General features: G+C 43.1%; 3 protein-coding genes across 11 annotated transcripts in view; 2 read left to right on the top strand and 1 right to left on the bottom strand.

Annotated features, from left to right (window-relative positions):
• Positions 1 to 97,635, top strand: part of iqce (IQ motif containing E) — a 123,440-nt gene extending 25,805 nt beyond the window's left edge. For 2 of the 5 annotated variants that reach the window (XM_069928288.1, XM_069928284.1), the window contains 16 exons: positions 13,133 to 13,246; positions 14,157 to 14,207; positions 37,946 to 38,016; positions 47,221 to 47,293; positions 47,539 to 47,588; positions 50,221 to 50,384; positions 51,782 to 51,837; positions 51,963 to 52,162; positions 54,901 to 54,993; positions 60,092 to 60,224; positions 76,602 to 76,625; positions 83,669 to 83,782; positions 84,616 to 84,746; positions 90,528 to 90,625; positions 95,828 to 95,974; positions 96,978 to 97,635. In XM_069928288.1, the coding sequence (XP_069784389.1) occupies positions 13,133 to 13,246; positions 14,157 to 14,207; positions 37,946 to 38,016; positions 47,221 to 47,293; positions 47,539 to 47,588; positions 50,221 to 50,384; positions 51,782 to 51,837; positions 51,963 to 52,162; positions 54,901 to 54,993; positions 60,092 to 60,224; positions 76,602 to 76,625; positions 83,669 to 83,782; positions 84,616 to 84,746; positions 90,528 to 90,625; positions 95,828 to 95,974; positions 96,978 to 97,048 (1,590 nt within the window). In that variant the 3' untranslated portion in view covers positions 97,049 to 97,635. Of the gene's footprint in view, positions 1 to 13,132; positions 13,247 to 14,156; positions 14,208 to 37,945; positions 38,017 to 47,220; positions 47,294 to 47,538; positions 47,589 to 50,220; positions 50,385 to 51,781; positions 51,838 to 51,962; positions 52,163 to 54,900; positions 54,994 to 60,091; positions 60,225 to 76,601; positions 76,626 to 83,668; positions 83,783 to 84,615; positions 84,747 to 90,527; positions 90,626 to 94,215; positions 94,274 to 95,827; positions 95,975 to 96,977 lie in introns of those variants that run through there. The other 3 variants (XM_069928285.1, XM_069928289.1, XM_069928287.1) reach the window with 3 other exon arrangements.
• A 32,207-nt stretch (positions 97,636 to 129,842) lies between these two features.
• LOC138758832 (retinoic acid-induced protein 1) lies at positions 129,843 to 200,895 on the top strand. Of its 3 annotated transcripts, none has more exons than XM_069928262.1 (5): positions 129,843 to 129,932; positions 181,135 to 186,128; positions 195,877 to 195,970; positions 197,101 to 197,150; positions 199,882 to 200,895. In XM_069928262.1, exons 2-5 carry the CDS (start codon positions 181,161 to 181,163, stop codon positions 199,903 to 199,905), a joined length of 5,136 nt encoding a protein of 1,711 aa, XP_069784363.1. In that variant the 5' UTR covers positions 129,843 to 129,932; positions 181,135 to 181,160; the 3' UTR covers positions 199,906 to 200,895. The 3 variants fall into 3 exon arrangements, with proteins under 3 accessions (XP_069784363.1, XP_069784365.1, XP_069784364.1); XM_069928263.1 differs by lacking the exon at positions 129,843 to 129,932 and adding an exon at positions 129,939 to 130,232; XM_069928264.1 differs by lacking the exons at positions 195,877 to 195,970; positions 197,101 to 197,150; positions 199,882 to 200,895 and adding an exon at positions 186,899 to 188,222.
• Positions 200,896 to 207,260: 6,365 nt separating this feature from the next.
• srebf1 (sterol regulatory element binding transcription factor 1) lies at positions 207,261 to 287,334 on the bottom strand. 3 transcript variants are annotated; one of them, XM_069928265.1, is made up of 19 exons: positions 286,953 to 287,326; positions 283,737 to 284,132; positions 276,389 to 276,558; positions 272,469 to 272,624; positions 261,225 to 261,443; positions 260,122 to 260,236; positions 259,216 to 259,400; positions 252,288 to 252,486; positions 245,879 to 246,060; positions 238,946 to 239,207; positions 234,225 to 234,391; positions 232,479 to 232,647; positions 228,464 to 228,572; positions 226,453 to 226,562; positions 224,103 to 224,235; positions 220,977 to 221,139; positions 216,058 to 216,243; positions 210,264 to 210,378; positions 207,261 to 207,823 (listed from the first exon to the last, which is right to left on the bottom strand). In XM_069928265.1, exons 1-19 carry the CDS (start codon positions 287,086 to 287,088, stop codon positions 207,603 to 207,605), a joined length of 3,393 nt encoding a protein of 1,130 aa, XP_069784366.1. In that variant the 5' UTR covers positions 287,089 to 287,326; the 3' UTR covers positions 207,261 to 207,602. The 3 variants fall into 3 exon arrangements, with proteins under 3 accessions (XP_069784366.1, XP_069784367.1, XP_069784368.1); XM_069928266.1 differs by lacking the exon at positions 286,953 to 287,326 and adding an exon at positions 286,134 to 286,219; XM_069928267.1 differs by lacking the exon at positions 216,058 to 216,243 and having other exon boundaries at positions 286,953 to 287,334.
• Positions 287,335 to 288,358: the final 1,024 nt, after the last annotated feature.

Below are 288,358 nucleotides of genomic sequence, written 5' to 3'. Positions count from 1 at the left end.
AATAAGTTAATTATGATAGCCTTTGCCATAGCAAAAAAATGTATAATGTCAACTTGGAAAATGAAAGAGAGCATGAGTATACAGCAATGGTGCATGGAAATGAAAAAATGTATTCCATTGGAAAAAATAACATAATTAAAAAAATAAAGTCACAATGTTTCACCAAATTTGGGAACCATACATGGAACATATCAGAGAGAGCTTGCCTACGACCTCCATCCACTAAAATGAGAATGAAAATGATAAGACAAAATGACTAGATTCAGTGTGTAATAAATAGATGATGCATTTTTCTTGTTTATTTTCCTTTGTGTGAAAATATTGTCTTATGGTTTTATTGTATTGTATATGTTGAATATTTATGGGTTTTGGTGGGGGGTGGGTTGAGGGGAGTGAGGGAAAGGTGGAAAAAGGGGGAGAAAAGACCACTGTTTAAATTTAATGAGAAACGTTTGTACATATTTTGGTTGATATGGTTCACAGTGTGAAAAATTAAAAAATTATATATAAAAAAATTAAACTGACCATTGGGCATTTCTAGAGACTGAAGTGGGAATGTAATCCAAAGAGAACCTGCCCAACAACGAAAAGGAACAACTTGTGCTGGATGCCTTCACTTTAGTTATGGGCCACCTACCTTACTGAAGCATTTTTGTTTTAGTGTATCTCTTGACATATAAATCAGAGGTAAACCTGGGCTAATGTCTGACCCTTCGCAGCAATCAATCATTCCATAACAAAAGAGGTAAACCAGAAAATCTGCAGATGCTGGAGTCTGATGCACTGCTGGAGAAACTCAGCAGGTCAAGGAAAGTAAAAGAATTTGAAGTTGCGTGCCTGAGCCTTTCATCTGGTCTTTGACTTTACCTCATCCTCTGTCTCCCTTCCTCCTCCTCCCCACCCTCTTCCTATTCTCCTATCAGAGCCCTCTATCCTCCCCATCACCTCAGCTTCTACCCTCCCACTTGTATCCACCTCTTGCCTGCAGCCTGTGTTCCTCCTCCTTCTCCCACCACCTTTTTATTCAGACGTCTAACTTATTTTCGGCATTCTTCAGAAGGGCTCATGCCCACGACATTGACTGCTTTTTACTTTCTAAGAGATGCTGTATGGCCTGCTGAGTTTTTTTTTGTGAAGTGCACTCAACTACAAACTTCTGAAGACATTTTTGATTACTTTTTTTTGCTTTTCGTACTACAGAATTGGTAAAGTTGGGAAACAATCCATGTAAAGAGATCCTTTGAAGTGGAACATGTTCAAAGCTTTACTAATTTCTTCCAATAAAGGTAGACTGTTCTTTCTAAAACACAAGGAATAAAAATGGAATAGATAATACTGCATAGACTACTATCTATGTAACGTTAATCTCATTTACTAAATGCTGCATCATCACCAAGGTGCCTTGACAGGGAGCTATGAGCCCAGAGGTTCCAAAAACCAAGCAGCAATAGATATTCACCAAGACAAATGGATACTTAAACAAAAGTTGCTTTTAATTATCTTTAAACATGAAAATAGAATCGCACTTTAACTTATCACTATTGACTTACTTAAGCTAACTTAACCCCTTCTAATTCTAAGCGCACGTGCATGTAATGTGTGTGTAAGTTGCAGGCAATTCTTATACTGTGTACAGAATTTAACAGCTATAAAGTTCACCAGGCTTTGGTGCTTAAAAGATCAATAGTTACCACCCAGGAAGGTTTTCAGAGAGAGATTTGTTGTTCCAGGACATCCACAACTGATGTACATCCATCGGTTCTTGCTTACGAAACTTGTCCCTTCAGGGTTCCCCAGATGATAACCTTTCTTTCATGTCACCACGGAGTTCCTTTTTATTTCTCTTATACGAAGTAAAATATTAGACAGCCAGTCCTCTCCTCTTGCATGAACCACAAGGGCTTTGACCAGGTGACCAGGCCGTCTTCCAAATGGGGCTTTCCATAAACTTGCCAGCTTGTCCTGTTCCAGTCCTAGTTGCTGTTTCTGGCTGTTACACTGTAGAATCTCAATCTCTCTCTGAAAAAGCCTGTTTACAAAACCACCTGCCCTCTTATAACAACTCCAGACAATCTGTGGCTCTAAAAGGATCTTTCATCTATTGCCGTTTGTAAACAACAGTCCATTAGTCTCTTGGGCACTCTCCAAAGCGCTTGCAAAAGCTGTGGAGCCGATATGTCTAGCATTAGCAGAGCTCCAGTATTTCAAATAAGATCTGTTTTAAAGTGTTTGTATGTGACCTACACTAACAAACCTTTCCCAATTTATCTCCCAAAAACATAACTAAATACTCTGTCACAAGTGGAACTCTTTGAGTCACGTGGTCATAAAACAGAAACAGGACCACACTGGCCATCAAGCCCCCATGTATTCTCCCACTTTATTCTCCTCCAGAAACACCCAACCCCCAAAAGAAGGAGAATCATATGAGATGACTTGACAGGATGGTGACCATAAGCAGTGGACCAGCAAGGGACTTAGCAGCTGAAGGACTGACAGGCTATAGATGGTTTGAAGGCCTCACACAGGATGCAGGTTACGAGAGACTGGCTTATGGGAACCAGGATTCAAGAGGGGACTTCAGAAGGGCCTCAGGCGCTGAAGGCTTCTTGATTGTATTGGGGGTTTGGATCTGGAGCTCGGATTGCTGATGGGTTTTTTTTTCAAAACTTTATTTAAAAGAAAACAGAAACATAACATACAATATAAAAATAGTAAAAGAAAATTTTTAATTAATACCCATCCCCCCCTCCCACCCTTACAGCCAGCTCCCTTAAGGGGAGCAAAAAAATTAATTTAATTATATATTTTAAAAAAATTTACTGTTAACATTTCAAAGTATATCTAAATGGATATATTTCAAATACGGAGACCACTTATTAACAAAAGAAGAATAATTATCATGTAAAGTATAAGTAATTTTTTTCCATAACAACATATACTTTCAATTCATTGTGCCAACGAGCTATATTAATCTCAGTATCATCTTTCCAGGTACTAGCAACACATTTACATGCTACTGATAATACCAAACATACAAAAGCAATTTGAATTTTATCCAATCCCATTCGTCTTAATGAATATAAATTTCCCAGCAAAAAAATCATTGGATCTAACGGTAGTATAAAATTATATAATTTCTCCAAAACTACTTTGATTCCTTGCCAAAATGATTGAACTTTAACACAATTCCATACAGCATGTAAAAAAGTTCCAATACATGAACCACATCTAAAACAAGAATCCGAATTACTAAATCCATATTTTTAAAAAACTTTTCTGGGGTCAAATATAATTGATGTAAAAAATTATAATTAACCATTCCATATCGCACATTAGTCAATTTAATTACATTGTCTTGACACCTACTCGCCCAATCTTCTTCAGAAAAAATGATTACTAAATCACTCTCCCATTTAAGTTTAGATTTCTCCCAATCTGGCTTATCCATACTATCTTGTAACAAATTATACATAACTGAAATATAACCCTTTTTTGTATGGAGAAAATCAAAGATTCAAATCTCGACAAAGTTGGTAAAATCATCTCTCTACCATAATTATTTTTTATCAAAGTTCTAAGTTGATAGTATGCAAACAAAGAATTTACAGGTATATCAAATCTTTCTCTCAATTGATTAAAAGAAAGAAATTGCCCCTCTACAAAACAATCTTGTATTGTCTTTATACCTTTAGAATCCCAAATCTTTAAGTGATTGTTAAACATTGAAAAAGGAATGAGTTAAAATAGATAATTTATATTTAGACCCTAACACCCTATTTTTTTTTAGCCAAATCTTTAATAAATGTTTCAGTATCGGCATATCATATTGCTGTAACAAATTCGAATTCCAACGAAATATAAATTCATGTATTTCAACGCCATCTCCACTTTAGCCTAGCTAGGAGGTTGATCTAAATCCATCAATCTACTAATGAACTTCAACTGGGCCACTTCATAATAATTTTGATAATATGGTAATTGTAATCCATCCAATGTATACTTCCAAATAAGTCTATGCAACGCCATTCGAGCTAATTTACCTTTCCATAAAACTCTCTCACTGCTTTATTCAGATCTTGAAAAAAACTGTTAGAAAGTAAACAAGGTAGTGACTGAAATAAGTATTGAATTCGAGGAAAAATATTCATTTTAATACAGTTAACCCGACCAATCAAAGTTAATGGAAGATCTTTCCACTTTATTAAATCTGCTTTAATCCATCTTAATATAGGTACATAATTTAATTGATATAATGATTGATAATTCGTATCCATAAACACACCTAAATATTTAATTTTACTTGTCCACCTTAATTTTATAATTGTTTTAAATTCAGAATAATCTCCCACTCCAACTGGTAAAATTTAACTTTTATCCCAATTAACTTTATATCCTGATAATTCTCCAAATTTCAACAAACACTCTTGCAATTGTTTCAACGACCGTTCCGGTTCCATCAAATATACCAACATGTCACCTGCAAATAAGTTAATTTTATATTCTTCATTCTTAACCCACATCCCTCTAATTTCTTCATTTTGTCTAATAGCCTGAGCTAACGGTTCAATAACCAATGCAAATAAGGCTGGCGACAATGGGCAGCCTTGTCGAGTTGAACAATTCAATTTAAATGGTAAAGAAATCTGTCCATTTGTCACCATCCTAACAATCGGGTTCGTATATAAAGCCTTATCCCAACCAATAAAAAAAGGGCCGAATTTAAATTTCTCTAACACCTTAAATAAAAAATCCCACTCAACCCTATCAAAGGCTTTTTCTACATCTAATGCAACCACCATAGGATGGTTAGGTTGCTTTCGATGTGCATTGACCAAAGTAATTAATCAAAATGTATTGTCTGATGCATTTATATTCTTAATAATACCTGTTTGATCAATATGTACCAATTTAGGCAAATATTTAGCAAGTCTATTAGCTAATACTTTCACTATAATTTTATAATCCATACTTATTTTTATAATCCATATCAAGTGATAGGTCTATACAAAGACACTTTTAATGGATCTGTATCTTTTTTTTGGAATGACAGTTATTAAAGCACTAGAACATGATTCTGGTTATTTCTGATCTTCAGTAACTTGATTCAACACCTCTCCAAATTCATTAGAAAAATCATCATAAAAAAGTTTATAAAATTCCACAGGAAATCCATTGTCCCCTGGGGATTTTCCATTTGGCATTTCCTGAATAGCTTCCTTAATTTCAAAATCTGTAAATGGAGATTCCAATTCCTGAACATCAATTCCATCTAATACCTGTAACTTTAGATAAGTAAGAATCAATAAAACCATTATCCTGTTTCCCCTCAGAAGTATATAATTTTTGATAAAATGAATATAACTGGCCTTTAATTTCTGAGGCTTATAAATTATTATTGAATTCTTCTTAACAGCATTAATAGTCCAAGACGTCTGTCCAGCTTTCAATTGCCAAGCAAGTACCCCCAACTCATTATAATGATCGATTAATTAAGTACTCAAACTGATAAGTTTGTAAAGTATTATAACGCAATTTCAATCTCTCCAATGCAATTTTTAAAATCTTCTTTCTGAAAGTCCTTCTCTAACTCAGCAATCTCATTTTCTAACTCTAAACTTTCTGCCATATATTGTTTCATAACTTTTGTAGAATAACTAATGATCTGCCCTCTCAAATAAGCTTTAAAGCATCCCACATTACAAAATAACTATCCATAGAATTAACATTTTCAGTCAGAAATAAAGAAATCTGCTCTTTAAAAGTAACAAACTCTGTTTTTTTCAATAACATTGCATTAAACCTCCATCTAATCGACGGACGCACTACCTCCGAACTTTCACAAGAAAAAAGTAATAATGAATGATCTGATATAACTCTACTTTTATATTCAGCTCGTAATACTCTACCTTGTAAATGGACTGATACCAAAAATAAATCAATTCTAGAAAACGAATCATGTCTCGAAAAAGAAAAAGTAAAATCCTTCTCTGTCGGGTTAACATTTCTCCAAATATCCACCCAATTTAAATCTTTCATTAACGCATTAATTTGTATTGCCATCTTTGATTTCCTTATACTTTTTGGACTTCTATCCAATAAAGGGTCAAGAACACAATTAAAATCACCACCAACTAAAACATTTTCATGATCTTGAGTTAACAATAAAAAAGCTTCTGAAATAAACCGTTCATCATCTATATTCTTCTTTTCTCTTCTTTGGCTTGGCTTCGCGGACGTAGATTTATGGAGGGGGTAAAAAGTCCACGTCAGCTGCAGGCTCGTTTGTGGCTGACAACTCCGATGCGGGACAGGCAGACACGGTTGCAGCGGTTGCAGGGGAAAATTGGTTGGTTGGGGTTGGGTGTTGGGTTTTTCCTCCTTTGCCTTTTGTCAGTGAGGTGGGCTCTGCGGTCTTCTTCAAAGGAGGTTGCCGCCCGCCAAACTGTGAGGCGCCAAGATGCACGGTTTGAGGCGTTATCAGCCCACTGGCGGTGGTCAATGTGGCAGGCACCAAGAGATTTCTTTAGGCAGTCCTTGTACCTTTTCTTTGGTGCACCTCTGTCACGGTGGCCAGTGGAGAGCTCGCCATATAACACGATCTTGGGAAGGTGATGGTCCTCCATTCTGGAGACGTGACCCATCCAGCGCAGCTGGATCTTCAGCAGCGTGGACTCGATGCTGTCGACCTCTGCCATCTCGAGTACTTCGACGTTAGGGATGAAAGCGCTCCAATGGATGTTGAGGATGGAGCGGAGACAACGCTGGTGGAAGCGTTCTAGGAGCCGTAGGTGGTGCCGGTAGAGGACCCATGATTCGGAGCCGAACAGGAGTGTGGGTATGACAACGGCTCTGTATACGCTTATCTTTGTGAGGTTTTTCAGTTGGTTGTTTTTCCAGACTCTTTTGTGTAGTCTTCCAAAGGCGCTATTTGCCTTGGCGAGTCTGTTGTCTATCTCATTGTCGATCCTTGCATCTGATGAAATGGTGCAGCCGAGATAGGTAAACTGGTTGACCGTTTTGAGTTTTGTGTGCCCGATGGAGATGTGGGGGGGCTGGTAGTCATGGTGGGGAGCTGGCTGATGGAGGACCTCAGTTTTCTTCAGGCTGACTTCCAGGCCAAACATTTTGGCAGTTTCCGCAAAGCAGGACGTCAAGCGCTGAAGAGCTGGCTCTGAATGGGCAACTAAAGCGGCATCGTCTGCAAAGAGTAGTTCACGGACAAGTTTCTCTTGTGTCTTGGTGTGAGCTTGCAGGCGCCTCAGATTGAAGAGACTGCCATCCGTGCGGTACCGGATGTAAACAGCGTCTTCATTGTTGGGGTCTTTCATGGCTTGGTTCAGCATCATGCTGAAGAATATTGAAAAGAGGGTTGGTGCGAGAACACAGCCTTGCTTCACGCCATTGTTAATGGAGAAGGGTTCAGAGAGCTCATTGCTGTATTTGACCCGACCTTGTTGGTTTTCGTGCAGTTGGATAATCATGTTGAGGAACTTTGGGGGACATCCGATGCGCTCTAGTATTTGCCAAAGCCCTTTCCTGCTCACGGTGTCGAAAGCTTTGGTGAGGTTAGGGCCATAACAATTCAACAAAGTCCACAATTCAGCAAAAATTTTACAATTCATTCTTAATACTCTACCAGCATACCCCTCTAAAGGTAATTTTTTATGAATCAAAATCGCTACTCCTCTTGCCTTAGAATTAAAAGAAGAGAAAACATGACCAACCCAATCCCTTTTCAATTTCAAATGTTCTTTTTCAGTCAGATATGTTTCTTGTAAAAATGCAATGTCAATTTTCTTTTTTTTATGTAAGCCAATATTCTCTTTCTCTTGATTGGATTATTTAACCCCTGCACATTAAAAGTTGCAAAATTCAACTGAGACATCTTTTTTTTAACTACTAAAAGGTATAAAATAAAATACTATCAAATAATGCCTCCCTCTACAATTCTTCCAAAAAAGAAAAACTCCCTCAAAAAATAAAAAAAATAAAAATAAAGTTAAAAAAACCCAAAACAACAACAAAAAAGAAATAATACAAAATAAAACCACCCAAAGGTAGTAATACCCTAAAAGACTGCGTGTGATAAACCCACTGGTGGCAGATGACTGTCAAAGTTTTCAGTGTAATCCACCCCCCCCCCTCAGCCAGATACATATTAATTATTTAATCAAACACAATCAAATATAGTCCATATATTCAACCAATGATTCCAAGCCCATCGACTGCTCCGGATCTTCAACATCAAGAAGACTTTGTGTCATCTCTTCTTTCTTTCCACACTTTCCATTCCCATGTCCATTTCCATTCACTCTCCTCTTATGAGATAACGGAGGAGAAGATCCATTTCTTCGTAATTCCGACAAAGAGTTGGCAAAAACCAAAGCATCATGATCATTCTCAAAAAATTGAGATTGAAAATTTCCATAGAAAACTTTCAAAATTGCAGGATAACGAAAAGCAAATTTGTAACCTTTTTGCCACAAAACGTCTTTAGCTGTATTAAATTCTCGTTGTCTTCTAATAACCTCTTGACTCAAATCAGCATATTGTGTTGAACCATTAATGGAGATCGATTCTGTCTTGCATTCAGTACTGCCATACGTAAAATTATTTCACGATCTTGATATTTTAAGTAACAAATCAAAACTGCTCTCGGTGCTTATCCTGGAAGTGGTCTTCTTCTCAGAGCTCTATGCGCCCTATCCAAATCCAAACCTTCAGGGAAAAACTCTTTACCCAGCACCTCTGGGATCCAGTACTTAAAATTTTTTATGTCACACTTTCCATATCGTCTGGAAGTCCAAACATTTTCACATTATTCCTCCAACTTTGATTTTACAACAAATCAATCTTCTTCATTAAATCTCTTTTCTGAATCCCCCAATCTACAAAAGAACCTTCCACTTTTTCCATTTTTTTCTCTATTATGTTCTACCTGAGTTTGACACTCAGAAAAAGCTGTTTCAATTTTCTTAAAATTATCTTGCACAGTCTACTGATTTTATATATTTATTAATATCACTTTTAACTAGTCATTTCCTGTTTCACAGTTGACATTTCATCACATAAAATATTCATTTTTATTTTCATCTCCATAAATCCTTGAGTCATTTGAGTTGATATTTGCTTTGACATATTATGCATTTGCTGTATTTGACCAGACCAGCAATCCCTTCCAAAACAATGAACACTGAATCCAGTCCAGATTCCACTTCCACTTTTTGAGATTCACCCGCTTTAACTGCAGGCTTCTCCTCCTGGACGTATTCCAATAAGGTAAGTTCCTCTTCTTCCTCAGTCAGCATAATTCCTTTAACTGAACGGCAGCGGATCTGGACACCCGATGCCGGGACCCCGACCTCTTCGTGATGCCGGCGCTCAGCGCTAATTTTTTCCAATAGCTCCCGGGCCCGCGATGCCACACGCTGGCCAGGCGAAGTTGTCGGACGCGCAGAGGCATCTTCCGACGCTACCCTGCGCGCCACCGGGCCGCCCAGTGAGATCGCGGGCTCGCGGGTCCCCTTATTGGCCATGCCACCCACGAGCATGACTTCACGTGGACGCGGGTCAGCAATGGCCAAACTCACCGATGTGCCGATGCCATCTTGCCGATGCAGGATCGGTGCTGGAGTCAAAGTTGAATGGGCTGGAGTCCTCTGAGGGTTGGAGACTCCCAGCGATGACTCCGTGGATTCAGTATGCAGGTAGGCCTCAATTCTTCCGCACTTTTATATGGTAGTTTTTTCTTTTTTTTTAAAATTTTTTATTTTTCACACAATAAACCATACTGACCAAAATACATACAGACATTTTTCTTTTGAATATATACAGTGTCATTTTCTCCCCTTTTCCCCCCCTCCCTTCCCTCCTTCCCTCTCCCCCCTTCCCATTTATTCAAAGTTCAATCTATAAGATACATTAAATCCGTTAACCAATGTTGTCACTTAATAAAATAAACAAGAAATTTTTATCTTTTACTTTTATATACTGAGTCAGTTCATTTCGTTGTTTTCTCCTTCTGTCATTTTAGGTGGTGGAGGTTCATGGTAGGATTTCTCTATTGTATTTCATGTATGGTTCCCATATTTGTTCGAATATTGTGATGTTATTTCTTAAATTATATGTTATTTTTTCTAATGGAATACATTTATTTATTTCTATGTACCATTGTTGTATTCTCAAGTTGTCTTCTAATTTCCAGGTTGACATAATACATTTTTTTGCTACAGCTAGGGCTATCATAATAAATCTTTTTTGTGCTCCATCCAAATCGAGTCCAAATTCTTTATTTCTTATATTACTTAGGAGGAAAATCTCTGAGTTTTTTGGTATATTGCTTTTTGTGATTTTATTTAATATCTGGTTTAGATCTTCGCAAAATTTTTCCACTTTCTCACATGTCCAAATTGCATGTAGTGTTGTTCCTGTTTCCTTTTTACAGCGAAAACATCTGTCTGATACTGTTGGGTCCCATTTATTTAACTTTTGGGGCGTGGTGTATAGCCTTTGTAACCAATTATATTGTATCATGCGTAACCTCGTGTTTATTGTATTTCTCATAGTTCCGGAGCATAGCTTTTCCCATGTTTCATTCTTTATCTTTATGTTTAGATCTTCCCATTTTTGTTTAGGTTTACAAGCTGAAGTTTGAGCTTTTTCACATTAGATGCCATCATAAAGCACTGTTATTTAAATAACTGTAAATCTTATTTTTAATCATTTTTATACTATGAAAAATCTGGGTATTTAATGATCCAGCTGGCCATCTTGCCACACCCCCGGATTGCTGATGGTTGATTCAAGATTATTTTATTGTCATGTAATAACACGGATGTAATAAAACAGATGTAATATTCCTGGAATTGTATCTAATCTGCAAAGATTTGCCATGAACAGAAATTGCTGTCGAGAAATAAGAAACAGAAGAGAGTCCCCCCCCCCACCCCACCTCAGAGTCACTGAGTGTCTGAGGATTCACCTCCAGTGCTCCCACAGCCTCTGCAGCCACACAGACTCCAGTCCAAACCATCGGCAATCCAAGCTCCTGATACGATCAGGAAGCCTTCAGTGCCCGAGGCCCCTCAAGAGCCATTCCCACCGTCGACACCCTCTCACCTCCCAGTTCAGATACGTGGTGCCCCTTCAGCCAGCTTCGAGCCAGTCCAGCAGTCTTCTGCCTGGTGTGAGTCCTTTGACCACAAGATGCCAGCAGCCCGTAGCTTGTGTGAGTTCCTCACCTCAAGTCGCCAATAGTCTGTCGCCTTTGTTTCTTCAGCAATGTTCCATCATTGTGGTCACTGTCCTGTTGGGTTGCCTACTCTGCTTCTCCTTCTCAAGCACAGGGTGGTCTCCCCATTTGCTCTGTGCCAGTCCTCTGCTCCTCCAGAGTCTGTAACCCCTTGGGACTGCTGCCGAACACAGGTGCCACCATCTTTGGCCCAGACCCCGTGGTTGCAGGACTTTAAAATAAACCTTTAATCGGCCGTTTAAAGCCTTAATGGAGCCGTTAATAGTTTGATTGGGCGGTTGAACCCTGTGGAGGAGCACTGGTTTCTGCTGCAGGTCTATACCAGTGGTGGCGCTGCCATCTCTGCAGCTTCAGTACAGCCACCATTTCTTTTTGCTGCAGGGGCACTGGAGGCAAGTCCACGGACATTCAGTGGCTCTGAAGGGACTCTCTTTTGTTTCTTTTTCTATTGTTTAGGGGCGACAGGCAATGCTCACATCGACTCTTTCTTTGCCTTCATCATAATTATTCCATTTTTAATGTATTATTACAATGAAAGGAACCTTTAAATAAAGGGAACCTTTGTTCCCATCAATTACCTCCGCATTCAAACACCAGGAGCAATCGAAAGTGGCCAATTAACTTGCCAAATTGCACATCTTTGCAATATTGCAAGACACTGGAGCACCCAAGGAAAACTGGTCTTGTGAAGAACATGAAAAGTCTAGACCCCACCCCCAGCCCAGGGTGACCTTGTTCTCTCAGTTTCTGAGGCTGAGAATCTTCGGACTGTCCAGCCCAAATGGTGTACTTGGACACGCCCTTAAAACCTGCATGGACTAACTGGCTGGAGATTTTGGAAGACATATTTAAGCTCATTGCTGTGGAATTTTGGTGCATCTGCATATATCTGTTCTTGTGTGACAACAATAAACTCTCATCTAATGTTGGGAGATAGGATTGAAGCCAGGTTGCTGGCGGTTTGAGACACAGCTTCATCACTGCCACCCCTTTTAATTTCCACTCCATTAACTTAAACTCAGACCAGGAAGAGCATTGCCACAAAATAGAGGTTTTGATCTCTCAACAAAGATGATCAGAATATTAAAATAAAAGGACTTTGTTTCTTCAGCAGTTTGCAGAACCTTGGGATATTCCCAAAGGCTTTACAAGACATTTATTACTTTAAAAAAATATAATCTCTGTTTTATTCCAGGGAATTAACACAAAGCTAGAGCAACATGGTGACAGTCAGTTTTAGTGATATTGGTTGGGGAATAAATATTACCCAGAATTTATTTGCTTTTTTAAAAGATACAGTTGGAAAAATTTTATATACAGCTGAGAAGGCTTGGGGAGGAGCCCATGACCATTTTTACTGGGGGATCTACAGTCCCAAGAAATTTTAAAAATGAAGATGTATGAAAAAAAATTTAAACTATATTTTGCTCCCTCTCTCACCCTGTCTTCCCTTTCGCCTTTCCTTCCGGTTTCATAACTTACTGTTGATTAAGAATGGTAAAAAAATTTTTAAAAAGCCATTAGGGAATAATGCTACCCTTGGCAAAGGACATCAAATTCACAAAGATGTGAATCTCTGGAGTTGGGCTCAAACCCAAAGCTTTCTGTGGATTACAGTTCAGGCCTCGGACCTACAGGTGACACCAATTAAAGTTTTTGTGACGCAACTGAAAGAAGAGAAACTTCCTTCCTGAGGCAGTGCAAGTGAAAGAACAATACCTTGGTATGAAACCAAAACATTTCAGAGTAGAGATGAGAAAATGTCAAAACTGAAAAGTAAAATTATCACTGTGGTTACAATGTCCATCAGACCATAAATGGAAAGCAGTTAATGACAAACTTATTTGTGTGTTCTCCAAATTGCCTTGGCCCTTTCAGATTATTCAAGCCCAAAAGGCTGATAATGATATCCTGAAGACAAAGCTGAGACGATCAGAGGAGGACAACAACAGAAGAGAGAAGCAAATTGAACAATTGTTGGATCCATCAAAGGTGAATGAGATGCGTTAAACTGCTATTGATCAAGCTGGTTTGTGAAGGATTATTTAGATCGAACAGCTCAGAAGCAGGCCCCCAGAATCCTTACTGGTATTTCTGTTCCACACTAATTTATTGCTGATCTACTCATCCAACCTGATACCTTTGTATTTGTGGTTATCATTAGCTTTCTCCATTAAAGCATAAATTCTACTTATTTCAACAATTCCATGAAGCAGTAAGTTCCACATTCTACCCACTCAAAAAAAAGTTCTGAGTTATTATTCTGATTGATATTATAGATTTTTTATTGACAATCTAATATATATGGTCTTTGGTTAAGGTTTCCTCAATAATTAGGAACATCATTTTAACATCTACTCTGAAGTCTTTTATAACTGCTGTATTTTAGACCTGGTTCTGATTAGACCCCATCTTCCTGGAGAAAAGAAGCCCAGTGCTGAAATATGCAGTTCTCAGTTTTGGTATCCATTTCATAATAATTTTTTTGTATTTTTCTTGTGTTTAAAGCTTAATTTCATGGAAGAACCTGTGAACTGTTTCCCAATCTTGTAGCATTCACCACCTAGCAAGAAATGAGCACATTATCCAGGCTTTGACATAAATAGCCATCATTTCATTGTTGTTGGATCTGAACCCTGGAATTCTCGACTGAGCAGCATCTATTCACTAGAAGGACTTCAACGTTCAGGAAACACAGCTCGCCGCCTCACATTTTTGGGGGATGAGCAATACATGTTATCGTTGATTATGCCATATCTTATGGAGGCTTATGGCAGCAAAATGTAATTAAGTGGGAAGAGCATATCCTTAAATTACAGGGCTGAATCGTAAAACATTAAATATAGTACTATTTAATATGTCAGCTTTTATTGAACTTTCCCTGTATTTTTTGGTCTTACAGAGTTCAGAGTATGCCAGGAGCTTGGTTGATAAAAAGAATGACTCCAGTGGGGTAAGACCTTCCAGAAGTCTTTTTAAAGGTTATGTGGTTGATTATAATCGTGAGTTGTATTTATATGTTTCGCATAAAACTTCAACAAAGACAGTCTTCTCATTGGTCACTTTTTAAATTTATTTTCATGCTATAGAAGCCACTGGAATTTCTTAACAGTCTGTAGTTTGCTCTGAAAAGATAGAGTTAAGCCTTCTTGAGCCCACCACCGTTCACTCAGGTACCCCCACTTTCCTGTCAGATAGAGAGGTGTGGGATGTTGTGCGAGTGACGTAAAAGGAGCAGCCAAAATATTTTCAAAGTTGCGTGATCTTGTCACTCCATCTATCCCCCGTAAACCCACTGCCCATACCAAATTAGAGCTCAGGTCTTCTGATTTTTTTTTCCACGAATTGAGGTCAAAACATTATCCTCTTCCAACTCGTGCAACTTATCCATAATGTTCTGATGTGCAGGGTCTTTATCCTGAAATTTCAACCATTTCTCTTCCTTCTGAGTCTTTCCAGCATTTTCTATTTTTAGTTCAGTTTTCTTATCTTCATTTCTCAAACAATTTCTCCTTCGACTCCATATAAAGGAAAAATGAATGAGTTGTGGTATGGCCTGTCACTTTTTGGGTACATTCTTTATTCTAGTTCCATTCATTAACCCAACTTCATCTCTTTTTTTTCTGGTATGTTGACTATCTTGCGCAACTTCATATTTTTATGCTAATTGAAAAGTTTTACCAACTCTGCTGTCAATTTCTATCTTATACATAGGACCCAGCACTGCCACTTATTCTCTTCAAATTGGGTGGGGGGGAGCAACTAAAAACTTGACTAAAGAGCCCACAACTCCCACAGCCATCTGAACCACATTGAACCTCCCATCCACTTTCCTGTGGGGAACTCTACCCCATTCTCCCAGTTTCTTTCTCTCTGTTGCATCATTTCTGACTTCTTTGTACCATCTCTATCACCATATCTTATTCTATCAGAGGACCACCAGCTATGTCCATTCCACTTCCTGCACCCGTTGCTTCACCTCTTTTCCAGAAAAATGATGAGGTTCGAATAGAAGACCTGTAGATGCAGTGATTGATGTAAAAACTCAATGCTGGAAAAACTCAGCAGGTCAAACCACGTACTTTATATAGCAAAGATAAAGATACATAACCAATCTTTCGGGCTTGAGCCCTTCATCAAGGTATGTACAAAATGTAGGCAGGCACCTGAATTAAATAAGGGGGTGGGGAGAGGAGCACAAGTCCACAGGCAACAGCTGGATAAGGGAGGACACAACAGGAAACAGGGAGGGGGGAAATGGCTTAATGAATGGAGAAGTAAAGGGATGAAGAGCTGGAGGAAAGGAGGAAAGAGGGAGGGAAGAGAGAGAGAATGGGGCATGGTCTAGAAGAAAGCAGGGAAGTCAACGTTAATGCCATCAGGTTGGGGAGTGCCCAGATGGAATATTAGGGGTTGCTCATCCAATTTATGGGTGGCCTTGGTTTGACAGTGCATGAGGCCATGGACAGACATGTTAGTGCAGGGTTGGGGTGCAAAATTGAAATGATTGGCCACCGGGAGATCCCTGTTATTGATGCGAACAGAGTGAAGGTATGTCCAGTCTGCATCCAGTCTCTCTGACGTCGAGAAGACCACAATGGGTGCACTCAATGCAGTAGATGACTCCCACAGATTCACAAGTGAAGTGTTGCTTCACTTGGAAGGACTATTAGGGGCCCTGAATGGTGGTGAGGGAGGAGGTGTGGGTGCAAGTGAAGCACTTCCTGTAGTGACAGGGAAGGTACCAAAGGGGTGATGAGTGGTTAATGTTGGAGAACAAATTGGGTCTAGTGATTACAACTCTATTAGTTTTAGGGAAGAGCAAAGAAGGACCTAATGCTGAGGTTCTGGATTGGAGAAAGGCAAATTTCGAAGGAATAAGAATGGATTTGGGGAGTATTGAGTGGGACATGATTTTTTTCAGGAAAAGATGTAAATGAAAAATGGAGAATATTCAAAGAAGAAATTTGAGAGTACAGAGTAGATATGTCCCAGTGAGGATCAAAGGAAAGGCTGAAAGTCATAGGGAGCCTTGGTTTTCGAGGAATATTAGAAATTTGGTTAGGAGAAAGAGGGAGGTGTACAACAGGGTGATGAGAAATTGAAAGAGGACTACAAGGAGTGTAGAAAAAATCTTAAGAAAGAAATTAGAAAGGCCAAAAAGAGGCACGAAGAGGCTTTGGCAGGCAGAGTAAGAAAAAATCCAAAGGGTTTCTATAGGTACATTAAAAGTAAAAGATTAGTGAGGGATAGAATTGGACCCCTTGTAGATAGGGAAGGTAGGCTATGTGTAAAGTCAGAGGAGATGGGGGAAATTTTAAATGATTTCCTCAGTATTCACTAGGGAAAAAAATATTGTACCAGTTGAAGTAAAGAAAAATAGTGGGGAGGTCATGAATCATATAAGGATAACCGAGGAGGTAGTGATGGCAGTGTTAAAAAAGATAAAGGTGGACAAATCTCCGGGTCCGGACAAAGTATTCCCAAGGACACTCAGGGAGACTAGTGTACAGATAGTGGGGCCATTAACAGAGATATTTAGGGTGTCACTGGTCACGGGGTTGTGCCAGAGGATGGGAGGGTGGCTCATGTTGTTCGGCTGTTTAAGAAAGGGTCCAAATGTAAGCCTGGAAATTATAGACCTGTGAGTCTGACGTCTGTGTTGGGTAAGTTGATTGAAACTGTTTTGAAGGATGGCACTTACAAATATTTGGAAGAACAGAGATTGATAGGTAGTAGTCAGCATGGTTTTGTCAGGGGTAGATCATGCTTAATAAACCTTATAGAGTTTTTTGAGGGGGTTACAAAAAAGATTGATGAAGGGAAGGCTGTGGATGTTGTCTATTTAGACTTTAGTAAAGCTTTTGACAAAGTTCCCCACAGGAGGTGAGGAAAAAAGGTGGAGGCATTAGGTATAAATAAGGAGGTAGTGAAATGAATTCAGCAATGTTGGATGGGAGGTGTCAGAGAGTACTGGTAGAAAATTGTTTGTCAAATTGGAGGCCGGTGACTAGCGGAGTTCTTCAGGGATCAGTCCTGGGTCCACTATTGTTTGTTATATATATTAACGATCTGGAAGAAGGGATGGCGAATTGGATAAGTAAGTTTGCAGATGATACAAAGATTGGTGGTATTGTGGACAGAGAGGAAGATTACCGTAGCTTAAAAAGAGATATAGGAAAGCTAGAGGAGTGGGCTGAGAAATGGCTGATGGAATTTAATACAGATAAGTGTGAAGTGTTGCATTTTGGAAAGGCAAATCTAAATAGGTCATATACATTGAATGGTAGACAATTGAGGAGTGCAGAGCAACAAAGGGATTTAGGAGTTATGGTAAATAGTACCCTCAAAGTTGATACTCAGGTAGATAGAGTGGTGAAGAAGGCATTTGGAATATTGGCCTTCATAAATTGGAGTATTGAATTCAAGAGTTGGGATGTTATGATGAAATTGTACAAAGCATTGGTGAGGCCAAATTTGGAATACTGTGTGCAGTTTTGGTCACCAAATTATAGGAAGGATATAAGCAAAATAGAGAGAGTGCAGAGAAGGTTCACGAGAATGTTGACAGGATGTCAGGGTTTGAATTACAGAGAAAGGTTGAGCAGCCTTGGGCTTTTTTTCTCTGGAGCGTAGAAGATTTTTTTTTTTTTTTTAAATTTTTTATTTTTCACACCATAAATCACAATAGCCATGATATACACTTTTTCTTTTCCACACATTTACAGTGACTTTTTCTCCCCCCCCCACCCTCCTCCCAAGCCACCCCCCCAACCCCCCCCTCTCATCCATTTTAGGTACACAATCTAGGTTGCATTAATTCAGTCAGACAATGTTGTCATTCAACAAAAATACACCAGAAATTCTACAGAGTCCATTCTTTTCTTTCCTTCTCCTTCCATCAACTTAGGTAATGTTTGTCCCCGGTAGGTTTTCGCTATTGTATTTAATGTAAGGCTCCCATACTTGTTCGAATATTTCAATATTATTTCTTAAACTATATGTTATTTTTTCTAATGGAATACATTTATTCATTTCTATATACCATTGTTGTATTTTCAAATTATCTTCCAATTTCCAGGTTGACATAATATATTTTTTTGCTACGGCTAGGGCTATCTTAACAAATCTTTTTTGTGCATCTTCCAAGTCAATTCCAAATTCTTTATTTTTTATGTTACTTAGGAGAAAGATCTCTGGATTCTTTGGTATATTGTTTTCTGTTATTTTATTTAATATCTGATTGAGATCATCCCAAAATTTTTCTACTCTCTCACATGTCCAGATTGCATGAATTGTTGTTCCCCTTTCTTTTTTACATCGAAAACATCTATCAGATACTGTTGGGTCCCATTTATTTAACTTTTGCGGTGTAATGTATAGTCTGTGTAACCAATTATATTGTATCATACGCAGCCTCGTATTTATTGTATTTCTCATCGTTCCAGAACATAATTTCTCCCATGTTTCCTTTTTTATCTTTATATTTAAATCTTGTTCCCATTTTTGTTTAGTTTTACCATTTGTTTCCTCATTCTCCTTTTCTTGCAGTTTAATATACATATTTGTTATAAATCTTTTGATTAACATTGTATCTGTAATCACATATTCAAGGTTACTTCCCTCTGGTAAACTCAAATTGCTTCCTAATTTATCTTTCAAGTAGGATCTCAGTTGGTAATATGCCAGCGCTGTATCTCCAGTTATATTGTACTTATCTCTCATTTGTTCAAAGGATAAGAATCTACTTCCTGAAAAACAATTTTCTATTCTTTTAATCCCTTTTTTTTCCCATTTTCTAAAGGAAAGGTTGTCTATTGTAAAAGGGAGTAGCTTATTTTGCGTCAATATTAGTTTTGGTATTTGATAATTTGTTTTATTTCTTTCTACATGAATCTTCTTCCATATATTGAGGAGATGGTGTAATACTGGAGAAGTTCTATGTTGTACCAATTTTTCGTCCCATTTATATAATATGTGTTCAGGTATCTTTTCCCCTATTTTATCTAATTCTAGTCTCGTCCAGTCTGGTTTTTCCCTTGTTTGATAAAAATCTGATAGGTACCTTAATTGTGCGGCTCTATAATAATTTTTGAAGTTTGGCAATTGTAAGCCTCCTTGTTTATACCATTCTGTTAATTTATCTAGTGCTATCCTCGGTTTCCCCCCTCTCCATAAAAATCTCCTTATTATTTTCTTTAACTCTTTGAAGAATTTTTCTGTCAGTTGTATTGGCAATGCCTGAAATAAGTATAGTATCCTTGGAAAAATGTTCATTTTAATACAGTTTATCCTTCCTATCAGTGTTAGTGGTAGCTCTTTCCAATGCTCTAAATCGTCCTGTAATTTTTTCATTAGTGGATTGTAATTGAGTTTATATAATTGGCCTAGATTTTTGTTTATTTGCACACCTAGGTATCTTATTGCCTGCATTTGCCATCTGAATGGGGATTCCTCCTTAAATTTTGAGAAATCCGCGTTATTCATAGGCATTGCTTCACTTTTATTTACGTTTATCTTGTATCCCGACACTTCTCCATATTCCTTCAATTTCTTATATAGTTCTTTTATTGATAGTTCTGGTTCTGTTAAGTACACTATCACATCATCCGCAAATAGACTGATTTTATATTCCCTGTCTTTTATTTTTATTCCTTTTATATTATTATCTATTCTTATCGATTCTGCTAGTGGTTCTATAGCTAGCGCAAACAATAATGGTGATGGTGGGCATCCCTGCCGCGTTGACCTGCTTAAGTTAAATTGCTTTGATACATGTCCATTTACTGTCACTTTCGCTAACGGTCCCTTATATAATGCTTTAATCCAATTAATATACTTCTTCGGTAAACTGAATTTTTGCAATACTTTGAACAAGTAATTCCATTCTACTCTGTCGAAGGCCTTCTCTGCGTCTAAAGCAACTGCTACTGCCGGTGCTTTATTTCCTTCTACTGCATGAATTAAGTTAATAAATTTACAAATATTGTCTGTTGTGCGTCTTTTTTTGATAAATCCAGTTTGGTCTAAATTTACCATTTTCGGTACCTGTTCTGCTAATCTGTTTGCTAATAGTTTAGCTATTATCTTATAATCTGTGTTTAGCAGAGATATTGGTCTATATGACGCTGGTGAGAGTGGATCTTTCCCTTGTTTTAGTATCACTGTAATTATTGCTGTTTTACATGAATCTGGTAAGTTTTGTGTCTCATCAATCTGGTTGATTACATCCAGGAGGGGCGGTATTATTAGATCTTTAAATGTTTTGTAGAATTCTATTGGGAGTCCATCCTCTCCTGGTGTCTTATTATTTGGTAAATTTTTTATTATCTCTTGTATTTCTACTGCTCCAAATGGTTCTGTTAATTTATTTTGTTCCTCTATTTGTAGTTTTGGTAGTTCAATTTTAGTCAAAAATTCATCTATTTTCCCTTCTTTCCCTTCGTTTTCAGTTCGGTATAATTGTTCATAGAATTCTCTGAAGTTTTCCTTAATTTCTTTTGGATTATATGTAATTTGTTTGTCTTTTTTCCTTGTTGCCAATACCATTTTCTTAGTTTGCTCTGTCTTAAGCTGCCATGCTAAGATTTTGTGTGTTTTTTCACCTAGTTCATAATATTTCTGTTTTGTCTTCATTATATTCTTCTCCACCTTATATGTTTGTAATGTTTCATATTTTATTTTTTTATCCGCCAATTCTCTTCTTTTGGTTGTATCTTCCTTTATTGCTAATTTTTTTTCTATGTTTATTATTTCCCTTTCCAACTGCTCTGTTTCCTGATTATAGTCCTTCTTCATCTTGGTTGCATAACTTATTATTTGTCCTCTAATGAATGCTTTCATTGCGTCCCATAGTATAAACTTATCTTCCACTGATTCCGTATTTACTTCAAAGTACATTTTTAATTGTTTTTCAATAAATTCTCTAAAATCCTGTCTTTTAAGTAGCATGGGGTTTAATCTCCATCTATACATTCTTGGAGGGATGTCCTCTAGCTTTACTGTCAGTATTAAGGGTGAATGGTCCGATAGCATTCTCGCTTTATATTCTGTTTTTCTTACTCTATCCTGCATACTAGCTGATAACAAAAATAGGTCTATTCTTGAGTATGTTTTATGTCTAGTCGAGTAGTATGAGTATTCCTTTTCTTTTGGGTTTTGTTTCCTCCATATGTCCACAAGTTTCATTTCTTGCATTGATTTAATTATAAATTTGGTTACTTTGTTCTTCCTGTTAATTTTTTTCCCCGTTTTATCCATATTTGGATCCAAATTCAGATTGAAATCCCTGGAGCGTAGAAGATTGAGGGGAGATTTGATGGAGGTGTTCAAGTTTTTAAAAGGGACAGAGAGAGTCAATGTGGATAGGCTTTTTCAATTAAAAGTGCGGGATATTCAAACCAGAGGCCATGGTTTGTGATTGAAGGGAAAAAATTATAAGGGGAACATGAGGGGAAATTTCTTCACGCAAAGGGTGGTTGGGATGTGGAATAAGCTTCCGGCAGAGGTGGTTGAAGCAGAGACATTATTTACATTTAAGGAAAGACTGGATAATTATATGGAGGGGAGAAAATTGGAGGGGTATGGACCAGGTGCTGTTCAGTGGGACTAGGAGGGTGGGGATTTGTTCCGGCATGGACTAGTAGGGCCAAACTGGCCTGTTCTGTGCTGTATATGGTTATATGGTTATATGAAAGGATGAATGGACGAGGGGGTCATGGAGGGAGTGATCCCTATAGAAGGTGGAGCATGGAGGAGAGTGGAAGATGTGCCAGGTGGTGGGATCATGTTGCAGGTGATGAAAATTATGATGTTGGATGCAGAGATTGGTAGTAGGTAAAGACAAGGGGGAATCCTATTTTTGTTGCGTTTTGGAGCAGAGGAGGCCAGGGCAGATGTATGGGAGGAAATGTGGGTAAGGGCAGAGTTGATGGTGGTAGAGGGGAAGCCACATTTTTTGAAGAAGGAGGTCACGTCTGATTATCTGGACTGGAAGAGAGTTAATCTTCGGAGCAGATACGACAGTGACCGAGGAAAAGGGAATGGGTGTGAGGAAGTGTAGTCAAAGTAGTTGTGGGAGTTGGTAAGTTTGTATAAAAAAATTCTATAGAAAATTTGTCTCCTGCAATGGAGACAGATGATAAGGTTTACCTGGATCTCACATTTAAGCCTATCAACTTTCTGTTCAACATTTCATCCTCTGTTTCTTCCTCTTTTGCATTAATTCCTCCATTTTCATGAGGCATGTTCTCATTTCAACCGAGAGAACAGCAATGCCAACACTTTTACCTCATCCGATCTTTCCTTTTACCTTCCAAAGCCCAAGATACTCTACCCAAGCAAACCAACTATTAACTGGTATTTCTTTGAATTTGTAATCCGCTATTTTCCAAAATACTTGTGTTCACCCTGCAGATATGGACCTAAGCTCACAATTCTCTGTCACTTTAATTCTCTTGAATTTTATGTCCTTGGCCTCCTATACTCTCTAAAAAAACTTAGACATGCAACACAGTAACAGGCCATTTCAGCCCGCGAATCCGTGCTGCCCAATTTCACCTCATTAACCTACACCCCTGGTACGTTTTGAACGGTGGGAGGAAACTAGAGCCCCTGGGAAAACCCATGCAGACATGGGGAGAACATACAAACTCCTTACAGACAGGGTTGGATTCGAACCCTTGTCCTGATCGCTGCCGCTATAAAATGCGTGCTAACGACCACACCAACCGAGCTGCCCCTAGTTTGAGGAATAACAACTAGTTATGCATATTATTATCATTATTTGCTTAATGTTACTGCTACTTCTATTTACACTGATTGAAAACCCTTTTTTTTCACTTTTTTTTAATTGATACCAAAGTTTATAGAACAACCTGTGACACCACTTTCAGGGAATTCTGTATCTACATTACCAGATTCCTCTTTTCTACCACACTCCTCAATGCCCTACCATTTACCATATATATCCTTCCTTGGCTTATCTTTTCAAAATGCAACACCTCACACTTGTCTGCATTAAATTTCCACCTGCCATTTTTCAATTTTTCCATCTGATTCAGATCCCTTTGTAGGCTTTAAAAACCTTCCTTGCTGTCCACAACGCCTCCAATCTTAGTGTCATCTGCAAACTTGCTGATCCATTTTACTACATTATCATCCAGAACATTGATATAGACAACAAACAACAATGGTCCCAGCACTGATCCCTGAGACACACCACAAGTCATAGCCCCTCCAGTGAGAGGCGAACACCACTCTCTGGCTTCTCCTGTATAACCAATGTCAAATTCAGTTTACTACCTCACTATAAATGCTGAGAGTATAAACGTTCCTGTCTAACCTCCCATGCGGAACCTTGTCAAAGGCCTTACCAAAGTTCATGTAGACAACATGCATAGTCTTTCCTTCATCAAATTTCCTGGTAACTTCCTTGAAAAATGTTACAAAATTGGTTAAACATAACCTACCACGCACAAAACCATGTTAACTATCCCTAATCAATCCCTGGCTGTCCAAATACTTGGATAGCCAGTTTCTTGAGTAAATACTGATTGGAAAAAAATGCACATTTAAGATTTATCCCATCTTTTCTGGCTCCATGCATAGCTGAATACTCTAATCTTCAAGGGGTCCAATTTTGTCACTTACTATCCTTTTTGCTGTTAATATTCCAGTAGAAACCCTTAGGATTTTCCTTCACATTGTCTGTCAAGCAACCTCAACTTCTTTCCTTAAGTTTTTTTTACCAGGAAATTTGATGAAGGAAAGACTATGCATGTTGTCCACATGAACTTCTGTAAGGCCTTTGACAAGGTTCCACATGGGAGGTTAGTCATGAAGGTTTAGACTCTCAAGTACATCAGATGCTTCTTGTTACCTATACCTGCTATACATCCCTCTCTTCTTCTTAACTAGGTTCCTAATATCCCTCAAAAACCAAAGTTTCCTATGTCCGTTAACTTTGCCTTTAATCCTGATAGGAACATACAAACTCCGTACTCTCAAAATTTCACCTTTGAATCCCTTCCACTCACTAAACGCATCCTTGCCAGAAAACAACTTGTCCCAATCCACATTTTCTCATTTCCTCAAAATTGGTATTTCTCCAGTTTAGAATCTCAACCTATCCTTGAAACTAATAGTATTAGCAGTATCACAATGAACCCAAAATGTTCCCTACACATACTTATGTCACCTGCTCTGTCTCGTTCCCTAATAGGAGATCCAGTGTTGCAATCTCTGGTTTTTACCTCGATAAAATGATTTAGAAAATTTTCGTGACAAACTTCAAGCCATCCAGCCCTTTTAAAATACAGGAGTCCCAGTTAACATGTGGAAAGTTAATCTCCTATAATCACAACTTTGTTTCCTGCAGCCATCTGCTATCTCTACAGATTTGCTCTTCCAATTCTTGCTGACAATTGTTTGGTCTATAATACAACCCCATTAGTGTGGTCACACTTTCCTGTTCCTCAGCTCCACTCATATAGCCTCAGTAGACGAGCCCTCTGGTCTGTTCTGTCTGTAATATTTTCCATGATGATCAATGCTACTGCTCCCCTTTCATTCTTCCTGCTCTATCACATCTGAAAAAATGGAACCCTGGACCATTGAGCTGCCAGTCCTGTCCTCCTTCAACCATGTTTCACTAATGGCCACAATGTCATCATTCCATGTGCCAATCCATGCTCTAAGCTCATCTGCCTTTCCTACAATACTCCTTCAAATGGATGCAACTGACAACATTTCCACCATGTACAACCCTTTGATTTCTGACTTGACATGCAGTCTTCACATCATCTTTTTCTTCCTCCACTATGCTATCTACTCTGGTTCCCATCTTCATGCAAATCTAGTTTTAACCCCATGGAGCATCACGAGCAAACCTTCCCGCAACGGTATTATCCCCCTCCAGTTCAGATGCTGACTGTCCCATCGGTACATGTCCCACCTTCCCTGGAAGAGAGCCCAGTGATCCAGAAACTTGAAGCTTTCTCTCCTGCATCATTCCTCCTATTTCTAATCTCACCAGCACGTGACACGGGTAGCAATGCTGAGAGCACAACCCTGGAGGTCCTGTCCTTCAACTTAATGCCTAACTCCCTGAACTCTCTTTGCAGATCCTCATCACCTTTCTTCCCCTGTATGGACCACAACATCTCATCCTCTCTCCTGAGAACACCGCGAATTTGATCTGAAACATCTCGTACCCTGGTACCAGGGAGGCAACAGACTATCCGCGATTCTCTGTCTCTTCCCTGCACTGACTGCCTGTTCCCTTTCCCTCTCTTGACTGGCACCCAGCCTCCTTCCTCCTGCCTCCTAGGTGTGATAGCATCCCTGTAACTCCTGTCTATCACCCCCTCAGCTTCCTGAGTTCATCCAACTCCAATTTGCGAACTCAATTAGTAAGGAGCTGCACTTATCAGGGATGCTTTTGGCTTCCCTGACTACCCACATTCTGCAAGAGGAGCACGTCCCAGCCCTGGCTATCCACCTTCTCCTCAGCCTCCACTCACCATAATCTCATGAACCACAGCCTCAAATTCCCAATCCCACACTGAGCCACTCACACAATGGCCACGACACTCTGCCCCGACGTTATTTTTATTTGCTCCTTCTCTGATGTCGCTTTCTGGCTCTGTATCTCTTACATGAGACTTTTTAATCTTTCTGCCTCTCCACCCCCAACCACATGTTAAAAAATGCTTATCTCCAACTTTTCCAATCTGTTTTCTTTCCCAAGCCACGAGCACACTTGGTACTTCTGACAAGTTCTAGTTTGTTTGTCAAACCTACCTAATATAGTGAGAAGGGTTCTTCTGCAAGCAGTTTAACAGGCCCATCTCTAATGTTCATATAGCTGTGTAAAGCAGAAGAGCAAAAGCACAAATGACAGAATATTGAGTTAATATAGGGGGAAAAGATGAATTTATACAAAGCAAGGACAGCAAGAGATCACTGTAGTAGGGTTCATTAAAGAGCTTGATTGCTGCAGAGAAGAAACTATCTTTATGCCTGTTGGTGCATGATTTCACACTCTTGAGCTTTCTCCACAATGGGATAAGGGAGATGAGGCTGTGTTATGGGAGCTTCAGTATGTTGGCTGCCTTTCCTAGGCAGCAGGAGATGTAGATGAATTCCACGGAAATGAGAGAAGTTTGTCTAATGTTCTTCATTACATTATGATGCACTCAGCAAATGTGATTTCATTAGTATTTTTGGTCCTTTCCATTTGTGTTAATTTTTAAAGAATGCATTACTTTTAGTTGCAAAATATACCGACTGGTGTGACAATTCATTTTATTTGGTTGAAAGGACCCAATGACTGCAATGAAATTGCATTGTTATACCACCAGGTGGAACAAGAGAACATCTGAGGGAATTATCAGTAATGCCGGGTTGTCTGACCTGAACGGAACAGGTTTGAATTTGTGAAAAAAAATTTTTTAATGGTTGCAGACGTTGAAAATCTAAAATCAAAGCAGAAAATGCTAGAAACTTCCAGGCAGCATCTATGTAAGTAAAAATTGTTAATTTTTCAGGGCTTCAACCATGCCCAGAATTGGATATATATATAAAAAAAATTATGATTTACAAAAGTTAGATTAGTCAGATTTTAAATACATCCAAGGGGTCTTTTATCAATCACAATCAAATCATCAGGACCAAAAATTTCTGTAGTATTGAGCACCAGTTCATTTTTAGTTATACATCCTTAAACCAATCTTTTAAATACAATATAGTTTTCAAAAGCTCAGATTCTGTAATTTCATGTTAGATTTCCTTTATTGCTTTGTAACAAATACACAAAATGTATCAACTTTTGCTTGCCATACAGTCACGGAAAGAGATACCCGGCACCCCCAAAAAGAGATGCAAAAGGGTGTCCTTTCATGAACACTGAGTGTGGATTCACCTCCAGTGCTCCCTCAGGCTCCACAATTGCATGGCATTTTTTATGGAATATTTTATTTTTGTTTTTTTCCATAAATACAAATAGTAAAGTCTCCAATATCAAAGAATATATATGTTAAACTTTTTCTTACAAAAATAAAACAACCCCTCCCCCTTCCCTTTTCACAATATGGATCCACACACTGTCAAGGCTCACATTTATATTGACCATAAAAATCTATCTGGGGAAGTCACTTGCATTTATGCTATTGCAGCATCCATTATTTTCCTTTTTATTATTGTAATTATAATTGGGTTCCTATCTGATGCAAATATGGCTGCCATATCGTTTTTTTTGATTACCCTAATCCCAACCTCCATGGAAAAGGCGACAGTGATGTCAGCCTCAAATAGTGCCAATAAGGACAAATGGTGCTACCACCATCAAAGATGGGGCTCCACAACCCGCTGATGCCAACCACCCTGCATGCATCTGGGAAGTGCCTCGGCTGGTCATAAAGGTTGACTCCTCTACATCTGGGATCGTCATTTGGAGTGTCATTTTCTTGTTGACACAGGAGTGGAAGTCAGTGTGCTGACTCCCTCGAGCATTGACTCTCTTTCCGGAAAGAAGGGGCCTCTCTTGACTGCCACCAACAGCAGCAGCATCAGGAAATACAGGATCCGCACAGTACCCTTCAGTTAGAACTCCAGCCATTTTAAGTGGACATTTACCATCGCCGATGTCTCACAACTGCTGCTTGGTGCTGACTTCCTCCGGCACAATCCCTGCTGGTCATTTTGAAAGGACAACATCTCATTAATTCCAAGACATTTGAATCGATCACCTTGCACCATGCTGAATTGACTGCACCCCACCTTGGCTTGGTGACCTTCTCCAACAATGAGTATGCCAGGATCCCAGCGTATTTCCTGGTCATCACAACTCCCCAGTTCACACTGGCCAGCCTCAAGCATGAGGTGCAGCACCATATCTCCACCAAAAGATCGCCACTCAATGCACATGCATGCAGGCTGCCCCCTGACAAGATCAACTGGCCAAAGACAAGTTCCGCAGGATGGAGGAAATGGGCATGGGCATCCCCGCTTCACATGATCCCCAAAACATCTAGTGGCTGGAGATCCTTTGGGGACTACCACCATCTTAATGAGGTCACAACAGCTGACCGGGACCCTGTCCCTCACATCCAAGACTTCTCTGCAAACCTGGACGGTGTCAAGGTATTTTCCAAGATCGATCTGGTATGCAGCTACCATCAGATTCTGGTCCAGCCAGACGACATCCCCAAGACGGCTCTCATCACCCCATTCGGGCTCTTTGAGTTTATGCGCATGCCTTTTGGCCTCAAGAACACTGCCCAAGCTTTCCAAAGGTTTCTGGACACGGTAGGCTGCAGGCTTTTTTTTTTTTTTTTTTTTTTTTTTTTTAAAATTTTTTTATTTTTCACACCATAAATCACATTAGCCATGATATACACTATTTCTTTTCACACATATACAGTGACTTTTTCTCCCCCCCCCCCCTTTCCTCCCAAACCACCCCCCCACCCCCCCCTCTCATCCATTTTAGGTATACAATCTAGGTTGCATTAAGCCAGTCAGACAATGTTGTCATTCAACAAAATTACACCAGAAATTCTACTGAGTCCATTCTTTTCTTTCCTTCTCCTTCCATCAACTTAGGTAATGTTTGTCCCCGGTAGGTTTTCGCTATTGTATTTAATGTAAGGCTCCTATACTTGTTCGAATATTTCAATGTTATTTCTTAACCAATATGTTATTTTTTCTAATGGAATACATTTATTCATTTAAATTTGGTAGTTTCTTCCTTTTAATTTGGTTATGTATTCCATTAATATTTAAAGACATATAGTTCAGCGTAGCCCTTTTATATTTTGTTTATCTTCTCTTTCCGTTTTTCCATCATTACCTTTCCTCCTTTTCCATTTCTGTTTTCTTATTTTCAACTCTTTATAAGACAACATTCCTACAACATCTAACATTTTCCTTATTCTCCTATTTCTATCTTATTTATCCCCAATCTCCCCTTCACCTCCTGAGTTGTCCTTTATCCCTTGTCGGACAACCACATCTCCCCTCTCCATTTGGATTTGCGAATCCACTCGCAAGCGTCAACTGATTTTGCAGTGACCGCTATTTCCCCCCACCCCGCCTCCCCCAGAAAAGATTTCACTTTTCATATGTCACAAAGGTCCCTCTTTTAATTCCCTCCTTATTCTCTCTATTCCATTACCTTCCCTTATTAATTCTTGTCTATACTATCTATATTTTCCTCTAAGTACAGATACATTCATGTATGCTCATTGTCTCTATTCACTCTTATACCTCTTTACCTGCATACATATCAATCGTGATCATTTTTACTCTCATTACCCGTCTTCATCCCTCAGTCTATTTTTGTCTTTACCCACATACATATCAGTCGTGATCATTTTAACTCTCATTACCCGTCTTCCTCCCTCAGTCTATTTTTGTAATTGTTCTGCAAATTTTCGTGCTTCTTCTGGATCCGCGAATAGTCTGTTTTGTTGTCCTGGAATAAATATTTTCAATACCGCTGGATGCTTTAGTATAAATTTATACCCTTTCTTCCATAAAATCGCCTTTGCTGTATTGAACTCTTTTCTCTTCTTTAGGAGTTCAAAACTTATATCTGGATAAATGAAGATTTTTTGCCCTTTATACTCCAGTGGTTTGTTGCCCTCTCTTACTTTTTCCATTGTCTTCTCCAGTACCTTTTCTCTTGTAGTATATCTTAGGAATTTTACTACAATAGATCTTGGTTTTTGTTGTGGTTGTGGTTTAGAGGCCAATACTCTATGTGCCCTTTCTATTTCCATTTCATGCTGTAGTTCTGGACATCCTAGGGTCTTAGGGATCCACTCTTTTATAAACTCCCTCATATTCTTGCCTTCTTCATCTTCCTTAAGGCCCACTATCTTTATGTTATTTCTTCTGTTATGGTTTTCCATTGTATCTATTTTTTGAGCTAGTAGTTCTTGTGTCTCTTTAGTTTTTTTATTAGATTTCTCCAATTTCTTTTTTAAGTCTTCTACCTCCATTTCTGCTGCTACTGCCCGCTCTTCCATCTTGTCCATTTTTTTTCCCATTTCTGTTAAGGTCATCTCCATTTTAATTATTTTCTCCTCTGTGTTGTTTATTCTTTTTCTTAAATCCTTAAATTCCTGTGTTTGCCATTCTTTAAATGATTCCATGTATCCTCTAATAAGAGCAAGTATATCCTTTACCTTGCCTCTCTTTTCTTCTTCTATTTCACCATACTCTTCCTCTTCTTCTTCCTCTGGGTTGGCCATCTGTTGTTTCTTTGGTGCCCTTTCCTCCTCTTCTATCTTGTTTCTATTGTCTTCTGTGGTCTCTTCTTGCTGCAGGTGTTCTGCAGCTGTCGTTGCCGGCTGTGGAGATCGACTCCCCAGCTGGTCCCCCCTCCCGTCGGTGTGTTTTTTTTCATTCGCATCGCGCATGCGCGAAGTTTCGCGCATGCGCGGTTGCGCACTTTTGTTCGGCTCTGCGAGCCATTTTTGTAGTCCATTATTTACCGACCTGAGGGAGCGGGTTTCTCTCTCCGCAGCGGGCCTCTTCGGACAGGTAAGGCCTTCACCTTTTCCCTCCTTTGTCTTCTCTTCCTCTCTTCTTACCGTTGCTTTCGACTTTTCTTTTTTTGTCGCCATCTTCTTTCCACCTTTATACTCACTTTTCTGTAACTTTTATTTCTGTGCCTTTGTGTTTTCTCTTGTTTTTCCCGACTTTTCTGGAGAGGGCTGGAGTTCACCGTCCGGCCACTACTCCATCGCGTGACTCCTCCGGTAGGCTGCAGGCTTGACTTCATGTTTATCTACTTTGACGACATCCTCACTGCCAGCAACTCTTGCCAGGAACATCGCTCACACCTCCGTCAACTCTGGCAGAGGCTTGACGTTCATGGCCTGGCGAACAACCTTGAAAAATGTCAGTTTGGCCTCACTTTCATTAACTTCCTCGGCCACAACATCAACCAGCATATAGCGGTCCCGCTCCTGTCCAAGGTCGAGGCCATTCGCAAGTTTCCCAAATCCTCTACAGTGAAGGGACTCCAAGAGTTTGTCGGGACGCTCAACTTCTATCACTGTTTCATACCAGCAGCAGCCAGGATAATGCAACCGCTTTTCAAGGCCCTGGCCACGGCCACGACGGCTTTCGACAATGCCATAGAAAGCGCTGGCAAAGGTGACCCTGATCGTTGTCCACAGTGGGAAGACGGTGAACTGTGGCAGGAACACCGGTTAATCCCATGCCAGCGCTCCAATGATGCATATCCTTGATGTCAGTCCCTGGGGCCCATATAAATGTGACAACCAGTGAAATAAACCAATCTTGACTTCAAGGCTTTGGTGTGTGTGTTGTTCTTCTCCACACCCCTCATAGCACAAACACTACAGTATCTCATTTATTCCCCTAACATTCTCACACATAGAAAACCTCCAGCACAATTCAGGCCCTTCAGCCCACAAAGTTGTGCCTAGCATCTTCTTCCCATAGCCCTCTATTTTTCTAACCTCCATGTACTTATCCAAAAGTATCTTAAAAGACTCTAACATATCTGCCTCCACTACTGTTGACAGCAGCCCATTCCTCGCACTCACCCCTATCATCTCTGTATCTACTCCCCAGCATCTTAAACCCATGTCCTCTTGTGGCAACCATTTTACCCTTGGGAAAAAGCCTCACTATCTACACGATGAAAGACTCTCATCATCAACACCTCTATCAGATCACCTCTTATCCTCCACCGCTCCAAGGAGAAAAGGCCGAGTTCACTCAATCTGTGCTTCCTAAACCAGGCAACATCCTTGTAAATCTCCTCTGCACCCTTTTCCCGTGGCTTGCACATCCTTCTGGTAGTGAGGCGACCAGAACTGCGCACAGTTCTCCAAGTGGGGTCTGACCCGGGTCCTATGTATGTGCAACATTACCTGTTGGCTCCTAAATTCAATTAATGAATATTAATGAAAGCCGATACACCGTATGCCTTCTTAACCACAGAATCAACCTGTGCAGCTGTTTTGAGCGTCCTATGGACTCGAACCCCACTATCCCTCTAATCCTCCACGCTGCCAAGAGTCTTATCACTAATACTATATTCTATCATATTTGACCTACCATTATGAACCACTTCACACTTATCTGGGCTGAACTCCATCTGCCACTTCTCTGCCCAGTTTTGCCTGTCCTGCTGTACCTCTGACAACCCTCCATACGATCCACAGCACCCCTCAATCTTTATGCCATCTGCAAACTTACTAACCCATTCCTCCACTTCCTCATCCAGGTCATTTATAAAAATCACAAAGAGTAATGATCCCAGAATAGATCCCTGAGGAACACCACTGGTCTGACCCCCATGCAGAATATAACCTATCTACAACCACTCTTTGCCTTCTGTGGGCAAGCCAGTTCCAGATCTACAAAGCAATGTCCCCTTGGATCCCATGCCTCCTTACCTTCTCAATAAGCCTTGCATGGGGAACCTTATCGAATGCCTTGCTGAAATCCATCTACGTGACATCTACTGCTCTTCTTTAATCAATGTATTTAGTCACTTGCGCAAAAAATTCAATCAGGCATGACCTGCCCTTGACAAAGCCATGTTGTCCATTCCTCATCAAATGTTCTTAAATCCTGCCTCTCAGGATCTTCTCCATCAACTTACTAACCACTGAAGTAAGACCCACTGGTCTATAATTTCCTGGGCTACCTCTACTCCCTTTCTTGAATAAAGGAACAACATCCGCAATCCTCTGGTACCTCTCCCGTCCGTATTAATGATTCACAGATCATCGGCAGAGGTTGAACAATCTCCTCCCTCGCCTCCCAAAGTAGCCTGCGGTGCACTTCATCCGGTCCCAGCGACTTATCCAACTTGATCCTTTCCAAAAGCTCCAACACATCTCTCTCTTAATATCTACATGTTCAAGCTTTACAGTTTCGCAACTTCACCACAATCACCAAGAACTTTTTCCACAGTGAATACTGAAGTAAAGTATTCATTAAGCACCTCTGCGATTTCCTCCGGTTCCACATACACTTTCCCACTATCCCAATTGATAGGTCCTTTCACGTCTTATCCTCTTGCTCTTCACATACTTGGAGAATGCCTTGGGGTTTTCCTTAATCCTGCTTGTCAAAGCCTTCTCATGCTCCTCTGGCTCTCCTAATTAAGCTCCTTCCTGTTAGCCTTATAATCTTCTAGATCTCGAACATTACCTGGCTCTCTGAACCTTTGGGAAGCTTTTCTTCTTGACTGGATTTTTTACAGATTTTGTACACCACGGTTCCTGTATCCTACCATAACTTCCCTGCCTCATTGGAACGTGCCTATGAAGAAATTCACACAAATATCCCCTGAACATTTGCCACATTTCTTCTGCACTTTTTCTTGAGAGCATCTGTTCCCAATTTAAGCTTCCAATTTCCTGCCTGATAGCCTCATAATTCCCCTTTCTCCAATTAAGCATTTTTGTAACTTCTCTGTTCCTATCTTTCTCCAATGCTATTGTAAAGGTAATAGAATTACGATCATTATTTCCAAAATGCTCTCCCACTGAAAGATCTGACACCTTACCAGGATCATTTCCCAATACCAAATCAAGTACAGACCTTCCCGAATACATCTAACAAACTCCACCCCATCTAAACCCATTGCTCTAGGGAGATGCCAATCGATATTTGGGAAATTAAAATCTCCCATTACGACAACTCTGTTCTGACTGTACCTTTCCGGGATCTGTTTTCTTATCTGCTCCTTGATATCCCTGTTCATATTGGGCAGCCTATTAAAAAAAACAACCAGTAAAGTTATTGACCCCTTCCTGTTCCTAACCTCCACCCACAGACACCATAGACAACCCCTCCATGATGTCCACCTTTTCTGCAGCCAAGACACTATCTCTGATCAACAGTGCCACCCCCCACCTCTTTTGCCTCCCTCTCTGTCCTTTCTGAAACATCTAAAACCTGGCACTTGAAGTAACCAATCCTGTCCCTGAACCATCCAAGTCTCCATAATGGCCACCACATCATAGCTCCAAGTATTAAATAACACTCTAAGCTCTTTGTTCTCAATGCTCCTTCTGTTAAATTAGACACATCTCAAACCGTCCATCTGAGCCCTTCCCATCACTTTCACCTGCCTATCCTCCTTCACACACTGTCTCCAAGATTTATTTGTGAGCCAACTGCATCTTCCCCAGTCTCTTCAGTTCGGTTCCCACCACCCCCCACCCCAACAATTTTAGTTTAAATTCTCCCCATTAAACCTCCCCACCAGGATATTGGCCTCCTGGGATTCAAGTGCAACCTGTCCTTTTTGTACGGCTCCCACCTGCCCCAAAAGAGGTCCCAATGGTCCAGAAATCTAATTCCTGGGCCCTGCTCCAATCCCTCAGCCATGCGTTTATCCTTCTCCTCATTCTATTCCTATATTCACTGTCTTTTGACACAGGCAGCAATTCAGAGATTACTACCTTTGCGATCCTGTTTCTCAGCTCCCTCCTTATAATCTTTTTTCAGGTCCTTACCTATGTCATTGGTACCAATATGTAACACAATCTCTAGCTATTCTCCCTCCCACTGCAGCATACCTTGGACATGATCTGAAACATCCCAGACCCTGACATCTGGGAGGCAAACCATCATCCGAGTTTCCTTCCTACATCCACTGAATCATTTGTCTGACCTCCCAACTATAAAGTCCCCTATCACTATCCCCCTCCTCTTCCTTTCCCTACCCTTCTGAGCCATAGGGCCGGACTCTTTGCCAGAGGCTTTGCCATTATTGCTTCCCCAAGGTAGGCTGTCCCCTCCCCAAAAGTACTCAAGCAGGAGTACTTATTGTCAAGGGGCACAGCCACAGGATACTCTCTAGTCCTTGCACTTCCCCTTCCCCCTGCTGACTGTTACCTACTTGTCTATCTTCTGTGGCCTTGGTGTGACCACCTGTCTATAACTCCTCTTTATCACCTCCTCACTCTCCCTAACCAGGTGAAGGTCATGGAGCTGAACCTCCCGTTCCCTAATGTGGACCCTTAGGAGCTGCAGCTCGACACACCGGGTGTCGGTATGGCCAGAAGGCTGAGAGACTCCAGGACCTCCCACAACACTGGCCTCACGCTCATTCTTCCAGTCCCCAAATTAACTCCAGTAAACCTATTCTCCTTGATACTGCCTAAGCCCATTGAGCCTAGCACTCTTCCACCTTCTCACTTGGTTGCCCGCTCCAACCCACTGCAGGCATGAGGTCGCTGCACTAGCAGCTTATAGCCTGGTGTATGTCCTTCACCCACTGAGCCCCTCGCTGGTCACCTTCCCCTTAGCATTGTCTCCAAGGCTCCTCCTTGTCGGAGTAGGGGGTTATTTTCCCTCTCTGGGGCTCTTCTCTGATCCACGAATTATCCAGAGCTCACAATTCTCAAGGTCCGCTGCCAAGCATGGGCACAGACCTATAGTTTTGAAGATGTTAACAAAGCACCTTTTTATAGGATGTTTAAAACCTGTTCGGGACTGTTGTCATTACGACAAGGCAGTAGAACCCCATGGAGGAGCGCTGTATCTCCACTCCCCGCTCTCCTGGGTTCATACCAGCAGAGGTGCTGCTGTTACTGCAGCAGTGCCAATTTTTTTTAATAAGCCACAACAGATCTCAGCATATATTTCACACAGAGAAAAATCGTTTCAAGCTTCAAACATTATATTTGTAGGAGGAGTGCTAGTAAACTGTGAGATAACAGTTCAAATTAAACACATATACACCTAACCAGGAAAGATGGCAACAAATAGCCTATCTGTTAACTTGAAACCAAATTAAAAATGAGATCAACTATTTTGTATTTGCTATAATTTTATAAATAGTTTTTTGTGGTGATACGACCACCAGCCAACTGCAGGGGGCGATCTCTGTACCTGCAGGAAGACCACCTAAGGGCTGATTCCACCTGGCCAGCTGTCAGTCAGCCAACCCAAATAGAAGCCAGAGCCGGCTCAGGAGGGGCCTCCTGAGCCAGTCACTTGGGAGCCACCACAGCTGAAACTGGTGTGTACAGATTTTTAGCAGAATAAAGCCTGTTGTACAGTCTTTTGTGTTTTGTGTCTGCTTGCTGCTACCACAGCGCGTCATAGTCTTCCACCAGGCTCTGAATACACCCAATCTTCTCAAGATAAAGTTTGATAGCCACCTTGGTTGCCTGTTCTTCACTCACTGTAGAGCACAAATCTAGCCATTGAGTCATAGTGGGCAGTTCCATTGTGAAATACCCTACCCAATTCAGTCATAGAATCATTATGGCATGGAAGGAACCTATTAAGCCCAGAATGTGCTTTGTCCCTCTGCAACATCAATCTAATGAGACCCATTCTCAAGCTCTTGCCCTGTAATCCTGCAAATTATTATTTTCCCTTTTGAAAGTAATAATTGAATGTGCTTTTCAACTCCTTCCAGTAATTAATTTTAGATTCTTCTAGAGAAAGAAGAGGTTGTTCCTTGTATATCCCACTCTCTCACTGCTTGCCTTAAGTCTAGGTCTCCTGGTTCTCAATCGCTCTGTCATTGAGAACAGTTTTTGTCTAGACCCTTCATGATTTTCAGCACCTCTCAGTTAATTTTCTTTCTGATGTTCTGGGCCCTAAGCCAAGTAATTACAGTTTCCATTCTACCCTCTTAAATCCTTCATCCCTGGAACTATTCTAATCTTTCACGGATTCTAGAGTGCAATGCATTAGTTGCCAGTGTTTTATCGAGGTTCAATATTCCTGTTTTGATTTTAGATTCTCTACTTCTATTTATAAGTTCCAGCATTCTAATTTTTGGAAACTTGCTTACTTGTCCAGCTATGTTCAGAGATTTGTGCTCATTATAGATCCTATTTTCTGTTTGAACATTCCATTTATATTAAAATCCCTTGTTCTTTTTTCCAGATGTGTCACTTTGCACTTTGTTAGATTTCATCTGCATTCCACCAGTCTGCGTCTTGGTCTAACATTGTCATCTTTGCTGTTTACCACACTTGCAAGTCTTACACCATCTGCATGTTTTGAAATGGTACCCAGTACATCCAAATACATCAAAAAACATCAGGGCCAAGGCATCGATCCCCAGAGAACATCACTGCATTTCTGTCTCCAGCATGAAAAGCTACCATTCACCATGAATTTCCTTCCTGCATTTTTTGTATCCGTACTGTCACCATCTTTTACCCCATGGGCTTCATATTTCTGATAAGCTTATTTCATTAAAAAACACTTTAGTAAGTCAATATCAACCACTCTGTTCTCATTAACCCTTTATCTCATCAAAAACGTAATCAATTTAGTTAAATACAATTTGCCAATAACAAATCCACACTTGCTTTTCTATATTATTTCTTCACAGGCCATTTTCCTGCTGGATCGACCAGTTCGCTGTGTGTGGTGACCAGAGAGTAAATGCTTCTTAAACCCTCTCTCAGGTTGCCTCAAATTATCCCACTTGAGATCACTTTATTTGAAGATGATTCTTTGGTACTTCTAATCGCAGCCTTGTAGAACTGTAGCCAAGTAGTAACTTTAGCATCCATCTCCACGTAGCCAGACAGGATATAGAGCTTAATTGAAGGACAATTTCTCTTTTGTGAGACAGAATTTGCAGGGTCTGTGCTCCCATAATTGCATTAAAAGTGATATTTCTCAAAATTACCTGTTTTTCTGTTTTTTTTTCTTCAGATTGTTAATGGATTAAAACAGAGGATCTTTAAGTTGGAGCAGCAGTGTAAAGAAAAGGACACCATCTTAAAGTAAGACACAATTCAAACCTCTTTCTTCATAAAATTACATTTGCAGTTTATTGAGCATCTAGTCTTTTTGTTCCATTTTAGATGATATTTTATTTCATTTCCTATTGCTTTTACTTCCTGCTATTTAGCAATGAGAATTTCACATCCTTCAATGACATGAGATTTTACCCCAATAATAACTTTAATTATGTAATAGTTTCTCAGAGAGAGAGGGGAAAATTGAAAACATCTCCAACAGCAGTATTTTTTTGGGGCCAGCAGGCCTGCCTAGAATTACCATCACTCAAGGGAATGTCTCACTTCAGGTCACTATGACCGATTCAGGAGAAAAACCAAAGGAACACTAAATAAAGCTGTATTTTTTTAAGTATTTGCATTGATTACATAAAAACAATGAGTGTGAATGATAACTATATACAGTAAAACTCCCCAGTATCTGGCACCTATGGAGATTGGTAGATAGTAGCTAAATTAATTTCTGGTTGCTTGAGATTGTATGATTGAAGAGATAACTGCTAGGAGATGCAAATTTTAAACATTTGTATTTTTTACCTATTTATTTTCTGCAATTTTATTTTAACTGGTTGCTTGAAGCTGCGGGTTGCTTGAATTCAGGATAATGGGAATTTTACTGAACGTGTTTTGAATGAAGACGCCGAAAGGATAGTTGTTAAATTTCTTGATCACACAGACAGGAAGGAAAGCAAGTTTTGAAGGCCAAAAAGGAATCTGGAAAATGGAGGACAACATGGAGAAAATATGAAATTGGCCATTTAAGCACAAAAAAAATTAAAATAGCGTATCATTAGAATGCTGAAGATTGCAGAGGAACTGATTGTCCCAGTGTATGACTTGCAAAAGGCCAGAATGCAGATTCTGCAACTAGTTCGGAAAGTTGACAATGTTCGTTGCAAAAAGTTTCAAATAGAAAGACAGAGGTGACTCACTGGGCATTGTGCAGCTATAATTCAATTTCTGTGTACAGTATTGGTCTTATTTTAAGAAGAATGTGAATGTGTTGAAAGCAGTTCAGAGAAGGTTTAATGTAGAAACTAGAAACAGAAGTAGGCGATTGACCTTCTGGGGCCTGCTCCACCATTCAGTACCCTGTTCCTGCTTTCTTCCTTAATCCCTCGAGCATTAAGAAATATGATTACATACTTCTTGATATAATACACAATCAGTAAATGTATTATATAATATATATATTTGATGATGGCCTCCACTAGCTTCTCTCGTCGAGAGTTCCATCCTCGGGATAGAAATTTCTCCTGATTTCAGTTTGAAATGGCATACCCACCTTCTGTTGCTATGATGCTTTGTTCTACATACCCCAGAATTTGGGAATGTATTCCGTCTGTTCAGTCGTCTTTTCATAAAATGTACTCTCACTCTTCCAAACTTCTGTAAATGTTGGCCTGATTGACCCAACATTTCCTCATGCATTAAATCCTGTTGTCCCAGGAATCAATCCAGAAAAAACCTTTGATGCACTCATCCCAGGTGAGGGCATCCTTCCCCAGATTGCAAGCAATTTCTTTTCTCTTGGGTTGTGAATTTTTGGAGCTCTCTTCATCAGTGAGGGTCAGAAGCAGACAAAATGTTTTTAAGAAATCAGTCGATAAATTCTTGCCAAACAAGTGATAAAAGATTAGTGTGGGTTGACAGGAAGTTGGATATAATAGATCAGCCATGATCTTTTTACATGGTGATGCAGGTTTGAGAGGGTGGAATTAGGGAGATGAAATGATTTACGGAATCAATCAGAGTGATAGAACTATGCCTATCTACCAGAGATATCAGATATACATATCTACCAGAGATATCAGATATACATATCTACCAGAGATATCAGATATACATATCTACCAGAGATATCAGATATACATATCTACCAGAGATATACCAGATATACATATCTATCAGAGATATACCAGATATACATATCTATCAGAGATATACCAGATATACATATCTACCAGAGATATACCAGATATACATATCTACCAGAGATATACCAGATATACATATCTACCAGAGATATACCAGATATACATATCTATCAGAGATATCAGATATACATATCTACCAGAGATATACCAGATATACATATCTATCAGAGATATACCAGATATACATATCTATCAGAGATATACCAGATATACATATCTATCAGAGATATACCAGATATACATATCTACCAGAGATATACCAGATATACATATCTACCAGAGATATACCAGATATACATATCTACCAGAGATATACCAGATATACATATCTATCAGAGATATCAGATATACATATCTACCAGAGATATCAGATATACATATCTATCAGAGATATACCAGATATACATATCTATCAGAGATATACCAGATATACATATCTATCAGAGATATACCAGATATACATATCTATCAGAGATATACCAGATATACATATCTATCAGAGATATACCAGATATACATATCTACCAGAGATATACCAGATATACATATCTATCAGAGATATCAGATATACATATCTACCAGAGATATACCAGATATACATATCTATCAGAGATATACCAGATATACATATCTATCAGAGATATACCAGATATACATATCTATCAGAGATATACCAGATATACATATCTATCAGAGATATACCAGATATACATATCTACCAGAGATATACCAGATATACATATCTACCAGAGATATACCAGATATACATATCTATCAGAGATATCAGATATACATATCTACCAGAGATATACCAGATATACATATCTATCAGAGATATACCAGATATACATATCTATCAGAGATATACCAGATATACATATCTACCAGAGATATACCAGATATACATATCTACCAGAGATATACCAGATATACATATCTATCAGAGATATCAGATATACATATCTACCAGAGATATACCAGATATACATATCTATCAGAGATATACCAAATATACATATCTATCAGAGATATACCAGATATACATATCTACCAGAGATATACCAGATATACATATCTATCAGAGATATACCAGATATACATATCTATCAGAGATATACCAGATATACATATCTACCAGAGATATACCAGATATACATATCTATCAGAGATATACCAGATATACATATCTACCAGAGATATACCAGATATACATATCTATCAGAGATATACCAGATATACATATCTATCAGAGATATACCAGATATACATATCTATCAGAGATATACCAGATATACATATCTACCAGAGATATACCAGATATACATATCTATCAGAGATATACCAAATATACATATCTATCAGAGATATACCAGATATACATATCTATCAGAGATATACCAGATATACATATCTATCAGAGATATACCAAATATACATATCTATCAGAGATATACCAGATATACATATCTATCAGAGATATACCAGATATACATATCTATCAGAGATATACCAGATATACATATCTATCAGAGATATACCAGATATACATATCTACCAGAGATATACCAGATATACATATCTATCAGAGATATACCAAATATACATATCTATCAGAGATATACCAGATATACATATCTATCAGAGATATACCAGATATACATATCTATCAGAGATATACCAGATATACATATCTATCAGAGATATACCAGATATACATATCTATCAGAGATATACCAGATATACATATCTATCAGAGATATACCAGATATACATATCTACCAGAGATATACCAGATATACATATCTATCAGAGATATACCAAATATACATATCTATCAGAGATATACCAGATATACATATCTATCAGAGATATACCAGATATACATATCTACCAGAGATATACCAGATATACATATCTATCAGAGATATACCAGATATACATATCTATCAGAGATATACCAGATATACATATCTATCAGAGATATACCAGATATACATATCTATCAGAGATATACCAGATATACATATCTACCAGAGATATACCAGATATACATATCTACCAGAGATATACCAGATATACATATCTATCAGAGATATACCAGATATACATATCTATCAGAGATATACCAGATATACATATCTATCAGAGATATACCAGATATACATATCTATCAGAGATATACCAGATATACATATCTACCAGAGATATACCAGATATACATATCTATCAGAGATATACCAGATATACATATCTATCAGAGATATACCAGATATACATATCTACCAGAGATATACCAGATATACATATCTATCAGAGATATACCAGATATACATATCTATCAGAGATATACCAGATATACATATCTATCAGAGATATACCAGATATACATATCTATCAGAGATATACCAGATATACATATCTACCAGAGATGGGGTGGTTGGGATATCCTAAAGTGGAGAATGGTCTTTTGATTTTAAAATGACCATTTAGAGTTGAAGGCACTATTTATTAAATTTTAAATTTAAACATACAGCACGGTAACAGGCCCTTTTGGCCCATGAGCCCGTGCTGCCCAACTACACCCAGTTAACTTACAACCCTCGGTATATTTTGAACAGTAGGAGAAAACCAGACCATCGGAGGAAACCCATAAAGACACAGGGAGAACGTACGAACTCCTTATAGACAGTGCGGGATTTGAATCCAAGTCTTGATATCTGGCGCTGTAACAGTTACACTAACCATGCCGTTCATTCCTGCAGAGCCTGCAGTTTATGATTGGACCTTAAAATATAAATGCACTGAAATTTTCTCTCTTAATCTAATGTAATCTCCTCTCATTCCTGTATTACCTTGGATCTTTATTTCCAAGATGCAGTTTCCCTACAGTTCACTTTAATAAAACTGGCCACATTGCTAAGGAAAGAAAAAAAAAGTTCACAACTTCAGAAACTCCCCGAGTGCATTATAGCCAATTAAATACTTTTAAAGGGAAGTCACCATTGGAATGTAGAAAACAGAATAGACAATTTGTACAAAGTATGTATAAATTGCCTGATAACCAGATCATTATTTATAGTGATGTAGTCTAAGTATTAGTCTAGGACAACAGAGGAAATTTTCCTACTTTACAGTTCATTTAAGATGAAAGACAGACATTGCATTGTGGCTACTGGAATTGCAGTGGACATGACAAAATAACCATACAATGTGTTTCTAGAGTGAATCAAACAGCACAACCTTTTAAAATCCCCAGAATCATGCACTCGACGCATGCTGATGTTATCACGCACTGACATCACATGCAGGTTTGGTGCCTTCTGGGATTTGTAGTGCTGCCATAGTGCCGCTACACGGCCACCCCTCCCCCCCCACCCCAACCCAGAACCGGCAGAAATGTTTGTCTGTCTTTTAGGTGGTCGACCTCTGCGACAGACTGTTGGCTGCTGCAGTGGGAAGACTTGTTCACATGAACTGGTCTAAGCCTGTGAATAGTGAAAGACTGTGGCTTCCCTCCAATGTCCAAAATACAGGTCGACCTAATTTGTCTGAGTATCCTATAAGGTCCTTCGTAGAACCAAGTGTTTCCCTTTGGACGAAGACATATTTGCAGTTTTTGAGGTCTTCAGGCATAAAGGAAGAGTGTTCTCCATGTGACGATGGTGGTATAGGGGTCAATTTTCCTACGGCCTCCCTTAGCCTACTCAACAGTTCCTTAGAATCATTGCTGGAGATGGAATGGTAGGGGACGAACTCCCTTGGAACCACCAATGGTGCGCCGTACACGAGCTCTGCAGATGAAGCTTGGAGGTCCTCCTTTGGAGTTGTTTTAATGCCCAGTAATACCCAGGGCAGCTCATCAACCCTCTAACTGAGCCATCAAGGTTGTCTTGAGATGTTGAAGAAATATTTTCATCATTCCATTGGCCTGGGAATGATAGGCATTTGTATGATGAATTGTTGTACTGAGCAAGCGAGACAAGGCCGTCCACAGTGAGGAAGTAAATTGTGATCCTCTATCCGAAGTAACATGCGCCAGTAAACCAAAATGAGACACCCAGGAACTGAGGAAAGCCCGAGCACAGGTGTCTGCAGTAGCATCTACCATAGGCACAGCCTCAGGTCACCGTGTAAACCTGTCTATTACTGTAAAAAGATAACAGTATCCTCTTGAAACAGGAAGCAGACCAACAATGTCCACGTGGACATGAGCAAAACGCAGAATAACTGCCAGGAAGGACTGCAATGATGCCTTAGTATGCTGCTAAACCTTTGCTTTTTGGGAGGCAATGCATGACCTTGCCATTTGTGTAACGTCTTTTTAAAGACCTTGCCACACGAACCTGTCTGAAACTATACGAACAGTTTATCTAATCGATGGATGTGAGAGACCATGCACAGAGTCAAATACTTGACATTTCCATGATGCCAGAACTACTGGGCATGGATATATCACAGAGGAGTAGTTTGCCATTATCTCCAAACTGGACATCTTTCAATTGCAGGTTCGTGATTGCAGTCCGATAAGCATTTAAGTGCACACTGATATCCCTGCACCATGGGGAGTTGTCTACTTTGTCTGTTCTGCTATTAATTTTAATTATGATAAAATTATGGAGGACTAGGGGCAACAACCTTCCACTACACATCAATAACTCTGTAGTGGAAAGAGTAGTGAGTACTAAGTTCCTCGGAATGTACTTAAGTAGTGACCTATCTTGGACACATCTCCTCACTTGTCAGGAAGACGCAACTGCACTTCCTGAGAAGACTGAGCCACCATCCTGTTGACCTTCCACAGGAGCTCTATTGAGAGCGTTATGGCTAGCTGCATCACAGTTTAGTACAGTTGCTGTACAGCATTGGATCGGAGATCAATCACAGCACCACAAGAGTGGCAAAGAGGATCACTGTTTCCTCCTCCCCATCGATGTGATGTACCGGGATCATTGTCTAAAGAGGACTCGCAAAACCTTTATGGACCCCTACCACCCCGCACATGAGATCTTCCATCTACTCCTGTCGGGAAAGTGGATGCAGAAGTATCAGAGCCAGAACCACCAGACTGAGAAACAGTTTCTTCCCACAGGAAGTGAGATTGCTGAACTACACATTCTGCTCACAAAATCCCTCCAAGAATCTACTATTATTTAACAATATTTTTTAAATTTTTATGTATGTTCTACATAAAAATTACATGTAAATATGTGTACTATGTCTAGATATGTGTTGACATGTTTTTACACCAAGGATTGAAGAACGCCATTTTGTCACATTGCACTTTACAATTGTATGATAATAAACTTGAGCTTGATAGACCTGCATTCCAACTCTATTCACCTGTGATTTATCAATATTTACTGATGCCCCTTTCACAAACAAAATCTCACTGTTAAAAGACCCAGCTGTTCCAGTTCCATTACCTATTGTACTAAAGAATTAGTTCTTTTTGGTTTCACTTTCAAATGCCCAAGATAAAATTTTAAAATTGTCTAATGGATGAAGGGCTCAAGCCCGAAATAATATTTGTTGCATTTGACTTCCTATGAATGCTGCGTAACAGACTAAGTTTCTCTAGCACATTCGTGTATTGGGCAAAGCACAGTTCCATCCATGATAATACCAAATGGTGAAATAGGTTGAAAGCACTGCCCGTCGTTCTCATCCCATTCCTTTTGGAAACCACGGTAGTGGGTTGTGCAAAGAAAAGTGATGAGTCAGCATACAGGAGAGAGAGAGAGAGAGAGAGAGAGAGAGAGAGAGAGAAAGAGAGAGAGAGAGAGAGAGAGGGGGGGGGGAGGGGGAACTTGGCTGAATGGTGCATGAACAACAACCTTGCACTCAATGTCATCAAAACTAAGGAGCTGATTATTCTCTTCCTGAAGTCAACAATCTAGTGATCATTGGGGGTTCAGAGGTGGAGAGGGGGAGCAAATTTAAGTTCTCGGGAGCCATTATCTCGGAGGATCTTTCCTGGACCCAACACACTAATGGCATTGTGAAGAAAGCTCGTCAATACACGCTCTGTTCTTGCTGCTACCATCAGGAAAGAGGTATAGTTGCCACAAGACTCAACCACCATCAGACCCTTCAACAACAAACTCAATCAGGGACTCATTTAAGGACTCTTACTTGTCCACGTTATTGATTTATTTTATTCTCTTTGTATTACACATTCAGATTGTTTACATCCATTATCTGTTGACATTTCTTTATTTGTTTACATGTATACGTTGTGTGCAGTTTTTTTACAATACCAATAAGTGGTAATTTTGCCTCAACTGCAGGAAAAAGAATTCCAGGGTTGTATGTATGTACTCTGACAAAAAATTGGAAATCTGGTTTTAGTTTGCGTGCTATTTCTGGATCAATATGTAGTGTGGTTTATTGTGGAATCCTAAATCGGTGACAGAAGGAGATAATTGGGTAAATCCCCAGTCAATTATGAGTGGAGACTACATTCTTGAAAATTTGAGTCAATCATATATCTGAATTATCAATATTCACCAACTTCTCCACAATGGAGAAATAATCTTGCTATTACCACATCCCAACATTCACCTGTGCCTCCTCTTTCAACTGCTCCAGTATAATAGCCATTAGACATAGATACAATCCTCCATTTCTGACCATTGATAATATGCCAATGATCCCACATCATGCATATTGTAGTAGATACAAGAAAAATATTATCCCTTGATTTAGACATGCATAAATACAGGACCGTAGCAGGCCCTTTCGGCCTACGAGCCCATGCCGCTCAATTACACCCAATTGACCTGTACCCTGGTATGTTTTGAATGGTGGGAGGAAACTGGAGCACCTGGAGGAACCCATGCAGACATAGGGAGAACATACAAACTCCTGTCGTTGACACTGCATTAACTGCTCTGCTAACCGTGCTGCCCACCATCACATTTAATTGCTCCACCTTTGGCTGACAAAGCCCTAAGCTGCAGGATTTCCTTTTTATGCCTCTCCACCTCTTGATGAGCCTCTGTAAAACATATCTCTTCAACCAAACGTTTGATGATCTCCCCTTGTGACATATGTGTCAACTGTTCTGTGATTATGCTTCTGTGAAGTACCCTGGGACATTTTCCTCTGTTAAATGTCCTACAGAAGTATACGATATTTGTGTATTTGACAATTCTGTTGAGGTTTCGGTCATGAATTTGTCCACTTTCTTTCCTGCTTCATACACATGGTGCCAAAATTCACCCTGTAGTTCTGAATGTTATTCAAATTTCAGCAAATTTCAAACTGATTTGAAGACCACTAACATTGAAGAGATGAAGATTGCCATGGAGACGTACTACGAAGAGGTGAGTGTGCACTATATGATTGTGGATTCTTATTTTCAATTCACTGATTCTAAATCAACAGGGTTCTGAGAGCAGACGGTTTTGCCAGCTATGCTGATCATTCTCCATGAGCCTAACTTTATAAAATTCTGCTTATTTGTTAGTGTTTTATGCTGAGTTTAAAGAAGGTGCTTTGCGGTTTAAAAATAAAACAACTTCTACATTCAACACTTTCTCTATTTTAGTCATTTTTCTGTTTTTTTTAGATTCAGAGACTCCGACTTCTGTTAAGTGACAATGATACAGCGGAGAAGAAGTAAGCCAAAGCCAAACTATTTAAACTAGACACTTGAAGGAATAAAATTTGAATTTAGTACTTCCATGATTTCTGGATATCCCAGTGCTTTACAGCCCAATGAAATATTTTGCACTGTACTCATTGTTACAATACAGGGAAAAAGACATCCAAAAAAGTACGTGAAAATATCCCTCAATCAGCATTGAAATAAAAATCAGATGTACTGTAGAGATGCTGATTGAGGAATAAATATTGGGTAGGATATTGCAGAGGACATGAACATGAGGTAAAGAATAGTAGGCTAACAATTGCAGTATGTCATAGAATATCATCAGAAATAGGAGCAGGAATCGACCATCGATTGAACCTGCTCCACCATTCAACAAGATTATGGCTGATCTGGCCGTGGACTCAGATTCTGTTTCTCACAAAACCTTTAATTACCTAAAGATCTATCTGTGCCTTAAATATATTTAATGAGGTAGCCTCAACTGCTTCCTGGGCTAGATGACAGATTGATGACTTTCTGGAAGTAGTTCTTCCACATTTTTGCACCAACATAGAACAGTAAGCAGAGGCCCTTTGGCTTGTGTGTCAATGCCGAACGTGATGAAACCCTGCTGCTGATAGATATCCCTCCACCTTGTTCATATTCATGTGTTTATATAGGAAACTGTTTAATGCTTCCACCATTAATCCTGGAAGTCTGTTCCAGGCACCTACCTAGCTCTGTAAAATATTTGCTCTGTACATCTCCCTTAAACTTCCTCCCCCCTCTCCTTAAACCTATGTCCTCTAGTGTGTGACACTTTTGCCTTTGAGAACAGATTCTGAGTGTTCACCTGATGAATGCCTCTCAGATTCCCCTCAGTCTCTTATGCTACAGAGAGAACAACTCAAGTTTGTCCAATCTCTCCCCAAACTCACCCTCTAAGTCAGATAAAATACTGGTAAGACTCCTGCTGTTTTTTTTTCTCTCAAACACACTTCGATAAACAATTTCAGGTTGTAACACCAACTATTCCGATGCTTTTCCTCGAGCAGATTGTGATTCGCTTCAGATTCCAGTCTCCACGCAATTCTGGGTGTCTCTTGTTTTCAATTAAGCAATGCTAATGAAGAATGACCTGAGCTGAAGCAGAGAAAACTGAAATAATCCTCATGAATCTTGAAACTCTAGATGGGAAAACACTCTTTTAAAAATAATCCAAAAAAATGTTGTTATGTTTGTTGATGTGGATTGAATTGTGATAGACCCACACACAGTTTTACAGCTAAAACAATCAAGACCCATATTTAAAGAATGAGTAAGTTAAGAAGGGAGAAATCCATTGAGAAAAGGCTCTACCTTAGAATAATTCCGTTGCCTGGTTGACCAGTTGTTTTCATGTTGCAGGTGCTTTCATGGTCATTTTCTCAGACAAATGCCCAAGCTTTGCCAACCTTCCAGAAATAAAGGAATGGAATTTCTATCACATCTTTTACACTCACTGGAACTCCCCAAATAATGTTCAGCCAGTTTGAGGTTCCTTTATGTCATGTACATAAGACACAAAATGTGTTTACTTTTGTTTGCCAGTAATGGCACACAAAAAATCACCACTAGTTCAGCGCCTTCATCAAGAAGAAAAAGAGGCATCGAGTGTCTGTGGATCTCCGAGATGGCTTCCTGTCCAGTCTAGTGGTAAACCCGCGCTCCAGATACCCAAATCACTTTCCTCAGCCTCTGGTTCTGTAACAAATTTTTAACTCCTGAGGCACTTTGCCATTGACATTCTCATGAGTCCTAATCCCAATACCTGCTTTCTATGAGCCAATCTCCATCAAACCGCAGGCAAGCCATAGCCTGGTGTGAGGCCTTTGGTAGAGGATTCTCCTTGTTTGGGTGGCATTCCCCCACTCACTTGCCCTGCACTGACCTGCTGTTTCCCTAGCGCTCGCAACCCTCAACGTCTGGGCTGCAAGCATGGGTGCTACTAACTTGGGCGGGGACTTCTGTGGTTTTCAGCAGCATTTGAACCTGTGCAGAATTGTTGGCGTAATGACCAGACAGTAGGACCCAGCAGAGGAGTACTGAGAGATGTACTCCGCCACCCCTCCCAAGGACCACATCTGCAGATGCCCTGATGTAACCACAGCTGCAGCAGGTTCACTATATCTCCAATGGCTTCAAAGGATTTTTTTGAAGTTGAGACATTGTTGCAAGAAATGAGGCATCATCTGTGAGCTTGGAAAGATCACACAGGCGCAAATGTGGTGATGACCATATAATCTATTCCATTGATGTTGACAGGGTAGAGGAGGCCATGTTGACCAGGGCACCAGAATCATCCTCCACTCTTCTTTTCTGTGGTGCTCTGGGATTTATTATTTTAACCTGTCACCTGAAATATAGGTCCTTTAGCATTTTGGAAGCATCTTCCAGCTACACTGGAGTTTCTTGCCAGTGTATATGAGATGGGTCATGAATCCACAACTTCTTGACCAGAGGATTAGTGCCATCCACAACACCACAAATATGTCATCTAGCATATCTCTGGAGAAGCTTTGGTTCCATCCCACCCCCCCCCCCACCACCACCACCAACCAAAGAAACATAAGAAAACATGTAAATAAATGTAATTCTTCTCTGTTGTTTTTCCTTTTGTAGATCTATCATGGAGAGCGCAGAGTTGCAGAAAGAAATAAAAATGCTGAACTCAACGATCCTCAGATTATCCAAAAGCCTCAAACAATTACAAGAGGAGAATAAAACCCTGAAGTCCAACCTGGAACAAGATTTCTGCAGCTCTTCCGCATCGAGTATAGCCCGAGGCAGGTGTTTGCTGGTTTTTTATTTGCCGGTTCCCTTTGTAATTCTCACTTTACAATAATTGCAGATATAGGGTGTTGTATTTTCATTTCATGCTGTGCTCTCCCAGCCCTTCTGTGCAATGAATGTTCTGGCTTTTGCTTTCAAAGAGCAAAAGTAGGCCATTTTTACACCATCTCAACCCTTACGCATCCACTCTGTCACTGCCCTCCCCCACCCCTGGCTGAATATACAATTTTTAAAATTATATCATCCCTCAAATGTTTCTCAAATCCATCTAGTTCCATAACCAAGCAGACATCAAAAACTCAATTTTTTCTTCATGTGAAGAAGTGTTTCCTTGTATCATCATAAATGGTCTAAATCGAATTCTGGACAGAATAAATAGTTTCTGTCTTTCCACTTGGTTAGCTCCATTAATCATCTGAAATGATTTGAGAATATTACCTCATTTATGGATGATCACTTTGTAGAATGTCGATGTTCTGTCAAGTTTTAGTCACCCAACTCTTTAATTCTCCTTGCCACTCCCACCTAATCTTTCCATCTTTGATGACCTACATGGTTGCTAAGAAGTCATTGTGAGATAAAGAGCAAATATCATCCTCCATCTCGGCACAGTGCAACCTTTTGGATGCAGCATTTTTAAATTCAGTGATGCAGGCCCTTCCAGCCCATAAGCTCTCGGCTGCCCCAATACACCCATGTGACCAATTAACCTTCCAACTCTGTGGAACATGGGAGGAAAGTGAAGCACCCAGAAGAAGCCCATGCAGACAGGGAGAACGTACAAGCTTCTTACAGATTCAAACCCAGATTGCTGGAGCTGTGATATTCCGCTAACTGCTATACAAATTCAAATAATCATCAATTCCTGCTGTTGCATCTTTTTCTTTCTCTACAGATGCTGTCTGCCCAACTAAACATTTCAAGCATTTCCAGTTTTATCTCAGATTTCTAGTATGTTGCTTTTTTTTCCAAATTTTTTCACACTTCCCTCTTGTTCTCACAACTCACCCCCACCCCCAGTCTACAATTTAAAATTTGCATTCTCTAATATTCATCAGTTTTGATGAAGGGCCACTGATCTGAAACAGCACCTGTTTTTCCTTCTGAGTATTTTTCCCATTTTCAAATTTATTTCAACAATATTAATGCCCGTGGGACTTAGTCGATGTAGCACGCTCATGAAGTAAACCTGATTTCATTCTAATAGATTTGTGTTGCACTCAGTTTATTTTTCCTGAAATGTGGAGGACAGAATATTCAAGATGAAATATGTACAAACATAACAAGTATAATATCAATAATTAACTCCTTAATATTTTATACATACTTAATAAGTATCCCATATAGTGCATCACTGAGTGTTTTTATCATTGCACTTATTCTCTTCCAGGCTACAATGAGTGGTCCAAAAGTAGGCTAGTGCGAAGGGTCCTCGAGCTGGAGAAAGTGAGTGCACCGTTGCTTGTGTTTCAGAGAGAGTGAAGCCTCTGCCCACTGAGCTTTGCCAGGATTTCTTTTGAGAGAATAGAAACTAACTGCCATTGATGCTGCTTCTTTCTTGAATTTCACAGAAAATTAACTATCATGAGCCATCAAGCACAAAACCAAGTAGCAAGGATTTGGAGGAAAAGCTCCTCTGTGCTGAATGCATCACGGGCCAAATACAGCCACAGCAAATCAACCATCAGCAGGAGGGTAACCGCTTCCAGGAACTAACAAAGAAGCTGAAGGAGGATCGCAGCCATTTGCAGACACAGCTGGCCAAAAAGGAGTGAGTAACTTGGAGAAAAAGAGCTATCCTAGAACATTCCAGCACAGTACAGACCTTCAGCCTGCGACGTTGTGCCAACCCATGGAAATCTACTCTACAACAATCTAATTTTTCATTACCACACACCCATAACCCTCTAATTTCCTTACATCCATGGACCTATTTAAGAGTCTTTTAAATGTCCCTATTTTACTTGCCTTCCCCCCCCCACCCCACAATACATTCCAGGCACCCACCATTCACTGTGTGTAAAAAAAATCTTACCCCTGACATCTCCACTAAACTTTCCTCCACTCATCTTAAACAGATGCCCTCTAGTATTTTGCTGTTGTCATCCAGAAAAAAGGGGTGCCTGTCCATGCTATCTAAGCCCCTCATAACTTTATTCACCTCTATTGTCACTACTCATCTTCATCGCTCCAAAGAGAAAAGCCCTAGTTCTGTTAACTTTCTTCAGGCTTCATATGTCATGTTCGCCAATCCAGGCAACATCCTGTAACATCTCCTCTGCACCTCCTCCAAAGCATCGACACCTTGACCAGAACTGAACGTAATATTGGTCCAACTAGAGTTTCATAGAGCTGGGGCATTACCCCACAGCTCTTCAATCCCCTGACGAAGTAGGCCAATACACCTCCTTAAGCATCCTATCAACATGCGCAGTAACCCTGAAGAATTTATAGACCTAGGACAGTTCAAAAAACTCCATTTGCCCACTTAGACACACTTAAAAAATTCAAACTGTCCTAAACCCTCAACCAACACCTATAAAAAAGTTATTATATTACTGTTTAAGAGAGATAGATGTGTGCAACTTGGCTGTTGTCTTTGCTATATTACAACATTGACTTTCCTTTAACATTCATTTATGATTCTGGGTGACATTGACAATATCAGCATTTATTAGCCTTTCCTAATTGACCTTGATAAGGTGATGGTGAGTCATCTTTAACTGCAGACCTTTTAGTCAAGGTACTCCCACAGGGCCATTGGGTGGGAAGTTTCAGGATTTGGGAGACATAAGGATGGAGGAGCTGCAATAAATTTCCTCCTTCATATTAAAGGTTGGTTGGTGGATGGAGAGGTGATGTCAGAGTACTCAGAATTCGAGAACACAATAAAATAGGAGCAGCAGTAAGCCATCAGGGTCCTTAAAGCCTGCCCATCATTTAGTATAATTGTGGGTGATCACTGCTGGCAACTCCTGCGCCATTTATGCCTGTTATCAGTTACCAGTCTACCATATTTGTCTATCTTACCTTTAAATACTTATAATGATTTAGTTTCCACAATCTGCCAGGGCAGAAAATTCCACAGGTTCACTACTGGAGAAACATTTCACGCTCAAATCTTTCCCCTGTACTTTGAACCTAGTCCCAATCCACCAGCTGTGGAAACAACCTCCCTGTGCTTTCATTTCATAATTTTGATTGTCTCTATAAGGCCTTTAAAAACTCAATTGAGTGTAGTCCCTAGCTGCTCAATCTCTTGTAATAAGCCAAGCCCTTCATTTCTGGAATCAACCTGGTGAACCACTTCTGCACCACCTCCAAATTCAGACCTGCACACAGGTGCAGCCTCACTAGTGCCCTCTGCAGCAGAACCTCCCTGTTCTTAAGTTCAATCCCTCCAACAATGAAGGCCAACAGCATTTGCCTTCTTGATTACTCGCTGCATCTGCAAACTTACTTTTTGCAATTCATGCATAAGCATTCCCTAGTCTTTGGGCACAACAACTGCAATTTTTCACCATTTAAATAAAAGTCTAATTTTCTATTTTTTTTTCCATGATCTCACATTTTACTCCATTTGCCAGACCCTTGGCCACTTCTTTAACCTCTCTACACAATTTGTTTTTCCATTCATTTAAGTGTTGTCAACACACTTAGATATGCTGCATTTGGTGCCCTCTTCCAAATTATTTCCTGGTGTGTGTATTGTGAACTGTTCTAGGACCGACACTGACCCCTGAAGCACTTTAATGACTACTGATTGCCAACCAAAAAACACTCTTTATCCCAACTCTCTGCCTTCTATATCACTTGTTATATCCTCAAGGAACTCCATTAAGTTAGTTAAACATGACCTGCCCTTCCTGAATTCAATTTTTTAACCTAGACATACAGTATGGTAACAGCCCATTTTGGCCCATGAGTCCGTGTCGCCAAATTTACACCCAATTAACTTACAACCCCCTGTACGTTTCAAATGATGACAGGAAACCGGAGCCCCTGGAGAAAACCCATGCAGGCATGGGGAGAACATACAAACTCCTTACAGACAGCGCCTAATCTGCCTGAATTCACTTGTGTCTTGCTAGTTCTTCCTTAAAGATAACTTCAGGCATTTTCCCATCGACCTTTTACCTTTATCCTTCTGTAAAACATCGAAGTAGCATTTGCTGTCCTCCGATCCAATCCAAATGTGCAGTTGTCTCAAAAAGTTAGGCATTAGTTTTAAACTTCTTTAGGATATCCTGAGGTCATGAAAGGTTCAGTAAAATGCCATTTTGGAGTGACTTGGGGAATAAGTTCCTTAATACCTTCCAGTAGAGACGAGTAAGGACTACTGGGAAACATTTTGAATTTGGGGTCAAAGTCTGTGAGACCAGTTGCATTGTTCAGTCTGTTGCCCCAGTGTTTATTCATTTCCAATTGTCACAAGAAAAAGGGGGATTGGAGTACCGTACATGCCCTGCCTAAATCATCTATGACCTTCTGATCCCATTTGCACTATAGTGTTGAGGTAAAGCAACAGCTTCAAGAAAAGGCAAAGATGGAGAAAGACTTGAAGAGATTAAAGGAAGTGGATAAACTCACTGAAGAGTACAGGTAAATGCATGCTTTCTAAATATTAGTGAATCCTTCCAACAGTACACGTACCTCTGGCATAAACATTATTGAACTCCCACAAACTAGATGCTATTGTTTAGAAAGTCTTGTCCAGAGTATAAGCATTCCTTCTCACTAAAAACATCCAGCTAGTTTGTGATAAGACAAGTTTATTATCATCGGATTGCACAAGTACAACCCGATGAAGTAGCGTTCTCCGGTTCTCGGTGCAAAGCATGTAGATACACAACCAGCCCTAACCACCTCTTCTCTATAGTGTGACTCATCATTATTGCTGATGAGGCCAACTACTGTTGTGTTATCTGCAAACTTGATGACACTGTTAGAGCTGGATTTGGTGGTGTAATTTGGTCAGTAGGGTGAACAGGAGCAGGCTGAGCACCCAGCCCTGGGGGTCACCAGTGTTCAACATGATGGTGTTCGACATACTACTACTGACCCAGTCACACTGTGGTCTTTCCATTAGGAAGTCCTGAATCCAGTTACAGGGGTGTTGAGTCTCTGATAGGACAGCTTCTCCACCAGCTTCTAGAGAAACATGCTATAATTCCCTAGTATTAAACAGTGAGCTGAAGTCGATGAACCTCAGCCTGGCATATGAGGCATCAGTCTTCAGGAGGGTCAAGACAGTGAATTGAAATGGTCCAGCATCTCTGGGAGGTGTGCTTTGATGTGTTCCATCACCAGACACTCGAAGCATTTCATAATGGTGGAGCTCTGTGCCAAAGGGTAGTAGTCATTAAGACCGCTTATTGTTGACCTCTTGGATACCAGGGTGATTTCAATTTTAAATTAAAAAATTTTTAATTTAGACATACAGCATGGTAACAGGCCATTTTGGCCCATGAGTCCATGCTTCCCAATTTACACCCCATTAACCTACGTCCCTGGTACATTTCAAACAATGGGAGGAAACTGGAGCCCCCAGGGAAAACCCACGCAGACACGAGAAGAACGTACAAATTCCTTTCAGACAGCGCGGAATTTGAACCCCAGTCCCAATCGCTGGTGTTGTAAAGGCGACACGCTAACCACTACACAAACTGTGTGCCAACCGTGATGGTAGCTGTCTTGAACCCTGCGGGAATGATGGACTGCAGCAGTGAGGTGTTGAAGATGTCTGTGAAGACCTCTGCCAATTGGTCTGCACCTTCAATACCTAACCAGGTATGTGGTCTGGTCCCACCTTGTGTGGGTTCATCTTGGATAGAGTTTCTCACATCTCGGCCACAGCTATGCAGGGGGACATGGAGCTTTCTTCGACGTCATCCTGCTCTTCTCATCAAACTGTGAATAGAAGATGTCTGTCTGGAAGCGAGGCGTTGTTGTCTTTAACTAGCAAGGTTAACGTGATCTGTTAAAGTCTTGATCTCTTTCCATGTGCGCCTCATGTCACCGCTGTGGCACAGCTATTTGTGGATCTTCTGTGCGTACCCCCACTCTGCCTTCCAGATTACATGGAAGAGTTCAACCCTGGCTGATCTTGGTGGTATCCTGCCTTTTGTCTGGAAGGGAGAATCATGAGCTCTGAGAAGTACCCAGAGCTCTGCCTCCAACCATGGTTTTGTGTTAGCCCTGTGAAAATTTGATCTTAGTAACATCCTCAATGCACTTGCTGATGTAGCCAATCATTAAGCTCATGTATTCCTCGATGTTTACAAGATCGTTATAGGTGGCTGCCTCCCTGAAACAGCTTCCAGTCCAAGTCAAGTCAAGTCTGATTGCACAAGTACAACCCGATAAAACGGTGTTCTCCAGTCCTCAGTGCAAAACATGCAGACACACAATCACTCATAACATATAAACAGACAAACAATACACATGCAGGACAAATATTCATATATACAAATAGATCAGTGATTCCCAGATTTTTTAGTCTGCCAGCCCCTTGGGCTCCAGGCTACATCCCGAGTGCCCCCCCCCCCACCATACAACGGCGCTGGGGAGGCAGGGGGGTTAGTAACGGCATTGAGCAGGGTTGGGGATGATTAGTGGATGCACTGAACGGGGAGGGGGAGGGGGATTAGTGGTGATGCTGAGGGGGGATTAGTGGTGACACTGAGGGGAGTTAGTGGCAGCATGAGAGGGGATTGGTGGTGTTGCTGAGAGGGGGGGCTATTGGCAGCGCTGAGAGGGGGATTTGTAGCAGTGCTGAGAGGGGGGTTAGTGACGGTGCTGAAAGGGGGGGTTAGTGACGGTGCTGAGAGGGGGGTTGGTGGTGGTGCTGAGAGGTGAGTTAGTGACGGTGCTGAGATGGGGGTTATTGGGAGTGCTGAGAAGGGGGGTTGGTGATGGTGTTGAGAGGGGGTAGTGGTAGCACTGAGAGGGGGGTTAGTGGCAGTGCTGAGAGGGGGATTGGTGGCAGCGCTGAGCTGGGGGTAGTGATGTCACCAACATGGCGGTCACCGAGTCCAGCTCTTACGAAAATGCCTTCTCGCCATTTATTTTGCTCATTACTGCCACCCTGAGTCTGGCCAGAAATTTACTGCACTGGCTTCTTAATTAAACTTTGCAGCAAACTGAATAATAAAAAGACGGAAGGTTTGGAACGCACCCCCCACCACCTTTTCTCTCATTGCCCCCTTGGATCTTTCCACCACCCACAGGGGAGGCAGCAACGCCCATTTTGGGAATCACTAAAAAAAAATCAATAAATATTGTTTTGTGGATATGAGAGTCTTGGATGGTCAGTGTGAACAGTTCGTTCGGTCGTTCAGCATTCTCACTGCCCGTAGGAAAAAGCTGTTCCTCGGCCTGTTGGTGCTGTCTCTGATCCTCCTGTATCTCTTCCCTGATGGGAGCAGCTGAAAGATGTTGCGTGCAGGCTGGAAGGGGTCCTCAATGATTTTACGTGCCCTCTTCACACAAAGATCCCCGTAGATCACGTCAATGGGGGGTGGGGAAAGGGGGGGGGGAGAAAAAGTCACTGTATATGTGTGAAAAAGAAATAGTGTATATCATGGCTAATGTGATTTATGGTGTGAAAAAAAAAATTAAAAAAAAAAAAAAAAATGGGGGGTGGGGGAGGAAAACTCCAGTGAGCTTCCCTGCTACTCCTTATGATCCTGTGGATTGACCTCTGACCCATTTCCCTTCAGCAACCGTGGTCTCTAAGCAGTCTTGTTGCACTGCTCTGCTTCGCTCCTTCCCCCACCCCGACCAAGTCGTAATGTCCTAATATCCCAACAAACTGACCTAATTTGCTTTGCCAGCATTCTGTATATTGGGGTTAGCAGGACAGTTATGTGATATGAGTATCCAAGGTGGGGGAGAAGTTAGCCTTGTTTGCACCAGCGACATTGGTGTACACCCAATCCAGGGTGGCAAAGTTGACATCCTGTTGAAACTGCGATAAGACCATTTCAGGTTGGTGTGATTGAAGTCGCCAGCAACAATCATGGCACTGTCAGGGTGGGATGTCTGGGCTTCGCACATGGCACCGTAAAGCACCTTCATGGTTTTACTCTCATTAGCCAAAGGCAGAACGTTGACCGTGGAAATCAGCTATTGCAATGATAATTAAGATCATTGAATTGAACAATACCATCCAATGATCAAGTGAAAACAGAGTGCTGGAGAAACTCAGCAGGACACTGTCCTTTATAATAAAGGTAGAAATACATAGCCAATGTTCCAGGCTTGAGGGTATTAAGGTATCTTACCTTGATCAAGGGCTCCAGCACTCTGTTTATACTTTAACAACAGTGACTATAGATTTTTGTGTTTTACATCCAATGATCAAGCTCAGCTCACTCTTTGAAAGGGTTATCCTATGTCGCATTTCCTTGCTCTTTATCCAGAGCCCTCCAATTTTTCTTTTCCAAAGAATTTACTTTCAGAAATTACTAATGAACCTTTTTTCCACCCCGTTTCAAGCCATGGCTTCACTCACTACTGTGATTTTAAAATAAAATCCCTGTGGTTGCAGAGGTTGGCTGATCACAACAATACAGTTTTTTTTAAAAATTATCAATTATTTTATTTAATTATTAATTAGCAGACCGTGACAAAAGACAAAGAAAATCCCAGTGATGATTTCAGACAATTAGTCCTGAAGTCATCTGTTTTTCCAGCTCTGATGAGAAATCGTTGACCTGAAATATTGTCTGTTCTTCTGTCCCTAGCTGCTGAGTATTTTCTGCTCTGATTTCAGATTACAAACTATGCACTATTTTGCCTTAGTATCTGTTCCTAGTATTTTCTTTCAGCATTGAAAGAGGGGATTTGGCCCATTGAGTCTATTCCAGCTCTCTTGAGGAAGTCCATCCTTGCCATTCATCTACTTCTTTCCCTGTAATCCATTCTCTGCCACATGATATCAACTGATCTGGATTTTTTTCTACCACCCAACTACACTCGTGTTAGTGGCGTGGGATGTGAGAGAGTCCCAGAATCCACAGAAAAACCCAACCGTCACAGGAAATCTCCAAACTCCACTCAGCAGTCTTATCAAGTTGAGATAATGATATAAAAGTTGAGATAATGATATAATGAAAGAAAATAGATAGATTTAGTTCCTTGATGGAGATACATTATCTGCTATGTCAACATGGCATCCACTAGTTAGTACTTTGCTTCAGATTTCACAGGTTTGATGGCTGGCATGGATGTGGTGAGCCAAAGGGAGCCGTTTCTGTGTTGGATGACGTTAACTCTCCCACTGCTCCATCTACTTTGACAAGTCATACCCCGTGACAGCTACATTTTAAAGAATCATTAATATCTGTTCCTATCGTCACAAATTCCTTTCACTTTTCTTCACATGAGCTGATTTCCATTGTTGGCCACCTTGTACCAATCCGTCACTTGATTTCATTTGCAGTGTAGATTCACTCAAGGATAGATTATCGGATGCTCGTCCAGTGAATACAGCAACACATACCAAAGCCAATTCATACATAAATATGTCGCTGCAAAATCAAGTAGCAAATGCTGCTGACAGTAATATCAAAACATTATTAGAAATGTATTTCTGCTGTAGGTATGTTAGAAAAGTGAAAGGACGGTGATTATAAACACCTAATGTTAGTGCCTTGTCTCCAGTTTTTGTTGAAAACTGATCTGTCCTGTGCTGCAGGCATGAGGTTAGTAATCTTAAAGAAAGGATAAGACAACTGGAGGCAGAGCTGGAAGATGATCAAAGAGTGAAGAAAAGGCTTGAAGCAGAACTGGAGGATCAGAAAATAAAGGAGAAGAATGACTTGGCCAAGGTAAAAATGCATTTGGGGTATTATGTGAAATGGTTATTGCTGGGTGTTGTGTTGGAAAGAGTATCAGGTTCAGTGGGTTCACAGAGAGACAAGTCTGGACATTTGTTACAATCACATGCAACTTTTATTAACACACAGGAGACACAGGGGAAAGCGTTAAATGGTACTCGATCATTATTGCATTTAAGTGATGATATAGATATTTACCTTGGACTTTTCCAGCAACAGTAAATGTATATTTGTCCTGCTCAGACATGACAAACCATGACTCTTACACACACACACACACACACACACACACACAGACACACACACACACACACACACACACACACACATACAGACACACACACACATACAGACACACACACACACACACACACACACATACAGACACACACACACACACACACACACATTTCCCTGACCAACAAGGTGGAGGCTCTTTGCGAGTACTGACCTATCGCTGTACTAATGCCTCAACTTCAGTGTAGTGCACTCCTTACCCGCAACACTTCCAGCGATGTCCATAATAGCAACCTGGTATAGAGTGTTGTATGGGGCTTGAACCAGAAGGCAGAGAGAAAGAATATGCTGTTCGTTGGTGTTAGATACACTGCTAATTTGTGTTTCGAGCCAATAATGACCATAGGTGATTTAATTTAGCCAATGGCAACGTGTACACTAATGGGTGGCCGGAGTTCAACCTCGATTGACAGGTGATGTGACTTTGGAATAAGTTTCAGACGGGGAGGACACGTGACCACCTGCAATACACACATACCAGACAGGCAGGGAGGCGATGTTTCCTCCACATACAACAATGGCTCAGTAACTCAGAAGCTTAGATTTCCCAACTAAAGACCCGAGTTGAAATTGCACCATAGCAACAGTGGAATTTAAATTTAGAGTAACAAACTGGAATTTCGAAAAATGCTTGTCATGCATCATAACGAACACCAATCAACAAGATTGTCATAAAATTACACGGTTGGCATAGCGGTTAGCACAACGCCTTTACAGCACCAGCTGTGTTCGAATCCCACGCGTCTATAAGGAGTTTGTATGTTTTCCCCATGTCTGTGTAGGTTTTCTCTGGGGGCTCTGGTTTCCTCCTATTCACCTGAACTTTGTCTCCAAACTCTGTGAAGGCTCAACACGAGTTTACAAACATGGATGGATGTCTGCTTTCCATCAGATGATGAATTTGTTCTATAGTGGACAACATTTGGAAGAAGCAAGAGCACAGAATCTGCTGAATGTGGGCCCCTGAGCTTGTTACTTTGGCCTGGAGAGTATGTCTCGCTAAAATGAGAGATGGCGGTGCAAGGAATACGGGAGGTAGGAGCGGATAGGAGAGACCACAGGATGGTCCGCTACTGCTATTCCCCACAATGGTTATTACGAGCCAACAAATCTGCTCAGTACCTGCACTCACATACAGCCTGTCCATGTTGAGGACAGAGCTATTCATTGTTGTAGGAGTGCAATGGAGAGCAGATACCTGGCTGCTTCATTGGCTGATTTTAGAGCTAATTCCATTGACACCTTCACACCTGGGAAAACAAATTCTGAATGTTAAGTGAGCTATGAATGTAGTAGGTGATCCATCACGAGGGATGAAACAACTTTACCCCCCCAATCTACCTGTGACACATATCCATCCATCCATGATGGCATCGTTCACTATCGCCACAGTTCTTGTAGAGATGGAGTCTCATTTTTTATACCAGGGAACATCTTCCATGTTGTATGGCTCTAAATTGTGCTAAATGGGATCGCCTCAAAAAGTCCTCATAGCTGAACATTGGGAGCTGTGGACCATCAACAGCAGCAAAACTGTACACCACTTCAAAATGAAACTTTGTGGTCCTGCATACCCCTCACTCTGCCATTACAATCAATCAAGGGGATCAATGTTGATTCAATGGGCATTGTGGAAGGGATTGCTGAAAGCAGCACCAATTCAGTGAAACTACCTCACAGGACTACTTGCATGAAAATCAGCAAAAATTGTGTGCAATTCCACAGCCAACAGATCAGATCAAAACTGCAATCCTGCCACTTGCAGTTGTGAATGGTGGTAGCCAACTCACAGGAGGAGGAGGGTAATACAGGCCCTTTTTCCCACCCCATGGTCAAATACTTTTAAGAAAAAACACATAAAGAGGGTGAGAACTTAAATCAGTGAATATCAGAGCTTGGTACCATAGCACAACACTAAAACTGAGTTCATAATTTGTCAATACAGGTTACGATTTCTTGTTTATTGACAGATAAGAACATCACATTTGCTGTCTTATAGTCATGTAGCTCCTCACCTGTGGCCAATAAAGATTTAATTCTCTCCATCAGAGCCCCAGCAATCTCCTTCCTTATATTGCCTTGCAACCTGGGATACATCTCATCGGGCTCTAGGGAGTAATTGCTAACAAAGCTAATTCCTCCTTTTTTAATCTTAAATTATATGAAATTTCACCAACCCAACTGAAATCTCCAACTACAGTGTCTCCCTCCTGAAAAATATCTATGCATAATATAAACAATGATTATGGTCCATTTGGACCAGAAGCCCCATCTCTGCATTGTTGATTCATTGTGTTTACACAGCCAAGTTACAGAATATCTGGAAAATCTCTGTAGTCTAGGTCAATTTGATTTAAGTTATTCAGTGCATCTACTCTGTTAACTAAAAACAAAACTTTGGAATAATAGCACAATGATTCAATTAAATACAATGGCCTGAACTAATGGTCAAGATACATAAATTCAATCCCTCTATAACAGTAGGGGGATTTAATGTTCAATTAACATTTTAAATTAAGATTAGCAATTCTGAGAGATAGGATATACTTGCATTTAGAAATGGAAGGACTGATTAAAATGATTTTGTTTAGACATACAGCATGGTAACAGCCCATTTTGGCCCACAAGTCCGTGCTGCCCAACTTACACCCCATTAACCTCGACCCCCAGTATGTTTTGAATGGTAGGAGGAAACCGGAGCCCCAGGGGAAAACCCACGCAGACACGGGGGGGAACGTACAAACTCCTTGCAGACAGTGTGGGATTTAAACCCCGGTCCCAATCGCTGGCACTGTAAAGGCGTTGCGCTATCCGCTATGCCAACGATGCTGCTTTGTGCATAGGAAATCTAGTGTTTAGACTCAGAAATGGGATGTGTTACAAATGAAATGGAGGGAGAATCAATATCCTCGTAGAGAGGATTTAAACTAGAGCAGCAGGACAGCAAATGGAGAAGTTGAGGGGATGGCAAATTGCAAATGGCAAGGAAAGGAAAGGCAGGAAGGGAGAGGTGAATGGTCTCATCAAGACTGAAGGGCTATGCTTATTTTAATGCACAGAATATTTTTGAAACTTGGAGCCTGGATCGGTACTTGGAATTATGATGCTGTGGAGACTTGGCAGCAAGTGAGTCAGGACTGGCAGCTCAATATTCCTGGGTTTCATTGCTTAAGATGGGATAGAGAAGGAGATAAAAGAGATGAAGGTGTAGCATTGCTAATCAAGGAGAGTGTGACAACTGCGCTCAGAGAGGACCTAATAGTGGGCTCAACTACTGAAGCAGTGTGAGCAGAGATCAGAAATAAGAAAGGTGCAATCACTCTGATAGGGCTATAGTATGGCCACTGGGGGGTGGGGGTGGAGGAAACCGATTATGAATAGTTGCAAAAGCAAAAGATTGTCTTCGTGGTAGTCTTTAACTTTAACTGAGAAGTCCTTGATACTAGAGAGTTAGATAAGGCAAGGTTTGTTAAGTGCATCCAGTAGAGTTTCCTGAAGAAGCATGTAGATAGCTCAACCAGAAAGGGAAGTGAGTCTGGCCAGATGATAGGTCGTTCAGTGGGGGAACGGTTTGGAAATTGTGATCTCTCCTACTTAAGTTGTTATGGAAAAGAATATGCTTGAGCCATGTAGAAAATAGTAAATTGTGAGAGGGCTAGTTATGACATGATTAGACAGGCACTAGAAGAAGTTAGTTTGGATCAGTTGTTATTGGATAAACCTCCAACTGATAAGTGGCAGTTGTTTAAGGACCAACTAATTAGAGTCCAAGATCAGCAGGATCTTGAAGGAATGATAAGGTGACAAGGTAAAAGAACCTTGGATGATGAATTTAGTCAAAAATGAAAAAGGAGGTTACAATGAGACATGGCCCAAGATGAAGATAAAAATTATAAGAAAGAGCTCAAGCAGGGCTTTATAAAGGGGCGATCAGATGTCCTCAGTGAGCAGGATTAAAGTAAATCTGAAGGCATTTTGTATTTAAAAAAGGATGATTTAGGGAGAGGTTAGAGCCACTCAAGAACAGAGGAGGAAATTTATTCTTGGGGTGTGAGAAAGTGGTTGAGGTACTTGTTCACCAAGGATGAGGATATAGGTAGTGGTAGGGCGCATAATGTGGAGAATGTTAATGGCTTAGGGAATTTTGAGATCAAGAAAGAGGTGGTGTTGGATTATTTGGAGCATTAAGATGGGTAAGTCCCGGGAGGAGTCACGTGATGGAGTAGTGGCCGGTAGGGTAATACCAGCCCTCTCCAGAAAAGAAGGAAAAAAGTGAAGTCAATGTTCAATAAATACAAAATATAAGAAATAAAAGATAAAGTTGTAAAGAAATGGCACCCAAGAAGGAAAAAGTAAAAACAACAGGGAAAAAAAAAAGAAAATGTGCCAGAAAAGAAAGGAGAAGGCCTTACCTGCACGAAGAAACAGGGAGCCATGGTGGAGAAGAGCGCCCGATCTCTGAGGTTGGTGATGGCCCCACGGAGCCGCGACCCCCCCCCCCCACCCCCGACTGCTGGACTGCAAAAATGGCTCTCTGAGCCAAACAAAAGTGTGCAACTGCGCATGCGCATGCGCAAACTAAGGAGAAGGAGAACACCGACATGAGGGGGACTCAGCTGAGGAGCGGGGAACCACAGTGCAATCAGCTGAGGGATGCCCGACACCAGAGCTCTCAGCTGGAAGAAGAGGAGAGTGGCAGGAGAGGGAGTGAAAGGAAAGAAGAGCAGAAGCAGGAGGCTCAACAGAAGAAGAGGACCAACAGCAAGAGGCCAAGCTAGAAGAAGCCCAGCAAGAAGAAGCCCAGCAAAGTGAGACAAGCAACTCATCAGGAAAGTCAGAAGAGACACAGTTACAAGGAAGAGAAGAAGACACAAACACAGGTACAGACACAGAAGAAGAGGAAGAAGAAAACCAAGATCTTCACAGAGAAATAGAAGGTAAAACAGATGGACAGAATATAGATAAAGCTTTTTTTCAAGAACAAATGAGAGCATTAAAAGAATAGTTGTCATTAGAATTTAGTGCAATTAAAAGAAAAATGAAAAGAACAGAAGATAAAGTGCAAAGATTAGAGCTAGTCATGACAGAAATAGGGAAAAGAGTAGAAAATGTGGAAGAATGAGAAACAGCTGTAGAAATGGAAGTAAATGACTTGAGGGGAAAATTGGAAGAGTCACAAGAGTTGTTAGCTTATAAAATTGTTATGTTGGAAAGTTATAGTAGGTGAAACAACATAAAAATAGTGGGCCTAGAAGAAGGAATTTATAAAAGAATGGATCCCAAAGGTCCTGGGAATGACAGAAATGCAGGAAGGAATGGAAATAGGAAGGAATGGAAATAGAAAGGGCACTCTGAAACCACAGACACATCAAAAACCAAGATCCATTTTTGTAAAATTTTTGAGATATACGACAAGAGAAAATATACTGGAGTGGGCAAGGAATAAAGTTAGAGAAGACAATAAACCATTGGAATATAAGGGTCAAAAAATATTTTTTTACCCAGACTTAAGTTTTGAACTCTAAAGAAGAGGAAGGAGTTTAATACAGCAAAATTAATCCTATGGAAAAAAGGTTATACATTTATGTTAAGACATCCAGCTGTGCTTAAAATATTTATCCCTGAGGAGCAAAACAGATTGTTCTCAAATCTGGAAGAAGCACAAGAATTTGCAGAATGCTTGCAGGACAGAAGGAGAGATGAAGAGATGTAACAAGAATGAAGAACGGCAATAAAATATATATAAAGATGTAAAAACAATGTATAAATAAAGAACTAAAGAAGGGAAAGAGAAGGGAAGAAAGGAAGTAAGGGGAAAAAAAGGGAGAAATTTGTTATATATGTAACAAAAAATGTTTTCTGGGGGCGTTGGGGGGAGAGAATATCCGTCACTGAAATCAGTTGACGCTTGCAAGCAGGTTCGCAATCCAAATGGAAAGGGGAGTTGTGGTTGCCCAGCAAGGGATAAGGGGCAACTCAGAGAGGTGGGGGGTATATTTAGGGTTAAGGGAATATTGGATGTGGGAGTTGTTGGAGTATTTTATGTTTTAAATGTGTTGTCATACATTGAGTTTAAAAAGGGAAAACAGAGATGAAAATGGGGAAAAGTGGGATTGTGGTGGTGAGGAAGCAGCAGAAATGAGGTGTAAAACAGGATATGAGATGGCCATGTTTAACTATATGACTATAAACATTAATGGAATGCATAACCAAATTAAAAGGAAGAGGCTATTAAATTTACTGAAAAAATAAAAAATATATATAGCATTTGTGCAGGAAAGGAAACGCATCTAACTGAAGTGGAACATAACAAATTAAAGAGAGACTGGGTAGGGCAAGTAGCGGCAGCATCATATATTTCAAAAGCTAGAGGAGTAGCTGTATTAATAATAAAAATGTACCAATCAAAATAGAGGAGGAAATAATAGATCCAGCAGGGAGGCATGTAATGATAAAATGTCAGATATATTCAGAATTTTGGAATTTGCTCAATATAGGTGCACCTAATGAAGAAGATCAAAAGTTTATGCAAGATATTTTTTTGAAGATTGTAGATACACAAGGAAATATATTGATAGGAGGTGATTTTAACCTTAATTTGGATCCATTGTTGGATAAAACTGGACAAAAGACTAGCAAAAAGAATAAAGTGGCCACATTTATGGTTAAATCAATGCAGGAAATGAAACATGGATATATGGAGGAGACAGCACCCGAGAGACAAGGAATACTCATATTACACAAGTAGGCTTAAAACATACTCAAGGATTGATATGTTTTTGTTGTCGGCCCATGTTCAAGGGAGAGTTAGGAAAACTGAATATTCACCCCTGTTATTAGCAATAGAACTGGAGGACATCCCACCAAGAACATATCTTTGGCTTGGCTTCGCGGACGAAGATTTATGGAGGGGGTAAAAAGTCCACGTCAGCTGCAGGCTCGTTTGTGGCTGACCAGTCCGATGCGGGACAGGCAGACACGATTGCAGCGGTTGCAAGGGAAAATTGGTTGGTTGGGGTTGGGTGTTGGGTTTTTCCTCCTTTGCCTTTTGTCAGTGAGGTGGGCTCTGCGGTCTTCTTCAAAGGAGGCTGCTGCCCGCCAAACTGTGAGGCGCCAAGATGCACGGTTTGAGGCGTTATCAGCCCACTGGCGGTGGTCAATGTGGCAGGCACCAAGAGATTTCTTTAGGCAGTCCTTGTACCTTTTCTTTGGTGCACCTCTGTCACGGTGGCCAGTGGAGAGCTCGCCATATAATACGATCTTGGGAAGGCGATGGTCCTCCATTCTGGAGACGTGACCCATCCAGCGCAGCTGGATCTTCAGCAGCGTTGCCTCGATGCTGTCGACCTCTGCCATCTCGAGTACCTCGACGTTAGGGGTGTGAGCGCTCCAATGGATGTTGAGGATGGAGCGGAGACAACGCTGGTGGGAGCGTTCTAGGAGCCGTAGGTGGTGCCGGTAGAGGACCCATGATTCGGAGCCGAACAGGAGCATATAGATGGAGGTTAAACTCCATGCTACTTAAAAGGCAGGAATTTAGAGAGTTTATTGAACGCCAAATTAAAACACATTTTGAAATAAATACGGAATCAGTGAAAGACAAATTTATATTATGGGATGCCATGAAAGCCTTCCTTAGAGGGCAAATAATAAGTTATGAAACTAAGATGAAAAAGGACTACAATCGGGAAATAGAACAGTTGGAAAGGGAGATAGTAAGTACAGAAAAGGAACTAGTAAAAAGGGATGATATAACGAAAAGGAGAGAATTGGTGGACAAAAAAATTAATAATGAAACATTACAAACGTACAAGGTGGATAATGAAAACATAATGAAAACAAAGCAAAAGTATTATGAACTAGGAGAAAAAAATACATAAAATATTAGCCTGGCAACTTAAAACAAAACAAGCTAAAAGAACTGTATTGGCATCAAGGAAAAAAGACAAACAAATTACATATAATCCAATAGAGATTAATGAGAACTTTAAGGAATTTTATGAACAATTATACCAAACTGAGAACGAGGGGAAAGATGATAAAGGAGAAGAATTTTTAGCTAAAATTGAACTGCCGAAATTGCAAGAAGAGGAACAAAACAAACTGCTAAAACCATTTGAAATAGAGGAAGTACAGGATATATTAAAAAAGCTGCCGAAAAATAAAACGCCTTGAGAGGATAGATTCCCAATAGAATTCTATAAAACATTTAAAGAGTTATTAATTCCTCCTCTCCTGGAAGTAATGAACCAGATAGAAGAAACACAAAACTTGCCAGATTCATGTAAGACAGCAATAATTACAGTTTTTTTTTTTCTTTGGCTTGGCTTCGCGGACGAAGATTTATGGAGGGGGTAAAAAGTCCACGTCAGCTGCAGACTCGTTTGTGGCTGACAAGTCCGATGCGGGACAGGCAGACACGATTGCAGCGGTTGCAGGGGAAAATTGGTTGGTTGGGGATGGGTGTTGGGTTTTTCCTCCTTTGCCTTTTGTCAGTGAGGTAGGCTCTGCGGTCTTCTTCAAAGGAGGTTGCTGCCCGCCAAACTGTGAGGCGCCAAGATGCACGGTTTGAGGCGATATCAGCCCACTGGCTGTAGTCAATGTGGCAGGCACCAAGAGATTTCTTTAGGCAGTCCTTGTACCTTTTCTTTGGTGCACCTCTGTCACGGTGGCCAGTGGAGAGCTCGCCATATAACACGATCTTGGGAAGGCGATGGTCCTCCATTCTGGAGACGTGACCCATCCAGCGCAGCTGGATCTTCAGCAGCGTGGACTCGATGCTGTCGACCTCTGCCATCTCGAGTACTTCGACGTTAGGGATGTAAGCGCTCCAATGGATGTTGAGGATGGAGCGGAGACAACGCTGGTGGAAGCGTTCTAGGAGCCGTAGGTGGTGCCGGTAGAGGACCCATGATTCGGAGCCGAACAGGAGTGTGGGTATGACAACGGCTCTGTATACGCTTATCTTTGTGAGGTTTTTCAGTTGGTTGTTTTTCCAGACTCTTTTGTGTAGTCTTCCAAAGGCGCTATTTGCCTTGGCGAGTCTGTTGTCTATCTCATTGTCGATCCTTGCATCTGATGAAATGGTGCAGCCGAGATAGGTAAACTGGTTGACCGTTTTGAGTTTTGTGTGCCCGATGGAGATGTGGGGGGGCTGGTAATCATGGTGGGGAGCTGGCTGATGGAGGACCTCAGTTTTCTTCAGGCTGACTTCCAGGCCAAACATTTTGGCAGTTTCCGCAAAGCAGGACGTCAAGCGCTGAAGAGCTGGCTCTGAATGGGCAACTAAAGCGGCATCGTCTGCAAAGAGTAGTTCACGGACAAGTTTCTCTTGTGTCTTGGTGTGAGCTTGCAGGCGCCTCAGATTGAAGAGACTGCCATCCGTGCGGTACCGGATGTAAACAGCGTCTTCATTGTTGGGGTCTTTCATGGCTTGGTTCAGCATCATGCTGAAGAAGATTGAAAAGAGGGTTGGTGCCAGAACACAGCCTTGCTTCACGCCATTGTTAATGGAGAAGGGTTCAGAGAGCTCATTGCTGTATCTGACCCGACCTTACCATACCAAGACAAATCCACTAACACCAGCATCATATAGACCAATATTTCTACTTAATTCAGCTTATAAGATAATAGCAAAATTATTAGCAAACAGATTGGCTGATTGTGTACCAAAAATAGTAACTGGATTTATTAAGAAAAGACGAACAGCGGATAATGTCTGTAAATTTATTAATCTAATTCATGCAGTTCAAGGAAATAAGAAACCAACAGTGGCTGTTGCTTTAGATGCAGAAAAAGCCTTTGACAGAGTAGAATGGAATTATTTATTCAAAATATTACAGAGGTTCAATCTACCAGAAAAATATATTAATTGGATTAAAGCATTATATAATGGACCATTGTCGAAGGTAACAGTAAATGGATATGTATTGAACCAATTTAAATTAAGTAGGTCAACTAGGCAGGGATGTCCATTATCCCCCACACTGTTTGATTTAGCAATAGAACTATTGGCAGAACTGAGAAGAACAGAAAATAAAATAAAAGGGATAAAAATAAAGGAGTATAAAATCCATTTATTTGCAGATGACATCATAGTATACTTAACAGAACCAGAAATATCAATAAAAGAATTACATAAGAAATTTAAGGAGTATAAAGAAATATCGGGGTACTAGATCAACACAAATAAAAGTGAAGTAATGCCAATGAGTAACGCAGATTATACAGAATTTTAAAAAGAATCACCATTTAAATGGCAAACACAAGCAATCCGATACCTAGGTATTAGGTTGGATAATAACTCAAGCCCCTGTACAAATTAAATTATCAGCCACTAATAAAGAAATTTCAGGAAGACTTGGAAAGAACATTGGAAAATATTACCGCTAACGTTGATAGGGAGGGTAAATTGCATTAAAATGAATGTCTTCCCAAGGATACAATACTTATTTCAATTGTTACCAATTCCCTTAATAGAGAAATTCTTTAATGAACTAAAGAGAATAATAATGAAATTCTTGTGGAAAAGGGGGAAATAGAAGATAGTGTTAGATAAATTAACAGAAAGTTACAATCATGGTGGTTTGCAGTTAACAAACTTTAAAAATTATTATAGAGCCACATAATTATGGTATTTATCAGATTTTTACCAGACAAGGGAAAAACCAGACTGTACTAAGATGGAACTAGATAAAATAGGGGAGAAGGTACCAGACATATACTTTATAAGTGGGATGAAAAGCTGGTACAATATAAAAGCTCACCAGTACTGCATCATTTACTCAATATATGGAAGATTCACTTAGAGAGGAAAAAAATGAATTACCAAATACCAAAATTACTATTGATGCAAAATCCGATAATCCCTTTTACAATAGATAACCTTTCCTTCAGAGAATGGGAGAGAAAAGGAATTAAAAGAATAGAAAATTGTTTTTTGGGATATAATTTATTAACATTTGAACAGTTGAAGTACAAATATGGAATAACTCATGGTACAATATTTGCATATCATCAACTGAAAGCTTATTTAAAGGATAAATTGGGAAACAGACTGAGGTTACCAGAAGGAAGTAGCTTTGAATATGACACAATGATAATTTAAAGATTTATAATGAACATGTACATTAAGCTGCAAGATAATGAAAATGATGAAATAAGCTATAAACCCAAACAAAAGTGGGAAAAGGACATAAACATAAAGATAAAAAATGAAACATGGGAAAAGTTATGTTCTGGAACTATGAAGAATATAATAAAAACAAGGTTATGCATGATACAGTATAATTGTTTACACAGGTTATATATCACGCCCCAAAAGTTAAAAAAAATGGGATTTAAAATTATCAGATAGATGTTTTTGCTGTAAGAAGGAAATGGGAACAACAGTACATGCAATTTGGGCATGTGAGAAAGTGAAAATGTTTTGGGAAGATCTAAATCAGATATTTTAAAAAATCATAAAAAATAACATACCAGAAAAATCTAAGTAATATAAGAAGTAAGGAATCAGGCCTCAAATTGGATGAAGTGCAAAAAAGATTTATTATGATAGCCTTAGCAGTAGCAAAAAAATGTATAATGTCAACTTGGAAAATGGAAGAGAACATGAGAATACAGCAATGGTACATGGAAATGAATAAATGTATTCCATTGGAAAAAATAACATATAATTTAAAAAATAAAGTCACTTTATTTGAACAAATTTGGGAACCATACATGGAACATAACAGAGAAGGGTTGCCTCATACCTCCACCCCCTAAAATGATAAGAAGATAAAACTACTTGATCTAGTGTGTAAAAGTAGATAACACATTTTTCTTGTTTAGTTTTCATTGTGTGATGACATTGTTTAATGGTTTTATTGTATTGTATATGTTGAATATTTATTGGTTTTGCAGGGGAATGGGAAGGGGGGGAGGGAAGGTAGGGGGGGAAAAAAAGGGACAAAATGCCACTGTGTATATTTAATGAGAAACGTTTGTATATATTTTGGTTGATATGCTCCACAGTATGAAAAATTTTAAAAATATTTTAAAAAATGATGGGTAAGTCCACTGGGCCTGATGGGATATATCCCAGGTTATTAAATGAGGCAGGTTGTTGGGGATTTGACAAAGATCTTTGCATCCTCACGAGTGACAGAAGAGGTCCAGGAGGACTGGAGAGTGGCTAATGTGCATTTATTCAAGAAAGGGGAAAAAGATAATCCAGCAAATTATAGGCAGTGAACCTCACATCAGTGGGAGGGAACAATTGGAAAGGATTCTTAGGTACAGGATTTATGCATATTTTAAAAGTCTTGGTCAGATTGGGGACAGTCAGCATGGCTTTGTGACAAGGGCAGTTCATGTCTTAGTAATATTAAGTTTTTTGAGAAGGTAATAAAGGGTGGTTGAAAGTAGGGCAATAGATGGACATTCATAAGGTGTTTGACAAGGTCTTTCATGGTAGGCTATTTCTAAAGGTGCAGATACATGGGAATCCATGAGGAATTAATAAGATCATGACTTTGATGCAGAAATATTCAGCCCATCAAGTCTGTCCCGCCATTCAATCATGAGCTGATCTATTATTTCTCTCAGCTCCACTGCCCAGCCATAACCTTTGATGCCATGGCTAATAAAGAACCTATTAATTTCTTCCTTAAATACACCCAATGATGGTCTCCAAAATTGCCTGTGGCAACAAATTCAACAGATTCACCACCCTGTGATGAAAGAAATTCCTACACATCTCTGTTCTAAATGGCCGCTTTTCAATCCTGATGTTATGCCCTCTTGTCCTAGACTCTCCTAACATGGGAACCTTTCGACAACTACTCTGTCTATGCCTTTCAACATTAAAAATGTTTCACTGAGATTCCCCCTCATTCACCTAAATTCCAATGAGTACAGGCCAAGAGCTGTCAAATGTTCCTCATATGATAACCATTTAATTTCCAGAATCATCCTAGTGAACCTCCTTTGAACCGCCTTTAACGTCAGCACATCTTTTCTCAAATGAGGAACCCAAAATTGCTCTCAATACTCCAGGTGAGGGCTCATCAGTGCCTTATAAAACCTCAGCATCACATCTCTGCTCTTATATTCTATTCCTCTTGAAATGAATACTTGCATTGCCTTTGCCTTCTTCACCACTAACTCAGCCTACAAGTTTACCTTCAGGCTATCCTGCACGAGGACTCCCAGGTCCCTTTGCATCTGGAAATTTTCTCCCCATTTAGAAAACAATCTGCCCGTTTATTTCTTTTACCAAAGTGCATGACCATACACTTTCCGACATTGTATTTCATTTTCCACTTCTCTGCAGATTCTTCTAATCTGTCTTAAGTCCTTCTGCAGCCTTCCTGTTACCTCAACTCTACCTGTTCCTCTACCTACCTTTGTATTATCTTCAAACTTGGACACAAATTCATTCCATAATCTAAATCGTTGATATACTACATAAAAAGAAGCACGGACCCCTGTCGACTACCACTAGCAAATGGCAGCCAACCAGAATGTGATCCCTGTATTCTGACTCTCTGCTTCCTGCCAATCAGCCATGCTCTACCCATGCTAGTAGGTTTCCTATTATACCATGTACTCTTACCTTGTTAAGCAGCCTCATGTGCTGCACCTTGACAAAAGCCTTCTCAGAATCTAAATACACATCCACTGCATCTCCTTTATCTAGCCTACTTGTTACTTCTTCAAAGAATTTCAATAGATTTGTCAAGCAAGATTTTGTCTTTAGGAGACCAGACTGAATTTGGCTTATCTTGTCATGTGCCTCCAAGTACTCCGTAACCTCATCCTTGATAATCGGCGATGACACCTTCCCAACCACTGATGTCAGTCTAACCGGTCTTTCTTATTCCCTTCTTGAATAGTGGGGTAACTTTTGTGATTTTCCAATCCTCTGGGACCATACCAGAATCTATTGATTGCTCCTCAATCTCTACTGCTTCTTTCTTTAGAATCTGAGGATGCAATCTATCTGGTCCAGAAGACTTATCTACCCTTAGATCATTCAGTTTTCTGAGCACCTTCTCCCTTGAAATAGTAACTGCATTCACTTCCCTTCCCTGATGTCCTTGGACATCCAACACACTGTTAATGTCTTCCACAGAGAAGACTGAAGCAAAATAATAATTTGGCTCCTCTGCCATCTCCTTGTCTCCTATTATTATTTCTCCAGCATAATTTTCTATTGGTCCTACACCTCTCTTTTACTCTTTACATTCTTGAAGAAGCTTTCTTTATCCCCTTTGATATTGCTTGCAAGCCTCCTTTCATACTTCATCTTTTCCATCCTAGTGAACTTTTTGGTTACCTTCTGCAAGTTTTTAAAAACTTCCCAATTCTCTAGCTTCCTACTAATTTTTTGCTTCCCTGTATGCCTCTCTTTTGCTTTTATGTTAACTTTGACTTTTCTTGTCAGCCACAGTTGTGACATTTTTCCATTTGACTATTTTCTCTTTTTTGATATTTATCCTGAACCTTCCTCATTTCTTGCAGAAACTCCACCCATTGCTGCTCTGCCGCCTTCCCTACTAGTGCCTCCTTCCAATCTACTTTGGCCAGTTCCTCTCTCATGCCACAGTAATACCCTTCACTCCACTGAAACACCAACACATCTAACTTTACTTAAATTTACAATTGAACTCTATCGTATTGTGATGGCTGACCCCTAATGGTTTCTTTATCCTAAGCTCTCTAATCACATCAGGTGTATTACACAACACCCAATCCAGTAAAGCTGATCTCCGAATGGGCTCATCAACAAGCTGCTCTCAAAAGGCATTCTCAGTTCATCCAACGATCAATTGATCCACTAAACACAGCCCCGTGAGTGTTCCTTTTTAATCTTTTCTCCCCAAACTTTGTATAGCTCTCTCTCCTAGTGAATCGATTGGTCAACTAGAGCCTATAGTTTAAATATGAAATTGGGTGGTGCAATCCAGATGGCAAGATCTAGATGAAATGGGGAAGTGGGTCAAGGAATGGTTGTTGAAACTTAATTTGTTCAAGTGTTAGCTATTGTATTGTGATTGGTTATACCAGGGCAGAACTTGTGCAGTAAATGGTAGGGCCCTACAGAGTGTCATGGAACAAAGAGACTTGAGTTACAGTCTCGGAAAGTGGTGACACAGGTAGAGTGGTGAAGAATGCTTTCCTTTATTGATAAGGGCGTTGAGAACAGGATTATGCACAGTTTTGGTCACCAAGCTAGAGGAAAGATATCATTTAAGCAGGAAAATAGCAGAAAAGATTCATAAGAGTGTTTCCAAGACTGGGAAGTTGAATTATAAGAAGAAGCTGGATAGGCTACGTCATTTCTACCTGAAGGCTAAGGGGGGGATCTTAGAGCTTTATAATATCACAAAGAGCAAAGATAAGGTAAATATTCATTGCTTTTTTCTTAGTATCAGCAAATTTAGAGGACTAGAAGGGAATGTTTAAAAAGGGACCCAAGAGATACCTTCTTCTCACAGAGGATGGTGGGTATATGGTACCAGCTGCTAGAGAAAGTAAAAGAAATGGGGGCAATTGTTGATTTCAAAAGAGATTTAAACAGGTACATGGATAGGAATGGTAGGGGGATATGGGCTGAACACAGGCAAATGAAAATCGCTCTGTTGGCTTGGACTAGATGGACAAAATAACCTATTTCTGTGTTGTAGATTATGACACTACGTTTCATTGTGTCAATGAAATGATGTAATTGTCAAAAATCATCTGCTTCATTAATGCCTTGGTCTGACCTCTGATTCATCATCACCACCGTATCAAGGGTATTTGAGGACAGACAATAAATGCTGGCCTTACAAATGACAAAATTGTCCCTTTCTTGTGGACCAAAGGCAATGTTGTTTACATCGATTTCAAGCTTCATTGCTTTGAACAATTATAAAACATTTACATTATTACAAAAATGTTTAACAGTTCAAGGCTATGTGTATAACATTAATTTAGTTTTATAAAAATGGAAGATGCACTTCTGGGAAGTTATGTTATTAAAGTGGTTTAATCAATTTACTTAGCAAATTTTAGTAATGTTGTTTTGTTCTTTAATACATATAGAAAGAAGACCAAGAGATGGAGGAGGTAGGTTTGATCCCTTCTCAAAAACAGCCCTTCTCAACCTTTTTTTGGTATGGCCCCACTAGGACCATGGGTCCCCTTCCCTGTAAAGCAGTCAAATTTCGGTTTCTTCTTTACTTCTCTCCAGCCAACTACAGAAAAAAAAAAGATATTTAAAATAGTTGTTACTTGAGGTGAAAAGAAACCTTAAATGTGCTGTTGCCCCCAGGACAAGGGGTGAGGGGTGAAAGGGAGGGGGGCAGGTGTAGGGCCTTCATTGACAATGGCTGCTCTAAAGCTTTGCATATCTTTAACATAAGAAACAGGAGCAGGTGTAGCTGAAACAATATCTTGATGCTGATCTGTCATTTCAAAAGATTGTGGAAGATTTATGTTTTTATTCTACTTTCTCAGCTTATCACCGTATCCTGTGACTTTTAATCCCAGCTTTGAAAATCCTTGATAATCAAGCATCTAAGGACTTGATTGAGGCGAATCCATGACACTCAGTGTCCCTGAAGGGACTCTCATTTGTTTCTCTTACTACAAGGGGTGTGGGGCAATACTAATAGCAACTCTTGTCTGCCTTATGTCCAGATTGGCAGCAGAACGTCGAGCACCATCACGCTGAGCACAGGCGCACCTCATGGCTGTGAGCTTAGTCTGCTCCCGTTCATGCTGTTGATCCAATGCCAGATCAAGCTCCAACAGAATTAAGTTTGCAAATGACACAACAGTAGTTGGACTCATCAGCCACAACGACGTCTCAATATAGAGAAGAGGTAGAAAATCTCTTGAAATGGTATGAGACGAACAACCTGAGTCTCATCATGGATAAGACAAAGGAGACGATTGTGGACTTAAGAAGGAACCGAAACGACCTCCCTCTACTACACATTAATCGCTCAGTAGTGGAAGGAGTTGAGAGCACCAAGTTCCTCAGAGTTCACTTAAGAAGTGACCTATTCTGGACATGCAATATCTCTTCACTTGTCAGGAATGCACAAAAACAGTGCACTTCCTTAGAAAGCTGAGGTGGGCAAGTCTACTGGCCACCATTCTGTCAGCTTTCTACAGGAACACCAGTAACTAGGCCTTTAAACACTCCAGTGTAAAATAAAGATAACGGGAACTTTTCCGTGAACCTGCGGTGTGAAAAGGTCAGCCTGGGAATTTTAAATGGGTCTGCAGCCCAACCTCGTATGGCTATAGGAGATTAAAATTAAAAGATTCATACCTCCTGACAATAGCGGGCCACTTTGGCATGTCATGACAGCAGCACAATCTGGGATGAATAGCTGTCCTCGTTAACCATAATCCCTCATGTAGCTGGAACCGCTCTGTATTTCCAAGACTGGTTCCAGCTGTGTGAAGGATTATGGGAAACAAGCCAGCCATTCATCCCACATTGTTCCGCCATCACGACGTGCCAAAGTGGCCCTGAAGTGCGGTGGGGGGGAGGGGAAGATGGGCAACTGACAGACGTACAGCCAGGGAGAGGGAGGGAGGGAGCGGGCAGGTGAGCGATGGACGAACGGAGGGGGGAACCACTTACTCCTGTGAGAGCGTAAGATGTCATGGATTGGTGGTGGGACCCCCCAAATTGCTAGGGAGGGCAAATTCCTGGGAATTTGGGCAGCAGTGTGAAAAGCCCTGGAGATCCTTCATTCCCGGGAATTTCACCGGGTCATTGCTCACCTGTGGTGTGAAAACAGCTATCGAGAGAGCCCGAGCCAACTGCATCACAGTGTAATTCAGTTGCTATAAAGCATCAGATTGGAGGTCAATCCACAGCACTGTAAAAGTGGCAGAGAGGATCACTCAGGCCTTCCTCCCTCCCCTTGATGTGATTTATCGGGATTTTTGTTTAAAGAGAGCTTGCAAAATCTATAATGACCCCTACCACACAGCATCTTCCAGCTCCTACTGCTGGGAAGGAGATACAGAAGTATTGGAGGCAGATCCACCAGGCTGAGGAATAGCTTCTTCCCATGGGCAGTGAGAATGCTGAACTGCAAACACAGCTCCCCATTACTCTACTATTTATTAATAATATCTGTAAGACTTGTGCAGTAAAATCCCCATTATCCGCAATTCAAGCAATCAGCAAAAAAAATCGTAAAAAGTAAATTGGTAAAAAAAAATGAAAGTTAAAAATTGGTGCATCCCCTTCCCCCTTAGAGGTAATTTTGCCAATCCACACAACACACAATCCCAAGTAACTGGCAAATTCACATCCAGCATCTACCGATCCCCATATGTGCTGGATACTGGGACTTTTACTGTATATAGGTTCCATGTATCCGTGTGTATGTTTAGCTTTTATGTATGTATATTTTTCACTGTTTTTGTACCATAGACTGGAGAACCCTTGTTTCATCAGGTTGTACTGTTACAATCAGATGATAAATGAACTTATGGCAGGCAAAATTTTGTGCAATATATTTCTGAACAATTACATGACATTAAATGAATCTTAAATCTATAGTTCTCCAAGGTAAATAGTTCCAAAGAATAACAGCTTTTTACTGAATTTTATTCTGATTTTATTCCAAAGATTGTGCCCTTCAGAATCTACCCTTCAGGACAATTGCAACATGACTTCCCAACTTCTGCACTCAGTGCTCTGACTGATGAAAGCCCATGTGCCAAAAGCATTCTGACCACCTGTGTTGCTACTTTCAAGATATGTACTTCTAGATCCCTCTGCTCTATAACATTCCCCAGATCCCATTCATTGTGTAGGGCCTACCCATGTTAGATTAAGAGGTTTAGACTAAAGTTTCAATAAGATTACATCTAATTATTTTAATAATAGAAAATGTAGTCTATGCAATATTTTGTCACAGGTCAACCCTTTCACCACAGGAATCCATTCAGTAAATCTTTGTTACACTACTCTCAAGGCAAACATATTCTTTCTTAGATGAGAAGACAAGATGTGGTCTCATCAGAGCTGTACAGCTCAAAGTCCACACAAATCATCAATTCTTCAATCCCTGTGTAATTTGCTTTCCTAATTATTTGTTCTAACTTTTCATGATTCATGTACAAGGAGATCTACAATCTTTGAATAATAACATTTAATAGTTGCTCTCTACTTTGAAAACATTCTCCTTTATATTTTTCCTGCAGAATTCATTTTGCTAAATAATATTATGTCACTCCTTGCCTAATCACCATCTCTGTACCTCCTTGCATCCTTCTTTCTGGCTTTGTATCATCACCAAACTTGAATGCAATCAGTCTCTTCAATTAAGTAATTAATGTAGATTGTAAATGGCAGAGACTGAAGCAGTAATTACTGCAGCACTCTACAGTTACAGCTTGCCAGCTGAAAATGACCTGTTTATTCTTGTTTCTGCTTTCCAGCTGTTAATCAATCGCCCATCCATTTTGGACTATTTTCCCTCAACTCCAAGAGTAACTTGCATGGGTCATATTCTCCTGCAGTCACATCCTCAGAAGCCTCTAGCAAATTTTCCATACATAATTTCCCTTCTGTGAAGCTATATTGACACTACCTAAGTATGTTCATACTGGACTCCAGCACTTTTCTGTCAATCGTTCAGCTTACTGATGTGTTCCCTCTTTTATTTAATTCCACCTTTCTTGAATTGTGGATTTACATTTTAATTTTTAACTTTTTTAAAATTTTGACATTTCGGCCCACGAGTCCGTGCCGCCCAATTTACACCCCATTAACTTACACGCCCGGTATGTTTTTTGAACCCTAGTCCTGTCCTGTTCACTGGCACTGTAAAGGCCTTGCACTAACAGCTATGCCAACCGTGCCACCCATTTTCCAAACAACTGCAAGCATTCCAGAATTTAGGAAGATTTGAAAGATCACAACTGAATTAACCACACTCCACAGCTATCTCTTCTAATGAGTTCTTTTTCCTCCCTTTTTTTAAAATTTTTTATTTTTCACACTATAAACCATATTGACCAAGATACATAGACATTTTTTCTCTTGAATATATAGTGTCATTTTCTCCCCCTTTTTCCCCTCTCCCTTCCCTCCCTCCCTCACCCCCTTCCCCATTTATTTGAAGTTCAATCTATAAGATACATTAAACCCGTTAAACAATGTCGTCACTTAATAAAAATAAACAAGAAATTTTACTGAGTCAGTTCTTTTCGTTATCTTCTCCTTCTGTCATTTTAGGTGGTGGAAGTCCATGGTAGGATTTCTCTATTGTATTTCATGTATGTCTTCCAGCTTAGTTCCTTTTCCTCCCTGATGTTAACTCATTGCTCCCCCATTATGTCCACAATACTTTTAGTGACTCCCATGAAGATAGAAACATAAAACGAGTTTAATATTTCAGCTACTTCCTTATTCTTCGCTTTGGCCCCCTAATTTAACTAACTCATTGCAGTTACCTCCATGACTTTTCTTTATTACATATTCATAGTAACTCGTGTGTTTCTTTTTTACTTTTTGCCTGTTCATTCATGCTTTTAATTCGCTTCCCCTTACCAATTTTTGATCATCCTTTATTGATTTTTTTTTTAAATCCTCCCAATCCTCGGGATCATGTTTCATAATCATATCAGTTGAGCTTGAAGATTTCAGGATTTAGTTCAGGCTTTTAAAAAAAATAACATTTGGCCAAAAGACTTGATTTTGGTTATTATAAAACTTTCATGCCTCAACTTTCTGTCTCTATCTAATATCCCAATCCATATTAGCCAGTATGAAGTATTTTTATTTAACTCTTGTTTTTGTACTCAACAATCTCAGTGTTTAACAGAATTTGAAATTCAGTCATATAATGGCCACTCATCCCCCAAAGATCCTTTACTGTGAGTTAATAATTAATCTGCTCATTTTATAAGATCTTAATTAGCTAGCCACTCGATGATTCTACATGTGTTTTTCAAGGAAACTTCCTCAAGAACTTATCCAGAAAATTTCCCCTGGCAGCTTGATTTGTTGATGTGAAAATTGAAATTCCCCCTAATTACTGCATTTGGATTCATTACAAGTTTTACTTCAATGATTAAAACTCTTTCCAATGTCATGAGGAGGCTTTATAAACTCTATCCACCAGCATTACCTTCTCCATTGTATTATTTCCTGATCCTCTGAGCCAAATTAGTTGTACTTTCTTGTTTATTTTTTGGCCCTTGTCTTCACTAGCTACAATAGCAGACACTTCAGCGTCATCTACAAACTTGCTGATAATGACCACATTGATATAGATTACAAACAGCAATGGACCCAGCTTCGACTCCTGAGGGACACCACTAATCACAGGCTTCTAATCCAAGAAACGACATCCACAGCTCTGCCCACATCAACCTTTTTGTTCACAACGTTAGATTTGTGAGATATGACCTCCCATTTACAAAACCATGCTCTATCTAATCAGCCCTTTCTCAGAATACTCCATACTAACTTAACAACCACCGATGTTAGGCTCACTAGTTTTTTTGTTCCCAGTAGACCTATTGAATGGAGGCATATTTGCCACTCTCCAGTCTTCTGACACCTCGTTTACATACAATAACTCATAAATCTCAATTCCAGCAAATTTGTATACCTTCACTTGCATCAGGACCTTCAGCTACTTCTCAACTGTAATACTGTCTGTTCTCAAGACACTCCATGTTCCCCAGTCCTTATGTCTTTCTCCACAGTAAAAATGGAGTACTCTTTGAGGACCTCCTGATCTCCCATGGCTCCACGAAGAACTGACTAATTGACTCCTGAGTGTTCTCATTTTTTCTCTTCTTACCATTTTTCCCTTTCTGTACTTATAAAAATTGTTTGAGGTTATCCTCAATGTTATCTGCCAGAGCTATCTCCTGTCTGCTTTTAGACCTCCTGATTTTTAGCTTGCGCCTCAGTTCCTGAGGTACACACTTGAAACCAGCTGCTTATACCTGCCCCATGCCGCCTTCTTGCCCTTCACCAGAGCTTCAATTTTCCTCATCATCCAAGTTTCCCTCACCCTTCACTCTATCTGGTTCTGCATGTACTGAAATCTTGACGACACACATTTTTAAAAAAATCATTTTCCTAATGTTCCTCTTCCTTCAATCAATTTGAGCTCATTCCTTCCATCTTATACCTTCAAATTTGGCCTTTCCCCAATTACTAATTTTTTTAAAGACCTACAGCACAGTAACAGACCACTTCAGCCCGTGAGTCCGTGCTGCCAAATTTACATCCAATTAACCTACACCCCTGGTATGTTTTGAACAGTGGGAGGAAACCAGAGGCCCCAGGGACAGCCCACGCAGACAAAGGGAGAACGTACAAACTCCTTACAGACAGCATGGGATTCAAATCCTTTTCACTGGTGCTGTAATGGCATTGCGCTAACCACTACACCAACCGTGTCACCCATATTTTAATTTGTGGTCCCACTCTGTCCCTCTCCATAACTATCTTAAGCCTAAATTTTAATTTATCCGAAGTCCTGATACCAAATTTGCTCTGTACTGGATGAAAGTAAACCTTTTTTCCAATGTTGTCCCTAAGCCATGCATTTAAGATTATTTTTACTTAACCAAGAGTCAATGTTAAATGCACAGCAATGCTGATATATTCCAGCTATAGAATATTATCCTGGGTTAGAGAACAAGGCAAATGGATGGGGTTAAGGGCTAGATCATTAAATGGTGGAACAAGCTTTAGGGGCTCAATGTCAGTCTCTGACAGTAAGATCTGCATTCTCAATAAGTTTCATTTATAGTTTGTAAATGTGGAGTTGTGAGATATTCTTATGTGACAAAGTACAAAACTTTGTTTGACTTGAAATATACTTTTGATGCACTTGTGAAACCAAAAGAGGGAATTAGAAGTGAAAATACTCCATTTCTGAGCACTAAAACCTTTATGAACAAATCTTTCTTTAAAAATAAGATGCAACTGAAGAAGTTCATTTACTATTAACCTAAAACCTTTATGAACAAATCTTTCTTTAAAAAGAAGATGAAACTGAAGAAGTTCATTTACTATTAACGTCAGCTGGGGTGGAAATTCTGTAGATTCTATTTTAAAGTGGATTGAAGCTTTTTGGATCTGAATACTCAATCCTCATTGTTTCCAGGCAATTACTATGATTCAAGCATGTGCTCGGGGACATTTAGCCCGGCAGACGTTCGAAGGTCTGCACACTGTAAATCTGAAGCAGATGCCTGAAGCCTCCCCTTGGCAATATAAGGTATTTAACATTAGTGGAGCATTTTCCCAAATTTTTATCTTAACTAGATTCATTAAAAGCAAGGAGAATATTCCCCACTATCATTGATACAGAAAAAAAATCTTTGATGCAGGAAATATGAAATATTTGTAAATATTGCTGGAAATAAAGAGCAGATCAAGAAGCATCTGCAAAGAGGGAAACAGAGGAGGCGAAATAAGTCAATTATGTGTCATCAGGACATCAATAATTTGTTCTGATCAATAGTTATTGCCATGAAATGTTAACTCTTTCCTATCAGGTGCTGCTTGATCTGTTGAATGTTTTCCTGTGTTTTTATCTCCTTTTCATGGGATATCGCCATTAATACCTCGAACAAAGAAGAATTGTTGGCCATAATGCTGAAATTGATAATGCAATTTTCATGTTCTCAAGTAGAATGATTTTAAAAGGTGTATTGACATTGAAAAGCCAGGACTTGCATATTGCAATAGATAATATTTCAAGGCTAAAAGGCATGAGTTTCCTGATGGCCCTAGCCTATTAATTGGAAAAAATGTTCCTAATTGACAAGGACCATTAATAATGTTACTAATAAATCAGTAATGTTGAAGAAATTATTTTACCAAGCAAGTGGGTGAGAATGTGAACCTTGCTATCACATGTTCGGGTTGAATCCAGGTAAATACAAGAGGAAAGGAAATAGAGGATATGTTGTTAAATGAGGCACAGGGTGGGGGTTGCCCAGAGAAGATGATGTTGAGCATTAACCAGTTGGATACAAGACTTCATTATGATGCATTTCATACGATTATGAGTTACATTGTGTATTTTACATTGCATCTTGATTCCAGAGTCCACAAGTTTCTCACTGCAACACAATTCAAAACCAAATCCTGACTGGAGATGAGAGAGATGAGGCTGTCTCCTTTATCCAGTCTTGCTTCAGGGCTCACCTGACCCGGACACAGTATCTCAAAGGAAGGTAAGACTGAGACAAGATAATGCGTGAAAGGTCTTTCCCTAACAAACTATCTCATTTCAATAGGTTGTCACTACTGAGAAGTTCTATGTAAGATATGTCTGGATTGAAAAATGCAAGCAGGTGAGGGAGACCTGCTGCCCAATAGAGATCCCTTAACAGCCTGCAGACGGCCGCATTTTTCAATATTTTAGAGTCTTTTGTAGGAAATGGGTAGTTTAAGGCCTATATCAGAATATTTCTGATGTGAAATAAACAGATCTCAAGGACAAATTATGTTTATCTCAAAGGGACAAAGAGAAGCTTAAGAGGCTGTAGATGTCGACTACTAGGAAGGAGCTGGAAAATTTGAAGCAAGAAATATGATGGCTGTGTGGCGGCGGCTACACTGCTAACTGAAGGATCGCACAACCAGATGAGTTGAGTTCAGTGAGCAAAACTGATTTATTGCAGGCTCCTAGCTGGCTCCTAGCCTGGACCTGGCTGAGAACTGTGCTGGGGGGCCTCTGACCTCGATGCTGAGGTCAGGAGGAAACCCCCGACAGCGCCATTTTGGCCGGCTGCCCCACCACATGCTTGACAAGCGGGGCTGGTTCGCCTGCCTAATGGAGTACCGCTACACAGCCTCCCCCCCCCCCCCCCCCCAGAACCGGCGCCAATATCCTTTTTTGCCTGGCGGCCTTGCTTCTTGGGTTGGGCCACAACTACTGGCTCGGTGGGGTCGAGGTGGGCTGGCTTTAACTTGTCCACCATGAACAGTTCCCTCTTACCACCGATGTCCAGTGTGAAAGTGATCCTGAATGCTGGAGAACCTTGTATGGCTCTTCGTATGGTCTTTGTAGAGGTGCTGTGGACGGGCCCTGCCTGATAAAAACGTACTCTGCGGAATACAGCTCGCTGGGGACGTAAGAGGACCGTGTGCTGTCTCTGGGCGGTGGTGAGGTGTGAAGGAGTCCACTAGGCCCAGAGGAGGGGAAGTAGACTGTGCAGTGACTGCTGGGGGTTGTGAGGTGCGTTGATGAACTCACCAGGTAGGGCTAGCGGTGCATCGTAGACCAGCTCGGTTGATGATGCCTGTAGGTCTTCTTTGGGTGTCCAGAAGCACCCAAGGCAGCTTGTCCACCCAGTTGGGGCCGGTGAGGTGGTGGTGCAATCGTTCAAGTAGCCCATTGACCTGTGGGTGAAAGGCCATGGTGTGGTGTAGCTCAATCCCTAGCCTGTTGGCGAGCTGTGCCCAGAGCCCAGAGGTGAACTGGGCTCCCCGATCACTGGTGAGGTGGTTTGGGACGCCGAACCAGGAAACCCAACCACTCAAAAGTGCTTGAGAGCAGGAGTCCATGGAGGCATCTGGCATCAGGATCGCATCAGGCCAACGAGTGGTGCAGTCTACCACTGTGAAAAGGTAACAATTACCTTGGGAAACAGGTAAGGGTCCGACGATGTCCACATGTATGTGGATGAACCGTTCCCAGACGTGTTCAAAATCTTGTACGGGTGCCCTGGTGTGCCTGTGTACCTTGGAAAGCTGGCAATGGGTGCAGGTTCTGGCCCAATCCGCAATCTGCTTCTGAAGCCCATGCCAGATGAAACGTTCTGCCACCATACGGACCATGGACCTGATGGAAGGGTGGGAAAGGTCATGGAAATGGTCGAGTCTTCCCTTGCCTGCACCACTGCTGGGGAACCACTGCTCGCGGGGTGCCCATGGAGATTTTGCACAAGACTGTGCCCTCACCATGAGGAGTCGGGAGGTCCTGGAACTGCAGGCCCGTGATGGCAGTCCTGAAGGCCCGCGTCTCCTTGTCGGACTTTTGGTCCCGGGCGAGCTGGTCAAAGTCGAGGCCAGGTGTCAGTGTGCAAATGGCCAGTAATGAGAGTGCATCGGCGATCACGTTGACTTTCCCCGCCTTGTGCCAAATGTCGGTGATGAACTCCGACACGAAGGAGAGGTGACGCTGTTGGCAGACTGACCAGGGATCTCTCGCCATAGAGAGCGCCTGAGTGAGGGGTTTGTGGTCGGTAAAAATGGTGAAAGGCCTCCCCTCCAAGAAATAGCAGAAATGACGCACCGCTAGGTACCTGCCCAGCAACTCATGATCGAAAGCGCTATACTTGCACTCTGGCAGGCGAAGAAGTCGGCTAAAGAATGCCAGTGGTTTCCACTATCCATTCACCTGCTGCTCCAGGATGGCGCCGACGGCTGTGGTAGAGGCATCGACAGAGAGTGCCATATTGCAGGTTGGTGCGTGGGTGGACGAACAGGGTAGCCTTCGCGAGGGCATCTTTCGTGGCTTCAAATGCCCTGCTGGCCTATGGAGTCCAGGCGAGTGTCTTGTCTTTGGCCATGATGAGGGTAAAGAGCAGCTGCATGTTGCATGCAGTGTCTGGAATGAAGCGATGATAGAAATTGACCATACCCGCGAACTCCTGTAGCCCCTTGAGGTTGTCCGGGTGTGGGAACTTCCTGATTGCAGCGACCCTTATAACAGCAGGTGTAGCTCCTTCGGCTGTGATGGTTTGGCCCAGGAACTGCATGGACTCTTTCCCGAACTGGCATTTGGCCAGATTGATTGTTAGGCCAAAGTCAGCCTGTTGGGAGAAGAGGGTGCACAGGTGAGACTTGTGTTGTGCCCGGTCTCTGCTAGCGACAAGGATTTTGTCCAGGTAAATGAATACGAAATTAAAATCCCTGTCAACTGTGTCCATGAGGCGCTGGAAGGACTGGACGGCATTCTTGAACACGAACGGCATGTGTAGGAACTCGAACAAGCCGAAGGGGGTGATGATGGCCGTTTTGGGTATGTCCTCGGGTGCACCGGGATTTGGTGATACCCACGCACCAGGTCGACCTTGGAGAATACCCTCGCACCATGCAGGTTGGCCGTAAAGTCCTGGATATGAGGGATCGGGTAACGGTCAGGTACTGTCGCATCATTAAGCCATCCGCCGGAGGCATTTGGGACCAGGTGGAGTGGTGAGGCCCAAGGATTGTCAGAGCATTGAATGATCCCCAGCTCCTGCAGTTGCGAGAACTCTTCCTTCACTATCTGGAGCTTATCCGGCGGGAGCTGGCATCCCTTGGCATGGACCGGTGGGCCTTGTGTGGGGATGTAATGAAACACCCCGTGGCGTGGTGAGGCGGCGGAAAACTGTAGCTGGAGGAGGGACAGGAACTCATCCAGGATACACTGAAATTCGTCTTTGGGCGTGCTGACTATGGCCATCTGCGGCTGCTCTGTGCAGAAGGTGTTGAGGCGAATGTATTGGAAAGTACGGGCATCAACCAGGAGTCCATGGGTGAGGAGGAAGTCGACACCCAGGATGGCGGTTGGGAGGGACGAAGTGGTGAACTCCACGAGAACTTCCGCTGGCCAATCTGGAATTGGACGGTCTTATCTCCATACGTTCAGATCTCCGTCGAATTGGCTGCACGGAGGGGAGGTCCTCGAGGCCAGTTCTGGGACTCGATGGCTGTGGTCGGGATGCCGCTGATCTGGGCGGTGTCGACGAGAAAGCGTCGGCCGCTGACTGAATCCCGCAGGTAGACAAGGCTGTGTTGTTGGCCAGCCACCACAGCCATTAACAGCAGCCGGCCTGCTCGTTTCCCTGGAACGAGCAGGGCTGACGACACTTCCGAGCCTTGGCTCCCCTGCGCTGGTGGAAGAAGCAGAGGCCTGAAGTGGATGGCTTGCTTCTGGCTATGCTCTTTGAGGCCTTTGCAGGGGACAGGTGATCCACCGTAGCGCTAGAGAAAAGTTTGGCGTGGTCATGTTCATGTCTCATAACCTGCTGGACTGCTGAGCCCTCCGGTAATCATTCGAGCCAAAGCTCCTGAGCCTTTTGAGCGACCTTCCTAGGGTCGACGAAGCTCTCCTGGGACAGTAACCGCCGGATGTCTTCAGGCAGATGGTCGAGGAAGATGTGCTTGAAGAGTGGGCAGTTGGTGTGATCGCCCATGAGCACGAGCATCTTGTCCATCAACTCGATTGGAGTTCTGTCCCCCAAGGCGTCGAGGCACAGCATTCGAGCGGCACACTGGCGCCTGGAGAGGCTGAGGGAGCCGGTGAGCACCTGCTTGATGGTCCCATACTTATCTTCCTTGGGTGGGTGCTGAACGAAGTGCAGCACTCATTTGGTGGTGGCCTGGTCCAGGACGGCGACCATATGGTAAAACTTGGTCGAATCTGATGAAATCTGGCGAATGTGAAACTGAGTCTCTGTGTGGCTGAACCAGGTCTCCGGCTCCTGAACCAGAAGTCAGGAAGCGTGATGGCTATAGCGTTGATTGAAGGGTCATTCATGTCGGGTTCAAAGACATTTGAACCTGTCGGGGTCACCAATTGTAGTGGCGGCTACACTGCTAACTGAAGGATCGCACAACCAGGTGGGTTGAGTTCAGTGAGCAAAACTGATTTATTGCAGGCTTCTGGCTGGTCTTGTACTCCCAGATCTGGCTGAGAACCTGGCTGGGGGGCCCTGACGTCACCGGGGCATCACATGGGTTACCAAGTGCAGGCTTTTGAGCCCGTTGCTGAGGTCGGGAGGAAACCCCCGACAGCGCCATTTTGGCTGGCAGCCCCGCCGCATGCGTGACAAGTGGGGCTGGTTCGCCTGCCTAATGGCGTACCGCCACAGCTGTATACTAACGAATGTCAAATCCAGACCTACTATCCAACTTCAGGTAAGTTTTATAAGGAGTTACAAAATGATTACTTGTACAATAATCTAATAACCAGCATCCAACATTAATTTGAAAGGGGAAGGTCCTGCTGGACATTCACCTTTAACCATTAGCAGCTCAAAAAGTTCCATGGTGCTACATGTTTAGACTTCCAAAAGGTATTTGATATAGCTCTTATTAAGTTTTTACCTGTCGAGGTAATTTGTGGGAATGAATAAGGAAAATCAGGAAACAAAAACTTATTAGTGAAGTCATGGTGAGTGAAATGTCACAAGGGATTACCACTGAACTATGGAAATTTACAACGAATGAGACACAGATGCAAAACAAATTGATCAAATTTTCAAGGTATGAAACACGGAAGGGCAGTGAAGGCATGACTCAGGGATACAAATAAATAAATGAGAAATGCATGTAAGTACAGGAATGTCACCTGAAATTTAATTCTGATTTTTACATCAGAGGATATTGGAAGTCAAAATGGTGCAAAAGGAGACAGTCTTCATTTATGTCCGCTAAGCTCTTGAGGCAAATCTATGGGGGCTTACAAATAAAAGCAGATGGTTAAAATGACCCACATCTAATCACACTTTGATTCTAGTTAAGGATAAGGTTCACATTTGGGTTTTGGGGCAGTGCTAAAAAGCAGCTGAAGTTGCGTTTCAAAGGTCAAAAGAAACACTGGAGATTTTTTGGGTTTTCAGCCTTGAAAAGCACAGAGATCTCACAGATGCACAAAAAGAAAATTTGTTCTGTACCAAATTGTGGGAGCAAGGGATCAAGCTTTAAAAGAAAATAGGAAAGTAATCCAAAATTGCACATAATTTAAGCAATAATTCTGAAATGAACAAACTTTGGACTTTTATTGGTTCTTTTAAACTAAGGTGATTGAATAACCTTCATCCATGATTTTTGGAGAGAGACAAGAGTGTTTTTTTTTCTAGTGCATTTGACTTGCCTGATCAGGAAGAAGTGGCTAAACCTCTGCTTTTTCAATGCTGATGGCCTTTCTGCACATTGTCGGGTGCTGTTTGTTGTTTTCTAATTGTGGATCATCGATATAATGTCACCGTACGTTTATATTTTACCTCTGTCTTTTACAGCACGATGCAAAGGAAGAACATGTCTGCTGGAGAGACCTGTGGTTCCTCATTCACTGTGAGGAAACCTTGTGATGCCCAGCTCCAGCTAAGGTACTCAGGTATGAATGAAAAGCTCCTATGTTAAAGACTGGAATTCTTACTTTCACAAAGGTTAGATGCATTTATTATAACTTGCTAAAGTCACTCAGCATCTTGCAGCTAAAATTAGTATTTCCTATCCCCATTTCTATTTTTACAAGAGAAATATTCTCAAGCCTAATTTATATCTTAAATTGAATTTGGGGGGTTACCAAGCATTTCTACCCAGGTTGTTGAGTATTTGAGAATAATTAGTGGCTTAGGCAAAATGTTTATAATACTTGAAGTTCCATGAAGAAAGTTTGCATTGTTAGCATTTCCCAACTAATGGATCATTTTGGGTAGCAGTTATTATTTTGACAAATAAACCTTGCCTCTCATGCAACAAATACATGCTCCCTTGGGGACATTGGTCGAAGGGAGAAGATTCAAACAAAAATTTCCCTGCCCCTCTTCCAATAGGGACATCACTGAGAGAAAAAAGCTAAAATCTCATCTGAAAGAGAGCACTGAAGACAAAACAGCACTCCCAGTTTGTGGCCCAATATCATCCCACGTTTGTACTGTGGCTTAAACCCATAGCCATCCAACTTCCAAGATGAGAGCACTACCAACCAGGCTAAAATAACAACTGAAATATCTATATTTGTTCCTTTTTTCTAAAATCCTGCATTGTTTCCTTGAATGAAGCCAGAATAATTATTCATTTGGGAAACACAAAAGCTGAAGATGCTGGAATCTTTTTTTTGTAACTTTTTATTTATCACACTATGAACCACATCAACCAAAGTATGTACAAATGTTTCTCATTAAATATACACAGTGACATTTTTACTGAACTTCGACTCGACTACGTCTGATCATTTTCTCGTTCTTCATTTTGCACTGTGACAGATGCTACAGAGCCTTAATAGCGTTTTGACTTGAAACATTGACTGACATTTCTACCCAAGGATGCTGTTTGACCAGCTGAGTGCCTCCTGCATTGTTTGCTCATAATTATTCCCTCACTTACCTGTTCCTTGCAATTAGAACACAAATCTTGAGAACAAAATTGTTTGACTCCTTCATAGATAGTAGAGGCCATCATATGTAGCTCTGACAAAAAAGTTTGGCGGAGTAGACACAGAATTAGTTCACACGTGGGAATCTAAAATTAGGGATCATAAATAAAAGTGGTCAAAAATAAATCCACAGGGAATGAAATACAAAAGAAATATCCAGAGAATTTGGGACTCATTCTCATGGGAATATTTGAGGTGAAATTTTAAAATGTAAAGAGATGAAGCTAGGTAACCATTGAAGGGGCTTGGGAGAGGTTTAAGGGGAAAGGAATGATATGGAGCTGGGGATAGATCAGGAAGGATAGGATACAGAGCATAAACATCAAAACTTTCCTAGCTGGGCTGAATGGCTGTGTTATAGAGTCATAGAATCACACAGCAGGGAAACAGGTCCTTCAGCCCAACTTGCTCATGCCAAGCAAAAAGCCCCACCCACACAAGTCCCAGCTGCCTGCATCTGGCCCATACTCTTGCAAACCTATCTATGTATTTGTCCAAATGTTTCTTAAACATTGCAGTAGTTCCAGCATCAGCCACCTCTTCTGGCAGCTTCTTCCACACATCCACCATCCTCTGTATTAAAAAAGAAGTCACCTCTCAGATTTCTGTTAAATCTCTTCCCCACACCACCACCCCCTCCCCCACCTTAAACCTAGGTCCTCTGGTTATCTCCTACACTGAGCAAAAGATTCTGTGTGTTAATTTGATCTATGATTTTGTGCCTCCAGAAGAATGCCCCACATCCTCCTGCAATTCAAGTGCAAGTTCAAGTTCGTTATCATTTGATGATACATATACAATCTGACAAAACCGTATTTCTCCAGACCACGGTACACACATACACACAACACACACACACACTATACAGTACATAATAATCATACACACACTCTGCAGTACATAATTACACATAATATACAGTACATAATTACACACAAATACAATGTACAGTACATAATAATTACACACTATAAAGTACATAAAGATTATACTCACACAATATGCAGTACATAATTACACAATCAAAATATACAGTACATAATTACACAAAATATATAGTACATAATTACACACACACAATATGCAGTACATAATAATTATACACACACACACATACAAATCGATCTTTAAATAAATAAAAATATATGGGGTGATTTACTCGATAACAGGATACTGATCATGAATCTCACAGCCAGTGGGAAGAAGCTATTTTCCAACCTGACCATTCTGTTTTGAAGTTCCTGTATGTCCTATTTGATGGTAGTGGATCAAAGGTACTTGGTGCTGGATGGAAAGGGTTCTCTATAATTCTCTGACCCTATTTAAGCAAAGCTTCTAGTAAACGTCATCAATTGAGAAAAGGGAGACCCCCAGTGATCCTCTCAGCTGTTTTGATGATCCTCTCTATCGACTTCCAGTCCAATGCTTTGCAGCTACTGTCCCACTCAATGATGCAGCCAGACAGGACACTTTCATTTGTGCTTCTGTAAAAGGTTGTCAGGATGACTAATGAGGATGGTTTCTGGGTCCAGGATAGTGCACTGTGTCGGTTCTATTTTATTTTGGACTCCCAAAAATACAACACCTCACATTTTTCTGTATTAAATTCCATCAACTGTTCCTCTACCCATCTGACCAATTTACCCAGATCCTCCTGCAATTTTTGCCAATCACTACCTAAAATACCAGACACTTTAGTGTCATCCATTAACTAGATAATCATGCCATGTACTTTTTCATCTCAATCATTTATATAGATGACAAGCAGCAAATGACCCAGCTCGGAATTCTGCTTTCTCTCCTGGGATCCCATGTGATCCAAACTCCCAGAGCAGCCTACTGTGCAGAACCTTATCGAATGCCTTACTGAAATCCATATATACAACATAAATAGCTCTGCCCTCATCAATCTTCTTGGTCACGTCTTCAAAAATACTCTTATCAGATTTGTGAGACATGACCCCCCCCCCCCCCCCCCATTTACAAAACCATGCAGACAATCCCTAATCGGCCGTCTTCCACATGAGTGTATGTATTTCTTCTCCCTCAGAATAGTCTCTAGTAACTTACTAACCACAGATGTTAGACTCGCTGACCAATAATTCCCTGCAGCCTCCTTTGAATGGAAGCACAATATTTGCCACCCTCCAGTATTCTGGTATCTCATCTCTGCTTAATGACGATTCTTAGCTGGGATACCATCAATTTCCTCTCTGGCTTCCCACAGAGTCTTTGGATATATCAGAGTAGGCTTCGTTTACAGCATCTGCAGTTTTCTGGTTTGTGTATTAATTGCAATCACAGCATCTGCAGACTTTCTTATATCTTTGCCTCCTATGGACTGGGGACCTGCTGAGATTCTCCAGCCCTTTTGTGTATCACAGCAATCACAGCATCTGCAGACTTTCTTGTTTCAGGCCCAGGATATTTGACAACTTTAATATTCATCAGGATCTTCTGCACCTCCTCAACTGTAAAACTAATTTTTCTCAAGATGCTACCTTTGACTACCCCTTGTTCCCCAGCTCTCCTGTTTCTCTCTGCAGTAAAAACAGAGAAGCACTAAATGAGGACCTTGACAATCTACTGTGGCTCCTCACAGAGGTAACTGCATTGTTTTCTGAGGGGTCCTTTTATCTATTTATGTACCCAGCTGATATTACCTTCCCTATGCCTGTTTCTTGCTCTTGACCGGAGCCTGAATTTCCCTTGTCATCCAAGCTTCCCTACACTTGCATGTCTGATGCATGACTCTAACAGGAACATGTATATCCTGGACTCTTGTCAACTCCCTTAAAAAAAAAATCCCATTTTTATACATTCCTCTTCCTTCAAACAACCCATTCCAATCAATTTGAGCTCGTTGCCATTTTATATCTCATTCTGAATTTGAACTTGTGACCCCGCTCTGATTCTCTCCAGAACTATCTTAAACCTAATAGAACAGCGGTCGCTAATCCCCAAAGGCTCATTCACAAACACTTCATTCACTTGCCCCTCCAAATTTCCCAGAACTAGATCGGGCATGGTTCTTTGCTGAGTGGGATCGTCTCCTTGTTGCTGGAGGCAATACCATTCATCACACTGTATCTTTGACTTGCTACCATCAGGATGATCAAAATCAAGACTGCCAGGCTGGGAAAGAGCTTCTTCCTTCCTACAGGCTATGAGATTGAGGACAGTATCCTGTAATTAATGAAATTGAGTGAACTATTTCAGAATAGTTATATATAGTTAATTTATATTTCTATGTCTACATATGATTATTATGTGCTGTGTGAGAAATGTGTGTGCACCGGCTCCAGAGAAATGCTGTTTCATCAGGTTGTGTATGTACAGTCAGATGATAATAAACTTGTAACTTCCCTGAACACATTTGACAAATTGAACCCCATCTAAACCTTTCGTACTGTGACTTCTCTATTCAATATTTGGAAAGTTAAAATTCTTGAATATGATACCATTATGGTATTTGACCTTCAGCTGGCAGCAATCTCCTGAAATATTCACTCTAATTCCCATGACTATTTGTGGGCCTGTATTACACACCCAACAAGGTGATCATGCCTTTGTTCCTCAGCTTCACCCATTCGCCCATATTGCCTTACTAGCCAATCCATCTGTAATGTCACCTCTGACCACTGACATGACATCCTCTAAATTAAATTTTGACGTTCAGCATGGTAACAGGCCATTTTGGTCCATGAGTCTGGAAAGGGGTACTGATGGTAGTGATCAGCCATGATCTGTAAAATGGCGGTGCTGGCTTGACGGGCCGAAGGGCCTACTCCAGCTCCTATTGTCTATTGTCTATTGTCACCCAATTAATCTACACCTCCAGTACGTTTCAAACAGTGGGAGGAAACCAGAGCCCCCAGGGAAAACCCACGCAGACACAGGGAGAACGTACAAACTCCTGACGTGGGATTCAGAACCCAGTCCCGATCATTGGTGCTGTAAAGACATTGCGCTAACCACTGTGCCAACCATGCCTCCCCTACGCCAATCGTGCTGCCTCATACCAACCATACCACCCATGTATCCTTTCTAAACCAATTAATGCAACACACCAACCTCTTTTATTTTCCTCCTCTTGCTCTCTCTTGAAGCCCTCAACTCTGGAATGCTCCTCTCTTAACCATTATATTCTTCTTCTAGGATCCAGGAGGGATGATGAAAGTAGTGATGAAATCGAGGACCATGCATTAAGGCGTGAAGACTCAGAAGACACAGAACATCTAAAGAAGCTTAAACTCTCAACAAACAGTCCTTCATCAGGTAAGAAGACCAGGATTCAAGCCACAGGTACTTTTATTTCTCTCATCTCAATTTTTGCTTCTTCCGTCAAAGATCCTTTACTAATCTTTAGTTCCACTGACGGAGACTGGTAAAGGTGAGGATATTGAGAGCAGAAATACTCAACGTTACTAGAAAAGCCACTAAAGGAGTGAGAAATTGGACTTTACGCAGAGTGTGCAAACTTTTGCAGAGTTTAAGTTTCCTTTAGCGACCTTGTTACTGACATGAAAAATATTAAGTGTGGAATTAATGCAGATCTTAAGCTGCGAGGATGGGTGGAGACAATTATGGATTCAGTGATAGATAAAGAACTGGAGGCTGCCCAAATACACAATTGTTTTCTCTTCATGATGAGCCCTATGTCAATTGATTAAGTCCTGAATCACGGAATTCAGTCCAATGGATAATTCCACCCCACCCCCCCCAACTCCACCAATCCTTCACAAGAATGAGTGGGAGTCTTAAGGAGAAGAAGTCAGAATATGAGGTGACCCTTATCTGAATGAACAGCAAATCAAAATCTGACTACAGCCGTTAATGAAATTGTATTTATTAATAATTTTAACAAATTTTAAAATATGAATAAAAGAAATTGGTAGACAGGTAAAAAATACAATTATTCCTTCAGATATCTCTCGCTCTAATCGTCCTTCCCTCCACCCCATCTATCATTTTTCATGTTCACAAGTATGATATGTTACTGGGAAATTAATCTAAATATTGTTAAAAATTCCTCTCCAATCCCCATCCGCTCCAACCTCCTCTCATGATCAGAACCAGTCTAGGAGATCTCATCCCAGAGGTTATCAATATAACATTTTGTATGATGAGACCTGAGCCCGAGTCGGCATCGTGTCTGGGTCTGACCTGTAGGGAAAGAGTCTACACCCACCACCCAAATATTCCAAATGATTCTCTGGGGAAAGGAGGAATTGACCAACGTCTGTTTTTATCAGGTTTAAACAAAAGTGTGGCATCCAGTAACAAACGTAATTTTCTTCTCTTCCAGAGAGCTTCAGTCTGTTTGAAGCAACTGGAGACTTGGAATTTGATGATTCTGATGATGTCATTGGCTACTGAGACATGATTCTAACTTGTAAAGGTGGATTGTTTTACTCCAGGGATCCGCTAATCAAATGTATGGAAAATTGATGAAGGAAAAGCCAAGGAATTGAATTTTGCTTGATGGATAATTTGTTCAATTGACTTGGTGGCTCACTGAAAGGGTTCATTGTAAATGGTGAACTTAAACCACATTACAGAAAATTAATATCAAAAGGTGATAAATTGCTGGATGTGCTCAGTAGGTCAAGTACCAAGTGTGGCCAGAGAAGTAAGTTATCAGAAGACGACCATGTGCCATCATCAAGGCTTTTTCAACATTACTGCAGGAACTAATTTCCTCTGTCACATCTAAAGGGCAGCAGCCTCCACATGCAAGGTTCCCTGCAAGTTGCACACCATTCTGGTTTAGAAATACCTCAATGTTCATTGCTTCTGGGTCAGAATCCTGGATTGTCCTGAATACAAGTAATGTCTGTTCTGCAGCACCTCACCACCACCTTTTTAAAAAGAAATCAGGTTGTAAATTAAATGCTAGCTTTCCAGCAATGCCTACAGTCCTTGATGGATTGAAAAATAAAGACGTATCATGAGAATCCATATGAGATTTGACGGTGGATTTGTGACTTGAAGTGTATTGATACCCTCATGTTTCTCTCTCCACAAGAGTTGCCAAGCTGCTGAGTATTTTAGGCATTTTCTTATTTTACTTCAGATTATTTTGCTTTTCTGTTGATCCACTCATCCTGTTTCCCCTTGAAAGTTTGTGGCCAGGGACCTGCCCATTGCAATGTCCCTTTCCTGGGCACTGTCCCCGCAGCATTACACAGCATCATTTCACTTTGAAGAGGAGCAGTTTTGCAATGATAAGCGCTCAAGAGAAATTCAAAAGTGCAGATGCTGCAATATTGAGTCAAAAAGGAGAACCTGGAGGAACTCATTGGGTGGGGCAGCATCACTGGGTAGAAACATCCAGTCAATGTTTTGGGTCAGGACCTGCTGCTCCACATCTTGTGTAAACCTTCCACTATGAATTGCATAGATTGAATCAGAGAGGATTTAATTCTAATGTTGAGACTGGAACCTCACAAATGATTATCCCTGTCCTTGTGGATCACCTTCTTGCTCGATATTGTTAAATGGATACTGGATTGATTCCAAAGCCATGGTCCAAAACTATCCCCCAATGGAATAAGAAGTGTTCCTCCATCTTCAGATTCATTTCCTAATTGAATTTTACATTAGAGCCTTATTGGCTTCAATAATCACTCTACTAAAAGCAGAAAATACTGGATTGGAACAGCTATCATCTGAAAGTTTGATCACATAAATTGCTGAAAACTAGGTTCACCTGAACAGCTCTGAGCTTCCTATTGCAATACACGTACTGTCGAAACTCAGCAGATCACGCAGCATCCATAAGAAGCAAAGGGTCCTGGGCCTTCATTAAAATATGAGCTTTCTGTTGCCTGATACTTTAATTCTCCAAAACACAGAAGTGTTGGAGGAACTCAGCCAGTCGTGCAGCGTCCGTAGGAGGTAAAGATATATTAAAGACGTTTCGGGCCCGAGCCCTTCCTCAAGGCATAAGTGAAAAAAGCCACTGGAGATCCACACTACTGTGGCAGACAGATCCGAGGTGCTCAACGAAGCAATCTCTCAGTCTGCGACTGGTCTCTCTGATGTAGACGAGACCACAGTAGTTGACCCCGCATAGCGTGGATCGCCCAGTGGCCACCCATTTCAATTCCTCGGCCCATTCCCTTGCTGACATCGTCTGTGTCTCGTGCACTGCCAGACTGAAACCACCAAACTTCGGTCTGGGTACTCTCCAACCAGATCGACTTCCCTTAGAAACCCTCCCCCCCTCATCTTCCTCCACCATCTCCTTTGCTCTGTCTCTCTCTCTCTCTCTCTTCCCCTTTTTCCCTTTGTCTCCCTTCATAGAAACCAAAATCAAATCTCACCTTTACTCATATTGAATTAACACCTCGGGACTCCTCACCCCCTCCCATTCTTCCCTCTTTTCTTTCCCCAGCCTTTACTTCAGATGCCTGTCTTTTCTCACTTGTATCTTGAGGAAGGGGTCAAGCCCCAAATGTTGATAGTAAATCTCTACCTCCTATGGACGCTGCGAGACCTGGCGGACTTCCTCCGGCACTTCTGTGTTTGAACGACAATCTCAGTGTCTGCAGACTTTCATGCTTCAATTTAATTCTCCATCCCACTCACACTCTGATCTGCCTCTGTACGGCCCTCTGCCCTGATTTAATGAGACCTAATGTACTTCTGGGCACTTTCTAGCCTTCTGGACTCGATATCAAATACTACAAATTCATGTGTCAGAACGGGCAAAGCCCATCTGTGATATTGGCTCTCTCCATGAACAAAGTCTGACCTACTGAGGATGTCCCAACAACCCTGTGTTCCACAGCTTTTATGAACAAAGGAACTCTCCCTAACTGTCCCATTAACTTCTGGGCTACATAATCTAATTTTCAGCATTTCCAGGACAACCCTGACCTCATCTTGCTAACATATTCCCTTTAACCTCCCTGCAACTTTGAAACTTGACACTAACTTATTTTCTCTCCTGTCCAAAACCTGAAACATTAATTCTATTTCTCTTTCCACAGATGCTGGCACACCTCTTAAGTATGTCCAATGTGTAGTGTTTTTATTTAGGAAGCAGTTAGTAGTGTATGTAAGCAAAGCCTGAATATTTACATCATTATCAACCGATTGACTACTTTCCGGCCAATATGTTATTTTAATAAATTTTTAATATTTAGACATGTTCTCCCCATGTCCATGTGGTTTTCCCGGGGACTCTGGTTTCCTCCCACTGTTTGTAATGTACAGGGGTTTGTAGGTTAATGTGGTGTAAATTGGGCATGTGGGCCGAAATGGCCCGTTACCGTGCTGTAACTCTTTACAGACAGCACGGGTTTTTGAACCCCAGTCTGGTCCTGATTGATGGCACTGTAAAGGCGTTGCACTAACTACTACAACAGCCCTGCTGCCCTAAAGCAGCTCTTATTTGAATAGTCCTTACAATCAACAGCAAACTGAAAATGTTATATTCAGAAATTTGAATGTGGTGAATGATTACAGAACACATTTGCTGAGTTGATGTCTGTAACTTACAGCAGTGCGGTTTCCAGGCATCACTTACCGAATTACTCAATTGTCACAATCCTGGTGTTGCCGTTACTACACAGCTTTTCAATGGATCTTGATGTCAGTTCCCAACCTGCAATCTGAACCAAATTCTACAACGACAGAATGCTATTTGAAACTGTTGCACCTAACTTCCATGAACCTGAAATAGATTCGGTTAGGAAGGGCGACACTGTTAGCATAGTGGTCCGTGCAACACATCTGCAACTTGGGTTACTGTCTGTTCTCCCCGTAACCTGTGTGGGTTTTCTCTGGGTCCTCTAGTTTTCTCTTGCCCTCCATAACATACGGGGTTGGTCGGTTAATTGAGTGTAATTGGGCAACAAGGGTTTTATGGCATGGGAAGGCCTTCTATGTGCTGTATCATTGAAATAAAATTAAAGTTAAATGGATATGTCTCCAAGAAGCTACACATCTTTAATACTTCTGAATGTGACCTGTCATGTACCTGATTCTGCGCATGCCACACAGCTCTCTACAGAGTGTACAAGATTTTAAACAGGGAGCCAATAGGTTATAAGTCACAAGATTCCAAAATGGGTATTTGGATAGGATTTAGGAATATACTGGAGATAAAAACAGTTTACAGAATGCAGAGTTGGGCAGAAAAGTAGAAGATGGATTTCAATCCGGGTAAGTGTGAAGTGATGCATTTTGGAAGGACAAACCAGAAGGCTGAGCACAGGGTTAATGGTCAGTTCCTTAGAAGTGTGGATGAACAGAAGGACCTTGGGGTCCAAGTCTGTACATCCTCAAGATCACTGCACAGGTTGATAGGATAGTTAAGAAGGCCTATGGGATGTTGGGCTTCATTAATGGGGGAATTGAGTTCAAGAATCAAGAGGTCATGTTGCAACTCTACAAATCTCTGGTGAGACCAAACGCAGTATAGTGTTCATTTCTGTTCACCTCATTATTGAAAGGATGTTTTATCCATGGAGAGAATGCAGAGATTTAATAGAATGTTGCCTGGATTGGAAAATGTCTTATGAGACAAGGTTAGCAGAGCTGGGACTTTTCTCTTTGGAGTGTAGAAGGATGAGAGGAGACTTAGTAGAGGTCTAGAAGATTATGAGAGGCATAGATAAGGTGGACAGCCAGCACCTTTTTTCCAGGGCGGGAGAGGCAAACACCATTGGAAGGTTTAGGGGAGACTTCAGGGGTAAGTTTTTTTTTACACAGAGTTGTGGGTGCCAGGAATGCCTTGCTGGGGATGGTGGTGGAGGCTGAATCATTGTTGACATTTAAGAGACTCTTAGGCAAATGAAACCCTCCCTATTCTATAACTCTACAAGATTATGAGAGGCATTGATAGGGTGGACAGCCTTTTTCCCGAGCAGGAATAGCAAACATCAGAGGACATGTGTACAAAATAAAGGGAGGAAAGTTTAGGGGCGACATCAGGGGTAAGTTTTTTTACGCAAAGAGTTGTGGGAGCCTGGTATGCCTTCCCGGGGATAGTGGTGGAGGTTGAAACATTGGGGACATTTAAGAGACTCTCAGACAGAAAAATAGAGGGTTATGGGGTAGGAAGGGTTTTATTTGTTTAAGGAATATATGGGTCAGGATAACATTGAGAGACAAAGGGCCTGTACTGTGCTGTGGTTTCTATGCCTAATTATTAGAGAATGATACATTTGGCCATAAAAGTGCATGCTGTTTTCTCATTTCTTTAAAACAAAAATAAAAGATCCTGAATGATTGAATATCAAAGTAATTGTAGATAGTGAGTATCTGTGGAGAAACAAAAAGTTAACAAATTCTTGAAATCATTTATTTGCAAATCTGTTGTGTGTTTCAAGTATTCACATAATTCATGTACATAAAAGATACAAAATGTGTTTCCCTTTGCCTTGTAAAGGCAAAATTCATGACACAGAGGAGGCTGTTTGACCCATGTTGATTGCACTGGTTGCGTCCCAGTGCCCTGCAGAACACAGCTGAGGTGCACATTGTACTTGTTGAATGTGCTGGGGACTTTTGCCTTTTGAACATTGAATTCCAGGCAGCTTCAAGTTTTTCTTTTCACCTCCATTGCTTTTTTTTCCTTTTTTTTACTACCTATCATGTTCTGTCTTGTTAAAAGCTTTGCCAAAATTTTCATTTAGATACCACATCACCCTCATAATATCTTAAAAGAATTTATTATTGGTATTTAAGTTTTTATTTTTTACTTCTGTACTTTGTAGCTCTTTTTTTCTGTTTTAGATGTACTTTGAAAAATCATTCCTGGGATATGAATGGCTTATGTAGGTAGGTTCCAATGGGAAGGTGGCCTTGGGTATGAAATGTCACAATGCAGTTTAAGTAGAGTTCCAGAAGATTGATCCAATTAAGATGAAAACCGTCTCGTTCCACGTTGGGATTTTGCGTGATTTGGACAGGAACTTGGAGATGGTTTACCCATGCTGCCCCCTTGTCATTTTCAAGTCATGGAGGTTGGTAAATGTTGTGAAGAAGCTCAAGCAAGTTTCTGTCGTGCCTGTTGTAGGTCCAATGCATTTCAGCTCCATGGTGATAATGTGAGCTTCTTGGGTGGGAGCTCAAGCCATCCAGGCAAAGTGAACAGAATGGTCCCACATTCCTGACTGGTGCCTTGCAAGTGGTATTGGTGTTTTAGGTAAATTTGCTGTGAAAAACTTGAGTTAAGAAATTGATGTCATAACATAATAATACAACCTATCTGAATATTTTGACAATAACATCTCTGCATTTATATTGAAGAGCGAGGATACTTGTGACCTTTTGTGATTCTTCTCAATCCTGTATTATTAATGATGCATAATTTGTGTTCTATTTTTGTAACATAAGATGTATATTTTAATTTTTATTGTCAATAGAAATTTGAAATAAACTTTTTCATATTTTATAAATCTTTGTCCTGTTATAAAGCTTCTAAATATTTAATTCAAATTGAATCTGAACTAATTAATCTTTAACTGTGGGTATTCTTAAGCCAAAGAAGGAGATATAATGCAAATTTGGAGATCTCTTCATAGTTATTAACAAAATAATGAATTTGCATTTATGGAGCTCTTTTCATGACCTCTGGATATCTCAAATTCCTGAGAATCACTACAGCTAAAGAAGTAATTTAGAACTGTATCTGTACTCGAGTTGTATTCAGAAGATAAAGGTACAGGCAGGTAGGGCGGTAGTGATCGGGCACTCAATAGTGATGGGGACAGACGGGAGATTCTGCTGCTGCAGGAGGATGAACAGGAGATTCTGTGGTCATGGAAGAGACTGGGATCATGTGTTATTCCCAGGTGTCACTGAGTGGTCAGAGAATATTCTCGAGGGGGACAGTGAACAGCCGGAAGTCACTGTATGTATGCCTTGGTACAAATTACATAGGTAGAGTAAGATAAAGTTCTGCACAATGATTATGGGTAGTTAGATCAGCGCTTGAGAAACAGGACCTCAAGGGTAGTGATCTCTGGATGACTCCTAGTGCCATGTCCTAGTGATGTCAGAAATAGGAAGATAGGCCAGAGGAACAGTGATTCAGGTTTTTGGATCATTAGTATCTCTCCTGAGGGAGCAGCTTCCTGTTCAAGTGGAATGGTTGGACTTGAACCAGAGAGCGATCAACATCCTAGAAACCAGGTTTGCTGGTGCTACATGGGTGGGTTTAAACTAGATTGTTGGGAGGAGGCTGGTGGTGTTGAGATCCTTTGCAGGCAGAGGCAGGTGGGAGAAGTTGGTATGGAGAGTGATGAAAGAAAATTTAGTTGGTAGGAGAAAGGCAGGGACCGAGGAAGGACTTGGTTTAAATGATCTCAATTTTATTGCTAGAGGCAGGTGAACTTGAGCTCATGATTGGGGTGTGGTAGCCATTATGGAAACCTGGTGAAGGGAGACGCAGGACTTTCAGCTCAATGTTTCACGACACAGTGGGTACAGAATACAGGGAGAAGGGGAGGGGGTGTTTCGTAAATGGTTGAGGATGTCACAGCAGTGGTTGGAGGTGACATTATAGATGGGTAGGGTATAGATCAAATAAGGTTGTTATAGTGTCAACTTTCCAAATATTGACTAGGAAAGTCATGATGAGATGGAATTTGTCAAATGTGTACAGGAAGGTTTCCTCCACCAATATATAAAAGGTCCCACTAAGGGCATGGCCACACATAATCTAGTCTTTTGAAAGTAGTAAGGACGTGGATAAAGTGTTTTTGGATGAGCCTTTAGGGACCAGTGATCATTGTTTTATTGGGTTTAACATATGGAGAGAAACAGGATGGGAGAAGATTAAAATTTGGAATTGGAGCGAGGCCAAATTTGAAGGTATAAGAGAAGAACTAACTCAAGTTCATTGGAACAGGTTGTTTGAAGGAAGAGGAATGTTAGGAATGTGGGATGTTTATAAACTCGCATTTTCAAGAGACCAGAACACGCACACATTCCTGTTGGAGTGAAGAGTCCCCAGACATGGGAAGCTTAGATGACGAGGGAAATTCAACCTCTGGTTGTAAGATGGTTATTGCTCGTGACAATGAATTCTGATTTTGGCTGTCAAAGATTGCAGCAGGATTATCAGAGGAATTGTTGAGGAATATAATACAGAGAAATGTGAGGTGTTGCATTTTGGGCAGTCTAACCTGGGTAGGACCAACACAGTAAATGGTAGGGATCTGGGAATTATTATACAGCAGAGGGTGCCAGGAATACAGGTACATTGAACCTTGAAAGTGGTGTCACAGAGTGGTCAAAAAGGCTTTTGGCATATTGGCCTTCATCAATCAGAGAGTTGAGTCTAGAAGTTGGGAAGTCATGTTGCGGTTGTATAAGATGTTAGGCCTCATTTGGAGTACTGTGTTCAATTTTGGTCACTGTGCGAGAAAGATGTCAAACTGGAGAGGGTGTGCAGAGGATTTATGAGGAAGTGGCGAGGACTCAGGGACCTGAGCCATGGGGAGCGGTTGAGCAGACTAGGGCTTTGGAGTTAGGAAGATGAGGGGTGATTACATGGAGATGTGCAAAATCTACATTGGATGAACACAGAGAGAGGGTCTTGCCCAGAGTTGGGGAATTGGTAACCAAGGGACATTGGTTTAAGATGAGGGGGAGAGATTTAGCAGGAACCTGAGGGGTCTTTTTACATAGAGGGCACTGGGTGTTGGAATGGCTGCCAGAGGAGGTGGTTGAGGAAGGTACTATTGCAATGTTTAAAAACAATTTGGACAGCTACATGGAGAGGATAAGTTTAGAGGGATATGGGCAGGTGTGTCCTTATAATCCAAGGGGCTATTTCCATGCTGTATGACTGTACCTTTAACACTTCCAACAGTCAGTGTTTATGTGTCTTGAAAGTTTAATTTCATCCTTTAATTTGCTTATTCAATTGGCAGAGGGATAGATCCCATCGACAACAATTACATAATGATGTGATATCTGGTTTATTTACTGATGTTGGCTAAGTCTTTCGGTCAGGCTGTACTTGCACAATCAGATGACAATAAACTTGACTTGTCATCATTATTGACCAAAATACCAGACGGATCTCACCTGCCGTTCTCCAAAATATTTCTGAGATCTTTTAAATCCACCAAAGATGGCAAAGAAAATCTCAGTTTAATGATTTATTCAAATGCATCACCTCTGATCATGCAAAAGCTTTTTCAGAACTGGTAAATGGGGTTTCAGTATCTCACGAAAGAATTAATGAGTTTGCCTTTGGAACTAATCAGTCTGACGACTGGATTCAGGAGAAATGTGTGACATTCTAGTGTTTGGTTTATTTAATACAAGATGTTACAATTAAGGTTCCTGAGTCATATTGTCATCCAACCAGACATCAGACACCACAAATAATTTGTTGAATGTAAAAGTGTGAGATCCACCTGCTGGAGAGGAACAGAAGAGAAGATGGTTTTGAGATCAGACTTGAAATTTGCAAGGATAATTTGGGCATTGAAATAATTTTCAAAAGCAGATTATGACAGCATTGATAATTACTTACTTCACGCAAATAGTTATGGACCGCTGGAACTCCCTCCCCCAAAAGAGATGAGCCTGTAGGATCAATTTGTTATTTGAAAAATGAGAATGATAGTTTTGTTTCTTGAATATTTTATTTTAATTTTCATAGACTTGTAAAATTCAAACAAACCATATAATCTTTTTGTAACATTCATGTAACATACAGAGTCTGTATTTATTTCCCCCCACCCCACTCCCCATAGAAATTAAAATACAGTCAATTAAATTACATCAAATCAAATTCCAGAGGGGTCAAAGACCCCTACAGAATCCTAGGAAAAAAAAACAATTAGAAAGGCTAAGTAACAAAGGGTAAGAAATAAAAAATAACTTAAAGGAAACAGAAGAAGCACGTCGCCTGCGCCATGTCCCACTTCCTTGATCACATTCATTTCCCTACTGGGACGGATTGCTACAGGATCCCTGTTTCGAAGGGGTGGGGGATTAATCAATCAGTACGCCTGTGGTGGCTCACTACAAGGCAGGCGAACCGGCCCCACTTGTAAGCCACGCGGCGGGGCAGCCAGCCAAAATGGTGCCGTCGGGGGTCTCCCTTCCTTCCAGCTTGGGGCTCAGAAACCCACGTTTGGGGACCACGTGATGCCCGGGTGACGTCAGCACCCTCCAGCACGGTTCTCAGCCAGGTCCGGGCTGTGAGTTAAAGTGCAGCCCAGCAGCCTGCAATAAACTAGTCTGCTCGCTGAGCTCAACCCGTCTGGTTGTTTGTGTTATTGCAGGAGCAGTGCAGCCGCCACTACAATTGGTGACCCCGCCTGGTTCAAACGACTTTGAACCCATCATGAGTGAACCTGGGATCAGCGCTCTAGGCGTAAAACTGCCTGAATTCTGGGTTCAGGAGCCGGAGACCTGGTTCGGCCTCGCGGAGGCCCAGTTTCACCTCTGCCAGATTTCGTCCGACACGACCAAATTCTACCATGTGGTTGCTGCCCTGGACCAGGCCACCGCCAGACGCATGCTGCACCTTGTTCAGCACCCACCTGCCGAGGACAAGTACGAGACCATCAAGCGAGTGCTTCCCGGGTCCCTCAGACTATCCAGACACCAGTGTGCCGCTCGGGTGCTGCACCTCGATGCCCTGGGGGACAGGTCCCCGATGGAACTGATGGACGAGATGGTCACGCTCATGGGTGAGCACACCAACTGCCCACTTTTCGAGTGCATCTTCCTCGACCATATGCCCGGGGACATCCGCCCGCTGCTGATTCACTGACCCGAGGAAGGTTGCCCAGAAGGCCCAAGAGCTAAGGCTCGCATGATTCTCAGAAGGCTCACTGGTCTAGCAAGTCACAAGGCACAGGCACGAGCACTGCAAGCCCACCCGTAGTGCTGCGGTAGAGCACCTGGCCACTGCAGGGGCCCCCAAGAGCATAACCAAGGCCACAGCATCCGCTTCAGGTCTCTGCTTCTACCACCAGTGCTGGGGACCCAAGGCCTGGAAGTGTCATCAGCCCTACTCATTCCAGGGAAACAACCAGGCTGGCTGCTGTTAATGGCTCCGGCGGCTGGCCAAGGACACAGCCTTCTCTACCTGCAGGTCTCAGTCAGTGGCCGGCACTGGAGCCCAGATCAGCGTCATCCCAGCCATGGCCATCGAGTCCAAGAACCGACCTCGTGGACCTCCCCTCCGTGCAGCCAACGCAATGGCAATCCGGACGTATGGAGAAAGACAGTCCACTTCCAGATCGGCCAACGGAATTTCACATGGAGGTTCACCATCTCATCCCTCCCGTCTCCCATCTTGGGTGCAGACTTCCTTCTCACACACAGGCTTCTGGTGGACATTCGAGGTAGGTGCCTAGTCGAAGCCCATACCTTCCAGTCCGTTTGCCTCAACGCTGCCCGCTCGGAGCAACCGCTGATGGCCACAATCAGCAGATCCTGGATGAGTTCCCGACACTCCTCAAGCCACATTTCTCTGCTGCCTAGCCGTGCCATGGGGTGTTCCACTACAACCCCACCCAGGGCCTGCTGGTTCATGCCAAGGCACGCTGGCTCCTGCCTGACAAGCTCCAGGTAGCGAAAGAAGAGTTTTCGCACCTGTGGGAGCTGGGGATCATTCGGCGGTCCGACAGCCCATGGGCCTCGCCGCTCCACCTGGTCCCAAAAGCCTCCAGTGGCTGGCGTCCCTGTGGAGACTATCGATGGCTCAACGAGGCAAGTGTCCCTGACTGTTATCCCATCCCTCACATCCAGGACTTTACAGCCAACCTGCATGGCGTGAGGGTCTTCTCCAAGGTTGACTTGGTGCGTAAATATCACCAGATCCTGGTGCACCCTGAGGACATACCCAAGTCGGCCATCATTACCTCCTTTGGTTTGTTCAAATTCCTGCGCATGCCATTCGGGCTCAAGAATGCTGCTCAGACCTTCCAGCGCCTCATGGACTCTGTGGGCAGGGACTTGGTTTTTTTCTTTATTTATTTGGACGACATCCTTGTCACCAGCAAGGACCGGGCACAACACAAAGCCCACCTACGTGCCCTTTTCTCCCAGCTGGCCGACCGGCCTTACCATCAACCCGGCCAAGTGCCAGTTCGGGAAAGAGTCCATGCAGTTCCTGGGCCATACCATCACGGCTGAAGAGGCCACGTCTGCTGCTGTGAAGGTCGTCGCTATCAAGGAGTTCCCACACCCAGACAGCCTCGAGGAGCTGCAGGAGTTCGCGGGTATGGTCAACTTTTATAACCACTTCATCCCGGGAGCTACATGCATCCTGCAAGCTGCTGTTCATTCTCATTGCAGCCAAGCACAAGATCCTTGCTTGGAACCCAGAAGCCCTCACCACATTCGAGGTCACCAAGGATGCCCTGGCGAAGGCCGCCATGCTCGCCCACCCACACACCGACTTGAATATAGCATTCTCTGTCGATGCCTCTGCCACAGCCATTGGTGCCATCCTGGAGCAGCAGGTGAATGGACATTGGAAACTGCTGGCATTCTTCAGTCTCCTGCTCTGCCCGCTAGAACGCAAGTATAGTGCCTTCGACCTCGAGTTACTGGGCATGTACCTGGCAGTGCGGCATTTCCGCTATTTATTTGGAGGGGAGGACTTTTACCATTTTCACAGACCACAAACCCCCTCACACAGGCGCTTGCAATGGCAAAGGATCCCTGGTTGGCTCGCCAGCAGCGTCATCTCTCCTTCGTGTTGGAGTTTACCACCGACATTCGGCACAAGGTGGGGAAGGACAATGTGGTTGCCGATGCACTCTCACGACTGGCCATCTGCGCGCTGACGCCCGGCCTTGACTTTGACCAGCTCACCCAGGACCAGAAAGCTGATGAGGAGACGAGGGCCTCCAAGACCGCCATCACCGGCATGTGGCACCGAGACCTCCCGACTCCGAGTGGCAAAGGCACCATCCTGTGCGATATCTCCTTGGGCACCCCACGGCCAGTGGTTCCCCAGCAGTGGCGCAGGCAGATCTTCCGTCACATCCATGACCTTTCACATCCGTCCATCAGGTCCATGGTCCGGATGGTGGCAGAACGGTTCATATGGCATGGGCTGCGGAATCAGATCGCGGGCTGGGTCAAAACATGCACCCATTGCCAGGCATCCAAGATGCACAGGCACACCAGGGCATCCGTACACGAGTTTGAGCACATCCGGGAATGGTTCAGCCACATTCACGTGGACATCGTCGGGTCCTTACCCGTTTCCCAGGGCAACCGTTATCTGTTTACGGTGGTGGACCACACCACTCGCTGGCCCGAGGCAATCCTGATGCCAGACGGCTCCAATGACTCCTGCTCTCGAGCACTGTTGCATGGTTGGGTCGCCCGGTTCGGTGTCCCGGCTCACCTCACCAGCGATTGGGGCACCCAGTTCATATCTGCGCTCTGGGCACAACTCACCAACAGGTTGGGGATCCAGCTACACCACACCAAGGCCTACCACCCGCAGACCAATGGACTGGTCGAATGTAAGTCAGTGCTCAAGGCCCTCCTCACCAGTCCCGACTGGACAGACGAACTGCCTTGGGTGCTCCTGGGCATCCACTCCACTCCCAAGGAAGATCTGCAGGCGTCTTCAGCTGAGCTGGTCTATGGTGCGCCGCTGGCACTACCTGGTGAGTTCTTCAACGCACCTCACAATCCCTAGCGGTCACCGCACGAACTACTTCTTCACCTCAGGGCATGCTTGGACTCCTTCAAACCCCCCACCGCTGCCCAGGCATGGCACCCGCCTGTCTCACGTTCCTGGCAAGCTGCTTTCCACAGAGTTCGTTTTCGTTCAGCGGGGCCCGACCACGGCACCTCTGCAGCGACCGTATGAGGGGCTGTACAGGGTTATACAGTGTTCTGGCTCAATGTTCATGCTGGACTTGAGTGGCAGGTATGAGCTGTTTACCATGGACAGGCTGAAGCCAGCAAACCTTGATCCCACCGAGCCTGTGGTCGTTGACCAGCCCAAGAAGCGAGGCCGCCCGGCAAAAAAGGACATTGTTCTGGGAGGTGGGGGGGGGGGGTTCTGTGTGGCAGCTCACCACTAGGCAGGCGAACCGGCCCCGCTTGTAAGCCACGTGGTGGGGCAGCTGGCCAAAATGGTGCCATCGGGGGTTTCCCTTCTTTCCAGCTCGGGGCTCAGAAACCCGCGCTTGTGGACCACGTGATGCCTGGGTAACGTCAGCACCCTCCAGCATGGTTCTCAGCCAGGTCCGGTCTGGGAGTATAAGTGCAGCCCAGCAGCCTGCAATAAACTAGTCTGCTCACTGAGCTCAACCCATCTGATTGTGTGTGTTATTGCAGGAGCAGTGTAGCTGCTGCTACACGCCAATATATTTCAAGTAAGATTGCCACACTCTTACAAGGGTATCATGTTCCTTGTTATTTTCTCCAGGGGAATGCAATTCTGCACTTCCATATTCCATCATGTGGTATTTCATTGGGAGTCATGAAACTGTTCTACACTTCCTGGCTACCACCAAGGCAGGCAACCTTCTCGGACGGACAAAATTTGGTATTTCGACAATCTAAAACTCACGTCCCCAGAATCTCCCAGAAGGTAAACTTCTGGATCCTATGGAAAATACACTTTTGTAATTTTTTTTCAGAATGTCACCGAGATCTTCCCAGAAGAGTCTCACCATTGTACGTAGCCAGGTGGAGTGGACAAATGTTCCAATCTCCACACCACACCTAAAGCACATTTCTGAAATTTCCGGTTTTGATTTATGTAATTTTTGTTGTGTGAGGAACAGCTGGTGCAAGAAATTATATTGCACCAACCTGTATCTGGCGTGGACGACCCCAGTCACACTGTCCAGACGCAGGTCTTGCCACCACTCTTTATTGATTGTTGTGCCCAAGTCTGACTCCCATCTCTCCCTTGACCTGTGTAAACCCAACTTCGGGCCCTCACTTTGGAATATGTAATACATCCTAGAGATAAGTTTACACACATTCCCCTGTCAAATTAGAATCTCCATGTTACTACATCTAGGTAGGGTTATAGATGGCCCCAATTTTTCCCTTAAGGAAGATCTTATTTGCAGATAGCAAAGAATGTTCTATTAGACAAATTGTATTTGTTCCTCAGCTGTTCGAATGACATGAGCTGCCTTCGTGTGTAACAATCCCAGATACATCTGATCCATTTCTAGCACCAAGTGTCCAGGATTTTATTACCCAGAGTCAAGGGTATTAAGTTGTTCTGGGTCAAAGGCATTTTGGGAGATATCCACTGGAAGGAGAAGCAGAAGAGACAGCCCTAAGAAACGGTGGCCATGGCGTCGGACCAGCGAGGGTCTCTGCGGCTGAAGAACACACAGGCTGTGGGGCTGTTGGTAACTTGAGGTGAGGAACCCATGCAGGCTGCATGCTGCTGGTGACTGCAGACCAGGCTATGATAGCTGGAGACTAGCTCGAGACTGGCGGAGGGGTACCAGGTATTGGAACTGAGATGTAAGGGGCTGCCGATGGCGGGAAAGGCTCTTGAGGGGGTCTTGGGTGCTGAAGGTTTTCTGATGGTGTCGGAGGTTTGGATCCGGAGCTTGGGTTGTCGATGGTTTGAACCAAAGTCTGTCCGGCTAAGGAGGCTGCGGGCACATTAGAGACGAATCAATGACTCTGAAGGAACTCTCTTTTGCTTCTCTTTTTCTGACTGCAAAGGGAAATTTCTGCTGATGGCAAATCTTTATTTACCTTACGGCCGACTAAATGCAATTTCGTATAATGTAACACCCGGTTTATTACATGACAATAAAAGAAACTTAAATCTTGAATAGGGAGAAGAGCAAGAGTCAGAAATGCAGGCCGAGGGCAGGGAATTAATTCATGTTCCTTCTAGTTACCATAAAGTACTCTGAAATATTAAGCTTGCTTTGAAAGAGATGAAATGGAATGGGGGAGAGACAAGGAGTATAAGCACCAGAACAAATGTGATGTGTTAAATGGCCAGATTTTATGCTCCTAAATCCAGTGACGGGGCAAAAAAAAAAGCTAAAATGAAACTGCAGCTTCACTGGACGGCAGGGAGAGAAACGCTGTTTCACAACGTGAGACATTTCACCAGTTTTATCTCTGCAGGTGGCACTGGCTTGGCTTTTAATCAGAAATCTCTAATGTATTGTTAGCAGCTTGTGATCTGCCTGCTGTTGCCTAGTTCCAACCGGAAGTTTCTATGGTAATCTGTAACCTCAGTAAAATGAAAATTGAGGACCACGCACGAAGAGCAGCAAAGAAACAGGGTTTATGTGACAAATCCACATCAGGAGTCGTTCTGCCAAAGAGAGCTCACTGCGTTTTTGTTTCCAACACATCGATTGGACAGTGACATCTTAAGTCTGAAATCTGTTTAGATGTTATTTGAATGAACAGTGCTAATGGAAATGATAACATTACTGCGGAATAGGTAGCTCTAAGTTTAACATAGAACACAACGGCACAGTACAGGCCCTTCAGCCCTCGATGTTGTGCCAACCCATATATCCCCTAAAAAAATACTAAACCCTCCCTGCCCTGAAACCCTCCATTCTTCTTCCATCCATGTGCCTGACTAAGAGTCTCTTAAATGCCCTCAATGTTTCAGCCTCCACCACCATCCCTAGCAAGGCATTCAAGGCACCTGCAACTCTCTGTGTAAAAAAACTTACCCCTGATGTCTCCCATAAACTTCCCTCCCTTCACTTTGTACACGTGTCCTCTGGTGTTTGCTGATACTGCCCCGGGAAACAGGTGCTGGCCGTCCACTCTATCTATGCCTCTCATCATCTTGTATGGACCTTCTATGCTCCATAGAGAAAATCCCCAGCTCTGCTCACCTTTAATTTCACTATATTAAATCCTATCACCCAGAAAGAGGTAATGAAAATAATGCTTCATTCTATTTGAGGGTGCAGGAAACTCCTTAGTTGGTAGCACATTTGCTTCAGAATCAAATATCCCTCGAGTTCAAGACCCCACCTAAAACAAAAGTGAAGGCGAGAGTAGGAGGGATGCCTCAGGGAGCCGTTCAAGAGGGAGAGTGGTGACAGGAACTAGTAGAGTAACAAGGATCAAGAGTCCTGACGGCTGTGTTGCCCTGCCCTGTACCAAACTCATGGAACAGTGGAAAGGAGGGAGCTCTCCTGATGGGATGTGCTGAAACGTCCTAGGACCTGTGCCCTGGTGAATAACATTACTGAAACTGGGGGTCAGGCTTTAAGTAGCAGGGGGCTGGGTCCAACAGACTGGAAAAGTATAGATCAAGTTAAAGAGGAGAGTGCAGGAGAGCTAATTGAAGTCTCCAGAATAACAGAAAGTTTTGAGAAGGATAAAAACAAACTTGGGCGACACAGAGACAAATGTGAGAAGGGTGGTGAACACAGGTCAGAAGGTGTATTTAAATGCACACAGTGTATTAAACAATGTAGATTAAGCACAGTTAGAAATTGGCAGGCACAACATTGTGGGCAAAATGGTGACGTGACTGAAGTGGGAAACTCATCCAATTGAAAAGACAGGCAGGCAGGCAGAGGGAAGCTTGGATGGTTTAAAAAAAGTCAAATCCTTAGGCAGAATGAACACGGGATCAGAGAATGTAGAATCCTTGTGGGTAGAGTGAGAAACGGCAAGGGCAAAAAGACCCTGATGGGAGTTACATGCAGGGCTCCAAATAGCAGCGAGAATGTCGGGTGCAAATTATCACAGGAATTCGACAAAGTTCACTGGTCATGTGTGACTTTAAAGTGTTGGTAGACTGGGAGGATCAGGTTGACACTGGATTCCAAGAGAAGGAATTTGTGGAATGCCCAGGAGATGGCTTTTTAGAGCAGTGTGTGTTCGAGCCGACTTGGGCAAAGGTAAATCTGGATTTGGTGTTGTGCAATGAACTAGAGTTGATCATGGAGGTTGAGGTGAAAGAACCATTCGGAAGCAGTGATTACAATGTGATTACAATATGATACTGTTTGTTATTGCGTGCTTAATAACAAGACAAGTCGGCGGGGAGCGGGAGGGGGTAAACCAAACAAAAGATTTCAGTGAACACAACCAAACATGATAAATAGAGTAGGGAGAGAGAGAGAGCCCACAGGGTGGTGTCTGCTCCCTGCTAGTTCTCGATTCAACTAGCTCCTTCGCGGTGCTCGCGCATGCACGGTGTGCTTGTTATGAGTACGGTTGCTGTAATGCGATTGCAGTGGGTGCAGAGCAGCTGCCTACATCCCCTTTCTCGAGCTACTCCCTGCAGGTCACAGTGAATAAATATAACTTACACTAGTGCAACAATATATACATTCAACCCAGTTCAGTCCCAATATTTTGGGTTGGGCTTACAGCCCAGCGTGCATTTTGTAATAACCCTCCGCCACCGTGGAGGCTTGGGCACCTTGTGCTGATTGTCTCTACTGTCCATTGTCTCAGGGGGATTGTCCATCACCTCTCCTGCGGTTACCGGGGGGCTCATGTCAATCCCGGGCTCACGTTCCAAATCCAAAAATGCTGATTTGTCCGGGTCGGTTTGAGATGGGAGGATATATCAACTGTTCCTCCTGTACGTTCTCCCCCTTGAATGAACCAGGTACGACCTGGGTTCCTGGCAGCTCGTTTCCACTATATCCGGGCGGTCGAATGACCAGCTGGTTTTGTCGTAACTTTTCTTTTGCACCAGCCTTCTGTTTAGCAGCTGGGCCTTGATATCCTGCGGGTCCTTTGGTTGGGGCTCCAGAAGTCTCCTTGCCACGGGTAGGGTATCCCTGGTCTGCCTCAACATTAACTGTTGCGCTGGCGAGCCCAGGGTGGTGTCACGAGGGACGTTTCTTAAGTTCAGTCGGCTGAGGAAGACGTCTGTTTTCTCTCTATGGAACCTCTCCATTAGCTGCTTGGCACTTCTCACCGCTCTTTCTGGACTGCTGGTGATGTGGATGAAGTCCCATGCTGTTGTAAAGTCGCGGAACCTCTGGCTGGTGAATTCTCTGCATTGTCCAAGAGAAGTGTATGTGGTGCCTCATGTAGTTTAGTGATGATGGCCGCAGAGATCGCGTCCTTGTCTATCTCGAACCAGTCCAAGTCTGTTAGTACTCGGTACTGTTGGCTCCGCCATTCAAAGATCTTGGTAGCCATGGTCGACCAGGGTAGGCTGGGTACCGGGTGTAGCTGCACTAGCTCTTTTTGCTGGTGTGTCTTGGTACTGTTGCATACTGAGCAGGACTGTACCTCATATTCTATGCTCTCCATCATACCTGGCCAGAAGACAATGTCCCTTGCTCTGCGATTCGTTGTTCTGTGCCAGGGTGCCCTCTGTGGAGGATCTCCACGTATGTGTTCTGCAGTGGGCTGGGGATGACTGCTCTTAGGCCCTTCATGATTACCCTTTCATCGATAAGCAGTTTGTCGCGGTACAGAAAGAAGGGTTGCCCCACTGGTGGCAGGCTGTGCAGCTTGGCCAGCCAGCTGCCCTTAATGAAAGTGCCCAGGGTGTTTAGGGTTGTGACTTCTGCCATGTGATTTTTTAGTTCATCCAGCCGGGCTGAGGATATATGGGTTACCATCATCACGTTGAAAGTGCCCTCTTCTTCAACGCACTGGACTGTGCATTTTCTGGGGGCCTGCGATAAGGCCTCGGCTAAGTGCATTTCTCTGCCGCATTTGTGTACAAGGGTAATGTGGTATTTCTGTGAGCCTGAGCATCGTAGGCTCCAGTCTCGCCAGCACTGTGTGAATTGGCTTGTTTCTTATGGTCACCAAAGGTAAGTGGTCAGTTTCTATGGTGACAAGCCGCCATAAACATAATCATTGAATTTCGAACAGGCAAAAACCACCGCCAATAACTCTTTTTCAATCTGGCATTCCTCGTTTCTGTGTCTGTTAGTGACCTGGAAGCGTACGCCAGGTCTTCCGTCCTGCAGGCATGCTGTCCCTAGGCCGTACTGTGAGGAATCGCAGGTCAGCATCACCAGTCTACGTAAGTCGTAGTAGGTGAGGACTGGAGGGGAAGACGTGTTTCTTTAGGACATCGAAGGCATTTTGTTGTTGATCGTGCCAGGGCCATTCAATGTCTCTATAGGTCAAGTGTCAGCGGAGTTGGGGATGAACTTCCCCTGCTAGTTCATCATGCCCAGAAACTGTTGCAGGGCAGCTAAGCCCACTGGCACCAGCATTTCACTGATGGCCCTCGTTTTAGACGGGTCTGCCTGCAGGCCTGCGCTGGTGAACACGTGTCCCAAGTAGCTAACTTGATTTAGACAGAACCTACACTTGCAGGGGTTGAGCCACAGTTTTACCTTCTGTGCCCGGTTGAGGAACTTCTTTAGGTTGGTATCCTGCTCTTCTGGTGTCCTGCCACCTACTAGTTCACTCTGATGACACAGGGGTACCCAGAGAAAAATTATTCCGTAGACCTTTGGAATACCTCGCTGGCTGAATTGATGCCAAATGGCATCCTCAGGAACCTGTACCGACCAAATATGGCACTGAGCGTGGTCAATAGCGATGAGCGGATGTCAAGCGAGACCTGCCAGAATGAGTTCTTCGCATTTAGGACCAAGAATACCGTCGTGCCGGTCATCTATACAGCAAGTTCCTCCATGGGGCGTGTGTGGTGATGTGGTCTTTTCAGAGCCGCGGTGAGGTCTCGCGGATTTATACAAATTCGGATCTCCTGTCCGTCTTTTTTCTCGGTGGCCACCATGGAGGACACCCATTTGGTTGGTTCCAAGACTGGAGGGATGACACCCAAGTCCCACCTTCTGTTCGGCTCAGCCTTCACTTTATCCTTTGCGACTGGAATGCGGTGCACCAGCTGGCCAGTCTTCGGGACATACCTCCAGGTCGAGCTCCAGGTAATGCCTACATTACAGGCAGCCTCCCTGGCTCAACTTTGAGAAAGCTCAACATACTCAGAAAGGATCTTCTGTGAGAAATCGTCCTTGGATGGGCTTATCTGACGGACCTCTTTGCTGAATGAAACAAGCCCATGTTCATGCACACACTGAGGCCTAGTAGAGGTGTGACATTCTCACGGACCACGAAGGAGGTTAGCACATGGAGCCGTCCTTGTATGAAACACCGCAGCCGTGCCGTGCACTGGTCTGGATTCTGCTACCTCCATAAGCCACTAAGCTCCTAGCCTTGCTGAATGGTTTGACTTGTTCCGTCCTTCTCAGCCGGTTGAATGTCTCAGTGACATGACAATGCATTTGGCCACATTGTTGACTTTCATCTCAGCCATCTTGCCGTTGACTTCCATGGACATTAAGGCCTCGTCGTTACAGCTGATCCAGGTTATTGCTGGGCTGCCTGCTGTCCTCGTGGTGAGCCCGTCGATGTAGTACTCATTGTCAAGGTCGCTCCCTCTCCCATCGGTTCCAAATGGTCGATGGTCCTCCTGGGTCTGGTCCGTGCGGTGGTCTGCTGCCTGGATCTGTTGAAGTGGTTCCATTTGCCGCAGTTCTTGCACTGCTAGCTGAACGCTGGGTGCATCCCTTCTCGCCATAGGGCCCCCTCCACAGTTGCCACATCCTATCCTGGGTATAGGTGGCCTGTCTGGTTAGTTGGTTCTTCCTTCTAGCCTCCTAATACTGTCTGCTCACTGGTCCTGCCTGTATCACGCGAAGCTTGTGGCCTGCCCTTGTGAGGAGGCTAACCTTTTACTGTTTTCCTCGGTAGTTTCATACACTGTATATTATTATTGTCGCAAATGCCACAGACCATTCTATCCTTAATTAGTTGCTCACATAACATGCTGAAATTGCACGTTTTCGCTCTGATTTTAAAATCACTGACGTATGAGTGTATAAACTCGCCAGGATTTTGGTCTTTCATGTTGAATTTGTGCCTTTCCATTGTCATATTTCTCTGAGCATTGCATATTTCTCTGAATTTAAACTTTAAACATTCAGGGTCCTCCCTTGAGTTGTGGTTCCCATCATGCACTTCACCTGCGTACACAAACGACCTCTCCATTTCAATGGCTTCCGGGCCCAAATTTAACAGAATGTACACCCTGGTACGGGCAGCCTGGTCACTATGTGCTGCCACTATGAATATGTTGTATTCCTGTTCAAAGATAAGCCAGTTTTCTGTCGGGCCACTTGACTGTGCAAAACGTGGTTGTGGTTACTCGTTGCAACTGATTTGCAATTGGAAGACTTCAGGCTCTTCTGACACCATGTTCATTATTGCGTGCTTAATAACGAGTTGAGTCGGTGTTGGGGGGTGGGGGGTAAACCAAATTATAAGATTTTACTGAACACAGCCAAATGTGATAAACAGGGGAGAGAGAGCCCACAGCGTGGTGTCTGCTTTTTGCTAGCCATCGATTCAACTAATGCACCCCGTGGTGCTCGCGTTTGTGCAGTGCACTGTTGCGTGTATGGTGGCTGCAATGCATTTGCAGCAGATGCAGAGCAGCCGATGGTGGCGGCTGCCTACAGATAGATTGAGAGGGAGAACCTAAAATCGAATTTTTCCGTGATTAACTACAGAGGCACGAGAGAGGAGCTGGCCAATCCTCATTGGAAGGGGACCCGAGCAGGGAAGACGACCGAGCAGCAGTGGAAGGCATTTCTGGGAATAATTCAAAAGACACAGGATCATTTCATCACATTCTTTGGGGCGGGGGGGGGGGGGGGTGAGGCAACTGTGACGGACAAGGGAAGTAAGAGACAGTATAAAAACAAAAGGAAGGGCAGATGGTTTTGCAAAAATTAGTAGGAAGCAGGAGGATTGGATATCTTTTTAAAACCATAAAAAATGCAGTTAAGAGGAGAACGATAAAATATGAAAGTGAGCTTCCCAAGAAGATTAAAGAGGATACAGAAAGTTTCTCATAAATATGAAGTGTAAAAGAGAGGCAAGAGTGGGCATCGGACCACTGGACAATGATGCTCGAGTAACAATAATGGGGAGCAAAGAAATTGCAGATGAATTGAATAGATTTTGCATCAGTGGTTTCTGAGGAAGACACCAATGGCATTCCATAATTTTGAGAGAGTCAGGGGTTTTGTTGCTATTACAGAGGAGAAAATATCTGGAAATCTGGAGGTGGAGAAATCATCTGGATTGGACAGGCTACGGGATCTGAAAGAGGCAGCTGAAGAGATTGTAAGCATATTAGTGGTGACCTTTCAGGAATCACGAGAGTTGAGAACGGTTCCAGGTGACTGGAAAATTGCAAATGTCACTTCTCTTTAAGAAGGGTGAAAGAGGGAGGGAAGGGAGGGGGGAAAAGGGGAGAAAATGACACTGTTTATATTCAAGAGGAAAATGTGTGTATTTTGGTCAGTATGGTTCAGTGTGAAAAATTTTAAAAATTTTTTAAAAAAGGGAGAAAGGCAAAAGACAAGAACTTTAAGAGTATTTTATTGTCATGCAATAAAACAGAAAATGTGATATTACACAAAATTTCTTGTATCTCGGTTCCAATATCTGGTAGACCTTCAGCCAGTCTGCAGCACCCACAGCCTCGTGTGAGTCCTTTAACTGCCATCGGCAGCAGTGCGCAGCCTATGTGGGTACCTCTCCTCGGGTTACCAACAGCTTGTGTGTTCTTCAGCCTCAAGAGCCCTGTACTGGTTGCCGTCCGATGGGTCGTCGCAGAATTTAAAAATAAGCCACTGTCAGCTCCTTTAATGGGCCATTTAAAGCTTGGACGGTGGTCGGACTGAGCGGTTGGACTCACAGGGAGCACAGTAACTTCGTTCCCCACAGATCCACACAAGTGGATCTAGAGTTCATTATTAAGGGGAAAGTTTCCTTCAGAGGACAACTCTGTGGGGGTTCTTTGAGGAAGTAATGAGCAGGAGACATTGGATGTTGTTTACTTAGATTTCAGGAGGCCTTTGACAAGTTGCCATGCATGAGGCTGTTGAACAAGGCTGGAGCCCATGGTACTACCGGAGAGCTACGAGCATGGATGGATGGGCTGGCTGGCAGAAGGCAGTGTGGGAATAAAGGGGGCCTTTTCTGACTGGCTGCCCCTGGCCAATGGCGCTCCACAGGGGTGGTGTTGGCTCCGCTACCTCGTCTAAGTGTAAAGGGGCATCAAAGGAAATGGGGAGATTGGAGTTGAAAAGAAAAGTGCATCGGCTGTGATTTGAATGGTGGAGCAAACTTGTTGGACTGAATGGGACGGCATGTCTAGCCTAGCAGGTAGGGCAGTGTGATTGCAGCGCCCGTGACCCGGGTTCAAATCTGATGATATTGTGGGAAGTTGGTACGTTCTCCCCATGTCTGTGTGGTTTTTTCCCACCCTTCAAAATGTACAGTGTAATGAGGGTATTTGGGCGACACAGGCTCGTGGGACTGTTACCGTGCTACGTCAAAATATAAAAATCCTTAATTCTGCTCTTATGGTCTCATGATTTAAAATCAATTCTAATATTTACAGCTTAAGGACAGACTGAACTTTTCGAAATGACACCTTCAGACGCGATCTTAAAACTGGCAGGAAGAACTGCACTGCTGTTTGGACACTGCTCTAGAATGAATGGCTGAGGTGCAGCAACATCTCAATTAGAATGAAGGATGTGCCAGGATTGAGGGCTTGAGCTGTAAGGAGAGATGAGATGGGCTGGGAGGGGTTCCCTAGGACACCGAGGAGTTGACCTTGCATATGAAATCATGTGGAGCATGGATAAGGTGAATACTGTACATGCCAGCGCATAGAACGATCCTCAAAACCTCATCTCAAAATGGGTCATCTTATATGCCAGGTCTAAAATCCGCAAAGTCTCAACACCACTGCCATCTTCCCACCAGCTCCGATGCAATCTTGCGAGTGTCCTTTTATCAACAAAGGACCCCCCCCACCCCACCGCAGGGTCCATCCACCCAGTCTGACTGGCGTTGGCTCTGACCAGGCTTTAAACGGTGGTTTATTTTAAAATATGATTAAAAAAATTAAACCCCTTACAGCGTAATTTGGTATTAAAATATTGTGATTTCCTTTCAACTGCATCCACTGGTCAGAGGTAAGTGCAAGATTTGGGGGGGGGGGGTTGTCTTATATAAAGGGTATCAGTCAAACCCTTGCTGGAAATTTCAGGTGAGAGAGGGGCAACTTTTTGACACAGATTTAGGTGTGCGTAACAAGCTGCCAGAGGAACTGGTGGAGGCAGGTACAATTCTGGCATTGAAAAGACGTGGATGGGTGCACAGTCAGGGAAGATTTAGAGAGGGATGAGCCAAATGCAAGCACATCGGACTAGCTCTGATAGGCAGTTGATTTGGCACAGAAAAGTTGGACCAAAGGGCCTGTTTCTATGAGTCTGATTGTTCTTATTAACTCTTCCTGGATAATGGGATTTTACTTCAATGAATTAAGTTTGTAATGTTACCCTGGTCAAAATATATCAGTCAGCTAATGACTCTCAAACAGTTTCCTTCGACATTGTTGTAATATCTGTAGGAGTGCTAACTGGCTACTACCTTTTCTTGCATTAGAGTGATGATAAATGTTTCAAATATTCTTGAGGTTGTAAAAAGTGCAGTAGAAACACAATTAATTTCTTATAATCAAAGGATCTTTTTCTGTGCATCTCTTTTAAAATCACTGATTTTTTTATTGGGACAAAGTTCTGTGGGCATTGGCAGCTCCCCGGTATCACACCTATTAGGGTCCAATAATAATGCATCAACCTTGAGTTGTTACAAGCCCAAAGGACCCCAAAACCCAGCAGCAATAGATATTCACCAAGACAAGTAGTGACTTAAACAAAAATTGTTTTTAATTAACTTTAAACATGAAAACAGAATCAAACTTTAACTTATCTCTATTAACTTAACTAACCCAACTTAACCCCCTTCTAATTCTAAGCACACGTGTATGTCATGTGTGTGTAAATTTAAGCAAGTTCTTTGGTTCACAGTTTCATCTCACTTCTCATTCTTCCAAGTTCTCTGGTTGCAGGCAATTCTTATACTGTGCAAAGAATTTAACATGTATAAAGTTCACCAGGCTCTGGTGCTCGAAAGGTAAATGTTTACCGCTCAGGAAGGTTCTCGTAGGGTTTGCAGAGAGAGATGTGTTGTTCCAGGATTTCCACAACTGAGGTACCACCATTAGTCACCTCAATGTCTTGCTGATGAAACTTGCCCCCTCAGAGTTCTCCAGATGATAACCTCTTTCTTTCAGGCTATTACAGAGTTCCTTTCTGCTCCACCTATTCCAAGAGAAACATCAGACAGATAGCACTTCCAGCCATCTGCCACTCTGGAGCTTCTGTTTCAGTTTCAAACCAGTTTCTGCTGGCTCTCAGTTCCAAGCTTTCAGTGTCACACACATCTGTTGTGTGACCTTTCTGTGCACTGTGTCAAAACCCTTGCAAAGAGCTTTCAACAGCCAGAGTGTCTCCAGTCCATACACTTCATGACATCATTTCAATTAGCACCTATTTGTGAAATGTGCGTAGCATTACCCATAGTTTCTGTAAAGTCACTGAATATGAATTCTTCAGTATTTCAAATAAGATCTGTTTTAAAGTGTGTGTAACCTACTCTAATGTTACCAATTTATCTCCCAAATGCATCTATCACATATTCTATTACAGAGCTATGTGTTTGCTGAAAGTATTACTCTTGTCTAAGTGTCTCTGCTAGTAATGCTATGTGGCCTTTTTCCTCCAGATGGATCAATGGACAATGATTATCCTGGGCTATTTGGGTTCCTTTCTCTCTTTAGCCCATAGTGTTCTGAAACCACCTAGGTCCAGTGGAGGTTAATTGCTTTCCCACTAGAGAAGGAATGAAGCAATTCACCAAACATCTCTGAAACTCGCCGCGTTCACCACCCACAGGTCAACAGCACAAGGTGCATGGAAATGCCACCACCTGCAAGGACACACATGTACACACACCCCCCACACACCCACACCCCACCACACCACACACACACCCCACCATACACACACCCCCCACACATACACACCCATACCACACACACACACCCACACACACCCCACCACACACACACCCACCACACACACACCCCACCACACACACACACCTCACACCCCAAACACACCCCCACACCCCAAACACATCCCCACACCACACACCCCCCACCCCACACAAACCCCACACACACCCCCACACACACACACCTCACAACCCAAACACACCCCCCACACACCCCCTCCACACACACACATCCCACACTACACACACATACCCCACACACACACCCCACACCACCACACACACCCCCACCCCACACTACACACACATACACACCCCCCCCACACACACATCCACACACACACCCCACACGTACACACACCCCATACACCCCCTCCACACACACACCTCACACCCCAAACACACCCCCACACCCCAAACACACCCCCACACCACACACCCCCCACCCCACACAAACCCCACACACACCCACACACACCCCACACATAAACACACACACACACCTCACACCCCAAACACACACCCCACACACCCCCTCCACACACACACATCCCACACTACACACACATACACCACACACACACCCCACACCACCACACACACCCCCACCCCACACTACACACACATACACACCCCCCACACACACACCCACACACACACCCCACACTACACACACATACACACCCCCCACACACACACCCACACACATACCCCACACACACACCCCACACCACCACACACACCCCCACCCCACACTACACACACATACACACCCTCCACCCCCACACACACACACACCTCACACCCCAATCACACACCCCACACATCCCCTCCACACACACACATCCCACACTACACACACATACACACCTCCCCACACACACACACATACACACCCATACACCCCCTCCATACACACACATCCTACACTACACACACATACCCCACACATACACCCCACACCACCACACACACCCCCACCCCACACTACACACACATACACACCCTCCCCCCCACACACACACATACACACCCTCCCCCCCACACACACACACTTCACACCCCACACACCCCCTCCACACACACACATCCCACACTACACACACATACCCCACACACACACCCCACACCACCACACACACACCCCCACTCCACACTACACACACATACACACCCCCCCCACACACACACCCACCCCGCACATACACACACCCCATACACCCCCTCCACACACATACATCCCACACTACACACACATACCCCACACACACACCCCACACCACCACACACACCCCCACCCCACACTACACACACATACACACCCTCCCCCCCCCACACACACACACACCTCACACCCCAATCACACACCCCACACATCCCCTCCACACACACACATCCCACACTACACACACATACACACCCCCCCACACACACACACATACACACACACACACCTCACACCCCAAACACACACCCCACACACCCCCTCCACACACACACATCCCACACTACACACACTTACCCCACACACACACCACACACCACCACACACACCCCCACCCCACACTACACACACATACACACCCCCCCACACACACACACACATACACACACACACACACACACACACCTCACACCCCAAAAACACACCCCACACACACACATCCCACACTACACACACATACCCCACACACACACCCCACACCACCACACACACCCCCACCCCACACTACACACACATACACACCCCCCCCACACACACCCCACACGTACACACACCCCATACACCCCCTCCACACACACACCTCACACCCCAAACACGCCTCCACACCCCAAACACACCCCCACACCACACACCCCCCACCCCACACAAACCCCACACACACCCACACACACACACACACACACACACACACACACCACTCACTCTATTCCTTTGTCATCAATCATCAACCAAAATCCCAAGCACATCACCCAACAGCATTAGAGGAGTAACTCCTTCACGAAGGTTGCAAAAAAGTTTAACAAAAAGATGACAATCCTCTAAAAGAAGAAACATTATTTCTGGTCTTGCTAGTGACACTCACATCAAGAAAATTAATTGCAAAGCCGCAAGGTCAGTGGAGCAGTTAGTGTCGCTACTGCAACACCAGCGACTGGGGTTTGAATCCAGCGCCATCTGTACGACGTTCTCTCCATGTCTGTGGGGTCTTCCTCCCACCCTTCAAAACATACACGGGTTGTAGGTCAATTGGTGTCTTTGGGGGGACATGGGCTCATGGTCCAAAAGGGCCTGTTACTGTGCTGTGTGCCAAAAAAAATATCAGGGGGGTTAGAAATGAAAACTGGAATATTTTATTTCTTCATGACTTGCCAAAGTATTCAAGAGCTATTGAACTACTTTTTAAAGTGTAGGAGACACAATGGCTGATTGCACATAGGAGTCTCCCAGACAAAATAATGAGATTTCTTGAGACATTCTGTGAGATACTCACAAAATGCGGGAAGTACTCAGCAGGCAAGGTAGCATCCACGGAAGGCGAAAGAAGGAAATAGATCATCAACATTGGACAGGACTCCAGAGAGAACTGTTGTTCAAAATAATGTGGAATGATCCTGAATGGGTGCTGAAAGTTAATTTAATTTCTCAACTAAAATGACAGTGCAACACTCATTCTATTTCAACGTCCGTTTTGAGAAGTTTATAACACTTGACATTCTGACCTAGATCCAAGTCTGACTTGGAATCAGAAATGATAAAATATCTGAAAATCAGCTTGTATAAAGATATCCAAATCAAAACTATAAGATTTTGAAAACAGGTAAGTGACCTGTCACCTCCTTACTGCTTTGAACCCCACCTTCTCTCCAAATTCTGCAATTCTTCTGTATCCAACAGTACGACTGATTGTTTTTGAAACAAATTTATATTCTCTTTTAAGTGGTGGCAGCCTTCAAGCGTGTCAAGAAGTAACAAATGGCATGGAGATAAGTATGCAGTTAATTTGTTTGTGACTTTAATTAATTGATGAATATTGATTGAGCTAACTGTGTGGTCACATTGTCCTGACTCCAATGTGGCCTTCATGCAATGCTGTATCACTGAAATAGCCAACCCTGGTCACATATTCGCATTGCAGTTGCTTGAAGCCACTAGGATTTATGGATAGGAAGCATTGATCATTGCAAAATTTCTAACAATGTATCACAAGATAACAATTAGAAGTAGAAATTCTGGTTATGGCCAAATGGAGTTTGCATATTGAAATTCTATTTGAGAAGATGCTATTTAACAGTGCCAGTGACCCACATTCGAACCCGGTGCTGTCGATAAAGAGTTTTTATATTCTCCCCGTGTCTGCGTGAGTTTCCTCCGAGGACTCAGCTTTCCTGCCACCCTTCAAAACATTCGGGGGTTGTAGGTTATTTAGCCAGCACAGGCCCATGGGCCAGAGGGCCTGTCACTGTGCTGATTGACTAAATTTAAAAATGTAATTAAAAAAAATGAGTAAGACGATTTGAGAATGGATTAGAATTCTCTGGGAATGGCTGGGATGATGAGTAATCCATTTAAATTGTGTGCAATAGGAACGGAAAGGGGTTTAGTCCTCAAATTGTGTACAGAGGAGTGAATGAAAGCAACAAGACTTGAATTTATATAATCTTTCAGGTTCTTTTCAAGGCATCCCAAAGCATTTTACAGTCAATTAAGTACTTTTCTTTTTAAGATATTTTTATTAAGGTTTACAATAATCCAAAAGTTAAACAGTTCAATTATATAATGAAATACAAATTGCAAGAAAAAGAAAGGAAAAAAACCCTATAAATTCAAAACCCCGCTATATAAGGTTGGAAAAAAAAACAATATGTGGGGATCAAGTGACGACTTCCTGGAAATAGACAGCACCAAAGCTTAGAAGAGCCCTAAAACTTTAGATTATGGTCCATAAAAGAGCCCCGTGTCTTAATGAAATTAGTATTTGATTCTTTAATGGCTGTGGCAAACCACTGAATATACGTTCTGGCTGGATTAGTAGTTGTCATAGTTTGTCTGGACATGCCCCTTGCTGACTGGGCCTGAGGCTCCTCCCACTGACCCCTGATTAAAGGCGACTGTGCCACAGCCCCCTCCTCAGTCCAGGACTGTCGACCAGCATGGATGTGTCTCCATTCTATTGTTAATAAAAACCTATCAGTTTCTATATAACTTCTGGTCTTTTGAAGCCATGAAGCCAAGCTTCTAGTCTAGTCATTGATGCCTTGGTGCATCAGTAGCATATCTAATTTTTTTTTTAAACAGGACATAATATCATTGAACTATTGTGTATGTGTAGGTGGAGTATTATCCTTCCATTTAATCAAAATTGCACGTCTGGAAGTAAAGGATAAAATTCTGTTTTGAGTTGGACTCAGTAAAACTTCACCATCTCGAAATCATCCGAATAGAGCAATTAAAGGGCAAGGTTCCAATTTGACCTTAAGAATCACCAATAACTCGGGGAATCAATGAAGCCTCAGCAATTTTACATTTATCACATAGAGGGGTTATATCTGCATAAAAATGAGCCAATTTAACTTTAGGCATATGTTCTCAATTGGACCATTTTAAATTGCAACAGTGTCGTGCACAAAGGGAGGTCGTATTAATCAGATTACAGATGGAATCCCAAACCTCATCTTGGAATGAAAGATTCACATCCTATTCCCAGTCGTTCTTCATCTTAACTAACGAGGCCATTCTTAAATCAAGTAAATTGTTATAAATAAGAGACATTAAACCTTTATGAGAAAGCTGTAACTCAAAAAGTAAATCAAGAATATTTGCCTTGGGAATCTGTGGAAAATCTGAGATTAAGCACCTGTCAATTAAGTACTTTTGAAACCATTGCTGTTGCAAAATGGGAAATGCAGGAAACAAACAATGCGCTTATGACAAGTGTCCATAGCAATTGGTGAGAGGTAAATATTAGCCAAGAAAAATACAACCTTAGACTTAAAATTTGCATGGTGAGATCTCTTACATTCACCTGGGGGCAGTAAGGACCTCCATATAACATCTCAACTGAAAGGCACTCTTATCTGCTGCTTCATCACTGGGGGACGGTCAATCTGTTTTATCTAGTGGATGTTGACCGGCTTGAAATGTGTAGTACGAGTCAAGGGGAGGGTAATGCATCCAGAAATGATAAAACATGATGTAAAGGACATTTGCGTCTGGTTTGATTGTGGAGAGGTGTTGGACAGAGAGGTGATGATCTTTCATTGCATACCAGTGAGTGGGATGTGTTTGAAAGCAGGAATGGTGAAAGTGTTTGCCGCCCCCCCCCCCCCCCCAAAATTAACTCGTTTTCACAGTACAGAGAATGTGCCATTTTTAGAAAATGTGACAGGATGACCCTATTTTCTCTTCACCATAACTCCCTTCCCTCCTTGAGCACCCATTAGCCTTTTAACCAAATCCAGTTCTTGTGGATTAAGGGTGAATTCATCCAACAGGCCCTGCACCTCGAATTAAAGCATCTAGAGTTCATGAAGAAAGGGCACTCATTAGGAAGGGGGAACTGGCCACCAGCTTTCGGAGCAGGTCGGAATGCGAGCTCCCCCTCATCCCAGTCCCAACACAGATGACAGCAGAACCGCATCTGCCTACCTGACCAAGGGGGAAGTCCCTGTCTCTGCCCAAGGACCTCCCCCCCCCCCCCGCCCCCCGGCCCTGCTGTGGATTGAGCGTGGACAGGGCAGGGAAGGGGTGGGAGACGCTGCACTGGGTGGACTCCACTGGCCAGTGCCCAGGCATCTGGGTGCCACTGGGTTCGGAATTGCTTGGCTCTCCTGTGAGTTGCAACAACATGGCTGCTGAGATTGCGCAGGGGGGAAAAAAAAGGAAGAATTAATAAAAAAATCTGCAATTTTCCTCTCCCTGGGCTTTTCTGGAGTCTCCCCCCCTCCCCTCCCCTCCCAGCAGAAGTGGAGGTGGGGGGGGGGGGGGTGGATCACTGCAGGTACATCTCGCAAACACAAAGCACCTTCCCGAGGGCAAGGAACTGCTGCGAATTAATGCGTCGGACTTGGTCTGGTGAACGGGAGGAGGCGGGACTGGGGAGGGGGGGGGGGGGGGCGCGATCGGAGCCGCCTCGGATCGGCGTCGCAGCGCTCACTCAGACCCGAAGTGGCCGGCGGTCGCTGCTCTTCCTGGATGTTCGATTTCTCTCTGCAGCGGGGGAGGCTGCACGGGATCTGCTGGAGGGGAGGGGAGGTGGGCATTTTCCTCCCAGACATTCCCAATGCCGACCCCCCCGTGCATTCTCCGAGGAGGAGGGGGCAGTGCTGTTCCCAGGGCGAGATCTTTGGAGAAACGGAAGCAGCATCGTCCTGTGTAAGTCTGCCTGGCATCTTCCCCGCTGCAATGCCTTTCTCTCTTATCCCCCCCTCTCCCTCCCTCCCTCTCTCCCTCTCTCTCTGGCGTGTCTTTGAAGGGAGAAGAGGCCCCTTGGCTGATTGCTGATGCAGTCTATCGCCGGGCATTCTGAGAGCTCCAACAGGATAACCTGTCTGGCAATGCGAATTGCAGCCCCACGGATTTTTTTCTTCTTCTTCATTTCCAAACTGGCTTGAAGTGGAAAGGCTGCCTGTCTTGGAGAGGGATTCAGTGCAAGGAGTCGTTTGGTTCGTCCAGGTACGTGCGCGCACATATTGCATTGGCCACGGTGTGCGAGGTTTTCCAATGACTGACCACGATTGCATTGCAAGGGCAACACGTTATTGGTTGGCCGATGCCACACTCTGAGGCTTATCGATGTGTGCGAGGGGAGGCAGAGGGGGTGGGTGGGGGTGGGGGGGGGGGTGATATCTCGTCTGTCAAATGAAAATGGAGCAAGGCAATGCTTGACACAGGTTTATAAATGTGTGATATCCTGGCTGCATGTTGACATTCATGTACTTGGGTAGTACTCTAGGTAGTAATGCTCAACATCACACACCCCCCCTCCTCTTGCACCCCTCTCCCCCTCCTCCTCCACCCCCCCTCCTCCTCCACCCCCCCTCCTCCTCCACTCCCCCTCCTCCTCCACCCCCCCTCCTCCTCCACCCCCCTCCTCCTCCACCCCCCCTCCTCCTCCACCCCCCCTCCTCCTCCACCCCCCCTCCTCCTCCAACCCCCTCCTCCTCCACCCCCCCTCCTCCTCCCCCCCTCCTCCTCCACCCCCTCCTCCTCCACACCCCTCCTCCTCCACCCCCCTCCTCCTCCACCCCCCTCCTCCTCCACCCCCCCCTCCTCCTCCACCCCCCCCTCCTCCACCCCCCCCCCCTCCTCCTCCAACCCCCTGCCCCCTGATGAAAGTCAGCCAGAAGGTTGCAATCTCAAGTCCTGCTTTCGAGACTTAAGCAGGACGATGCAGGTCCTTTGGGGAATGCCATCTGATTGGAAGTGGTGTCTTTCACAATAGGAATGTAAAAAAAATATCCTGGCTGTAGCTGAAGAGTTCTCTCAAAAGCATCACTAAAGCAAATTATGGTCTGCTATTATTCTTGTGTTGTTTGTTGGGAGTTTGCTGTGCAAGACTGGCTGGTTTCTAATCTCACCAAAATGGTCACACTTCAAAAGGAAAGAAAATCTTCATTGGATGATCAATACTTCACTGTGACACCACAGGCACTTTTTAAACCCTTAACCAAGCCCGCCCGAGATGTCGTCATTTTGTTAATTCTGGGTCCATCAATCTTGTTGAAAATTCCTGCCGTCTTCGAGTATACCTGTCCTCCTTTTACCAATCATAGCTTTGGACTGAACGGTAGGTTGTTGTCTACTTTCAGGGTGTGCGGTTTATTGGCGCTTCAACAATTTAAAATAGAATCAGAAAATGCTGGTAATTTCATCTGACAAAGGGTCATTAATGTTAATTCTGTTTCTTTTTTTTTACTTTTCAAATCTAAGACAAATATCCCATCCTATTCTCATTTCACTTAAATGCAAAAAGGGAAGGACAAGGACTTCAGTGGCAGTGACTAGTAATCAAGTGTCTTGCAAGGCACTTTGGTGTCTGAGGGTCTGCGGAGAGGTTCAGTGGAGCCCTACTTTCCTGTGCTTATTCCTAGATGGACTAGTCTAAGAAGAAGATAACAGCGTAAGAAATAGGAGCAGGAGACGGCCATCTGGCCCGTCTGACCCACATTACCATTCAATGAGATCATGGCTGATCGGATTGATGACAGGCTCATCTCCACCTACCTGCCTTTTCCCCCCCATATCCCTTAATTCCCCTACTATGTAAAAATCTATCCAACCTTGTCTTAAATTTATTTACCGAGGTCCCCTCCACTGCTTCAATGGGCAGCGAATTCCACAGATTCACCACCCTCTGGGAAAAGCAGTTCCTCCTCATCTCCGTCCGAAATCTACTCCCCTGAATCTTGAAGCTATGTCCCTTTCAAGATTCAATTTATTGTCATTGTAATATAACAGTGTCATATTACATGAAATTGCTTTTGCCTGCTGTAAGGCAGAAATTGCCTGAAGTGCCTCAAAACAGAGAGAGAAAGAGAGCCCCCCCCCCCCACCAGAGTCACTGAGTGTCCATAGATTTGCCTCCAGCACTTCTGCAGCCCCCGCAGCCACACAGAGTCCAGTCCAAACTATTGGCGACCCGAGCTCCAGATCTGAACCTCGGACATGGTCAGGAACCCCTCGGCATCCCCTTGCATCCCGGTTCCGATACCTCCAGCCAATTTCGAGCCATCTCCAGCTTTGTGTACATTGAACCCTGATTGTAAGTGAAAAGTAATTTGTTAAATGATTGACTCAAAATAATTCAATTTTTGATCCTTCTAAAATCAAAATTAAGCCAAAAGGGCATCACAAATAATTTCCAACCAATAATTTGATGTTATTATATTACACAGACAAATACAACAACCGATTTTCACTCAGCAAGGTGTTACAAATAGAAACTTCATAATAATGTTCATGGACAAATAAAGTACTGGAAGTACTCCACTGCCCTTTTTAAAACATAGAGTCAATATGGTTACTTCCACTTTAACAGATATGGTTTTGGCATTTTATTAATCTGGTTCCACTGATAGTATAATATTCTCGACATGACATTGGAGTTGTCTGCGATAGAAATCACAGTGAACTAGCACATCATGTCACTTCTGTCCTATTTCCACTACATTCCTAGTCTTTTTGGAGAATTAGCCTGCTTCTGTGTTGCAAATTTAGGTAAAAGAAAAACAATCCTGGATGATCACTAATCCCAATGCTGTTGAACGTGGAATATATTCTCAGCACAGTTAGCTTGGCATTTAGCATAATGCTGTTACAGCAGGAGGAGCCTGGGTTTGAATCCAGCAGTGTCAGTAAGAAGTTGTCTGTGGAGGTTTTGTCTGGGTGCTATGGTTTCCTCCCTACATTCCAAACACAGACAGGGTTGGTAGGTTAATTGGTATATATGGGCAGTGCATGGGTCAGAAAGGCCTCCTGTTTATCTAAATTATATTAAAAATTTAAATTATATTCCTGTTACTTCTAATATATGGTTATCTGTATAAATCCTTGCATCAACCCATCAATGCAAGTCTTTAGTAGAAAACCTGTATGCCCATAATTGCCCCTTTCCCCGCTGAGTCAATTTAAGATTTCCTTGGAGATGTATCGCCATGGAGATAGCACAAACATATTATGGTTATCTTTGCTTTTTTTCCCAGAAAATTATTAATGGTTGGATATTGTTAACAATGGCCCAGCCTTCCAGTTTTGCACACCCAAGAATTCTCAACTTTATTTGTCCCAACCTTGGTTTTTTTTTAGAGATGTACATTAACAAATGGAGTTGACAAGTCATGTTGAATATTTTTCTCGTGATTTTACCTTGTGATTCCCAATTTGTTTGTTGTTGGTTCCTGACACTGCAACCAATGAGATCGAAAACAAGATCTATTAGCAAACTCTGTCAAATAGCCATTGTTCGTCATTCATAATGATTTCAGAACAAATGTTCAGAGGGGACAAATAAGTGTTTCTTTGATTTTTTTTTTAACTCGCAGTTTGTTTTTAAAGACTTTCTGTTAACTTGCATGATGTTCTTCATTAAATATTGCAAGTGGATTTGAGATTGGAGCTATATTCTGTAAATATTTGCTTTTTCACTTCCATGACTCACACTGACTTCATTGGAATTTGATCATATACTCAGGACCAACAAAACAACAAAGATTCATAGAATAATACAGCACAGTACAGGCCCTTCGGCCCTCGATGTTATACCGACCCATATATTCCTTCCTAAAAAAAATTAAACCCTTCCTACCCTGTAGCCCTCTATTTTTCTTCCATCCATGTGCCTGTCTAAGAGTCTCTTAAATGCCCCCAATGTTTCAGTCTCTACAACGATCCCTGGAAAGGCATTCCAGACACCCACAACTCTTTGTGTAAAGAAAAAAACGACCTCTGATGTCTCCCGTAAACTTCCCTCCCTAACAACTCCCTCTGGTGTTTGCTGATCCTGCCCTGGGAAACAGGTGCTAGCTGTCCACCCTATCTGTGCCTCTCATAATCTTGTAGACCTCTATCGTCACCTCTCATCCTTCTTCGCTCCAAAGAGAAAAATTCCCAGCTCTGTTAACCTTGCCTCAAGAAACTTGTTTTCCAATCCAGGCAACACTCTGGTAAATCTCCTCTGCACTCTCTCTATATCTTCCACATCTTTCCTATCATGAGGTGACCGGAACTGAGCACAATACTCTAACTGTGGTCTTGACAGAGATTTGTAGAGTTATATCGTGACCTCTCTACTGAATTCAATCACCCATTAATGAAGCCCAGCATCCCATAGGCCTTCTTAACTATCCTATCAACCTGTGTGGCGACCTTGAGAGATGTATGGATTTGAACCCCAAGGTCCCTCTGTCCATCCACATTCTTAAATAACCGACCATTAACCTGCTGGTTTGTCCTTCCAAAATGCATCATCTCACACTTATCTGGATTGAACTCCATCTGCCACTTTTCTGCATCCTGTCTATATCCTCTTGTAACCAATAAAAACTAACTTAGAAGTTAAAGTAATTCCAACCCTGCATGATTAACCAATTGCTGGTGTTATTGGTGACACATTCTGAATTTGGAGTGACTAGAAGAGGTCAGACTGTTTTCTTTATAATAAGGAAGGTCATTATCCAAAGAAACACAGATTTAACTAATTCGCTAAAGAATCAAAATTTTGAGAATTTCATTTTGATTCATTGAAACAGCATGGAAATAGGCCCTTCTGCTCAACTTGCCCCCCGCCGACCAAAATGTCTCACTCACACATCCCATCAGCTGTATTTGGCCCATTTCCCTCTAAACCCATCCTATTCATGCATCTGTCCAGGTTTTCTGAAACATTGCAATAGACTCTGTGTCAATCATCTCCTCTGGCAGCCCATACCATACGCCCACCACCCTCTGTGTTTAAAAAAAAGTTACCCATCAGGCTCATGTTCAGTCTTAAACCTGTGTCCTCTGGTTACCATTTCTTCTTCTCTAGGCAAAAGACTATGTGCTTACACTCAATTTGTTCCTTTCATCATTTTGTGCACCTCATTGAGATCACCCCCTCATCCTAGCCTGCTCAGTCTCTCCCTATGGCTCAGGTCCTTGAGTCCCGGCCACATCCTTGTTCATCTTCTGCACACCCTCTCCAGCCTGACAACATCTTTCCTGCAGCACACTGAGCAAAACTGAACACAATTCTCCAAACAGGGCCTCACCATCATCTTGTACAACTGCAACATAACCTCCCAAATTCTGTATTCACTCCTCTCACTGATGAAGGCCAATGTGTCAAACACCTTTGTGACCTGTGATGCCACCTTCAAGGTACTGTATACCTGTTCTGGATCCCTCTGCTCTACAACACTACTTGGACCCCTACCATTCACTGTGTAGGTTCTCCCCATGTTAGACTTTCCAAAATGTAAGACCTTACATTTCCCTGTATGAAATCCCAACAACTATTCCTTTGCCCACCTGCTCATCTGATCAATATCCTGCTACAATCTTTAGCAACTGTTTTCACTCTCTACAATACCAGACACTCTAACGTCCCCCGCAAAGTTGCTAATCATGTCATGAACGTCTTCATCTAAATCATTTACGTCGATGTCAACAGCACCAAACTCTGTGGCCTCCAGTTCAAACAAACAATGTCCACCATCATCCTCTGCTTTCTTCCATGAAGCCAATGGTATCTCACCTTGGATCCCATGCATCCTCAGCTTGCTGGCTGGAATCTTACCGATTTAGACATACAGCACGGTAACAGGCCATTTCAGCCCATGAGCCCGTGCCCCCCAAATTTATATCCAATTAACTTACACCCCTGGTAAGTTTTGAATGGTGGAAGGAAACCTGAGCCCCTGGGGGAAACCCACGCAAATACGAGGAGAATGTACAAACTCCTTGTGGACAGCGCGGGATTCAATCCCCAGTCCGATCGCTGGTGCTGTAACAGCGCTGTGCTAATGTGCTGCCTTGCTAAAATATATTTATGCAATATCCACAGCTCTGCCCTCAACAACCTTCTTGGTCACATCTTCAAAAAACTCAATCAGATTTGTGAGATGTCCTCCCATTTACAAAACCATAGTGGCTATCCCTTATCAGCCTTAATTCATCCAAATCCATGTACATATTCTCTGGTAACTTAACAACCACAGATATTAGGCTGGAGTTCCCAAGCTTTTCCCTGTAGCCTTTCTTGAACGAAGGCATAACCTTTCCCACCCTCCATTGCTCTAGCACTTACCTGTACTGAATGATGACAAAATTCTCATCCAGCACACCTGCAATTTCCTCTCTGGCTACCCACATGTCCTTGGATATATCTGATCAGGCCCAGGAAAATTGTCTACCTTCTACACATCAGGACCTTCAGCATCTCTTCAATTGTAAAATTGGCTGTTCTCAAGACTACCTTTGATTGCCCAAAGTTGCCCAGTCTTCATCTCCTTCTCCACAGTTAAAACAGAGAAGTACTCATTGATGACCGTACCCATCTCCTGTGGATTCACACAGAGTTGATTGCATCGATTCCGAGTGTTCCCACTTTTTCTCTGGTTACTCCATTTCCCTTTGTGTGCTATTCAATCTCTTGTAATTATCTTTGATGTTATCTGTCAGAGCCATCTCCTTTTCTCTTTTTGCCCTCCTGATTTCTTTATTTTAGCCCTCCCAGTTCATGAAACCTCTCCAGGTATACACCTGATCCCAGCTGCTTGAACTCCTCTTGCTCTTGACCAAGAGCCTGAATTTCCCTCATCACCCAAAGTTCCTTTTGCTTGCATGTCTGTCCCTTCACTCTAACATGAATGCGCATGTGCTGGATTCTTGTCAGCATACTTTTGAAAACTTCCCATTGTCCTTACATTCCTAGTTCTTCAAACAACCTCTTTAAATTAACTTGAGCTAGTTCTTGTGTTATACCTTCCAATTGGCTTGGCCACAATTCCAAATTTAAACTTGTGGTCTCTCTAATAGAACCATGTTCACTGGTTCCCAAAAGGTCATCCACGAACACTTTGTCCAAGTCTTCCCAATTTCCCAAGACTGGATCAAGTGTTTTCTCTCCCTTGTGGGACTCTGCACTTTGTGAGAGAAAACTTTCCTGAACACATCTGACAAATTCCACCCCATCTAAATCTTCCTATTTTATTTTATTTTGTTATTTATTTTAGACATGCAACACAGTAACAGACCTTTCTGGCCTGTGCCGCCCAATTACACCTACAGTTCCAATGCATTTTTGAGGGGTGCCCGGTGGAAACCCACACAGACACAGGGAGAACGTACAAACTCCTTACAGACAGCGCCAGATTATAACTCTGGTCCCTGCCACTGTTAACAGGGTTGCCCTAACCATGCCCCTGTTCCATAATTTTCCCAGTCAATATTTGGAAAGTTAAATAATTGTGCACAATTATGCAATATAGTCAGACAGCACAAAGGCCTTTCTGCCCACTGGGTCCATCCACTTACACTAATTCTACAATAATCCTTTTTTCATTAACCACCTTACTCCTGTAATTCCCACATCAGTACCCTGCATTCATTCAATGCTCCCTTCATATTCTGTGATGGTGGAAAGAGGGCATGTCATGGCCTCAAAATTTACATTTTAAGTACTTGAATTGTATACTTTTTATTTCTTTTGTTCTCCTGGTTCGATTGCTTTAAACCCCCCTCCCCAGATTCAACCACTTACCTACTTATTACTGTGGCCAAGTAACCTGCCAACTTGCACATCTTTGGGATGTAGGACAGCACCTGGAAAAATGAGTAAAACACGAAAGTCTGCAGACACTGTAGTTGAAATAAAAACCCAATGCTGGAAAAACTCAGCAGATCCTTTATAGAGCAAGGATAAAAAATACATAACCAATCTTTCAGGCTTGAGCCCTTCATCGAGTTATGGGCAAAATGCAGACAGGCACCCAAACGGAATTTTATTTTCCACAACTTTTACCCATTTGATTAATTTCTTATATTTTTATAATATAATGTTTTCCTCCACTCTATATAGTTCTTCCTATATTTGGTTATTGAATTTAATCTGTATACTGAATAAGTGAGGCCCCAATGGAAATCCTTGTGGAACACCAATTGTCCAATATTCTCGGCCACTTCCTTCAAAACAGTGGTTAGGCAGGTTTGTCGCTCTTTTGTGCCATTATTATCCTTATTCCTGTGACTTTGCTTCTGACAATTTTTTTTCCCATTCCTGATTCAATATTACATGGAATGCCTGGCGTATAATCTTTCCCTGTTACAATTAATTAATCAACAAAACGTTCATTGTTTTATTTTCATTATTAATATGATCCACTTTAAAGATGGTTAATTTTGCTATTGACTATCCTTTTTTAAAACTTTGTAAAAATATTTGGATATTCTTTTTGTCATTGCCAGCTTCTGCATTTTTTGTATTTTTTTCTCTTTACAGAATTTTTCTCATTAGTTGGCCATGACTTAGAAAATATTCTTGCTTCTTACCAATATTAACTGTTAATTTAAAAATATATTTAAACAACTGATCTTAAAGTATGTGACATTTTTCCATATCAAGCATAATACTGAATAGCTGGGTTATTAACTAAATCAAGATCCTTGCTCATTTATAAATCTAATATGACTGTCTCCCTTTGCACAGTCAGTTTGTTTACTTTTCTTTAGGTGTACGTTGAGAACAGGTTTTTTGTGCTACCAACAAGTAGTGTTAATTTCTAGAATCTCTTGCTGTAATAAACTTTCTGTGTACTATTGAGAACATGATGCATTCTGGAAAAGACCTTAAAATTAATTTGTTCGTCCCAATCTGTACAAAATTTAAAACCCGTCATTTAAACTATATCTTTTTTTTCCCCTAATGCTTATTTTATCTTGCATTTCTATGTCCTATCACTTTACAGCTGGTGTCGGAACCCCCCCCCCCCCACAAACGACTCCCATTAATGCTTATCCACTTCTTTTAACCATTTTCTATGTTACCTGATGTTTCAAGTTCTGCTTTTTTTTTAACACTATGTTATTTAATCCTCATGTATTAAAATTGCTGCATGAGTTCCTGGTCAAGTCCATCTTGGGGCCTTGCTCCTGTAATTCCCACATCATTACCCTGCGTTCATTCAATGCTCCCTTCATATTCTGTGATGGTGGAAAGAGGGGGCGTCATGGCCTCAAAATTTACAACATTTTAAGTACTTGAAATGTATACTTTTTCTTTCTTTCTTTCTCCTGGTTCAATTGGTTTGTCGTTTAGCTGAATGATTTGCACACCACTTTGGTTTTCATACTTTTTTTTAATCGAGCCATAGAAGGTCCATGGAAAGTATTAGCAGGTAGAATCGAGAAAAACGCAAAGCTGTTTTAAAAATGGAGAAGAGAAAGAGAGTTAACAGGCATTGTTCCCAACCCAAATGGAACCTCAGTATGGAGGTGAAAGACGCTTGAAGAATACGTGGAAGAGAGGGATATTAAATATTGACACTAAACAAAAGAATATGAAATGTTAAACAAGGATATTTGCATGGTTAGCGATGAGGTTACAGCACCAGCCACCGGGGTTGAATGTGCTGCAGTTTGTAAATAGTTAAAATGTTCTCCATGTGTCTGTGTGCGTTTCTTCTGGGTGCTCCATTTTCCTCTGACCTCCCAAAGATGCTCATGGGTGTAATTGGGCAGTGCAGGTGGGCTCTTGGACCGGAATCTCTGTAAAAGGTAATAAATTGCCAGGACTGGATGAAATCTCTCCACAGTTTTATAGTTGACGAGTTCTGAAGTGTACAAAGGCCTGATCAGATATTTCTGAGGACACTGCGTGAAATGGAGAGACAATTGTAGGTGCCCTGACTGAGATTTATGACCTGTCATTAAGAACAAATGAAATGCCATAGACTGGAGGGTGGTAAATGTTGTGCCTCTGTTCAAGAAAAGCTCAAGGGAAAAGCAACAGGTCAGTTAGCCTAACACATGTTTGTGAGTTACTGGAGAGGGTTCTAAGGGAGAAGATATATATGTACATGGATAGACAAGGGCTGGTTAGGGATAGTCAGGATCATTTTGTAAGTGGGAGGTCACGTCTCACAAATCTGATAGAGGTTTTTGAATTATGACCAAGAGGGTGGTCGAGGGCGGAGCTGTGGATGTATGTTTATGCGGAATCCAAGAAAGCATCTGATGAGGTTCTGCGCAGCTAGATGCTCTGGAAAGTTAGATCACAAGGGAGTCAAGGAGAGACAGCAAATTGGACAGAACGATGGCTTCATGGAAGAAAGCAGAAAGTGATGGTGGGAGATTGAGATCGGAGCTCTGGGACTAGTGGTGTCCCACAGGATACGACGCTGGGCCCAGTGACTAGTGGTGTCCCATAGGATGCAGCACTGGGCCCAATGACTAGTGGTGTCCCATAGGATACAGCACTGGGCCCAATGACTAGTGGTGTCCCATAGGATACAGCACTGGGCCCAATGACTAGTGGTGTCCCACAGGATACGGCGCTGGGCCCAATGACTAGTGGTGTCCCATAGGATACAGCACTGGGCCCAGTGACTAGTGGTGTCCCATAGGATACAGCGCTGGGCCCAATGACTAGTCATGTCCCACAGGATACGGCGCTGGGCCGTCTGTTTGTCACCTTTATCAATGATTTAGATGACATTTTATGTGGCATGATTAGCAAGTTTGCGGATGATGCTAACATGTCTGAGATTGTAGATAGGGAAGATAGTTGCAGGATCTTGATCAGATGGGCAGGTGGGCATGGTTGATGGAATTTAATGCAGAGAAATGTGAGGTGTTGCTTTTAGGGAGGTCTAATATGGGTGGGACCTACACAGTGAATATGGTAAGGATCTGGGGAATGGTTTTAAGCAAAGGAATCAAGGAGTACAGATACATAGTAACTTGACAGTGACATCACTGTTACAAATTATGGTCAAAAGGCTTTTGGAACATTTGCCTTCATCTGTCAGAGTACTGAGTGTTGAGGTTGGGAGGTCTTGTTGCAGTTGAATAAGACATTGGTGAGGCCCCATTTTGAGTATTGGGTTGTGTTTTGGTCAGCATGCTACAAGCAGCTGGGGAAGCCGTGGAGAAGATTTACGAGGATGTTGCTGGGATCCAGAGGCATGAGCAGGCAGGAGGATGAGGGAGATCTCCGACGTGTACAAAATCATGGTGGGAATAGATCAGTTGAAAGCAGAGTGCCTTGAGGAGAGGATTCGGTAACCAGAGGGAATAGGTTTCGGATGAAGGGGTAGAGATTTATCATGAACCTGAGGGAACATTTTTACACCGAGGGTGGTGGGTGCGTGGAAAAGGCTGGTGGTTGAGGCAGGTACTGTTGCGATGTTTAAGAAAAAGTTGGACAGGATGGGTTTGGAGGGATACAGGCTAAATGCAAGCAGGTGGGATTAGTGTGGGTGGGTCATTTTGATCAGTGTGGGCACATTGGGCTGTTTCCACACTGTAGGACTTTCCGACAAAGTGGTGTTGGAGGGGATGTGGTTGGAGAAATAACAGACATCATTTCCTTGTAGTCTCTCCAGTCAGATGTGTTGTCAGAGTACTAGAAGACTGCTAAATAGTATTGCCAATTAATAAGGGAGAAAGAAACATATTGAGTATACTACAGGGCAGTTAACCTCATGTAGGAGGTGGAGAAGTTCTTGGAAAATATTCCAAAAGTGTGTTAATTAAAGTGGGGAAGAGCAGACTAGGGGATGAAATTATAGAGTGATGATGGTCGATGATGAAAGAAAGCAGATTGTGGAGACTTTATAGATGGCTTCAAGAAACAGGCAAGGATTGAAGACTGCAATGGGAGTTGCATACAGGGCTTTGACAGCAGCTGTGAAGGAGCACAGATTAATCAAGGATTTTTTTTAAGGGAACATTCTATCTGACTAATAATTCAACCTCTGCTATCTCCTCAAAAATTTAATGATGTGATCACATTTGACTTGACATAGTGCGAAACAGCACAGTGATCAGAGATTACCCCATGGCATATTCAAGATTAGTTCAGTGGGAGAAAGCAAAGGGTGATGGGCAAGGGGAGTTCTAGTGTCTGAAAATCTGTAGGCCCTGCAAAGCTTGGTTACAGATCCCTTGATTTTGTATGACATATAACAATCGAGAGGCTATGTTCAAGAAGTTTGATATCTACTGAGATTTGGAAAGTTGTACAGTGTAAAAGGCATAATTATGGGCTGGCGTGTATGGAAGGTGAATGATCACCTTTCCGTGATTTTCAGTCATTACTTTTTCCATGTGAGCCTTTTCCCATTTGCTTATTTAAAGTCGTTCTGACTTATCCAGGTTTTCAACATGCCCCTGATTTCACCTTGGTTCACGTGAAATATGTCTTTATATTTCCTTTCTACCCAGAACTAGTGGTTTTGTCCCACAAAAGGAACCCTTTTCACAATAATGTTTCAGCCATGTATTTACTTCCTCAGTCTTCATTCCTCTATGCATATCCAGTGATTATGATGCTTGTTTTTTTATTATTAATTCCTGGCTCTTGGAATCTCTCGGCTGGATGTCTTGCCTGTAATTTTCCCTTCTGTTTTTGGTTGCAACCAAGATCACAATTGTTTTATCCCAACCTCTTCTCCTTGAATAGCCAAGTTTTGACTGTTACATCTATTGGCGCTGGTTTTTGGCAAGGCCAACATATGTGTGGCCTTCCTTATGTTGGCCTGAAGTGGCTTCCACTCCATTTCAGAGGGGCATTTGGCGTCACCCACATTGCTAGAGTCTAGAAACACAACAATTTGCAACTACAACATTTTGCTTTTTGAATCCTCAGTGAACGTTTTGGGTATGACTTTGCTGCTTTGTAAGATAGATGGATGATGAATAAGATTGCCTTCCTTTTGTTGGGTGAAGGCCTCAGTTTGCACGGAATTGAGACATGTCCACAAAGGTGTTTGGTCTCTGGCTTTTGTCAAGTTATCTGATCGCAATTAAAACGTTGGATTGGGTAGAATAATAGCCTTTCTTTGAGTCACTGGAGTTTGGAAAAGGAACCTGTGATGCTCAAGTGAGATTGAGGACATAGTAATCATCAGTGCTCTCATTCCATTCCTTGGCATATAACCTAACTAAACACAATAGTTTGGAACATAAGAAATAAGAGCAGGAGGAGGCTATCAGAGGGTTACAGTCATGTTGCAGGAATCCAGTGCCTTGAGAGGTGAAACAATGTAAATCTATATATACATAGGATTTCAGTGGAAAGAGCAGCATGGTTCCTTCACTAAGTCTGCATCTGTCTGCTACTGATTTTATTACACGCAACAGATGGCTCCATTCTGACATCCAGCAGGCTAATGAGGAAGAGACGTGATTCTTGGAGCATCTACAATGAGGAAGAGACGTAATTCCTGGATCAGTTCAACTCCAGCAACGTATAAATGCAAAAGGAAGAAAGACAATGACAGACAGCGAGAATAGAGGCTAATGAGTCTGACAGTCAGAAACCATGGGAAGATGAGAGTCAGAGAATACGGGAGCTTGATTTGAGCAAAAAAGGGAGGGAATTGTGACGGTGACAAAGATGTAGACAACAGAGACAGGTGCAGAAAGTGGAGGAGGAAGCCAGTGTGGAGGAAGGTGAGGGCAGAGAATGACTTTGTGAGAGATGCCTTGTCACAGGGGAACAGAATGAAGGAAAAAGGGAAAAAACCTGAGATCAGCTGCCAAATGGAAAGAGCAAATCAGAAAGAAATCTAGACTGAAAAGTGAGAGAGCAAAACAATCTGTTTTGCTGCTGGTGCAGTGTTTAAACTAATGTGGTTTTAGGTTTTGGTAACATTTTTAAAAGTGCTTCATCCCCTGATGTGCGATCTCCTTTCTGTCTCTAAGACCACCTAATATCCACCTGTATATCATCTCACTGTAATGCTACCTAAACTAACATCAGTGCTCATGCTGCCATCCAACTCAATTATTCAGAAGATCCCTTGACCGATCTCCCAGCTTTCACCCTCTGTCAAAAAGCCCATCCAAAGTTCTGCTCATATTTTTTCATGACACAGAAGGAAGTCATAAGGCCCATCAAGTCAATGCCACCTCTCAGAGTAATCCCATTTATTTCCTTGCCACGTACTCCTTTACGCATACTCAGTAATTTCCCCCAGTTCTCTTATCGCCCACCTGCGAGGATACATTTATGTTCGCTAAATACATGTAATTTAGCACAACTCTGGGATGAGGAGGCAACCAGGGCACTTTAGAGAAACCCACGGGAAGTGCATGCAGACCACACTCTCAGTCTGGGGTCAGGTTTGAACACAGGTCACTGAAGCAGGGTGGTAACAGCAGTATCTACTTTGTCACTGGGCCATCTCTGCTGTTTTCCTAATTTACCAATGACCCTACGTCCTCACTGACCTCTGCTGGCTCCTTGTCTGTCAGTAATCCAGGTTAAATTCTTATCCTTGTGTTAATATCCCGTCTCAGTCTTCTGTCAGCCCATGCTGTCTCTCATCTGATTAACCTCCCTTCCAAAGTACACCTCAAAAAATGGAGTATTTCTACATAACTGATCATCTGGGATCCTCTCATCACTGCCAAACAGGCCTATCTCCACCGAAACAGGCCCTTCACTGAGATTGTCGTAAAAACCCACAGGAATATTGGTGAAAGCTCCTCCAGCACTTTTGGGTGTTTATAAACAAACTGGGTTGTTTTCTCTGGAGCATTGGAGGCTGAGGGGTGACTCGAGAGGGTGGATAGTCTTTCTCCCAGGGTGGGAATGTCAAATACAAGAGGGGATAGCTTTAAGGTGAGAGAGGGTAAGGTTAAATAAGATTAGGGTGGCAAGGTTAGTGTAGCGGTTGGCGCAACACTGTTACAATGCAAGCGACTGGGAATGGGGTTCGAATCCCACGCCGTCAGCGAGGAGCCCGGATGCTCTCCACTCCCCCTAAACCCTGTGTCCGCCTGGGCCCCCTCTGGTTCCCTCCCACCGCCCAAAACATACCAAGGTGCAGGCCAGCTAGGTGTAATCGGGCAGCACGGGCTCATGGGCCAAAAGGAAAAAAACTCTTTTGTCCATGTGTTCTGAGATGTATTCACTAAGCCTTTGCTTCTCTACCTCTCCAAGATGCCTTAAGTTCTTCCCCATGACTGGGCCTTGATTCATCTTTTGCATAGAGCCAGTTTTTTTGACTGATTATTCTCCAGTGAATCAACATAAAGCATTTCTCTATTTATTAAAGTTGCTATATAAATGCAAATTGTTGTCAAATCCTATTTAAGATTTGGCTTGTCAAATTTTTCTAGTTTAGCATGCTTATTATAGGTGTTCCTTGATTTTAATCCTGTTTGAGTCTGGGATCTTCCCTGTTTGTTGCCTGAGGGTCACACAAGACAGTCAATTGGCGTGCTCACAACCAGGTCCCACTGGTAATCACAGAGAGGATTATTCTCTCTTGCTTTATGATTCTTGAGTTGAATTAACTGGTCCATGTTTGGCGGTATTTCAACAAGTTAAAACTTTTAACCCTTGCTGGTCAAAAATAAACTTTGAATGTTTATTTCTGGAATTTTTTTATATTGAAATTGCTATGTTCTCCCCGTTTAAGCAATACCGATTTTCCATCCCCTTCAATTTCAACTCCTAATCATTTCAGCATCTCATGAGGCAGAAGGGGCAGACTTGACATTGGCTGTCATTTTAATTTAGACAGGCCATTTTGGCCCATGAATCCGTGCCTCTCAAATTACACCCCATTAATCTACAACCCCCTGTACATTTAACAGTGTTGGAAATGCAAATAACAATGGACAACAATTTTTTTCCAAAGTGTACTTCCCCAAAAAAATTGTGGATAATGAAGGATAATTTCAAGATGAACACAAAGATTTTCTGTATCACATAGGAAGTTGGAGAAAAATTAAATTTAACTTTTATTAAATTTAGGATGTTGAATCACATAATGTACCTCTGAGCCAAGCTCTCAGGTTGCATAAGAAATGTGAGGAGCCCAGAGTTTGTCTTGGTCACCAATTTTATGTGAAGTAGAGCTCATAGGCTTTCATAACAAATGCAGTCATGCTGCATCTTTGAGCCTTAAGCATATACTCACCACAAATGTAACAGAATGTATCGCAGCCATTGCAACATTGACAAGACATTTCTGTGGTATTGAATCTTCCTGAAGGCAATAAATGCTGTTGTTAAGTACGCTCACTGTGCTATTTGACTGAAGAACATGTGGATCAACATGCATTCAATGTAATGCACAGCAACTGTATATGTGAACTGCTTTTATAGCTTGCCTGCATCTACCCTGGCTGAGTAAGCCCAGGCCGAAGACAACATTTTCATAGCACCTGCCCTTAGTGCATGCCCAGGCATGCTGGGACACATCAAAACAGCCTGCTTTGTGGGCAATAAACTAGAGGACTTAAAATAAGATAGGAAATCACAAAAATAGGTTATAACTAAAAACAGTGCGTGGTAGCAGCCCAAAAATCCATAAAATACAGCCAAAAGTGTTCAGGAAGCAAAATCTTCATTGTCCAGTGTAATCTTAACACTTTGTTTTCTGGCACAGTTCACAACACATCAGAGTCAATCTTTACAAATGCATCACCAAGGAACAGAAAACCCTGACCCCTAATTTTTACGACCCACCTGTGCCTGAGGAACTGGTCTGAACTGTTGCACATGCTGGAAATGTGAACTAAACCTACAAAGTTTTGTGAATTTATATAAGAAGTGCAGTTATTGTTTGGGGATCAGTGGTTCTCCATCGGAGCTATAGTGGGGTGGGTGATCAACCCCTCCACAACTACCTGACTAATTAACCTGCCGCAAGTGCATTTCTTTATGGAAATCTGAGCCTTCCGCTCATCCAGCCACGGCTCTGTCTAATGGGCTTCCTCTCATCGTCCTTGACTGTGCACTGAGCATCGAGACGCGGCCGTTAACCCAGAGCCCGTGCAACCTCCTCACTGCCCCGCACACTGCCACCCCTATCCCCACCTCCAACTCTCTGCCACTGCGCCTCGTACATTCCAATCTCCCCTTCAGCCCCACCTGGTAAGTGATGCTCTGGTAAATGCTGGAGAAACTCAGCAGGGCCTGGTCCTCCAAAGGAGGCAAATATATCTAAGCAGTGTTCCAGGCCTGAGGCCTTTGTCAAAGTATGAGCAAAAACCAGGCAAGTGTCTGAATAAAATGGCAAGGAGGGGAGGGGCAAAGAGGCAGGCAGAGGATCATAGGCTGACAGCCAGGAGGCCGTAGGCAGCAAAATGATGTACTGAAATGGTTCTATCTCTTTGCCTCCTACGGACGCTGTGGGCCCTGAGTATCTCTAGCACTTTTGTGGATTAACTACAATCATCGTGTCTGCAGACTTTCTTGTTTCATTCGATGTGATGCTTGGAGGCAGCTCTCTGTTTGGAGATGCCATTCTGCTTTCTCAGTGGTAGCTCGTACCAAGCTCTTGCATTTTTCCAAATGGCTGCACTTCACCGGGAAGCCACCAAGCTTTCTGGCATTTGCACAAGAGAAAGGTCGGGGAGACAAAATTCTTCACATGATGTCATATTTTCTCCGACATACTCTTGAACACTTCCCCCTCCTCACCTCTATCACTTAACTACTCATTAGGGGCAATTTACAGTGGTCAATCAGCCAAGCAAGTCACAGTCTTTGGAACCTGAATACCCACAGGAAATCAATACAGTCATGGGAGAAAGTGTCTTCTTCGGCTTGGCTTCGCGGACGAAGATTTATGGAGGGGTAATGTCCACGTCAGCTGCAGGCTGGGAGGGAGGTGGCTGACAAGTCCGATGCGGGACAGGCAGACACGGTTGCAGCGGTTGCAGTGGAAAATTGGTGGGTTGGGGTTGGGTGTTGGGTTTTTCCTCCTTTGTCTTTTGTCAGTGAGGTGGGCTCTGCGGTCTTCTTCAAAGGAGGTTGCTGCCCGCCGAACTGTGATGCACCAAGATGCACGGTTGGAGGCGAGATCAGCCCACTGGCGGTGGTCAATGTGGCAGGCACCAAGAGATTTCTTTAGGCAGTCCTTGTACCTCTTCTTTGGTGCACCTCTGTCTCGGTGGCCAGTGGAGAGCTCGCCATATAACACGATCTTGGTAAACTTGTCACAACACCAGAGGTCAGGACTGAACCGTTTTTATCTATCCTTTTAAAATTCTTGAAGCGACTTTACATGCAACCTTTTTGTTAAATTTTTTAAATTTAGACCTACAGCACGGTAACAGGCCCTTTCGGCCCACGAGCCCGTGCTGCCCAACTACACCCATTTAACCTACAACCCCCGGTGCAATTTTAAAGGGCAGGAGGAAACCGGAGCCACTGGAAAAAACCCATGCTGGCACAGGGAGAATGTATCAACACCTTATGGACAAGACCGGTGATTTGAACCCCAGTCCCAATCACTGGCCTTGTATCAGAGCCACCTGTTTCAGGCCAATTGTGACGCAATTTACCATCGTTTGCCCGTGTGAACACACTGATTTGAAAAGAATGATAATTCTCTTGCTAATTTGAAATCTGTTATTTGCCTTTAGCAAATGTTTCTGTGAAGGTATTATTAATTGGGTTCTGTTGGGAGTTAAAAATAGTGGTTGCTTTTAAAAAATCTCACTTGATATGGTTTTTAATACTCAAAAGTGCTGGAGAAACTCCCCAGGTCACACAGCATTCTTTACCTAGCAAAGATACATAACCAAGGCTTTGGGCCTGAGGATGCCTTCACGGGATGAGCAAAAAGCAGGCTGCCTGAATAAAATGGCGGGAGAAGAGGCAAGAGGAAGAACACAAGCTAGCTGGCAAGAGATGGATGTGGGTGGAAGGGCAGGAGAAAAAAGCTGATGTAATGTGTTGGCTCTCTGAATGGAGAGGGAAGGGGACAGAGGGATAGGGAAAGAGAGGGGAGGGGTCTAATGGAAACATGTCCATGTTAATGCCATCTGATGGAGATGTAGCTCCAATCTGTGGGTGGCCTCAGTCTGACAGTGCATTGACACACCTGTCATGTGGGATTGAAATGATTGGCTGGAGGTTCCTGTTTTAACAGTGGACAGAGTGAAGGTGCTCCAAGCTGCGTCCAGTCTTTCCAAACGTCGAGGAAGGAACAATGGATGCAGTAGGTCAGCCTTTTTTTGGTTATGGCTTCCTTAGAACTCTGCTCAAAGTTTATGATCTCCCTTCCCTGTGAAGCAGTCAAGTTTAGTTGGTTTTGTTTGTACTTCTACCTTCCACATTTCCACCGCCCTATCCATTCATCTGCAAGGAATTTTAATAGAACTATAGAACACCATGGCACAGAAACAGGCCCTTTGGCCCATCTAATCTGTGCTAAACTATAATTCTGCCTTCTCCCATTGACCTGCACCTGAACCATATCCCTCCGATCCATGTACCTATCCAAATTTTTCCAAAAAGTTCAAATTGAGCCCACTCACCATTTTAGCTGGCAGCTGGTCCGATTACATAAAAGTCATAAAAAATATTTTATGATTTCGGTCTGCGCTTCCCACCCCTTTAAATTTGCTGCCCCAAGAGGGGCCCTATGGTCCCCAGTTGAGAATGGCTGCAGTAGATGAGCCCCGCAGATTCACAAGTGAAGTGTTGCTTCACTTGGGAGGAGAGTTCGGGGCCATGAATGGAGGTGAGGGAGGAGGTGTGGGTGCATGTAGCGTTTTATGCAGTCACAAAGGTAGGTACAAAGGGGGAATTAGTGGGAAGGGGCGAGTGGACAAGAGAGTCATGGAGGGAATGGTCCTGAGGAGGGTGGGGACGGGAGGAAAAGGGAAGATGCGCCTGTTGGTGGGATCATGTTGAAGGTGTCAGAAATTGGGAAGAATATGTTAGATGCAGAGGCTGGTGGGCCTGATAATGGGGACAAGGGTAATCCTGTCATTGTTGCATCTGGGGACAGAAGGGGCCAGGACAGGTGTGGGAAATAGGAGATGCAGGTTAGGGACAAGTTGATGGTGGTAGAGGGGAAGCTATGTTTTTTGAAGAAGAAGGACATTTTTTTTTCAGAATTTATTGTCACGAGCAAGTCACAAAATTCGGTGTTTTGTGGCAGTATCATAGTGCAAACATTCACATAAACCACTTTTACAACAATAATAAAAAACAAAATAATGCACGAAAAGTAAGGCAGTGTCTGTGGTTCATTGATTATTTGGGAATCTGATGGCAGCGGGGAAGAAGCTGCCCTTGTGCCGCTGAGTGCTCGTCTTTAGGCTCCTGTACCTTTTTCCCCGATGGTAGTAGAGTGAAGAGGACATGGCCTAGTGGGGGATCTTTGAGGATAGAGGTGAAGACATCACCTCATGTCAATGTCCTCGATGAAGTGAAGTCTGGTGCCCGTGATGTCGCAGGCCGAGTTAACAACCCTGTGGAGTTTCTTCTTATCCTGAGAGTTGGCATCTCCGTACCAGGCAGTGATGCAACCAGCCATCGAGGATGATTTGGAATGGAAGAGCTCATGCTGGGAGCAGATGTGACACAGATGAAGGAATTGAGAAAAAGAAATAAAATGTATATTCTCATTGCTGACTCTGCTTGTCTTCTTACTGGACGGACCTCCGGACCTCCGTGCACCTAAGAGGTGAAAATTGCAGTCTTTTTTTAAAATTTTTTATTTTTCACACTATAAACCACATTGATCAAGATAAATACATTTTTCTTTTCAAATATAAACAGTGTCGTTTTCTCCACCCCCCTCCCTCTTCCCATCCCACCCTCCCTACCTCCCCTCCCATTCATTTAAAGTTTGGAATTTAAGATACATTAAACCCGTCAAACAATGTGGTCACTCAATAAAAATAAACAAGAAGTTCCACTGAGTCAATTCTTTTCATTTCCTTCTCCTTCTGTCATTTTAGGTGGTAGATGTCCCCGGTAGGTTTTCTCTATTGTGTTTCATGTATGGCTCCCATATTTGTTCAAATATTGTAATGTTATTTCTTAAATTGTATGTTATTTTTTCTAGTGGAATACATTTATTCATTTCTATATACCATTGTTGTATTCTCAAGTTATCTTCTAATTTCCAGGCTGACATAATACATTTTTTTGCTACAGCTAGGGCTATCCTAACAAATCTTTTTTGTGCACCATCCAAATCAAGTCCAAATTCTTTGTTTTTTTATGTTACTTAGGAGGAAGATCTCTGGGTTTTTTGGTATATTGCTTTTTGTGATTTTATTTAATATCTGGTTTAGATCTTCCCAAAATTTTTTCACTTTCTCACATGTCCAAATTGCATGAATTGTGGTCCCATTTCCTTTTTACAGCGAAAACATCTGTCAAATACTGTTGGGTCCCATTTATTTAACTTTTGAGGTGTAATGTATAGCCTGTGTATCCAGTTATATTGTATCATATGTAACTTCTCATAGTTCCAGAGCATAACTTCTCCCATGCTTCCTTCTTTATCTTTATGTTTAAATCTTGTTCCCATTTTTGTTTAGTTTTACCATTTGTTTCCTCATTCTCCTTTTCTTGCAGTTTAATATACATATTTGTTAAAAGTTTTTTGATTATCATTGTGTCTGTAATCACATATTCAAAATTACTTCCCTCTGGTAACCTCAGACTGCTTCCCAATTTGTCCTTCAAGTAGGATTTCAGTTGGTAGTATGCCAACACTGTATCTTGCGTTATATTATATCTAACCTTCATTTGTTCAAAGGATAGTAATTTATTTCCTGAAAAGCAATTTTCTATTCTTTTGATCCTTTTTTCTCCCATTCTCTAAAGGAAAGGTTATCTATTGTAAAAGGGATAAGCTGATTTTGCGTCAGTATTAGTTTTGGTAATTGGTAATTTGTTTTATTCCTTTCTACATGAATCTTCTTCCAAATATTGAGCAGATGATGTAATACTGGAGAATTCCTACGTTGTACCAATTTTTCATCCCATTTATATAATATATGTTCAGGTATCTTCTCCCCTATTTTATCTAGTTCTAATCTAGTCCAATCTGGTTTTTCCCTTGTTTGATAAAAATCTGATAGGTATCTTAATTGTGCGGCTCTATAATAATTTTTAAGGTTTGGCAGTTGTAAGCCTCCTTGTTTATACCATTCTGTTAATTTATCTAGTGCTATCCTCGGTTTCCCCCCTTTCCATAAAAATTTCCTTATTATTTTCTTTAACTCCTTGAAGAATTTCTCTGTTAGGTGTATTGGCAATGCCTGAAATAGATATTGTATCCTTGGGAAAATGTTCATTTTAATACAGTTTATCCTTCCTATTAGTGTTAGTGGTAAGTCTTTCCAATGCTCATTAGTGGATAATAATTGGGTTTATATAGATGGCTGAGGTTTTTATTTATTTGTATACCTAGGTATCGTATTGCTTTCATTTGCCATCTGAATGGTGATTCTTTCTTAAATTTTGAGAAATACGCATTATTCATTGGCATTGCTTCACTTTTATTTGCGTTAATCTTGTATCCTGACACTTCTCCATATTCCTTCAATTTCCTATGTAATTCTTTTATTGATAGTTCTGGTTCTGTTAAGTATACTATAACGTCATCTGCAAATAAACTGATTTTATATTCCTTGTCTTTTATTTTTATCCCTTTTATTTTATTTTCTGTTCTTATCAGTTCTGCTAGTGGTTCTATGGCTAACGTGAACAATAAGGGCGATAGTGGGCATCCCTGCCTTGTTGATCTGCTTAAGTTAAATTGTTTTGATATATATCCATTTACTGTCACTTTCGCCAATGGCCCCTTATATAATGCTTTAATCCAATTAATATATTTCTCTGGTAAGCTGAATTTTTGTAGTACTTTGAATAAATAATTCCATTCTACTCTGTCAAAGGGCTTCTCTGCGTCTAAAGCATCCGCTACTGTTGGAGCTTTATTTCCTTCTACTGCATGAATTAAGTTAATAAATTTACAAATATTGTCTGTTGTTCGTCTTTTTTTAATAAATCCAGTTTGGACTAGGTTTACTATTTTTGGTACATAGTCGGCTAATCTGTTTGCTAATAGTTTAGCTATTATCTTATAATCTGTGTTAAGTAAAGATATTGGTCTATATGATGCTGGTGCGAGTGGATCTTTCCCTGTCTTTGGTATTACTGTAATTATTGCTGTTTTGCATGAATCTGGTAAGCTTTGTGTTTTATCAATCTGGTTGATTACTTCCAGGAGGGGAAGAATTAATAAATCTTTAAATGTTTTATAGAATTCTATTGGGAATCCATCCTCTCCTGGTGTTTTATTATTCGGTAGTTTTTTTATTATCTCTTGTATTTCTACTATTTCAAATGGTTCTGTTAATTTATTTTGTTCCTCTGTTTGTAATTTCGGTAGTTCAATTTTAGTTAAAAATTCATCTATTTTGTCTTCTTTCCCTTCGTTTTCAGTTTGGTAGAATTCTCTGAAGTTTTCATGAATCTCTGTTGGATTATATGTGATTTGTTTGTCTTTTTTCCTTGATGCCAATACCATTCTCTTAGTTTGTTCTGTCTTAAGCTGCCACGCTAGAATTTTGTGTGTTTTCTCTCCTAGTCCATAATATTTCTGTTTTGTCTTCATTATGTTCTTCTCCACCTTATATGTTTGTAGTATTTAATATTTTATTTTTTTATCTGCCAATTCTCTTCTTTTAGTTGTGTCTTCCTTCATTGCTAATTCCTTTTCTATATTTGCTATTTCCCTTTCCAACTGCTCTGTTTCCTGATTGTAGTCCTTCTTCATCTTGGTTACATAACTTATTATTTGCCCTCTGATGAACGCTTTCATTGCGTCCCATAGTATAAACTTATCTTTCACTGATTCCGTATTTATTTCAAAGTACATTTTAATTTGTCTTTCAATGAATTCTCTAAAATCCTGCCTTTTAAGTAGCATGGAGTTTAATCTCCATCTATACATTCTTGGAGGGATGTCCTCTAACTCTATTGTCAATATCAGGGGTGAGTGGTCTGATAATATTCTAGCTTTATATTCTGTTTTTCTTACTCTGTTTTGCATACGAGCTGATAGCAAAAATAGGTCTATTCTTGAGTATGTTTTATGTCTACCCGAATAACATGAATATTCCTTTTCCTTTGGGTGTTGTTTCCTCCATATATCCAAAAGTTGCATTTCTTGCATTGATTTAATTATAAATTTGGTTACTTTGTTCTTTCTGTTAATTTTTTTCCCAGTTTTATCCATGTTTGAATCCAAATTAAGGTTGAAATCCCCTCCTATTAGTATGTTCCCTTGCGTGTCTGCTATCTTCAAAAAAATATCTTGCATAAATTTTTGATCTTCTTCGTTAGGTGAATATACATTGAGTAAATTCCAAAGCTCCGAATATATCTGACATTTTATCATTACATATCTCCCTGCTGGATCTATTATTTCCTCTTCTATTTTAATTGGTACATTTTTACTGATTAATATAGCTACTCCTCTAGCTTTTGAATTATATGACGCTGCTGTTACATGTCCTACCCAATCTCTCTTTAATTTCTTGTGCTCCATTTCAGTTAAATGTGTTTCTTGCATGAATGCTATATCAATTTTTTCTTTTTTCAGTAAATTTAGCAGTTTCTTCCTTTTGATTTGGTTATGTATTCCGTTAATATTTAAAGTCATATAGTTCAATGTAGCCATTTCATACTTTGTTTATCTTTCCTTTCCGTTTCCTCATCATCACCTTTCCTTCTTATCCATTTCTGCTTTCTTGTTTTGAACACTTTATAAGACAACATTTCTAAAACATCAAACATTTTCCTTATTCTCCTATTTAAAACTTCTTTAACCCCACTATCCCCTCCCCTTCCTGAGTTGCCCTTTATCCCTTGTCGGGCAACCACATCTCTCCTCTCCATTTGGATTTGCGAATTCACTCGCAAGCATCAACTGATTTCGCAGTGACCGTAACTCCTCCCCACCCAGCCCCCCCCAGAAAAGATTTCAATTTTCATATATAACAAAGGTCACTCTCTTAATTCCCTCCTTACTTCCTCTCTTCCCTTTCTTTCCCTTATTAATTCTTATCTATACTCTATATATTTTCCTTTAAATACGGATACACTCATGTACACACATATATACATACACACCCATATACACACATACATATAGTTCGTGGTCATTTTTACTCTCGTTACATGTCTTCATCTCTCTGCCTGTTTTGTAGTTGTTCTGCAAATTTTCGTGTTTCCTCCGGATCCGAGAATAGTCTGTTTTGCTGCCCTGGAATAACTATTTTAAGTACCACTGGGTACTTTAGCATAAATTTATATCCTTTTTTCCATAGGATCGCTTTTGCTGTATTAAACTCCTTTCTCTTCTTCAGGAGTTCAAAACTTATGTCTGGATAGAAAAAAAATTTTTGACCTTTGTATTCCAGTGGCTTTTTGTCTTCTCTTATTTTCTTCATTGCTTTCTCCAATATATTTTCTCTTGTTGTATATCTTAAGCATTTTACTAAAATGGATCTTGGTTTTTGTTGTGGCTGTGGTTTCGGGGCTAATGTTGTATGTGCCCTTTTTATTTCCATTTCTTCCTGTAATTCTGGTCTTCCTAGGACCCTGGGGATCCAATCTTTTATAAATTCTCTCATATTCTTGCCTTCTTCATCTTCCTTAAGGCCCACTATCTTTATATTATTTCTTCTATTATAATTTTCCATTATATCTATCTTCTGAGCTAACAGCTCTTCTGTCTCTTTAACTGTTTTATTAGATTATTCTAATTTCTTTTTTAAGTCCTCTACTTCCATTTCTACGGCTGTTTCTCGTTCTTCCACCTTGTCCACTCTTTTTCCTGTATCTGACATGACCATCTCTAATCTATTCATTTTTTCTTCGGCACTTTTAATTCTTCTTTTTATTTCACTAAATTCTTGTAATTGCCATTCTTTTACTGATTCCATATATTCTTTAAAAATATATATATCCATTGTCTTTAAAAATATATATATATATCCATTGTCTTGCCTTTCCCTTCTTCTTCCATTTCTCTATATTCTTCTGGGTTGGTCATCTGTTGTTTCCTTGTTTTCTTTTTACTCTCTTCTTTCTTGTTCTCTTTATTTTCTATGTTCTCTTCCTGTTGTTGTGTTGCAGCTGTCATTCTCAGCTGTGGAGATCGACTCCTCAGCTGGTCCCCCCTCCCGTCAGTGTTTTTTTTTCATGCACGGTTGCGCACTTTTACTTGGCTCCGCGAGCCATTTTTGTAGTCCTGAGCTCAGGACTTCAACTGACCTTAGGGAGTGGGCTTCTCTTTCCGCAGCGGGCCTCCTCGGACAGGTAAGGCCTTCACCTTCTTCTTCCGACATTCTTTCTTCTTCTCTTCTTCCCGTTGCTTTCGACTTTTCTTTCTTCGCTGCCATTTTCTTCCCACCTTTACTTTCACTTTGTTTTAATTTTTATGTTTGTGCCTTTGTGTTTTGTGTGTTTTTTTTAAACTTTTCCGGAGAGGGCTGGAGTTCCCTGACCGGCCACTACTCCATCACGTGTCTCCTCCGAAAATTGCAGTCTTTGATGGCAAGTGGATGAGAGCTCAACACAAGCCACAGAGTTTGGATTGGGGGTGGGCCACATGTAAGCAAAACATCGGCCAACAAAGCAAGATGAAAGCAAGAAGCAGCAAATAATCAGTGGTAGATGGGAAGATGGGGGTTTCATCCACTGCAAAGTTCCAAGTACAGATATATTGTCAGAGTAAAATTAAATTATAAAATTTTGACATACAGCATGGTAGCAGGCCGTTTCAACCCACGAGTCCACGCCACTCAATTTACACCTAATTAACCTACACCCCAGTACGTTTTGAACAGTGGGAGGAACATACATGACATCACAGACAAACCTGAAATTTTTTTTCCTATGGGCCAAGCAGCAATTCTAATTAACGGTAATGGTAACCTGCGCTCAAAGAAAGGAAGAAATGTAAACAGTAAAAATACAAAGGTGGAGAAACTCAGCAGGTCAAACAGTGTCTTTAACATAGCAAAGATAAAAGTACATAACCAACGTTTCAGGCTTGAGCCCTTTAACAGCGTATGGAAAAATGTCAGCAGGCATCCAAATAAAAGAGAAGGGTGAGGCATGGTCGCAAAGGCAGGAGGAGATGGGTGGAAAAGGGAGGGAAGGGACAGCAAGGGGAGGAGGGATGGCTGAGCAAATAGAGAGGGAAGGAGAGGGGAGAGCTGAGGGAAAGGAGATGGGGGAAGGGAGGGGGGTAAAGGAGAGCAGAAACCAGAAAAGGTGCCCAGGTGTTGTAGTTCCAATGTACAAGTGGTCTTAGTGGGATAGTACATGAGGCCATGGACAGAGGAAGTCATGGTACAGGAGTGTGATGTAGAACTGAAATGGTTGGCCACTGGGAGCTCTCTGTCACTGGTGCAGACAGAGCGAAGGTGCTCGGCAAAGTGATCTCCCAGTCTGCACCCGGTCTCCCCAATGTAAAGAAGGCCACAAAAGGAGCACCGGATGCAGTACACCGACCCTGTGGTAACACAAGTGCGGTGCTGCTTCACTTGAAAGACCTGTTTGGGGCCCCAGACTGTGGTGAGGGAGAGGTATGGGGGCAAGTGTGGAACGTCCTGCGGCCACAGGGGAAGATGGCAGGAGGGCGATTGGGAGGGAAGGATGAGAGCACAAGGGCGCCGTGGATGGAGCGATCCCTATGGAAGGCAGAGGAGGGGGGAAGATGTGTCTGGTGGTGGGATCCCGTGGAACGTGCCGGACATTCCGGAGGATAATGTGTTGGATGCGGAGGCTGGTGGGTGGTAGTTGAGGACAAGGGGAATCCTGTGTTTGTGTGTCTGGGGGCAGAGGGACTAGGCCAGATGAGTGGGAAATGGAGATATGGGTGAGGGCTGAGTTGATGGTGGTGGAGAGAAAGCCACGTGTGTGTAAGAAATATAAACTGACTGTGCAAAAATAGAAGTACATTCAGTGATAAATAATGCGCAAAGTGAGAGATCCTGAAATGAGTCCCTAATTGAGTTTGTGGTTGAGGAATCTGATGGTCATGGGATAGAAACTTATCCCTAAACCTGGTGGTGTAATTCCTGTTCCACCCAGACCCTTTTCCTTATGTCCTGGGGGGGGGGGGGGGGTACGGATCCTTGATGATGCTGCTGCTCTCCGATGGCAACGTTCCCTGTAGATTTCCTCACTGGTGGGAAGAGGTTTTACCTGTGATGTGCTGGGGTATGTCGACTGTCATTTCCAGGACTATCCACTCTGCCAGTGCCAGCACCAGCCAGGGAATCGCAGAGCGGTTCCAGCTGCGTGGGAGATTATGGGTAGGAAAGACGGCCATTTTGCCCATTGAGCCGCTGGCGCCAACAAGCAGCTCTGAAGGCTGCAGCGGCCCAGTGGGGTGCTGGAGGCTGGAGTAGCCCGGTGAGGTGCCGGAGGCCAGGCAGCCAGCAGGGTGGCAGCCGGAGGAGCTATTGCTGACTGCCCTGTCTGTGCGCTGACAGCCCTGCCGGCCGCTCCTTGACGGCCCCACCAGCCGCCTGCCCGCTGACAGCTCCACCGACCACCCTGTGACAGTACCTGAATGGCTGCTCATATCATATGTTGGGCAGCACGTTTGGTGTGTAGCGTTTTTTTAACAGGATGGGCGCAATGTCAGTGCTCTCCCTGGGCGCCACTTTACCTAGATATGCCACTGGCTAAGTACGCAGGCCTTTGGTGCTGCTAAAGATTATGGTGGAGATGTTCTTGCCAATCCGCACTGACTGGGGTCTTGAGGTGAGGAAATCCAGGATCCAATCACACAGTGGGGTGTTGAAGCCCAGGTCTTGGAGTTTGCTGATCAGTTTTTGGAGATGATGGTGTTGAATGCCCACCAAGTAATTTCATCCTTCTCATTTGTCAGTTTATAAATTAATTGTCTGTCTTCCTCACCATTTTACTCTCTTTCTCTCTTTTTGTGTCTCTTTCTTGCTCCCTTCCCACCCTTTCCCTGATGTGTCATTTGAACACAGAACAGTACAGTGCAGGAACAGATCCATCAGCTCGCATGTTTATGCTGAACAGGAGGCCCTATTTAAAATAAAACGCTGCGCCTTTCGCCTGATAGATATTTCTCCATCCCCATTCATACTCGTCTGGAAGTATCTTAAATACTTCTATTGTATTTGCATCAACCACAACCCTTGACAGCCCTTTCCAGACACCTAACACTCTCTGTGTGAATAAAAATTGCCCTGAACATCTCCTTTAAAATTCCAACTTCCACCTTTAATGCATGTCCTGTCATATGTGACATTTTACCCCATAAGAAAGATTAGGCCATGCCTATTAATGCCTCTCACAATTATGTAAAAATGCTATTCGATTACCCCTCAGCCTTCAGTGTGTCCAACCATTCCTCTAATCCAGACAGCCCCCTGGTAAAGCCTCTGCATCCTTTGTGTAACGGAGCAGCCAGAGCTGTACACAATACTCTGAATGCAATCTCAGCAAAGTTTGATATAACGGCAACCTGACTTTATTACTTTTATACTCAATACATAGCCAATGATGGCAGGTGTAACATATGCCTTCTTTACCACTCTGTATACTTGTTCGGGCGCTTTCAAGGATTTATGGACCCCAAGATTCCCTTCAGCATAAATGCTTGTAAGGGCCTTGCTATTAAATGTATACTTTCCCTTTACATTTTGACCTCCTAAAATACAATTCCTCATCTTCTAATCTTCTGCCCCCGTCCTATCCCTCCATCCAACTAACCTTTTCATTCCCACACTGTCCAGTCTGTCCTGGGCCAAAGTTAACTAGAGGAACCACATATCATGTTTCGCCTGGGCATAGAAATTTCTAATTTCAGATGATGAGCCCCCTCTCTTCTTCTGTACCCCTTCTGCTCTTCCCCTTCTCCACCCCCTTTTTCCATCCCTGTTCCCACTCATTCCCTGTTCCTCTGATTCCATCTCCCTCCACCCCATTACTTCACTCGCCCCCCCCCCACCTCCCATTCCTTCAATTCCATCTGGTCTCTCTTTGTATCACCCATCTCACCTATTTTTTTTCAAATTCCAGCCCTGAAAACCTTTGTCATTTAATCTGTATAATTCATCTTTCTCCACCTGACCCTTAGTGTTTTGCTTGCCTCTCTCCCTCATTGCACAGCACCTGCTAGTCGACTGCCTCCGTCCATCATGTTTTACCTTTACCCACTTGGGACCCCTCCCCCATCCTCCCACCCGGTCCTCTTCACACTAGCTTTTTCTTCACATCCCCAGTCTCACTCGATAAAGGGTTGTGGCATCATTGGGACCCATTCTGGGGGAGGTGGACAGTTTGCAACTGAATCCCAGAGGGGCCAGGACCCTGGTGGGGGCATTTGCTAGGGCTACTAAGGGGCTTTAAATTAGTATGGTTGGGGGAAGGGGTCCATGTAAGGGAGGTCAGCAGAGAGAGGTTTTGTCGGCAAAGAGAAAAGGCTTGTAGACAAAATTTGGGGGTGGAACTGTAGTTGATCGAGGAGGAAAGGGATCGGTGCTATGATGAAGGGGGATGATGGTAACAAATAATAGTGTGGATGGCAGAGAGGGGGATAAGAAGAAGGTAAGATATGGGAAATCTCTGAAATGCATTTACTTCAATACGAGGAGTGTTGTGAGGAAGGTGAGACGTGGTTGCAGGAGGGATGTGACTGGCAATTAAATATTCCGGGATTTCGCTGCTTTAGGTGTGATAGAATTGGAGGGTTGGGGGGCGGGGAGGGGGTGTGTGGCATTACTTGTCAGGGAAAATATTACAGCGGTGCTGATGCAAGATAGATTGGAGGGCTCATCAAGGGAGGCGGTGTGGGTGGAATTAAAAAATGGAAAAGGAGAAGTTACAATTATAGGGGTGTATTATAGACCACCTAGTGGGGAGCGAGAACTAGAGGAGGAAATAGCTGAGATGTGCAAAAAGCACAGAGTTGTGTTAGCGGGGATTTTAATTTTCCTAATATAGATTGGGAATCACATTTTGTGAAAGGGCTGGATGGATTAGAATTTGTAAAATGTGTGCAGGATAGTTTTTTGCAGCAATACATTGAGGTACCCACTAGAGAAGGGGCAGTGTTGGATCTACTGTTGGGGAATGAAATAGGGCAGGTGACTGAGGTGTGTGTTGGGGAGCACTTTGGATCCAGTGATCATGGTACCATTAGTTTCAATATAATTATGGAAAGGGATCGGTCTGGTCCGACGATGAAGATTTTTGAGTGGGGGAAAGCCAGATTTGATGAAATGAGAAGGGATTTGTAGGGAGTAGTTTGGGCTGATTTGTTTTTTGGGAAGGAGGTTGAGGAGAATTGGAGGGCATTTAAAGGTGAGATTTTGAGGGTGCAGAATCTTTATGTTCATGTTAGGATAAAAGGCAGAGCCAAAGGTTTGGGAGAGCCATGGTTTTCAAGAGAGATTAGGAAGTTGATTCGAGATAAAAGGGAGGCCTACATTAAATACAGGAAGCAAGGTATGGACGAGATGCTTGGAAGATACATGGATTGTAGGAAGAAACTTAAGAAGGAAATTAGAAAAGCAAAAAGGTACGAGGTGGCTTAAGCGAACAGGGTGAAAGTAAATCTGAAGGGTTTTTACAAATATGTGAATAGCAAGAGGAGAGTGAAGGATAAAGTTGGTCCATTAGAGAATCAGAGCGGAGGAATGTGTGAGTGGCCAAATGAGATGGGGGGAGATATTGAATGAGTTCTTCTCATCGGTATTCACTAGGGAAAGGGATATGGAATTAGTGTAGGATGTGAGGCAAAAGGGGTATTTATGGAAAACATAGGGATTAGGAAAAAGGGGTATTGGAACTTCTTATTAACATCCATTTTAATTGCAGACTCTTCTTCAAATATATATTAGCCATTTTCCTTCTCAATTCAGCAAATTCGGTCTTATTATCTAAAAAACCCTGAGATACTTGTACAGCCATATTTGTCCATTCATCTCATAAAATCTTCAGTTAAAGATACTGTAGCTTCAGTTTTAAAAACTGAAGTTTTAAAAGTTCACAATTGTACCTTTGAGGCTGACCTTCTATAATTCTGGCTGCTTGCAGAATTGCTTCTTCTTCTTCTTCCAGCATTGTCAACATCTCTTCTTCTTCTTCCTGCTCTATGGAGACTGGAGACCATCTCAGCCCGAGCCACTTGGTTGCGGGTCTGCACCCCCCCCCCCCCCCCACCAGCTGAGCCAACATTGTTGGCCCGGTGGAGGCCGGTCATCCCCTCAGCCCGGGCCTGATTGGGAGAAGTGCGCATGTGCGAATCCTCACATATGCCCAGATCAGCCAAGGCTCTGAGGTGTATATCCTCCAACCCTGAGCTCGTGGTAGTGACGCTGCCAGCTACGCACACGTGTTCGCGCTCCCCAACCTCTTCGGGGACGCATCTGGTGCCGTGCTCACACGCCCCCCTCACTACGAGGTTGGGCTCATCGCACCGGTGCCATCTTGCATCCCTGAACGTAATGAGGGCGGCGGTGTAACTGTTAACTTTGTCTGGAGAGTCCTCTGTGGTTTTGGGGCTTCTCCAATCGACTCCTGTAGATCCTTTTGGAAGGTAGGCCTCAGTTCCTCTGCACCTTCTGCTTATTTAAAATGTTGTTTCTTCACCAATTGACCTCTCATTTTCTTCATTGTTACCATATACAATGTTTAAGCCACTTCAGGAAAAGTTTTAGAACTGCTGAATGTCTTTACTAATCGGGCATTAATTATTCAGCTGGAGAGGTGGTTCCACACCTCTTCTTCTTATGCCATCTTGCCACACCACTCCACCCCCCCTTCCTGGGTGTTGGAACTTCTGAGGTATATAAAGATGGATAAGTCTTCAAGTCCCGAAGGGATTTTCCCCAGGACCTTGAGGGAAGTCAGGGAGGAAATAGCGGGGGCTCTGACAGTGATTTTTCAACAGTCACTGGAGAAAGGTGTGGTGCTGTAGGATTGGCGTGTTGCAACCATGGTTCATCTGTTTAAAAAGGGCTCCAGGTGTAGTCCCAGCAATTTTCGGCTAGTAGGTTTGACATCAGTGGTGGGTAAACTAATGGAAAGTATTCTTAGAGATAATATGTTTAAGTTTCTAGAGGGGCAGGGATTGATCAGGGACACCCAACATAGGTTTGTGACTAGAAAGGTTGATGAAGTTAGAGCAGTAGATGTGGTCTATTTGGATTTCAGTAAGGCTTTCGATAAGGTTCCACATGGAAGGTTGGTGAGGAAGGTTCAGGCACTAGGGATTAATGTTGAGATAGTCAAATGGGTTCAATGGTGGCTAAAAGATAGGCACCAGAGAGTCATGGTGGACAACTGTCTGTCGGGATGGAGGCCAGTAACGAGCAGAGTGCCTCAGGGATCGGTGTTGGGTCCCTTGTTGTTCGTCATTTACATTAATGATTTGGTGATGGAGTGATAAATTGGATGAGTAAATATTCAGACAATACAAAAATAGGGGTATTTGTGGATAGTGAGGATGGTTTTCGGGGACTGCAGAAGGACTTCGACTGCTTAGAAGAGTGAGTTGATAGGTGGCCGATGGAGATTAATGTAGATAAGTGTGAGGTGCTTCATTTTGGGAAGAATAATCAAAACAGGACAAATGCAGTGAAGGGGAGGACATTGAGGAATGCAGAGAAACAGAGAGATCTTGGAATAATGGTTCATTGTTCGTTGAAAGTGGATTCTCATGTAGATAGGGTGGTGAAGAAGGCTTTTGGTATGCTGGCCTTTATAAATCATAGCATGATAGGAGCTGGGAGGTGATGTTGAGACTATTCAAGGCATTGGAATATTGTGTGCAATTCTGGTCCCCAAATTATAGGAAGGATATCAATACGGTAGAGAGGTTGCAGAGAAGATTTACTAAAACGTTGCCTGGATTGCAATATCCAGAATACAGAGAAAGACTGAGTAGACTGGGTCTTTATTTATTGAAGCGTAGAAGGTTGAGGGGGGATTTGATAGAAGTATTTAAAATTATGAGGGGAATAGATAGAGTAGATATGAATAGGCTCTTCCCCTTGAGGGTAGGGGAGATTGAAACCAGGGGTCATCAGTTAAGGCTTAGGGGGAAAAAACTTTAGAAGTAACACAAGAGGATGCTTCTTCACTCGGAGAGTGGTGGCTGAGTGGAATGAACTTCCGGAAGAGGTAGTTGTGGCAGGGTCAATTCTGTCATTTAAGAGGAGGTTGGATGAGTTCATTGATGTGAGGGGATTGGAGAGTTATGGGCAGGAAGCAGGTAGATGGAACGTGGAATTCACTTAAATCGGTGCGGACTAGAAGGGCCGAGATGGCCTGTTTCCGTACTGTAATTGTTGAATGGTTATATATGAAATGTCAACCATTCTTTTTCTCCCACTGATGCCAGCAGATTGGATTTAAACAACACTCATCAGATCATCACACCTCCTTCTTTCTTTTTTTTAATGGCTATCTTCACTCTACATCTCATGCAGTGTCCCAACCGGAAGTATCAACCATTTCTTTTACGCCATCGATGTTACTTGAGCTACTTAATTCATGTACCGCCTTGTTTATTTGCCTCGGAATGCCAGTCCAGGGCTCTAGAATATTGATACAATAATATGCACTTGATGAACATTTTGGCTGATTTAGTTCAATTTCATTCTTTCCACCCAACAAACAGGATTGGGTCTTTTAGCATTTCTGGGATCCTATTTGCTCTTGCACCCTATTCCTCTCGATATGAATGCCAACATTGCATTTGCCTTCCTCACCACCTTTTATTCCTTCCACCAAACTGCAAAATCGTCCACTTTCCAACATTGTGTTTCATTTTGCCACTTCTCTGTCTGTTCTCCTAATCTCCATTATCTCACTACCTGCACCATCCACCTATCATCTGCAGTTTTAGCCACAAAGCCATTCATCCTGCAATCCAAATCATGAACAAACAACGTAAAAGAAGTGGCCCCAACTCTGACCCCTGCAGAACACCACTGGTAGCCAGGATGGGATCCCTTTATTCCCACTCTCCATTTCCAGCTGCAGCCAATGCTCCAGCCAGGCTAGTATCTTTCCTTTATTCTGTTAAGCAGCCTCATGTGTGGCACCTGGTCAGAAGCCTTTTGTCAGTCCAGATATACAACATTCACTGCATGTCTTTTGTTTAGGCTGCTTGTTGTTTCCTCACAAAATTGCAGGAGGCTTGTCAGGTAAGATTTCCCCTTAAGGAAACGGCCCATCTTGTCATGCACCTCCAGGGACTCCATAACCTCATCTTTGACAATTGACTGCCTCCCCCATTCCCCCCACTTTTCAAATAGCAGAGTGAAAACTTTGCAATTTTCCACTCCTCTGGAACTATGCCAGGATCTGTTGATTTTTGGAAGATCATTACCAAGGCCTCCACAATCTCTGTAGCTACTTCTTTCAGAACCCAAGGGTGAAATCTGTCTGGTCTGCGAGACTTATCTACCCTTAGACCTTTCAGTTTCCTGATTCTGACTGCACTCGCCTCTCTTCCCTGACACCCTTTTTTAAAAAATATATTTTATTTTTCATTTTCCATAAATATATTCACACAATCTTTAAACTTTTATACACATCAAGTATAAAATTCCTTCCCCCCCCACAAATATAAAACTATAACTTCACACCGTCAGTGCTCTCATTTTTAATCATTGTTTTTCAGGGATATCACATCGTTACGTACATTGAAGGGTCAAATTTATAATTGGACCCCTCCATAATCCAAGTATGGTTGCCGTATCTTAATGAATGTGTCATATTTATTTTTCAAGTTATAGGTAATTGTCTCCATGGGTGTTGCAACTACGTAACTCCATGGCTCAGCAAGCAATAAGAAGGGGAGAGTTGGATTTCCAGGTGATTGCTGTACACTTCTTGGCCACAGCTACTTTAACTAAGCAAATTTGAAATTCAGTCAGTTTGTAGCTCGCATCCATAAGATTGCCCAGAAAGTCCAGCTCTGGGTCGAGTTGGAAGGTCACTCCTATTGTTAGTATTTCAGCAAAATCGTGCCACAATGGTCTTATCTTTGCACACGACCAGGTAGAATGCAAAGAGGTTTAAATTTCAGGCGCCGCACCTGAAGTATATCTCAGATTTTGATTTATGTCGTTGTTGTGGTGTGAAATAGAACTGATGTAAAAAAATTGTATTGAACCAGTGCATATCTCAAGTTGATCGCTGATGTCATTCTGTCCAACCAACACCCCCACCCCCGGTATTATAACACCCAGGTCCAACTCCTACCTCTCTCTCAACCTTTGTAGGTCTTCCCTGAAACCCTTGAAATTCTGCTATACTGCGGAATACAGTGGTAGATGCAAAATATTCATTCAGTTCCTCTGCCATCTCCTTGACCCCTATTACAAAATGCTGCGGGGTGTAGGTTAATGGGGTGTAAATTGGCCGGCATGGACTCGGGGGACTGAATTGGCCTGTCTAAATTTTAAAAATAAAAAGACAATTTCTCCAGAATCATCTTCCATTGGTCCTATATCTACTGTTTCCTCTTTTTTAATCTCATACTTAAAATGATTTTAGCATCCTTTTTGATACTTTTTCTTAGCCTTCTTTCAAAGTTGATCTTTTCCTTCCTAATGACATTCTTAATCGTCTTTCTTCCCACTCATTTTTGTGTCCTTTTGTTTTTAACTTTGGCTTTGACTTCTATTGTCAGCAAAAGTTGTGTCATTTTTCCATTCAAATAATACTTTTTTGGGATTATACCTATTTTTCACCTTATTTCTTGCAGAAACTCCAGTCATTGCAGCTCTGCCATCCTCCCTGCTCGTGTGCCCTTCCAATGAACTTTTGCCCATTCCTCTGAAGTCCCCTTTTATTCCACTGATATAACTGACATCTCTGATTTTAGTTTCTATCTCCAAACTGCAGGGTGAATTTTATCATATCTTACCTTCAGCTTCCTTATCAACTCTGCCTTATTCAATCCAGAATTTCCATTTCCCTGGTCAACTCAGCCACAAGTTGCTCTAAGAAGCCATCTCATAGGCATTCAACAAATGTTCTCGCTTGCGATCCAGTCCTAACCTGGTTTTCCCAATCAACCTGTGTGATAGTACAGATCTATCACCAATGTACATAGTGTATATAGTTACTGTATCTAGACTGTGCTCACAGTGATTGGCTGAGAGCTTAGCCACGCCTACTGTCTGGGCCTTAAAGGGTTGTGTCCCTAGCCAGGTCGGATCATTCCGGACTGGTCGGCCACCTGTGAAGAGCTCCTGTCTTTTGCTAATAAAAGCCTTGGTTTGGATCAACAAGTCTTTGGTTCTTTCGACGAGCTCTACAACCTGCATGTTAACTAAGAACACCATAACATGGCCCTTCTGACATGCATTTTCTATTTCCTGTTGTAACGTTGTCCACATCCCGGCTCCTGTTTGAGGGTCTGTATACAACTGCCAATCCTTTTACCCTTGCCATTTCTTAACTCAATGATTCTGTACATCCTGATCCGATGTCACCTTTTTCTAGTAGTTTACTGTTTGTTGTTCCTTACCAACAGAGCCAGGCCACCCCCCTCTACTTACCCACCTATCCTTTTGTTACATTGTGTATCCTCAGACTTTCAGCCCCCAATAAAATCCATCCTTCAGCCCCAACACAGTGATGGCCACAACATCGTACCTACCGATCTGTAGCGGTGCTACATGGTCATCCACTTTATTTCTTATGCTGGATGCATTTAAATAGAAAACCTTCAATCATGTATTTCAACTCATCCCCATGGCTGCAATTCTGCCTCTCAGCCTGTCCTTCCACACAATCTCCCCACCAGCTGTCTCTATTTTGTGCACTGACCACCTGCCTCTTAACTTTGGTTCCCACCCACCTGTGAATGTAGTTTAAATCCATTCGACTCACCCCCCACCCCTCAAAACCAGGATATTGATTCCCCTCCAGTTCAGATGCAACCCGTCTCACTTGTACAGGTCACTCAATCCCCAGAAAAGTTCCACTGATCCAAGACCTTGAAACCCTGCCCCCTGCACCATCTCCTCAGCCACTCATTTGTCTGCACCGTCTTCCTTTTCTGTCCTTCCCCAGCTCCTGGCACTGGGAGTAATCCAGAGATGACCACGCTGGAGGCCCTGCTCTTCAGCCTCTTTCCTAACTCCCAAAACTTGCTAAGTAGGACCTCTGACTGCCTATGTCATTGGTACACAACCTCTCACTACTTCCCCTTCCCTGTGAAGAATCTTCTGCACCCGCTTTGAAACATCCAGAACCCGAGCATATCCAGGAGGCCACGCAATATGCTGGTTTCCTTTCCTGGTGCAGAATTCCCTGTCAGTTCCCCGCCTATCGCCTTCCCTCTACCTGACCACCCTTCCTTTCTGAAGCTCAGAACTGACCACTGTGCTATTGGTCAGGCTGCTGCCTGGCCCAGAGAGGTCATTCCCCCAGCAGTATCCAAAGGGCTATACTTGTTGCTGAGGGGGAACAGCCACAGGGATGCCTACACCCTCGTGCTCTCTCTCACCTGCCCGCTCACTTCTCCAGCTCTCCACATTCCCTCCCACTTTACACCCAGCTCCTCCATTTCCTCCCTGCTGTCATCCTCGGTTCTCCCTCTTTTCTATGCTCCAGCCCTATCCTCCATTCTTGAACCACTCGTTCTCTCCTGGAGTGAAGTATTGCATACTATTCATGTCCATGGATTGCACGTCAGTGCAGTGTTATGTGGCCAGCGATGGCCTACGTCACCCAGCAACTACCTTTTGATTTGCCATGGCAACTCAAGGGCAGCAGGTAGCACTGTTTGCATAGAATAAAATCATAAATGCTGCCCAGATGCTGGGCACTGACCCTGCATGTTTTGCAACGTACAGCTCACACAGCAGCTGAGCTCTGAGGGAGGAGAAACAATTAACTTTAGGCACAGGGCAAGGCTAGGAAGCAGCAGTTTGCACCAGGGGAAACCTGCAGTCGTAGAACAACCAAGCAATCGAGAATAAAATATGGTGGGCTCCTTGAGTAAATAGCATCAGTTTTCTTCCACATGGACTGTGGAGTGAGAACAATTACATCTTTAAAAAAAAAATCTCCAAAAGCTCAGCCTGCAAAAATGCATTCAAAAAGACAATGCTGTTGCCTCCCTGCTCCAGTGACCCAGGTTTGATCCTGACCTCTGGTACTGGCAGGGTTTGTGTGGGTTTCCTCAAGATGCTGTAGTTTCCTCCCACGTCCTAATGATTGACAGGCTCATTGACAATTATAAATCACTCCATGTAGGTGGGTGACAGAAGAATTAGAGTTGATTGGCATGTGGAAGAGAATAGGTTGCAACAAAAATCGTAGGGGAATGGGGTTGTATCAGAGCCAGCAAAATCGGCTTTAAATCTGCTCCTTTCTCGACAGATAATGCAAGGAATCTTTAACGTCATAGGCCCTTCTTCCCCTTGCATCTATGCTGACCATCTCATTAATTCCACGTCCCTCCATGCCCTGCTCATTCAAGTACAGATGCCTCATCTTTCTCCCCTTAAACCTCCTCCCTCTAGTTTTAGACTCCCATGCTAGAGGAAACCAACACTGGCTATCCATCCTATCTATTGATGCTTCTCGAAGAAGCCATGGTTAGTGCAACATTATTGCAGCGCTAGTGGCCTGGGTTCGAAGCCACCACTGGCCGCATGGGTTTCCTCCTGGTGCTCCAGTTTCCCCCCATACTCCAAGGACATATGAGCTTGGTAGATTAATTGGCCACATGGGTGTGATTGGGGAGTGCAGACTCTTGGGCCGGAAGGGCTAGTTACTGGGCTGTTTCTTTAAATTAAAAAATTAAATAATTTAATATCGTACAATTATGTCATTTTTCACCCTCCTCCGCTCTGGGGATAAAAGGCTTTGTCACCCAAGTCCTCAACATCCCCGTGAATCTTTTCTGCACCCAGTACACCTTAAGTAGGCATCTCCAGCATTTTCTCATTTTACTTTAGATCCTCAGGCTTGATGGGATGAACTGTGTATTTTATGATTTAATTGCCCGCAGCAGGTCAGGCAGCATCTGTGGAGAGAGAAATCTTGTTCGCATTCCAGATTAATGGTCTTGCATCAGAACTGAATGATCTGAAACCTTGACTCGTTACTGCTCTCCATTGATGCCACGCATTTCCAACAGCTTTGTCTGAGTTGCATTTCTCCCTGATCTGCATCTATGTCTTGTTGAGAGAGAGGAGAAGACAGAGGGAAAGGTGAGATTCAACAGTAAGATTTGTGTGGGATGACGAGGAAGTATTGGGTGAAACATGAGTACTGTTCTCGTAGTGTTTTCATCTGGACTAATTTGGATTCATTATTTCAGTCCCAAACTGAAATGCAGCCGTCTCATTTTGAAGTAGCCCAAGTCTGCAAACTACTGTATTTGATGATAAATGGTCCATGCACGTCCTGTCTCCATGAGTAGCGGTTTTCACCCTGCAACATGTCTCTGCTCCTTTTCATCTGCTCTACCCCACCAATGCTATTACAGTGCCAGCGGCCCGGGATCGAATCCTGCGTTGTCTGTAAGGAGCTTCTACGTTCCCCCCGTGTTTCCCCTGGGTGCTCCGGCTTCCTCCCACCTTCCAAAAGCGTATGGGATTTATAGGTTAAGTGATGTATTTGGGCTCCTGGCTGGAAGGACCCGTTACTGTGCTGATACCTGATGAAGGGCTCAAGCCTGAAACGTTGATTCTCCAGCATCGTGTTTCTATTTTACTCCCTTCACTGATGAGAAAATTCGGACCCCTTGCTTCCTCCTCACCTTTGCAACCTTGTTTCAAAGAATGAAAAGACTTCCATTAATATAATTATTTTCACAACCTGAGATGCCATTGAGCTGTTTTTCAGGGATAGTCAATTTTGTGATGTAGGAAGCTGATTTGTTCACGAATAGAAATGTGTCAAAGATCTGATGGTTCATAGACTCGTTTAGCACAGAAACGGACTCTTGAGTCCATGCCGTCTACCGAGGACCCAGATCTCCCAAAGCCATTTCTTTCAATTCCCCCAGATTTACCATCCATCTGCGTTAGGGGTCATTTTTCAGTCGGCAATTAGTCTATCAACCTACACGCCTTTAGGATGAGGTAGAAAACCATGGCACCCAGAGGAAGCCCACACGGTTACGCACACAACTCGCAGACTGAACCTGGGTCATGAATGTGAGGAGGCAGCCCCACTCACTCTGAATATGTTCGTAATGATGTTGCTTGAGAGCTGAATGTCATCAGAACACCAGCAAGAAATCTGCTGTCTTTTGAATTGTGTTGAAGGATCATTTTTATTCATTCATTGCAAAGGAGCAATGCTGCAGCTTTTAGTGGACGTCCACAACTGCATTAATTGTTCTTCTGGGGTGTTAATGTTCTGACGTGACTGCAGTCTCAGGGTCTTAGGAGCTGCGGGGCCCAATTGGAAACATTTTTTGCAGGTCCCCAGGTAGGATCTTAGAGATAGAAATAAAGTTTATTATAGACGTTATATCTGTATGTTAAAATGGAAAGCAATCTAAATGTGTGCTGAATAAGTGCATGTAGGTTAATGGACCAAATGGATCTGAGCACATTTTAATATAATATTGCATACATGTAAGCCCACAAGTAAACAAACAAAATGAATAGATTACCTTTGAAAGATAAATAGTTACAAATCCATTCATATTTACAGGAACCACAGAATCCTAAAAAAATGCAGCAAAATATTAAGTCTGTGCATATCTTGTTCACAGCGTGGAATCGCAGCTAAAAATGGTGCCGCTGTGTTTGTTGACATTAATTAAGCGTCATTAGCGCACACATGTTCAAAACTTGAACATCAGTGGCGCTAAATCTAAATTTTGACTGAGTTTTTAAAAGTTCATCATCTCGGGTATTTTGGAGGTTGTTATTTTGGTCTTCTACTATACAGTAAAAAAAAATTCAAAATATAAACCGTGTAAACAAACACTACTGTTTTTTTAAGAATTCAGAAGAAAATTAAAATCGTTGATGTTCTTTAGATACTAAAAAACCTGCAATGTGGTGTTAGGGGTATGTTGCAATGTGTCGTGTGTATTTGACAAGACGAGAGTAGTGCGGGGCTGCCTGGGCACAGGGTCCGATTGGGAGCAATGTGTGTAGTCTGTTTGGTAAATATAAACCTATAGAACCATTTGGTAGATAGTCATAAGAATTTAACCCAATAGCAAAGCAGGATGAACAATATACTTCCACGTAATGATAAATTGAAGGAGAATTTGGAGGTGGTGATGTTCCTAAGAGAATTATGACATCATTCATAGTGGTAAGTTCTAGGTGGTGCTGACATTGAGTGCAAGGTTTCTGTTGGTGGACCAGTCAGCCAAGTTTTCAATCTCCCTCCTGTATGAGGTGAGTACATGCAGTTAATCACAGTAGGCCAAGTATAGGGGAGGTGCAAGATTGGATTCTCATTCAGCAAGTTGCTCTGTCCAGGAAAACGTTGTTTCTTAAGTGTTCTTGGAGTTTATGTGCTTTTGACTTGTAGATTGCAGGACTTTGGCGAGGAGGTGACCAACTCATTACAAAATTCTCAGCCCCTGACCTGCTTTTGTAGTCATAGTATATATGAGTGTTGTCTCTTGTGGAGTTGCAGTGGAGTGATGGTGGAGAAAATATCAATATGGTAACGTCAAAGAATATAAAATCTCTCTCTGGTTGGAGATGGTCATTGCTAAGTGCTTGAGCAGCAATCATTTTTAAAAAATTTTTAATTAATTAAATTTAAATTTTACATTTTAATAAAAAAAAATTTAGATATACAGCACAGTAACAGGCCATTTTGGCCCATGAGTCCGTGCCACCCAATTTACACCCAATTAACCTCCACCTCTGGAACATTTTGAACAGTGGGAGGAAACTGGAGCCCCTGGGGAAAACCACGCAGAGACAAGGAGAACATACAAACTCCTTGCGGACTGCACGGGATACAAGCCCCAGTCTCGATCGCTGGCGCTGTAACAGTGTTGCACTAACCGCTACACCAACCATGCCACCCAAATAAAGCTATTTGTCGATTATCAGCCCAAATTTCAACATTGTCCAAGCTTGTCAGACCCCTTCATTGTTAAGGAATGGTTAATGGAACTGCACACTGTGGAACTGTCAATAAACATCCCCCAAAAGGTCATCAATGAGGCAGCTCAGAATAGGTATTCTCCAAATGATGTCCTGGAAGTGATACTCTTCAACAACCACAGCCATCTTGTGCCAGATACAACTCCCACCAATAGAGATTTCATTTTCGGTTTAATTGGGTCCTTGAATTCAAACTTGATCAAATGTAATCTGGAGGTCAACAGCAGTTACTCTTGATATCTGATGATTCAACTAAATGAAAAGTGGAGCTGACTGGTCCTGGCAGATTCCAAGATAGCATCTGTAAACAAGTAATTTATACTTATTAGCACTGTTTTCCACCACTTTGTGAAACATTGTGGATTTCTGCAGTGGCTGATCTCCACGTCCTGAATTTCTAGGGAATTTTCTGTGTTGTTGACTTTATGCCAGTGATATGGATATACTGGACCAGCTTAACTAAGGGAGAACATATTTCTTTAACACTGCATCTGGGATGTTGTGGAATCTCACAGCCTTTACTTTAAACAGATGCTTTCGATTGTTACTTCATATCATGCAATTTGGCTGAAACAGCGCACAAATTGCTGGAGAAACTCTGTAAGACACGCAGCATCCAGAGGAAGTGAAAGGTAACCAATATTTCGGGCCCAAGTCCTTCGTCGGGAATCTGGAAAAAACAGATAGGTGTCTCTGGGAGGGGGGGGGGGGAGGCGGGGAGTAGGGAGCAGGGAAAGGGCAAGTTGATGAGTGGACACAGGAGGGAAGGTAGAAGACAAAGAAGCTGAGGTGACGGGGAAGATGGAAGAAAGGAGACAAGGGTGTAAGGAGAGAATGGGGGAGGGGTTTAATGTAAATTGGAGGTTAATGCTGGCTGGCCTAAAAATGGAATATCAGGTGTTGTTCCTCCATTTTGTGGGTGGTCAAGGACCTTGCTGTAGCCAACCATTTTAATTCCACACACCATTACCGCATTGACATATCTGTCCATAGCCTCTTGTACTACTAAATCGAAGGAGTACCATCTCGGTACTCTCCAAACAGACAACATCAATATTAGCTTCTCCATTTTATGTTAATTCCCTTCAATCTCTCCCTTCCCCCCCCCCCCCCCATTTCCTTCCCTCCAACATCCTACCCTTTCCTCTCTTTCTATCAGAGAGCTAACCGACAGCCCTTGACCCTCTCTATCACTTCTCAGCTTCTACCCTCCCAACTCTTGCTATTACCTTGTACCCCCTCCCCCTATCCCAACCTCCTTCCTCTACTCCTCCCACTTTTTATTCAGGCAACCGCCATCTTTTCCTGATTCCTGACTAAGGACACAGGCCCAAAATGTTGACTGCCCTTGACTTCCCGTGGATGCTGTTGAGTTTGTCCAGCACTTCTGCATATTGCGTGAGACTCCAGCATCTGCAGATTTTCCTATTTAACTATGCATTGGCTGAAGGTTGGTTTCTGTGATGGAGAGATCTCTAAGAAGCCAAATTAGGTAATACACTCAGCCATCATGTCTGGAAAAATTGGAGATACTACGGCCAATCATTTCCACTCATGAATACGCTTCCTACATTAAGAATGTTGGAAGAGCCTCCTCTTCCGAATGGTTGTTTAATTGGAGCAGGAATAGGCCATCAGGTGGCTCAATCTTACCCTGCCTTTCGATATGAATGTCCCAACTCCACTTCTGTGTCAGTACCCCAAAACCCCCAATCTTTCAAATATATCTCTACCATCATCTTAAATATATCTAATGGTCTGGCCCCCACTGCCCTAGAGGGCAGAAAATTCCAGAGATTCATTACATTCTGAGAGAAATAATTTCTAAATCCCTCATGATCGGTCTCTATTTTGTCACCCTGACCCTTTGTTTGTGACTCTTTCTCTCTCTCTCTCTCTTGAAAATATCCCAACGTTTACTTTGTCAAAGTTCCTTAATATCTTAAATGCTTAAATAGGATAATCCGTCATCTAAACTCCAAGGATCCTGGATTTCCTCAGGAGTTTGTGGAGTAAACCTGGGTAAATTTCTTCAGAGGTGTGATGGAAAGTTTGCTGAACGGCTGGATGATGGTCTAGAATGGGGACACCAATGCCCCTGAGCGTAAAGCCCTCCAAAAGGTAGTGGACACAGCCCAGGACATCACAGGCAAAACTTCTCCCCACTATCAAGTACATCCACAGGGAATGCTGATGTCAGAGAGCAGCAGCCATCATCAAGGATTCACACCACCTAGCACACGCTCTGTTCTCGCGGCTGCCATCAGGAAAGAGGTGTAGGTGCCACAAGACTCACCCCACCAGGTTCAGGAGCAGTGGCTTCCCCTCCACCATCAGACTCCTCAACGACAAACTCAATCAGGGCCTCACTTAAGGACTCTTACTTGTGTATTTTATTGATTTTTTAAATTCTCTCTGTATTGCACAGTCAGTTTGTTTACATTTGTTATCTGTTCACAATTCTTTATTTGTTTACATGAATTTGCTGTATAGTTTTTTTTGCATGACCAATAAGTGGTAATTTTTCCATGTCTGCGGGAGAAAAGAATCTCAGGGTTGAATATAATGTCACGTATGGACTCTAACAATAAATCTGAAATTCAGACGCTAAGCTATCTCACCATAGGAACATTACTGTCATCCCAGGAATTAGCCTGGTGAATTCAACACTGGCAGAATTGCAAAGCTTTGATCTTATCCAGTAGTTATGGGGCTGTTTAAGACTGATTGTCACATACTTCTTTTTTTGTTTAGCGGTTCAAAAGATTTACCATGTTTGCTTCTACAACTACTCATTGATTCCTCTGGTATGGGGCTCAATATACCAGTACAAGAGGTTATAGAATGTGGTGAAAGGCAATGTTGTTGCTAATGGTGACCACACACTCAGTGGGTGCCTGATGTTGACACACTGGTATTGACACAAGTAAAATGGCAAATGTCCCCAAGAGCCCTCCCATACAACATTTTGGCAGTGGTCACTCTTTCCATATTGAAAAGGCCAGATGCATCTGCAGCAGATAGATCATCAAAATGGGATCAAAAAGGTTTCTCTCCTATTGGTTCTGCGTGCTGGGCCTCGCCAGGTTAATCAATGATGCTACTGAGCTGTCAGAGAGACTTAATGGTCCAGGTCAGCATGGAGAGAAAATCCACCTGGGCACCTAAAACCCAATGTCATGAACATTGAATCTTTCAATTTTAGGTAACCCAATGCCAATCCAGTGGCATTGCTTCCAGCTAACCTTTACCTGTCCCCATTCTGAATTTTCTCTCAAATTTCCCACTTCCCCCTCCTTCATGGTCTCCTCCCCTGCCTGTCTCTCCACCTCTCCAAATTTCCAATATCTTATCACCTCTTGGTTCCTCTCCTCCCACTTTTATGTTTGCCATATTCCCTCCCCACTTTGGTTTTGAGAAAAGGTCCTGACCTGAAACTTTGTCCATTTCCTCTGTGGATGCTTCCTGATCCACCGAATCGCCCCAGCCTCTCATTGTTTGCTCAAGTTTCCAGTATTTGCAGTTCTTGTGTTTCTGTGATGATGCATTATCCTTGATTCAGATTTATTGTCAGAGTACATACATGATGTCACATACAACCCTGAAATTCTTTTCCCTGTGGGCACGGCAGAATCACCAGTAGTGCTAAAAAAAATACTGTAACTAATGTGCATGTAACAACTACGGAGGAAAAAAAAAACCAAACAATAAAGGTCAAAAGTGAGAGTCCTGAACTGAGTCCCTGATTGAGTTTGTTGTCGAGGAGTCTGATGGTGGAGGGGGAGCAGCTGTTCCTGGACCTGGTGGTGTGAGACTTGTGGCACCTACACCTCTTTCCTGATGACAAGAATAAGAACAGAGTGTGTGCTGGGTGGTGTGGGTCCTTGATGATTGCAGCTGCTCTCTAATGGCAGCGTTCCCTGTACTTAATGGTGGGAAGGGTTTTGCCTGTGATGTCCTGGGCTGTGTCCACTACCTTTTGCAGGGCTTTACGCTCAAGGGAATTGGTATCCCCATTGATACAGTTGGTCAGGACACTTTCCAGCACATAACTGTAGAAATTTACCAGTGTTTCCGATGTCATACCAAACCTTCACAAACTCCTGAGGAAGTAGAGGCGCTGACATGCTTTCTTCATGATGACATTGGTGTGTTGGGTCCAGGAAAGATTCTCTGAGGTAGTGACTCCCAAGAATTATTGCTCACCCTCTCTGCCACTGATTCCTCCAATGGTCTCTGGATTGTACTCCTCTGGCTTTCCCTTCCTGAAGTCAACAGTCAGCTCCTTAGTTTTGGTGACATTGAATGCGAGGTTTTGTTCATGCACCATTCAGCCTGCCTCTTTTTATACAACCCACTACTGTAGTATCGTCAGTGAATTTGTAGATGGTGTTATTGTTGTACTGAGCCACACAGTCATAGGTATAAAGCAAATAGAGCAGGGGGCTAAGAATGCAGCCTGTGGTGCTCCAGTACTGATGGAGATTATGGATGTTCTTACCAATCCTCACTGATTGTGATCTGTAGATGAGGAAATCAAGGTTTCAATTACACAGTGGGGTGTTGAGTTCTGGTTGAATCATCAATTACATTCTCCAGTATAATTCAGTGCACTTTCTACTCACATCAGTTCTTCTAGAGTTTTAACGTGGAGAACAAGAGGGCAGAGGGTATTTATCTCCTTTGAACTTGATTAGGGATTTCATGGATTTTAGATTAAATATGAGGACTCCTGGGGCCAGTACACATGACATTGTTGCATATATGCAGTTGAAATGGACCATGTCCAAGGATAAGAACAGATGAGTTGACTAGGTCAATCATTCTCAACAGGGGCCATGGGACTCCCCCCCCCCCCAACCTGGAGATCACATCACATTTAAGAGGGGGGGGGGGCACAGAATGAAATCATAATTATTTAAAATGTGTTTTACATTTGACCACACTGCTCAAAATTTATGGGCCCCTTTCCCTGTGAAGCAGTCAAGTTTCTTCTGCACTTCTACCAACAGTGTGGCCAGGGAGCCATAGCCAAAAAAAATGCATTGAGATGGTTGGTCTAGATTATGTGAATGTTATCATATTGACTCGTTTGAGGGGCGGAAAATTTAGTGGTTATTCCGTTGACTGCATGGCCTGTGTTGATGATGGGGAGGTCCATTCATTGAATTGTTTATTATAATAGTTTGCTGTAGCGAATATCTTACCGGGCCATTCAGGGGATAGTCAAAAAGCAAAGACATTTTACATGAACTTGGAAGGCTTGATGGGTTTTTGGTAACATGTATTTCAAAGAATTGTCCTCATTACTTACTTCATTGCAGCATCAGCTGAGTCTCTAGAGTGAGACTTGAACTCACAACCTTCTGACACAAAGGTGGGAGTAATATCTCTTGTGTCACTGAGATTTTCTACGTTGTAGAATATATGAGGTCCTGCGATTTTCAGCCCTAAATGTTCCAGACAATTTTCTCCTCTTTCTACCTCTCTCTGCTTCTTTATGTCTCTCCTTATAACCCTGTTTAAGCTAATGATGACCTGTCAGGACCTCGCAGAAAGCTGGCTACCTATTTTATGCCTGATTACATTCCTGTGAAGGAGCATCTTTCAACATTAATGGTAACATATAAATGTTGTCAGTATCTTTCAGGACACCATTCCAGTTTTAGAATGAAAAAAAAATCAAAATCTACCTATCTGGTGAAGCGTCTTTAATACCAAGACCAAAACACTTTATGGCCAATTAACTTTTTTTTTAAGTGATAGATAGTCACCGTTGTAAAAAAAATGTAGCTTTTACACAGAAAACTTCCACTATCAGCGAAGTGTAATGACCAGATAATCGATTTTTAATGAGGACTGAGGGATAAATATCGCCCGGGACCCCAGCAAGAATTCTGCTAGTTTTGGCATTTGCATCCACAGACCAGACAGAGGTTCGATTGATATCTCGACCCCCCTTGGCATCGGACTGTGAAAAGGGTCTTGAATTTGTGTAAATCGATTTGAACATTCAGAATCGGAGGTGAGCACAATCCACGTTCCTGTGGGTTTCAGCTCAAGGGAGCCTTGTAAATGTCTGGCTGTGACCGGTTACACAGACTACAAATGTCTTTTTATGCCCTCAGCTTAAGGGTGTCTCCTGCAGAGGCCAAGAATTTCCCACCCCTGCAGTGGAAGATACCCACCTGAGTGGAAACTTTGCTGCACGACTTACCTGCTGACCCCCCCCCCCACCCCTAGCTATAGAAGGTTTGCAGCACCTCCCACTTTTCCACTCCATTAACCCCGATCAACATGTAACATTCCATGAGAAAGTGCAAGATGATGTAAAACAATAAAAACAAATTGCCCTTCAACCCTGCTGTAAATCTGTTCTGTGAGGTAGAAATGTGACTGAGGGGAAGCTTTATTCCTTGCTGCCTGCTTCAGCGCCTGTGGTTGGTTTTCTCTGTCAGCACGATTCCTTCTCTCTGAGCGCACATACTAATAGACATTGGAAAGATTAAAATGCTAATGGATGCAGGCAGGCAGCTGCACAGTGACATGGCAGCGAATGCAGCGATGTGTCCCTGATATCAGGTTTCAAGGAAAAGAGAGGAATCTGACAAATTTGGGCACAGCCAAATTGTGATATTGCAACATCTGGGATCAGCAATCCTATTGTAGCAGAAATCGTGCCTGCTGGCTCCAAAGAGGTGCAGGGGACATGTGATCCTTCAGGAGCAGATACAGGTATTCTTTGTATTGAAAGGGGAATTCTGCTCATTAATAGATAGTAGTAGTTTGCCAGACCTGTGTGCAAATTGTAGAGAATAACAAAGACTGTAGGTGCAGTAGAGAATAACAGAGTATATGACACAACGCAGGGATCACAGATCTCTCAACGTGCACTCCATCGAAAGGCAGAGCCTAAAGATAACTGAATACTGTACTGAAAAGAAGAGAATGCAGTCCCGTGCGTATATTAACAGGGTAAAGCAGAGCCTCAAGGTGGTTCTGTTTTACGCTGAATAGTAGACTCTCGGTGCCTATACTGCACAGATAGTCCATACTCTCGGTTACTGTACAACATTTCAGACACTGCAGCTGTTTGTCTGTAGTCGATTCTGTATATTCAGTAGAAAGACAGAGACTGCCGGTGGCCTGCGTTTCTACAGAATAGCACATCCTGACTGTTATTCAGTGCATTGAAGATGGGTTGAGCCTGTGTATATACTGTTAGCAGTTCTTGTGCATATCCGCATCGCATGTTAGAGGCTGTAGCACCTATATTATGTAGTATTGCAGAGGTGTCTGTCTACATTGTACTGTATAGAGACACTATACACACCTGTGTATTACACAGTGAAACACGGACATCAACAGACCCCGCGATTGTAATAAAAACACAGAAAAACTGGAGGAACTGAGCCAGTCTCGCAGCGTCCAAGGGAGTTAGATAGATAACTGAGGTTTCGGGCCTGAGCCCTTCATCCCCTGAAGTATGAAGAATATATCTTTACCTCTCATGGACGCTGCGAGACCGGCTCAGTTCCTCCAGTATTTCTGTGTTTTACTGTGTATTATTCAGACGGTCAATGTTTGTACATTTTACACAGAATTGCAAACGCAGTAAATGCTTGTGAACATTACACGATTGCAGATTCCGGCTTTTATTGCAGAGAATCAGGGTCTATGTATCGTTTTAGCAGAGAACGGTGAGCACAGAACCCTTTCTATTTCGGAGAGTCAACCACACGAAATAGTAGTGACTGCAGGTTGCGGACTGTCTGCTGTTGAACGGCAGAATTTTCCAGCCAGTGGTGCTTTAGAGCAAACACCAAACTATAAAATTATAAGCCCAGCACCGATCTGGGAGTGATGGGCCAATGGTGTGAGAGGCAGATTTTGCCTGTTGTTTTATGGACTGAAATTCATGGTTGCTGAAGCTTTCTTGTCTGATTCTGCTCTTGTCTGTTCGCAGGGCTCAGTAGGACGACGTAAGGAGCCATGCAGTCCTTCCGAGACCCCGGCGGTTTCCAAGGGACTCAGCAAAACTTCCCGCAGGTGCGGACCGACTCCGCCCGCCTGGAGACTTACAGGCAGCAGAACTCGGTCGCCCAAACCTACGAGTCTCATGGGATCAGCTCAAAGGAGTATTACAACCAGCAGACCTACCAGGGCTACGGGAGCAGCGCCGCCGGCAGTTACTTCAGTGGCACCAAACAAGTTTCTGCCCAACACCCGCAGGGTAGATCTTCCAATTATCAGAGCGCCGGCTACACCAGACAATTTCAGAGCGAGGGGCAGCCCTCGAAATGGGGCTCGCCGGCCTCCTCGGTGGGAGGACTGTCCCAGTACGTGCAAGACTCTTTCAAAGGCTCAGCCCCGTCCCCCACCAGCGTAGCCGCCTACCAACAGCAGCACCTGACACCCGGCGGCGCCCAGAACCCGCCGGCCCCGCACGCTCATTTCCTGCACCAACCTCACCACAAGCCTTTGATGCAACAAGCCTCCCCCTACGTCCCCAGGCCAGCCCACTTCAACCAGGCCTTTCAGTCGTCCCCCAGCGCCTACCCCGCCGTCCAGGATTACAGCCACTCCTCCCGTTCGTACGAAGGCTTCGCGCAAGTGGCCGCAAACTCCCGCTACGACCCGCAAAGCCCGGCCACTCCGGACTATTCGGCCCAAGCAAGCTACGGCTACAAAGCCGTCGCCAAGTCCGGGGGTTACGAACAGAATAAGGTGGCGCACGTCAAGCAACAAAACCTCCAGTATCACAACCAGGCGAAGCTGCACCTCCTCAACCAGTCCCCGCAGATGTACTATCAGCCCGATGCCCCCGTGAAATCTCCCGAGCAGTTCTATCAGACCTTCAGCCCGACGTCCACCCACTCTCCCGTCTCCACGGTGGTCAGGTCCCCGTCCTACAGTTCGAGCCCGTCTCCCCTGATGGGCAACCCCGAGGCTCTGCAGTTCGCGCCGCCCTCCGAAGCGGGCTCCATGGCGCCCGACCTCAAGGGCAACGTCGCTCACCTGATGCCCACGGCGGCCACTTCGACCGGCAAGGTCCAGGCGGACGCCTGCAAGGTCTTCCTCAAGGACAGCGTCCCTGAGAAGCTGTTGTCAGACGGAGCATTCAGCAGCCTGGTGGCCCTGAGCTCTCAGGTCGAGAACATCCCGAGGACCGTCCAGCAGCTATTGCTTTCCAACACGCTGGCCCCTCACAGGAAGGTCGCCAAACGCCTGCCCAAGAAACCGGAGCTGTTGAAGGAACTGAAGAGCCCCAAGGAAAGCATGTACTCGGAAGAAGCCCTGGGCGCGCCTCAGTCTCTGCCGACGGAGCTGCAGGAGGGAGACCATTCGAGCAGCTCGGAGGATCAGATGCATTTCTTTCAGAACCACTCCGGCAATCTGGACGCCCTGAGGAAGAACCTGGACACCATCCTGGCTTGCTCCTTGACCTCGCCGAACGAGGTGGTGGCCGAACCCAAAGCGCTGAGCGGGGGAGGCTGCTCGACCCCTACGGGCTTGTCCAAACTGCCGGCGGATGGCCAGCTGTCCCTGTTTGGGAAAGAGGACGCGAAGGGCTCCAGTGTCATTATCCTCAAGGACTCCTTCAAGGAAAGGCTGGAAACAGAGCTGAAGTTGAATCATCCCGAGGGGGACAAGGAAAGCAAGGGGTCTCCGTTGAACCTGGAGAGCGCCGAGAACTTTTTCAGCCATCTCATCCGCCCGAAGCGTTCGAGCCAACCCCTCGGCTCCGACTGTAACGAGGGGAGAGTTAAGAGCGACTACCCGATGGGGTTCGGCGACGATGGTTGCAACCAGCCTCAACTCTTCCCCGGCAGGACGGACTCCACGAGCCTGTTGCAGACTTTGACGGGAGATCACAAAGTTAACTTGGTGTCCCCGTCCTGTTCCTCGCTGGTTTCAAGTCCGTCGCAGGATCTGGAAAAGCTCAACCTGTTCGATTTGTCCGACAAGAGAGGGACGGAGGAGTCGAGGGGGTGGGACGGGCTGGAGGCCGACACATCTGACGGCGACCTGCCGAAGCCGTACCTCCACAAGGTCGGCGGCAACTCCAAGGAGCAGGGTCTGTTGGAGACGCACATGGCCCCGGCTCAGTTCGCCCCGCCAGCGGCCGACGAGAGGGGTCCCGAGGATGGCGGCGACACCACGTCCCAACCGCGGCTTCTCGCCGCGGAGCAAGAGGCCGGCCGGGCCGAAGACGGCGAGCCCACGGAACCGGGCGATTCCTCGGCCCCGGGAGATCACGCCGCAGCTCTGGCCGAGAGAAAATCCGTGATCTGCGACGTCTCCCCAACTCGGCCCGCCGCCAAAGAGCTCGTCCCTCCCCTCGCTCGAGGGAGCTGCGCCGGAGGGGAGGGGAAGCCGAGCGGGGGCCAGACGGCCGAGGAGAGGGCGGCTGGCCCCCGCTTGCTGGGACATTCCGTTATCCATGTGGGGCCAGCCATCGTGGCAGAGGCCAAAGGCGAGGAGTCGGAGCCCCCGAGAGCCGAGCGCAACCCCCCGACGGACGAGGTGCCGGAACCCGCGGCGGCGGGGACACCCGACCTGCCCGCACTCTCCTCCGACCTCATCAGCTCGGCGCTGACCGAGATAGAAAACGGCGCCGGCAAGTCGCTGGCGAGCAGAGGACCCCGGGTCCGCAGGTTGTCCGGCCGAGCGGCGCACGGAGCCGGCCTCCGGGGCAAGGACCACTGGGCGCCCGATGCCACGCAGCATCTCAAGATGATGCCGGCCAAACCGAGGTGCCTGGGCGGCCCGAGGGACCGAGGCAAGAGGGAGGGCCCGGCGAGCGCCGAGGCGCCCAGCCGCATGTGCACGCGTTCCTCCGCCGCCCTGCTCGACCCCGAGCTGAGCCTCCAGTCGCGGGCTCTCCTGAGGAGGAGGGGGGGCTCGCAGCGAGAGGACGGCCCGAGGGAAGCCGGCGGTTGCTCCAGGCAGCGGTCGGAGGCGGACAAGTGCCCGGGGCCCAGACAAGGGGGCCCCGCCGGCAGCTCGCCCCCGGAGCCTGGCTCCTGCCGGCCGCTGGTGCTCCGGGCCAGGACCAGGGCGCAGGCCGTGACCTTGCAGAGGGAGGCGAAGCCGCGGAAGAACTGCGACCTTGCCCCCGCTCGCTGTTTCACGGCCCGAAACAACTCGAGGACCCCAAAGCAGCTGAGCTCCAGGCAAGAGGTGCTGGACTACATCGAGGCGGCCGACAGGCTGAAGACGCGGAACTCGGCGTCGAGGCTGGAGGCGTTTCCCCTGTCGCACCCGCTGAAGAGGAAGGGCTACTGCTCGTTCCCGTTGATCCCGGCCAAGAGGCCCCACCAGATGCTCAAGGCGTGCGAGAGCAGGGCGGAGAGGCCCAAACCACTGGCCGCCCACGCACCAGATGCGAAGCCAGCAGCGGCCCCGAGCAGCGGCCAGGAAGATGCGCCGGCTCCCAGCTGCCAGGGCGCAGCCGGGCCGGCCGGCGGGACGGAGAGCTGCCAGGCGCAGGCCGACGTGGCTGGCCAGCCCGGCGTTTCCCTCAGGAGCCTGCCGAAGACCAAAATCCTCCCTCCCCGGAAAGGCCGGGGCCTGAAGCTGGAGGCCATCGTGCAGAAGATCACCTCCCCGAACTCCAAGTCGTTCGCCTGCAGCAACTACTCGGACGGCCAGACCCTGAGCTGCCTCACCCTAGACGACATCCTGTCGCTGAGGGAGGAGAGGCTGGGCGAGACCGATCCTCCGCCGCCGGCCTCGGCCGAGCGGGAGCCAGGCGCCGAGCTGGGGCCGAAGGGCCTGGTCGCATCCCGCAGGCTCGCCGAGGAGAGCGAGTGGAGGGGGCGGGAGAAGGGCGCCCCCGCTTCGCACGCCAGGGCCGAGGCCAGGCAGCCGCGGGGGACCGAGGCGGCGGATCCGCCCGCGGCCGAGGCGAAGCCGCTCGCCGCTCCCGACGCCTCCCCGCCGCTCGTTCCCCCCGAGCCGGTGGAGCCCGAGGGCCGCCAGGAGCCGAAGACCAAGGGCGCCCTGCTGCCTGCCAAGAGGCGCGGCCACCCGGCCGCCAGCAAGGCCAAGGGCGGCTGCCGGAGCAAGCGGGCCGGCGGCCGGAGGAGGAGGAAGCACCTGAAGGGGGGCAAGGCGGCCAAAAGTGGGCACCGGCGGAAGAAGCCGCTGAAGAGGGGCAACCCGCCGCCGGTGGACAGCAAGGAGCCGGTCATCCGCCTCAAGTACGTCTCGTACAAAGTGCCCCGGGCCGGCAGCAAAGCCGCCACCTTCTCGCCTTACGTCCGCGTGGAGAAGAGTAACGCGGTCTATTCCGTTTGCACCATCATCAACACGTTGGAAGAGGAACAGTCCAGGGTGCAGAAGGCCAAGAGGAGGTGGGCGCCGCTGTCGCTGAGCAAGGCGCTGCCCACCTCTTCGGCCATGCTACCGGGCCCGGTGGTGCTGGACGCGGCCCGGCAGGGCTACCTGCTCTGCTGCTTGTGCGGCCGAGCCAAGAACCACAAGGAGCTCGGAGACCTGTTCGGGCCCTACTATCCCGAGGACTACGTCCCGCCGGCCACCAAGAGCCCGCACGTCCGCGGGAAGCCCGACGCCACCAAGGAGGCGCCGACTCGGCTCCCCGCTGAAGCCAGAGCCGCCGAGTCGGGGGGCGAAGGGGGGGGAGGAGGAGGGGGAGCGGCGGCGCCGCCGCCGCCGCCCGCCGACCCCGAGGACCAGAGCCCGCTGCGGACCAGCTCGAGGGAGAAGTGCAAAAAGCTCAGCTGCTACTGTTGCGAGAAGGCGGCCGGGGACACGGAGGCGAAGAGGGCGAGGAGGAGAGTGGGCGCCGAGGAGGAAGCGCAGGCCCCCGAGCTGCCTCTGGACCCGCGGGAGCGCTGGCTGCACGGGGCGTGTGCGGTGTGGACCAGCGGCGTGTACCTGGCCGCCGGGAAACTATACGGCCTGCAGGAGGCGGTGGAGATGGCCAGCGAGATGGTGAGGGAGTTGGCGGGGGGCGGGGGGTGGGGCGTCGCCGGCAGTGCTGGAGCCGCGGGGACGGGGACGTGGCGAGGAGGCAGCGCTTCTCCGCTGAGTCTGCGGGCCCCGTGGCCGAAACGCTGAAGAAGCTCCAACGGGCTCCTTTTTCTGCAGCGAAGGTGCATAACCCACGTTCCGGGCTTCAACAAGGGGTCGAGCCTGAAACGTCCGTCATGTCCCTTCGCCTTTGCTCTTGCTTGACCTGCTGAGTTTCTCCAGCCTTCAACTCAGCCCTGTCAAAATTTGCAATTACTCGTTTCCCAGACATAATTCATTCACAAACTCTTTTCTGAGGGAAATTGGCCTCCTTAATCTCTTGACAACCGATTTGGAATGATGGGTCAAAATGTGCATCAGTGGTCTTCAGAGGGTCTGACCCCCAGACTCCGCCTTTTCCCGACTCAACACCTGGCGAGAGCTCCTGAGGGCTCCAGGCCTGTGCAAGAGCAATCCAGTGGGTCCTGCTCCATTACTCTTGTCCTCTGAGCCATGAAAAGAATCATAATGGTCCTTCAGCCCACCATATCCATACTGACCACCAAAGTGCCTAATCCCCTTTACCTGCACTGCTTCCATAGCCTCCTCTGCATTGAAGTGTTCATCTAGACTATGAAGTGTCCCTTCCTCCACCACCTACTCAGGCAGTTTGTTCCACTTTGGGTGAAAACAAAACTCCACAGATCCCCCTCTTAACCTCTCATTCTTTGTTCTTAATTCCTTCTGATTAGCAACCGGTACAACCTTCCTTTGAACACTACAATCCAATGCCTCTGCCAGTGCCTTCCAGACCCCAACAGTTCACCATCTGAAAGAGAAAGTGGTTTTTTAAAATCATAATGTCAACCAAGAGAGACAACAAGGTTGCTTGGTCTTACAAGGTAGAAGAGAGGCCTGAGAAAAAGGTGACGTTCCTCGGCACCAGAATCTCTCTCACACTATGGAGACTACAGAACAAAATGGAAGTGAATACCAGAGTGAGAGAACCGCATGAACATGCCTGAAAGGAAAGTGTGCCAGGAAATGGGACAAAGGAGGAAGGGCACTCTGGGAAGCTGGAGAGGAACTGGCTGGTGCCCTGGGTGAGATTTATGAGCCATTATGAAGTGCAAATGAGATGGCAGAAGACAAGAGTGGCAGATATTGTGCCTCGATTCAAGAAAAGGTGTAGGGAGAAGCTGGGAACAACAGGCCAGTGAACCTCACATCTGTTACTGAAGTTACAGAAAGTAAACTGAGGGAAAAGACATACATGCACTTGGATGGACAAGGGCTGGTTAGGGATTGTCAGCACAGTTTTATAACTGGGAGGTCATGACTCAAAAATCTGATTGAGTCTTTGAAGATGTGGCCAATAAGGTTTTGGCATCTTGGCCTTCATAAATCAAAGTACTGAGTATAGGAGTTTGGATGTAATGGCAAAATTGTACAAGGCCATATTTGGAGTATTATGTGCAATTTTGTTCACCTAACTACAGGAAAGAGATCAACAAGATTGAAAGAGTGCAGAGAAGCTTTTCTAGGATGTTGCCAGGACTGCAGGAACTGAGTTACAGGGACTTTATTCCCTGTAACATAGAAGAATGAGGGGAGATTTGATAGAGGTGTACAGAATTATGAAGGGTATAGATAGAGTAAATGAAAGTAGGCTTTTTCCACTGAGGATAGGTGAGATACAAACCAGAGGACATGGGTTAAAAGTTGAGGGGGAACTTCACAAAGAGTGTAGAAGGAGCTGCCAGATGAAGTGGTGAATGAGGGCTCAGTTTTCACATTTAAGAAAAATTTGGATAGGTACATGGATGGGAGAGGTATGGAGGGTAATGGACTGGGTGCAGGACCTTGGGATCATATAACAATTACAGTACAGAATGAGGCAGAATGTTTTCTGAACTGTAATGTTCTATGGTTAATGAGGGTAGAGTTGTAGACATAAGTACAGTGCCCTCCATAGTGTTTGCGACACTTTTTTCATTTATTTGCCCCTGTGTTTCACAGTTTTAAATTTGTAATCAAACAATTCGCATGTAATTAAAGTGCACATTCATGATTTTATTCAAGGTTATTTTTATACAATTTGGTTTGACCATCTAGAAATTACAGCTTTTATCATATAGAGTCCCCTCATTTTAGCCATAATGTTTGGGGCATTTGGCTTCACAGGTGTTTGTGAGTACTCAGGTATGTTTAATTGCTTCATTTGGTGCAGATATAAGAGAGCTGGGCTTCGAAGCTTTTGATCACCTTTGGAGTCTAGTTTTTTTTTGAATATTTTATTTAAATTTTCATACGTGCATTAATATCCAGATACAGAAAATATCCCTCATAGATCTTAAATCAGATTTCAAATCAATAATACCCAGTATATATCCCCCAGCCCCTCCCACCCCTTCCTCCCCAAATAATAGTTGCCCCCAAAATTTTATATTAAAAAAAATAAAATAATAAAAAAAGACAAAGATGCAAGAAAAAAAAGAAACACATCTGGTTACTAAAGTTTCAATACATTTAATGAATTGTTGTCTTTACAATATTAAACATATATTAATTCCAAGGAGTTGAGGTTTAGGGGTTAATTTTCATAATGTAATATCTACAATATGTAAATATAGGCACCAAATTTTTAAGAAAATATCATATTTATTAAATTATATGTAATTTTCACACGAGGTTTTCAACTATGCCATCTCTCTATTCCCAAATACGAATCTAATTTCCATGTCACTGCTATATATTTTCTTGCGATTTTCACAAATTCCTTTTGAAACATTTTAAGTTTCAGTTTTGGCCTCGTCCCAGATATATTACCTCATCAGGAAAGGATGGATATTGAGGAAATTTAACCTTGGTAACCTGTTCTAAATATGTTCCTAATTCTGTACAAAAAGGTCTCAATTTTAAACATGACCAAGTGGAGTGTTAAAAAAGTACCCATCTCTTGATTACACATAAAACATTTATGTGATCAATTTGATTTCAGCTACTTAATTTCTGTGTGGTAAGATATAATTGATGTAGGAAGCTTTGGAGTCTGTAGTTGCCATTTTTCAACATGAGGACCACGTTGTACCAATGAAAGTCAAAGAAACCACTATGAGGCTGAAAAACAAGAATTTATTACAGGAAGAACCTCAGGATGACCGAAATCAACTGTTTAGATCATCATTCAGAAGAAAAATAGCACTGGAGAGCTCAGTAATCACAAAGGGACTGGTGTTCCAAGGAAGACCTGCACTGCTCATGACAGAGAATTCTCATCATAATGTAGGAAAATCCCCTAACGTATATCTGACAGATCAGAAACACTCTTCAAGGGGCAGGTGTGGATATGCCAATGGCGACTCTCCACAGAGACTTCATGAACAGAAATACAGAGGGTACACTGCAAGATGTAAACCATGCAAAGGTGCCATGCTTTGGATCTTGGACAGTTTCTTTACACCTCCACAATTGCCGTCACTCTGATACAGGTTAATCTTGGTCTCATCTGTCCACAAGAGACTTTTCCAGAATTCTGCAGGCTCTTTTAAATACTTCTTGGCAAACTGTAATCTAGCCATCCTGTTTCTGTGGCCAACTAGTGGTTTGCATCTTGCAGTGTAGCCTCTGTATTTCTGTTCAAGAAGTCTTCTGCAGACAGTAGTCATTGACCTATCCACACGAGAGACCTGTGACCTATTGATTTAGATAAAAGCGTGCATGGCGTTCTTAGCAAGTTTTGTGTCTGGATTAGTAGAGAATGAAAAAACATTGCCAAAGTTTGCAGCAGGACCTTGATTGGTTGGGCAGATAGAATTTGATTGATGTAATTTAATACAGAGAAATGTGAGGTGTAACATTTTAGGAGGTCTAACGTGGGTAGGATCTATGAATGGTCGGGATCTGGGGAGTGTTGTAGAATAGAGGGATCCAGGAGTACAGGTACATAATACATTGTATTACATGTCGATAGAGTGGTCAATAAACCTATCGTCACATAGGCCTTCATCAGTCAGAGTATTAAGTACAGACGTTATCAGGTCATGTCGCAGTTGTATACGACATTGGTGAGGTCCCATTTGGAATATTGTGTTCAGTTTTGGTCACTGGAAAGATGTCGAGCTAGAGGGGATGTGGATAAGATTTATGAGGGTGATGCCAGGACGGGGACCTGAACTGTAGGGAGTTGTCGAGCAGACGAGGGGTTTGTACCTTGGAGTGCAGGAGGATGAGGGGGGGATCTCATAAAGGTGTGTAAGATCATGAGAGGAATAGATCAGGTGAGCACAGTCTTTTGCTCAGAGGAGGGGAATGGGTATCCAGAGGACAGGTTTAAGGTGAAAGGGGAGAGATGGCGGAGCTGCTGTCACAGCGGTGCTGCCGCTGGTGTGGACCCACAGAGAGCAGGGAGTGGAGACATAGCGCTCCCCCATGGGGTCCTACTGCCCAGTTCTACTGTTGATGGCTCCGTACAGGCTTCAAGCGGCCTGTTAAAGTTGCTGAGTGGGGTCTGGGCCCAAGATGGCAGCGCCTGTGAACAGCAGCGATCTTGAGGGGTTGCACACTCCAGGTGGGGGGTGGGTAGGAAGGAACAGGGCACCAGTAATGGGGAGAACACACCCCCCCCCCGAGTTTGAGGAGAAACAGAGGAAATGACCCCCCCCCCCAAGGATGGTGACCAGTGGCAGACCAGCGAGGTACTCTGTGGATGGAGGACACACACTGGCAGCGAGATGTGAAAGAACTCAAAGCAGGCTTTGAGCTGCTGGAGTCTGGTTCATGGGAACCAGATAATTGAAATCAGGATTCAAGAGGGGAAGAAGGGCTCCCAAAAGGCCCTGGGCTCTGAAAGATTCCTCATCGAGTTGGAGGTTTGGATTTAGGATTGGATTGCCATGGTCTGAATTGAACTGGAGTCTTGTGTGACTGCAGAGGTTCCAGGAGCACTGGAGATGAATCCATGTGACTCTGGAGGGGCCTGTCTTTTGCTTCTTTCTCTGACTGTAAGGGGTGCTGGGCAATGCTAATGCTAAGGGGAATGTTTGTCTGTCTTATGGGGTGAAGGGTCTGCTCCCATGTTGCATGACAGAGTGCCCCAAAGAACGAAGTGAGTTGAGATTTTCAGTCTCACCCACATCCTCTGACAGTAGATGGAAGACTTGAGGCCTGCGTCAGTGCTGCAAGATTTTGAAATAGAGTTAAAATAAAGTTAAAGATTTGGATTCAAGTACTGTATATACTTTCTCTCCTTTAGGTTCACAATGTTGCTTTTACTTGTGGGGTAATAACTTTTCAATCTCTCCTCCATGTCTTAAACGCCAACGTTAAATCTTCAAACCAACAGTGTGTGCAACGATATTCCTCGTTTTGCCAGTTCAAGTCCTAACAGAATGATATATTCCTGTACCTTGCCTTGAAAACACGTGGTTTTGTTCCACTTCACAGAATCGCAAAATAATTCATCAAAGACAGCCATTTGGTCCATCTTGTCTGTGCCATCGAAGAAAGAGCTGAACAGCCTAATGCCATCCTCCAGCACTCGCTGTGAGACCCTGTTGGTTATGGCTCGTCAAATTTTTAAATCCAGGCAGGCAGCTCATCTCGTCCAGGCAGCTCCAGGCGACCAGACCCCTATCACCTCTGGGTGAAAAATATATTCATCAACTTCTTTCTAATCTCTTTTAAGACTCTAAATGTGATTTTTTTTTAAAGATGTGGATGCTAGAGCCCAGGCAGTATTTGTGACCTGGACAGTGTTTCCAACATTTTCTGCTTTAAACCTCTGCACTTGCCAAGAAAATAGATCATTTCTATTTACTCCATGTCGGACACTCATTATTTAATGGACCTCAATTAAATCTCCCTTCACCTCCTTCCAAAGAAAGCAAAACCAGCCTATCCATCATCCTCACAAATTGCTTCTGCATCTTCTACACAAGCCTGTGTCTTTAGATGTTTACTTGGTCTCTTTGTAATTATAAAATACATTTGGATTAATGCCTCTTTATTTTCCTGATGTCTCTTTTGATTTCTTACATTTTCCATACTCCCCTCGCCGACTACAGCCTCGAACTCTGTGTCTGGCAAAAGCTTCCCTCTTTTCCCCACCTGTTCTGGCTTCCAGGAGGACTGCGCTCATCCAATCCACCATCGCATTTTCTTTTTACAGTAGCTGTTTCCAGTTTAATGACATCACTGCATTCTACTAAAATCAGTCGTCCCTAGGTATAATCTTTACTCTTTGTCCTTTTCATCCAAGTAAACTTTGATTCTTGCCTCGAAAATGCTTTCCCAATCCAGCCACGTTGCCTAAAAGTAAACTATAATTCCACTCCTGTTGTTGAACCTGCTAAAGACTGGATAAGAAAGCTCTCCGAAGTGTTGTTTGCAAGTTCCCGCTCTCCCCTCTGGTTACTCCAGCTGTATCCCAGTTAATGTTGGAATAATTTCTTCCTCATTCTGGCTGTCCTGTTTTTGCCAGAAATTTGCCTACCTGTTTGCTCTCCTGTCCCCCTTGGACACTCACAATATTACAGCCTTTAGATTATTCATAAAACATAATTTGATGATCATTGAGTACAGTGTAGGCCCTTCAGCCCACAGTGTTGTGCTGACCTATTAAACCTCCTCCACAACCATCGGTAATTTCTCCCGGCCTCACCCTCATAAACTTTGATTTTTCTTACATCAGTGTCCCCGTCTAAGTTTAAGTTGCGTGTGTCCCTTTAATTAATATTTCTTTGCTTATCTCTCTGCTCATTTGGGAACCCAAAACCATGAACATTGACACTTATATAAAAACAGAATGAGCTGGAAAGAATTGATTTCAAATTTGCAGCAAATACAGTTTTTTTTTTGCATTTTGTTCCCTGCCTCCCTCTGCCACATTTCCGTAATCATTAAGATGTCACACACGTGACCACCAATCCATTGGCCTTATTCACCAAACAGGTTGCATATAGTTAAATCCCATTAGTCACTGATAATTTCATGCTCTGCCTCTTTTCTCATCTTTATTTGCTTTTTCCCTTTGGTTTTCCCCACACTGAAATTTTTCCCCATTTAGTGATTTATCCAATTCCTCTTTGAACCTTGCTATTGAATTCAAAATAGAAGTATCTTCTCTGTCAAAATTGTTGCAAATTCTCAAGGACAAGATGGCTTGGAGTTATTTCAACAATTTTAACAAATGCAATAATTTCTACAAACCTTTAAATATGTTACTGTAGATTATCCACCCGCAACAGCTCCCACCTTTATTTTAAAAATTGAGAGAGATTAATGAAGGAAATGACAGACAGCCAAATAACGAGTTATTAATGCAGAAGGTTTGGGTAGAGATTTTAAAGAGAGAGAGAGAAGTTTATCAAGGATCTTGCCAATTGAAAGCATGAAGTTAGAAGAGTGTAAAATCGCAATGAGTGATGTGGCTGGAGGAGGTGGCAGAGTGAGGGAGAAATAAAACAAGGAATTAGATGTATACTGAAGAATAGCTCTTTCGGATCCAACCGTCAGCCATCAAACAGTGAAGGGGAAGTGGGAATGGGGTGATTTTTCTTTTTGCTTGTCTGTTTCTAGGTTGTGAATGTTGCTGGAAATGCAGTATTTATTTCCCTTCCCTCATTGCCCCTGAACTGCGGAAGCAGTTAAGTATTAACCACGTTGGCAGGTCTATGTCACATACCGGCCAGGCTGGGTAAAGGTGGCAGATTTCCTTTCGGATTACTGTGCTCAGCTTCCTATGTATCAAAGGGTCCAGACATCCAATGTAGTAACTACTTGGTGGCTTCTCCAAGTCACAGAAACAGATCCAGTGCAGGATACGAAATAAAGTACTGGAGAAACTCAACACGTCATGCAGCCTCCTTAGGAAGTAAAAAGGCCGTCAGGAGAGTTGAAAATCAAGCAGATTCCTGATTTAAAAAAAAGGTGGGGAGAGGGGTATGGAAGGAGCACAAGTGGATACAGATGAAAGGGTAGAAGAGAAAGAAACTGAGACAGGCCTGTGGGTTCACCAGGCCTGTGCAACACATTCACACTAAACCTACATTGCTCCCATTTCATTCTCTCCACGGTCTCCACTAAAATCTACCACTCACCTACACACCGGGAGCAATTGATTCAATGGATCCTTGATATTGGCTTAGAATCTGGTAAAGAAAAGAGTGGGATAAACCTTGTGATTAAAAGAGATATACTAAAATGTTGCCTGGATTGCAGTATCTAGAATACAAAGAAAGATTGAGTTCACTGGGTCTTTATTCAATGGAGCGTAGAAGGATGAGGGGATTGATAGAGGTATTTAACATTATGAGGGGGATAGACAGAATAGATGTGAATTGGCTCTTCCCCTTGAGGGTAGGTGAGATTGGAACGGGGAATCATAAGTTATGGGTTAGGGGACAAATGTTTAGAAGTAACATGAAAGGGAGCTTCTTCACTCAAGAAAATAGTGGCTGAGTGGAATGACCTTCTGGAAGAGGTGGTTGCACCAGGATCAATTTTGTCATTTAAGCAAAGGTTGGATGAGTATATAGAAATGAAGGGTTTTGGACAGGGAGCAGGTAGGTGGGATTAGAGGAGGTCACTTAAATCGATGCGGACTAGAGGGGCCGAGATGGCCTGTTTCCGTCCGGTAATTGTTATATGAATAATGGCAACAAGTGTCAAAAGGCTAATGAAATAATTTTTGTAAATATTGGTTCTTACCTCTGTCTTGAAGCTTTAGGTGATTGTGAGTTTCTTCATCCTTTTGACTGCTTTTCTACATCGTGTCTTTGCTCACTTAACTCTGCAGTCTCATTGAGAGTTGCATCAGCCAGACAGCCGTGAGCATGCCTGGAAAATATTGGCAGTAGGGAACCTGCAACTTGCATCCTAAAATTTCATTCAAGGAAGTTTCCCAGGTTCTTCACAGGCATATCTGAGAAAATGGCCAAAGGAATGTTAGAAATGCAGCTGAGCCGAGGTGTAGTAAGAATAAGAAAGAAAGAAGAAATAAATTTCAGAATGGGGTAGCATGGTTGGTGCCACACAGTTACTGCGCCAGCAATCGGAACCGGGGTTCGAATCCCATGCTGTCTGTAAGGAGTTTGTATGTTCTCCTTGTGTGCGTGAGTTTTCCCCTGGCAGCTGCGGTTTCCTCCCACTGTTTGAAAGATACTGGGGGCTGTAGGTTAATTGGGTGGCACAGGCTCGTAGGCCCTAAATTACATTTTTTTTAAAAATAAGTATGCCCTGAAATACTTCACAAGAGCAAATTTAACATATGGAATTCATATCAGGATTAAAAACTAACTTCAAACTCACTTTCGTAGAACAAGTTTGTTTATTATCGCAGACACCAAGATGAAGCGACGGGGTGGGGGGGGGGGGGGGAGGCAATAGCAAACAAAAAAAGGTCTAGGGATCTAGAATCTGCTGTGGTGGGACCAAGGGGCATGAAGTTGGAGGAACAACAAGCTCCCAAGAGAATCACAAGGACAAGGTGCTGGAATCTAGAGCAAACAATTTGAAGTGGAAGGACTCAGTGGGTCAGGCAGCATCTGTGGAGAGATGTGGTCAGGTTCAAATCCTACAGTTTCTCATTGTTCTCGGAGAGGCTGAAGAACAAGGTGTTTGGGCTTTTTTTTTTGGAGAGTTCGATTCCCACAATACAAAGATTAATTGGAAACAATCTTGGAAATTGACGTTTTGGGTCAGTATTTATTTGATTTTTCTTTTTCTATAGAGATGTTCTATGTGTGAACAGACAGGTGCCACTCTTGGCTGCTACACCAAGGGGTGCAATCAGAAATACCATTATATCTGTGCCATTGAATCAGGTAAGGAAACCAGCATTTCACAGCAACTAACTGTCGAATGGTCTTCTATCAAAATGGAGATGTGTAAGATTATGAAGGAATTTTGATAGATGGGCAGATAGTCTCAATGGCAGGAGAGTTGGCAACCAAAGACAACTGGAAAATGAGGCGGGGAGGAGGTATAGGAGGTTTGTAGCGTGGGGAATTATTGATCAAGTATGCACTCCGTAAAAGGGTAATAGAAATAGATTCAATAATCATTTTCAATAAAGAATTGATGAACTGTACTAGTAAAGGAGAAAAAGGTAATGTTTACTTGATGGGGAACAGGATGGAAGTGTCAGCAGAGAGAAGGTGGCTGAAAAGCCTGAAATCATGGAGAAATGGTAAGAATCTATTGATATGCAAATCTGATCTGGAATCTGGTTCCACTTGGAATTATTTCCAAGATTAAAATGCATTGCATATAACTGTCTCCGTACTGAGGTCAGACCTACCTAGTTTTGAGTCCAGGTATAGATTTAGATTAAGTTATCTGTAGTAGTTAAACTCTACGTAATGCATTCCATGTATTGTTAACCACAGACATTTGCTGATGTTTTTTTCTGTATCTTCATGTACAAAGTCAAAAGAGATAAATGTTTAGCAGGCCTGTTATTGCGAGAGCATTACAGAACAAACTTGTACATATTGCAACATTCACAACCTGAGGATGTACCAAATTGTTGTACAAGTTAAATGCTTTTTGAAGTCATTTGTAACTTAACAATGACAAGAACTGATTATTCACCAACTGCAGTGTCGTAATGACCACATTAGTCAAATTAGCTGAGGGGGTAAATATTAGTTAGAGATCTGCTGTTTGAAATATCATGTGATTCCCCCCCCCCCCCCCCCATTTCACTTTAGAGGGCTTAAACATCTCATCGAAGGATGGTGCACCCTCACTGGAGTTTAGGCTGATGTGTTGCACAAGTCCCTTGAGGGCAGATTGAATCTACACCTCCTGAATGTGACACAGTTAATACCAACTAAGACAGGGTTTACATTGTATTCCAAAAATGCTTCCTTGTGTTGCCTCTTTATAAATACTAATCGACCTGTGCTAATTACTGTTCTCCTGTGTTATCACACATCCCGCCTCCCTGCAGGATGCCAATTAAGCGAGGAAAATTTTTCAATGAAGTGCTCGAAGCATAAGGTAAGGAAGAAACGTGTGTGGGGACCGTCTTGCTTCGAAATCGGCATAATTTCCTTTCAGCCTTTCCTTCAAAGTGAAGATTAAAACATAAACATAAAGTGGTGATGTGGTACCAAGCTGCAGGAGTGAAACAGCTGCAACTTCAAAATTACCTTTCTATATTTCAATATTGCCAATTAATTTATTAAATAAAGCTTTCAAGCAGAGGTTCTTTTCACCGAGACCTCTTAAATATAAAAATGTTGAAATATCGTGGTACAAGATCAACGCAGATAAAAGTGAAGCGAAGCCAATGAATAATGCGGATTATACAGAGTTTTTAAAAAAAATCACCATTTAAATGGCAAACACAAGCAATCCGATACCTAGGTATTAAACTAGATAATAATCTAGGCCATCTATACAAATTAAATTATCAGCGGTTAATGAAGAAATCACAGGATGACTTAGAACATTGGAAAGAATTGCCACTAACGTTGATAGGGAGGGTAAACTGCATTAAAATGAATGTCTTCCCAAGGATACAATACCTATTTCAATCGTTACCAATTCCCTTAACAGAGAAATTCTTCAATGAACTAAAGATAATAATAAGGAAATTCTTATAGAAAGGGGGGGGAAACTGAGGATAGCGCTAGATAAATTAATAGAGTGGTACAAACAAGGGGGCTTACAGCTACCAAACTTTAAAAATTATTATAGAGCAGCACAATTAAGGTATTTATCAGATTTTTATCAGACAAGGGAAAAACCAGATTGGACTAAGATAGAGCTAGATAAAATAGGGGAGAAGGTACCGGAACATATACTTTATAAGTGGGATGAAAAAGTGGTGCAATATAGAAGTTCACCAGTACTGCACCATTTACTCAATATATGGAAGAAGATTCACTGAGAAAGGAAAAAAACAAATTACCAACTAACAAAATTATTATTGACGCAAAATCAACTAATCCCGATTAAAAGAATAGAAAATTGTTTTTTGGGAAATAATTTATTATCATTTGAACAAATGAAGTACAAATATGGAATAACTTACGGTCCAATGTTTGCATACCACCAACTGAAAAACTACTTAAAGGACAAATTGGGAAACAGACTGCGACTACCAGAAGGAAGCAGCTTTGAATATGTGATTACAGACACAATGATAATAAAAAGATTTATAACCAACATGTACATCAAGCTGCAAGAGAAGGAAAATGATGAAATAAGCTATAAACCCAAACAAAAGTGGGGAAAAAGATTTAAGCAAAGATAAAAAATGAAATATGGGAAAAGTTTTGCTCTGGAACTATGAGAAATACAATAAACACGAGGTTACGCATGATACAATATAATTGGTTACACAGGCTATACACCACACCCCAAAAGTTAAATAAATGGGACCCAACAGTATCAGACAGATGTTTTCACTGTAAGAAGGAAACGGGAACAACAGTACATGCAATTTGGGCATGTGAGAAAGTGGAAAAGTTTTGGGAAGCTCTAAATCAGGTATTAAATAAAATCACAAAAAGCAACATACCAAAAAATCCAGAGACCTTTCTTCTAAGTAATATAAGAAGTAAAGAATTAGGCCTCAAACTGGATGAAGTGCAAAAAAGATTTATTATGATAGCCTTAGCTGTAGCAAAAAAATGTATAATGTCAACTTGGAAATCAGAGGAGAGCCTGAGAGTACCAATGGTAGATAGAAATGAATAAATGTATTCCATTGGAAAAAATAACATATAATTTAAAAAATAAAGTCACATTATTTGAACAAATTTGGGAACCGTACATGGAACACAACAGAGAGGGCCTACCGTGGACCTCCACCCCATAAAATGATAAGAAGACAAAACAACTTGATCCAGGGTGTAAAAGTAGATGACACAATTTTCTTGTTTGTTTTTATTGTGTGATGACATTGTTTAATGGTTTTATTGTTTTGTATAAGTTGAAAGTTAAATGGGTTGGGGGTGGGGGGGGAAATGGGAGAAAATGCCACTCTGTATATTTAAGAGGGAAATGTTTGTATGTATTTTGATTGATATGGTTCACAGTGTGAAAATTTAAAAAAATATAGATATTATATATATATATATATATATATATATATAAAAATGTTGCTCCCTCTCTCCCAATGGTTCAATGTGGCAATGAGACAAACATGAATACTATTAAACTCCAGTAATCACATTAAAATTTGTCCCTTCAATGAGCTTCAGAAGTTTCATATTGAAATATAACAATTGTTGGAAGGGAGGCAATTTCTGCAAAAGGAAGGAATGATAAATAGCAATCAATGATCAGATGTTAATGTAAGATCAAGCATCAGCTAAAACACAGAACTCCCCTGAAAATTTTCCAGTAAAAAATGGGATCAATTCAGTTTGATGGTTCCATTTTTTCATATTATTTGGATTTCAAACCACAGTCTATCCTTTAAATACATGCTCGTATATATTTTTATATAAATTGTAACTGTGGCAGGATGGTTAGCGTAACACTGTTACGGCGCCAGTGACCAGGGTTCGAATCTGGCGTTGTGGGTTTACGTTCTCCCCGTGTCAGTGTGGGTTTTCCATGGCCACTCTGGTTTCCTCCCACCATTCAAAACGTACAGAGGTCGTAGGTCAATTGGGCGGCAAGGGATCGTGGGCTGAAAGGGCCAGTTATTGTGCTGTATGTCTAAATTTAATTTAAATTAAAAAAAAACTAATTTCGTATTCCTTTCTCCTTTCAGAACATATCATCTAAAATACTATAACAGCAGGAAAGCTCCACTGTGCCAAGTGACGTTATCCCATAAGTAGGTCTTTAACAGACCGCAACCTGAGAACAGTAAATGAATGTATTGTGAAACAGCAGTTAACAGGATGGAAGGATTAAATTTCCAAAAGCAACATCAACATCTAAATGCCAAGAGGACGCCAATAGATTGACAGCCTCAGTCAATGTACATTCTCCTCCATTGAATCCTTGCTGTATTTTTCTCCAGGGGTGGTGGGAGGGGAGTTGTTGAGGAAGGGCAGCAGTGGGTATATAAATAAAAGGTTTTGAGTTTCTCTGAACAGCTGGTTGCCTGTGTCAACACCTAATTGAAGAAACTCCAAATCATCAGTTGTCTTAATGTTGCTGTGCCGATAATCTTATAAAGTGGGATCCAGGCAATCTTGCAAGGGAATGTGAGAGGAGTGCGGAACACACTTACCTGCAGTAATTAAATAATTTTTTTAAAAAAAGCTTTGTGGATGAGCATAATCTAATTTGTTAAAGTGGTAATGAAATACATTTTGAAACAAGGTGATCTCCTTGCAATGTTTTTTTTAGTGGATCAGATCACTGGTTAAACAGTGAAAGGATGATTCTCGTGGGCCTTCTAAGAGAAGTATGATGGGAAATTCACTGTATGATTCACATGGTGCAAGTATTCCCTTTATCACACTTGACAGTGTTTATTGATTTTTAAAATTATTTTTTTTAAAGTTTTTTTTTAAAAAGGGGAAAGGAGGCCAATACATTGTTATGGAGACATTCCCAATATGTCAACTTTGGAACCAGGAGGAACTATTCCTTCCTAAAATTGTTCATGCATCCAAGTGTGAAGATAATCATTGAAAATTAATGGCACCAGATATGTTTGGACAGTTTGATACCTAATGGGAACTGATCCATGACTCTTAAGCTTTCTTTCAATGTGTAATGTATTGTACATGTAATGCAATGCCAATTTTTAGGAATAAAAAAGCTGCAGGAAGCAATCTGGCCCATTGCAATAATTGAATGGGTCTTTGTAATTAAAATTTTGAACTTCGTGGAATTTATGGACTAAAGAGTGTAGAACAGAAACTATTTTTCGTGTAAGGTCTGGAATTTTTTCTTCCTACGTGCAGTTACTCAGGGCATTTAGATTTAAAAAATTGATTTTTGATAAGCAATTAGGAAACATGGGTAAATAAGTGGTGTTGGCTATGAATCTGGTTCAGTGGTGGTCAGTTATGGACAGGGCTGAATAGTCAGGCTGTTAAGACCACAATCAAGTACCCATCTATTCTAGACTCACTTGCTAGCATTTGGTCTGTGGCCATGGTCTTTCAACTGCTTGCCCAAATATTTTTTAAATGTTGAGTACCTGAGTGTTCTTGAAATCCAGATTTATTTTTTCTGGTGACTCCACGAGGAACAAATACATGCTGTTGGTGAGGATAGGATTGGACTGGCCTATGTTGTCTAAATTGGCACGACACCATCGGGATCTTGACCTGAAACATCATCAGTGCCTTTCCTCAGCAGAGTCCTTGGCTCCACCATCTTGCACTGTGCAATCAGTGCCTTATGTGTCATAGCTAAGATTCTGGTGCACCCTTAGCACAATATCAAGGGGTGAAATAGGGAGAAAAGGCTCCATGTGTCAGCTGGAATGGAGCAGAAATTGCCTTGTTTATGGTGAACAGTTACTGCTGACTGTGAAATGTGAAAATGGTAACTGGGGGAAAAATATATATTTAGATATATACCCTCCAATGCTCTTTTTTTTTTTAAATACTTTTTCTTTTCAAAATTTTAATAGAAAAAACCTTGATACGTGATTTCTAACTGATTACATAATTCAATTCACTGTCTTCCTCTTTGGCTTGGCTTCGCGGACGAAGATTTATGGAGGGGGTAAAAGTCCACGTCAGCTGCAGGCTCGTTTGTGGCTGACAAGTCCGATGCGGGACAGGCAGACACGGTTGCAGCGGCTGCAGGGGAAAAATGGTTGGTTGGGGTTGGGTGTTGGGTTTTTCCTCCTTTGCCTTTTGTCAGTGAGGTGGGCTCTGCGGTCTTCTTCAAAGGAGGTTGCTGCCCGCCAAACTGTGAGGCGCCAAGATGCACGGTTTGAGGCGATATCAGCCCACTGGCGGTGGTCAATGTGGCAGGCACCAAGAGATTTCTTTAGGCAGTCCTTGTACCTTTTCTTTGGTGCACCTCTGTCACGGTGGCCAATGGAGAGCTCGCCATATAACACGATCTTGGGGAGGCGATGGTCCTCCATTCTGGAGACGTGACCCACCCAGCGCAGCTGGATCTTCAGCAGTGTGGACTCGATGCTGTCGACCTCTGCCATCTCGAGTACTTCGACGTTAGGGATGAAAGCGCTCCAATGGATGTTGAGGATGGAGCGGAGACAACGCTGGTGGAAGCGTTCTAGGAGCCGTAGGTGATGCCGGTAGAGGACCCATGATTCGGAGCTGAACAGGAGTGTGGGTATGACAACGGCTCTGTATACGCTTATCTTTGTGAGGTTTTTCCGTTGGTTGTTTTTCCAGACACTTTTGTGTAGTCTTCCAAAGGCGCTATTTGCCTTGGCGAGTCTGTTGTCTATCTCATTGTCGATCCTTGCATCTGATGATATGGTGCAGCCGAGATAGGTAATGGTTGACCGTTTTGAGTTTTGTGTGCCCGATGGAGATGTGGGGGGGCTGGTAGTCATGGTGGGGAGCTGGCTGATGGAGGACCTCAGTTTTCTTCAGGCTGACTTCCAGGCCAAACACTTTGGCAGTTTCCGCAAAGCAGGACGTCAAGCGCTGAAGAGCTGGCTCTGAATGGGCAATTCAATTCACTGTAGATACATAACAAATACAAGTTGTTATACAGAATAGAAGCCATAATTATCAGGCAACATACCTTGGTCAAAATCTCAGATTCTGCTGTTCAACAGGAAATAAGGTAGAATTAAGAATCCTATATAGGGATGATAAATCTCCATCCTATTCTATAATGTGACCATTAGTAATTGTCTACTATAGCCTGGTTTCCTCTAGAAATAAAATAAAAAAGACCCCCCCCCCACCCCAATGAAACAAGGTTAACCTGCACATAGTAAGTAGATAGGAATTAAATCACGGATCTCAGACATGGAATCCTCAGAGCATTCACACAGCGAAATATTCAAGTTATGATGGTAATCCACGAATGGTCCCCACATCTTGTCCAATTCAACCTTGACATCTTTAATGCTGTATCTAATTTTCTCCAAACTTAAGATATGATATCATCCAACCATTGCATACGAGTCGGTGAAGAATTATCTTTCAATTTCATCAGTATTGGTCATCTGATATAGTTTGATTTTAAAGCAAATAAAACATACCAAGTACAAAAATCAATTGTGGGGTGTTAACTGCAAGTAACAGATTCAATCTTAAAAAAAGATGATGTAATCATAAGACATATCCACAATTTATAAACATATTCATAATTTTATCCCAATTAAAGAGAAATCCAAACCTTACCCCACTTTAACCACGTTGTACAATAAGCATATTTAATATTAAAATTAAAACAGAAAAATCAAAGGTCAAATATTAAATTAAAAACTAAGAAATGACACGTAAATGTTCCTCCCCAGCATTTGAAATCTTTTACCCAAATTATCAATTGAATACAAATGTTTTCCATGTTCAAACATGACAGTGTCTCTCAGCCTTGGAGCAGGAGTCGGGGAGGGGGGGGGGGGGCGGGGGCAGGATGCTTCCATCTAAGTAATATCGCTCACCAAGCCAAAAGGGAAACAAAGGATGAAGTTTGACATTTAATTGAAGTCAAAAGAACATTATCCCGTCCCATGGTTCCAAAAAGAGCAATCAAAGGATTCGGCTCTAAATTTACTTCAAGAATTAAAGATAAAGTCTGGAAGGCATCTCTGGTATTTTTCCAGACTCAAGCAAGTCCAGAACATATGAATTAAAGAAGCCTCCTCTCTTGCATCTATCACGGCAAGAAATTCTCTCTGAATAAAATCAAGATAATTTGGCTTTGGACGTGTGCCTTATGTACAACTTTAAATTATAGTAAACAATAATGAGCACATAATGAATTATTGACCAACTTAAAAATTAAAATCCAAAATTTCATCTGATGTTGGAAGGTTTAAATCCTGTTCCCAGGCATTTTTAATTTTAAATAATGGGGCCTGTCTTTAAACATTGTAACTTATTATTAATAGATATTAAATCTTAGCGAGAAGACTGCAAACCCAAACAACTCATCCAGGAGCTCCAGATAAATCAGAAATCTGAGATTAAAGAAAGTGCCTAATTTGCAAATATCTAAAGAAATAAGTATCGCAAAGTTAAAATTTTCAGTGAGTTGTTTGAATGATACAAAGCTGTTGTCAATAAAAAGATCTTAAAAACATTGGATACCCACTCTGTGCCATTCCTGAAAGACAATGTTTAGAAGGTCGGGAAAAAAAAATGATTAAATAAAATAGGACCTGAAAGATAAAAATTGTAGAATCCAAAATGTTTTCTACACTGCACCCATATTCTCACAGAATGTTTAACAATAGGATTATCAATCAACTTAGTTAAACAAAGTGGAAGTTAAGATTTAAAAAGTGCTAAACTGGAAATATTATTAGAAGAATTCAATTCCATTCCCACCCATAACGGACTCTCATCAAGATTATAAAAATGTGACCAAAACGTGAGGCAATGTAATTAAAGCAAGTCAATCAAAAAATGATTTAGTTAAAAATTGGGATTGATTGAAAAATACATAAAAGTTTGGGTAAAATATTCATTTTAATGGAATTAATACGACCAAATAAAGATATCGACAAAGGCGACCATTGCATTAGATGACAATTTCACTTGCTTTAACAAACAAATTTTCCTTAAAAAGATGTTTATGATTGTAATACCAAGGTAAATGAATTGATTTCTAACAATCTTAAAAAGAGAACGAGCATACGGTAATGAATGAGAAAAAGTTCACTTTTATGTAAATTTAATCTATAACCTGAAAACTGACTACATTGTGAAAGTAATGACTGAAATCAGAGTGAGATATCAGGGCTTGAAATGAAAAGTATAAGATCATCTGTGTAAAGAGAAACTTTATGTTCAATTCCATTTCTCCATATTCCTGAAATATCTTTACACTCTCGAAATGCAATCGCTAGCGGCTCAATAATCAAATCAAAAAGTAATGGACTTAACGGGCATCCTTGACGAGTGTGAAGCAGTTGAACATGATACAATAATTTAATCCATGTAACGAAAGGACCAAAATTAAAAATGTTAAAGACAATGAACAAATACAACCATTCTACCCCATCAAACGTTTTTCCTGCATCCAGTGAATGAACTTATTGAGAAGCCTCACCAGAGGGAAAATAAAGAATATTCCAAAAGCTACACATATTAAAATATGAATATCAATTAATAAAACCCATCTGATATTCAGAAATAATGATAAAATATTCCATCCTATTGGCCAAAATCTTAGCTAGACTTTTAACATTGACAGTCAATGAAGAAATTGGCCTACAGGTGAAGCATTTGGTTGTATCTTTACCTTTTTTCACTACAAGAAATATACAGGCTTCATTAAGTGATTCTGGAAGCTGACCCTGCTTGAACAAATCAGATAACATTGCACCTAAGTGAGGGATGAACAAATGAGAAGATGACTTGGGAAAACTCCATTGGAAATCCACTGGGTCCCAGAGACTTACCAGATAGTATTGAAGAAATAGCAGCAACTAATTCCTTCTGTGATATAGGATCATCTAATCTCATTTGATTATCCAAGGAGATCATGGGAATATTTAACCGATCAAAGAAATTCAGTTTCTTAAATTTATATCCATATGAATAACTCCTCTCACTGTTTTGGAAAGCTGGATTGCATTTCTCCTTCATTTATCTCTCTTGCAAGATTAGGGTTACCTTTCCACTGCTGAATGAAAAAACCCTTCAATTTGTTGCCTACCATTTGATGCCTTTGCACACCTCTGAATCTTTCTGTGCAGTGAAGAATTAATGTACAAAGAACCATAATATTTCAAGAATAACTAACAAGGATTATCGTTTAATCCTATTAAACAATTTGGAGTATTGTTTAGTGATTTGGTGTTCCCTTAAAAAGCAAAGGGGGATTTATCTACCTCTATTCACTGTAAGGCAGCAAGCCCCTCCTCCTCCTTAATCTCCATCTGTTTCATGACATTTCTGCTTGTTTCCCTTCCTTCCTTATGCACTCTGCCAGTTTCCTGAGTAAATACTGATGCAAAAAAAACTTAAAAGATCTCCCCCATTTCATGAGTCGCCACACAGAGTTAACCACTCTCATCCTTTAGGGGACTAATTTTGTCCCTTCCTATCCTTTTACTCTTAATATACATGTGGAAACCCTTCGGATTTAATTTCACATTATCTGTCAAAGCAGCCTCATGTCTCCTTTTAGCCTTCCTGATTTCTTTCTTTATATTTTCTTACATTTTTTATACCCTACAAGTGCCTCATTTGTTCCTTGTTGCCTATACGTTATACACCTCTCTTCTTAACCAGATCGCCAATATCCCTTGAAGGGAGCTTTAGAGGGTGTTTTGGTTTCCTTCCACCCTCAAAAACGTACAGGGGGCAGGTTAATTTGGATGTAATTGGGCAGCATGGGTCTAAAAGCCGGAATTGCTTCTATTACACTGCAAGAATTTTTTTTAATTATGCAAGATTTAATACATGGCCATGATATTAATACAAGTTGAGTTTGTAGATTTTGTTCAACGAAGCTCTTTTTTTTCTAAATTACTATATTCAACTCCGTTGATCAATGAGCTACCAGCACAGGAAGAGGCTATTCAACTGAGTGAGTCCGAGCCTCCAATGCCATTGGCACTCGGTTTTTGGAAACAAGTGAGCACTTTTCTTAATGAGCTGACAAATAATAAATTTAAGTTTAGACAGTTTGTAATAATAACCAAGAGATGTCATTACAGTCAGAAATAGGGTCTTCTTCAAAGGATCCTCTCTGTCATAGGGGAATAACTTGATTCACCAAAGGAGGTGAAGACATTCTGAGATTGTAACCGTCTGTTTGATGCTGCCTTATCAGAATCACAGGTTAATGCTTTGTTGAAAAAAAAATGCAGATACAACTCTCCAGAATTCCCTCAGTACAATTGCTCTTTCAAACCCTTTGTGGCACAGACCCAGCAGGCAAAGAAAAAAATGTTGTCGAAGCATCCCAACTCTCCAAGGTACTGAACAATGGAAAAAATGTGGCAAGCTCTGAAAAACTATTGCACTGGTACATGCAAACTGTTCAGTGTGAAGAAAGGCAAACTGCACTGTATTTCATTTAGGTTATTTTAATTATATAAAAGTATATTGCACAGAAAAATACAGCCTAGAATGGCTTTGTCACTGGTTCAGTATTATGGGGAAGCTAAGCTTCTAGAACAGACAAGTGCTTTTAATTCAACAAAATTGAATTTGCTGCATCCCAACTTTTTTAAAAAATTATAAATATTTTTATGTACAGATTCTTTAACCTATGAAAATATGATTTTTACTTTACCAAGTCAATATTTTAATATGAAATTAAAAGGGCAGTGGTGCCATATCAGGGGTTGAACACTATAGTTGCAGGGCTTTCAGGCAAAAAGTGGTACCATTCTTAAAAAGTTCTCCCCCTTCAACTTGTGGTGACTGTCGTGCCACTGCCCAGTTTCATGATCATCTGCTGACAGTCAAGAAGGGCCCTCTTGTCGCCAATCTTTTCCAGTGTGTGGGCAGCCTCTACCAGCATGCCGACTCGCTGGCCCGGTGAAGACAGGAAGCTTGGCGGAAGGTAGCGACACGCCAGTAGGAGAGCTTCAGCGTGTTCCCGCTGGCCAGGATGTGTCTCAGTCTCGCCTTCAAACACAAAACAAAGAAAGCAAAGAACTAATGGTCAGAGGGAATGAAAAAAACAAGTAAATCCAAGTCTCCACTGATGAGTCATGAGTGTGGCAGAGAAACAGTGATCTCAGCTTCCATTTACACTGCAGTAACGTAAGAGGCTAAATCTACCTCAGGGCCAGGGACCAAGACATTGTTCCCACACAGGCTTCTCACAACCAATCACTGTTCGGTGTCTAAACAGCCTGCATAGTAAGCATTCAGGAGATTTTCTCATTAACAACAGCCAAATAAGCAAAGTGCAGCAAGACAATAAATTGTTCATCCTAAGGTCCAGAAACCAGTGCTGGATATACCAGCAATCCAGAGGGGCTGAAACAAGGAGTGACCATAACCAGTGATTCTCAACCTTTTTTTTCCACTCACATCCCACTTTGAGTAATCCCTAGGCCATCGGTGCTCTGTGATTAGTAAGGGATTGCTGAGTGGAAAGAAAAAAGGTTGAAAACCACTGTTTTAATTGTATCTAATTGACTCATGTGCAACTCCAAAGGAAATGGGCCAATGACAATTTTTCTCAAGCAAAATATTTTGGTAACAATTGGGTCTAGAGCAGTGATTCTCAACCTTCCCCTCCCACTCGCAAACCACCTTAAGCAATCCCTTACTAATAACAGAGCATCGATGGCCTAGGGATTACTTAAAGTGGGATGTGAGTGGTATGAAAAAGGTTGAGAACCTCTGGGTTAGAACATGATAACACAGTAGAGGCCTACCCCACAACAGTCTAATTCCTCCCTATTCCACACCCATAACCCTTTATTTTTCTTGCATCCAGGCACCATTCTCTGTCTCTTTGTGCAGAACATAGTCACAAGGCTTTTGCCTAGGGGAAAGGAATGTAAAGTTAGAGCGGACTGAATTAAGGTAAGAAAGGAGAGATTTAAAAGGGACCCATCTGCACACATAGAGGGTGGTGGGTGTATCGAACAAGCTGCCAGAGGAAGCAGTACGAGGACAACTGTAACGTTCAAAAGACCAGGATGAGGTTACAAGTACCTGGAGGTGCATGGTGAAGGTGAAAATGTGAAAACTTTGAAGTGAAAATCTTGCAATGTTTTGAGGAAACCACAAGCAGTGGAAGTTGTGTTTTTGGACTTTCAAAAGGATGCTGAACAAAATGGAATTACAGGAAAGATTTAAGCATGAGTAGAGCACTGGCATATTGGGAGGAAACGGAGCAGGAATATTCTGGTTGGTTACCGGTGTTCCATAGGGGTCAGATATCGGGCACTACTTTTTACAGGGCATGATAATTATTTTTATTGTGGAATAAAAGGCTTTGTGGCTATGTTTGCAGATGATACAGAGGTAGGTTGAGGGGCCGATAGCAATGTGGAAGCAGAAAGGCTGTACAGACTTAGATTAGCAGAACGGGCAAAGAAATGATAAATGAAAAACAAAATTGGAAAGTGTACGATCATGTACTTTGGTAGAAGTAAAAGGACAGACCATTATTGGGATGGGGGGAAAAATATCAAAATTCAGAGGTGCCAAGGGACTGGGGAGTGCTCGTGCAGGATAGCCTAAATGTTAACCTGCAGGTTGAGTCGGTGGTGAAAAAGGTGAATGCGATGTTCACATTCATATCTAGAGGAATAGGATACAAGAGTAGGGATGTGATGTTGAGGTTTTAGAAGGCACTGAGAGTACGGGGTACAGTTTCGGGTTCCTTATTTAAGAAAAGATGTTCTGGCATTGGAGACGATACAGATAATGATTCCTGGAGTAATGTTGACCGCTCTTGAGCTGTACTCCTTGAAATTCAGAAGAATGAGGAGGTACCTCATAGGAGCATTTCAAATATTGGAAGACCTAGACAGAATAGACGTGGTAAAGTTGTTTCCCATGGTAGGGAGTCTAGGACAAGAGGGAACAACCTCAGGATAGAAGGGCACCCATTCAAAACAGAGATACATCAGAATCTCTTTCGCCAGAGAGTGGTGAATCTCTGAAATTTAATACTATGGGCAGTTGTGGAGGCCAAATCGTTAGGTCTATTTAAAGCAAAGATTGATAGGTATCTGAATACTCAGAAAATCAAAGGTTATGGGGAGAAGACAGGGGAGTGGGAGAATGGATCAGTTCATGATGGAATGGTAGAGCAGACCTGATGGGGAAATGGTCTACTTTTGCTCCTCTATTGTATGGTATTATGGATAGGAAAGGTTAAGTGGATATGGGGCAATGGCAGGCAAATGGGACTCATTCTGTGCTGTAAGCTATTTGGTCTCAAACAAAAATATCATGCCTACATCCAAAATATCTTAGTAGCCAGTAATAAGAAAATGCTCAGAACTCAGTTTGCTTATTAAAAAGGGTTTAAACCAAGATTGAAAGCAGAAAGACTGAATAACTATTTCAAAATGTCTGTTTTCTAAACATAGCCACTGACCATCTTTGGGCATTGGGTTAGTAACCCGCTTCCTGAGACTGCGGTCCAAGAGCTGGTGAGTACGGGTTGGACTGGCTCCTGCCATTAACCTGGCTGTTGCTTCATGCAGGAACACCTGAAAAATAAAACAAGACATTATATGAATTTTATCAGTGAGCCCCCCTATTTCATTCCCCACCATGCTTTCTCTTCCATTCACTGTCATTGTGTTGAGGTTAAAACTTGCTTCACCATTTCGGATTTCCACACTTCATATCTCTCCGTCACTAGAAAATTCAACTGTGAAGTTTTTTTGCTTTTTACCTGGGTGAATGTTGCAGTGAAAATGTTCCTTCCTCACCTGAAACTAATATCTGATATCTGTTCTATTCAGCAAAAGAAAGCAAGCCTTGTGATAAGTAAAGTTCCTCCTGGTATCTTGGGACAATATTTATCCCTCAATTAACACCAGGGTGCCAGATTTCTTTGATCTGTTGTGTCCATTTTGTCTGCCACATTACAAAACCACTTTATTGGCTGCAAAGTACTTTGGATCAGATGTTGTGAAAGCCTGTTTTCAGTCTGGGATTGCACACCAGGGTCTGCACAATTATTATGCTCTCAATCTCCTTTGTGGATGCGATTTCATCCACAAGATCCAAACCAAAATGTGGTCAGGATGAGACCAAATATTCCAGACTCGAACCAAACAAGATTAAGATAAAAAGATTTTTAGAGCAGAATCTGAATTTATTGTCATGAAGAAGTCATGAAATTCTGTTTCTTTGGCTGGATCACAGTGCAAACATTCATTTTATAACCATCTTACAACATTACTATACAACAAAAAAAAGGAGTGCTCGAAAAGAAGTGTCTTTGGTTCATTGATCATTTAGGAATCTGATGGCAGCGGGGAAGAAGCTGACCTTGTGCTTCTGAGTGCTCGTCTTTAGGCTCTTGTACCTTTTCCCTGATGGTGCAGAGTGAAGAGGGCGTGGCCTGGGTGGTGTAGGTCTTTGAGGATAGAGCCTGCCCTTTTAAGACAGCACCTCATGTTGATGTCCTCGATGGAGTGAACTCCGGTGCCTGTGATGTCACAGGCTGAGTTAACAACCTTCTGGAGTTTATTCTTGTCTTGAGAGTTGGCACCTCCATACCAGGCAGTGATGCAACCAGCCAGAATGCTTTCCATGGTACACCTATACAAGTTTACGAGAGTCTTCGGTGACATACTGAATCTCCTCAGACACCTCACAAAGTATAGCCGTGAGCCTTCTCTGTGATTGCATCAATGTGGAGGCTCCAGGACATCCTCAGATGCTGACACCCAGGAATTTGAAGTTCTTCACCCTCTCCACTACTGACCCCTCGATGAGGACTGGGTTGTGTTCCCTTGACTTCCTCCTGAAGTCCACAATCATCACCTTAGTTTTGCCAATGTTGACTGCAAGGTTGCTGTGGTTACACCATTCAATGAGCTGATCTGTCTCCCTCCCATACACTTCCTCATTGTCATTTGTGATTCTGTCAACAACTGTGGTTTCATCGGCAAATGTAGATAGCATTGGAATTGTGCCTGGCCACAGAGTCATGGGTAGAGCCGTGGACTAAGCATGGATCCCTGGGATGCACCGGTGTTGATGATCAGTGAGGAGATGACATTGTTTCTAATTCGTACTGATTGTGGTCTTTCAATGAGAAAGTCAAAGATCCAGTTGCAGAGGAAGGAAGATACCAAAGCCTGGAGGGTGTGACACCTGGATGTCAACATAACCTGTGCACTTTCCTGTGCCAATCTTTAAATATTAATTCAAAGATCTATCAAGCTTTGTCTCAAATATTCTGTGAGTGAGCCTCTCACTCCTGGGTAGAGAATTCTATAGATTCACCACCCTCCAAGTGGGGAAAAAAGTATATCAACTGCGAAATGATAAGCCCTTATTTTGAAACTGACCCCGTCTCTTACCCAGATATAGACACCTCTTCAGAGGAAATATCAACTCTGTATGTACACTGTCAAGTTCTATAAGTATGGTTCACCTCTCATTTTCTGATTTGAGAGTGCAGGGCCAAGGTGCTTGACCTCCCTTTATAGGTCAAACCCATTCCACTTCCCCAGGAATCAATCCAAGAATCATTATTGCCCTCCTTCTATCAGCATACAGTAAAACCCATGGTATCCGGCACCTATGGGGATAAGATGTGAATTTTCCGGTTGCTTGAGATTGCATGTGGCGTGATTGGTGAGGTGTGCCAATTTTTAGATTTCTGTATCTTTTACCTATTTATTTTCTGAGATTTTCTTTTGCCAGATTTTTGAGACCAGTTCCTTGAATTTTTTTTATAATAGGGGTTTTACTCTATATCTTGCCTTACACAGTGAGATCCAGATTTTTGCAGTGGAAGACTCAGCAGGGTCCTATTTAATTGCATTAAATTGCCTTTAACTTTTCATCCAGTTCTATTGGAATTAAGGCCAATATATGCCATTTGCCTTCCTAAATGCCTATCTCCATAAAATCTCCCCTCATTCTTCTATGGTCCAAGGAATAAAGTCCCAACCTGTTTAATCATTCCTTGCAACTCAACTCCTGAAGACCTGGTAAATCTTCTCTGCACTTTTAGTCTTACTGATATCCTTCCTGTAATTTGGCAACCAGAACTGCACACAGTACTTCAAATTTAGCCTCACCAATGTCTTATACAACCTCACCACAACATCCTAACTCCTGTACTCAATATTTTGATTTATGGCCAAGATGCCAAAGCTTTCTTTATAACCCTGTCTACCTGCAACGCCTCTTTCAAGGAATTATGTATCCGTATTCCCAGATCCCTCTGCACTCCGTGCCCGACCATTTACTGTGCATGTCCTACCTTGGTTTGTCCTTCCAAAATACATCACCTCACACTTTTCTGCATTAAATTCCACCTGCTATTTTCTCTCCCTTTTTCCCAGTTTGTCCAGATCCCTCTGCAAGCTTTGAAAGCCTTCCTCGCCATCCACAACACCTCCAATCTTAGGGTCATCAGCAAACTTGCTGATCCAGTTTCCCACATCATCATCCAGGTAATTAATATAGACAACAAACAGCAATGGTCCCAGCACCGATCCCTGAGGAACACTACTAATCACAGGCCTCCAGTCTGAGAAGCAGTCATCCATGACCACTCTCTGTCTTCTCCCATTCAGCCAATTTCAAATCCAGTTTATTACCTCTCCATGGATAACTAGCGACTTAACCTTCTGAACTAACCTACCATGTGGCAATAAACATTGTGAAGGACTCCACACACCCCTCATGTAAACTGTTCTCCCATCTGTTAGGAGGTACCGAAGCTCTCAGATAGTTACATCCAGATTGGGCATCAGTTCTTTTCCCCTCAAACCATCAGGATCCTGAATTCCCAGAACATAGGTGAACAGTGTATCATGGACTTTTACTCTACATTTCTTAATATTTCAATATTTAACCTATTCTAACATATTTATTAAATATGCTCCGTGGTCCTGGAGAAACACCATCTCATCTTGACTGTGCGAGTATGGTATGAACAATAAATAAAGGTGATTTGACTTGACTTTGTCAAAGGCCTTACTGAAGTCCACGTAGACTACATCTTCATCTACTTTCTTGGTAATCTCCTCGAAAAACTCTTGATTCATTAAACAAGACCGACCACACACAAAGCCATGCTGACTATCCTTTAATCAGCCTTTAATACTTGTATGCACCCTCCAATAATTTACCTACAGTTCTACTGACGGCAGGCTCATTGACCTGTAATTTCCGGGTTTAATTTGGGAGCCTTCTTTCAAAGAATGGAACATGAACTACCCTTCAATCCTCTGGCACCTCACCTGTGGCTAAGGACCCCTTCTGCCAAGGCCCCTTCAATTTCTACAGTTGTCTCCCTCAAGATCCAAGGGAATATCACGTCAGGCCTGAGGGATTTGTCTAACTTTATTCGCTGTAAGGCAGCAAGCATCTCCTCCTCCTGAATCTCTATATGTTCCATGACCCTTCTGCTTGTTTTCCTTCCTTCCTTATGCACTCTGCCAGTTTCCGGAGTACACAGCGATGCAAATAAAACTGTTTAAGATCTCCCTCATCTCGTGAGGCTCCACACATAGATGACCACTCTGATCTTCTAGGGGACAAATTTTGTCCCTTACTCTCCTTTTACCCATAAAACCCTTCGGGTTTTACTGTCACATTATCTGCCAAAGCATCCTGATTAACCTTTCCTTGAATATGGCTTTATCAGGAAAAAAAAAATTTTTTTAATGAAAATTTAAAATGTTAATGCATCTAATTATTTGCCTAAAAATTGTTCCGAAGAGGTCAATTTTTTCTACAATGCATCTTAAGCTCACAATCTCTGGAGGCCAGCACAAATTGAAAGAAGATCCCAATCACAACTTTCTAAGTTGTTTGGCATCCAAATTTTTACTTTTAACTGTAATCACTGGAAGGAATGCAAATTTTATAGTGGTTAAACCTACAATAAACTCTTAATTTATTAAAAATTAGTATTCCCTTTAGTAAATTATTTGTTATTGCAATTTTGAAGTTAGACACTGACCACTCACAGGCCATTCAATACTTTAAAGGATCAATTTGGGCTTTGCAGTTTTTGCTGGGAATCCGGTGAGCCTGTGCCTTTACTGGTGCTCCTGCAATGACGATCTCATTGCCACATGATCCATTGAAGCAACGTGAAGAAATGGTTGCTGGCAAATGAGCCTGTTACTATCCATGTTCTGGAGAACTGTGCAGGTAAACAAAAAAGAGGGTCACACCAGTCTCCATCACAGCCAACAGGCTCTGTCAACACAGGGAGCAGGGTCTGTCAGTCTCCATCAATGGTGTGCACTTGCTGAGACAGGGCCTAAAATCCACGATACACAGGAATTAAAAGCTCGAGCCAGCCATTCAGTGCTACGAACCTGCTCTGTCATTTAACATGGCTGATCTGGACATCGACACAGCTCCACTTACTCCCCCGACCATCCAAAAATATCTATATAACTGTGTCTTAAATATATTTAAGAAGGCAACCGCTACTGTTTCCTCGAACAGAGAATTCCAGGCGACTACTTGAGATAATCAGTTCTTCCCCATCTCTGTCCTAAATCTACTCCCTTGAACCTGAAGGCCCTGTCCCCTAGTTCTACTACCCCCAGTGATTCATTCCATACCAAGCCACTCAGCAGTGAAATGCTGTCAGTGATGCGTCTCGAGAGGCAGTATTGCTGTCACATCACAGATTGACATTCTAAACCAACCTTTGCACGTGCAAACTGGGTTGGTTGGTCATGATACACCACCCCTTGAGTGTGCCAAGGGATGCAACCTAGTGGGGAGATGGGTGGGCTAGGTGATGAGAATGCGCGGACAGCATGACATGAGGAAAATAAATTGTGTGAAATTTGCTTCAGAATAGACAACGATAGATCATATAAAAATAGAACAGTAAAGCACAGGCCCTTTGACCAATGATGTCATCCTATATAAACCTACTCCCTGATCATTCGCCCTCACAATCCATAACCCTCCATTTCTCTTACATCCATCTCCAGCACTTTGCCCACCACTGACACAAGACTCACTGGTTCTCCCTATCAGCTTTATTGGACAAAGGAACTACATTTGCCATTTTCCAATCCTCCAATTCCTCTCCATCAGCACCCCAGCAACCTCTTCCCTTGCTTCTTTTAGCAATCCCAATATCACTACTGAACCAATTGTGGCTTTATTTCCCCCCCCCACCCCAAAATAATGTCGAGTTTCACCATCACCAACTCACTTACCCTACGGAGAGCAGGTCTGAAAGTCTGGGATAGCTTCCTGAGACTGCTGAGGTCTTGCTGAAAACCTCTCAGCTCGAGTGGGGATGCCTGGTGCATGCCATTCATGGGCTGACTCCCACTGAACTGTTGCTGCCATACACTGGTCCTGGTAACGAGCAAAAGATCACAGAGCAATAGCTGTACTGCCTGAAAAGACAACAGAGAACCTCAGGCATTCAGTATTCTGGTAAATGAAGCAAAACACATAGCACTAAATAATTACTTTGCAATGGTTCTTATACGACTAGCTCCTTTTACCCACAGATTTTTCTTATTAAAAACTTTACTCAAAACCTCCTTCAGTCCATTTCCATGTGGCTTTTTACTGCTTGACCCACGTCCCAAATGGTTCATGGTTGCAGCCATACTTCTCCACATATAAGCTACCCCAACATTACAATGGTGTGGTTTCCCAGAAAACGGTCTTTTTTGCCATTTCCAGAAGGCTACGTTGTGTTATCTGTGTAAACATCAAGAAATGAGTTGGAAATAAAACAATTTTGTGTTTGTTTACACTTTTTCCCAGTTAAATCAGCCACAGAGAATTTTGGGTGTGATTTGAAAGAATTAATTTCCGTTACTTGAACTGTTGCAACTCAGGGGGACTGTCGATGCTGGTTTCTAATCAAGTCAAACAGCAGGATATAAAAGGTAGAAATCCCAAAAGATTATTTTAATATACATCACAGAAACACAAATGCATACAAAAAGGTGGAAACAGATTTAGAAACAAAACAGAGATAAACCATTTCAAACAATTTTCTCGATCACAATGCAATGGTCAGCTCTGATTTGAAGGTCTGCAGTTTTTCCTCTCAATCACTGTGTAGAACTGGCGTCCGGGTCTGGCTCTGTATTACATTGCAGGTGCATTGCACTTCGAGAACACATGCAATGCAACTACAATGCACCACAGCTGCAGCCACATTCATCCAGCAGAGAGGCAAGAAAGAAAAAAAAAAATCACTGACATTTTTGACCATTACCAAGCAGATTCCATTCGCTAATGATTTCATAAAAAAGTGAAATGGTATTATTCCACAGAATACAAAGCACGTAACTACTTCTGTAAATCCAGAAGTCCTTACATCTCCAGAGGGTGTAAATTGACTACATTAAAAAAGGTCAAAGCACTTTCCATTCAGGCTTGTACGCACTGCAAAGGACACCATTGTACAACAGGGCAGCATCTAAAACAAAGCTAATTTTGTCTCTCTGTTTATGATGAGCTGCCATGGATTGGAGTTATAAGGATCAGGAAAGCCCCTGGGCTGTACTCGCATTTGTATTGCCAGCTGATTTCAGCTGTGATGGCACTGGAGCCCTTCCCCTGCGATCTCTTCTGCTTATACATACACGATGAGGGTGAGCTGTGATGCTTGGTCTATGTTTTAATAGCCTGTTGATGCTTACACCACATCTGGACTGTGCCCATTTACATGGATCAAGGCAGCTAATGAACCTGTTGAACCAAAGGTAACAATAAACCAACATTTTCAGCGAACAAACACAGCTGCACAGCGGGTGCGGGTGAAAGAAGTACCTTCTTCGAACAGCTGCCCATATTCATTAGACTTTTAAAAGGGTCTTTAGCTGCCTGGCCCCGGCCCCCTGATCCCACACAAAAATGTACTACTCTTCAAATCTTTCTTTGACCTTTCAAATCTTGGCCAAAATTTTGCCAGTGATCCGTTGAAACAGATAAGAGGGGTCAGGATTAAAGTTGGAGTGGGAGGGAGAAGGAAAGAGTAAACAAGAGGGATGGCAGGCACCTATAACTGCTAACCCAGTGTTTCTCAACCTTTTTTCTTCCACTCACCTACCACTTTAAGTAATCCTTAGGCCATCAGTGCTCTGTGATTAGTGGGATTGCTTAAGGTGGGATGCAAGTGGGAAGGGAAGGTTGAGAACCACTGCTTTAGACCCAATTGTTACTGAACTATTTCACTTGAAAAAAATTGTAATTGGCCCATTTCCTTTGGAGTTCTGAAACCGTGCACATAACAAATCAATGAGGTACGATTAAAACAGTGGTTTTCAAACCTTTTCTTTCTGCCCTTACTAATCACAGAGCATCTATGGCATAGGGAAGACTTAAAGTGGTATGTGAGTGGAAAGAAAAAGGTTGAGAACCACTTTTCTAACCTATGGAGCATTGGAACACTTGAGGCGTTTCAGAACTACAAGACTTGCCAGACGCTTCCTTCAAGGGTACAGAGCAATAATTTTTCTTGACATAAATGTTCAGCATCGTCATTTTCACACTAACGTCTCCCACTGAGATTGGATTTCAAGCCCCCATCCTTCCCATCCAGCCGACTCCCAAGTAATGCCATTTTCCTAGCTATTTGCAAAAACAAAACTCCTTTCATCACCCAGTGAAGGTTTGAAATTAAGCAAACAAAAGACATTATGGCACAAGTACCTTTTATTCTTCAAGCGCTTCCTCCCCCACCAAACACTCCTTAATACTTTCCTCCCTGAACTCATCAATACACAAGGAGAACTCACCTCCAATGAGCTGCAAGCTGTTTAAAGACCTAAATTGAAAGGTGATGAGCAGAGGCTGCAAAGCCTCCCAGCAGGGAGCAGGGAAGATTACAAGGCTGAGTCACACTTGAATAATCTTGGATATCACTTGGCAGTCAGCCTGTCAGCAGGCTTTGCAATTTAGGAAAAAAAAGAGGAATTTAAAAGGAAGTAAATTTCTAGCCCTCTCCACCCACCCCAAAGAAAAAATCTAATTATTTATTCAATTGCTGAAGGAGAAATTTTACTTTTTTTTTTAAACATCAAAAATGAATCAATTAGACATAGAGCAGGCCAGTGCTAATAGGGATTCTCCAAGGATTCTCCAACTCCCATTATAATTATACTCTTCATAATAATAGTGTAGAGGTGCATAGTTCCCCGAATATGTCAATACAGGTAGACAGAGGGGTGAAGGCACTTGGTAAGATCAGTCAGGACATTGACCACTGGAGCTGGGACATCAGGTTACAACCGCCACAAGACATGGGTGAAATAGGATTTGGGAGCATTGTGTGCAGTTCTGATCACCCAGCTATTGGAAAGGTACCATTAAACTTGAATAGGGGCAGAAAAGATTCACGAGTTACTGGGACTGAAGGGCTTGAATTATAAGGAGAGGCTGGGACTTTTCTTGCTGGAGGATAGAAAATGAGGAAGGACCTTGTAGAAGTTTATATATTTTTCCCATAGGGTTCAAGACCATCACCATCATCCTGGTACCCATGAGCAACAATAACAGGCCTCAATGACTATCGCCCTGTGGCATTGACCTGTTTGGTGATGGAACCCTTCAAAGCACTTCTCCCAGAGATGCTAGATCCATTTCAATTTGCATATAGAAGAATCCATTCCATAGACGATCCTTTCATTTCACTCCATCCTGGCCCACCTGGAGAATGATGCCTAATATGCCAGGCTGCTGTTCACCGGCTTTAGCTTGGTGTTTAATATGATCATTCTCCAGAGGCTGGTGGAGAAGCTGTCCTCACTGGGACTCAATATCCCCCTTTGTAACTCGATTCTGGACTTCCTAATGGAAAGACCAGTCTGTACAGGCCAGTGGCAGAACATCGAGCACCTTCATGCTGAGCACTGGTGCACCACAGGGCTGTGTGCTCAGCCCACTGATGTTCATGCAACTGACCCACAACTGCAACATCAGATCCAGCTCCAACAGTAGTTGGCCTCATAAGCAGTCACAATACAGAGAAGAGGTGGAAAATCTTGTGATATGGTGCAATAGTAACAACTCGAGTCTCAATGTGAACAAGACAAAGGGGATGACCACGGACTTCAAGAGGACCAGGACCACTGCACATCAATAACTCTGGAGTGGAGAGAATAGAGACAACCAAGTTCCTTGGAGTACACTTAACCGGTGAAGTCGACATCTCCTCACTTGTCAGGAAGGCTGACATATTCCGAGAAGACTGATGCGAGCAAAGCTAGCAGCCGCCATCATGTCACCTTTCTACAGGAGCTCTATTGAGAGTGTCCTGGCCAGCTGCATCACAGTGTCGTACGGTTGCTGCAGAGAAATGGATCGAAGAGGATCACCAGAGCCCCATCGATGTGATCTATCGGGATCATTGTCTGAAGATGGCACCCAAAATCATTGAGGACCCCTTCCACCCTGCATACAACACCCTTCAGCCTGCTCCCGTTGGGGAAACGATTCAGGAGCATCAGAACCAACACCATTAGAGGCTTAGGAACATCTTCCCATGGACAGTGAGACTGCTGAACGACCAAAGGAACTGGTCACACTAACCATCTGAGACACTCATATTCATTTATTTATTTGTATATATGAATACTTGTCCTGCATCTATTTATTGTTTATTTCTGGTTGTGTGTCTGCGTGTTTTGCACCGAGGACTGGAGAACACCGCTTCGTCAGGATGTATGTGTACAATCAAATGACAACAAACTTGACTAAAATCATAAGGGGCATAGATAAGGTAAAGAGTTTTTTTTCCATGGGCTGGGAACCTAAAATTATATGGCACTGATTTGTGAGAGGGGAATAAGCCTAAAATATTTCTGAGTGGCTCCTTTATAACCCAGAGGGCTTGGGATAGGTGGAATGAGCTTCCCAGAGGAAGTGGCAGAGGTGAGCATAATCATAGAAGACATTTAAACAGGTACCTAGATCGAAGAGGTTCAGAGGGAAAGGGGCCAGATGCAGGAAAATGGGACAAGTTAGAATGAAGGAGCCTTTTCTGTGTTGTAAAACTCTGACTTTAATGAAGAGCATCTGCAATAGAATCAGAGAGAGTATGCCCAGTGATTTTTCTAATTGATTGCATTCAACCACCTGAAGAGCCAGAGGTTTCATCTCTCCATACCTTATCAATGGTGTTGCTGGTGGAGGATGCCATATTGAGGGTGTCCCTCAGGTACCAACTGGCCTTCTCACAGTGCAAGAGGCTGATCTGGCTGCCATCCTGTTTTCCCAATATGGCACGCACAGCCTTGAATGCAAACAGCGCTGCTCTTGGCAATTGGTTCCTGCAAGAAGGTAGCATTTTAAAACCAGGCAACGAGACAAAATAAGCACAAATATGTGTTCATTTTCATTTGCTTCCATCTGGCTTGGGTAGCCCATAGAAGGTGCATAAATTAAATTTTCAACTGTCCAATTCTTACCTTGAACAAGATTCAACCTTCAGAACTAAATAACCCAATGTCACTCACTGGTAACTGTTCTAATCAAAGATCTTCCTTCTCCCACTGGCCATTATTTCATCTGTGTTTCATTTTTGCCCTAATTCTTTAAAGCAAAAAAAGGCTTTTTTAAGCTGTTTCTTGAAAACATAAGCAGACTAAAGGCATGACAATTACAATGCCTGTCACTAGTCAAACTCAAATGACAGCATGTCTGCAATACCCAATATCTTCACAATCTATAAAACACAAATCAATTAGTTCAAATCAAATCAGGAATGTAGATTCACATAATCATACAGCACAGAAATTAGCTCTTTTGACCCACCTTATTAAATGTGACTACAATGCCTGTCTACACTAATCCAATTTGCCCAGACAAGGCCTTTTCAATCCAAGTACTTGTCTATTGAATGCTGTAATTGTATTAGCCTTTATCACCTCATTCTAGGTAACCACCAACCACTCTGATAAAACATATCTCTCAGATTTTGCATCCAGTTTGCCAACACTCCTCGGTTCAACTGTGCCTTAACCTTCTGGACCACTACCATGAGGGGTCATGTCAAAAGCTATACTAAAGTGCATTTAAACCTCGTTTACCATTCCACCTTCATCAGTTTTCTTCGTGATTGAAGATTCTCCACTATTTAATTTAGTTCAATATCTATAAAATGCACCACCATTTACCAAGAATTTCCTGAGAGCACTTCACATCCATACAGGATAATGGTATCAGATACACCAAACAACCTTCTTGTTCTGACGAGAAAATCCATTAGTTTTCATCTAAAACCCAGAACTTCCCAACTTCCTTGGGTCCATTGCCACATGGACTGCTGATGTCCGTGAAAGCCTCACGTCACCACCTCGAGCAGGCAAAACACAAACAGATGCTAGAGTAAGTCATTGAACTCTTCAAGCCCACTTCATTGGTCAATAAGACTGACTGATCCTGTGCCTTGTATCAACACTACCAGATGCCCATCTTCTCCAAAACCCTTAGTGACCAAAAACCCATTCATCTCAACCTTGAACATCTACTAACCTGTGAGTGAAGGAATTCCAAAGATCTACAACTCATGGCCAGCCTTTTATACTGTTTCCCTCGCTGTGTCCTCTCTCAATGAAGAGCCACTTGGCATCTTGCCAGTCATGCTCTTTCAGGATCATGTATATACCACTTAAGATTCTCTATCATTCTGCTAAATACAGACAGCTACTGTGGAGCAACTGTAGCAGCAGCGCTGCCGCTGGTATAGGATCCACAAGGAGAGAGGATGCAGCGCTCCCGCGGGGACCAGCCACCCAATTGACTGCCATTGGCTTCACATGGGCTTTGAATGGTCTGTTGAGGGAGCCGATGGTGGTTCTATTTGAAATTCCGCGTCTAAGGACTGCAGCGCCTATTAACCGGCAGCAGCCACGAGAGGCTGCAGACTCCGGGGTAGTGGAGGACTGGAGCAGAGCACCAGAGGACAGGAACATCACCCCCTCCCCGTCTGAGAAGGAGAAGTGAAGGAGACATCCCATGGGGCAGTGACCGTGGCGGCAGACCAGTGAGGGGGCTGTGTGGCTGAGGGACCAGTAAATGCTGCTGGCGACTCGAGGAAAGGATCCCACAGAAGCCTTGGACTGCTGGAGACTGCCGTTGGGAGGCTGACACTGGGCTGCAGACTGCTAGAGACTGGCTCAAACTGGTTGGAGGGGTACCAGGTATCAGAAACAGGATGCGAGGAAGTGCCTAAGGTTCCCGACTGTGACGGAGGTTCGGATCTGGAACTCAGGTTACCAATGACTGGACTCTGTGTGGCTGCAGAAACTCTGGAAGCGAATCTATGGACACTCGGTGACTCTCAATTCTTTCTCTCTCTCTGTCTGAAAGAGACTGCAAGTCTGACTGTAAGAGACACTTAAGAAATTCCTGCCGGTGGCAAATCTGTCTGCCTTGCAGCAGGCAAAAAGAAATTTCATGTAATATGACACTGTTTTATTACTATGATAATCAAGTGAATCTTGAATCGTTACAGAGAGAGGGAGCATGGGAATGAGGTTACGAGAAAACAAGATGACTCATTTTCTGCAACGCAAACCTGTGTCATCTGCGCATGCGTCAAGAACGCATGTTGAAAAATAAAATTGTGTTGATTTATTTACTTTTATTCCTTCACACATATTCCATGAGAGTGAATTTTAATTTTCATCTCAAATTCTTGGATTGTGATTTGCAAATTCTATCTGGGCAAAGTTCTATTATGTAAACAGCCATGATGTGGGCGGAGGAGGGATGGGAGGCACCTTCATCAGCAAGCATTGATCAATCTTTCCTCGTTTCGTGATCGCATCAACCCAGGAATTATCGAGTGAATCCATGCCTCACCCACCTCAAGTCATTAGGAAGAGCCAATAAATACTGACCCATGTTCTTGAATGAATAAAGCGGACTCGATTTTGATGTTCCTTTGGACAGTGATCAGTTATCTATAATTTTGACCATATTCCAAGCCTCCATTCACACCCACTCTCCACCACTGATTTGAGAAAATAAACAATTCAGCTCAGTAATTCTGCAATTCTAGTATCAGAGGAAAATTTAAAATTGAGATTACAAATCTATTTAGTGGTAGAAACCCCAGAATTATTGTAAACCACACTGAGTGATTTTGGCATCACACTAATCCTAGATTTTATAACTTTGGAGCATAAGACAATCAAGATATTAGTTGAGCTCATCTTAAAATATTTCTGGCTACAGCATGGTTCAAGATGCTCGTTCTGAAGAAGGGAATTCTGGCAATGACACTTACTCTGTTGCATGCAGAAGCTTTGGCATGCATTCCATCACAGGATATAGACGCTCCGCTGCCTCATCGTCACCTTTCAACCAGTTGATCGCAACGACAATCATGGAAGCCCACCACTTTGCCACTGGGTCAGTGCCTAGGCAAACAAAGAATAGAAAGATGTAAAATTTGAAATAATGTAGCCGAAGAGGCACAAAGCCAAATATAAAAGGTTTATCCTGGGTTTCTATGGAGACTGTTATTTCTGGGAAGCAACAACTAGTATCAATGTCCTGATTTGGGAAGAGATAGTTGCTGGCCAAAGAAAACATCAGATGTCGCGACATGTTATCACTGAATATCAATTAGCCTTCCACATTCAGGGGTCACACATAAAGTACAACCTCTTGGAATAGTACAACAGGTCAATGGCACCACTGTAAATTAACCGTTCAAATTCATGAGCAGATACCAAAAACCCAAGATAAAAAAACAAAATGCAGGAATACTCAGTCAGTCGGATAGCGCCTGTGGCAGAGAGAACATAACTTGTCCATCACATTTTATCATGACTGTCCATAGAGGATGGAATGCTGCAAATTTAGGAAGAAAGGATTTAGGTGAAGGTAATATGACAATGTCATGGATGCAGGAATCAATCCAGAAAGTATGAATCCAGGTCCATGAAGAATACTCACAGCCAAAGAAATATCTACAAATGGAAAGACTTTGGAAAGGATCACGATGACCTTACAACAAGGCCACTCAGCCCACTGAATCTGTGCTAGCTCCCAGAACAATCCCATTCCCCCATTCTCTGATGTCCTCATCCATTCCTCCTGATTATCCTGCCAACCACCTACACCAGAGGCAACTTGCAGCAGTGAATTACCAATAGATTCATGTTTAGGATGTGGGATAAAACCTGAACAGTCATGGGAAACCCATACTTTCATTGTTGGAGCAATGTGCAAACAACATGCACACAATCAGAGAACAGGATTGAACCCAGGTCATTGCCTCAACCATGTGCCACCCTATTGGGCATGGAATTCACTGAGACAGAGATATAGATCTGATCATTCAGGACCTTAAAGGAGACTAAAGTCTAAAGGAAAACATAGTAAGGGGTGAATTTGGGTTCAGAAAAATGTAAAAGGAAGAAAGTTTATATTTTTGATGCTTGGAAAGATAAAAAAAGAACCAATCCTTTATTGCAACATCAGATGTGGTGAAGGTGAAGAACTGTATTTCACCTGGCTGCTGGAGAGAGAAGTCAAAAGCACATATTAAGGATCTCGTGAGATGAAAGAACTGTGATTTGAAGAAAGCAGAATATCTCAAGTCAGGGGTGGATCTAAATTTGGTGCAATTGTTTAATTATTTCAGTGAAGGATCTGAAACATTAGCTTCAATTTTTTTTTCGGAGTTAAACAAGATAGTCAACAGATATTGGGATCACATGCAATACATAAACATGCTGGAGAAACTCAGTGAAACATGATAGGCTCCAGATACTGTGATTGTAGTCAACACACCAAAATGCTGGAGCCAGTCTTTTCAGCATCTAAAGGAGACAAAGATTTATCCATGACGTTTCAGGCCTGGGCCCTTCTTCAAGGAAAAATTAGAAAAGGCAGAAGCAGAAAGTCTCAGAATTTAAACAATGGGGGAGGAATCCAGATCAACAAAAGGTGTTAATTGGATGATAAGGCACTACCTGAAAATTTATCATGTCTGTGTGAAAGGAGAGACGACAGGGAAGGAAGGGGGTGGTGGGGGCTTTATGAAAGCCAGAGAAGTCGATATTAATGCCACTCAGTTGGAGGGTGTGGCTCACCAGGTCAAGCAGCATCCATAGGAATTAAAGGGTCACCAATATTTCAGGCCTGGCCCTTCATCAGGTATAATTCCTATGGATGCTGCTTTACCTTGGGAGTTTTTCCAGCACGTTTGTGTATTACAACTCCATTTTTCTATCACAGTTCATGCTACTGGAAGAAATTAAATCATCATTTGAACGAAACAGTCTGGAAGCTCATCATACTACCCTACCCGAACCATAGACTAATCCTGGTCCATGTCAGCACTAGTGTCACATGACCTTCTCCCCACTAACTGCAGCTGTGACCATTTATCTCTTTAATTATGGTAAAAAAAACAATGCTGGAGAAACTCACTTTTTATCTCTTTTGGCATATTGTGATAATGTAATTTATATGATTGTTGGGTGTTACTTACTATGAATGATAATACTCACTGTGTTGTTGCAACAAGTGAGAATTACGGTATATTTGTCCATTATACTTGGGCATGTAACAATAAACTCTCACACTCACTAGTCAAGAACTGCAATGCGAAAATGCGGGCTGACCTGTGACAGTTGCCATGCTAGAGCCGATAGCAAAGGTTTGCGTGGTGACTGCGACAGCGTCAGAGCAACTATTCAGCAGTTGTAAGTACTCAAGAGCATCTGAGAATTCACTGCAACAGAAAATTAGCAGGATTAGTATGCGTCTACACAAGATCTTGCTCTATTCTCCAAGATTGCAACGTAATACTTTTGCAGAATCACTTAATTATCGTATAACAGATTAACAGCTACATTTCTATCGTGTAGAACAGCAGCCATAATTAATGTGGATTGCCAGATCTCAAACAATGCACTGCTATTACATAGAGCAATATATGTTATACGATAACAAATATGGCAACACCCTTTCCTTGCTTTTTCCACCCTGAAAACTCTCAGTGACGACATGGTATCTGGATTAATTACAAACCCTGAAAGCAGCAATCTCAACGGGTTTATACTAAAATTGAGATGTCTTCCTTCAACCACCCTAACCTCCCCTTCCTGCAACTTGTTCTTCATGTAGCCCAGTCATTTAGCTAGGTTAATGGCACTATAGACATGATCAGTATTGGGGCCCTAGAAAAATCAGTGTTCAGATGTTCGCAATTTACAATCCATTCCTTCATCCACCCTAACCTCCCTCTTTAAAAGAATCATCATTCTCAGTGATATAGATGTCAAACAAAACCAAGTTTGAAAGGAAGTCTGAGCCTTCCTAATTTTGTCACTGAATTCAACGATCTCACCTTAACAGTGAAGTGAAGAGGAGCTCGCCTTTATACCCACGGTCATTCTGATCGGCAGGCTCACACTCAGCTTCTCACCAGTATTGCATACAAAGCTAAGCTGATGTACCAAGGCATTGAATTGCATAGAAACTGTTCCAACACCACCAACAGATATTTCCTGAGGAATTCATTCTCGGCGCTTGAGCCAAGCACACAAGTTCATAATATACATACATGATTTGGAGGGAATCAAATGAGGCCTAATTAATCCAAGTTTGCTGATGACACTAAACTGAGTGGAAAAGCAAATTATGTGGAGGACACAAGAGGCACATATAGATAGGTTAAGTGAATGGGCAGATGGAGTATGATTCTGGTAAATATGAAGTCATCCACTTTAGAAGGAAAAATAGAAAATTAGACTGGTGAATGGTGAAAAATTGCAGTGTACTGCTGTGCAGAGAAACTTGAGAGTGCTGGTGCATGAATCGCAAAAGGTTAGTTTGAGGGTGCAACAGGTAATCAGGCAAATGCAATGTTGGCTATCACTGTTACGAGGGATTGAATTTAAAAGGTTCTGCTTCACCTGTACATGGTGCTGGTGAGGTCGAACCTGGAGTATTGTGAGTAGTTATTTGAGAAAAGATATAGTGGATTTGGAGGCAGTGCAGAGAAGATTCACCAGGTTGATTCTGGAAAAGAGGGGCTTAGTTATGAAGAGAAATTGAGTAGCCCGGATCTATAATCACTGGGCTCTAGAATGACCTTACAGAAATATACACACATAAAAGGGATAGATAAGATAGAAGCAGACGAGGCTAGAACTAGGGGACATAACCTTCATGATTCGGAGGAGTAGATTTGCTTCTTAGTTAATCTGTTGAATTTCTCTGCCCAATGAAGCAGTAGAGGCTGCCTCATTAAATATATTTTAAGACACAGATAGATAAGACTTTTGCATAGCAAGAGAACTGAGGCTTATGGGAACAAGTGAGTAAGTGGAGTGGAGACCAGGGCCAGATCATCTGTGATCTTATGGAATGGGATAACAGGCTCGACGGACCAGATAGCCGACTCTTATTTCTTACACACTTGTGTTCTAAATGTGTGCATAACTCAACAGCAATTCAGCCAGAAGCTGGCGGGTCATCTTTCCAATCTAAAAAAAACCATCGAGATACACATCAAAAAATATTAAACCATTGCCCTGGCTTTTCCCATTTTTTTCCTCTTGCCTCTGCTGCCGAGTGTAACCATTTCCCACCCCACCAGATTACGCAGCTCCAGAAATTGTTACTTACCCTCCCTCTCCACTTGCTGGCTTATTGTTCTCCGGTTTGGCAATGCAATATAATGCTTTTTCTAGCAAGTGTTCTCGGAAAGCCTGAGTAACCTGTGCCAACGGATCAACTAAGAAGAGAAAAATAACTTTGCATCACACAGTTAACATTGCGGCCAACCTTGGCTAAAAGTTGAAGGATAGTGGAAGCAAGCATTTACTGCTGATTACAGTGGGCCAAGTCTTCCTTCATCCACCCTAACCTCCCCTTCCTGTAGCCCAGTCATTTAGCTAGCTGAATGGCACTATACACACGATCAGTATTGGGGCCCTAGCAAAATCAGCGTTCAGATGTTAGCGATTTACAATCCATTGCTTCATCCACCCTAACCTCCCTCTTTAAAAGAATTATTATTCTCAGTCTGATCATACCCAGCAATCTATTTTAATGATACAGGTGAAAGAACTGAATGTTCTTAGAGCAGGCTTGTTGATCATACAAAGCTGGCTAGGAAAGCAAGACAGGAGGGAAATGCAAAGGGATGCAGACGTGTTCAATCAGTAGGTGAGATAGTATATATGGAATATAATATCGGGCATGCGAGGTTCCAGTGAAAATCCAATCATCTGTTATCTGACTACATGCTGCTTCTGATACTTCACTACCTGATTCAATGGGGTCCCAGGTGACATGCTCCCTCAAAAGAACTCCTGATCCTGCACTTCACACACCTGTGCCACAATTTACATTCATTTACATTCATCAGCGCACTCTTTAAAGCCCACTGGTACTTCAGTTCCTGTTCTCTTAAATCTCCTCTGATTCTGTTTCCCAAGTTCCCTTGAACCGGGCCTCCCTTCTCGCTCTCTCTTTAAACTTATGAGGTATCCTGGAAGATTTATTATGTTACCATGCAACATCTTTGAAAAAAGTGAATAAAAACAGTAAATGTTTAAAGTACGGTTAAGCGTAACAGTTAGTGCAAAGCTGTGACAATGCCCGTGATCTGTGTTCCAATCCAGTGCTGTCCGACAGGGGCACTGCCTTACTTCCACCCTTTAAAACGTGCGGGGGTTGTAGGTCATTTGGGTGTGATTGGGTGGCATGGGGTCATGGGCAAGAAGGGTTTGTTACTGTGCTGCATGTTTAGGCATTGTTGAAGGTAAAACAGTTGCAGGTGGAACAAGAGATTGAAAGGTGTGCGATATGCTGATCTCTAAAGCATGGGTGAAGAATACAAAGAGCATGGTTGGCGTAACAATTAGCGGACCAGACCTAGGTTCGAATCCTGCGCTATTTGTAAGGAGTTTTTAATGTTCTCCCTGTGTCTGTGTGGGTTTTCTCTGCGGGCTCTGGTTTCCTCCCACTATTCAAAAACATACCAGGGTGTATGTTAATGGGGTGTAAATTGGGCGGAATGGACTCATAGGGCTGAATTGGCCTGTTACAGTGCTATATGTTATTATTTTTTTTAAATTAAAAGTACTGCTCCAACTATTTATTGCAGTTGTTCTCAACTTTTTTCTTTCCACTCACATACCACTTTAAGTATTCCCTATGCCACAAGTGCTCTGTGATTAGTCAGGGATTGCTTAAGGTGGTAAGTGGGTGGAAATAAAAAGGTTTGAAAACCTCTGTTTTAATTGTACCTAATTGACTCGCTACGTGCACGGTTTCAGAACTCCAAAGGAATTTTTCTCAAGCAAAATATTTCAGTAACAATTGGGTCTAGAGCAGTGATTCTCAACCTTCCCTTCCTACTCACATCCCACCTTAAGAAATCCCTAACTAATCACAGAACCCCGATGGCATAGGGATCACTTAAAGTGGAATGTGAGTGGAAAGAAAAGGTTAAGAAATCATTGGTTTCGAGCTATGGTGAGATCACACCTGGAATATAATAAGCTTTTTCAAAGTTCAAATTTATTGTCTGAATACATAAACAACATCACCTGCAACCTTGAGATTCTTTTACCTGTGACCCAGGCTGAATTTCTACTTTAAAAAAACTGTGCTCAATAAGATACTTATACAAAGAGAGAAATGCAAACAAATGACTGGAATTCATAAACATTCAACCATAAATATTGTACAAAGTGAGTCTCTGATTGTGTTTGTTGTTGAGGAGTCTAATGCTGAAGGGATACCAACCATTCCTGATCCTGATGGTGTGAGTCCTGTACCTCTTCCCTGATGGCAGCCACAAGAACAGAGCATATCCTGGGTGATGTGGATCCTTGAAGATTGCTACTGCTCTGAAATGGCAGTGTTCCATGTAGATTTTTTCAATAGTGGGCTTTCCACTCAGAGGTATTAGTGCCCCCATACCAGGTCAAGATGCAGCCGGTCAGCACACTTTCCACGACACATTTGTAGAAGTTTGCCAAGTTTTTTTGCCAAACTTCCGCAAACTCCTGAGGAAGTAGAGGAGTTGACGTGCTTTCTTCACAATGACCTTCCAGGAAAGGTCCTCCGAGATAGTGACTTCCAGGAATTTAAATTTGCTCACCCTCTCCACCTCTGATCCCCCAATGATCATTGGATTGTACACCTCTGGTTTTCCCCTCCTAAAGTCCTCATGCAACTTGGTTTTGGTGACATTGAGTATGAAGTTGTTGTTAGCACACCATTTGGCCAAGTTTTCAATCTCCCTCCTGTATGCTGACCCACCTTCTTTTATTCAACCCACTTCCACAGAATCTTTAGTGAATTTGTAGATGGTGTCATTGTTATATCGAGCCATAGTCATAGGTGTAAAGAACGTTGAGCAGGGGGCTAAAAATGCGGTGCAGTGGTGCTCTGGTACCAATGGAGATTATGGAGGAGATGTTCTTACCAATCCTCACTGATTTTGGTCTGGAGGTGAGAAAATCCAAGATCCAATTACATAGTCGTGTATTAAGGCCAAGGTCTTGGAATTTCCTGATCAATTCTGAGGGGATGATGGTTTTGAATGCCAAACTGTAGTCAATAAAGAATATCCTGATGCATCTTCATTATCCAGGTGTTCCAGGGTTTATGTGTAGGGTTAGGGTGATGAGATGATGTCTGCCATGGACCTGTTGCTATGGTAGGAAAATTGGAATGGACCCACGTTGCCGCTCAGACAGGTGCTTCAACACCACCTTGTTGATTTTCATTTGAAATTTTGATATATGGTTCCAAGAAAGATTATACAGTATCCCGCACCTATGGGGATTGGTAGATCCTGGAGAAGTGAACTTCGAGTTGCTTGAGATTATGTGTTGCCTGAATAGAGAACTAACATCAAGGGGCGCCAATTTTAAACTTCTGTATTTTTTTACCCATTTATTTTCCACTGTTGCTTGAAGCTGCTGGTTGCTTGAATTATGAACAACGGTACTGTACTTGTCTTCAAAGGATGATTCACCAGATTGACTTCTGGGATGAAGTGAGTGTGCTATGAGGGGAGATAGAGTAGGGTGTGTGCATGTTTTTTTTGGAGTTAGGTGACAGGGTTTGGCAGAGTAGATTCTACAAGATTGCTTCATCTGGGTAGAATGTCGACATAGGGATCATGGCCTCAGGAGAACAAATGAGGTGAATTTTATTCACAAAATATGAATACGAAATCCCCATTCCAAAGGGCAACTCGCTGAGTATATTCTAATTTTTTTGAGGGTATTCGGCTGGACGATGCAAGAGAAGCAGGGAAACGGGTGGGAAAGAGGAAAGGTAGATGATTAGTTAGCATTTTAATTGAAATACGAAGCTATCCACAAGATTCACAACTTCTCCAAGGTCTTCTATTTTAAGAGCTGCTGTAGATGACACCAACTGCTCAGGTCTGCAAACAGACAGAGAAAATAAATGAATCTACCTGCCCCCATTCCAAAAGTGAGCTGCTGGAAGGTTGCTGTGCCTGTTCATGCCGAGCATGAATCAGGATCTCTCGGAAAAGATGAAATGGGGGAGAACCCAGATCATTTGCAACTTATGAAGAAAAAAAATGCTTAGTTCCAGTATGCACTCTCCTATTATCACGTTATTTTCTGACATTATATGAAAGAGTTACCTGGGTTTCCGGTAACACTGTAAACACTATCTTTAGGGGTGCTCTTGACAGTCCAATCCTCATCAACAAAGAATCTATGACCCTGAGGGTGGCACAGCCATTTCATTGCAGGAGGTATGTTTCCACTCTGTGATAGACAGATCTGCCTGGCACTGCTGAGGAAGACACGCTGCAAGACAAAGTTAAATACAGATCTTAAACACAGATGAACCAAGAGTCAAAGTAAATAACAGAATACACAAAATGTTGAATAAAATGAAACATTACTCCATGCTGAGTTAACTCATCTTTGTTCACATGGTTATTGCTCTTGGATCACCAGGCAGCAACCATCTCAAATAAGGCAGTCTTTGGCTACCATGTGTCCCTTCACATCAAGCTCTCCAGTCCCCACACTTACCAACACCCCCCCCCCCCACCCAAGCTTTTCAAGTTGGTAGATGAACACGTACAATCATAAATAAATACCTTCTACAAATGTGTTGAAACAGGCAATAAGAGCTTCCAAATAAAAGAAACTTGCTAACCTTCTTGCCACTCGTCATTTTAAATGCTTGTGCCATTAAAAATATATCCCAGTATAATAAATTGCTTTCAAAAGGCACAGTTAGTGCAGTGGCCAGCACATTACATTCCCAGCAACCTACGTTCATATCTGTCACTGTCTGTAAGGAGTTTGTACGTTCTCCCCATGACTGATGCGAGTTTCCCCTGGATGTTAGTTTCCTCCCACTCTAACAGGGTTAGTAGGTTAATCGGGTCTTAGTGTCTGGAATCAGCTTCTACTGTGTTGCAAAAACATTTAAAATTTAAGTTAGAAAAGCAACAAAAGAATCATTCCTGAAACCAATCTCTGGCACTCAACTACAACAGATGGGCTTATGGGAAAATGACTTCACCTGATGAAATGGTGCATATAATGATAAATCATTCTTCAAATTCTTTAAATAGATTTAATCAAACGCACCTCCTCGTGGAAGTATCAAAGAATAGGAAAGCAGAATTATTAACCTGAAAATAAAACAGCTTTCATCTGCACCATGAAGGCACTGGAGAGCACTCTGACACCCTCCACTGGACAGAAGCATCAAGGCACGGCGAGCCATTGAGAAGGAAGAATTTCCTCTTCACTTCTGAAGGACCCATATTCACTTATCCTTTCTCACATTTAGACAAATAATTCAAAGCTTTTTTCCCCTATACACATAACTTCGTACTTTGATTCCTTTTTAAAAAAAAAAAATCAATGTCCTCATTATTCTTTGCTGGCTTGCACAGCCAATGTTAGTACAGTAAGGCTGCCAAGAGGGGGGAGACAGGCAACTTGGCGGACATTCACCACAGAGGCCTTCTTACTTTTCTTTAGTTCTGATGAAAGGTCATCAGAATCTCCACAGATGCTGCTTGATCTACAAGCATCTTCAGTTATGTATATAGTTTTTTTTAAAAAATCCATTCTCCTAATAACAGTCATGTCTGGTTCAATCAAGTTACCACAAAAGCCTCCTGTGAATCTTAGTAGAGTTAGCAGGAATAGAGCAGGGAGGCTTCAAAGCCAGACACAATCTAACCCACTGCACCCTCGACATTGTCTGCATGGGCCCACACACATGGCATTCCATGGTAAACATCAACAGAAACCATGGCTGATTTTTCTTGTTTGCAGCAAGATGTACCTATAACTCAGACCTAACAAATCAGTATTTTCCAACAAATACATCAATGAATTACGTGGATGCTACTCACGGTCATGAAGTGCAGCCTCCTGTGCAGGCTGATTTTAATGCGAATTGCTGCTGCCACGTACATCTCTGCCATGGTGGCAACAGAGATAGCATCTCCAGCAGATTCAGCAAGGTTTACTGCACTCAGTGCCATATTAATTGCAGATAGGTAACTTCCACCCAATTTGCCTAAGAATTACAAGAAACAAGACAGCTGTTAATTTATAAATGAGGTAATGCATGGAGAAATCATTAAAATACTGCCAAAAAATTTTTAAAAAAATAAGAGGACACTTTGTACCACCAGAACTCTCATCTCCTTCTAGGCCTAAGCTACTCTCATCTAGAGAGCCACGTATGACGCACAAATGAAATTTTTTAATAAGCAATTGATCTCTCACAATAATTAAATCAAAATGCTCTCCAACTCCTAACTTCTTTTAATTGTTTCCTTTTCTTGATGTTCAACTTTTCAAGCATATCAGGAAGGAGAGCACCACGTACCAGGGGAGCTGAAAACAAGATGTACCATTAAGCCTCTCCGCTCAAGTGAGTCTTAGAGATTACATGGTGTGACAGAAATGCCTCTGGATTTCTTGCCAACACTCCATAATCCTGACATTACCTTATTTGCTGCTTTTGGGATCTTATGTACAAACTGACTGCTGTGCATCTGTTATTACAACAGCAAACACATTACAAAAATAGTCCATTGCACAAGCACCATTATAAATACAATTTCCTTCTTTCACCTATACTTAAAACTTGGCCTGATTTAAAGGGGATATAGTAAAAACACAATGCTGGAGAAACTCAGAGGTACTTTATAAAACAAAGACAAAGGTACATAATCAACATTTCAGGCCTGAGCCCTTCACCAATGTATGTAAAATTTAGGCAGACACATGAATATGATGGTTGGTGGGAGGGGGGGGGGCGGGGGGGGGGGGCAGAGGAGGGTCTGGGAGATGACCACAGGCCCATAGACAATGTGGATAAGGGAGGGAGGACATGAGAAATCAGGAGGAGGTGGGATAGCACTCTGTATGGAGAGGAAAGAGGGTGGACAACCGGAAGAGAGTGAGAATGGGGCATGGTCTAGCAGAAAGCGGGGAAGTCGATGTTAATGCCATCAGGTTGGGGAGTGCCCAGATGGAATATTAGATGTTGCTCATCCGATTTATGGGTGGCCTTGGTTTGACAGTGCATGAGGCCATGGACAGGCAGGTCGGCGCAAGGTTGGAGTGCAGAATTGAAATGATTGGCCACTGGGAGATCCCTGTTATGGATGCAGAGTGAAGGTGCATTCTCCCAGTTTGTGTATAGTCTCTCCGATGTAGAGAAGACCACAACGGGAGCAATGCAGAAGTTGACTCCCGAAGATTCACAAGGGCAGTGTTGCTTCCCTTGGAAGGTCTGTTTGTGGCCCTGAAGACCTTTTCCAGAATTTGTAGGCTCCTTTAAATACTTCTTGGCAAACTGTAATCTGCCCATTCTTTCTATGGCTAACTAGTGGTTTGCATCTTGCTGTGTAGCCTGTGTATTTTGGTTCATGAAGTCTTCTGCAGACCGTAGTCATCGACATATTCACACCTGCCTCCTGAAGAATGTTTCTGATTTGTCGAACATAACATTTCGGGATTTTTCTTCATTATCTGCAGTAGAGATCTTTCTTGGAATACCAGTCCCTTTGTGATTACTGACCTGTATGTTCTTTCTTCTTATTGATGTTCTAAACAGTTGATTTTGGAAATTCTAAGGTTTGGGTGATGCCTCTCACTGTTTTATTCTTGTTTCTCAGCTGCATCATGGTTTATCTGACTTTAATTGGCACAACTCTGGTCCTCACATTGAAAAGTGGCAACTACAGACTCCAAAAGTGATCAAAAGCTTAGAAGCAAACCTAAGTCTTTTATACCTCACCAAAGAAGCAATTAAACACACCCGAGCAATCACGAACACCAGTGAAGCCAAATGTCCCGAGCATTATTATCCCTTGAAATGTGGGGACTATATATAAAATGTGCTGTAATTTCTACATGGTCAAAATGTATACAAATAATCTTGAATAAAATCTGGAATGTGCACTTTAATTACATGCAAATTGTTTGATAACAATTTTTTTTTGGTAATTATTTATTTATTACACAATGAACCATATCAACCAATATATTTACGGATGCATCTCTAAATATTCAGTGACATTTTCTCTTTTTTCCCCATCCCTCCAAAAACACTAAATATTGAACATATAAAATACAATAAAACAATATCTTTATACAAAAGGAATACAAACAAAAAAGATGCGTCATCTACTTATTCACATTAAATCTGATCGTGTTTATCTTCTTATCATTTTAGGTGGTGGTGGTCCTAGGCCTGCTCTTTCTGCCATGTTCCATATATGATTCCCAGGTTTCCCCAATCATTATAACTTTGTCTTTTAAATTATATGTGATTTTTTTTCCCCCCAATGGGATACACTTGGTTATATATTCCGTTAATGTTTATAGTCATATAGTGTGGCCATCTTATATCTTTATTTTCACTTCTTTTCCGCCTCTTCACCACCTCCATCCCTTTTTTCCATTACTGTTTTTTTTAAGTTTTCCATTTTAATCTCAATATATGACAACGCACTTAAGATATGAAATACCTCAACAATCCCCACAAGCAATAATCCTATAACCCCAAATGACCTCCCCTCCTTGGATTGCCCCTTGTCGGCAACCATAACTCCCCTTTCTATTCGGTTTGCGAACTTACTCGCAAGCGTCAACCAATTTCGCAGTGACCATTATTCTCCCACCCCCAGAGAACACTATTTTCCTATACTTATAAGCTCTCTCTCTCTTTTTTTTCCCTTTTTCCCCTTCTCTTATCCATCTTTAAATCTTTATATATACACATTATCTTTACTTTTTATTTTTACATATTTTTGTATATTTCCTTGCCAGTCATCCTTCTTGTCACTCCTCCTCCCCTCTTCTCCTGTCCTGCAAATGTTCAGCAAATTCTTGGGCTTTCTTTGGGTCCAAGAACAGTCTATTCTGTTCCCCAGGAATAAATACTTTGAGTACTGCTGGATGTCTTAATATAAAGTTAAACCCTTTCTTCCATTAGATTGTTTTTGCTGTGTTGAATTCCTTCCTCTTCTTTAGAAGTTCGAAGTTTATGTGCGGGTAAAAAAAATATTTTTTGTCCCTTATATTCCAACGGCTTATTGTCTTCTCTAACCTTCATTCTTGCCTGCTCCAGTACGTTTTCTCTTGTCATATATCTTACAAATTTTACCAATATGGATCTCAGTTTTTGATGTGGTGGCAGTTTCGATACTAGCGCTCTATGCACCCTTTTGATTTCTATTTCTTCATGTGAATCTGTCATTCCCAGCACCTTCGGGATTCATTCTTTTATAAATTCCTTCATATCTAACCCTTCTTTGCCTTCTTTCAGGCCCACTATTTTTATGTTGTTTCGCCTACTGTAGTTTTCCAATACGTCAATTTTTTGTGACAATAAATCTTGTGATTTTAATTTTTTTTCGCTCTCTTCCAACTTCCCTCTTAAATCATTTATCTCCATTTCTACAGCAGTTTCTCATTCCTCCATATTTTCTACTCTTTTCCCTATTTCAGTCATGACCAACTCTAAGCTTTGCATTCTGTCTTCAGCTCTTTTCATTTTTCTTTTGATTGAACTAAATTCTAATGATAGTCATTCTTTTAATTGCCTCATTTGTTCTTCGAAAAAGGTTTTATCTAAACTTTGTTCTTCTATTTTACCTTGCTCTTTCCTTTGAAATTCTTGGTTTTCCTCCTCTTCGGTGTCTGTATCTATGTCTGTGTCATCTTCTCTTCTTCTCTGTATATCTTTATCCTTCTCTGGTGAGCTGTGTATCCTTGCTGGTCCTCCAGCTGCCGGTTGCCCCGTTGTCGCTCACCCTCTTCCAGCCCTTCATTCTCTTTCTCACCACTCTTTTTTGCTTACTTCCCCCAGCCGAACGCCCCGATACTGGGCGTCTCTCAGCTGGGCCGCTCCGTAGTTGGCCACTCCTCAGCTGAGTCCCCCTCCCGCCGGCATTAACCGTTTCTTTTACTTGCGCACTGCGCACCTGCAACTCTTTGTGCATGTGCACCTCTTCTTGGCTCTGAGAGCCTTTTTTTTTATATAAAGTCCACCAGTTGGGAGGACACCGCTCCTCTGGGGATACCAACTCTGGAGATCGGCCCCTCCTCTCCACGGTGGCTCTCTGCTCCGACGTGCAGGTAAGGCCGCCTTCTTTCTTCTCCAGTGATTTTCGTTCTTCCCTTTTCTCTGTTATTCTTACTTTTTCTCCTTTGGGTTCCATCTTCTGTCTCTTCTCTGTAACTTTATCTTTCTCTTCCTGTATTTTATGTGTTTGATAACAAATTTAAAACTCCAAATAAATTTAGACATACAGCATTTTAACAGGCCATTTGGGTACATGAGTCTGTGCCAGCCAATTAACCTACTTCCCTGGTATGTTTCAAACAGTGGAAGGAAACCAGATCCCCGGGAAAACCCATGCAGTCGTGGATTCTGACAGACAGCGCGGGATTTCGAACCCCGGTCCCAATCGCTGGCGCTGTAAAGGCAACTGTGCCGCTTAGTCAGACTAATTTCAAAACCAACTGCAGATTAACTTGATGCAGAAATGCATTTGCCTTGGACACAGCTTGTTATTCAAAAGTTCTTTTCTATTTTGCATGGATCCTATACCTGTCATGTGAAGTTGCTGTAGCTTGTGATAGACCAACGCAGCCTCCTGAATGCACTTCCTCATGTCATCCTTCAGTTCTTGATTCTGCCGGAAACCTCCAGCCTGTGCTGCAAACCAGCGCCCAATCCACAGTCGCTGTAGAATGTGTCGGATAATGTTCCACATCAGGCTGCAGACAAAATCTAAATTGGAGGTTGGCAGTGGGCGCCCCAATGCTTTCAAACAAATCCAGAGGTTCTGGGAGGCCTGTGCAAAATCTCCCTGTTAAAACAAAAACATGGCTGTTATTTTTCCAGAGATTCCAAAATGCCATTGCTCTTTTTTTTTTAAAAAACAAAATAAGGCTGGAAACAAAGACAGAAATAGAAAGGTTGAGGACGTTGGGAATAATGCTCTGATTTGCATCTATTTCAATGTATGAACTATTGTAGGAAAGGCAGAAGAGCTTAGAACATGGATCAGCAAGTGGAGTTTTGACATTGTGAGTACAGGTACTCCCCACCATATGTCCGTGTTCCATTCTGGACAAACGGTGATATTTTGAAATGGACACATGTTGGAATTACGTACTCCCTCATTAGTCAGTATCCCGGAGTCCATAGGTTGGGCATGGCCATCTTAATTCCTGTGCGCATGCGCGAGTCTTTGAGGGGGGTGCATGCATGGTGAGTTCATGTATTGGAGTTCGGTTGGTGCACGCAAGTTAAGGACCCTAACAATATTGAATTTCCCCCTCTTAACTTTCGCGCATGCGCCAACCAAACTTCGATACATGAACACTCTGCGCATGAACCCCCACCGAAGACTTGCACACATGCACAGGAATCAAGATGGCCATGACCAGCCTACGGACCCCAGGACGCTGACTAACAAGCGTGCATATTTTGGCTCTTACATGCTCTGTATCCCTATTATAATTTTCCAAATACAATATAAACATGTAAAATTTGTATGTTTTCTTTATATTTAAAAAAATTAAAGATAAAAATCACTCGAATATTCGGATGGACGCAAGTCGAGGAGAACCTGTATTAGTGAGACTTGGTTGCAGGAGAAACAGGACTAGTAGCTCAATTTTCTGGGGTTTCGCTGTTTCAGAAACAATAGAGGGGGTGAGATGGCGTTGCTAGTCCAGGAAAATGTCATGACTAGTCATGACATTTAGTCTGACTAAGCGGCAGTGCTCAGATAGAACTGACTGTCTACTGAGGCTATATGTGTGGAACTGAGGAATGGGAAAGGAATGAACGCGTTAATGGGATTGTATTATAGATCATCCAATAGTCAGCGGGAACTAGAGGAGCAAATTTGTCAAGGATAGCAGATAATTGCAAGGAAAAACAAAGGTTATGATAGTAGGTGATTTTACCTTTCCAAATATTATTTGGGACTCCCATACTATAAAAGGGCTGGATGGGTTTGTTTGTCATTTGTGTTCAGAAAAGTTTCTGTAATCGATTTATAGAGGCCTTGACTAGAGAGACAATACTGCATCTCCTATTAGGGAACAAGAGAGAGCAGGTGATGGAAGTGCTTTGAATACTTTGGATCTTATGATCATGCCATTAATTTCAAGATAATTATGGAAAAGGACAAGTCTGGTCCTCAGGTTGAGATTAAAAATTGGAAAAAGCCAAATTTTAATTCCATCAGAAAGGAGATGGCAAGTGTGGAATGGAACAGGTTGCTTCCTGGCAAAGTTGTGCTTGGTAAATTTGAGAGTATAAAGTTTGTATGTTCCTGTCAGAATTAAAGGCAAGCAAAGGCAAGGTTTTCGAAATATATTGAGGCCCAAGACAAGAAGGAGAAGGAAGTGTTTCAATAGCATCTCAATTTCGTCACCAGAAAGATCACACTAGATTGAGTGCACATCAACAAGGCAGCCCCTCACCCTTCCTTGAATACTCCGACCACATATCCATCCTGCTAACCCCAGCAAAATGAACAAGCCAATTCACAGGGAGACTTTGACATGGTCAGGGGAGGAGGGGCAGTTGGAGCCATTTCAGGGCAGCAGCTACCTACAACTGTTATGTAAACAACAATGCTTTCACAAGCTCAGTGACTATTATCAAGATCACAACCAGGTCGAACAAGAAACCATGGTTGGATGCGGGCTTCAGCACAGGAGACAATATGCCACTAAAATCAGCCAGGGCTGAACTCTCCCAACAATGTCATCAAGTTTGCAGATAAAACGACTGCAGTTTGCCTCATCAGCAACAATGATGAGAAGAGGTGGAATATCTTGTGAAATATCTCTCCCTGAAGCTGAATTCACGGGAAAGTTTTGGCAGAATGAAGTTTGTGTAGCGCTCGTGTTCTCGAGTGCCTAACTTCCGCAACGACAGCCTAATTTTCCACGCCTCGTTGAACTTGGCAGAGTCAACTGCAAATAAGTCTTCATACTTTTTGAACCAAGTTTCAAATGAATTTGACTCTGGGTCAAATGAGAACTCCGTGATAGAGCTCATTAAAGCATCTGCCAAATGTAGATTAACTTCAGGCTCAACTTCTACAGTGGCTGGAGTCCCAGCGGACATTTTCTCCACCAGCTGGTCAACTAGCCTCACTTGTATTTCATCAGTTTTTCTGCTGCTGCTTGAGGACCACCTGCAGCAGATTCATTATGACTGTCATTGTCACCTCGTCGTCAAAATGGTGTGAATGTGCCTAATGTTTGTGCTGTGCATGGGTTGTGTGGAATACAAGCTTCCACCTCGTTAGACCCAGAGAGAAACGAGACACCAGTGTTTTTCCAAATCCAAAGAACAAACCCTTTTATTTACAATTAGAGAACTATTTATAGTATTTACAATGCCCTTGGTCCCGAGGGAACTTTCACGAGCCATCTCTCACACATGTGACTGGATTAATTGATCGATGGCTCAAGTCCCAAGAACCGCTAACACCCACTCTTGGTGACGGCGGGGCATCCTAGCAATTACTTATTTAAAAATGGGACATTCAGAAAAGGATACGAAGGTGGTAAACAAGTGTATTCTAATTCTTCACATGGGAATCATTGCCTTCTGGTCTGGTGTGTATCTGTGGGCTAAACTAGTCACTGAAAACACCTGAAGTGACACAAGGCAGTTAATTCTTCACAAGCACGAATGTAAAAATTTATTGTGACAATCAAACAATAATAACGAATGTGTTCACAGCAAGGTCAGGGAGGAAAGATGATGCAGAAAAATTGTTTCTTTGTGGCAATAAATCCATGAAAGGTTCATAAAATTTTCGTCTAGAAATTCTATGCATGGCCTGTTTTTATGGGCCATTTAATCAAATTTGACTGGAAACTTGATTGTATTTACTTTGTGCAAGCACTTATTTTCTGTAAATGGCTGGTCAGTTCTCTGTACATATGAAGTATATGCACATGGAGACCACTGTGCAACAAATGAAGTAAACTGGTGTACAATCACATCAGAATCTCAAACTGTTCTTTTTTTGTGCTGTTAAAGCCCACGTGGACAAAAACTCCTGCTCTAATGCAACATGTTCAAAGCATTAGAAGTACTTTGGAATTGGAACAAAAAACTCCAGACACACAAATCTGAAATGAAAACAAAAAATACTGGAAACACTCAGCAAGTCAGACAGAATCAGTGGAAAGATCATTCATGTTACAAACCGCACATATTGAGTAGCAATAAACAATGAACCAAACAGTGTTTAATTCTAAAACACTAATTTTATTTCTAACTCTTTAAACTATAGTCTTAACTTTTAAACTATCCTTAACACTAGATCTATCCCCAGCTATGCGCAGATGTCTAGTCTGTGTGTGTCTTGTCTGTGTGTGTGATATACCAAGCCATTACAGTCCAGGCTAAAATCCAGAAAGTTCAGACTTTTAAATTCAGTGTTGAAGTGTAGACCTTTGAAATTTGATGCCCAGAATTAATGTTGTACTGACGGGAAGTCTGGAGTTGTGCCTGCTACAGACTCACAAATTCTCCTTGCATTGCCTTTGAAGAAATGTCCATCCACATGAGCTCCCAGTCCTTTTGTAGGCAAGACTCAAACTGGGCAGCCTCCACAAAGCTTCCAAGGCACCGGTCTCTCCAAGTGACCTGCATTTTGCTTCCCCAAAAGACCCTCCTGGCACAAGTCAAAAGGCCTCGCCATTCACAGAGCGTGCTTTGTTGTGAATTCCACAAAAATGGCTGGCCACAAGAGCTGCTTCAATAAGCTGCTTCCCCTTCAGCCGTCAGAATGGTTCTCCCTTGCAAAATCAGTGTCTTTGCAAATGTATTGAATTCTGGAACAGAATGTGACAAGCCTTCTCTCAGTTCTTCCAATGTATCAATGGGCTGTGACTTGTGTTAAATGTTAATTGTGACCATTCAGTCCCTCATGTCTATACTATCCCCTACAGCAATAATCCCATTTTACTAAAACAGGTGCTCGTAATATTAGATTTAATATTTCACATCAACGACCAACAGAATTGAAAGTGAAAAACAGCTTGTTTAAAGATTCAGAAACTGGAGATAATGTGGAGAGAAAACAAAGGGAATATCTGTGATAGGATGCAGACAATCCAGGTAACAATCAATGGCAGATGGAGAGAGAAATTAAACAAAAGTTTTTGGCTGTTTTTAGCACTTTTGATGCTTCAGATATCCAGCAACTGCATCCCAATTTAAACGCTAAAGGAGTAAATTTACTTATTAACTAAAAGACACAAAATGAAATTGTATTACTCAAATAACCTTGGCCATTCTGTATCACAGACAAGCCCTTCCCGCTTTGGAACTGGAAACAAACTGGTCTTCTCACTCACTAGTTCTGATGAATTATATTAACTGGAAATATTGACTGTTTCTCTCTCCAGAGGGCAGTACAGTGGCACTACAAGTATTGATCTTGTTTCACAGCTCCAAGTGTTTGACCCTGATTATCCGTGTGGAGTTTGCACATTCTCCCTGTGACTAGGTGGGTTTCCCAGTTGTTCCAGGTTCCTCCCACAATCCAAAACCATGCAGAGTTTTAGGTTAATAATGCTACTGAAACCCAAATGTAAGTAAGTGTGTGGTTAGAGAATCAGAGTAGGGCAGTAGACTGATGTAATTGCTCTCAGAGCTGGCACAGTCTCCATGGGATGAACAGCCTTGTTGTAAAGTACTTTGAAAAATAGCATAAAGCGCTGCCCAACCTGCTGAATATTTATGCAAGTTGGAATGTCCGATTTCTGGGGTTCTAGCCAAATTAGCACCTCTACTGCTTAGGGTAGATAGGGTCATTGGGATGTTATGTATTATGAGCTCCCCTTTTAGTAAAATGGGACTACCACTGTAAGGAATAATATAGACAGGAGGAACTAAATGGTCACAGTTCACATTAACGTTTCAGAGAAGCACCATCACAACACAAATCACAGCCCAGCAACAATTCAATACATAAGAACCGTGAGAAGGCTTAGTCAGTCTGCTCCAGATTCGATACGTTTGCAAAGACTGAATTTGCGAGGGGGAACCATTCTGACGGTAGAAGAGGAAACAGCTTTTTGAAGCAGCTCTTGTGGCCAGTCATTCTGTGGAATTCAGAGCAAAGAATGCTCTGTGAATGACTGGGCTTTTTCAGTAGATTGACCTGTGCCAGGAGGGTCTTTTGGGAAGTAAAGTGCTTCATTTTGATTGTGACTGACAGTGAAGGTCACTTGGAGAGACTGCTTTATTTTCAGTGAAGTTACTTGGCGACAACAGTGCCAGGGTCTTGGAAGCTTCATGGAGGCTGCCCATTTCGAGTCTTGCCTACAAAAGAACCAGGAAGTCGTGTGGATGGTCATTTCTTCAAACGCAACGCAAGGAGAATTTGTGAGTCTGTCGCAGCCACAATTCCAGTCTTCCCATCAGTTCAACATTAATTCTGGGCATCAAGTTTCAAAGGCCTACACTTCAACACTGACTTTAAAAGTCTGAACTTTGAAGCAACTTTCTAGATTTTGGCCTGGACTGTAATGGTTTTGGCTAGACACACACACACACACACACCCACGGTAGATTAAGTGTTAAGGATAGTTTAAAAGTTAAGACGATAGTTTAAGAGTTAGAAATAAAATTAGTGTTTTAAAATTAAACACTGACTGGTTCATTGCCCATTGCTACTCATTATGCGCAGTTTATAATGTATGGTAAAGTTATACAAAACATTGGTGAGGCCAAATTTGGATGTATTGTGTGCAGTTTTGGTCACCTAACACAAGAAAGATATCAACAGAATAGAAAGCGTACAGAGAATTACAAGGATGTTGGCAGGACTCAAGGAACTAAGTTGCAGGGAAAGTTTAAACAGGTTAGGACTTTATTCCCTGGAGTGTCAGAAAATAATGGGAAATTTGAGAGAGGTATTCAAAATTATAAACAGTATAGAAAATGTAAGCAGGCATTTCCCACTGAGGTAAATGAGAAAAGAAAAAGGTCAAATGTTTAAAGGGAACTTTAAGAGGAACTTCTTCACACTGAGAATGGTGAAGGTGTGTAGCAAGCTGCCAGATGAAATGGTGAATGTAGGTTCAATTTTAACATTTAAGAATAATTTCAATTGGTACAGGATGGGAGGAGTATGGAGGGATTATGGTTCATGTACAGTCTGGTAGATTGATACTTGGGCACAGACAAAATGGCTGAAGGGCCCATTTCTGTGCTGTACCATTCTACGGCTCTATGCTTACCCATCCCCGTGTATCTTCACTTTAATGCATGAGAACATGCATTCAAGTATACCACTGTTTTGACTAACTTTGGACTTTAAAAATTAATCAAAGATTTCTACTTGGTTCCAGTGACCAAGGAATAAATTTTAAGCAACTGCAGTAAAACTAGATGAAAAAGGAAGGTGATGGAGGACATCAAACTTTTATCCATGGAAAGACATCCTCGTTAAAGTATCCTTTTGCTAGCAAACAAAATCAAACTTACCCTTGCCAGGTCCAGGTCAGCCTGCTTGCGGTGCCTCCAAAACAGGACAGATGATTCTGAGTGCAGCCTTGTGATTGGCTCACCGTATACAAAGATCTTAATGATTACAATCAGGACAATTATTCCATTAATTAACCAGAGGATCAATGTTGGCCAGACCCATGAAAACCAGCTGGAAGAGGCTGTCAGGAAAAAAATACCAAATTACATTTGTTTGGCAGGTGAGTTATTGCTCCAAAGAGTAACAAAGTATCTTGGAACAAAACATGGAGTGACACAGCTCCCCAGGCCTTCCGCCTCAACCCCAGGCCTTCCGCCTCAACCCCAGGCCTTCCGCCTCAACCCCAGGCCTTCCGCCTCAACCCCAGGCCTTCCGCCTCAACCCCAGGCCTTCCGCCTCAACCCCAGGCCTTCCGCCTCAACCCCAGGCCTTCCGCCTCAACCCCAGGCCTTCCGCCTCAACCCCAGGCCTTCCGCCTCAACCCCAGGCCTTCCGCCTCAACCCCAGGCCTTCCGCCTCAACCCCAGGCCTTCCGCCTCAACCCCAGGCCTTCCGCCTCAACCCCAGGCCTTCCGCCTCAACCCCAGGCCTTCCGCCTCAACCCCAGGCCTTCCGCCTCAACCCCAGGCCTTCCGCCTCAACCCCAGGCCTTCCGCCTCAACCCCAGGCCTTCCGCCTCAACCCCAGGCCTTCCGCCTCAACCCCAGGCCTTCCGCCTCAACCCCAGGCCTTCCGCCTCAACCCCAGGCCTTCCGCCTCAACCCCAGGCCTTCCGCCTCAACCCCAGGCCTTCCGCCTCAACCCCAGGCCTTCCGCCTCAACCCCAGGCCTTCCGCCTCAACCCCAGGCCTTCCGCCTCAACCCCAGGCCTTCCGCCTCAACCCCAGGCCTTCCGCCTCAACCCCAGGCCTTCCGCCTCAACCCCAGGCCTTCCGCCTCAACCCCAGGCCTTCCGCCTCAACCCCAGGCCTTCCGCCTCAACCCCAGGCCTTCCGCCTCAACCCCAGGCCTTCCGCCTCAACCCCAGGCCTTCCGCCTCAACCCCAGGCCTTCCGCCTCAACCCCAGGCCTTCCGCCTCAACCCCAGGCCTTCCGCCTCAACCCCAGGCCTTCCGCCTCAACCCCAGGCCTTCCGCCTCAACACACACTCACTTGGATTTATCTACCTTGGGAAATCGGCACAATTATTCTCAAAAGCTTCCAGAACAAAAAAGAAAGTCATCTATCCTCACCATCTACCCAGAGCACATAAAGCACTGTTACAGGTCTGTTAACATTAGCTACCAAACGTAGACAACCTCTAATTTTCACTCTTGCAAATAATGTGTAAAAAAAAAACAGCTTAAAAAGCAAAACGTTCCAAATCAAAACACTAACTGACCATTTCTACCTAGAGATGCTGTCTGACCTGCTGAGTCCCTCCAGCAATTCTTTGTCTGTTCAAGATTCCAACATTTGTAGCTTCTGTGGTTTTTTTTTTAACAGCTTAAATGGGTTGCTTTAAAATATTCTTCAGGGAAATATTACACTTCTTAATTAGATGTGAACAAACTTGCAAATGAAAAGAAAAATTTAACTTACAATTCATTGGAAGAACACAAAAAGTATACAAGTAGAAGCCTGGTATTGAATTGTTCCCAAGATCAACAATACAAAATTAAAACTAGAAAAAAAAGGAGCTTACACATCCTGCCCTGTGCTTAAATTGAAAGATTGATACACTGATGCTGAGTTCCAATATATTATGCTCAGAGGCACCAAAAAGATATTGATGCAGGCTTAAATTACACTTTGCAAGTCCCTCGCAATCTCTATTCCATTCATTCGCTTATCCTAAAAGTGAATTACAGAAACATTAGAGGGCTAAGTCATCTCTGGTTTGCACGTTATATGGGATAGTGGCCAGGAACTATGCGTGTTCATCCTCTTAGTTCTAGGCTACAGGCCAAGCATGAAGTAGAAATCATATTAGCAATATGCATCAGAAACAGGTCATTCAGGCTAATAGATCATGCTTGCATTTATGCTTCATATCCCTTTTGATCCAACATCAGTATAAATGTTATTCCAAAATAATGCCAGTTAAGTTAGAACTGTTGAGTAACGTGCTTTCAAAAGACGTGCTTTTATATTTTAAGTATTAAACCACATATTTTGAAAGCATCATTATTCAGTAGTTCAGGAATGGGAATCTTTCAGTTGAAAATATCTCCTCTATATCACAGTTGAGTATTATTTGCTGCATTGTGGAAGAACCTACATCAGAAGGTCCAGGAAGATGTTTCATCTTCACCTCCTCAAGTTCAATGAAGAATAGGCAATAAACACTGGCCTTGATGGCCAATATCCATTCTGAAGAATGCATAGATAAAATAACTGAGGTATTTCTGCAGCTGTAATCATTTTTAGCAAGATTTACTTTCTTCACAATTTCAAAAAAAAGTTACCGACCTATGCCAGGTTCACAAAGTAATCACAAACTTTTCAGTGGCTCCAACTTAATTTTCTAAGAAATGAAAACAATTCCAGAGGTTATGCAGTCAACACGGCAAAATGCTGGAGGAACTCACGATCTTTTCAGCATCTAAAGGAGACAAAGATATATCGCCAATGTTTTGGGCCTGCGCCCTTTCACTCCAGACGTATGCAGAGAGCTTTTTACCTCCTGCACCCCTCCCCCCCCCAACAATTTGGTCACTTTGACTAAGTGGGCCTGCCTTCTAAATTCTTTACTATTTGCAACCTTAATCATCCTAAATCCACAACTCATAGCATTGAGTTTACACAAAGCTCAAGATAAATTATTACTGTACAAACATATATAGAACATTAACAATACAGCAAAGTACAGGCCATTCAGCCCTCAATGTTGTGCCGAGCCATATATTCCTTCCTAAAAAAGTATCTTCTACTTTTCTTTCATCCATGTGTCCAAGAGTCTCCAAAGATTCAGCTTTCACCACCACCCCTGGCAACGCATTCCACAGGCACCATAACTCTGTAAAAAAACCTTAACCGCAATGTCTCCCCTAAACTTTCCTCCCTTCACTTTGTACATATGTCTTCTGGTCTTTGCTGATCCTGCCCTTGAAAACAGTAGGTGGCTGCCCATTCTATATATGCCTCTCATAACCTGATAGACCTCTATCAACTCTCCTCTCATCCTTCTATGCTCCAAATAGAAAAGTCCCAGCTTTGCTAACCTTGCCTCATAAGATCTGTTTCCCAGTCCAGGCAACATCCTGGTAAATCTCCTCTGTACCCTGTCCATAGCTTCCACATCCTTCCTATAATGTGGTGACCAGAAATGAACACAATAGTGTAAGTGTGGTCTCACCAAAGATTTGTGGAGTTGTAACATGTCCTCTCAATTCAATCCCCCTATTAATGAAGCCCAGTACCCCATAGGCCTTCTTAACTATCCAATCGACTTGTGTGGTGACCTTGAGGGATGTATGGATTTGGACCCCAAGGTCCCTCTGTTCATCCACACTCTTAAGTAGCCAAGCATTAACCCTGTACTCAACCTGCTGGTTTGTCCTTCCAAAATGCATCACCTCACACTGATCCCAATTGAAATCCATCTGTCACTTTTCTGCTGAATTCTGCATCCTGCCTATATCCTCTTGTAACCTTCTCCAACCTTTAGATCCATCCACTACTTCTCCAACCTTCATGTCATCCGCAAACTTACCGACCCAAAGAGCAGGGGTTCCAGAACAGATTGCTGTAGCATTCCACTAGTCACTGACCTCCAGGAAAAATACTTTCTTTCCACTACTTACTATTCTCTGCTTTCTTCCTACAACCCAATTATTTATCAATACAGCCAAATTTCCATTGATCCCGTGACCCACGACTTTCTGGATGAGTCTCTCATGGGGGACCTTGTCCAATGCCTTGCTAAAATCAATGTAGACCACATCTACTGCCCTACCCTCATCAAATTCTTTTGTTACCTCCTCAAAAAACTCAATTAGACGTGTGAGGTACGACCTTCCCTTCACAAAGCCATGCTGACTATACTTGAGTAGACTGTACTTCTCCAAATGCTCATAGATCCAATCCATTAGTTTACACACCAGTGACGTTAGACTCACTGGTCTATAATTCACAGGATTCTCTCTATTACCTTTTTTAAACAAGGGGACTACATTTGCCATTCTTCAATCCTTCGGCACCTCTCTGCAGCCAAAGAAGATTCAAATATCATACCTAATGTCCCAGATACCTCTTCTCTAACTTCCCCCAACCACCTGGGGTATATCGCATCTGGCCCTGGGACTTAACAATTTTGATGTTTAAAAAGATCCAACACTTTCGCTTCCTTAATCTCCACATTGTCCAGCACAGGCCTATTCAATTTCGACCTTACTGTGATTAAGGTCCTTTTCTCTTGAGAATACTGATGCAAAATATTCATTTAGGACCTCCCCAACCTCCTCTGCCTCCAGGCACATGTTGGCTCCTTTATCCTTTAGTGGCCCCACCTTCATTCACTCCATCTTTCTGTTCTTCACATACACATAGAATGTCATGGGGGTTCTCCTTAATCCTACATGCCAAGGCCTTCTCATGCCCCCTTTGAGTTCTCTCAAGACCTTCCTTAAGCTCCTTCTTCTCATGAGCCCTTCCTGTTTTCTGCTTCCTTTATCTAATGTACGCTTCCTTCTTCCTCTTGACTTTTTGCCTGAATTGCTTCATTAGCCATGGTTCCCTTTTCCTACCATCTTTTCCTTGTACCAATGGGACAAACCTATCTTGAACTCTGCTCTTTCTCCACATTACTTCTGTGCTTTTACCCTCGAACATCTGTTTCCAATTTACTCTCACTAATTCCTGCCTCATCCCTTCTCCAGTTGAGCACTTTCCCAGTTTGACTGTTTATAGGGAGTTGTGGTCACTCTCACCAAAATGCTCCCTCACAGAGAGGTCCGCCACCTGACCAGGTTCATTCCCCAGCACTAGATCCAGTATGGCCTCTCCTCTCGTTGACCAGTTCACACACTGTTCAGAAATTCTTATTGAACATACCTGACAAATTCAGCCCCTTCTATCCCTCTTGCAGTCAGTAGGGCCAGTCAATATTATGGAAGTTGAAGTCACCCATAACTACAACCCTGTATTTCTCGCACCATTCCTGCTTATCTGTTCCTCAGTGACCCGAGGGCTATTTGGGGGCCAATGGACAACTCCCAGCATAGTGATAGCTCCTTTCCTATTTCCGACTTCCAGCACACCGACTCAGTGGACACTCACTCTGTAGCGTCCTCCCTTTCCGTAGCTGTGATATTATCCCTGACCAGTAATGCCTCTTCCCCCCTCCAGCCCCCAATTTTTCTACCTCCCATCCTATTCATTTTAAAACACCCAGGTACCTGCATCTGCCAACCTTGCCCTTCCTCCAGCCAAGTTTCTCTAACGGTCACAACATCGTAGTTCCACATACTGTTCCAGCTCTATTCATCCTCTTTATTCTTAATATTCCTAACATTGAAATAGACGCATTTCCACCCTGTAACCGGCTACATTTATGTTTTGTCCCCTGCCTGTCCTTTCTCACCAACTCAGAACACATAACATCATGCTTTTGACCTTCTACCCTAATCTCTGCCCTTACATTCGGATTCCCATCCCCGCCAAAGTTGTTTAAGCCCTCCCCAACAGCTCTAGCAAACCAGGGATATTGGTACAAGTGTGGCCCATCCTTTATGTACAGGGTCAGACCTTCCCCAGAAGAGATCCCAATGATCCACAAATCTGAAGCCGTCCCTGGCACCAACACTTCAGCCACAACTTCCTGTTCTTACCCTCTCTGGCGTGTGGCGCAGGCAGCAATCCTGAGATAACCACCCCTGAGATCCTGCTTTTTAATTTCTTTCCTAACTTCCTATATACATGGATGACTGAAAACAGAACTATCAAACATTGTGGGGTACATTCAAGACCAATTGTCTTCCAAAATCTCTGAAAGGCTTCCATAGTCTTGTCCAACTGAAAACATTAAATAGCTCCATTTATTCTATTTCTGTCTACATTCTTAGCAGATCTGACCACATCCAGCTCCCCCCATTTCTGGTTTTATTTCAATGTAGGATGGTTTACTTTGCATGTTGAGGTATTCTAATAATTTTCAGTTCAATTCCTAATTTAAAAAAAAAATCTCTGGATCCATGCATCTTTGCCTCAGATGTAAATGTATTTTCTCATTAATTAACAAGTGATTAAAAGGTTGACAGTTCTCCATATATATATTTTTTTTTAAATTTTGCTCTCTTTTTTTGGGTCGTGTGGGGATTCATTGGGGCTGGCTACATCCTGGCAGTTTGTCCGATTGACCATCCCTCACAGGCAAATTGACAATGCAGAGAGAAATGAGAACAAATTTGCTTTTAATCAATCACCTACCTTCTACAGAAAATCCCAGCATGCTTCTGCCTGCTCCATGGTATTCTCCATTCTCCGCCGACCTACTGTCCAACCCACCCATCAATGATGCTAGAGGGTTAAAGGAAAGGCAAAGAAATACAAAGGTACACAGGACTATCCTGGATCGATCCAACATGCCAACACTCGTTGGCAGTACTTGCTCTTGTTTAACAGACATCTGGAAGACAACAGAATTCACCATCAGTAAAAATAAATGTCAGATAATTGATTGCATCAAGGTCAATCAAATGTAACAAAACCTTACAATTTACTATTTTGGGTTTACATATGCCTTATAGTTCACATTACCATGAACTTTATAACAACCATTTATAATCACTAGTATAAACTGGTCTTCACTTCACCTATCATTTAATTAGTGGATAAACTCAAAAATAAAAGTATTTTTTTTAAATCTTTTTCTATCTGTAAGGGTTAGGGAAAGTGGGAGGTGGGTAGGGGGGGGGAAATAGAAAATTATTTTCTTCTTTCTTTCTTTGGCTTGGCTTCGCGGACGAAGATTTATGGAGGGGGTAAAAGTCCACGTCAGCTGCAGGCTCGTTTGTGGCTGACAAGTCCAATGCGGGACAGGCAGGCACGGTTGCAGCGGCTGCAGGGGAAAATTGGTTGGTTGGGGTTGGGTGTTGGGTTTTTCCTCCTTTGCCTTTTGTCAGTGAGGTGGGCTCTGCGGTCTTCTTTAAAGGAGGCTGCTGCCCGCCAAACTGTGAGGCGCCAAGATGCACGGTTTGAGGCGATATCAGCCCACTGGCGGTGGTCAATGTGGCAGGCACCAAGAGATTTCTTTAGGCAGTCCTTGTACCTTTTCTTTGGTGCACCTCTGTCACGGTGGCCAGTGGAGAGCTCGCCATCTAACACGAAAATTATTTAGATCCAATGTAAAATGACAATGCAAGCTAATTTGAAAAGTATGTATGATACTAATAAATAAATACAAGTATTTTTGTATCCATTTAGTGACAAACTAAACTCGCCAACTGCCTTCTACTCAACTATGATCCCTATTTTTCAAAACACCTACTTTCCTGACAGCCTTTGCAACGCTCAGCCTGGAAATGATGTCAATTCTTGCTGATTGGCAGTAAGCCAATCTCCAGAGATTCTTGTCCTTACAGACTTAGACCTCCAGGAGCTGGTTTGTGGTTTAGCATGGTTCATCCTGCTACAAGACCCACCTCCCCCACCCCCCTGAAACCAGCGTTAGGAGGTGATGATCCATTGTATATATCCTGTCCGTCTGCTTATGTGGACAACCTCTCCGTGGTGGGCATGCAACGTCACTGGTTGATGAGAGTTCACGTGTGCCGGCTTTAGGCGGTCAATTGTGATTACCTCTTGCCTGCCTCCAATGTCCACTACACACGTTACGCCATCATGCCAAATCAGTCTGAATGGACTCATATGGGTGAAGAGGGGCACAATGCAAACCCGTTGTATGATACATATTCACAGTCCTTGAGGTCCTTTGGGATACAAGAAGTGGATGCATCACACCTTGAGGTAGGAACAGGTGCCAACTTTCTGTGTTAGGGGTGCCGTGGATGAATCCATCTGTCCTCTTGCTGCTGACACGAACTCGCCTGAAACAGTGAGTGGCGTGCCATACACCAGCTCAGCAGAAGATGTAACCAGATCCTGTTTTGGTGCTGTACGAATGCCCAGCATCACCCAAGGCAACTCATCCATCCAATCGGGGCCTTTGAGGCTTGCCATGAGGGCCAACTTCAAATGGCGGTGGAATCTCTCTACAAGGCCATTGAATTGTGGATGGTACACCGTGATGCAACTGTGTGCCGAGTAACCGGGCTAGTGCCATCCACAATGTTGTTGTGAATTGTGCCCCCATCTGAGGTTATGTCCACGGGTAACCCAAAATGAGCCACCCAGTTCGCGATAAACGGTCTGGCGCCCGATCTGGTGGAGGTGTCTGAGAGTGGGACAGCTTATGGCCATCTCACAAACCTATTGACCATTTGGCAGAAGGTACCTGGCACATCACAGTGGTCCCACGATGTCTATATGTACATGGTCAAAACACCTGTGTACTAGGGGAAAAGATTGGAGCAGTGCTTTTACATGCTGCTGTGTTTTTGAGGTCTGACATTGTACTTAATTTCTGGCCCAGTGTGCAACCTGTTTCTGCAGGTCATGCCATACAAATTATCCTGCTACAAGCTGCATGGTGGCTCAAATGGAAGGGTGCGCCAGGCCATGTGTCACATCAAATATTCGGCGTCTCCAAGCCAAGGTATAATTTGTAGGGTTTCTCTATGGACACATCGCATAGGATTGTAGCCGTTGAAGGTCCAAATCTCAAGTCTTCTAGTTTAAGACTAGATACTGCAGTACAGCAGGCTGCTACGTCATTATTCTCCTGCTGTGCTGATGCAAAAGCTGCATAGTCTTTACCTAGAGATCAAGTGTGTACTGAATGGATCTTCTGCATGGAAGGTTAGTTAGGAAGGTTAGGATTCAACAGTGGCTGGAAGTGAGATGCCAGAGAGTCGTAGTGGCTAACTGTTTGTCAGGCTGGAGGCCGGTGACAAGCAGTGTAATGATCTGGATGATGGGGTGGTTAATTGGATTAGTAAATATGCACATGATTTTAAAATAGATGGAATAGTGGATAATGAAGAAGGTTTTCAAAGATTGCAGAAGGATTTGGACTGTTTAGAAGAGTGGGCTGAAAGATGGCAGATGGAGTTTAATGCTTATAAGTGTGAAGTGCTGCATTTTGGTAGGAATAATCAAAACAGGACATACGTAGTAAATGGGAGGGCACTGAAGAATGCAGTGGAGCAGAAAGATCTAGGAATAATGGTGCATCGTTCCCTGAAGGTAGAATCTCATGTGGAAAGGGTGGTGAAGATGGCTTTTAGTATGCTGACCTTTATAAATCAAAGCATAGAATACAGGAGTTGGGAAGTGATGTTGAGACTGTTCAAGGCATTGGTGAGGCCAAATTTGGAATACTGTGTGCAGTTCCGGTCACCGAATTATAGGAAGGATATCAACAAGGAAGAAAGTGTGCAGAGAAGATTTACAAAAATGTTATCTGGGTTTCAGAATCTACATTACAAAGAAAGATTGAGAAAATTAGGTCTTTATTTTTTGGAGCGTAGAAGGTTGAGGGGTATTAAGATTATGAGAAGGATGGATAAAGTTGATGTGGATAGGCTTTTTCCATTGAGAGTAGGAGAGATTGAAACAAGAGGTCATGAATTAAGAATTAATGGGCAAAAGTTTAGAAGTAACATGAGCTTCTGGGAGAAGTAGTGCCGACAGGGTCATTTTGTCATTTAAGGAAAAATTGGATAGGTATATGGATGGGAGGGGAATGGAGGGTTACAGGCAAGGTCCAGGCAGATGGGACTAGAGGAGAGTTCTTTGTTCAGTTTTGACTAGAATGGCCAAAATGGCCCGTTTCCATGCTGTATTTGTTATATGGTTACATGATTCTTTTTCCCTGCAATATACCAAATGGATATGGTATATTCTGAAATAAAAGAGAGATGCCTCTGTTGTCTTGCTGACCATGGATCCAAAACCTTAGCAAAGGCAAACATCAAGGGCTTGTGGTCTGTGAATACGAAGAAATCTCTTCCTTCGAGAGAGTACCTGGCGGATGGCCAGGTAAAGGGCTAGAAGTTTCTTGTCAAATAAACTGTACTTTCGCTCAGGAGGTCTCAACGGCTTCCACTTGCCCTTGATCAGTTGTTCCACCACACTTCTGACAGCCGTGCTAGATGCATCAACTGTGAGAACTGTGGGCACATTGAGTCGAGGGTGCACCAACATGGCCAGCACTTCCTTGGCTTTATTGGAAACAGCTCGTCATTTCCTCATCCCAGTTCAGGTTTTTGGGTCGTCCAGAAAGAAGTCTGAAAAGGGGTTGCATTATTCAGGCCACCAATGGTAAAAATTTACCATGCCAATAAACTTTTGCAGTCCTTTGACCATGTTTGGCCTTGAGATCTTTCTTACGGCCTCCACCTTGGCGAGGTCCGGAACCACTCCATGCCGATCAATCCGACGGCTAAAGAAATCGATGGAGAACAGGCTAAACTGGCATTTAGGATCGATAAGCCATAGTCATTTAGTCATTGGGCATAGTTGACAAGAGCAGATGGCAATCAATATATAGTCAAGGTAAATAAATGCAAAATCAAGACTGCAGCCCACATAGCCCAGAAGTTACTGGAAAGTCTGTGCAGCATTTCTCAACCTAAAAGGCAGATGCACACATTCAAAAATGCCGAATGGCTTGATGACCGCTGTCTTCAGGACATTGTCAGGGTGGACTGGAATTTGATGATATCTCTTCACCAGGTCAATTTTGGAGAATATCTTGGATGTGCAGGACAAGGTACCAGTCAGCTGTCGTAATGTCGTTAAACCGGCAATAATCTCCACGTGGTCTCCATCTTCCAGTAGCTTTCAGCAACATGTACAAGGGCGATGCCCTTGGACTTTCCTAATGACGCACTATGCCCAGGTTGTCCATTTTACGGAACTCCTCTCTTGTGATTTGTAGCTTGTCCGGAGGTAATCTGCATGCCCTGGCATACAGCAGTGCTCCTCTGGTGGGGATATGATGCTGGACCCCGTGCTTGGGCATAACAGCGGAGAACTGTGGGGTGACTATGGCTGGAGATTCTGCCAAGATCTTGGCACGCTCATTCGAGGAGAACGTAACGGAGTCTAAATGGGGCGCCGGCAGAGTGGCCTGTCATAAGGCAAGTGATTTGAATGTTTTCCTTTAGATCCACTAATAGAGAGTTAACTCGTAGAAAATCTGTGCCCAGCAGACATTGTAATACATCAGCCAACGTGAATGTCCATACAAATCGGCAAGGGCTGAATTCAAATGTAATATTCCACACCCCATATGTTCTAATATTGCTTTTGTTAGCAGCTGTAAGGGATGGTCTGGACTTTCCATTCATGTGTCCTGGCCTGTAGGAGGTAAAACATTGATCTCTCCTCTTGTGTCTTCCAGGAAATGCCGACCAGAACGCTGGTCCTATAGGCAGAGGAGGTTATCTCAGTGGTTGGCTGCTGCAGTCACTAGCAATAACCGGCCCAGGTGTTTCCCCAAGTATGAGCAAGGTGGGGGGCAGTGGCGGGTTGCAGAACCCCCAGTCTGATGATAGTAACACCAGTGGTCCTTATTTGGACTGTCCTCCACAATTGTTGTCACTGCCCTACATCCTGAAGCATTGACTCATTGAGCACTGGCATGGTGTAGCAACTAAATCCATGGTGGCTCCACCATGTTGTTTTGCATGCTTGAGGATATTAGTTCATGGGGGTCGTCAAAATCATCATTCGCCAGGAAGAGGCGAATGTCCTCAGGCATCTGCTTCAAGAACAACTGTTCAAAAAGCAGTCAGAGCCTGTGGCCATCCATTAATGCCAGCATTTCATTCATAAGGGCAGACAGGGTGCAGTCACCCACGCCATCCACTCGTAAGAGCCTTGCTACATGTTCGTGGCATGACAGCCCAAATGTGCGAATCAGTAGTGCCATAATGGCATCATACCCGTTATTCTCGAGGGGTGGGGGGGGGGCGGGTTGATTCAAGACATTAACAATGCTTCCTGCCGTGTCGGACACGTAATAAGAAATGGTCGAAGCATCTCTGGTGACTGGCAGCAAGCCTGGTACTCCAGGTCTTCCTGTTCTTGCTAACTCAGACCTCAGTGAGCGGTTTGTTGTTCAGCGCAGTTCAGCCTGCTACACTTTATGGCATTCTTTAAAAAGCCATTGTTCATACAATGTCCAAGTGAATTAATCAAAATCTTTCTGCAATTCATCTTGAACAGTGGCCCAATCAGTTCCCCTCCACCAACTCATTTGTCTGGCCAAAGTTGTCCTCACAATGAACAGCTTCTCTTTCACCCCACTCACTTTCTCCAGATGGTCCAAATGCCCTTTATCCCATTAAACTCACTGTTTTAAGTTCCTCCCTAGCCTTTTTGACCCCTTTATTTTCAGCTATTAACATTTTATTCTGAAGAGTGTCACCTCTAGGAATATACCAAGCCTCAATATGATGTTGAATTGTACAAGGTACATTAGCCCCTCAAAAAGGATGATCTCCCTCTATATTGAATGTTACATTTAAATCAAGCTTGAGGTGCTGTGAAAAATTAAAATGATACAGAGTAATAAGTTTCCACTTTCCATTATGATGGAATCACAAATTGATTGTTATAATATTTAGGTTTGATGAGTGTTGTTGGTCAAGACATTGACTAGGTCAGGAAAATAAGTGAAAAGGTTTTTAAAAAAATGAGTGATCTACATTCAGCTGTTGTGCTAACTGATCTCACGATGCTTGCAGGACAATTGATCTTGGTGCTGTTAACCAACAAGATGTGAAAAACCCAGGTCAAAGCCTGTTCCTTTTCTTTACACTTTAAATCGAGTTGGAGAAACTAGTACACATGTACATTGAGGATGCAGCCTGCACAGCCCAATAGACCATGCATCTGCCCAAACAAGATCTACAAAGAAGTAGGAGCAAACCTACTCAGGAAGAAACTGTATTAATGGACATGGAGTACAAGTCACTAGGGCAAATAATGAAGTAGAGGAAAGTTCAGTGGGCTAAATAATGTTCCTCTTGGTATTTGCTGTTATGGGAGACTTAATCCTGTAATGATCTCCATTTAAACTGCTTACAGACTTCACTAGCTTGATGAACAATCTATGAATAGTAACTTAATGGACAATATTCAAAGCAAAGGACAGATGTGAAACTCAAATCTTGCAAGCTATGGGGGAAAGAAACAGTATGTTAAAAGAAGAGTTAGGAAGACAGAGACATTAATCTTGGAACCGAGAACATTAAAACAGCCAGATCTTGTAAACAATCTTAAGTACCTTGGTATCATCAAAAAATGAGCTGTCTGTCTCAGAATCACTGCTGCTCACAGAGAATGGGCTGTTCTGAGGTGGTGAGCCGACATCAGATGGTGGTGGGCTGAGAAGATCAGGTTCCTGCTTGAACCCATTCGTCATTGTATCCAGACTTATTCCAGTGGAAGCCACAATATCTTTCAGAGATGCTGAAATTGAACACAATGCTCACTGTAAATGAGACTCATTCATTCAGATCTTGAAAATGCATTTGGTTTTGTTCATTTTAAATTTTTGTGTTTACATAGAATCTGTCATTATAAATCCTGGCAAGAATTTATATCAGCCTATAAAAATAAGGTCATATTCAGATTCCTTTAATATTGTGTAATATTACACAAAATTAGTTAGACAAATTCGCCATCAGCAGAAATTGCCAGGTGCCTCCTAGTCATGGAAAGAGAATCCCCCCCAGAGTTAGAGTGTCCATAGATTCACCTCCTGCAGCCTTCACAGCCACACAGACTTCAGTCCAAACCATCAGCAATGTGAGCTTCAGATACAAATCTCTGACATGATCAGGAAGCCTTTAGCGCTCTCGGTACCTCTACCGCATCCCGGTTCTGATACCAGTTCATCCAGTTTCAAGCAGCCAGTCCACAGCCTGATGTGAGTCCTTTAACCTGAGTTACCAGCAGCCCACAGCCTACGTGGGTTCCTCATCTAGAGTCACCAACACCCTGTGTGTTCTTCAGCTGCAGAGCCCCTCACTGGTCTGCCTCAGTGGTCACCCTGTCGACTTGTCTCCTCTGTTTCTCTTTCTGGGGTGTTCTCCCCATTTTCTGGTGCCTTACCACCTGCACACCTGCCCATCAGTCTAATTTCACTCTTTCTGATCAATGAGAGTCCTGAGCAACACAGAGAACTTACGGTTTTTTTGGGTAACCATTCTTAACACCATGTTTTCTTGCTTCAACTTCTTATTGGCTTGTTGCAAGAAGAGGATATAATCAACAGCCTTCCTCAGTATTGCTGACTTGTTTAACTGCCAGGATAAAGAAGGGAAACAGAAACATTTTCAAAGTTCATGCATTCATAAAGGCATGTGTCATGGTTCCAGTGGCCCAGGTGCCATCCTGACCTCAACGCTGTCCCCTGTGACTGCTTGAGTTTCACCCCTAGGTGTTCTGGTTATCTTCCCACATCCTAAAGACATTCTGGCAGGTGATGTGACCAGTGCAAACTGCCCAGTGTGGTGGTGGGCAATCAATGAGTATGTGAGAAAGAATGGGTTACTAGGAAATGAGTAGGGGAAATGAGACTGATGGGATTCCTAGAGCTGCCATAGACTGCAGGAATTATTAAGCCCTCTCCATGTCATAAAGAAATAAAACTGTGGTGCATCCACTGAACCTGTGCTGCAGTTTCTTAGAACAGATGACGCCACCTATAACAATACTCAGGATGAATGTTCATGATTGTGAGCAGCCCATTATGACAATTAGCTTTCTTGGGGCATTGGCCAATGCTCATAGAGACTCTTTAGTAAATGACAATAAACAGTGATGATGTGATTAAGCACAAGGTGGTCACCAAGTAACTTTATAGTGCCTGTTTCACATGCCTACTTCAGTCACGGGTCAGGGTTGGGTGTATGCTAAATTGGGAAGGGGCAGTATAAAAAGGAACTAATATTATGCCGACATTCTGGCTTGACAGCAAGTTCAGTCAGCTGGCAACCAAAGGGGCACAGATGGACTGCAGGATAGCAATTAGCAATGGGAATATTGGCTTGTCTTTCCATTTTAAACTAATAAATAATAGTATTGAGCTAGGATCTGATCGAGCCACACCAACCACTATGTTCTGTCTTTAAGCTTGGTACTGAGAAACATTTATCTGGCAAGATACAAGGGAGTACTGGTGTTTTCTTTTTAAAGAAAATACAGATTAAAAGAATCATTTGCTCACATAGGAAAACCTGATCATTTAATAGGACAGAATATGGACACATATAGATAAGACTCTTTTACCTTTCCTTCACTGCCAACAACAAGGTCTTTCAGCTCCACAATCTTGTCATTGATGGATGACCTGTATCGTTTCTCAATTGCATTATGTGCTGTGCGTTTTTCCCCTTTGATTGATGTATTGCAAGGTCTGCCACTTGTAGGTATACGATTGATGGGAAGTTTTTCAGTATCTACCATCAGAGGGACTGTGGTCAAAATTGTGCTCCCACTAACCAGAGCCTGAAGAATACAAGTTTTATCATCTGAGTTCAAAATAATACAACAAATGTATAATAAAAGTTCATTTATTATGCAACATTTATATCAGAATGCACTTTGTTTGATTTACTACAGATTTCTACAATCATTATTCCATTACGGACCCAATTCTATTCTCACATTTCCTGCCTATTCATTGTATTTGCTCCAATGATGAGACTTTCCATCCGTTGCTGTCCCTCTTCCTTGTTAATAAACCCCTTGACCTCACCTCATGCACTTCCCCATGCCTCTACTCTCACCAACCCCCACCCAAAAGGAGCATTCCCAACAGTCCTCACATTTCACCCCACCAGATTCCACAGTGTCAAAAAATGATTCTCTGCAATTACTGCCTCCTTGAAAGACATTTCACCTCCATCCAGCATCCCCTCTCCTCCCCCTTCAACATCTCACAGAGAACATTTTCCTTCACAGCTCTCTGGTCCATTCCCACAAACCATCCCCTTCTTACAGCAGTTCCCCTGCAATCACAGGAGATGCAACCCCCTGCCCTTTTATCTTTTTCCTTCCCACCACCCAGGGATCCACTCAGTCTTTCCAGAATTAATTCATGGCCAAGACCTGAACCCACTGCATTTCACCTACCACCACAAATCACTCCACAGCAGATGCAATCTAAGCCCTGGCAACAGCAACACACATCAGGGTGCTTTGAATCAACTAAAGCACAGCTTTCAACACCATTATACCCTCCCTAAACATTGAGTAGCATACTTCAGAACTTGGGCCTCTGCAATTGGATTCTTGATTTCCTCATCGGAAAACCACAGTCAGTAAGAATGGCAAATGTTTCCTCCTCACTGACAATCAACACAGGCGCACCTCAAGGATGCGTGCTTAGCCCACTGCTCTACTCTACACCCACGACTGTATGGCCAGGCACAATTCAAATGCCATCTACAAATATGCCGGCAGAATCAGACAGCAACAGGTATGAGATAGATCAGCTGGTTGAAACGGTGTCACACAACCTTGCACTCAGTGTTAGCGAAACTCAGGAACCAATTATGGACTTCAGCAAGTGGAAATCAGGAAAACACAAACCGGTCTTCATCAAGAGGTCAGCATCTCTGAAGACCTGCCCTGGGGCCTCCGTGCCAGTGCAATCATGAAGAAGGCTTTTGAGGAGATTTGGTATGTCACCAAAGACTTGAAAATTTCTACAGGTGTACCATGGAGAGCATTCTGGCAGGTTGCAACACTGTCTGGTACGGAGGTGCCAATACACAGGAAAAGAGTTGTGAACTCAGCCAGCAACATCGAGGACACAAGAAGAGGTGGTGTCTCAAGAAAACAGCCTCCATCATCAGACCCTCACCACCCAGGCCCTCTTCTTACTGCTGCCATTAGGAAGGAGGTTCAGGAGCCTGAAGACGAGCATCCAACAAACAAAAACAGCTTCTTTCTCTCCGCCATCAAATTTCTGAATGGACAATGAAGTCCAGACACGACCTCCCTTTCTCTCTTCTTTTGCACCAATTTATTTTAAAAAAATGTAATTAGAAGCAATTTGGCACATGTAATACTACTGAAAAACAATGAATTTCATGACATGTTCATGACAATAAATTCTAATTCAGGTGACATTTCTTCCAACCCCATGTACTGCATTGATAACGTGGTTTTTACTAGCTTAATGCAGATTGGATGCCTATTTTAAGAAGCACTTAGGCTTAGTCCACAGCATGTTGCCCATCAAATATCCATCCCACTCCCACCCTGACCCATTAGTGTGTGGCCTCCTGAACTGTTACAATGAAAATCAAAGCAAGTTTGAGGAAATCCACGTCATCTGCCATCTGGAGACATTGCAGCCTTCTGGAAACTTGATTTCTCTATCCATTATCAGTTATTCAACAGTGATACTGAGTCAGCTTGTTACATTTTCATCCCTATTTTGCTTGCTGGGAGCGGAGGCCATTCTCAGCCTGAACATTGGGGCACTCCTCCTCCTCAGCCTGAACATTGGGGCACTCCTCCTCCTCAGCCTGAACATTGGGGCACTCCTCCTCCTCAGCCTGAACATTGGGGCACTCCTCCTCCTCAGCCTGAACATTGGGGCACTCCTCCTCCTCAGCCTGAACATTGGGGCACTCCTCCTCCTCAGCCTGAACATTGGGGCACTCCTCCTCCTCAGCCTGAACATTGGGGCACTCCTCCTCCTCAGCCTGAACATTGGGGCACTCCTCCTCCTCCTCAGCCTGAGCATTGGGGCACTCCTCCTCCTCAGCCTCAGCATTGGGGCACTCCTCCTCCTCAGCCTCAACATTGGGGCACTCCTCCTCCTCAGCCTGAACATTGGGGCACGTCTCCTCCTCAGCCTGAACATTGGGGCACTCCACCTCCTCAGCCTGAACATTGGGGCACTCCTCCTCCTCAGCCTGAACATTGGGGCACTCCTCCTCCTCAGCCTGAACATTGGGGCACTCCTCCTCCTCAGCCTGAACATTGGGGCACTCCTCCTCCTCAGCCTGAACATTGGGGCACTCCTCCTCCTCAGCCTGAACATTGGGGCACTCCTCCTCCTCAGCCTGAACATTGGGGCACTCCTCCTCCTCAGCCTCAACATTGGGGCACTCCTCCTCCTCAGCCTGAACATTGGGGCACTCCTCCTCCTCAGCCTGAACATTGGGGCACTCCTCCTCCTCAGCCTGAACATTGGGGCACGTCTCCTCCTCAGCCTGAACATTGGGGCACTCCTCCTCCTCAGCCTGAACATTGGGGCACTCCTCCTCCTCAGCCTGAACATTGGGGCACTCCTCCTCCTCAGCCTGAACATTGGGGCACTCCTCCTCCTCAGCCTGAACATTGGGGCACTCCTCCTCCTCAGCCTGAACATTGGGGCACTCCTCCTCCTCAGCCTGAACATTGGGGCACTCCTCCTCCTCAGCCTGAACATTGGGGCACTCCTCCTCCTCAGCCTGAACATTGGGGCACTCCTCCTCCTCAGCCTGAACATTGGGGCACTCCTCCTCCTCAGCCTGAACATTGGGGCACTCCTCCTCCTCAGCCTGAACATTGGGGCACTCCTCCTCCTCAGCCTGAACATTGGGGCACTCCTCCTCCTCAGCCTGAACATTGGGGCACTCCTCCTCCTCCTCAGCCTGAACATTGGGGCACTCCTCCTCTTCAGCCTCAACATTGGGGCACTCCTCCTCCTCCTCAGCCTGAACATTGGGGCACTCCTCCTCCTCAGCCTGAACATTGGGGCACTCCTCCTCCTCACCCTGAACATTGGGGCACGTCTCCTCCTCAGCCTGAACATTGGGGCACTCCTCCTCCTCAGCCTGAACATTGGGGCACTCCTCCTCCTCAGCCTGAACATTGGGGCACTCCTCCTCCTCCTCAGCCTGAACATTGGGGCACTCCTCCTCCTCAGCCTGAACATTGGGGCACTCCTCCTCCTCAGCCTGAACATTGGGGCACTCCTCCTCCTCAGCCTGAACATTGGGGCACTCCTCCTCCTCAGCCTGAACATTGGGGCACTCCTCCTCCTCAGCCTGAACATTAGGGCACTCCTCCTCCTCAGCCTGAATATTGGGGCACTCCTCCTCCTCAGCCTGAACATTGGGGCACACCTCCTCCTCAGCCTGAGCATTGGGGCACTCCTCCTCCTCAGCCTCAACATTGGGGCACTCCTCCTCCTCAGCCTGAACATTGGGGCACTCCTCCTCCTCAGCCTGAACATTGGGGCACTCCTCCTCCTCAGCCTGAACATTGGGGCACGTCTCCTCCTCAGCCTGAACATTGGGGCACTCCTCCTCCTCAGCCTGAACATTGGGGCACTCCTCCTCCTCAGCCTGAACATTGGGGCACTCCTCCTCCTCAGCCTGAACATTGGGGCACTCCTCCTCCTCAGCCTGAGCATTGGGGCACTCCTCCTCCTCAGCCTCTACATTCGGGCACTCCTCCTCCTCAGCCTCAACATTGGGGCACTCCTCCTCCTCAGCCTGAACATTGGGGCACTCCTCCTCCTCAGCCTGCACATTGGGGCACTCCTCCTCCTCAGCCTGAACATTGGGGCACGTCTCCTCCTCAGCCTGAACATTGGGGCACTCCTCCTCCTCAGCCTGAACATTGGGGCACTCCTCCTCCTCAGCCTGAACATTGGGGCACTCCTCCTCCTCAGCCTGAACATTGGGGCACTCCTCCTCCTCAGCCTGAACATTGGGGCACTCCTCCTCCTCAGCCTCAACATTGGGGCACGTCTCCTCCTCAGCCTCAACATTGGGGCACTCCTCCTCCTCAGCCTGAACATTGGGGCACGTCTCCTCCTCAGCCTGAACATTGGGGCACTCCTCCTCCTCAGCCTGAACATTGGAGCACTCCTCCTCCTCAGCCTGAACATTGGGGCACTCCTCCTCCTCAGCCTGAACATTGGGGCACTCCTCCTCCTCAGCCTGAACATTGGGGCACTCCTCCTCCTCAGCCTGAACATTGGGGCACTCCTCCTCCTCAGCCTGAACATTGGGGCACGTCTCCTCCTCAGCCTCAACATTGGGGCACTCCTCCTCCTCAGCCTGAACATTGGGGCACGTCTCCTCCTCAGCCTGTACATTGGGGCACTCCTCCTCCTCAGCCTGAACATTGGGGCACTCCTCCTCCTCAGCCTGAACATTGGGGCACTCCTCCTCCTCAGCCTGAACATTGGGGCACGTCTCCTCCTCAGCCTGAACATTGGGGCACTCCTCCTCCTCAGCCTGAACATTGGGGCACTCCTCCTCCTCAGCCTAAACATTGGGGCACTCCTCCTCCTCAGCCTGAACATTGGGGCACTCCTCCTCCTCAGCCTGAACATTGGGGCACTCCTCCTCCTCAGCCTGAACATTGGGGCACTCCTCCTCCTCAGCCTGAACATTGGGGCACGTCTCCTCCTCAGCCTGAACATTGGGGCACGTCTCCTCCTCAGCCTGAACATTGGGGCACTCCTCCTCCTCAGCCTGAACATTGGGGCACTCCTCCTCCTCAGCCTGAACATTGGGGCACTCCTCCTCCTCAGCCTGAACATTGGGGCACTCCTCCTCCTCAGCCTGAACATTGGGGCACGTCTCCTCCTCAGCCTGAACATTGGGGCACTCCTCCTCCTCAGCCTGAACATTGGGGCACTCCTCCTCTTCAGCCTCAACATTGGGGCACTCCTCCTCCTCCTCAGCCTGAACATTGGGGCACTCCTCCTTCTCCTCAGCTTTAACATTGGGGCAATTCTTCTCCTCAGCCTGAACATTGGGGCACTCTTCCTCCTCAGCCTGAACATTGGGGCACTCTTCCTCCTCAGCCTGAACATTGGGGCACTCCTCCTCCTCAGCCTGAACATTGGGGCACTCCTCCTCCTCAGCCTGAACATTGGGGCACTCCTCCTCCTCAGCCTGAACATTGGGGCACTCCTCCTCCTCAGCCTGAACATTGGGGCACTCCTCCTCCTCAGCCTAAACATTGGGGCACTCCTCCTCCTCCTCAGCCTGAACATTGGGGCACTCCTCCTCTTCAGCCTCAACATTGGGGCACTCCTCCTCCTCCTCAGCCTGAACATTGGGGCACTCCTCCTCCTCAGCCTGAATATTGGGGCACTCCTCCTCCTCACCCTGAACATTGGGGCACGTCTCCTCCTCAGCCTGAACATTGGGGCACTCCTCCTCCTCAGCCTGAACATTGGGGCACTCCTCCTCCTCAGCCTGAACATTGGGGCACTCCTCCTCCTCCTCAGCCTGAACATTGGGGCACTCCTCCTCCTCAGCCTGAACATTGGGGCACTCCTCCTCCTCAGCCTGAACATTGGGGCACTCCTCCTCCTCAGCCTGAACATTGGGGCACTCCTCCTCCTCAGGCTGAACATTAGGGCACTCCTCCTCCTCAGCCTGAACATTGGGGCACTCCTCCTCCTCAGCCTGAACATTGGGGCACTCCTCCTCCTCAGCCTGAGCATTGGGGCACTCCTCCTCCTCAGCCTCAACATTGGGGCACTCCTCCTCCTCAGCCTGAACATTGGGGCACTCCTCCTCCTCAGCCTGAACATTGGGGCACTCCTCCTCCTCAGCCTGAACATTGGGGCACGTCTCCTCCTCAGCCTGAACATTGGGGCACTCCTCCTCCTCAGCCTGAACATTGGGGCACTCCTCCTCCTCAGCCTGAACATTGGGGCACTCCTCCTCCTCAGCCTGAACATTGGGGCACTCCTCCTCCTCAGCCTGAGCATTGGGGCACTCCTCCTCCTCAGCCTCTACATTCGGGCACTCCTCCTCCTCAGCCTCAACATTGGGGCACTCCTCCTCCTCAGCCTGAACATTGGGGCACTCCTCCTCCTCAGCCTGCACATTGGGGCACTCCTCCTCCTCAGCCTGAACATTGGGGCACGTCTCCTCCTCAGCTTGAACATTGGGGCACTCCTCCTCCTCAGCCTGAACATTGGGGCACTCCTCCTCCTCAGCCTGAACATTGGGGCACTCCTCCTCCTCAGCCTGAACATTGGGGCACTCCTCCTCCTCAGCCTGAACATTGGGGCACTCCTCCTCCTCAGCCTGAACATTGGGGCACGTCTCCTCCTCAGCCTCAACATTGGGGCACTCCTCCTCCTCAGCCTGAACATTGGGGCACGTCTCCTCCTCAGCCTGAACATTGGGGCACTCCTCCTCCTCAGCCTGAACATTGGGGCACTCCTCCTCCTCAGCCTGAACATTGGGGCACTCCTCCTCCTCAGCCTGAACATTGGGGCACTCCTCCTCCTCAGCCTGAACATTGGGGCACTCCTCCTCCTCAGCCTGAACATTGGGGCACTCCTCCTCCTCAGCCTGAACATTGGGGCACGTCTCCTCCTCAGCCTCAACATTGGGGCACTCCTCCTCCTCAGCCTGAACATTGGGGCACGTCTCCTCCTCAGCCTGAACATTGGGGCACTCCTCCTCCTCAGCCTGAACATTGGGGCACTCCTCCTCCTCAGCCTGAACATTGGGGCACTCCTCCTCCTCAGCCTGAACATTGGGGCACGTCTCCTCCTCAGCCTGAACATTGGGGCACTCCTCCTCCTCAGCCTGAACATTGGGGCACTCCTCCTCCTCAGCCTAAACATTGGGGCACTCCTCCTCCTCAGCCTAAACATTGGGGCACTCCTCCTCCTCAGCCTGAACATTGGGGCACTCCTCCTCCTCAGCCTGAACATTGGGGCACGTCTCCTCCTCAGCCTGAACATTGGGGCACGTCTCCTCCTCAGCCTGAACATTGGGGCACTCCTCCTCCTCAGCCTGAACATTGGGGCACTCCTCCTCCTCAGCCTGAACATTGGGGCACTCCTCCTCCTCAGCCTGAACATTGGGGCACGTCTCCTCCTCAGCCTGAACATTGGGGCACTCCTCCTCCTCAGCCTGAACATTGGGGCACTCCTCCTCTTCAGCCTCAACATTGGGGCACTCCTCCTCCTCCTCAGCCTGAACATTGGGGCACTCCTCCTTCTCCTCAGCTTTAACATTGGGGCAATTCTTCTCCTCAGCCTGAACATTGGGGCACTCTTCCTCCTCAGCCTGAACATTGGGGCACTCCTCCTCCTCAGCCTGAACATTGGGGCACTCCTCCTCCTCAGCCTGAACATTGGGGCACTCCTCCTCCTCAGCCTGAACATTGGGGCACTCCTCCTCCTCAGCCTGAACATTGGGGCACTCCTCCTCCTCAGCCTAAACATTGGGGCACTCCTCCTCCTCAGCCTGAACATTGGGGCACTCCTCCTCCTCAACCTGAACATTGGGGCACTCCTCCTTCTCCTCAGCTTGAACATTGGGGCACATCTTCTACTCAGCCTGAACATTGGGGCACTCCTCCTCCTCAGCCTAAACATTGGGGCACTCCTCCTCCTCAGTCTGAACATTGGGGCACTCCTCCTCCTCAACCTGAACATTGGGGCACTCCTCCTCCTCAACCTGAACATTGGGGCACTCCTCCTCCTCAACCTGAACATTGGGGCACTCCTCCTCCTCAACCTGAACATTGGGGCACTCCTCCTCCTCAACCTGAACATTGGGGCACTCCTCCTCCTCAGCCTGAACATTGGGGCACGTCTCCTCCTCAGCCTGAACATTGGGGCACTCCTCCTCCTCAGCCTGAACATTGGGGCACTCCTCCTCCTCAGCCTGAACATTGGGGCACTCCTCCTCCTCAGCCTGAACATTGGGGCACTCCTCCTCCTCAGCCTGAGCATTGGGGCACTCCTCCTCCTCAGCCTCTACATTGGGGCACTCCTCCTCCTCAGCCTCAACATTGGGGCACTCCTCCTCCTCAGCCTCAACATTGGGGCACTCCTCCTCCTCAGCCTGAACATTGGGGCACTCCTCCTCCTCAGCCTGAACATTGGGGCACTCCTCCTCCTCAGCCTGAACATTGGGGCACTCCTCCTCCTCAGCCTGAACATTGGGGCACTCCTCCTCCTCAGCCTGAACATTGGGGCACGTCTCCTCCTCAGCCTGAACATTGGGGCACTCCTCCTCCTCAGCCTAAACATTGGGGCACTCCTCCTCCTCAGCCTGAACATTGGGGCACTCCTCCTCCTCAACCTGAACATTGGGGCACTCCTCCTTCTCCTCAGCTTGAACATTGGGGCACATCTTCTCCTCAGCCTGAACATTGGGGCACTCCTCCTCCTCAGCCTAAACATTGGGGCACTCCTCCTCCTCAGTCTGAACATTGGGGCACTCCTCCTCCTCAACCTGAACATTGGGGCACTCCTCCTCCTCAACCTGAACATTGGGGCACTCCTCCTCCTCAACCTGAACATTGGGGCACTCCTCCTCCTCAACCTGAACATTGGGGCACTCCTCCTCCTCAACCTGAACATTGGGGCACTCCTCCTCCTCAACCTGAACATTGGGGCACTCCTCCTCCTCAGCCTCAACCATGGGGCCCCTCCCTGTGGCCAAACAAGCATTTTTCCTCTCCTTCCTAGTTTGGATGAAAGGGTCTTCAAACCGAAGCATTAACTCTGCATTCCCACTGATGCAGCCTGCACTGCAAAGTTATTTCCAGTCATTTCGGTTTTGATTTTAGTATTATTATTAATCTGGTTCACCTTTTTTCCCCCAAAATTCCTGATTACCCATGCAGTGGCAGCACTAATGGGTGGCACGGATAGCGCAACACTGTTACAGCGCCAGCGATGGGAAATCAGGTTCAAATCCAGCACTGTCTGTAAAGAGTCTGAACGTTCTCCCTGTGTCTGCTTGGGTTTTCCTCCCACTGCTGAAAAAGCCTCCCAGGGTGGTAGCTCAATTGGGCAGCACGGGCTTTTGAGGCGAAAAGGCCTGTTACCGCGCTACATGTGTAAATCAAAATTTAATTTAAAATTTAGACAACCAGTATTAGCAAAGTTTACTTCATAGTCTCAGGAAGGTAAGGCTTTCCTAGCTGGGGCAACATGCTGTATACTACAAGTAACCATGCCAGCTTTAGTTTGCTGGGATGGGAAAATGTCCATCAAGTTACCATTCCTTAATTGTCATTTACACATGCTTGCTAATAATGGATGTGTGACTGGGATAGTATCAAGCTTGGTTATGAAGCAATGAAGTCAAAAAGCTTGCAAAAAAAATTTACAGGAAAAGTAACTAGAATACAGATAAATCCCTAAGTCTTCTTGTTCCTTCTAAAAATCAGAAGTACATCACCAAGTCTACTTCTAAAATTAATCTCAACTTTAGATAATGCACTGCACTCTAAGCAACAGTCTCAAATTTTTCTCAACTTAAAGAAAACGCTGCTAGCTCTTTGCGATGATGTTGATATAATCATCTACCAGATGCCTGGTGACAACTGATACTTTTCCTCCCAAAAATAGACTTTATCCACAATAAATTATTTACGAAGAGGAAAACCATTCAATGTTTCTTCATATCCTTAGTGCCATGTCCATACATTACCATCATTGCACATTGTTACACAAGCTCTCTATTTATAACCTTGTTATTCCCACCTCTGTTGTTTGAGGGGCTTCCCCTTAGGCTCAGCCTAATTGACAGAAGAATTCCAGACTGTGACCCTTTTCCACAAGTCCTCAGTGCATTCCTCAGTATGGTTTGGAGTAGTCCTGCAGCCTGGAATGTGCCTCCCAACATCTCCATGTGCTAAAAGACCATGAACTTTCAGGCAGACCAAAAAGCATCTTGCACCAAGCTGATGGTCTTCCAAAAGTCCCAGATATGTCTCTCTAGGTGCACGCCTGGAAACAGCCCGTAAATCAGAGAGTCCTCTCACGCTGCTGCGACGAATGAACTATGATAAGGAACCTTGCGTCCTTCTCCAAACACTCCTGGCAAATCTGCATTCTGCAAAGAGGTGGGTGACTGTCTGCAGTCCACCACAGTCATCTCAGGGACAAAGTGCATTGTGGGTGATACTCCTGTTGTACAGAAAGGATCTAACCAGGAGAGCTCCTCCTAGCCAGGCCAAGTCCTGGTGCTCGCTCATGAGCATTAGTGATGAAGCATTCCACCAGATGACCTGGTCTGACTGCTCAGGGATACTGACCACAGTATCCATCGAGTTCTTGTCGCTCAGTGTCTGCAGGATGTTTCGTGATCATCACTGCCTGATAGACTTGTGGTCAAAGCTGTTCGTCTGGAAAAACTCCCACAAAGGATAGGTAGTGTTGCAAAGTCCAGCTGTCTGGGACATTAAATGCAATGGAGCCAGCCCCATCCTTCAAAACATCTGGGAACTTTAATTTCACCTTAAAATGGCCCACAAGCCATTGCTGAAGAGCAATTGATGGAGGACAATAAACCCTCTTCTCCCCAGTGGGTCAGTGAGAATAAAAATGTAATTTGACAGAACGTCTGAGACCAATGGATCTTTAAAAAACTTTGATCTTTCATCTGTAGAAAGTAGGAAATCTAAAATGAGAATTTAGAAATAGTAATTTAATTATCCTTCATTTTGAGAAGATGTATCAAAACCTTATCAACCATCCTCTCTCTCAATCAATGTTAAGAATAATTAAGATGTATCTACCGGCATTTGCAGGGATGTAGTCTGAATGGGAGTGGTGGTTGTTGAAATAGTCGAAATGGTAGAAGACTTTACTGACGATACAACAGTAGATAGATCTGGCTTCAAAGCTGTCAGAAGTAATGAGTCAGCTTTAATGAACTGAGGCTGGAAAAGTACCTATGGAGAAATAAAGATCATTTTCATTTTTTTTTATTCGATCCATTCAATATTCTCTTCCATTGCAACACTGTCTCTGAGCTTTCATCAATGGCATCTCAGTCAAGCATATTTCAAGAATAAATCATGAAAATAACAGAGTTTCAGAATCACAGTTACAAGTATTCTTCTCATTTAGACAACCAAGGTGGCAGCATGAACCAAGGTGGCAGCATGAACCAAGGTGGCAGCATGAACCAAGGTGGCAGCATGAACCAAGGTGGCAGCATGAACCAAGGTGGCAGCATGAACCAAGGTGGCAGCATGAACCAAGGTGGCAGCATGAACCAAGGTGGCAGCATGAACCAAGGTGGCAGCATGAACCAAGGTGGCAGCATGAACCAAGGTGGCAGCATGAACCAAGGTGGCAGCATGAACCAAGGTGGCAGCATGAACCAAGGTGGCAGCATGAACCAAGGTGGCAGCATGAACCAAGGTGGCAGCATGAACCAAGGTGGCAGCATGAACCAAGGTGGCAGCATGAACCAAGGTGGCAGCATGAACCAAGGTGGCAGCATGAACCAAGGTGGCAGCATGAACCAAGGTGGCAGCATGAACCAAGGTGGCAGCATGAACCAAGGTGGCAGCATGAACCAAGGTGGCAGCATGAACCAAGGTGGCAGCATGAACCAAGGTGGCAGCATGAACCAAGGTGGCAGCATGAACCAAGGTGGCAGCATGAACCAAGGTGGCAGCATGAACCAAGGTGGCAGCATGAACCAAGGTGGCAGCATGAACCAAGGTGGCAGCATGAACCAAGGTGGCAGCATGAACCAAGGTGGCAGCATGAACCAAGGTGGCAGCATGAACCAAGGTGGCAGCATGAACCAAGGTGGCAGCATGAACCAAGGTGGCAGCATGAACCAAGGTGGCAGCATGAACCAAGGTGGCAGCATGAACCAAGGTGGCAGCATGAACCAAGGTGGCAGCATGAACCAAGGTGGCAGCATGAACCAAGGTGGCAGCATGAACCAAGGTGGCAGCATGAACCAAGGTGGCAGCATGAACCAAGGTGGCAGCATGAACCAAGGTGGCAGCATGAACCAAGGTGGCAGCATGAACCAAGGTGGCAGCATGAACCAAGGTGGCAGCATGAACCAAGGTGGCAGCATGAACCAAGGTGGCAGCATGAACCAAGGTGGCAGCATGAACCAAGGTGGCAGCATGAACCAAGGTGGCAGCATGAACCAAGGTGGCAGCATGAACCAAGGTGGCAGCATGAACCAAGGTGGCAGCATGAACCAAGGTGGCAGCATGAACCAAGGTGGCAGCATGAACCAAGGTGGCAGCATGAACCAAGGTGGCAGCATGAACCAAGGTGGCAGCATGAACCAAGGTGGCAGCATGAACCAAGGTGGCAGCATGAACCAAGGTGGCAGCATGAACCAAGGTGGCAGCATGAACCAAGGTGGCAGCATGAACCAAGGTGGCAGCATGAACCAAGGTGGCAGCATGAACCAAGGTGGCAGCATGAACCAAGGTGGCAGCATGAACCAAGGTGGCAGCATGAACCAAGGTGGCAGCATGAACCAAGGTGGCAGCATGAACCAAGGTGGCAGCATGAACCAAGGTGGCAGCATGAACCAAGGTGGCAGCATGAACCAAGGTGGCAGCATGAACCAAGGTGGCAGCATGAACCAAGGTGGCAGCATGAACCAAGGTGGCAGCATGAACCAAGGTGGCAGCATGAACCAAGGTGGCAGCATGAACCAAGGTGGCAGCATGAACCAAGGTGGCAGCATGAACCAAGGTGGCAGCATGAACCAAGGTGGCAGCATGAACCAAGGTGGCAGCATGAACCAAGGTGGCAGCATGAACCAAGGTGGCAGCATGAACCAAGGTGGCAGCATGAACCAAGGTGGCAGCATGAACCAAGGTGGCAGCATGAACCAAGGTGGCAGCATGAACCAAGGTGGCAGCATGAACCAAGGTGGCAGCATGAACCAAGGTGGCAGCATGAACCAAGGTGGCAGCATGAACCAAGGTGGCAGCATGAACCAAGGTGGCAGCATGAACCAAGGTGGCAGCATGAACCAAGGTGGCAGCATGAACCAAGGTGGCAGCATGAACCAAGGTGGCAGCATGAACCAAGGTGGCAGCATGAACCAAGGTGGCAGCATGAACCAAGGTGGCAGCATGAACCAAGGTGGCAGCATGAACCAAGGTGGCAGCATGAACCAAGGTGGCAGCATGAACCAAGGTGGCAGCATGAACCAAGGTGGCAGCATGAACCAAGGTGGCAGCATGAACCAAGGTGGCAGCATGAACCAAGGTGGCAGCATGAACCAAGGTGGCAGCATGAACCAAGGTGGCAGCATGAACCAAGGTGGCAGCATGAACCAAGGTGGCAGCATGAACCAAGGTGGCAGCATGAACCAAGGTGGCAGCATGAACCAAGGTGGCAGCATGAACCAAGGTGGCAGCATGAACCAAGGTGGCAGCATGAACCAAGGTGGCAGCATGAACCAAGGTGGCAGCATGAACCAAGGTGGCAGCATGAACCAAGGTGGCAGCATGAACCAAGGTGGCAGCATGAACCAAGGTGGCAGCATGAACCAAGGTGGCAGCATGAACCAAGGTGGCAGCATGAACCAAGGTGGCAGCATGAACCAAGGTGGCAGCATGAACCAAGGTGGCAGCATGAACCAAGGTGGCAGCATGAACCAAGGTGGCAGCATGAACCAAGGTGGCAGCATGAACCAAGGTGGCAGCATGAACCAAGGTGGCAGCATGAACCAAGGTGGCAGCATGAACCAAGGTGGCAGCATGAACCAAGGTGGCAGCATGAACCAAGGTGGCAGCATGAACCAAGGTGGCAGCATGAACCAAGGTGGCAGCATGAACCAAGGTGGCAGCATGAACCAAGGTGGCAGCATGAACCAAGGTGGCAGCATGACCCAAGGTGGCAGCATGAACCAATTAAAACAAGGTGCTCAACAGACAACATGATTGAAAAAGGTTTACTTTATTTTTACTTTTTTCTCTCATCCAGGGCACTGGTCAATTGTAATATTTTATTATATTCTATTAAATATTACTTAACTACATATTATTATAGAACTGACTGAGAATACAACTTCAGATGTCACTGTTCAATTGGATTAAGTTCCCAATGGAAAATAAAAAGCCTACTGAACACATCTTCATTGTGGCTTGATTGCAGACTAAATTTGGACAACTCATTCACTGAATAGATGCAGAAAATACCCTCGTACCTACATACTATTGTGAAACATTCTTCTTTTAAAAGTGCAATAATTTGATCATTCATCTGGTGATGAGAATGTGAACTGCATCCAAACAACAGTTCATGAGCATTAATCCACAGTTAATTATTTTGTAGCCACAGTTCAATTCACAATCCAACTTTCATAATATTCTTCCTCAAAAGATAAAACAAAAGATTCAAAGACTCAGGCTCCATGCCAGAAGGTCCACAAATCAGCTTGCCAACTCCATATGTGGAGCACTAATCCAGAATGCCTACCTTTCTTACAGTGGAAGCCCCAGAGAAAGGAAAAATCATTTACACTCCAATACTTCAGAATGGAGACAACATATCAAAGGTAAAAGCTGATGGCTACAAGAAAGAGAGGAATATACCAACACCCAGAAATTAACCAATGATAACGTCTGTAACTTTTGGATGTTTAGAAGATTATGGATGTTGAAATATATTTTCTGGAACATCCAATTCCTCTCCGCTTTTCCCTTAATTTACTTACTGGTACTTGCTGGAGCTGTGCTGAAACAGTTGGAGTAGAGCCAGAAGTTGCTGTTGATAAAACCTGCTGGGCAGAAATATTCTGCATCTGGGTCTGAATAGTCATGGGCTGCATCTGCTGAGGAACTGCAAGGTTCTGGAGCTGTTGGGTAGGCATCCCCTGTGGTAGAGCTGCACAAATTAAAATTAAATCTCAATATAAAGTACTTTACTGGACACATCTCAGTTTCAATTCAGTAGAAGCAGTCTCATTGGCAGCCCAAAAAATATGTATGGAAGCCACATTCCAACATATCCTGTTAGAATAGTCATGAGAGGAAGTTATAATACTGAAAGTTATAAACAGGGGGTGGATATGGTGCCTAAGGTAGCTTTGACAGCTCACTTGGTTATTATTTAAAGTTTCAGGAAGTCATAATATTTCCTCAATCAGAGCATGGAAGATTAACTACCAACATCAAGGACTGCTTCTTGCTAAGTGCCAGCTAAAAACACCCATTTAACATATTTTAATGCAAAAAAAAAGCTAGCCCATGCAACGTATTTTATTCCAAATTGGAGAAAAGTCACCCTAAATTAATTTTGTGCAATATTCTAGTGAGCAGGTGTGATTTAAAGTCCTAAAGTCCACCACATCCATCCCCAAACTGCTGTTTATTAGGTGCAGAAATGAAAGATACCCCATTTCACTTTAAAGAATCAGGTGCAAGTTGACACACAGTAAGTTCTTTTTAATATATTTAATACTTCACTGTGAACCATATTAACAACAATATATACAAATATTCATCATTAAAATATACACAGTGACATTTTCTTTTTTCTCCCCCCTCCTCCCACCTTCCCCACCCCCTATAACTTAGAGCAAGAAATAAAAAAAAGAAATAAATAAACAATAGAATACAAAAGAAAGAAAAAGAAATCACGTCGTCCAAAATCTTTAAATATTTTCGTATTTTATCTCATCACTTCAAGAGGGTGGAAGTCTGAAATCGACAGTTTCTCATACACTCTAGTATGTTTCCCAAATTTGTTCAAATAAAGCATATTTGTCTTTTAGATTGTAGGTAATTTTTTCCACTGTTGTATTTTTAAGGTTGCTTCCGTTTTCCAAGTTATCATTATGCACTTTTTTGCTGCTATAAAAGCACAATCATAATAAATCTTTTTTGAGCCCTGTCTAATTTTAGGCCTAATTCTTTGTCTTTTATGTTGCTTAACAGGAAGATTTTTGGTATCCTATTATTTGTAATTTTTAGGTTTAAATCCTCCCAATTTTTTTTTTTTAAAACCTTTATACACGTCCAAATTGCATGTATTGTTGTTCCAATTTCTTGTTTTCAGCGGAAACATCTGTCCAATATTGTTGGATTCCATTCTTTTAACTTTTGAGGTGTAACCTATAATCTATGTAGCCATTTGTATTGCATCATACGAAAATGAGTATTTAATGGTCCCTGCGCATAGTTCCTTCCATGTTTCATTCCTTATTCCCAACGTTGGTTGTTTGCGTTTATATATTGCTACATCATTTTCCTTGTATTGCAATTTGTTATATATGTTTGTAATAATTTGTTACTATTACAGCGTCTGTAATTAAGTTCCATAGCAGCTACACTCAGGTCATCTTAGACTAGTTCCCAACTTTTCTTTTAAATAAGTTTTCAATTGATAGTTTGAAAATATTATACCATGTGATATTCTGTATTTATTTTTTAACTGTTCAAATGTTAATAAATTATTTCCCAAAAAGCAATCTTTTATTCTTTTAATCCTTTTCTAGCCCATTCCGTAAAAAATAAATTGTCAATTGTAAAGGGTATTAATGGGTTTTGCATTAGTAACATTTTTGGTATTTGATAATTTATCATCTTTTGTTCCAGGTGTATTCTGTTCCATATTTTTAATATATGATGTAGTATTGGTAAATTGTTGTCTTACACCAATTTCTCATCCCATTTATAGAGTAAATGTTCTGGGACTTTTTCTCCTAATTTATATAATTCTATCTTAAGCCAGTACAGTTTTTCTACTTTCTGATAAAATTCTGATCGATATCTTAACTGTGCTGCCATGTAATAGTTTTTTTTTTAAATTTCGTAGCTACAATCCTCCTTGTTTATCCACCCATGTTAATTTTTCCCAAGCCACACTTGATTTTGTTACCCTTCCATAAGAATGTTCTTATTAATTTATTTCATTTCATAAAAAATTCCCATCAAGGGAATCAGTAACATTTGGAACAGATATTGTAGCCGTGGAAATACATTCATTGTGATGCAGCTCACTCTCCCCATTAAAGTTAATGGTAAATCTTTCCATTTCTCTAAATCTTCCAGTATTTGTTTTATTAACGGTTGGTAGATTAATTTATACAAATGATCTAAATTATTATCTATCCTGATATCAAGGTAATGTATAGCCTGTGACTGCCATTTAAAAGGGGATTCCTTTTTATAATTTGTATAATCGACTGTTCATTGGCATCACTTCACTTTTATCAGTATTAATCTTGTATCCTGATATCGCCCCATATTCTTTCAATTTTATTTATATCCTTTTTATTGATTTATCTGGGTATGTTAAATATACTATATCATCTGAAAATAAGCCAATGTTAAATTCTTCCTCTTACTTTTATTCCCTTTATCGTAGGTTCCCTCATCAGCTCTGCCAATGGCTCTATAGCCAAAGCAAACAGGGAAGGTGATAATGGGCATCCCTGCCTCGTTGATCTACTCAATTTAAAGTGGTCTGAAACATATCCATTTGTTACTGCTTTTGCCAAAGGTCCATATTACAGGGCTCTAAGCCAATTAATAAATTTTCCTGGTAATTTGAATTTCGGTAGTACTTTAAATAGATATTTCCATTCCAGCCTATCAAAAGCTTTCTTTGTGTCTAGAGTTACTGCCACGGTTGGTGTTTTTTTTTGTGCTGTATGGATTAAATTAATACATTACAAACATTATCTGCTGCTCTTCTATTTTTAACAAATCCTGTCTGATCTAGCGCCACTAATTTCAATACACAGTCTGTCAATCTATTCACTAGTAATTTTGCTATTAATTTATAATCTGTATTTAGTAAAGATATGGTCGACATGATGCAGGTGACATTCCTGTTTTTGGAATTACTGTAATTATTGCCATTTTACATGAGTCAGGTAAATTCTGGGTCTCTTCCACCTGTTTCATTACCTCCAAGAGGGGAAGATTTAATAGATTATTAAATACCTTATAAAACTCTATAGGCAATCCAACTTTGCCTGACGCTTTATCATTTGGTAATGTCATTAATGTATCCTGTATTTCTGCAATTGTCAGGGGTTTTAGTAATTTATTTTGATCTTCCAATTGTAATTGTGGTAATTCAATTTTTGATAAAAATTCATCTATTTTGTCATTCTTCCCTGGGTTAACAGCTTGATACAATTGCTAATAGAATTTTTAAAAATTGCCATTAATCTCTAATGGGTTACATGAAATCTGTGTATCCTCCTTCCTTGTTGCTAAGATAGTTCTTATTGCTTGTTCTGTTTTTAGTTGCCAAGCCAATATTTTGTGGGTTTTCTCAATTCAAAATATCTTTGCTTCGTTTTCATGTTTTCCTCCACTTTGTATATTTGCAATGTTTCATATTTTATTTTTTTCTCTGCCAATCCTCTCTTTCTCTACATCTTCCTTTCTCATTAAATCTTTCTCTATAGTTACTATCTTTTTCCAACTGTTCTATTTCCCGATCATATTCTTTTTTTAATATTAGTCGTGTAACTAATGATTTGTCCCCTAATAAAGACCTTAATTGCATCCCATAATATAAATCTGTCTGTTACCGAATTTGTGTTTGTCTCGAAATTTATTTGATTTGTTGTTCTATGTATTCCCGAAAGTCTCGCCTTTTTAACAATATAGGGTTTAGCCTCCATCTATATGTTTTCAGTGGAATATCCTCTACATCAATTGTCAGTAACAAGGGTGAGTGGTCTGATAAAAGAATTGCCTTATATTCAGCCTTTCAAACTCTCCCCTGAATCTGAGCCGACAAGAACATGTCAATCCTAAAATAGGTTTTATGTCTGTTTGAATAATATGAATAATCTCTTTCTTTAGGGCGTTGTTTTCTCCACATATCAATTATCTTCAAATCATGCATTAAAGTTCAATATAAATTTAGCTGCTTTATTATTTATACTTGTCTTCCCGGTTTTATGTATTAATGGGAAAGGTTAAAATTAAAGTCTTTCCCCCCCCCACCCCCAGTAAAATGTGTCCCTGGACACAAACAAATTCTTCCTAGTTTTATCTTGAAATCCACCTCCTCCTCTGATATCTATGACCTTTTCATCTTTAAGATGTTCCTCTTACCTGAATCTTGGAACAAAATTTTAATTATTGATCCCATTGTCTCCATAAGAGACAGACCAATTTTTGTTTGTTAACATTTTGCCACGTTATGTGTGTAAATGAGAGTTCTTATTCCTTTCTTGCACTTCAAAATTCATACAACTGTTTTCAGCCCATTTTCAAAATAATCCTGCTCAATTAAACTGAAAGCAAAGTACCACTGTAAGCAGCACGTTTAGAATAACTCTTCCAGCGGCAGTGACCTGAGTTCGAATCCAGCACCATCCGTAAGGAGTTCATAAATTCTCCTCATACCATGTGTGGGTTTTCTCAGGGTGCTCCACTTTCTTCCCAAAGTGTACAGGGTTTAGTCGAGTGGAGAGGTTTCATGGGCCAGAAGGGCCTTCTACCATGCTCTATTATTTTTAAACATTAATAATATCATTGCAGCCAGCACCAATGAAATGAAAATGCAATGATAAAAATTGTTTCAGTAGAGGAGAATTCGCCAAGAAATAATCTCTGTTCATATATTTTGTTTAGCAACATTGCAACCAATAATGGAGATGACTCACCAATCCAATTAATGCATGCTGAGTTTATTGAAACAGTGCTCTCAACCTCACTGGGATACTCCTCTTTCTGAACATTTGTAATTAATATTGTCTTTTCTCCCCAATCTATTTCTAATTCTATTTCCACAGTAAGTTCTGCTGATGGCTTTGCATACGTGCCATGGCAGTTGGTGTAAACTTCAAATTCAGTGTCACATCTGTCAGCAAGACGGAGCATTTTTAAAAAAATAAAATTGACATGAGCAAGATTTAATTAATATGCCATGGTCACATTAAGATCTCTGTCAGAATTTCCTTTTTTTGTTTCGAAGTGTACAAACCCCAAATGCCAGGAACTGATCAAGTAGGCATTCGTCTAAATTAGAACAGGGTGGTGATGCATGGAAGTAGAGGCCCTGCCAGCAGCAGCTCGCAAAGTGACACCAACTTGTATCAAAGGAAATTCAGGCAAAAAAAAACAGTCAAAGCTCTCAAATCAAGTATTGTGAGCAAAATTCATTTGGTAAACCCAACTTGCTCACTGTGAGATGGGACCCAGCTACACAGGAAGACCTTAGATTTCATCCCCAGATTTAATAATTCTATGGTACAGTGGAAGAAGGGTAGCTGGCCTCAGCAGTCCTGGGTAAGAAGTCCAGCTTTATATGAAGAATGCATCAGAAGCTGTACTTCTAATTTGAAAAGGTAGAAATGTGTAAACCAAAGCAAACCCTAGCTATATCAAGCAAAGGGAGTGACAAAGTTCTTTGGTGATGAATGCAAATCTAAGTTTATGATTTTACAGTGCCTCACTAAGCAGTACAGTGATATTTATATATTTTTTAATGATGCAAGAATTGTATTCTTTCGATATTATTTCTGGGACCCCTGAAATTTTCCAACCCGTTCAGTTGAATAAATTACTTTTTTCAATTAAGGTACCTTGATCCTGGAAATTACTATTTTATCACAGATAAGAGAGAGTTAGCTAACCCCTTATGCAACTCTCGCTTTATCCTAAATCCAAGACCATAATTTTATATCAAATCTTGTTACACAATTTCCTTATTAAAGACATCGTGGACTCTGATTCCCCCATAGTCAAACATCTCACCAACAAAATCTCTGATGAAGAATTGGTTTCCATCTGGACAGTGACATGTACTAACACTAATCATGAATATTTATTATCTTGCTACCTTTTGTATACATCATTTCTTTTTTAATTTAATGTATAATTATAGTTGAGTTTTTCCCTTTATGAGGTACCTATTCGGCTGCTGCAAGAATTATGGTTCATCGGTACATTGTGCAATAATTACAATAAACATTACCATACCACATAACAATTTAATGCCTTCAGATGGAAGGAGGGTAAATAGAAAAACAGAGGAAAGAAATTAAGTGGCTATGCAACTCTATGCAGGTGTATACAATTCACAATATCTAAAACAATCAGTAGGATATCTTCCTTTAATCAACACTTCTTCCTTTTGACACCTACCAATTAGCTGAACCAATCCAAAATCATTTTTTTATCCATACAGCACGGTAACAGACCATTTTGGCCCTTGAACCCGAGCCGCCCAATTACACCCAATTAACCCAGTACAATTTGAATGGCAGGACAAAACCAGAGCCCCCAGGGAAAACCCACACAGACACAGGGAGATTCACCAGGCTGATACCTGGAATGGCAGGAATGACTTATGAGGAAAGATTGCGCAAATTGGGATTGTACTCGCTGGAGTTTAGAAGATTGAGAGGGGATCTCATAGAGACCTATAAAATTCTGGCAGGACTGGACAGAATGGATCCAGATGGGATGTTTCCAAGGATGGGAAAATCCAGAACCCGGGGCCATGGTTTGAGGATAATAGGCAAACCATTTAGGACCGAGATGAGGAGGAATTTCTATACCCAGAGGGTGGTGAATCTGTGGAATTCATTGCCACAGAGGGCAGTAGAGGCAGGTTCATTAAATATATTTAAGAGGGAATTAGATCTATTTCTTCAGTATAAGGGTATTAAAGGTTACGGAGAGAAGGCGGGGACGGGGTACTGAACTTTAAGATCAGCCATGATCTCGTTGAATGGCGGAGCAGGCTCGAAGGGTCGAATGACCTACTCCTGCTCCTATCTTCTATGTTTCTATACAAACTCCTTACAGACACCATGGGATTCGGACCCTGATCCCAATCACTACTGCTGTAACAGTGTTGCACTAACCGTGCCACCCCTTGTATTTGGTTTGCATTCACATTAAATGTCCACAAGACCAAAAAAATGTCGGAGCAAACAAGTCTTAAAAGCAGAAAGGATACTCTCAACAGTTTATTATGGATAAACTGCAAAGATGATTGCATTTCAATGAATTAAATTTGCATTTAACTATCCACATACACCAATCATTGTGTCATTCCATCCTATTCTAATATTTATCAATTACCTGCAAATCCACTCGAGTTCTGATACCCCTGCTGCACAAACTGTGGCTGAGGTTGTGGAGAAGTTGTGAAACTCTGTGCCATCATGAGGGGCTGCTGCTGTTGGCCCTGTTGCAGCTGACCAGCCTCTTGTTTGACGTGTTGTGCAGAAGGAGCCTGAAGAAGAGGTGACTGCTGAGTGTGTTGAAGCTGCTGTTGAGGTGCAGGCACCTGGTACATTTTCACAGGGTTTTGAGTCTTACTGCTATTCCCCAAGAGGCTATCAAGGGACAAGTTCAGTGAGCCTTGGTTCGGCAGTACTGATGAACTACTATCTTGTAGAGAGGTGCTGGGACCAAAGTGGTTGTCAAATAATCCAGGGAACTCTCCATCCTGATTGTTAATCATCTGCAACATATCTGCAAATCAAACGAATAACAAAGAACATGTTACTGTCTTTGCCTGTGGCAAAAAAAAGGGTGTTGATCAGACGGTCATTCTAAACATCAGACCATTTCCTCTGGACTAAAAAAATTAAGAAACTTTTTAGACATAACACTGATGACAGGATCAATAAATAAGGAAACAACATGATAACTTACAAACTGTACTTTATAATATTTAAAAGCTGTACAAATAGAACTGAAGCTTTTATTTAAAACTATGAATTAAAACTCAATGGATTTCCATATACTGAAATTTCAGAAGGTGTCATAAATTGCACTTATATTTTGCAGTGGAGAGCTCGCCATATAACACGATCTTGGGAAGGCGATGGTCCTCCATTCTGGAGACGTGACCCATCCAGCGCAGCTGGATCTTCAGCAGCGTGGACTCGATGCTGTCGACCTCTGCCATCTCGAGTACTTCGACGTTAGGGATGAAAGCGCTCCAATGGATGTTGAGGATGGAGCGGATCAACGCTGGTGGAAGCGTTCTAGGAGCCGTAGGTGGTAGAGGACCCATGATTCAGAGCCGAACAGGAGTGTGGGTATGACAACGGCTCTGGCCACCAAAGAAAAGGTACAAGGACTGCCTAAAGAAATCTCTTGGTGCCTGCCACATTGACCACCGCCAGTGGGCTGATAACGCCTCAAACCGTGCATCTTGGCGCCTCACAGTTTGGCGGGCAGCAACCTCCTTTGAAGACCGCAGAGCCCACCTCACTCACAAAAGGCAAAGGAGGAAAAACCCAACACCCAACCCCAACCCACCAATTTTCCCCTGCAACCGCTGCAACCGTGTCTGCCTGTCCCGCATCGGACTTGTCAGCCACAAACAAGCCTGCAGCTGACGTGGACTTTTTACCCCCTCCATAAATCTTCGTCCGCGAAGCCAAGCCAAAGAAGAAGATTTTGCTGTACCAGCAGTTTTTATTGATAGCAATGTGCATTTTCCAAAGGTATTTCTTAAAAGTCTTACATTTCAAAACAGTTAAATTGTTTCTGATTCATTCTGCAGTGTGTATTAAAATATCCTTAATATGTAGAAATTACTATAGGTTCTGAAAGTCTTCCAGCAGAAGCCACTTTAGGTCATTGTCAATCTTTATGATAAAAAATACATTTTAATAGCTTCAAACATGCAACCCAGTGCTGTAACCTATGTTCAAAACTTCACAGAAAATTTATTGCTAGATCTGGATAAGAGTGTGTCTGCAGGGAAGGATATAAAACTGCTTTACTTCTTGTCGACGCCGCCTCCTACCAAGAAAAAGAATACACTGACTGTATTCAAATTTAGGGGCGGCTATTGGAATCTTTTTTTTCTCATGAGGTGATCTGGTTGAACCAATCATTGCAAGGATATAAACCGGTCGCTATGTTTGGCTTCGCTCTCAGACGGGAAAGAATGTGTTTCACAGTCTCCACTGCCAGGCACTGGTTAATTCCGAAAGGTGAATAAACAAAGGTTACTATCGGACAACTGTCATAAAGCTCGTTCCATTGCCCCTGCAACAAACTTGGGGCATTTAAAGCTCTCATTTAACATTCTGACACATTTTGAATTTCAGAACGTTAAAAAGATCATTCCTTTTTTTTTTAAACTCAAGAAACTATAAAAATTTTGAAAGTTTTTATTTTGTTGCAAAAATAGGATGAGCTTCTTTACATTTTATTAAGGGTTAACTTCACATCGAAGATACCCCTTTAGTTTTAAGCCAGATTGATTTCCTAACCTCTGTATGCGAGTGGATGAACTGGAGAATTCCCCTGTAGCAGAAGGCAATAACCGCGAGTAACCCTGGCCGCATGTCACTGCCTGGGGCGGGTGGAGAGGGCTCGGCTCAAACAGAACGCAAGCACAATCCTGCCAAAACGGCAACATTGCCACCTCCAGCGTTTGTTGGGGGGGGGGGGGGGGGTCGGTCCATCTAAAGTCAGAACTTCTAGCGTGAATAATATTTGGATTAAGCTCACAAGCGTGGTCTTCTGCGGCAAATCAGTTCCGTTTTACGCCAACGAATTTCAGTGGGAAAGTTGAGTTTATAAATACATCTCGTTTCAAGCAGACAAACTTCCTATGATCAGACAGTAAAAGCACAAAATGCTGGAGAGAGGCTCAGCAGGTCAAACCTTTCTGTAGCAAAAGTGAAGATACACAATGTCGCAGAGGTGAAGGAACACAATGTAGCAGAGGTGAAGGAACACAATGTAGCAGAGGTGAAGGAACACAATGTAGCAGAGGTGAAGGAACACAATGTAGCAGAGGTGAAGGAACACAATGTAGCAGAGGTGAAGGAACACAATGTAGCAGAGGTGAAGGAACACAATGTAGCAGAGGTGAAGGAACCCAATGTAGCAGAGGTGAAGGAACACAATGTAGCAGAGGTGAAGGAACCCAATGTAGCAGAGGTGAAGGAACCCAATGTTGCAGAGGTAAAGGTACACAACCGACATTTCGGGCTTGAGCCCAGAGACATCGGTTATGTACCTTTACCTTTGCTACATTAAAGGACATTGTTTGAACAGGTGAGTTTTTGCTTCAACCACAGATTTTTTTTGTGATTTGAGTAACTTACCAATGTACTTCACCCGTTAAAAGGACCAAACCAAGTCTAGTTATAAATCTATCACTTAGCCTTGAAGATCTCAGATCTTCGAACTTTACAGGTGTTTGCAACCCTGAACAAGCAAGGAAGATGTTTAGTAGCATCCCGTGCCTCTGCTCGATCCGGACTCTAGGTGCAGGTTGGTCCCCATCCCCCATTCCCCTCCCCGGCCTTGCCCGCCGCTCACCGTCGATGTCACTGAGCAGCGCGTTCTCCATGTCGCTGCCGTCCGTCAGTGACGGCTCCAGTTGGTCCAGGGACGGGTCGTCGAACATCGCCCCCGCGACGTCAGGGACCGTGTGGCGATGCGCCCCGCTGATCATGGCCGGGATGAGGGGGATGGGGGGGACCGGAGCCAGGGAGGGAGGGGGAATTCCTTGTTTAGAGCAGCCTCACGCGCCGCGACACCATGTCAATAAACGGCGGGGACAAACAGAACTCGCCGCCACGGACGGGGAAGGGGAAAGGGGGGAATGGAGGAGGAGAGGGCGGCCAATAAGCCTGCCGATGCTACGATTGACAGCCGGTCGGACCAGTGAGCGACCAGAATCGTGGAGGGTGTGTGCTGCCTCACTCCGCCAATCAGCCGTCAGGCTTCCCCTCCCCGTTCGGTTGAGCGGGCGCCGACGTGCGCGGAGGAGGAGCGGCGCCGCATGCTGCTGGAACCAGAGAAAAGTAGCCAATCACCATGCAGATTCTGGTGTGGGGTGATCGCTCGTCATCGCTTCAGAGCCCGCCCCTTTCTTTGTGACGATGACATCATCTCATTGATATAGCCGCCCCACGTGGGGGCGAGGATACGAAACTTCACGGTCCTGTAAAGTGTTGCAAAGTTCTTCTTTGGCTATGTCCGCGTCTGCTGCAGGCTCGTTGGTGACTGACAAGTCTGATGCGGGACAGGCAGACACGGTTGCAAGGGAAAATTGGTGGGTTGGGGTTGGGTTTTTCCTCCTTTGTCTTTTGTCAGTGAGGTGGGCTCTGCGGTCTTCTTCAAAGGAGGTTGCTGCCCGCAGAACTGTGGGGCGTCAAGATGCACAGTTTGAGGTGAGATCAGCCCACTGGCGGGGGTCAATGGGGCAGGCACCAAGAAATTTCTTTAAGCAGTCCTTGTACCTCTTCTTTGGTGCACCTCTGTCACGGTGGCCAGAGGAGAGTTCGCCATAGAACACGATCTTGGGAAGGCGATGGTCCTCCATTCTGGAGACGTGACCCACCCAGCGCAGTTGGGTCTTCAGCAGCATGGATTCGATGCTTGCGGACTCTGCCAGCTCGAGTATTTCGATGTTGGAGAGTGGAATTTATTGGTTCCCTAAACTTCGCTGTTTGACTTTATAAAGTCAGGCAGCAGAGAAAAAGAAAGGCCACTTACCATGAATAAACACTACATTCAATAACACGGCGGATTTAGTGGTAAGTTATAAGTTGGCATCAATGAAGAGTATAGCCAAATATCGATCTCTCTTGGAATGAGACTGGGAAATTAATAATGGGAAGAACAATTATTTTTGGCACAAAAAAAAATTCCAATAAGCTTGACGAAGGGCCAAAGCATAGGAAGAAAATAAAACAATGCCTATTAGTGGGAATAAAGTA

This window comes from Narcine bancroftii, chromosome 3 (assembly GCF_036971445.1).
Source record: "Narcine bancroftii isolate sNarBan1 chromosome 3, sNarBan1.hap1, whole genome shotgun sequence".
Taxonomy (NCBI): Eukaryota; Metazoa; Chordata; class Chondrichthyes; order Torpediniformes; family Narcinidae; genus Narcine; species Narcine bancroftii.
Note: the sequence above shows the minus strand (reverse complement) of the source record. Positions and strands in the feature narration are given on the sequence as shown.

What these genes read in the sequence shown, in the direction of transcription:
- srebf1 (XM_069928265.1), bottom strand. Translation starts at nt 287,088, where the DNA reads ATGATCAGCGGGGCGCATCGCCACACGGTCCCTGACGTCGCGGGGGCG. An exon ending in CTGACCTGGACCTGGCAAGG is followed by an intron (nt 239,208 to 245,878) that starts GTAAGTTTGATT and finishes TTGTTTTAACAG; the next exon opens with GGAGATTTTGCACAGGCCTC. An exon ending in ACAGCAACTTCACATGACAG is followed by an intron (nt 234,392 to 238,945) that starts GTATAGGATCCA and finishes TGTAATTCTTAG; the next exon opens with GCAAATTGGGTGGAAGTTAC.
- LOC138758832 (XM_069928262.1), top strand. Translation starts at nt 181,161, where the DNA reads ATGCAGTCCTTCCGAGACCCCGGCGGTTTCCAAGGGACTCAGCAAAAC. An exon ending in TGGAGATGGCCAGCGAGATG is followed by an intron (nt 186,129 to 195,876) that starts GTGAGGGAGTTG and finishes CTTTTTCTATAG; the next exon opens with AGATGTTCTATGTGTGAACA. An exon ending in TATCTGTGCCATTGAATCAG is followed by an intron (nt 195,971 to 197,100) that starts GTAAGGAAACCA and finishes GCCTCCCTGCAG; the next exon opens with GATGCCAATTAAGCGAGGAA.